General features: G+C 46.9%; 34 protein-coding genes and 4 long non-coding RNA genes across 63 annotated transcripts; 18 read left to right on the top strand and 20 right to left on the bottom strand.

Moving 5' to 3' along the window:
* Window positions 1-9,970: 9,970 nt before the first annotated feature.
* Window positions 9,971-14,468, top strand: LOC100834134 (protein DROOPING LEAF). 3 transcript variants are annotated; one of them, XM_010230667.2, is made up of 7 exons: window positions 9,971-10,209; window positions 10,950-11,096; window positions 11,800-11,893; window positions 12,093-12,141; window positions 13,763-13,838; window positions 13,956-14,045; window positions 14,136-14,468. In XM_010230667.2, exons 1-7 carry the CDS (start codon window positions 10,126-10,128, stop codon window positions 14,205-14,207), a joined length of 612 nt encoding a protein of 203 aa, XP_010228969.1. In that variant the 5' UTR covers window positions 9,971-10,125; the 3' UTR covers window positions 14,208-14,468. The 3 variants fall into 3 exon arrangements, with proteins under 3 accessions (XP_010228969.1, XP_010228970.1, XP_003558497.1); XM_010230668.3 differs by having other exon boundaries at window positions 9,977-10,209; window positions 10,944-11,096; window positions 14,142-14,468; XM_003558449.4 differs by having other exon boundaries at window positions 9,981-10,209; window positions 10,944-11,096.
* A 3,710-nt stretch (window positions 14,469-18,178) lies between these two features.
* Window positions 18,179-30,571, bottom strand: LOC100833825 (MADS-box transcription factor 1-like). Of its 2 annotated transcripts, none has more exons than XM_003558448.4 (8): window positions 30,151-30,571; window positions 20,921-20,996; window positions 19,854-19,915; window positions 19,664-19,763; window positions 19,227-19,268; window positions 19,097-19,138; window positions 18,722-18,867; window positions 18,179-18,626 (listed from the first exon to the last, which is right to left on the bottom strand). In XM_003558448.4, the coding sequence occupies exons 1-8, from the start codon at window positions 30,333-30,335 to the stop codon at window positions 18,536-18,538; spliced, it is 744 nt and encodes a 247-aa protein (XP_003558496.1). In that variant the 5' UTR covers window positions 30,336-30,571; the 3' UTR covers window positions 18,179-18,535. The 2 variants fall into 2 exon arrangements, with proteins under 2 accessions (XP_003558496.1, NP_001289797.1); NM_001302868.1 differs by having other exon boundaries at window positions 18,466-18,574; window positions 30,151-30,335.
* An 18,316-nt stretch (window positions 30,572-48,887) lies between these two features.
* Window positions 48,888-54,209, bottom strand: LOC100833517 (probable methionine--tRNA ligase). The gene is made up of 17 exons (XM_003558447.4): window positions 54,025-54,209; window positions 53,773-53,917; window positions 53,380-53,533; window positions 53,138-53,293; window positions 52,791-53,021; window positions 52,573-52,716; window positions 51,887-51,977; window positions 51,449-51,555; window positions 51,238-51,352; window positions 50,944-51,062; window positions 50,785-50,850; window positions 50,577-50,705; window positions 50,348-50,491; window positions 50,143-50,269; window positions 49,604-49,830; window positions 49,408-49,509; window positions 48,888-49,307 (listed from the first exon to the last, which is right to left on the bottom strand). Exons 1-17 carry the CDS (start codon window positions 54,140-54,142, stop codon window positions 49,077-49,079), a joined length of 2,406 nt encoding a protein of 801 aa, XP_003558495.1. The 5' UTR covers window positions 54,143-54,209; the 3' UTR covers window positions 48,888-49,076.
* A 3,008-nt stretch (window positions 54,210-57,217) lies between these two features.
* LOC112270016 lies at window positions 57,218-58,489 on the top strand. The gene is made up of 2 exons (XR_002962293.1): window positions 57,218-57,292; window positions 57,387-58,489. It is a non-coding gene; the product is annotated as an uncharacterized LOC112270016 (long non-coding RNA).
* Window positions 58,490-71,938: 13,449 nt separating this feature from the next.
* On the top strand, window positions 71,939-76,973 carry LOC100833207 (microtubule-associated protein 70-4). Its single transcript, XM_003558446.4, has 10 exons — window positions 71,939-72,303; window positions 74,135-74,220; window positions 74,377-74,442; window positions 74,541-74,711; window positions 74,811-74,981; window positions 75,122-75,277; window positions 75,364-75,510; window positions 75,597-75,668; window positions 75,760-76,428; window positions 76,641-76,973. Exons 1-9 carry the CDS (start codon window positions 72,201-72,203, stop codon window positions 76,363-76,365), a joined length of 1,578 nt encoding a protein of 525 aa, XP_003558494.1. The 5' UTR covers window positions 71,939-72,200; the 3' UTR covers window positions 76,366-76,428; window positions 76,641-76,973.
* A 400-nt stretch (window positions 76,974-77,373) lies between these two features.
* LOC100844146 lies at window positions 77,374-78,349 on the bottom strand. Its single transcript, XM_014896485.2, has 2 exons — window positions 77,953-78,349; window positions 77,374-77,850 (listed from the first exon to the last, which is right to left on the bottom strand). Exons 1-2 carry the CDS (start codon window positions 78,092-78,094, stop codon window positions 77,597-77,599), a joined length of 396 nt encoding a protein of 131 aa, XP_014751971.1. The 5' UTR covers window positions 78,095-78,349; the 3' UTR covers window positions 77,374-77,596.
* Window positions 78,350-78,372: 23 nt separating this feature from the next.
* On the top strand, window positions 78,373-82,942 carry LOC100843842 (CCR4-NOT transcription complex subunit 9). 3 transcript variants are annotated; one of them, XM_024457331.1, is made up of 10 exons: window positions 78,373-78,505; window positions 79,965-80,157; window positions 80,436-80,510; window positions 81,305-81,394; window positions 81,512-81,554; window positions 81,671-81,777; window positions 81,982-82,077; window positions 82,284-82,480; window positions 82,576-82,645; window positions 82,750-82,942. In XM_024457331.1, exons 2-10 carry the CDS (start codon window positions 79,975-79,977, stop codon window positions 82,858-82,860), a joined length of 972 nt encoding a protein of 323 aa, XP_024313099.1. In that variant the 5' UTR covers window positions 78,373-78,505; window positions 79,965-79,974; the 3' UTR covers window positions 82,861-82,942. The 3 variants fall into 3 exon arrangements, with proteins under 3 accessions (XP_024313099.1, XP_003561885.1, XP_014751937.1); XM_003561837.4 differs by lacking the exon at window positions 78,373-78,505 and adding an exon at window positions 79,693-79,847; XM_014896451.2 differs by lacking the exons at window positions 78,373-78,505; window positions 81,982-82,077 and adding an exon at window positions 79,693-79,847.
* Window positions 82,943-84,722: 1,780 nt separating this feature from the next.
* Window positions 84,723-88,128, top strand: LOC100832897 (cysteine synthase 2). Of its 2 annotated transcripts, none has more exons than XM_003558445.4 (6): window positions 84,723-85,038; window positions 85,115-85,189; window positions 85,833-85,976; window positions 86,360-86,788; window positions 86,871-87,106; window positions 87,566-88,128. In XM_003558445.4, the coding sequence occupies exons 1-6, from the start codon at window positions 84,823-84,825 to the stop codon at window positions 87,783-87,785; spliced, it is 1,320 nt and encodes a 439-aa protein (XP_003558493.1). In that variant the 5' UTR covers window positions 84,723-84,822; the 3' UTR covers window positions 87,786-88,128. The 2 variants fall into 2 exon arrangements, with proteins under 2 accessions (XP_003558493.1, XP_010228966.1); XM_010230664.3 differs by having other exon boundaries at window positions 84,762-85,038; window positions 85,870-85,976.
* A 159-nt stretch (window positions 88,129-88,287) lies between these two features.
* On the bottom strand, window positions 88,288-90,617 carry LOC100832587 (pentatricopeptide repeat-containing protein ATP4 homolog, chloroplastic). Its single transcript, XM_003558444.4, has one exon. The coding sequence runs from the start codon at window positions 90,518-90,520 to the stop codon at window positions 88,454-88,456; it is 2,067 nt and encodes a 688-aa protein (XP_003558492.1). The 5' UTR covers window positions 90,521-90,617; the 3' UTR covers window positions 88,288-88,453.
* Window positions 90,618-91,366: 749 nt separating this feature from the next.
* On the top strand, window positions 91,367-99,488 carry LOC106866295. 5 transcript variants are annotated; one of them, XR_002964767.1, is made up of 7 exons: window positions 91,367-91,779; window positions 91,876-92,005; window positions 93,894-94,028; window positions 96,112-96,400; window positions 97,589-97,818; window positions 98,117-98,218; window positions 99,398-99,488. It is a non-coding gene; the product is annotated as an uncharacterized LOC106866295 (long non-coding RNA). The 5 variants fall into 5 exon arrangements; XR_002964758.1 differs by lacking the exon at window positions 99,398-99,488 and adding an exon at window positions 93,580-93,723 and having other exon boundaries at window positions 98,117-98,892; XR_002964766.1 differs by lacking the exon at window positions 99,398-99,488 and having other exon boundaries at window positions 97,606-97,818; window positions 98,117-98,892.
* On the bottom strand, window positions 95,494-96,312 carry LOC112271580. Its single transcript, XR_002964797.1, has 2 exons — window positions 96,177-96,312; window positions 95,494-96,105 (listed from the first exon to the last, which is right to left on the bottom strand). It is a non-coding gene; the product is annotated as an uncharacterized LOC112271580 (long non-coding RNA).
* Window positions 99,489-99,629: 141 nt separating the features above from the next.
* On the bottom strand, window positions 99,630-101,734 carry LOC100843532 (zinc finger protein 8). The gene has a single exon (XM_014900002.2). The coding sequence runs from the start codon at window positions 101,047-101,049 to the stop codon at window positions 100,195-100,197; it is 855 nt and encodes a 284-aa protein (XP_014755488.1). The 5' UTR covers window positions 101,050-101,734; the 3' UTR covers window positions 99,630-100,194.
* Window positions 101,735-112,720: 10,986 nt separating this feature from the next.
* LOC100843231 (putative pentatricopeptide repeat-containing protein At1g12700, mitochondrial) lies at window positions 112,721-117,995 on the top strand. Of its 3 annotated transcripts, none has more exons than XM_024457411.1 (6): window positions 112,721-114,526; window positions 114,611-114,731; window positions 115,013-115,680; window positions 117,212-117,343; window positions 117,425-117,492; window positions 117,838-117,995. In XM_024457411.1, the coding sequence occupies exon 1, from the start codon at window positions 112,762-112,764 to the stop codon at window positions 114,337-114,339; it is 1,578 nt and encodes a 525-aa protein (XP_024313179.1). In that variant the 5' UTR covers window positions 112,721-112,761; the 3' UTR covers window positions 114,340-114,526; window positions 114,611-114,731; window positions 115,013-115,680; window positions 117,212-117,343; window positions 117,425-117,492; window positions 117,838-117,995. The 3 variants fall into 3 exon arrangements, with proteins under 3 accessions (XP_024313179.1, XP_010228965.1, XP_003561883.1); XM_010230663.3 differs by lacking the exon at window positions 117,838-117,995 and adding an exon at window positions 115,994-116,270 and having other exon boundaries at window positions 117,425-117,798; XM_003561835.4 differs by lacking the exon at window positions 117,838-117,995 and having other exon boundaries at window positions 117,425-117,798.
* On the bottom strand, window positions 117,918-119,323 carry LOC100832277 (putative pentatricopeptide repeat-containing protein At3g05240). The gene has a single exon (XM_003558443.4). The coding sequence runs from the start codon at window positions 119,290-119,292 to the stop codon at window positions 118,111-118,113; it is 1,182 nt and encodes a 393-aa protein (XP_003558491.1). The 5' UTR covers window positions 119,293-119,323; the 3' UTR covers window positions 117,918-118,110.
* A 131-nt stretch (window positions 119,324-119,454) lies between these two features.
* LOC100842927 lies at window positions 119,455-120,862 on the bottom strand. The gene has a single exon (XM_003561834.3). It carries the CDS (start codon window positions 120,689-120,691, stop codon window positions 119,603-119,605), a length of 1,089 nt encoding a protein of 362 aa, XP_003561882.1. The 5' UTR covers window positions 120,692-120,862; the 3' UTR covers window positions 119,455-119,602.
* Window positions 120,863-121,797: 935 nt separating this feature from the next.
* Window positions 121,798-126,121, top strand: LOC100830771 (probable glucan 1,3-alpha-glucosidase). The gene is made up of 6 exons (XM_003558438.4): window positions 121,798-123,402; window positions 123,522-123,795; window positions 123,874-124,009; window positions 124,235-124,445; window positions 124,544-124,750; window positions 125,409-126,121. Exons 1-6 carry the CDS (start codon window positions 121,855-121,857, stop codon window positions 125,775-125,777), a joined length of 2,745 nt encoding a protein of 914 aa, XP_003558486.1. The 5' UTR covers window positions 121,798-121,854; the 3' UTR covers window positions 125,778-126,121.
* A 571-nt stretch (window positions 126,122-126,692) lies between these two features.
* LOC100831075 (protein DETOXIFICATION 42) lies at window positions 126,693-137,311 on the bottom strand. The gene is made up of 13 exons (XM_003558439.4): window positions 137,101-137,311; window positions 130,517-130,896; window positions 130,267-130,388; window positions 129,069-129,272; window positions 128,780-128,964; window positions 128,545-128,680; window positions 128,318-128,414; window positions 128,129-128,229; window positions 127,865-128,028; window positions 127,572-127,760; window positions 127,379-127,474; window positions 127,166-127,287; window positions 126,693-127,046 (listed from the first exon to the last, which is right to left on the bottom strand). The coding sequence occupies exons 2-13, from the start codon at window positions 130,729-130,731 to the stop codon at window positions 126,998-127,000; spliced, it is 1,680 nt and encodes a 559-aa protein (XP_003558487.1). The 5' UTR covers window positions 130,732-130,896; window positions 137,101-137,311; the 3' UTR covers window positions 126,693-126,997.
* A 1,596-nt stretch (window positions 137,312-138,907) lies between these two features.
* LOC100831378 (polygalacturonase) lies at window positions 138,908-141,424 on the top strand. Its single transcript, XM_003558440.2, has 10 exons — window positions 138,908-138,948; window positions 139,049-139,261; window positions 139,352-139,489; window positions 139,594-139,773; window positions 139,876-139,896; window positions 139,990-140,197; window positions 140,349-140,430; window positions 140,642-140,750; window positions 140,839-140,955; window positions 141,059-141,424. The coding sequence occupies exons 1-10, from the start codon at window positions 138,934-138,936 to the stop codon at window positions 141,281-141,283; spliced, it is 1,308 nt and encodes a 435-aa protein (XP_003558488.2). The 5' UTR covers window positions 138,908-138,933; the 3' UTR covers window positions 141,284-141,424.
* A 3,598-nt stretch (window positions 141,425-145,022) lies between these two features.
* On the top strand, window positions 145,023-149,512 carry LOC100842619. The gene is made up of 5 exons (XM_003561833.4): window positions 145,023-145,693; window positions 145,796-146,134; window positions 146,236-146,514; window positions 148,222-148,449; window positions 148,920-149,512. Exons 1-5 carry the CDS (start codon window positions 145,271-145,273, stop codon window positions 149,235-149,237), a joined length of 1,587 nt encoding a protein of 528 aa, XP_003561881.1. The 5' UTR covers window positions 145,023-145,270; the 3' UTR covers window positions 149,238-149,512.
* Window positions 149,513-149,625: 113 nt separating this feature from the next.
* On the bottom strand, window positions 149,626-150,297 carry LOC100831987. Its single transcript, XM_003558442.4, has one exon. It carries the CDS (start codon window positions 150,166-150,168, stop codon window positions 149,788-149,790), a length of 381 nt encoding a protein of 126 aa, XP_003558490.1. The 5' UTR covers window positions 150,169-150,297; the 3' UTR covers window positions 149,626-149,787.
* Window positions 150,298-153,599: 3,302 nt separating this feature from the next.
* On the bottom strand, window positions 153,600-155,887 carry LOC100842309 (probable cystathionine gamma-synthase 2). The gene is made up of 6 exons (XM_003561832.3): window positions 155,167-155,887; window positions 155,012-155,071; window positions 154,692-154,895; window positions 154,480-154,566; window positions 154,062-154,384; window positions 153,600-153,945 (listed from the first exon to the last, which is right to left on the bottom strand). The coding sequence occupies exons 1-6, from the start codon at window positions 155,770-155,772 to the stop codon at window positions 153,822-153,824; spliced, it is 1,404 nt and encodes a 467-aa protein (XP_003561880.1). The 5' UTR covers window positions 155,773-155,887; the 3' UTR covers window positions 153,600-153,821.
* A 3,218-nt stretch (window positions 155,888-159,105) lies between these two features.
* LOC100829534 (protein OBERON 4) lies at window positions 159,106-165,316 on the top strand. 3 transcript variants are annotated; one of them, XM_010230661.3, is made up of 4 exons: window positions 159,106-162,778; window positions 163,075-163,709; window positions 163,848-163,928; window positions 164,825-165,316. In XM_010230661.3, the coding sequence occupies exons 1-2, from the start codon at window positions 159,364-159,366 to the stop codon at window positions 163,635-163,637; spliced, it is 3,978 nt and encodes a 1,325-aa protein (XP_010228963.2). In that variant the 5' UTR covers window positions 159,106-159,363; the 3' UTR covers window positions 163,638-163,709; window positions 163,848-163,928; window positions 164,825-165,316. The 3 variants fall into 3 exon arrangements, with proteins under 3 accessions (XP_010228963.2, XP_024313774.1, XP_003558483.2); XM_024458006.1 differs by having other exon boundaries at window positions 163,848-164,023; XM_003558435.4 differs by lacking the exon at window positions 163,848-163,928.
* Window positions 165,317-165,438: 122 nt separating this feature from the next.
* Window positions 165,439-170,738, bottom strand: LOC100828730 (sugar transport protein MST4). Its single transcript, XM_003558432.4, has 4 exons — window positions 170,464-170,738; window positions 169,283-169,602; window positions 166,771-166,895; window positions 165,439-166,669 (listed from the first exon to the last, which is right to left on the bottom strand). Exons 1-4 carry the CDS (start codon window positions 170,597-170,599, stop codon window positions 165,697-165,699), a joined length of 1,554 nt encoding a protein of 517 aa, XP_003558480.1. The 5' UTR covers window positions 170,600-170,738; the 3' UTR covers window positions 165,439-165,696.
* Window positions 170,739-173,258: 2,520 nt separating this feature from the next.
* Window positions 173,259-176,811, bottom strand: LOC100829842 (heat shock 70 kDa protein 8). Its single transcript, XM_003558436.4, has 2 exons — window positions 176,545-176,811; window positions 173,259-175,260 (listed from the first exon to the last, which is right to left on the bottom strand). Exon 2 carries the CDS (start codon window positions 175,257-175,259, stop codon window positions 173,523-173,525), a length of 1,737 nt encoding a protein of 578 aa, XP_003558484.1. The 5' UTR covers window position 175,260; window positions 176,545-176,811; the 3' UTR covers window positions 173,259-173,522.
* Window positions 176,812-185,029: 8,218 nt separating this feature from the next.
* Window positions 185,030-188,268, top strand: LOC100828426 (SEC14 cytosolic factor). The gene is made up of 7 exons (XM_003558431.4): window positions 185,030-185,260; window positions 185,360-185,477; window positions 185,860-185,948; window positions 186,052-186,101; window positions 186,219-186,307; window positions 186,956-187,089; window positions 187,190-188,268. Exons 1-7 carry the CDS (start codon window positions 185,168-185,170, stop codon window positions 187,976-187,978), a joined length of 1,362 nt encoding a protein of 453 aa, XP_003558479.1. The 5' UTR covers window positions 185,030-185,167; the 3' UTR covers window positions 187,979-188,268.
* A 4,635-nt stretch (window positions 188,269-192,903) lies between these two features.
* On the bottom strand, window positions 192,904-197,088 carry LOC100828127 (superoxide dismutase [Cu-Zn] 2). The gene is made up of 7 exons (XM_003558430.3): window positions 196,867-197,088; window positions 196,660-196,761; window positions 194,838-194,933; window positions 194,697-194,728; window positions 194,531-194,606; window positions 193,364-193,417; window positions 192,904-193,164 (listed from the first exon to the last, which is right to left on the bottom strand). The coding sequence occupies exons 1-7, from the start codon at window positions 196,970-196,972 to the stop codon at window positions 193,136-193,138; spliced, it is 495 nt and encodes a 164-aa protein (XP_003558478.1). The 5' UTR covers window positions 196,973-197,088; the 3' UTR covers window positions 192,904-193,135.
* A 474-nt stretch (window positions 197,089-197,562) lies between these two features.
* LOC100827816 (tubulin alpha-2 chain) lies at window positions 197,563-200,459 on the bottom strand. Its single transcript, XM_003558429.4, has 5 exons — window positions 200,162-200,459; window positions 199,470-199,684; window positions 198,873-199,072; window positions 198,266-198,774; window positions 197,563-198,193 (listed from the first exon to the last, which is right to left on the bottom strand). The coding sequence occupies exons 1-5, from the start codon at window positions 200,272-200,274 to the stop codon at window positions 197,881-197,883; spliced, it is 1,350 nt and encodes a 449-aa protein (XP_003558477.1). The 5' UTR covers window positions 200,275-200,459; the 3' UTR covers window positions 197,563-197,880.
* Window positions 200,460-201,037: 578 nt separating this feature from the next.
* LOC100827516 (beta-hexosaminidase 2) lies at window positions 201,038-203,660 on the bottom strand. The gene is made up of 2 exons (XM_003558428.4): window positions 202,464-203,660; window positions 201,038-202,380 (listed from the first exon to the last, which is right to left on the bottom strand). The coding sequence occupies exons 1-2, from the start codon at window positions 203,293-203,295 to the stop codon at window positions 201,416-201,418; spliced, it is 1,797 nt and encodes a 598-aa protein (XP_003558476.1). The 5' UTR covers window positions 203,296-203,660; the 3' UTR covers window positions 201,038-201,415.
* Window positions 203,661-204,130: 470 nt separating this feature from the next.
* LOC100842008 lies at window positions 204,131-207,311 on the top strand. Its single transcript, XM_024459051.1, is given in 7 exon segments — window positions 204,131-204,449; window positions 204,885-205,049; window positions 205,148-205,214; window positions 205,286-205,342; window positions 205,408-205,520; window positions 206,377-206,456; window positions 206,578-207,311. Coding segments are annotated over 7 exon segments (1,338 nt in total). The 5' UTR covers window positions 204,131-204,327.
* Window positions 207,312-208,209: 898 nt separating this feature from the next.
* On the top strand, window positions 208,210-214,079 carry LOC100827203 (50S ribosomal protein L15, chloroplastic). Of its 9 annotated transcripts, none has more exons than XR_730033.3 (5): window positions 208,210-208,704; window positions 208,910-209,061; window positions 211,273-211,508; window positions 212,968-213,045; window positions 213,771-214,034. XR_730033.3 is itself a non-coding variant. In XM_010230660.3 (4 exons), exons 1-3 carry the CDS (start codon window positions 208,287-208,289, stop codon window positions 211,492-211,494), a joined length of 792 nt encoding a protein of 263 aa, XP_010228962.1. In that variant the 5' UTR covers window positions 208,210-208,286; the 3' UTR covers window positions 211,495-211,508; window positions 213,771-214,079. The 9 variants fall into 9 exon arrangements, 6 of the variants coding, with proteins under 6 accessions (XP_010228962.1, XP_010228961.1, XP_024312066.1 ...); XR_730032.3 differs by having other exon boundaries at window positions 213,762-214,034; XR_002961333.1 differs by lacking the exon at window positions 213,771-214,034 and adding an exon at window positions 213,404-213,725.
* Window positions 212,205-224,548, bottom strand: LOC100826902 (3-ketoacyl-CoA synthase 6). Of its 2 annotated transcripts, XM_024456289.1 has the most exons (3): window positions 223,608-224,548; window positions 222,727-223,529; window positions 212,205-212,215 (listed from the first exon to the last, which is right to left on the bottom strand). In XM_024456289.1, exons 1-2 carry the CDS (start codon window positions 224,325-224,327, stop codon window positions 222,756-222,758), a joined length of 1,494 nt encoding a protein of 497 aa, XP_024312057.1. In that variant the 5' UTR covers window positions 224,328-224,548; the 3' UTR covers window positions 212,205-212,215; window positions 222,727-222,755. The 2 variants fall into 2 exon arrangements, with proteins under 2 accessions (XP_024312057.1, XP_003558474.1); XM_003558426.4 differs by lacking the exon at window positions 212,205-212,215 and having other exon boundaries at window positions 222,259-223,529.
* A 9,225-nt stretch (window positions 224,549-233,773) lies between these two features.
* LOC100841399 (homocysteine S-methyltransferase 1) lies at window positions 233,774-236,640 on the top strand. Its single transcript, XM_010230655.3, has 7 exons — window positions 233,774-234,362; window positions 235,107-235,163; window positions 235,275-235,480; window positions 235,561-235,690; window positions 235,796-235,999; window positions 236,081-236,152; window positions 236,250-236,640. Exons 1-7 carry the CDS (start codon window positions 234,207-234,209, stop codon window positions 236,427-236,429), a joined length of 1,005 nt encoding a protein of 334 aa, XP_010228957.1. The 5' UTR covers window positions 233,774-234,206; the 3' UTR covers window positions 236,430-236,640.
* Window positions 236,641-236,689: 49 nt separating this feature from the next.
* LOC100826588 lies at window positions 236,690-244,139 on the bottom strand. Of its 3 annotated transcripts, none has more exons than XM_003558425.4 (15): window positions 243,913-244,139; window positions 243,789-243,837; window positions 242,459-242,636; window positions 242,029-242,360; window positions 241,037-241,136; window positions 240,655-240,958; window positions 240,527-240,575; window positions 239,407-239,936; window positions 239,237-239,332; window positions 239,114-239,162; window positions 238,903-239,025; window positions 238,052-238,153; window positions 237,879-237,970; window positions 237,644-237,797; window positions 236,690-237,417 (listed from the first exon to the last, which is right to left on the bottom strand). In XM_003558425.4, the coding sequence occupies exons 1-15, from the start codon at window positions 244,053-244,055 to the stop codon at window positions 237,148-237,150; spliced, it is 2,571 nt and encodes an 856-aa protein (XP_003558473.1). In that variant the 5' UTR covers window positions 244,056-244,139; the 3' UTR covers window positions 236,690-237,147. The 3 variants fall into 3 exon arrangements, with proteins under 3 accessions (XP_003558473.1, XP_010228958.1, XP_010228959.1); XM_010230656.3 differs by having other exon boundaries at window positions 241,052-241,136; XM_010230657.3 differs by having other exon boundaries at window positions 236,712-237,417; window positions 240,685-240,958; window positions 243,913-244,138.
* A 1,853-nt stretch (window positions 244,140-245,992) lies between these two features.
* LOC100826275 (glucan endo-1,3-beta-glucosidase 3) lies at window positions 245,993-249,836 on the top strand. The gene is made up of 3 exons (XM_003558424.4): window positions 245,993-246,350; window positions 248,079-249,335; window positions 249,433-249,836. The coding sequence occupies exons 1-3, from the start codon at window positions 246,287-246,289 to the stop codon at window positions 249,606-249,608; spliced, it is 1,497 nt and encodes a 498-aa protein (XP_003558472.1). The 5' UTR covers window positions 245,993-246,286; the 3' UTR covers window positions 249,609-249,836.
* LOC112270189 lies at window positions 246,391-247,887 on the top strand. Its single transcript, XR_002962573.1, has 2 exons — window positions 246,391-247,152; window positions 247,269-247,887. It is a non-coding gene; the product is annotated as an uncharacterized LOC112270189 (long non-coding RNA).
* A 3,297-nt stretch (window positions 249,837-253,133) lies between the features above and the next one.
* LOC100825649 (G-type lectin S-receptor-like serine/threonine-protein kinase At2g19130) lies at window positions 253,134-255,957 on the top strand. The gene has a single exon (XM_003558422.4). The coding sequence runs from the start codon at window positions 253,159-253,161 to the stop codon at window positions 255,820-255,822; it is 2,664 nt and encodes an 887-aa protein (XP_003558470.2). The 5' UTR covers window positions 253,134-253,158; the 3' UTR covers window positions 255,823-255,957.
* Window positions 255,958-256,121: 164 nt separating this feature from the next.
* Window positions 256,122-265,625, bottom strand: LOC100825962. The gene is made up of 11 exons (XM_010230653.3): window positions 265,064-265,625; window positions 263,589-263,846; window positions 263,249-263,491; window positions 262,968-263,123; window positions 260,726-262,173; window positions 259,946-260,019; window positions 259,685-259,766; window positions 259,477-259,602; window positions 259,246-259,352; window positions 257,001-257,155; window positions 256,122-256,617 (listed from the first exon to the last, which is right to left on the bottom strand). Exons 1-11 carry the CDS (start codon window positions 265,520-265,522, stop codon window positions 256,378-256,380), a joined length of 3,348 nt encoding a protein of 1,115 aa, XP_010228955.1. The 5' UTR covers window positions 265,523-265,625; the 3' UTR covers window positions 256,122-256,377.
* A 1,839-nt stretch (window positions 265,626-267,464) lies between these two features.
* LOC100841099 lies at window positions 267,465-270,183 on the bottom strand. Its single transcript, XM_003561829.4, has 2 exons — window positions 269,772-270,183; window positions 267,465-269,673 (listed from the first exon to the last, which is right to left on the bottom strand). Exons 1-2 carry the CDS (start codon window positions 269,841-269,843, stop codon window positions 267,802-267,804), a joined length of 1,944 nt encoding a protein of 647 aa, XP_003561877.1. The 5' UTR covers window positions 269,844-270,183; the 3' UTR covers window positions 267,465-267,801.
* Window positions 270,184-270,484: the final 301 nt, after the last annotated feature.

The following is a 270,484-nucleotide window of genomic DNA, read 5'->3' as shown; positions in this document are numbered from 1 at the left end:
TCTGGTATCAGCAATTACGAGGTGACACGTGGCATGCATGTGTCATACCAGTGGCCCATGGGGTCCCACTGATATGGGACGCGTGGGTCGCCAGTGACGAAGCCCCATCAGGAAGGATTCCCGGGAAGCGACGAGCCCGGGAAGCCTGCCTCGAGGAGACGACTCCTAGTGAAGCTAAAGCTAAGGGCCGAGTACAAGATGCTCCCGGGAACCCCGGTCCCGGGAAGCTGAAGGAACGCCTCCCGGCAACTAGCCGGTGCGCTAGCCAGGAAGGTGCACCCCAGCAACCCGCGCTCGGGCAAGCAGGCGGGACCCGCAGAACAGTGAAGACAGGACAAGACGGCGGGCGCAGTGCATTTAATGCACCGACAGGAGTCTTATCAGCAGGCCTAGTCTTGCTGAGCAAGGCTAGAGCGGCTACCCTGAGAACCATTTTTTTCTACCGTATACAGTGGACCGGGCGCTGCATAGCGTCCAGCGTGGATGAGCAAAAGTGTATTCTGTGTGGCGTGACACGCGTCTGGGCAACGTGTCACGCTGCATGCATTAGCACCTGCGTTATCCCCTTGTCTATAAAAGGAGGCCCAATGCCACCGGTCAAAGGGTTCAGCTCAGTTCGAACCCGAGTGAGGAGAACATAGCACAGCGTTCACCTAAGTAGCCAACCCGGGAACTCCCCAGGTGATCTGTACAACTCAAACTTGTGAATACAACTCGAAGCAGGACGTAGGGTACTACACCTTCAGGTGGCCCGAACCTGGGTAAAATTCTTGTGTCTACACTTCGTATCTATCGCCACGTTGGCAATCATCGGAGCGATCACCTCGTCCTCCACCGAACCAAAAAAGAGGTGCTCGGCATCCCCGGTGCCGGAGACCATGCTCCGATAGCATGCCACTCACATATGTTGATGAGATAACAAAGAGATATATATATATATATATATATATATATATATATATATATATATATATATATATATATATATATATATATATATATATATATATATATATCAAATAATGATGTTGTTGTAATTTAATGCGATAAGATAATGATGTATGCATTGACACAATGATATCTAGCTGATTTAAAGTTGCATGTCACCTTAGTAAAATTATGTACTCCCTCCGTCCAACAAAAGATGTCTCAATTTTGATAAAATTTAAATACATTTATACAGCAAGTCATGTTTAGATACATCTAAATTTTGACAAACTTCGTACCTCTTTTGTTGAAGGGAGGGAGCGTATGAATTAGCAATCCGATCGATAGGTACCGGCCGGAGCCGGACAAAAATGCAGCGTCTCATTAATTTGGCAGCCACCGGGCAAACACATTCATATTTTATGTTTTGCCCCGAGACTTCCTCTCCTAGCTCCGCCGATGGCAGCACAAACATATATCGTCGTGTATCCCAATAGCCGATGGACAGCATTGACCAGACAGGTCCTGCTAGCTCGATCGGCCACGGCCAGCATTCACCACACGCACTCAAAGATTTTTCCTTTACCTGTTGTCTACGTGCCCACATTACTACGTACGCGCACTTTTACTAGCGCGCTAGTCCCCACGAGCCCGTTACACCGTTTGAACTTTGAAGTATATCCCCCACGTACCCCAAGGACGTACGCGTACATCTCGTCCCGATTCAAAACTAGTAGGAGTAGGAAACTGGGAGTATTTATCACCCCGGCGCCCGGGCGGCCAGAATTCAAGTCGATCCCCGCTGAAGTGAAATTAATATCGAGTTCGCATGCAGATTGAGCAAAAAACTCCATTGATCGATAGGCATGCACGGAGATACGGATCTGGCTGACTGAGCTTGAGCATCTCGATTAAATTTGAACCCTTTCATCAGTCAAACATGCCGCCCGTCGTCGGCTCGACTCCCCAGGGCGCGCGCCGTCCGCGGCTCATGCCTTGTGCGCCCTCGCGGTGGCACATGCATGCCACGGCTGCAAGCTCGGGATCCGCTAAAGGCGAACCACCGACGTACGATACACGAGAGCTGGCTGGGTATCTAGCTTTCTCGACAGCGTCCATGGCGATTATAACCAGCAGCTAGCCTGCCTGCTGCTATATAGACGGCGGACTTGATCGAGCTGAGCTAGCCTTTTTCCCAGAATAGCACGGAGTGAGTGCTGCCTCGTTTCTAATGATTGTGCCGAATCCGTTAAAGCCCGCCTGCGCGCCTACGACCGCTACGCATACGCCTTTCCATGTCTACCTCTACCACACCGCGCCCCACAGCCACAGGCCACAGCTCCCTTTGCTTTTTTAAGCACACGCCCTAGCTAGCTACGGTACGTACAGCACGTACCATTCGTATACCACTACAAACACGGCCCATGCATTAGATTAGATAGCTAGCTACCCGATCGGTCTAGCTATAGCCCAGCATCTAGACGTTGTTTTAACTTGCATCGCGCGCCTAATTCGATCGTGCTTACAAAAGCGTGCGTCGACCGATTGGTATAGCTGCTGACTTTCTACTTGTTAATTACTCGATCGATCGCTCTAGCTAGCTAGCTTGTTTGTCACCTGACCGGGAGTACCTTTGCTTAGCTAGCAAGTGGCATGGGGGTTAATTAATGATGATGAGACAGAGATATGATCTATAGTTCAGGGGTTTGGTAGTGTGTGAACGTACAGATGTTCCCACGGATCGACCTCGTTCAATTCGCCCTATAGTTAACTCCTCGTCGATGCCTGTAACAATTAGTAGTCCACCAGTAGACAGTTGTTTGAAAAAGTTACTCCCTCCGATTCTAAATTGTTATCGAAATATTACATGTATCTAGACGATTTTAAGAATAAATACATCGATATTTGGGAAAATTTGAGTCAAGAATTTAGAATCAGAAGGAGTAATTAATTATAAGATGAGAAGAAAAAATAGATATCATGCATGCAATTAAAGGTGCTATATTAGCTTCTTTTTTCCTTCAATTAAATGCAGTTTCACTTGATTTCGTGAAGGAAAATTACCACACCATGCATGGTTAAATGTTCATATACCATATCGATCAGGTGATTAGATGAGAGATAATCGATCGAATGGGGGAGGAAGTGTGTTTCACTTGCGTACAAGCTGGCGCAGAGCCCGGGCTCGGGCCCGCGGGTTCGTTCGTACCAACGTGGCTCATCGAGCCATAATTGTGTCGTATGCCGGCATGTGTGTGCGCGTGTCTTTTCCCCTTCCCCCTTCTTCTGCGATGAGGCCGGCCGGCATGTGTATGCGCGCGCGTCTTGGCTCTTTGACAACACGTAAAGTGTGTTTGCTAAAAAAATCAAGTGTCAAATCGAAGACTTACTAGCAGTAGACATCTTAATACTTCACAACCACACTTGGAAACGATTGATTGTAATTGATGTCGTCATTTTCAACGAAGTGGGGTGAATTTCATACTTACAGTCAATAATTAATTGAGTCGAAAGTCCAAACTAGCAGGCCCTGATTTTCGACACGCTAGCTGAAAATACTACGTACTACAGCATTCTGAGTCTACAGGTGTGTACAGTGCCAGCTACATGTTCACTTTGGCTCCACAAACATCTAGGAACAGTAATATGAAGGCAAATGAGATCCTATAGAGGCACATGACCCCATGAAGAAACAGAAAACAGCATCTTCAATTAGCTATAGTGTCTACCAGCATATATATAGGCGTCCAAGCCAATTTGTACAAGAAAAACTTAACAACAATGATTGAGTTGTTTTCTTCTTTGTGGAAAGTGGGTTCATTCTTTGAACAATTATAACACCCAAGAACACATGAACTCTACAGCATGTGACAAAAATAGCTGATCAATTTAGTCGATCTGTCGGTGAGAATGGAAGACGATCTTGAAGGAGTAAGAGCATATCCTATACAAGTACTTGCCCCCATATTTTATCAATAATGTGGTTAATTAATAAAAGTTCAAGGACTTATATTTAAGCATAATCACGCCACAGCTTGAGTCCTTTTTGTGAAGATTGGGTGCCTAATTTTGTTCATATATAAGGAAAATAACTTCATTAACACGCAGCTTCTATAGGTTTCATCCTTTTCTGTACATATAATCACATGTGATATGATGCGGAACAAAACATTATATTGTTAAGATAAAACCGCATGCAGTGCACCTGAGGCAACAACCATTGTGATTATTTAGGGAAGAAGACCATTAATTGGTGGTGTATAGAGTAGTATCTACATGTTCAATGCTCTGCAAAGCAAACAGCAGTGGAGATCAAGATTTTGTTCCAGTTGGACCATATACATACCTTCTGATCGATCGATATATTCCAGGAAAGGCATGCATGAATGACTGATCATCAATATACATTTGGGGCTGCTAGGCGCATATGCAGCTGACACAGTGAAGCGTTGAGACCATCGTTAAGACTTGAGAGAGTTAACACACCAACCAAGCCGTTGGTGACATGACATGATACACATATGCTAGCATATATGCAGGCTAGCTAGCGATCGAGAGAGAGCGGCGACCGAGGGAGGGCGTGTGATCGATGAGGTCGTTTTGTCGTGCTCCATTGGCAGCTTGCATCCATCCATCCACGCATCCAAATCAATGGGCTACATACACACATGGACGCATACGGCTGGCTGACAAGTAATATGCTCCAAACAGTACTGGAAACCACACTATTGCGCGCGCGATGCTTATGCTGCTGCGATGGACATCATGGAGCTGATCAGAAAGCAATTGCTGAGAGCTGAGCAGATCAGGGACATGTATGTACGCTACACGCATGCAGATGGCTAGGGCGCTACACACCGCGCAGAAAAAAACATGCCCTGGCCGGCGGGCATGCACGCACACACAATGGCAACAAGAGAAGCAGGCATGCAGGAGCTAGCTAGCAGAGAGCTGGTATATAGGCAAAGTAAAGTGAAGGCAGAGAGCAACCAAAGGAGGTGCGTGTGAAGTGACAAGATATCCTAGAATCTTCCTCCTCCTCCTCCGCCTCCCATCCTACACCCTAAACCCCGGCCGGCCGTCCTCCAACGACATGCATGCAATAACTTTTTTGAAAGCTCGGCCGGCGATGGAACAGTGAGCAGTGCACTCACTGGTACGGCCGGTAGGGCATGCGAGGGCTCGGCAATGGCAGTCAGAACTCAGGAAGCAGCTGCATATATGCTTGGATTGGACTGGATTAGATGAGAGGGCCGGGAGAGGGCCACAGCTAGGTAGCTAGCTATATACGGAATGGAGTAAGTAAGTATAGTAAAAAAGCAAGCAGCGGCTAGCTAGATCGGAGCTGGTGTCTTATACCAGGGGGGTAAGCGAAGAGGGGTGGGCGCTTTTTCCTGGAAAGGAAACTGAGGATTCGTCACATCACCACGCGGGGTCTCAGTCATCGATCGCCAACCTCCACCAGACAGCGACCTTTATGAGCTATACTAGTAGCTCTTATCATCCACCAGCCCAGCCGTCTCTCTCTCACACACACGCAGAAGCACAGACAGAGAAAATAAAACGCAAAAAATCTATACAGGCCGGCCTCCTTGTGATCTGAGAGTTCTCACTCCCACGAACCCACCTTTACTCCCTTTCGATTCCAAGCATGTGTGTCGGTTCTACACTACTCCTACCTACCTACGCTCCCTACTGATCATCGATCTCTACCCGGCCCTCTGTGTGCCAAACATGTGGGTCCGAGCCGAGAGCTAGCTAGGGCCGGGGAGATGTAATTGGTGCGCAGGGCACGATGGCGCATTCACGGCCTGCGCGCAGAGCAGGGGTCGTAGTACTGATCATCTGGAGGAGGCCGGAGAGGGGAGCATGCAATGCAGTCAGTCAGTCAGTCAGTCAATCCCGCGCGGTGGCCGTCGTCGCGCACTGGGTGTCGCCATCCCCAGCTGATCAACAAGCCTTGTGCGCGGCCGGGCATAAATGATCCATCCCTTCCAAGATCAGATTCTTCCCATGCATGGCCATGGGTGAATGACAATAATAATCCCGGCCCCGTCTCAGCCGGCCGATCGAGATCGATCATATCATACCCCGTGTGCGCGCGGCATTCCGGCGTGGTCTCCTCGCTTCATGAGCCGCTTATGCTGATCATCTGATCTGAGTCGTCGTCGTCGATCGTCCCCTGCATATGCCCGATGAGAGACTAGTTCCATCAATGGACCGGCCGGCGGACACCACGCTCTCGCTGCAGAGCAAACGCATATATCCAAGCGGTCTCTGATTTAATCACCATGCATGCATGGCCCATTTGTGCGCGCATTGTGCTACGATCGATCGAGCTGCGTGATACATCATGATCTGAGTACTAGAAGTGTCGTTGGTTCATGCAAACATATCCATGTGTAAGCATCATCCCTCATGCATGCATGCTATGCTAGCTGCTTCCATGGATCAGAGGAAGACAATTACACACACAGTGCTAGCTTGATCTTTTGATGACCGGCTGAACAAACGAACGACAACCTAGTTTTCCATATCATATGCAGTGTGCATGTATGATTATCAGCTCCGCTTCCATATCATATGTCATGTGTCGGCAGATGTAGCTGATACCAAATGCCCCAAGCTTATGCAATTTTGTCTTGTCACAAATAACAGTTACACTGCTGGTCCTCTGCTGCCTCATGAACCCCAATATTCTCTGGTTTATATGCTAAGTCAACGCTATAAAAGATTTTCCCGATCAGTATTTTCTTGATACTATAAATGTTGGTACAAAAGTATATGAGATTTACACTAATATAAATACCAAAATTTTACCAAAAAAATAATACGTTTCCACACATGCTCACAGAGAGTAAATTCTACAGATTTCACTTTTGATTAGCAATAATTAGTTCGGAAATCTGGCACTATTCTGTCTCCATTGCCAAATAGGAAAATGAGGTGCGACCGTACTCACGATATGCTGGCACACTGCACGGGCAAATAGCGATATACCACGCGCAGAAAATATTTTTGGGGACATCCGCATGCATGCGTGCTTCGTCTTTTTGCCGCCTGCCCAGAGAGAAAATCTTCCGTCCTCGTCTTGTTTTGTCATGAACAGTTAAACCTAATAATATCATCGTGCCTACACAGTCTTTAATCATGATAAGGAGACGTCACTAGCTCTTCTCTCTCGCCTACATTTTCTTTCACTGGAAAATGTCAGGTTTCTGAAAAGGCAAAGGAAAGCAGCTTTCGTTACAAGTGTACTTGCGCAGCGAAACGGGTGAAAAATCACACCACTTCATTGATACGTATATAACCGAATGTAAAGTATACCTATAATCAATAGAGCACTTAAGCTAGCAACAATCATACATGAGGAATATCAAGTTGTAGTAATCAGTACGTGGCAACATAAAAACAAGGCAGGCAGCTGCTTGTTTCTCAGTAGGAATCTGGATTCATGCTGTGCTTCTCAACAAATATAGAAGAACAAGAGTGGACAATATATGCTGTACGTACGTACGTACTAGTATCATCATGGTATCATCAAACAATGCAACATCATCATTTTTTGGTTTGGAATGTTCCGCTGCCATGTCATCAATTTTGTGCAACTCCAAAACCTGATATATCTTAGACCTTAAACTTTTGAAAGCAAACAAATAGGTGTGCCTCACCTCAGCCAATGATACAACGTCGACGTAGTGTTGGTTATGCATACATGGCAGCACAGTCAATTAGTTGGAAAAAATTAGGGATGATGGAACGAACGAATATGAAAAAGTAACAATTCAGGGAAAGTCAAGAAAACAAAAGAATAACAAAAAAAAGGATATACTTGAAGAACAAAAATACTATATAGAAAATTTACTAATAGTGTGTCAATTGTTTACATCATCCAAATAATAAGTTCCATTAAAAAAATAAGGAGTTCAAGTTAAAAGAATATTCATGATTTCTCATTTTTGTCAAAATATCCATGCATGGTTTTAACAATTTTGTCAAATTAAATATTTTTCTCTAATTAATTTTGTAAATAATTTTTTTGGTTTTCAAAGAAAACAATTTCAGCCTATTGTTTTCAAGGTTCCATTTTTTATATATTAATTTTCCTTCAATATTGTTTTCTTCCCAATTTTTTTCTAACTCGGCCACGTGTGCAAAACCACTGCCATGTGATTTGTCATACTACTTTAGTTGACTTACGTGCCAGGGACCAATTTTGTATGCTTTCAAAGTTTATGATCTAAAATATGCGTGGTATTGGAATTCAGATGCCAAAATATAAAATTTGACCAATGACATTTTTTTTCCAATGAGACAACTAGAAGAAGCTCTGCCTATTCGTTAAGAAAAAAACATTTTCCGTCTAATAATAGAAAACTGGGTGAAGTCCATAAATAAGATCAAAACATGTAGCTTGACTAGGCTTGGAGCTCCATTGATCAACAAAGCCACAGAGACGCCACCAAAATAAAACGGTTACAGGCCGCAACGCTACTGACGGATTTTTTTTGTGTCCGTCAATGGTGATCGTGCAACAAAAGGGATGTTCCAAATAGCTAGTGACTCGCATGGAAATTAGTGTGACACGATAGTTTGGGTCCGTGACATGAGCAAGACTCGTGATATATTTGATCTCTCGAACTTTTCATAGAGATTGGTTTCAATGTAACTACAACAGTCGTACATGTACATGGGGCTTCAAAAGGTGTTTCCTCGGGAAGAGGAGGGAGGGCTCTGCATCGATGGTGCACAAACATTTTTATTTGAACGTTCAAAAGTCTCTGAGATTACAGTTGATGGATCACTCAGAGTGGAAACAAAAATCGGCCAGCAGAAAATGAGTAATAAGAAGCAAATAAACCATGTCGAGTCTTTTAGTGGACCGTCATCAACCTTGGTTGAAGAAAACCTATGCAACCGTCCCCAATCGGTTTATATAAAAAAAAAACAAGACCACAAAAGGAAAAAAAAAAAACGTGCCCCTTTCTTTCAAGAAGGAAAACCAAACTAAGAAGTTAGGGCTTTTCTCTCTTGCATAAATCTAAGCAAACCATCAATCCAACCTCAGAAAGTGAGGTTTCTTTCACAACCCAAAAGCACTGACGGTGAAAACAACAGCTTAACACACATGCTAGCTAGGGCATGCATCAACAGATATAAACTGATCGAGAGGTCGCTGTCAGGGTTTCGTGCAAATGTCTTGCCCCTTTGGAAACTTGGACATGGACACGTTCAATCAGGCGATCACGCTCACACACGTATGACAGACATGGGGATCGTGTATTGCACTATTCTTCTCTTTTCTAAAGATCGTATGAACGAATTGACACGGGGATGATACATATCATGGGCGTATAGTTAGTGACAAGTTACTATGTAGCGGTCAATCGATCGATCTCGTAATGTAAAGATTGGGATGTCGTGATCGATGTGATCCAGGATGAATTAATACATCTCGAACGCATCTCAAACTACGCGCGTATATACGCAATCAAATCGATCTGCCATGTTCGATTATACGACGGATAGATCACAGAGCCACAGGGGATCGAGGGGAAGGAGCTAGCAGCAGTACTACATGGTCGAATTAGCAAGTCGTGCGGGTACCGGCCGGCCCAACACATGCAACTCACAGATAGCAAATGCGCAATTGGATGGATATATGGATGTGCCACTGCTCTCACCACCACCATACATCGCGTCGATCGATCGATCGATCGGGATCATGGTCGATGCATGCTAGCTTGGTGCGGCTAGTTCAGAGCCGTGACAACCTTTATGTAACGAAAGGAGTACTAGCTATCTTTAGATATCTTTTGTAGCACTAGTAGCTTGCAGCTAGCGGCCGGGTGAGTGACTGTTCGAGTGACTGTTCCTTTCCCTTGAGACACACAACACGTACACTATGCCGCAACAACGCATCGTGTATGTCTCTCCAACAACTTTATGGTGTGCAGCTCGCTCCGATCCGTCCATGGATGCGCGCGCGTGGGTCCCGCCCGCATTATTGCGTGAGTAGAAACCCTACCACATCTCTTCTCCCGGCTGGACAAGGACAACCCCCTCCCTCTCTCTCCCCTTCTACATCTTCTTCTTCTTCTTCTTCTACCTCCTTCCCCACTGCACTCTCTCGCCACCCGCTGCAGCCTCCTCCCTACGGCATCCACCGGTCACCGGGTTATTAGCTAGCTACTTACCATGCAGCAGAGCAGCATGGATTTGGTGTCGCCGTCCGAGCACCTGTGCTACGTGCGCTGCACCTACTGCAACACCGTGCTCGCGGTAAACTCCTCGAGAAACCGGATCGATCGGCCTTGCGATGACCGCGCGCGCGCACATATTCTTTTCCCTTGTTTCTTCTCATTAATTTCTAGGGATCGATCGATCGACCCAATGTTGCATGATTTCCCAGAAACTTCCGCTTGCTGCTCCTTGCCCTTGCTTTTTCACTGTATGTGTAGGGAGAGCAGGAACTGGAAAGATAACCCAAATTAGTCCAGATTCTTGCTCTCCCGCTGATTGGAGGATCGGCGGGCACACGCTGACGTGCAGCCGTACGTGTGCACCAGTTAGAATTTTTGTTCAGGCGACATGATTGATGTGCCGCCACATACACATGCTTTAGGCGCTGATTTAATTCTTTTCCTACGCGGTGTTTCATTTGGCTATTGATGCTTTTGTCCGGATGATGGGATAGCTGGCTGGTGTCATGCTCCATCTTTTCAACTCCAGTAGTAAGTCTATCTCGTGGTTTCCATCTGCTTCTGTTTCTCCTCTTGTTTCTTGTTACATGCATGATGTGAGTTCAGATTGGACAGGAATCCTAGCTAATTCAGCATGTTCTTGTTCTATCCTCTCTCTTGGCATGCACCTCCTTTCTTCTTTCTTTCAGATTTCTTGCACAATACTTGAGGGCAGTGCATGCCACGCAACACAAAGGAATCAGTTCAGAGAGTGTGCTTCGGTTTTTTAATCAATAGCAATATTGTGTGATTGATTTTGTGTTTTTTGGGTAGCTGCAGGTTGGAGTTCCATGCAAGAGGCTGATGGACACCGTGACTGTGAAATGCGGCCACTGCAACAACCTCTCCTTCCTCAGCCCGCGGCCGCCGCCCATGGTGCAGCCGCTGTCCCCAAATGATCACCACCACCCCATGGGGCCGTTCCAGGTCTCACTCTCTTGATCTCTTCTCCCAAAAATTATTTTCTTCCTGTTGATTTTAGGGTGATATATGCTTTATTATCTCCTAGCTTTTTCTCTTTCTGAGGAGATATGGTACTTGGCTACTTGTTATGAAGAGAGAAGAAGGGGTGGAGGAACGCTGCAGGAAAAAGAAAAAAGTTGCACTAATGAAAGAAATGGAACGCAACCAGAAATAAATCGCTGCACAGAGCGTGTGCGATTTTCTCATGAAATATGGTCATCGCCTTGCCTTTTTTCCAGTTTGCGTCAGTGTTCCTTTTCTTTGCTATGTTTGTTTGCTCTCTCTCTCTCTCCTCTTTATTGAACTACTCAAAAGTACTGTTTGCAAGGCAAGATTAAACAACACTGGACTAGAAAAGATTTCTTTTGCTCATCTGTGTCCTGGGAAAGCTCTCATCGCTGCAAAAGCCAGTTGATGTTTTTTAAGCTATGGCAGCATGCAGAAGCTAGCAGCAGCTCTCTGCTGTGGCATTCATGCATGGTTCCCCAACTCATATTTGGGAATTAGCTAGGAGATGCGCATTCATTACTAGTTTTGAATTTTATTGACGAAGAAGATCTGAGAATGGCTTCTAGGAAATTAATATATTGATTTTATCATGGTGGCGTTGTGAGATTTAATTTTGGCCTTGATTCTTATGTGTCCACTTGATTTATTCTTGGTATAGGGATGCACTGACTGCAGGAGGAACCAGCCGCTGCCACCGCTGGCCTCGCCGACATCAAGTGATGCCAGTCCCAGGGCTCCCTTTGTTGTGAAGCGTAAGTACCAAGAAACTACACATCGCCTCTTCTTTCGTTCCTTACTCCCTTCCTTCTTTTCTCCTTTAACCTTCCATGCATGTTTGCTCTTCCATGTTGGTGGAACAAGATTTACTTGTTTCAGTTTTCTTGGGGTATTCATGAACAAAGTCTTCAGTTTCTTCCAATCAAAATTTATTTTTCTTTCATTTGGTTGTAGCCCCGGAGAAGAAACACCGCCTTCCATCTGCTTACAATCGCTTCATGAGGTGAGATGGCTTTTCTTTTCTCTTTCCCTTTATTTTGTTCAGATACATCGTATATATGTCCTTGATAGTACATGTGATAACATATAGTTTATGTGATCTGATTTATTTTTTGGTTCAGGGGTTCACTCTTTTTATTAACTTTAACAAGTTTTTTTTCCCGAGATCTGCAGCTCTCTTTTATGTTTAAATTCATGTTTGATTATCTGCTTTCTAGAAAATGAAGATTTCAAGTACTAGCAATTAGCAAGGGATATATTCCAATAATATTTTTCCCTCGTCACAACTTAGCCATTTTTCTTTTAAACATGGATAGATCAGTACAATATATTCAAACCATGTAAGTACAGTTACTTGTTTGCAGAATTTACCTAAGCAAGCTTGCTAGAACATTGTCGATACATATGGATCTTGTTTGTTGTCTCCAGTATATAAGGTTTTGTGATGTAAAATGATGCGGACATCATATTAAACTAAGGTGTTAAACTGCCTACTGTAGATCTATTCTTCTTCATCTACTATTTAATTTTGTCCTCCCTCAAAATTGCTGGCTACATACCAAGATATTAAATGTTACAAAGTTTTTTCAAATACCTTGCAAATTTTGAAACCAGCTAGCTAGTGCATCCTGATCTCAAGTAGGCACAGAAAGAAGCACATACAAAAGGCAGAGACTATTGCGATGACTTTTCTACAAAATATTTGGAACAAATTCTAAACCTTAGTATATTAAACCAAATGATGAAATGCATGCATTCTTCTTCCTCTTTGAATCAAATAACACACTACACAACACAACTATCAAGGGTACATCCAGTCTACATTGGAAGGATGTAATTGAAATGTTGGAAAGAGTCCAGCATAATATGTATGAAATGTATATATTAGAGGTGTGTGATTTGTTGTTTTGTTTGATGGCCAAAGAATCATTGTTTGTTCTTTTAGAAAATGATATATTTTAATTTTCAATTGGTTTGCATTATGTGCTCATATATACTTCTCAAATTTTTCGTACCTCAGACTTAAGATAACACCGAAGTTAATTTGTACTCCGTACAAAACAATAGCGGTACATCTTTATTTCAACTTTTTGGTAGCTACGTACGGCAGTCTAGGTATACATATATAATTAGCCTAAGTACTTATGTTACTGCATAGAATTATATACTTCTTAAATAGTGAGATTAATCTACAAATTATATAAAAGACAACTATGTGTATATTTACACCTATTCTAGTTTACTAATATTTCTTTTTTCTCCTCCATATTAAAAAATCCTTGCCAATTTTATTTTTCCCAGTAATGTAGTGGCAGTTGATTTGGTTCAGGCCAAAAATCACAAGCAGCAGTTCGCTAGTACCAACTGCGTGATATACTACAGATATATGTCCACATAAAGAACAAAAAATTAATTATGATACTCAAATGACTATACCTTCCATATACTTATGAATTTTGTTTAATTTCAAAACATTCATTCTACCCTGGATAAAATTATTGGACGACTTCTTGTACTTCAATAATTTTTCCTTACCGCACTTTAAGACATATTGGTGTAGCTTCACTTACTTGTCTACTTTCTGTTGTATACCTATCATGACCACATGCATGCATCTTTGGCAGGGAGGAAATACAGCGTATCAAAGCTGCGAAGCCAGATATCCCTCACAGAGAGGCATTCAGCATGGCTGCTAAGAACGTAAGATAGTATATACATGCTATTCATGAGCTCTTGATTCAGCTATTTAGTTAATTACTCTCTCAAACAATTTCATTAATTCCATGACGCTGAGATATATATTTTTCATACATGCAGTGGGCCAAGTGCGACCCTCGCTGCTCATCGGCTGTTTCTGCTTCCAACAGCACCTCGGAGCCCAGATCAGTAGTAGTGCCCAGTCCGCAGGTAATTCACTACTCACCTAATTAAGCAAATATTGTATCTGGAGGCATTAGTTATCCAGGCTGTTATTGATTCGAATATACCAATTGCTAGCTGCAGGAGAGGTCCAACGAGCAAGTCGTTGAGAGCTTTGACATCTTCAAGCAGATGGAGCGCAGCGGCTAGGCGGCATTCATGATGCCGGGATCAGTATTACATCAATCGATCACTTATCAGCTAGCTCATCATCATCCTCCGTCGCTATGCATATATAATGCATGTGCGCGCGTTTTGTGTTTAGTTACTCTCCGTCGTTGCTCTGCTGCTGCTACCGTTAATTAAGTTGCTGGTGTTGTATGTTATATTTGTTTGTTGGAGTGTATGTGCGTACCCTTTTAATTATGAACAGCTTCTACCTTAATATATCTTCCATCTCCTAATTCCCTATATGCATGCATGGTCCTTGATAGGGGGATTACTTTTCTGAGATATGTTCGTATATACATTTGTGATTGAGTAAATACACCACTAATTCATGAACTCGGCAAAAATGAACACTTTAGTCCACGAATTGAAAAAACGCACACATAAATCCTTAAAATGAGATTAATGTAACACTTTAGTGAAAAAACGGTTCGACGGGACTAAAACACGTCACGTGGCCGCCATGTCGGTTTCGGCTAGTAAATCCCCAGCAGTCAACTTGTCACACGGTGGTACAACAATTGGACCGTACGATGAACAGTAGAACGTGTACATGATTCTCGAACTATCTAGGTGCATGTGCACACAAAACCATTATTTGATCAGTACGCGAGGACCATTGATTTACTGAAAACAATGTTAATTCGGACAGTTTTGACCTAATGGAATCCAAGAAAGTCTATACGTTTTGGACGTATAATTATTCAACAAAATTTTCTAGTTATTTTGAGCACAACTGTTGTTGAGAGTGACGCCTCAGGTGCTAAGTCTTATCAGTGTTCTTTGGTTTCCATCTCGTCGAATATAATTTAGGTATTCCTCCGTACAAAAAATGATGTCTCAACTTTGACTAATTGAATGCATCTATATACACTAAATCATGTGGGTAGATACATCTAAATTTTCACAAACTTAAAACATCTTTTGTTGAACCGAGGGAGTAAAATATTTTTGCAATGAAAACTATCTAGATCCCCTACGATTGTGAGTATAGGAGACTGCCCATTGCCCATTAGTGGGAGGTACACCTCGATTGACACACTGTTACTGACGGGTGGTGCCGAACCTAGCAGTGTTGTGAGATCGGCAATCTGTTGTAGGGGTGTTCTATGGTAGTGGATCGATTCTCCTTTTGGCCCGATCGAGCACTCATGCGCATGTCGTCTACTCCCTCCGTCCAACAAAATGTCTTAAGTTTGTCAAAATTTGAATGTATCTAGACATAATTTAGTATATATGTAGATGCATTCAAATTTGATCAAAGTTGAGAAATCCTTTGTTGGACGGAGGGCGGATCTAGCAATTTGGACTTCAGGGAATCTTAACATAATGTTTATTTTTGTTTAGAACAATTCTTGCCGGTTTTTGTTATATTCGATCTTTTGTACTCCTGTTGTTGAATCAATTAATAAAGCCAAACATTAAAAGAAAAATGTACGAATCTATTGTCGCTTGGCATCTATAGTATAGAGTTGCTGATTATTGTGGATGCGATGGCCTCAGGCACTTGTTAGGGAACTCGAATTCTTAACCATATATAGCTGACGGATCGATCTGAATGGCATGGCGTAAGTGGTGCATGCAGGTCTAATTTGAGTGCGTTGCTTTACATCCCTCCCTCCCCTCCCTAAATATGACACATATGACACATCCCTCCCTCCCCTCCCTAAATAAATCGCTCTCGACGATGATCGTGAATATTTATTTAGTTTTGTATGAAGATCGTAAAGTTTAGTTCGCTTGCATTCACTGAACTGGACGCCAATGTGACTCGGCCCTTCTTTTTTTTTTCTCCCTATTTTTTCCTTCTTTTAGACATCGTGCAACGTGCGTCCCATATGGCGTACACGGGAAAATAAGCAAACCCTCACGGCCCTCAGGCGATTCTGAGCTTCTGGCATCCAGGGCCCGTCTGCAGGGCCTCTTTGAGCAAGCTCTCGCGGTAAAGGACAGCCGGCCCAGCTACTTCGCGGGATTTCACCTCATGTCTCCTCATGGGCCTCAAATAAGCCCGTTTTGTTTTCCTTTAGTACGCCGTGCTAGCTCTACTTCTTCTTTCTTCGCTGGGCCAATTTCTTGCTGGGCACTGGCCACAGCACGAGCAACGGAGAGCCCAGACCAACAGCAGTTCTTTCCGTGTAAAAACACTCGGTTATTTTCTTTCTTCCATTCATTCCTTTTCCCTTTTAATTACTTTACATCTTATATTTTGGAAACACATTTTTTCTCATTTTTACTGTAAGCAGTGGAACAATGCGAGTGAACAAACTATGGTGACACGTGCGTAAACATTGTTTTATTTATTAAGGAAACAAATGCGCACAATTATTTTGCAGACTATGCTCAGGTGGTTTGGTTCTTTATGTTGGAATCACTTCACACGGATTCAAGTTCCATACTTGGTATGGGCACTCGTTTTTACCTAGATTTATTTACAAGATTTAATTAGCATTGTTGTTTCAAACGGAAGTGACGTACACGTCAACTATGATGCATTTATGGTAACTTCGTCAATCTCAATGTCCTCTATGTCGGTTCAATCTCTTGAAGGTGCTCATAAGGATAAGATATGCGTGCAAGCGTTCATACGTGTGATTTATGTGTGTCTTTGTGAGCTTCTGCTTTTGTATTATAGTTCTTAAAAAAAATGCGCACACTTTTTGCGCTGCAGGGTATATTATTTCAAAAGGATGAACAATTTTTAGTTCTTACTGTGCATAGTACTTTTGGATAGTGGGACAAATTCCGCATTACACTTAGTGATGACTGATGAAGAAATTATAACAATGTGATGAATGTTTCTTAGGTCTATATTTTTTTAGCGGGTTTTTTTTAGGTCTATATGAACAAAAGTGTGAAGGCAGATTTTTTTTTAGAGGAAAGTGTGAAGGCAGATGAACAACTTTTTATGAGTACCCATGAGCGATCTAACCTTCTGGTGTGTGACAATCGGCCTAGGCAGCAGTATGCTGCATGCCTGCGTGGGCCGGGGGCGGCGACAACCAGCAAACCGTTGCTTCTTCCGTGAGGTGACGATGGCTCCCCTTCTTGGACCAATGGTGGGGTTTTTCGGGGTTTGGGGAAAAAAATGTTGGAACACGAGACTTGTAGCGCGAGTTGTTGGGCTGCCAGCGAAGTGGTCAGTGTAAGGCCCAGCCCATGAGCAGGGTTGGCACGACTGCGCGAGCAGCGTCCTGTGTAAGTCTACCAGGAAAATTTGAGGTCGACCTTCCCGACGGGGATCAACGGGGAACCACGAAATTTCAGCTTACTTTCCCCTAAATCCACTCCAATACTTGCGGGGATTGCTGTAAACGAACGGGCCTTTAGAGAATTTTATTTTTCACAGGACGACCGAGTAAACAGTTTTGCATATAGCACACGCTCACTTGGTTGAGCCGAGATGCCAGGCAACTAAACAACCACTCCAATACTTGCGGGGATTGCTGTAAACGAACGGGCCTTTAGAGAATTTTATTTTTCACAGGACGACCGAGTAAACAGTTTTGCATATAGCACACGCTCACTTGGTTGAGCCGAGATGCCAGGCAACTAAACAACCAGTGTATTTCTTGCCAGGTTTCTCCTCAGCCGTCCTAGCTGAAGTACTCATGCAAACAAGTAACACGCCTAAGGCCTTGTTTGTTACTATAGTTTTTGGGGTGTTTTTTAAATTATTATCCACTTCATGTTAAAAACACTAGTAACATCAAATGATTGTTTGGTAGGAAAAGTTTGGAGGAGATCTCTAGTTTCCCTCCACAAAACACTCCATTTTGTATCAAATTAAAACACTTCTCATTTTGGGTTTTTGAGAGTTTTGGGTGAGCACCCAGAACTCTCAAATACCAAAACACCAGTGACTAGAAAATACACTAACACCAACCAAGGCCTAAAGAGTTTTTTTTTTTTGAGATGCGCCTAAAGAGGTTTCGACCTCCCAACATATAATCAGCGTACACGCAGCTTAATCAGCATACGTAGGTATTTCGATCGATTAACGTATAGTGCTTACCACACATCCAGCACACACGAATATAATATATCCAGATAACATTAGATACAGTACGCAACGCCAGGCCACGCAATGTCCGTGGACCGACAATGACATACAACACACTCACTTGCTCGACTTGAATCATTCACGACTGTTTTTATTGTTTGGGGAAGTGCATGCCAAGAGCTAGCAGTCTCAATATATAGACCAGTGACCACATAAATGGATCTATCGCGCTGTTATTCATAAGACTCCAGACTGACGGACGAAACGATACACGCATCCTGTTCTGACCCAATCGTCTCTGAACCACTCATATCCAGCCTGAAGTTCCGTGGTGTCCGTTTGGGTCCTGAGAAGCCATGTCTTCGTTGTTCAGCTGATCCATGTAGGCCGGGTGATGCCTTTACAGAGGAAAAGAGGAAGTAATTTGCATGGAGAATTAGTGTATTGGAGAGATGTGGCAGCTTATCCTGGATCGACATGCATCAAGACATACCCAATTTGCATGGAAGAATCATTGTCCGGGCGTTGCAGCAGTCCGGCCGGGTAAGGCTCGATATTGCCATGCCCGCTAGAGCTACTCTGCCCTCCATCTTGCCAGGACATGTGGAGGGCATTATCTCCACAGCTGGTGTCTTGCAACTGGCAGTTACAAGAAAAAAGGTGTTAAAATAGTACTCCATATTTATTTAGCCACATTAGGATTAATTGTCTTATTTTTATTAGTACAACAAATGCATTTTTTTATGCACAGTTGTTTATGACTTCATCATGCATTTTTTTGGCAACATAGTAAGTTTTTTTTTGCGGGTAAACATAGTAAGTTACATATACGGATAAAAATTGTAACTTGTAAGATCAGTGATATTACCTTCTTCCTTAGGTCCTTGTTTTGATCCTGCAATTCTTGCTCCTGCAGAAAATCATTTTTATCAGCCACTTAACAGAAAGAACATGCACAATTTGGGGTGGAAATTTTCTGAACTTCATCATTAATTTACCTTGTTTTTCAGGTCAAATAGCTGGTCAAGCAATACTTGATTCTGCAAAGACATGCCGTTTTATCAAAGCGATGCAACCCACGGATATAATTGGCATACACATTTAGGTGAAAACTATGTAACAGCGTCCTAACAACTATGGAAGTAGCACCATTTAAATGTTCGGAAGTAGATAAGTTCTCACTAAGACTGTACAAAACCAAAACAAGAGGACTGCTTTGGATGACAAATTTCGAATTGACCATCGTGTCCTCCTTACCAAAGGGATATGGTGCAATCTCAGCTGTTCTTATGTTTGAGTTTGGAGGATTAGGGTGTACCGAAGCAGAAACCATACGTAAAACTGCTTAAACTTGAAGCAGCATCCGTATGTAAAATGCAAACATCTGAAGCTGGTGAACCTTAGCTTACTGACATGAGGTGTTCAAGTTTTCTACCTTTCTTGACCTGATATGCTTGAGGGATATGTCTATTTGGTTCTCAATCTGCTCAAGCTCCTTCATGCTAAGTGGACCCAGATCCTCACCAAGAATATTTCTACAGTATGAGAACGAGGGCTTATAAGTTACAGCAGCATTGCAATATATATTCAGAAAAAGTAACTGTCCAGTCCATCTCTAAGATTACCTTTGTGAACTTTGAAGGAATTCAACTCTGGTCTTCAGTTTCAAATATTCCTGGTAATTAATCTAATTTCAACAAGAAAGAATGAAAAGTACATGTTATTCAAGTGAGATAATTCTCAGAGGAAAAGAGGCACTAAAACGTACGAGTAAATTTCACAAAATCACATCTTTTGCGGCTATGGTTTCACAAAACCACGGTTGTTGTTAATAGTCTCAGAAAACCACAACTATTGAGACAATCGTTCTCACAAAACCTAAACCGGAGGGATTAAGGTGTTTGATGGTATTTTTGGACCCACTCGTCAGACGCCACGTGGCCAACCTGACCCGTTTTCGTCACCGCGTCACTCTCTGACCGACCCGTTAAGGGGTCACCCCCTCCTGATTCAGCCATCCACGCAACGAAAACGAGCCAGGTTTTTTTCCGCATGGCTGCTGTTTTTTGCTCAAGCAAAACATATCTCAAACATATACTGCTGTTTTTGGCACTAGCTGTCTTCGCTGTCTTCTAATAATATTCTAAAACGTTTATATAGTATTGTTCTGAATAATATTTCCACCTTGGTAAAAATAACGTGTCATGTAAATCTAAGGGGGAAAAATGCATTCTAGACAAAAGATCAGGAAATACTGTTGGTTTTGGCACAATACAACAATGTGCACTACAAAACGTTAATCTAGCTAGAAGAGAAATGTATCTGTGTTTACAATCAGAAAGTTAGCTAACCATATGGAAATTATTGTCATTAAGGAAATCGGGAGCTATGCTCCATTTTTTTTTCTCGAACACGCTGAGCGGTGTGTCATTTCCATTAAGGAGAAAGCGCAAGAAGCGCAAAGTACAAACAAGGCAACAACAGAACCCAAGCGAGTCATAGAAAGAAAAACAAGAAAGAAGAAGAAAGGAAAAGAAACCGAAAACAACTATACAAGGGTAGAAGCAAGACTAGAGTCAGGGGGACGCGCATGCTATGCTCCTTTAGTCGAAAAACTTTTGGTGTTGATCTATTCTCTTGTATGAAAGGCATTATATAAAGGAAGTCGTTATTAAGAACTTGGGAGGCTTACTTCACTTTCCACCGGAGGTGTTGCTTCCTGTGAGTTGTAGTTGCAGGTGCGGTATCTCTCAAGTGTTTTGTACATGCTGTTGGCATAAGAAAGCAAATAATTCAGTTCATATTCTCAAGTGAGCACTGTTGACATAAGAAAGAGAAGAATTCAGTTCATATTGTATGAGCAAGCAAAATGAACAAATTTGACAATGAACACGTACATATGTATAGGAAAAGCTACAAAATTAAAACTCTTTAGTTGTCCTTTCATATCTGAATGCTCCTTCATAAAGAGCTTTTTATTTTTGCCAACTTTGAATATAGTCATTCACAGAACCCTTTCTAGATTATTATTTTTTTGAGAGTGAGAATACTTGTATTTTATGAAAGGGTACAAGCAATGTGTATGTTCATTAGTGAAATTCTCGACCTTCTACTGAAAGCTGAGCACAAAATAATCTTTAAGGGAAGCTCCGAGTAATATAAAGCTTAACGCATGCCAATTCATGCAAATGAGAGAATCACATTGGAGCTCCTGAATTTGTATCTTCTTCTTACTTGACTCGCTAAACTTTCAATTACTTTGTGGTCTCTCACAAGTTCTTTATGTTTGCAGCATTCATCAAATTTTGTATTTGGCTATCTGGCATCTGAATTGGACTTCATCTTATGAAATTATCCTAGCTCACTTTGCTGGTGGTGGGGTGGGTGGGTGGGTGTGTCTGTGGGGGGGATGTATAATCCCACCACCGGAGCTCAAGTCCTCATGGACTTGAATATATGTTCTTTATACTGTCAGGTTCTCCTCTGCAGTATTCTTTCAAAAAAAATGTTGGACTCCCTTGATGTGTTGGAAGTATTGGGACAAATTAAGATCCAATCCAACGAGATCCATTAATAATTACAATTTGTGCACTACAAGATTAGTGAGTGTTCAACTGTAACTTTTTTTTGAGGATGGAATAGTATTTGTTTTATAAAACATACAATCGCAAGCACATATATATATCCTTCGCAAAAAATGAACGGTGAGAATGTTTCGCATGCACTTTAGCTAAGTAGAAATATAAAATGCACTGATCAATATATCGGCTAGCGTGATCGATAACTAGTTTGCGTGCATGCCTAATATAATCAATTTAAAATTAGAAAATGTAAATTATCATGTATACACTTTGCCTTAGCTAAACTAATTAATAAAATACATATACAAACAAATAGCATAATTAATAATGTGATAACCTTGTATCCAACTATCTTAACAAAGTAATGATCAAAACTACAAAACAGAAGTCCAACTCTAGTATATGTCATGTCTACAAAGATAATTTTATATTGGTACGAATAATATTTACTTCATCACAGGATGTGCAAGAGGCATATTAGTTTATCTTGGTATATGAATAATTGAATAAGTTCCGAGAATTTGACTTCTAAGTATATTATCATAAAATACCATGAAAGTCAAAATTGCATCTTAGTTGTACCATTAATGAAGGTTTAATTGTCTTTTACACATAAGTTGATGAGAGAACTGAGATAGTATTATGCCCAAACGCAAGTTTGAGAAAATACATCATAGACATTATCTCTCAACTTTGCAGTTCTCTCACACACAAAAAAGGATTACGATGACGTGGAAGGCATCGGTAGACGACCCACTGTTATGGGTGTTGAAGGTTTGAGAGAAACCACAAATTGTATAGATGTGCCATAATTCTTACCATAATTATGTGTTAATCGATGAAGTGTCTGTAGATGGACAAACTAGCTACGATTTGCTCAAGCCTGGTTGAGCCTATCAGTTGCGCTAAGGGGGCACATATTGTCCTAGTCCAACACACCACAACTACATATCATTTGCACTCACTCTTCCATTTGTACTAAATTTAGTGTTTTTGATAGGGTAAAATATCAGCTGTAATCACCCATAGTACAAACTCCATATGAGAGCTCTTCTATGGTACCTCAAAATTAATTTATACCGTCCATTTACTTTGATCTAAGGGCTCAGATGAGTTGGTACTCCCTGATACTCCAATTTTGTTGTGTGCCTGTGTGGCGTATCCCGTGGTATCCTCGGACAGGGGTAAAAGGGTATCCCACGGAGGATGAAGCGAACAAGTAAAATGCCGACAGTTTCAGGTCTTCTTCCCCGTTCTACCCTCTCTCCGTCCGCCGGCGCCGCAGACCTCCTGGACCCCCTCCGCCGCAGCCTCCGCCACCGCCGCCCCTGCAGACCGCCTTCAAGAACTACCTCCTTCCGGCGATGATCTGACACTGCGGCCGCTGGCCTCAGAGCTTGCCTCGGCCATGGCGACAGATTGACGGCCGCGGGCTGGGAAGGCTGCGGCGGCACGCGCAGCGAGCACAAGGGACAGTGGGGGTTGCGGGCTCGATGGTGGTGCGGGCTGCGATGAGCTGCGAGGACGGTGGCGGTGCACTGGAAGAGCAGCGGCGGCGCGGGCTGCGAGGACAGAAGTGACGGCGGGCTGTGATGGCGACGGCGGCGGCCGCGGGCTAGGAAGGCGTCAGCGTGCGTGGCGAGGACGGCGGCGGGCTGGAACAACGGGACTGCGGGAGAGAGATGATCGAACTATTATTATTTTTTATTTTTATCCATGTGAAAATGTGAAAAGACAGAAATGCCCTTTTCTAATACTCCGTTTATTCTTGATGGAGTAACAGGTTCGGGAGAATTTGCCCCATAGAAACATGTTTAGAAATTCAAAAATTCCTGCAAAAATGCAATATGTTTGAGATATGATGTTCTACAATCATGCAATATTTCAAGTTGAAACTCAATAGCATTTGGAAGGAATAAAAAAAAATATGCACAAATGAATAGTGCCAATAGTGAAGAACCACTATTCATGCCGAAGGGTTTTTTCCTGTTGCTAAACGCGATTGAGTTTGGACTTAAACTTATTTTACACGTATATAAAGTGTTTTTACGGTACGTTGACGCTCCATTCTAAGCTAGAGATGTGAGTCCAAAATGCTCTGGCCCCACGTCCGTGGGTAATTTAGACATTTTTTATTATCCGTAACCAGGACAATACCCGTGCATTCCTACGGCCTAAAAATACATATTTAAATAGAATGATGTATTATATCTATTATCTTAGATCATATAGTAATGCATATTCCTTTTTATGTCAATGATTGTGCCAAATCAACAAGTGATGCAGACAAAATGAAATACTCACGGTTCAAAGGTGACGCGTGGACCGCCGCCACCAATTGAGTCTTCTATATGAGTAAAGTTAAAGATGTAGGGTAACCTAGACTTTTATCCTTAATCTTCGTGTCAGATCGAGCGCACGGAGCAGTCGTCTTTCCGATCGAGAGGATGCACTGCAACCGCCTACTTCAAGTCTTCAATACCACGTTTTATCTTCCCTGGCAAAGGCCACACTAGTCCATCATGCAGTTAGATGTGAATTGGCTTGTTATTTGGTCAGATTCCCGAGCAAGACTAGTTTAATGACAATTGGGACATGGGAGTAAGCCTTGGCATCTGTAAATGCAGCGTGAATGCGGTACTTGTGATTATCATCATACCAGATATACAGCCTAAGGCATAGGAAAAGGTTAGGAGGAAACATGAAGCGTATTGGAGATTCACAACGGATCGGCGGCTTCCCGCCGAGGCACGGAATTGGTATTTTTTGCCAAGCTCAGCATGAGTCGCATCTAGATGATCAAATTATCAGACTCAGCCACGACTGATCTTTTCCTGCCTCCATCTCCGCTGCTTGCCGAATTGACTAATAAAATTAGGTTTTCTTAGGGAAGGGGATTGATTGGAAAAAAATGATGGGACGTGTTTGTGTACTAATTTGATTAAAATTACAAAAATACTCTCTACACTTAGTGCGTTAGTTATATTGAGATTGCAATTTTATCCTTCACTACATGGTACTCCTTAACTTTCGAGGATGGTACTCCTTAACATTTATGTTCGAGTACGAACTATCCCTTAGAAAGAACAGTCTATATTTATTTTGGGTACACCAAAAGAATTGTATATAAAATATCACTTCCTTAACATATCCAAGAACATTTTACAATGGTTTTCACGGAACTTTCACTATGAAAGTGGTTTTCACCTGATACACTGTCATTTGATAAATCTGGACGCCTAGCTAGAGCACAAAAAATGATTTAACTGTTTTTTTTTGTTATTGGAGCTTTCAATTTAATTTGTTGAGGTGTTAAATTTGTTATAGACACACAAAAAAATGTTTCCATGAGATTGGACCGAGTACAAATTATTCTTGGAAGTAACATGCATGCAGTTAATCAACATGCATCCATACGAGAAATCCATAGGGCATATTGTTGCAACAATTTCTACGGGGATTGAGAGGAATTTAAGGAAAATTGAACTAAAATTCCACCCTTTCATGTCAATCCCCACCGGGTAGGACACAACCGAACTAGGTCTTACGGGGTACAGTCCCTACAGTGAAACATGCCATTTAAAAATCCCAAATTAGGATATATTTGTAGTTAAAAAATCCATCTACATCTCTTTAAGCCAGAGAGGCCCTTAATAAGAGCTAGCCACAAATGGCTGAACTAGATCTTACTACTCTCATCCGGACTGCACGCATGACGAGGAAAAGAAAGAAACACTGTACGTATAAAGTTGTAAGATTACTGTAGAATATAAGCCCAATAGGAACGGTCTAGAAGTACAAGCAGAACAACGGGATCCAGTGCGCGAATCGATTGGTCCACAAATATTACTGCACTGACTTTTTTTTGGAAAGGAGAAATACAGTCAAATAGTACTCGGAGTCCTACTACTCGCGTTGCATGTTTGCATGCGATGCTGAGCTGCTTGGCTGAACGTACTGACGACTTTGCACTTGCAGGGTGACGCATCGTTCTCAGTTGTACGCAACTAGATCTACGTACACGGGGCTCGATGAAGATAAGTAAAAATTGGGAGATCGAGATGAGTATCTGTATCTGAACTGGAACAGTAACTATAACTATTCCATCTGCGATATATCTCGACACGCCAGGACCTCTTTGAAATGCATAAATATATAGGAGTTTGTAAAAAGAGGTCCGGTGACATATATTTCCCTTTAAAAAGCAGCGGTGATATATATTCCTTTCGTTTCAAAATAAATGGCTTGAATTTGCCACGTCACTTATTTTGGGATGAATACATGGCTTGGTGCCTTGGTGACATGCCCATATCCCAACAATACCAATCTCTATATAACACTGAAATTTGGAAGACACTTTCGTCACAGATGTTCTCTACATCCGTGGTTCCGCTCAACATCGGTTTTAGATGGTCCGTAACTGGCACTAAGTGGACGGCTTGGTTCCGTTTAGTCCAGAGATTAATGATGGTGAACCTTTTCAATGAGTGAGATTCTCTTAGGTGGAAGTTGACCACCTTGGGTGCTTTTTGTTAGATCTAGAGTAAATTTCAGAGAACCACACTTTTTGTGGCAGTTGTCTCACACAACCACGGTTGTTTGTAATAGTCTCACAAACCACAACTTTTGGGGCAGTTGGTCTCAGAAAACTCTAATCTTGGTAACTAAGCTGGTTGACGGTGTTTCCGACAACGTGGGGCTACCAATCCGATGCCACATCATCTTCCCCGATCCGGTTTCGATGCCCATTTTCGACGCCACGATACCACTGAATGGGCACAGTAGATTTCTCCATAAATACCGGTGGAAGCCCAAGATACCACTGAAGATAAAGATCTTCATGTGGTCTCTAAATAGAAAGTTTTTTCTTACTAAAGATAACCTTGTTAGGAGAAATTGGATTGGTTAACGAATAAACAATTGATCATCATTTGTTCCTGTCTTGTCCGTTTTCTAGCCTGGACTGGCGTATCGTTCATATCGCTTATAATTTACCTCCACAAGTCATTATCATGAATATGTTTTGGGAATTGGTTGAATAAGGTTAATAAATCAACAAAAGCTCAAATTTGTGTGGGGGTTTTAACTTTATGTCAGACCATTTGAAATTGTAGGAAATCTTGTTTTAACAAGACTGGAGTTGTTCATTTTTTACAGGGCCCATGGTTCTACTTGCTCCTTGTGTATCAGTGGGAGTCCTGTGGATTCTAGGTGCAATTGATTGGAGAAGGTTGCACGGGATTTCTTCAACCAAGGTGGATGGTGGTCCACCAGAAGGTATGGCAATGTTAGCCTTTTCTTGTTACATGTTTTCCATTAGCTCATTTTGTATCCACTTTGTGACCCTTGAACTCTAAACTTGGTGTTTTTTGAACACGGCAATAAAATGGTTATGTGCATTGATCGATGCAGAGGCCGGAGCATTCCCCCTTTTCAAAAAAATATATGTAGTGAAACATAGTTAGTTGGAGATGAGATTGAGCTGCAAAAATGGGCAACGGGAAGGAGTGAGGGTTCTTGCGATCCATAGCCCCCGTGAGGTTAGTGAAGGGCGCTTCAAGTTGGCGTTTGAAGCCTGGGAAGATAATTTGAGTGAGGGTTCTCCAAGTTGAAGTAGATTCAAACATCAGCACATTCTCTACTATATTGATTTTATAGCCGGTTGTGGAGACCTATGAGTTTGTCTTGGTGGTTCAGATGACGGCCATGAAGACAAAGATTCAAAGTGTTTCGGACCCTGACATCTGTGTTGGTGACGACCGAATGATTGCAATTGGGATATGATTTGGGACACGCTTTGCGTCTCATTTCATCTTCTAGTGATGAACTAGGACTTCAAGTTCATCGAGACTCCGTGCTCACTTGTTTTTTTCTTTTTGCAAAAAGGGGAAGACCCCAGCCTCTGCATCGGTTGATGCGTACAACCAAATATTATTCATGAAAGAAAGTATGTGCCAAAGCCGATAGCAAAGTCAAACAAGTCAACAAAAAAAAACAAGCTCTTCTACCTCGTGATGTTAGCTCCATCAATCTACCACAAACCCTATGACAAATGTTGGAAACAAAAGAAAAGCACATAACTTCAACGCAAAGCCTTCAAGAAGTGTTCATAGCACTTGCACCGATGGTGATGATTCGAACCGAAGGTCAAACTGAGAACTTTCATCGATCCCCAAAGCCAAGCATTGAGCCACCATCTTTAGCAAGGGTATGACGCAAGCGCGTCGACACTGACCGATCTTCGTCTTGTGTTTCAACTGGAGTGCACGCATTTGTCATCCAAGCCATCACTACCATCAATCTCTCTACCAGCTAATGACACCTCGTTGACCAGATCCCATTTGAGGAGACGATGGAAGCAGAAGACAAGCGCCCCGTTTCTAGTTACCGCTGCACCACCTTCGATCCACCTCTTGTCGTGGCGAAGGACAGTCTTCCTGTTGACACCAACAACAGATATGGCAAGACGACTCCAACTCCGCAGAGAGGCCTCATGCAACATCTGCAAACCATGATGCGCATCGCCGCGGCCAAACCCACATTCAACATGCGTGAGGCAGATCAGGCAGCTAAGGTGTCGATAGGAGATCCCACGCCGCCATCGGAGGATCTAGTGCGAAACCCACCACCACGGGGGTCCAGCAAGAAAAAGGAAAGAAGACCCTGCCGCGGTCCTTTGGCATTGCTTCTTCCCGCTGGTTGTGGAATGTGTAATGTCTCCATAAAGCTAGGTGCTAGCCGGTGGTGCATTTTCTTTAAGACGGCGGACTACTAGTCTTGTTTATCTTATTGGTTTTCTGATTTTAAGCTTTCGCATTATACTTCCTCCGTTCCATAATTCTTGTCTCAAATTTGCCCAAAAAAGGATGTATCTATTCCTAAAAAGTGTCTAGATACATGTAATATTTCGATAAGAATTATGAAACTGAGTGAGTATGTTTGTTGTGTGCAGCCTTGATACTTTGTCATCGCATTTGACGCCAGTTTTTGTTTATTTGTATTGGCTTGATACATTAATAAAATTGCTCATTATCAATAAATAAATAAATTTACAGGCAAAGTCCTGATCTGAATCAGTTTCTGCTTGTCAGGGAAATTTTAAACCCAATTCAAACTGTATTTTTCTTTTAGAAGCACATAATATGTATACGCGCTGGACTTTACTCCTAAGAATAAAGTTCACTTAGGAGAACAGAAAGGGAAAAAAAACACGTTATCTTGCATGCACGTATAATTCAATGTACGGTACATCTATCAATTCATTCAGTTTTCGCACATGGGTAAGAAATAAAAAGACTACTCCACTCAGTTTATATTATTGCATGAAGCGGGGCTGCCTCTTTGACATGACGCGCGATGGAAATGCTCACACGACATCTGACGCCTGGCTCGGCAGAACACAACACCGGGCAGTTCACGGGGCTCGATGAAGATAGGTGAAGTCTTCCCTCTTGCATGGCCGGAGACAGATGGAGACCTTCAATGGAACAGTAACTAATGGAACAGTAAGATGCATCATAGATCTCAACTTCGATCTCAACACATCTGTACTATACTGCATACGTACGTGTTAATTACACGTACAGCTAGAATACTGCTCATATCCTGGCACCTGCTTTCTTTGCAGGAGTCAGACAAAAGAGACGGCGGATTTGTTGAGCATAAATGGGAAGAGAAAGAGATCTTGGGAGTACAGATGGGCAGCCAAACAGAAGGTCTAAAGATGGAAGGAAGGAGCAGCAGGTAGATGGATCGCTTCTCTGCTCTTGCCCGTTATAGAAGGAGATCTAGATAATAATGGTGAGGTGTGCATGTAGAGGACAGGTATCTGGTCCAGCTCGAGGAATCTACCTCGGGGGTCATATATATGGTAAACAGATCGATCGATCGCCTAATAACATCGTCGTCGGGTTTAATTAGTTGATTTTAACGAACATGAAGCTAGGGCCTCGTGTCGTGCCCACTTTAGTTAGTAGTTAGAATAAAGGAGGGCCGGAGAGAGGTTCATCTGGCCAGATCTTGCTGATCCCGGTGATCAAATTAATGGAATCGACCAAAACGACGGAGAAGACGACGGGCAGATATATAGGGCAGAGATCAAGCAAAGACTAGAAAATTAAGCTAAGAAACACAGTACTGAGAGAGAAAGAGGGAGATAAACAAGTCGCGGATCTAAAACCCAAGCCAAACTGCCAGAATCGATTGGATCATGAAACCTGCGCCAATCTATTCGATCGAAAGCAAAGAGGGGGAAATTAAGCTATAGCAAGAAGTGTAGAAGGACTGAAATAAAGGGGGGGTCGATTAATCAGTGCTAGCTGTCGAAGAGGCAGGTGCGTACCAGGATGAGCTTGAGAACTCGAAGAGGCGGCCGCGGCCGGAGAAGATGATGAGCGCGACCTCGGCGTCGCAGAGCAGCGAGAGCTCGTACGCCTTCTTGAGCAGCCCGTTCCGGCGCTTGGCGAACGTCACCTGCCGGCTGATCTTGTTCTCGATCCGCTTCATCTCCACCTTCCCCCGACCCATCTTCTTCTTCTTCCTCTTTCTCTCTCCCTCTCTCTCTCCTGTTACTTTTACGCAGCCTGGCCAGCAGAGGGATGTCTGATCATATGCTTGCCGCTTGGCCGGACGGTGTGCCTCCTTAATTCTCTCTCGCTCTCTCCCCACCTCTTTATGTAGAAAAGTCTCGGCCCAATCCTTTAGCTATATCATCTGTCAATCACCGCGCTCATCGCTCCGTTGCGTCGTTCTCACTCACTCTGTTGGTACTGTAGCTTTCTTTTGGACGCGGAGGAGGGGAGGGGAGGGTGGTGGTGGGGGAGGGTCGTAGCCGTGGGGTGCGTGAGGTGATTGATGACTTGATGTGAGGTTAGTTCGTACCCGTTCATCGATCGTCACGCGCGCCGTAGATGCTGACGACGCATTGCAACAGTAGCAGTTTGCGTCCACGGCGAGGAGGAAGGAAGAAGAGCTAGCTAGTAGTAGATCGGAGCTGTGGGAGGAAAGCGTGGTACTAGCCGCGGGGTGGTAAGAAAAGGTGCGGTGGCTGCACGTCAGGCAGGGCAGAGGACGGGCGGCACGTGTCGACGAGCGTGTGGAGGAAGAACCCAGTTCATTATTACGGGCGGCTTCGTACTGGAGGAAGACCCCAGTTCACAGGAGGGCTTTCGCTCTCCTGGTGGCCCGAGCGAGCCTCGTAGGGCTTCCGCTGTGTCCAGCTGCCAGCGCTAGTTCTGAACTCTCTTTATTTTCCACCCTCTCTCTCTCTTTCTGCCTGTCGTGGCTGTAGTGATCGATCCCTCCTTTGGCTTGTTTTTACACTGGGAAATAAATGGGGAGATCGATGTTGGCTGGCTCAGAGCTGCATGCTGCCGGCACTGGGTTCCTCCTGACAGATCGTTTCCGGGGTTTATGGGTCCGTCCTTGGGTATGGTAAAGGAGAACCAAAGAATCTTGGCTTGAAAGAATACAGATTAACTTGAGTTAGATTCTTCCCTTCGTAAAAAAATGCTACTCCTCAAGCACATTTGATGCAAAAGGTCTTGGGTCTTTGCCTTCCGTTCCAAAACGGATCATGGATTGTACGGTTTGGTCTCAGATGAGCAACTATGGTCGTCGATGTATTCTTATGAATGAATACACATGAAACAATTCTAGAAAGAATAAATTGCACCAATACACATACCTAAGGATATGGGTGTAACACGAGGCTACAAACCTAAAAAATATATTAACTGACACCCACGAGTCAAAGAATAATGAGTAGCGAAAACCACAAGAATTGTAAACCTAGACAAACTAATGATTCAGACCCGCCCGTCATACTCACGAGTCACGAGCCATATTTTTCTGACCAAGTTTTGGTTCGTCGGCTTAGAGCTGTTCATTCGGTCATCCAAATTTGAAGCCGGAATCTTGAGGTTTCCAGAAAAAATTGAAATCTTCACAAACAATCACGAAAGGCCTTCTAAAAGTACTTTTACAAAATATTAGCACACTTGATTGAAGATTTGAGATTTAAAATTCAAATAAGATGACTCAGCTAAACTTTAATTTAAAAGTTCCGGAAATTTAAAAATGTTTACAGAAAATCATAAAAGGTTTTTTGAGTGTACGCTTAAAATATGTCGTACCAGTGGTCCACGGGGTCCCACTGATATGGGACCCGTGGGTCGCCAGTGACGAAGCCCCACCAGGAAGGACTCCCGGGAATCCTGTCTCGAGGAGACGACTCCTAGCGAAGCTAAAGCTAAGGGCCGAGTGCAAGACGCTCCCGGAAACCCCGGTCCCGGGAAGCCAAAGGAAAGCCTCCCGGCAAATAGCTGGTGCGCTAGCTGGAAGGTGCACCCCAGCAACCCGCGCTCGGGCATGCAGACGGGGCCCGCGGAATAGTGAAGACAGGACAAGACGGCGGGCGCAGTGCATTTAATGCCCCGACAAGAGTCTTACCAGCAGGCCTAGAGCAAGGCTAGAGCGACTAACCTACGAACTATTTTTTCTACCATGTACAGTAGACCGGGCGCTACATGGCGTCCAGCGTGGATAAGTAAACTTGTATTCCATGCAACTGTGACACGCGTCTGCGCAACGTGTCACGCTGCATGCATAGGCACCTACAGTATCCCCTTGTCTATAAAAGGAGGACTGATGCCACAGATCAAAGGGTTCGGTTCAGCTCGGTTGGACCTCGAGAGGAATCGGCTCTATTCAGTTCATCATTCACCCAAATAGCCTAGCCCTTAGAGGGACAAGTAGCAAAGCCCGGGATCTCCCCTCCACGGCAGCAGCAGTAGCAGTCGCAGCTGCCACCTCCACCTCCTCGGCCGTCGGCAGACAACCGGCCGAGGGGGCCTGCGGCTCCCAGCGCCGGAGCCAGTCGCGCGAGCGGCCACAATGCCGAACGCGCCGGCCAGCGAGTCCACTCGCGGGCCGAAGACGCGCAGCGGCAGCTGCGCCACGAGCACAGCGCGTCCCGTGCGACGCCAACGGAGTCTCGCCCCACTCACCCGAGGGCACCAGGTGACAGGGCGGAGGGCAGCCGGCCGGAGAATCGGCAGCCTCCCGCCCAGACCCCGGCAGAAGCCATTATAGCCGCGCGTGTCATGGTGCGCTACGAGCCACTGCAAGGCACGCCGGTGCATGAAGCATGAAGTGCGGAGCTAGACGCGCTCCTCGCACTCGCTGCCCAGCAGCCGCAAGGCGAGGGCGCCCCGGCTCGCTCAGGCCGGGGGCAGAACCCGGGACGCGGAGACGCGCCCCGCGTCGCGAGGCACGGAGAACACCCTACCCCGCTGGGAGGGCAAAGAGGCGAGGATCCCATGGGGTCCTCGGATTCGTCACCGACCATTACACGGGGTGACGCGCGAGGCGTCCTGAACGCCCGCCAACAGGAAGACCTCCGCCAACGCTTGCAGTGCCGGCGCCGACGTGAGGCAGAACGCCAGTGCCCAAAGGAGCAGGAGGATGCTCCCATGAGCGCCGAGGACGGCTGCGCCGCGTTTACTCGCGAGTTGCGTCGGGTGACGTGGCCCCGCAAGTTTCGAGCGCCGACGCTCGGAACGTACGACGAGACCGTGAACCCCAAGGATTTTCTCCTGACCTACACGTTGGGCATGCACGCCATTGGCGCCGACGACAAGGTCAGGGCTAACTGGTTCCCGATGGTCCTCAAAGGATCAGCGAGGACTTGGTTGCTCAACCTGCCCGCCGGGTCCATAGCCTCCTGGGTTAACCTGCGCGAGCAGTTCGTGAACGCGTTTCAGGGCGGTTACAAGCGCCCGGGAACCATGGCGGAACTGCACACGGTCGTGCAGAAACCGGGGGAGACGTTGCGGGACTTCACCAACAGGTTCTCCAACCTCTCCTATTCCATCCCTGAGGTGGAAGCGGCCGCCATCATCAACATGTACGCCATAACCGTCCGCGACCCGAAGATGTGTGAGAAGCTCAACACGCACCGGATCCGGACCACAAGGGATCTCTATGCTCTCGCGCACAAGTGCGAGATGGCCGAGGAAGGGCGCTTGGCGCCCGAGCTTCCTGCCAAAGCAGCGGCAAACCCACCAGAGGGCTCCGGGAAGAAGGGCTCCCAGAAACGCGGCGGGAAGCAAGTGCTTGCCGCGGAGCCGGGAGCTCCCCAGAGGCCCACCAAGAAGGCAGCATCGGCAGGAGCATCGGGTAGCAAGCCGGCAGCGGCCGCGCGCTGCCCCATCCACACCAACGCCACCAATGACGCACAGGACTGCCGCACTCTCCAGACCATCAAGGAGAAGCGCGAGCAGCGTCGCGTGGAGCGCCGCGCTGCCGGGGCTTGCTTCAACTGTGGGAACATCGGGCATCTCTCGCGGGACTGCCCGAACAACCCCCGTGGCGGAGCAGGCCGAGGCGCAGCCGGCGGCGACAAAGGAGAACCCGCGGGGGGTCGCGGTCAGGCCCCCGGCGGCAAGGACCGGCCTCCCCGGGGACGCGACAATCCCCGCGCTGAGCAGCACGGGGATATCTACATCGACGATGACGCCGACGAGCCCGGCTTCCAGGAGCCTCGTGACGTCACCTGTATCCACGGGGGAGCGTATGCTCTCACGTCTCATGCCACCGTGAAGCGTCTTACGCGTGAGGTCTGCGCCCTCTTCCCCAGCGTGGAGGCGCAACAGCCGTTGAGGTGGTCGCATGTGCTCCCCCTCGTAGTGTCGCCGATCATAAACAACGTGACGGTGACCAAGGTATCGGTGGACCGCGGGGCAAGCCTCAACCTGCTGTCCGCCAAGCTGTTGGAAAAGTTTCAGCTCCCCCTGGAGCAGATGAAGCCCACCGACCCGTTTCGGGGGATCAATCCGAGAGTGGTGCAGCCCATGGGGCGAATCATGCTCCTGGTGACCTTCGGTTCCCGGGAAGCGTTCCGGACTGAGCACATCATCTTCGATGTGGCTCACACCTCGTTGCCGTACAACGGGATCATTGGTCGACCAGCGCTGATTAAATTCATGGCGGCAACGCATGGCGCCTACGGCGTGATGAAGATGCCGTCAACATACGGCGTTCTCTTCATCAAGTGCGACCTGAAGGACACTTCTTGGTGCCTGGGCGAGGTCATGAAGACCTCCGCAGTGGCGGATCCCGGCGACTACGACGTTACCGGGAGCGAGGATCCACTTGCAGGTGAACAACCCGCACAGAAGAAGGCGCGAGCCGCTCTTGGGCAGGATGCCGGGAGCCGCTCCAGCTCCAGCCCGCGCGTAAGCAAGGGCACGAAGCTGAAGGAGGAGGGCACCAAGGTCAAGAAGGTGCCCCTGCATGCCGGCAATGAGGCACTCACCGTTTCCATCGGTGCGAGCCTCGGCGACAAATAAGAAAGCGCCCTCGTCGCCTTCCTCCGGGAGAACTCTGACGTGTTCGCTTGGGAGCCGTCAGATCTTCCCGGAGTCCCTAGGGAGGTGATCGAGCATCGGCTGGCGGTGCGGCCAGACGCACGGCCCGTCAAGTAGAAGGTTCGCCGGCAAGCACAAGAGCGCAAAGACTTCATCCAGCAGGAAGTGGAGAAGCTCGAGAGCGTCAGGGCGATCAGGGAACTGTTGTACCCTACTTGGTTAGCAAACCCTGTAAGTCCCAAAAGCTGGAAATAAATTGCGCATGTGCGTAGATTTTACTGATCTTAATCGTGCCTGTCCTAAGGACCCCTTCCTTGTACCCCGTATCGATCAAATAGTAGATTCTACAGCGGGTTGCGAGTCTTTGTGCTTCCTAGACACCTTCTCCGGCTACCATCAGATCAAGATGACAGTCGAAGATCAGGAGAAAACAATGTTTATCACCCCGGTTGGTTGCTACTGTTACACGTGCATGCCTTTCGGGTTGAAAAATGCGAGTTTGACATTTCAGCGCACCCTGTGCGAGTGTTTGTGACCCCAGCTAGGCCGGAACATCGAGGCCTACATGGACAATATCGTCGTCAAGTCGCGGCGTAGGGACTCGCTCGTCGGCGACCTGCAGGAGACATTTGACAACCTCCGCAGGATCAATGTCAAGCTTAACCCCGAGAAGTGCACGTTCGGCGTGGACTCGGGGCACTTGCTAGGCTTCTTGGTCTCTCACAGGGGAATTGAAGCCAATCCACAGAAGATCGAAGCGATCGAGAAGATGGAGGCACCCTGCAAGGTTAGGGACGTCCAACGCCTTAACGGATGCATTGCGGCGCTCGGGCGTTTCATTTCAAGGCTGGGCGAGCGAGCCCTGCCTTTCTTCAAGGTGATGAAGAAGAAGGATCCAGTCAATTGGACTCCCGAGGCGGAAGCGGCATTCCAGGACCTGAAGAGGTACATGAAGTCGCCGCCGGTCCTCGTCGCCCCCAAGCCGGGCGAGCCGTTGTTGCTGTACCTGGCAGCAACGGACCAGGTGGTGAGCTTCGTGCTCGTCGCCGAGAGGGAAGAGCACGTCCCGGGGGCTCCCGGCGAGCCGAAAGAACCCCCGGCTACCTCCTCTGCCCCTGGATCCGAGGGACAACCCATACAGGCGGCCCCCCGCAAGCAGCTACTGCAGCATCCCGTGTACTTCGTTAGCACGATGCTCGGGTACGGTACCCGCAGGTCCAGAAGCTTTTGCTTGTGATCCTGCTCGCTTCAAGGAAGCTGCGCCATTACTTTCAGACGCACAGCATCATGGTGGTGTCGAGGTTCTGTTTGGAGTGAGCCCTCACCAACCATGAAGCCACCGGAAGGGTAGCCGAGTGGAGAATGGAGCTGGCGGAGTTCGGGCTGCATTTCGCAAATACCAAGAGCATCAAGAGCACCGCTCTCGCTGACTTCGTCGCGGAGTGGACGTCAACAGGCATAGATGAAGAAGAGCCAGAAGCGAGCCTTCCCGGCACATTGAACGAAGGGTACTGGGTCATGTACTTCGACGGCGCCTTTTGCTTGCAGGGCACCGGTGCCAGACTGGTGATCGAGTCGCCCACCGGAGACTAGCTCAAGTTCGTGATACAGCTCGACTTCGCCAACTCCACCAACAACTCAGCAGAGTACGAGGGACTGCTTGCCGGCCTGCGCGCGGCGATCGCCCTCGACATCAAGCGCCTGGTTGCTCGCGGGGACTCCCAACTTGTGATCAACCAGGTAAACAAGGACTACGACTGCCCCTAGATGGCAGCGTACGTGGAGGAAGTGCGAAAATCGGAGTCCAAGTTCAAAGGACTTTGATTTGAGCACGTCAGGCGCAAGGACAACTTTGTTGCGGATGAACTGTCCAAGTGGGTAGCGGAACGCAGCAAAGTGCCTCCTGGGGTGTTCATGCAGAGGCAGTCGAAGCCCTCTGTCGACCCCAAGGCAGTTGCCGGGGAAGCCCCTCTGGCGACTCAAGGTGACCCTGCAGCTACAGGGGACCATGCCGCCAAATTGGTGGCATATACTAGCCGGGAGCCACCACCCTGGGGGACGGGTATTATTCGCTACCTCAGGGACGGGACCCTCCCGGAGGAAGACGTTGCCGCGAAGCGAGTAGCCTAGCAAGCTAAAATGTACGACCTGGTGGACGGAGAACTCTACCGGAGGCATCCTAACGGAGTCATACTCCTCTGCGTGCCCTAGGAGGAAGGGCGCGTGTTGCTAGAAGATATACATCGAAGCACATGCTCGCACCATGTGGCCTCCAGGGCACTAGCTGGAAAAGCGTTCCGGTACGGCTTCTACTAGCCGACAGCACTAGCCGATGCCGAGCAATTAGTCAAGACCTGTGAAACATGCCAGTTTCACGCCAAGAAGAGCAACCAACCAGCGCAAGCCCTGCAAGTCATCCCGTCCTCGTGGCCGTTCGCATTCTGGGGGCTGGACATCGTCGACAAACTACCGAGAGCGGTTGGTGGCTATGAGTACCTGCTTTTGGCAATCGACAAGTTCTTGAAATGGATCGAGGTGGAGCCTGTCCGAGCTGTCACGGCGCAGGCGGCCATCAAGTTTTTCAGAGGCATTGTGTGCCGGTATGGTGTGTCTAACAGCATCATCACCGACAACGGCATGCAATTCACTAATGCGGTGTTCCAAGCTTACTGCGAGGACATGGGCACTAAGATTCACTTTGCCTCCGTCGCTCATCCGAGGAGCAACGGGCAAGTGGAGCGAGCCAACGCAGAAGTGTTGCGGGGGCTCAAGACGAGAACCTTTGACAAGCTCAAAGGCCATGGGAAACACTGGGTTGAAGAACTCCAGCCCGTGCTGTGGTCACTGCGGACCACGCCGAGTCGGGCGACGGGTCAAACTCCGTTTACCCTCGTCTACGGGGCAGAAGCTGTGCTGCCCCCCGAGCTCAAGTATGGGTCACCTCGGGTACACGCGTATGGCGACAAGAGCCAACACACACAGAGGATTGATGACCTTACCTTCATTGAGGAGATTCGATGCCGGGCTGTTGTACGAGCTGCAAGCTACCATCAGGGACTCCATCGTTATCACGACAGAAGAGTCCGTCCCCGTGGGCTCAAGGTTGGAGACCTCGTCCTGCGCCGGATACAAGGAATGAAGGCCTGGAACAAGTTGACTCCAATCTGGGAAGGCCCTTTACGGGTAGTGCAGGTGACCAGACCGGGGGCTGTCCGGCTGGAAACCGAAGAAGACTTGCCGGTTCCCAATAGTTGGAACATTGAGCACCGACGCAAGTTCTACCCGTGAAACGATGGCGCCTTACCCACGGGTGACGCTGCGGCAGCGTGCCTCTTTAAGCTAGTGTAGCCGGGCAAGGCCCGATTGTAATCTGCTAGCACAAATTTGAATAAAGATAAGTGTTACATTGGTAAATATTGTGCTTTGCTGTTTGTGAATGCTCCTATCTCCTGCTCTAGGTGCACAGAATTGTCCCCTCATCCTTGGCTGTGGGCAGGGGGCTACCGGAACCCCAAAAACCAAGCTCGTTGCCGGGACGCCCCGGAACGAGGCCTAGCGGTTGTCGGACCTGTCCCCAACGTGTTACGTGCCAGCGAGGCACCGTGGAAATGTAAAGATGCTCACACCCAGGTCTGAGGTCGACTCTTCTGTGCCCGGGGGCTGGGAGGCAGGAGGTTATCCAGTTTGTACCTTTTTTTTCATACATTTCGAAATTTTTTGCTATGTACCTTGGGCACTGCAGGAATCTGGCATGCAGGATAGAGATAAGGCGAAGGCACACTGTGATCCTCGTGTGGTGGTCATGGGTGTCGTCGTCTTGCGAGTAAATTGTACATATATGGCAATCACTTCGAGGCTTGATGCAGGAAACTGAGACAGGGCCAGTGCCTCCACGCGGCGACTGGTGGTCCCGGGCGTGTGGAGGCAAGAACAGCGCTTTGGCAATTTAAGGAGACCAGGGCAAGTGCAACACCAACAATGGACAAGAAAACAAGGGATGTCGCAGAGAGCCGTTGGTGGTGCATCCCTCTGCGCTTGCCGCTGAGGGTGTTCCCACCATCGCGGCCCTTCCACATCTCTTATGGAGCGACACCAGAAGTGGCGATGAGACAAGCGAGAGGCGTCGTAAAGACACGGTGGGGATGCATGCCTCCGCATCCCCAAGGGTGCTGGTGGAGGGTGCACTGCCACCACGTCCTTGCCACGACTCTCAACAAGGTGCAACAAATCCAAAAGGAACGGGAAGCTAAGTATCTCATTTTGGGTCCTTGTCTTTTTCCCTTAGTAACACTGGTTTGCTGGGGTAAGCTCGGTCCCCGTGTAGCCGGAGCGTAGGAAGGACGCTTGCGGGGTGAGGACGCCCCCCACACGTGGCTCGCGGGTCCATTCCGGAGGCGTGCGTGCTGGGGTAGTTAACCCGTGGGAGGAGTGACTAGCCGCTGCTGTTTGGTCCTAGGTCGGCACCGCGGGTCCGTCCCGGGTCTCTAGTCTGGCCAAGCACGTGGTTGGCGAGTCCCCAGGTACGCAAGGCTAAAACACGAGAAGGACAGAGCCCCTCCCCGGCAAGCTAGTTTTAGGCAAAGGAGCAACTGAAAATGGCATCGGATATATATTAAAGCTTGGGCAAAACAAGTTGACGAGTAACACTGATAATGACAAAGGAAAGCTAACATAAAAAGTTCTAAGGCACCACGCGTCACTTGCAGGGAAATAAAAAAACAGAAGGAACGGAACTATGCGGGAGGTGCTCCTGGGGCGGCTGCTTCGGTGTCAGGGGCATCCTCGGCAACGGGGGCTTCTCCGACAACCTCCTCAGCATTGGCTTTGTCATCGTCGACCTTGCCCAGCATTCGCGCCACCATCTCGTCCCTGACGCCCTGCACCGCCTCCCGGTGGGTCTTGGCCTCTTCCTCGTCCGACCAGGCGTCGAAGACCGACTCGAATGGGAAGTCGGGGTGGGCGGAGTGGACCCGGGTGAGAATCTGCCTGGCGACCTGCTCGGCCGCAAGGCCGACTTGCTGGTCCCTGAAGGCCGTGATGCAGCTCTATAGGCCGCTCAGCCGGCCGACGAAGTCTGCGAAGAACGAAGTGAAGCTCCCCATGTCTGCCCCATCGAAGGAAGCCACAGGGATGTTGAACCCCTGAAGTGCCTCCACCGCCGAGTCGGCCAGCTTCTTCAGCTTGGCCACCTCCCCTGTCCTGCGGGCCCGCAGCTTCGTGCACGCACCACGAGCCTCCTGGTCCTGCAACTTGTGCTCGCGACACTCGGACTTCAGCCAACGGATCTCCGACGCCTTCTTGGTGTTGTCGTCGTCGATCAGCCAGAGTTCCTACCGCGCCATGTCGAGCTCGCCCAGAAGGGACGAGCTGGCATCTTGGGCAGGCTTGAGCTACCCCGCAAGCTCGCGCTCCCGGGAGTAGGCCTGGTCTTGCAGCTCCTTCTCCTAGCGCGCCGAGGCTGCGGCTGCTGTTGCGGCCGCCGCTCCCAGCTCTCCGACCTCGCGGCGGAGGCGCTGGATCTCTAGGGAGTAGACGGACAGTAGGTTCGTCTTCTCCTGGAGACGCCCTTAGAACGTGTCCAGAGCCGCCTGATGCTCCTCCTCGCTCTTGGCGTGTGTGGCCTTCACCAGTTCGAGCTCCCGCTGGTGCTCTTGCTGGAGATCCCACAGCTGCTGGAGGACCTGCGCCTCCGGCACCGCTTGCACAGCAGGCGTTGCCCCGGCCTGCTGCGCCTGCTGGAGCTCCTCCCGAAGCCGCTGCAACTCGGTGCGCTGCTCCTCCGCCTCCCGTCGCGCTGCGCCCAGTTCCGCCCCTACGCGGGCATGGTGATGTTGCGTGTCGTTGAAGAAATCGACGAACATCCGCTTCTGTTGCTGGATGTTGTCGATCACTTGGTGTCCTTGCTGGAACACGCTGGGGTCGAAGGTGATCCGACCCCAAGTCTGCCCGGCGAGCTCCCCTGCTCCCAGGCTGAAGGCGGCTCCGGCGGAGGAGGAGGACCCCGCAACAACCGTCTGCGACCCCGAGGGCGCATCGGGATTTGATGGCGCGCCCCCGGCATGGCTGAGCCCCGCTACTCCCTGCTCGTTCGAAGGGGCGAGCTGGGGGCTTGGGGCTTCTCCAGGGCACCACCGTCCGCCCCGGTTGGCGGAGGCTGCTCTGTGCCGCCCGCCTCAGATGGCGCCGCCTCCGTGGCGTCATCGGTGGCAGCAGTCGCGGCCTCGGCAGGCGCCATGACCGATTGCTAAAGGGCTCCGATGGAGGCAACGTCCGCCGGAGCATCGTCGTCGACCTCACCGGTAAGGTCGATGACCCGCATCTCTGTAGGTGCGGACGCAGCCGGAACCCCTCCGGCAACTGCACGAACGGCTCCTGCGTCAAGTGGGGGGATTGACGCGAATAATAAGGGAAGTATTCGAACTTGCACATACCTGCCGCCGGGCCGGTGCCCTGTGAGCTCGAGTCGGGGATCCTTGGGTCCCCCGCGGCCGCTGTCGCCGTCGCAACCGCTGCGCCGATAGCGTCTTGGTCGCCGCTGCCCGATGCCCGGCAAGGCTTCTTGGTTGGGGCTGCCGGCGACACGCTGGTCTGCCCCCTCTTCCTCGACGAACTGGAAAACTCGAAAATGAGTTAGTCAGGCACAAAATAATTTCACAAAATCAAAGTTGCTCTGAACGACATTGGACTTACCCTGCTGGCTTGAGCTTGAGCACCCTGTCCGCCAGGATGCTCCTCGCCGGAGGGCCGCTTCGCGCGGGGGGAGCTGTCGGAGTTGCCGGGGTGGTCGGGGCGGCTGCTGCAACCGAGCCGCTGCCGTCGGAGACTCCAGCCCCCGTGTCGCCATGAGGCCCCTGGAGCTGCGGGCTGGCCTCCCGCCTGCCCGCCCGCTCCACTGCAAACCGCCTCACCAGGGGGACGTCATCGTCGCCGTCGACTTCGCTGAGGTCTGCTCTGACGCACAACGAGGAGTCATCAGAGTCCGAGCCCTCTGCCTTGGCAGAGGCCTGGCCTTGGCCCCCTTTCCCCGAGTCGGCAGCGGAGGTGAGGGTTGCGTCGAGGGGTCCTCCATGATCCCCCACTCGTCACAGAGTGGGAGATCCCGAGCTCCCGGTTTCGGGATCCCGGCGTGGAGCGAATGCGCTCTAGGCGGGAGCAGACGGTAGAGCTCATCCTCGCCGGTGATACCCTTCACCTAGAACTGCACTTCCTCCGGGAGGAGGTCCGTGCGCTGCAACCGGGTCCGGTCGCCGGCCCCGGTGTACATCCACGCCGGATGAGAGCGCCGCTGCAGGGGGGCCACGCGCCACCCGATGAAGTGGCGCGCCACATTCATGTCCATGAGCCCGGCCTCACGGAGCGCCCTGATCTTCGCACAGATCGGGGCCAGCTCCTCGTCCTTCGGGTCGCGGAGCGTCCAGTCGTCAGAGCCCTTCGGAGGCCCGAGGGGCTCCTCGTGGAACTCCTGGAGCTCGTCGGTGCGCACCCAGCACCAGTCGCGGCGCCATTCGTGCTCGATCTTCTTCTTCCCCGGCTCGATGAATTCCGATTTGATCCTGTTGCAGAATCGGGACACTACCCCCGAGGACAGGGGGGCCTTCTTCTCCACCCTCGGGTAGTAGTAGTGGCGGAATAGCGCCGCCGACAGCATCACCCCCACGAACGCTTCACAGAGGTGTTAGAAAAAGGCCAATGTGAAGAACGACGTGAGGTGAAGCTGCGCCATGAGGAGCCCATAGGACTCCATGATGGCTGAGAGGAAGTAGGAGTGCGGCGGCACGAACCCGGCAAGGATGAACCTCCCGAAGATCCGGAAGTAGTGCCAGTCACGCTCCGCTCCGGCGGGAAGGATCCGTGTCGGCCCGTGCTCATTATACTTGGTGGCCAGCGCCAAGACCAGCTTGTCGACCCCCTCGCCGTTGTAACCGGGGGGGGGGGGGGGGAGAAGGCGAATTTAGCCCGCATTTCCTCCTCCTTCTGGGCCCTGTCCGACAGTTCCTTCTTGCCGGCCTTATCCCCTTTGCTGGTGCTCCCCTTGGGACGGTTCTGGCCCTTGGAAGACATCGGCGGAGGAGGAGAGATGGTTGAGTTCGAATTGGGGAGCGGAGAGCTTGCGAGGAGATGGTGGCAAGAGCGAGAGACAATGGGGAGTGCCCTGCCGCCGGCCTTGGGTATTTATCAGGGCTGGCGGACTGCAACGGACACCCCCACAATTGGCAATAAAGAGCTCTAATGAATCGGAGATTAAGAGGGGGGTGAGCGACGTGGCCTTAACTCTCTGGTGATTAAGGGGGATAAGGCACGAAATCGTGCGCCCGACCGTTTCGCTCGGAGAAGTGGAACTATAAATGCGGCCCACGAGGCTGGGTGCCAGGGGGTTTCCCCCTTGGGACCCACGCGTCGGGTAGGGCGTACCCGACAACCGACCGAGGATAGCACTCGCTGGAAGCTTCAAGGCTACCGGCCCACGCCTGGGGGTTGTTGTCCTACCAGTGGCTCACGGGGTCCCACTGATACGGGACGCATAGGTCGCCAGTGACGAAGCCCCACCAGGAAGGAGTCCCGGGAAGCGACGAGCCCGGGAAGCCTACCTCGAGGAGACGACCCCTAGCGAAGCTAAAGCTAAGGGCCGAGTGCAAGACGCTCCCGGCAACCCCGGTCCCAGGAAGTCGAAGGAAAGCCTCCCGGCAACTAGCTGGTGCGCTAGCCGGGAGGTGCACCCCAGCAACCCGCGCTCGGGCATGCAGGCGGGGCCCGCAGAACAGTGAAGACAGGACAAGATGGCGAGCGCAGTGCATTTAATGAACCGACAGGAGTCTTATTAGCAGGCCTAGGCTTGCTTAGCAAGGCTAGAGCGACTACCCTACGAACTATTTTTTCTACCGTGTACAGTTGACCGGGCACTACATGGCGTCCAGCGTGGATAAGTAAACTTGTATTCCATGCAGCTGTGACACGCGTCTGGGCAACATGTCACGCTGCATGCATAGGCACCTGTGGTATCCCCTTGTCTATAAAAGGAGGACCGATGCCACCGGTCAAAGGGTTCGGTTCAGCTTGGTTGGACCTCAAGAGGAATCGGTTCTATTCAGTTCAGCATTCACCCAAATAGCTTAGCCCTTAGAGGGACAAGTAGGCAAGCCCGGGATCTACCCGGCAACTTGTAACAATCATACTAAGAAATACAACTCAAAGCAGGACGTAGGGTATTACAACTCCGGGTGGCCTGAACCTGGGTAAAAACTCTTGTGTACACTTCGTGTCTGCCTCCACGCCGGCGATCGCCGGAGCGATCACCTCACCCTCCACCGAACCAAGAAGGGCGTGCTCGGCATCCCCGGTGCCGGAGACCGTGCTCCGACAAAATCCAAGCTCATTTTACCTAGCCGTTTTAAAATTCAAATAAGATGATTTGACCAAATTTGAAGCCGACATATAAAAGTTTCCCAAGAAAATGGAAGTTCCACAGAAAACACAAAAAAAAAATCCTGAGTGAACTATTAAAATGTACTCCCTCCGTTTCTAAATTGTTGTCGAAATATTACATGTATCTAGACGCTTTTTAAGAGTAGATACATCCATATTTTAGCAAATTTGAGTCAAAAATTTAGGATCAGAGGGAGTACTAAACTTTACTATGAATATATTTTTCACGAAACTTTTCAATTTATATCCGACAAATTCAAGTAGTTTTTCTTAATTAGTGGTCGTACAGATTACAGAAGTTTGACCACATTGTCTTCTAGGATGCCATGTGGCCATGTATTTTGAATGAGATGCCCTACGTGTATTAGTAATTGTTTGGATTTTGCTAGGACATTTTTGTATTCGTGGAGATGCGACCACATTTTATAACAAGCTAAATAATAGTAGAATAGTATATGCTAATCCTCTCCATTTCAATCTTTAGGGCTGGTTTGGGAAGTCATGCATGAAACATAGAAAATAAGGAGAACACCAGGATTGTATTGGAACGATTTACTTGAACCCCCCCAACAAATTAATAAATTGTTCATGAAGGTGTTTGAATTCTGCACGGGAATCTGCAAAAAAATTCAAAAGAGAAGAAAATCAAGGAAGAGATTCCTATATATACGCATATATAGAAATCCTAGGTCCTTGTCCACGGACAGGAGCATCCCTCGTTTACTAGTATTGTCCTAGCTAGCTCTAGGACACAGATCAATAAGCCTTGTAACGAAGTTATTTTGTTTGTTCATGAAGGGTGTTTGAATTCTCCACGGAAATTAATTGCTGCAGAAATTTTCAAAAGAGAAGGAAATCAAGGAAGAGATTCCTATATATACGCATAGAAATCTTGGGTCCTTGCCCACGGGCAGGAGCATCCCCCGTTTACTAGTACTGTCCTAGGGCATCTTCAATGGGAGGTACTACTCCTAAGTGGAGGAGAGATGTATAAAAAAAAATACTAGTTATTTGCAGAAGTAACAGCTTGCATTTCAAGATTTTGCATTGACCATCAATTAGATCAACAAAATGTGAATTATGCATTATAAAAATTATATCGTCGGAAACTTCTTTCAGATATGAATCTAGTGGTATAATTTTTATAACACATAATTCACATTTTGTTAATATAATTGACGGTTAAAGTTGGACCTCGAAATGCGTGGACGCCTTCCGAGAGAGTAGTTTAGAGAGAAAAAACACCTCTTGTGCTTCCATATGTACACACTCCGTACAGTACTTGGGGCTCCATTCTATACCAAACAAAAAATATATATCTTCAAAATATGCTACCCCAAAGGCGCACGGCCTTGTTTTTGGACACTAGATTTCACTTAAATACAAACCGACACGTAGGTGAGCGTGTTAATTTCCTTTATGCGGATATACTACAATAGCTAGCCAAACCCTAGACCTAGAATATACTCTACAACGACCAATAGCTTGTAGGTGTACGTACCTCTCATTTATATGGATGTGATGGCTACGGGTAGTACTCCAGATCAGTGTCGGCGTCCCATGTGCTACCCACAATTATATCCTTGGCTGGCTCCTTGCACAAAATGCTTCGGTTGATCCACTGAGGTTTGCATAGAGCCAGAGGGTGGCGCGCAAAGATGCGGGATAAGGCACCGCTTGGATGGTCGTTTTTTTGCCCATACCCGCGTATTAGTCGGATCGAGACGTAATTTTTTTTCCGGCCAGCGGACGAAACACCGATTGGATCATCGTTTTAGTTTTCTTATTCCCCCGGTTTGGACATGTTACGGCCGCAAAGTTATACAGAACGGGAAGAGGTGCTATTTTGTTTCCGGTGGTTTTTCTCGTGACCGGTAGTTTACAGCCATAAAAATTAACGCATGGAAAATAATATATCACTGCCAAGCGGGGCCTAAAACTGTTTTTAAGAAGTATGTCAATTGTTACAAAACCATCCTCGATGCTCGCCAACGAGCAAACAAGAACCTCTCGTAGTACTTGGTTATCAAATCGCAATATATAATATCTCCATCATACAACGAGTTGATTAAATCACTCAACCCTTTTGGGTATGGTATTCACGACAATGATAGATCGATCACCAATTAACCAATTATGGCATAAAAAAACATTTGGGCTAAGTGAGGCAATGTGAGAAAGGCACGTCTCTTGCAGATGGTTCCCCAAGGTGGCCAAGGGCCAAGCCTCGCGACATCCGGTGAAGGGGACAGCAGGGGTTTGTTGCTACATCCGGTGAAGGGGACAGCAGGGGTTTGTTGCTTGCTGGCCAGAAAGGACGGTAGGACGTCGCCGTTTCTTTCTTGGTTATCGCCTTGGTTGTTCATCCTTCCTTCCCCGGTGCTCCTTGCAGCGTGGTGGCGCGGCAAATCTTCGTTCGGGCGTCTAGTCCCTAGATTTGGCCTTCGTGGCCTAGATCCGGTGTGGTCGGTCAAGGTTGGTTCCAGGTGAGGTGAGCAGATTGGTAGCAATGGGGTTGCACCTACTGTCGCTAGGTTGTGGCGTCAAGGTGAACCTATAGTCTTGGATCGAACTGATTCGTCGTGCCTAAGGCATGATGGTTCGGGCCAGATTTGGTCTGGTGCGTTGGATCTATTGCTGGAAGGTGGTGACGACAAGTTCTCAGGCGGGTTCGCGCATTCGTTTCTCTGTGGCTCATCGGGCGGCGACGGTTGTTTTGGGGTCTCTGCCCTTGGTGACAGCAACACATTTTGTTGCGTTCATTGGGGCAGTGACTCTATCGAGGGGATACCCACCTCTAGGATTGTGTTCGGTCCGACTTATTAGGTGCTACGTGCGGCGTCTCCCATGTAGATGTCAAGTCATGCATGTTTCTGTTGGACCGAGGTGTTGCAACAATGGCTAGAAGCGAGGCAGTGGACATCCCGTCTTCTAGCATCTTCACAAGCGGTATCCGGCAGACCATGTGTGTCGTTTCGTCGATGGAGTGTTGATGGTAGAGCCCGCTTCAATGACAGATTTGCACACTCCGATGGAAACACATGATCTCTGATCAGGCAATGTCGACGCGCATTTGCATCATGCCCTTGTTGAAGGTGGCTGCTTGAAGCTTGGCTCCGGGTATGAAAACCCCTTGTTTGCCCCCACATACAGTTGAACTTGCCATCACCGACGCAAGTGTGACGATCCTCGTTGAAGGCTTTGAATAGGAGTTGATCTCTTCATCTGTCAACTTTTTACCATAGGGTTAGTGGTGTCTTGTTGGAGTCAATGTTGTGAGGCATACGACTTTGTTCGGTTCCGTTGCTCAGCTTTGCCATGTTCTTGATAATATATGGTTGTGTTCATCAAGCTTGGGGTTATCCTCCTTTAAAAAAAGTGAAGTTTGAAAAAAAAAACTAAAAAATTGCTTTCACAAGTGCTAATAAGCGTCGGTGATCTCCTCTTGCCCCTTTTAGTAATGTCAATTATCTGTATGGTGGTGTGATTTCGTCCATGTTTTTGTTTCAAGGTCTTTGACATAGTATTTATTTGTGTTATTGCTGTGAGATAACATCAGAATTAGAGGATATATGAAGACATCAACTAAGAAGTGATTTTTATAGGGAACTAAGATGTAAACTGTCAGTTGGCTTCTCCCCAAAAAAATTGTTTTTAAAACATTGTCAGTTGGCTGACTCAACTCGCAAAAAAAAAAACTCGTAAGGCCATCGATCGTCGTACGAGATTGACACCTCAACGCTAGCCTTTTTTTTTGAGAATCATGAAAACGCTAGCCTTGCCCGACACAATGAACTAGCTCGGCCCGTCCCACGAAAGGATCGTACGGCCCAACTACAAAGAGACAAGGCAGGGACGCCGCGCCGCTGTGCACCCACTGAGCACGGCGAGTCGGCGACCGCCTCACCTACCTGACCTCTAGCTGGCTATGTCGATGCCATCCCGGAGGGCCTCCTTGCCATCCGCGTCCACCCGAGGGCCGGGGGCACAGGACGGTGACCTCGCGCCACGCTCGGCGGGAGAGAGCTCTCTACGGAAAAACGCCCCCGTTCAAGAGGCCGCAAAGCCAACTCTCAGCAAGTCGCGTGCAGCGTCGTGGCATGGGGCATCGCCCCGTCACACACTCCGCCCATCAAAGAGCAGCGACGTCGGCGGCGTCTGGCTTTCATCCACCAAACGTCGGGCCTTCCATGGCGTGGCTAGGATAGATATTGTTTCAAGTCCAAAGATTGCAGTTTTAAAGAAAAGTATTGCTAGTCATATATGGGCCGCCAGAGTCCAGGGTGAGTTAGAAATGGGCCGCTGAGCACATGAACAAGGCGCGTTCTTGATTGTCCCTTGTCAATCACAATGGTGTGAATAAAAGATAAAGTTCTCAAAAGGTGTCATAAAATTTTCCAAAAAGAAAAAAGTACATCAGTGATATCAACTCAATTAAATCAGACCGCAATATAGTCAGACAGTGCTTGGGCTGTAACTAGCGGATCTCTCCATTCGCTATCGTACTGACCTTGCATACCCCAGACGTAGTTGTGAATGGAACATCTTTGTAGCACGCCACAAGCTCCCCGTTGCTGTGCAGCTCAGCTGATAACTTTTCCCAAGTCTTGCTCTTGCCGCTAATAGAAGCCTCGGGCTCTCCAGAGTACCCAGCAAAGGTTACCTTCTCCCCGACCACAGCAGATTCGGGAGGCTCAACCAACTCAACCTAAAATCCAAATGACAGTTTTCACAAACCAAAGTATGATGCTTAAGCAAATTGAAAGCAAGTGAGCCTAACGTAATGCAGAAGATATCAGATTCCACACCTTTGTATGGTCCTCATTTGATGCAGCCAAAACCATAGCATGTGATTTTATACCGCGCATTGCCACCGGTTTAAGATTGCAGAGTACACACACTTTCCGATTCTGCTCATTTGTACCATAAATTATCAAGTTAGGGGCACAAGACCACTACAAGAACATATCAATGACATTACACATGATGTTAAGAAAGACAAACCTGCATTTCTTCGAGAGGGATGTATTTCACAAGGCCGCTAACCACTGTTCTTGGTGCCTCTTCTCCAATATCGATCTCTTCAACATAAAGTGAATCCGCATCTGGATGCTTCTCTGTTTTTCTAATAAGTCCTACCCGAATATCTAACTTCGCAACCGTTACTTCCTCTACTGCCTTTGATTTTGAACCACCAGGTTGTTTCTTTTGTTCCTTCTTTGAACCTCCCTCTGGATACAAAAGTGAGCGAGAAAACGTGGCCAATTAATTTCTGGAATTATGAAGTTGTTTCAGCAGAACCAAGATAGAGCTTCAAACATAAGAAAATGTTAGCACCCTGCACAAGTGATTTTGCAGGGATATACAAAGTTCATAATGAAGCCACAAAGAGAAGCCTATTTCTATATTCCATTCATCAGTACACCAACATGATTTTCAATATGCCTCTGAAGTCTGAACATGCCACGGAAAAAAAGAAAAAAGCTGTTTTCCCCATATTAAAGCAAACACTAAAACCCAGAGTAAGAATGGCGCATAAGTACCAGATAATTTGGTACCCTTGAGCTTTTCAGCAACTTTCTTAGTTTCAGCATCAGCTTGCGCCTTTGAGCTCCTTTCAGCTTGGCTTCCAGCAAATCTACTCCTGAACAACTCTACTTCTTCATCTTTCTGCATTCATTGCAAGTCACAACATGTAAAAAAAAATTGGCCAACTGAAGAAAAATATTATAAAATGCAGATACGCACCAATTCCTTAAATAGAGGGTCTGGCTTTCCTATTCTGTGTCCTGCTGGTACAAAGTCCCAAGGTCTTTTTGCCTTTGCAGTTTCTCCTTTATCATCAGAGAATGACAGATCTTCGTCAGGGGACAAATTTAATTGCCGCAACACCTTATAAAAGAACATCAAGCGAGTTCAGGCAAAGGGGATCTATTCAAAGAAACTCAGAAATGATAAAATGACAAGAGGATCATACTTCTCTAGAAAAGGGAGGCATAAAAGGCTCCAGCAGACAGGCAAGGAGATAGACAAGACCAACTGAAGTTTTCATTACAATGGCACAGGTAGCTGGATCTTCCTTAAAAAGCTTCCAAAACTGGCTCTCCTGCATCAGTTAGCAAAGCAAAGTTATAACAGTGCTATTAAAAAGGAAAAAGGGAAACCAAGACACAAAATATATTTACTTGCAGATACGCATTTCCATCACTAGAAATGGCCATTGCATTCTTCAGTCCTTGTTTCAATTTAACCTGTAGTATGATGAGTGAATATTATGTTGCAAAACCTAGTAGCTGGCAAGACAGAAATGGCTGGAATGTGTGTCGTTTCACAATAATTATTACCTTTTCCATTGCATCAAGATATTGTTCAACCCATTTATTAGTTTTTTCTGCAAGCGCTTTTGTCAATGGATGTGATTCAGCATTAGGAGCATCAGGTACTATGGAGTCATATCCAGCTCCTACCAAAAAAGAACAGCAAAATCAACTTAGACCAAAGTGGGAGAAAGGAGGTGAAGAAAGTACGATGACGAATAAAATTTAATCGATGTATATTTTGTAAGATAAAATACAGAACTCAATTTATAATCCTTCTAGAAGGTTAGATGTCAGCTGTAAGATTATCCAGTGACTAACCAACTGGCTTTGCAACAAAGCTTAGCACACGGTTGATGAAGTTCCCCAGGTTGTTCAGCAGCTCACTGTTCAGTTTAGCTTGTAAATCAACCCATGTAAACAGTGTATCTGATACCTGATCCAAAAACACAAGTTAGATAAAAATATCTCGATCAATATTACCTCACTATCATATACTTTGAAATCTATTAAACAAAATGTAAGTACAAACCTCAGGGCGGTTCATGAGAAGGTAGTATCGCCATACTTCAGGAGGAACATTTGTTATCTTCGCGTCATTGCCGAAGACACCAATACCGTGACTCTTGGAAAATTTTCCTATAGATGGAAGGAAAATTTAGTTATGACCCAGCAAATTAACAGTGTGTCAACATCATAATTGACTGCAATTCAGCATGTTTTCTATCAAGCACATGCAAATTCTTTCTGGACCACATCTCTTCTAGGCGTATGTATTCCAGGTTTTATCAAACAATACAGATGTAGTTCAAGAGAAAAACACCACAGGCACATATACAGATCTCCCAAAATAAAATTTTGTTCAGCAGTCTCATGCATATTATCAGGGGGCAGCAGGAGAACGACAAGGGAGCAAACAGTGTGCCTGTGTGGTAATCAAGCGTTAGGTTAAAGCAATGTAAAACTGTACCTGCTTCATAATTTAAATATTCAGTAACACTTATGGTCTTCATCATTGTCCAGTTTTCACCGGTTCCTAGTAGTGTTGAAGGGAACATGACCTGCAAATTATGTTTCATCAAACAAGTATTTCAAGGAGAAGTACAAGCGTTAGAACAAAAGTCACTACATATGTATGCTTCCATTGCATTATGCCAGCTTCTTAAAATCACATGTTTCCATTTTTTAAAACATTAACAGCTTCAAAGCATCATTTTTGGGGCTGCAACAGAAAAATCTTACTGGAATTAATAAATATTACTGTGAATGAATCTACAGTGCATGTAGCTAAAGCATATCAAACACAACTGACCCTTAAATACATGGGTTATGTGTTTGCACCTCTTGCATGATTTCACATTTGTACTATTGGGAACTAATAAAATGAAACCAAACATCCTTGACTATAAAAAGAATCCAATACAATCACAGAACTCAACATAATAGAGCAGGATCAAATATTCAGCTAGTTAGAATTTGAATCTGTAAGGGCTGTAAGCCTTGCTTTTTTGGTGAAAACCAATCCACTTTTAGCTGGAATACTGCTGTCCTGATTTAATACTTAAATGAGCTTATAATTTACAAAAAAAAATCTTAACATAAAGCCAAATAATACCTAAGTTCATGCCAAAACAATCCATATCATACGCATCATACCGTGTGAAATGGCACATTATCTTTACCCATGAACTGAAACAATTCTACATTATCAGGATCTTTCCACCACTTCTCCCAGTCAGGTGTATAGGATGCCGTTATAGATATATACCCAATTGGTGCATCAAACCAAACATAGAACACCTGAAAATAACCAATAATGAGTAATAGGATAAATGCATAATGTCAGAGTGTCTTCGTGTCTGATATGCCCAAACCTTGTCTTTGTACTTCTCATGTGGAACAGGGACTCCCCATTTAAGATCTCTGGTGATACAGCGTGACTTCAACCCTTCCTTCAACCATGCATTTGTTGCTTGAATAGCATTTTGACTCCACATACCAGCTACCGAAGTATTGTTGATATAGTCGACCAACTTATCACTCAATAGAGGAAGCTCCAAAAATAAGTGATCTGTGTCACGAATACGTGGAGTATTCTTACAGACCTAAAAACACAGAAAGACGAGGAAAGTTTACAGTTTTGTGAGACAGGCATGTGCGAAACCATAACAATACAGCAAAAATAATCACATATGTTACAGCAAATACTTTGTATGCTTACCTTGCACTTGGGATCGATTAACTCAGTCGGATTCAACAATTTGCTGCAGTTTTCACACTGGTCACCCCTTGCCGCTTCATAGTTACAGCCTTCTGTCGGACATTTCCCCTCCACTAGCCTATCAGCTAAGAATCGTTGGCACGTGTCACAGAAAAGCTGCAAAGCACATAAATTTAGTATAACATTACAGAAACAACATAGGAAGATGAATACAAAATGACAAGACAAGAAATTAGATGTACCTGCTGCATGGTATTTTCTGTGAGCCATTTGTTTTCCATCAGTTTATGGAAAATTGCCTGGCAGACTTCTGTCTGTTGGGGAGCTGACGTCCGCCCAAATTTGTCAAACTTGATGTCAAACCACTTGTAAACCTCATCATGGATCGCATGATACCTGCATTTTCAGCAGAGGAAGCTTCCTATGAACAAAATGTTTTCACTTCTTGCATAAACTAAGTAAATTTGATAACCTACATATACGCCACAGGTAATTAACTGAAACTTTCGTGTGAGTATCACAATTCACAACCCGAAGTAGTGTTGGATAGATTTCATAGGGGTCAATTCAATTATCGGATCCTTGACAAACAAACCAAAGTTTAACTAGAAGCATCGAGAGGTGAAGGATCTCACTTGTCGCAGATCTCCTTGGGCGAGCACTTCTCCTCCAGGGCCTTGGTCTCGGTGGCCGTCCCGTACTCGTCGGTGCCGCATATGTAGATCGCGTTGTAACCCCGGAGCCGGCAGTACCGCGCGAACACGTCAGCGCTGAGAACGCCTGGAGCACGCGGCCAAAATCAAATCAATCAGATAAAACGACGGCGAGCATCGGGAGGTCGAGGGGAACAAATTCGGGGCAGATGGCGCAGTAGAAGGGATGCTCACAGCCAATGATATTCCCGAGGTGCGGGACGTTGTTGACATAGGGCAACGCGCTGGTGATGAGTATGTTTCGGCGGCCGGGGATCGGCAGCTTCGGCGGCGGCGGCGGCGGTGACGCCATGGGGATGAACGAGAGGTTTAGGCGTTTAGGGTTAGGAGGCTTAGCGCTGGTTTGTGTCGCGTGTCACTATCCCGTCGGGCCCCTTAAAACGATGTGGCACTCTGTCTCCGGGACCCATCTGTCAGAGACATGCTCTCTCCAGACAATCAGTGGTTCGAGCCGTACAGTACCGACCGTCTTCCTGGCTCGTCGCCTGCTGTCTTTGGGAATAGTTTTTTTTTTCTTCAGTAATTTAGGAAGGGAAACATGAATGTATTTACTCCGTATTAGAGAGGAGGAAAAGGAAAGCAGTAAAAGGTGAACGTTACAGAAATGACGGGAAAGTTCACATGCCACACCTTCATTATCCATCGTATCGATTTTTCCTTAGGAAGACCCTCACATGCTGTCAAATATACCCTCAATTTTAACAAAATTTATATCCATCAAGTCCAAATCTTGTCAACATTTTCTCCACGTCTTAAAAATATGCCTGGGTCATACATTAATTTTTGGATTCAAAAATATTTGTGATTTTTTAATCCAGAATCATCTATGATCCATGTATGATTGTTTTATCAAAAAAAAGCACGTGTACTATCGATCCGGATAAAAAAAAGTGAATATCTAAAATTGGGGAATATCCATGAAACACCATCCATATTTCTGCATTGATCCATCATAAGAAAAGCTGCTTCCAGCCATGAGATTGAATGCATGTATAGAAATAACAAACCATCCTGAACATAAGCATGTGTATAAATTTTGATCAAAACAACACAACTTATTTGTTGGTCGGATCAGGAAAAAAACCTCAGCTTAGCAAGAGACCAAATAAGGAAAGACTAAAACAAACAAAAAAAAACATGCAAATCCATGTGTGCCACGCCACGGATCAAGAACAGAGCACACACCAAAAGAATGATGGATCTTGAAAATTGTAAGAACAACACAAACACACACAAAAAACAAACGGATCCTTAGGGCCTTGTTGCTGGCCATGTGGGTATCAATGGGGGCTGGATCCAAGTCGCCTCCCCGCCAGCCATGAACGTGTCGAGAATGAGGGTAGAGGCAGAGTTGTCAAGATTGGGGCTGTTCAAGGTGGTCTGAGAGGACAAGATACAATGGCATCTGTCGGAGAGGAGACAGCCAGCAATGGGTATCGAAGAGGAGGTCGGAGGAGGGAGACACGGCGGGTGATTGGAGAAGAGTATGGTTGTTGTGGCAAATAGGCAATGGGGAGGGACATTGGACAGTGCGTGATAGAAAGAGAGAGGGAAGGGAGAGGATTCAAAAGCAAGATATACAAGAGGGGTGGATATAAACGGAAATGTACTAGCACAAATCACAAAGCAATGTTGCCCATTGGATAATATGGGAAGGCCACACATGTCGAGCAAAAACGCGTTGAAAAAAATGACACACTAAACCCTACTGCGTCACGCCAAATGGTACGCGAGCCCTTGGCGCTAGCCATACACCATTGCTTGCAGTCATCTTTCAACTTGTTGATCAATGTGTTGAAGCAAAGTGGCCTAATTATTGAAAATATGGATCTCTATCTTTCTAGATCAACCATGCTCCAAGAAATAAAATCCTATCAAAACCTTTTCGAACCAGTTTTGCATAGGGAGGCGGCTCAAAAAGCCACCAACAATACTTGAAGTTGAGTTTTATAGGTCGAGCGTCAAGTCTGACCCAATTGATGGTCTTATTCCAACTGATTAATTTTTTAGAGCAAAGTATATTTTCATCCTCAATTGACACAAAAGCATAGAATTGTTTCATAAACCTTTTTTCGTAGACATTTAGTCTCTCAATTGTCAAAACCAGGTAATTTTGGTCCTTCGTCCCGGTCGAAGTGATATTGCCATCAAAATGGGGCGGTTTTGCGCCTGAATTTTCCATGTAGGCCGTCAAAATGTCACCACTCAAGCTTGTTCGACACTTGGGGTTAGATTTAGGATGGCAAGATGCCAACTTGGTGTCATATGTGACAGTCAGGGCAAAACCGCCCCATATTGTCACAATACTATTTTGAGTGGGAAGAGGAATCAAAATTATCTGGTTTGCCAATTGAGGGACTAAATGTCTAAAAAAGGTTTAGCGACCAATTATATACTTTTGGCTAATTGAAGAATGGAAAGTATGTTTTTTCTCTATTTTTTAACATCTTTCGGTTCACGAGACTCTTTCCTGGAAAGAGGAGCCTGCATGTTACACTCACTCAACTGGAGGGATAAGGTTTCCATTATTAGTTGTTACTGCAAAAGAAATTCCATAGAAAATATTGCAAAACATGCAAGGTTCTAACAGGAAGATGCACAATACTGGACTACTGGTTTCTTGTTAGCTTTCCAGAAGAACAATATCTTTCTAACCAAGGGATTACAGAACAGAATTATCCATTGGACCAGAGTCTAATATTTTCTGAATAGTTGATGACCGCACTGCTGTAGCTTGACCAACAAATTAACGCCACTGTCATGCGCATCGCATTACCTCATAATCACGAGCCACTCAGAGATAAAAAAGAAGAAGTCCATGCCACAAAGGAGCGAAAAGGAGAGGCACTAAAATCATCAACACACCGATACATCATGTGGTTAGGTGACTAGGTGTCCATGTGTGAAGAGTCACATTGCCAAAAGCCAGGAGTCCATGTGTCCGTGGTCTGCAAAGTTTTCGCCAGGGCCAGCATGAGCGTTAGCTGAAGTTTGATGCACCAATTAACCCCAACCTGTGCATTATTATCGCCTTGATTTTGATTTTAAAAAAAGAATCACTAGTAAGTAAATTATTGTCCACTGGTCATAGGCTCTAGGGAACACACACCACATTATGTGGTTAGGTCCGCGTCGCGTTTCAGAGAAATCATGACTGACCGTGATCACAGATTATTCGCGCTATACAAGCATGATTAGTGGGTTAATCTGATCTGACTATCGACAAACTAGCATTCACGTCATTGATGTTGTTTTGACCCCCATTATTAAGTTACCAACAACCTATCCATATGCCTCAGCCTGAGCTCTAAAAAACCCTATAAAACTCGAATACATCTCTGCAATAATAGTTGAATAAGATTGTAGTCTTGCTTGTGGAAAATGTGTTCTAGGCTACCAAAGAAGATTACTTTTGTGCTCGTTGCCAGGAACATCTCCTCAAGTAAGTAATGAATTGTGTTGTCCCGATCTATCCAGCTATCTGGGCTCTTCAAATCAATTTTAGTGCTAAGCTCACGACTAATCAATTGTTCCAGCTGTATCATCCATGATTCTCCATCGACCAGGCTAGCTAGTGGCTTCTATGGGGCGGAATTTGACGTGGGCTTGGTTGGTCTGGGCTCAAATGGATGCAAAACGAAAACGGTCTGGACTGGATTTGTAGCAGCGAAATTTGGTCTGGATCCGGTGCGGCCTGGTTTGGATCAAATGGGTTCAATCCCCATCGCCTCGCATCTCCTCATCTCCTGCCCGTCGCCATCCCCATCGCCGCCTCCCTTCAGCGCCGGGCACCGGCTCTCCTCCCTCCATCGCCGTCTTTCCCGTGTTTCCTTCAGTTCCCCGTCGCCGTCTCCCTCCTCCGCTGCTTCGCAGCCACCGCGGCACCGCCGACCAACTGCTTATCCTCTCCTATCTGACATCTTCTAACCAACCTACAGACGCAGGGTGCAGGAGAAGGCAAACATCAAGTTAAGTAAGCATGTCCAAGTTTTGACCAGGGCCCAGAAAAAAAAGCCTGATTAACCAAAGCATCATCAGAACTTTTTTACAAATAAAATAAAATTTGACTGATTCTGAAATAAGTTTGATTAGGTTGCAAGGGAACCTATGATTAACTTCAGCTACAAACTAGTATTAGTGCGTGATTAATTAGCTCAAGTCTAGTACACTGTACAGTACATATCTCTGATTATATAGAGCGGGGTAGGTTATATATATAGACTGATTCTGAAATTTTAGTGCCTTGGAAGCGTCAGATCTTTTTTTCACACAGAGAAGCAAAGCCTAGCTACTACGAGCTGTCCTGAGATTTAAAGAGTACTCTACGGGCGATGCTACCTCGCAGTGCTGCCTCCGTTTGCCATTTGGAAACGTTGGAGAGTTCGTCCAAATTGGAGTAATTCCGCGGCGACGCAGGCGACAAAGGGAAGGCTCCTAACCTCGTCGGCATCAGCATGGGCCGGGCGTTACATACCATGTCAATTACGCCCTTCAGTGAGCATCAACGTATCGCTTTTTATTAATTCGTTCCCAGTGACGGTTACGGAACGCCAGTTGCTTCTTGCTTGTGATCTGTGGCACAGCGCAGTGTACATGGGAAGAGATATGAGATATATATTTCTTCTCTTGGCCCTATCAAGGCTGCATTAATAACTTAACACGGTTCTTACTTTTTTCTCTTCGACGAAAACGTGTTGCCCGGCCGGGAAAAGATTTGTCGACGTTCAGCTAATCGCATCCAGTTGTGCTGCCCAATCTTTGTGAATGAAATAAATATATTGGATTAACTAGATATGGCGAGTTGGCGACTCACCACTGTCTTCTGTACTTTCTTGGCGCACACCGTAGAAAGATGGACGCTGAGAAGGACATAAATAAAAGTACTACAAAACTCGTGTATAGTACTGAAGATATTTTCCTCACACCGACCTATAATTCTTTCTTGTTGAGAGAAGGGGTTGGGGATGATGACCTACACATTAAAAAAGAGTATAAATTACCTGACGATCAAAGATATTTTCTCCAACTTTTTTGTTCTCTGCTTCTCGAGAGAGAGAGAGGGGGTTGAAGACAATAGCTACGTTGCCGGTATCGGGATCTCAAGTAGGATTATTTTATCTGTTTTACTGTTAGTATGATCGTGATATTAGGACTGTAAGATATTACGGCAAATATTGCAATAGCACCTGTCGTAGTAAAATAAAATCTCTATATGGCCGGACCGTAAATCTTATGTGGCGATGACTGGGTCAACATTTCCCAAGCACCAGTCAATATGCCCACGTGGCACGGTCAATTCTGCGTGTCAAAAGAAGACAAGTCAACAAGTTAAGCCTCTCATGCCATGGTCAAAGGGTCAAATGAGCTAGAGTAGGGAGCAAGAAAGGTGTGAGGAGGAGGCCCTTAGTTCATGATGGACCATGAACCAAGCCCCACTTTTTCCACATGGTGCACACAAAAGCTATGGACCAAGAAGCTATTTTTACCATTTTGCTCTCACTTTTCTCTCTCCCCCAAGGGTAGCCGTGGTGTTTTGTCATGGACCCCTAGGTTATAAATACCCCTCATGGCGGGCATGTACCATTCACTATCACTTGAATAAACTCAAGGGGAGAGGACTAGAGAGTCTCTTTGAGAGGAGCTCTAGTTTCGGGATCTCGGAAAGCCTCGTTCGGCCCGAGCCCGAAGTAGAGGAAATCGGGTTAGAGTCTTAAGAGTATCTCGACTCGCTACTTGGGAAGCCTCGTTCGGCCCAAGTACGAGACGGCCCCTTTCGACCTCTCGCTAAGTGATTCGGGGAGTCTTGATCGACCCGAACACTTTGGCTAACGACCTCCTCGAAGTCTCTCCTAACATAGGACTAAGTCGCACCCGCAGAGTCGATCGAACCTATTCAAAAAATAATGGCGTGTCAACTTGTCCAAGTGTACGGCGACCTTCGCTATAAGGCCGGCGTACATGCCCTACTTTTATACTCGTACTTGTGCCACCGAGGTTTGGCACCCTTTACTCTAATTGTTGTCGAGAACAACAACAGTGGCGCCGACCGTGGGGAACCCTCGCTGCAATTGAAGATTTAATGGCCCCGACGAAGCCTACTTCATCGGGTCCCCAACTTGCCGCGAAGTCTACACGGTTGCAACCGAAGAAAGCAAGTGCCTCGGAGGCTCCCGAGGAAGAAGGAGCCCTCACCAATCCGGACGTCGCTGCAAGCATGGTCGCCGCGACAGAAGTCATGGTCGCCCCTCCGCTACCAGCCGTCCCGGAAGAAACCGAGGTGCTCAAAACCGTCGTAGACGGTCTCTCGACACTCACCAACGTAGTGGCAAGGATTGGCGAGCTGCCTACGGTTGCCGCCCCCGCCGGGGATACGGAACTCGGCATGCCTCGCTCGATGGGCTTCGCGCCACCTTCCCTACAACCGGTGGTGACCCTGCCCTCGGAATCTACAAGAGGAAACAATGTGGTGTCGGGAGGATCCGTGCCAGAAAACCAAGGAGTTCCGGCCTACGACCCCTCCAACCCGGGATTACCTCCACTGGCGCTCGCCGCGACCGCCCAAGGAGCTCCTTGGTATCATCCTTATTGGGGGCTTCCCCCGCAAGGCACTCTCCAAGTTGCACACACTCAACATCAACCTCGCTTTGCGAGTGCCCCGCAAGCGCCCCTTCCTCCCCCCGTCGGGGTCGAACAAAGCGGCCACCAGGTACCACCTCAAGCTGCGCCTCGCGGGGAACGAGACCCCAGCGTGCATGGAAACGAGCAAGTGGCGGAATCCGGAGCCCGTGCCGGCGGCGAAAGGAATTCCCGTCGACGCTCTGACCCTCCAAGAAAACGCTGAGATCATTCTCCAAGCGACCCCTCTAGCGACGAAAGTGACGAGGGAGGACCTCGCCCCCGAAGGAACCAAAAGAATCGGCCGACCTGCAACCCGCTCACGCGGGAGATCCAAGACGCGCCTTTTCCGCCAAGGTTCAAGCCACCCACAATACGGCCGTACGACGGGGAGTCGAATCCTCTTCAATTTTTGGATGTCTACTCCACCGCCATACGGGCCGCCGGGGGAGGTCCCGTTGAGATGTGCAACCTCTTTCCGCTCGCGCTCACTGGAATGGCGCAAACTTGGTTTTATAACCTACGGAAGAACTCCGTGCACTCGTGGGAACGCCTCCAAGAGGTCTTCATCATCAACTTTCAAGGAAACTTCAAAGAACCCGTACAGGCTCACGAGCTATACGCCGTGAAACAAAAGCCGGGAGAATCCCTCCGAAGCTTCTTCCATCGCTTCCCGAAGGTACGAAGCCAAATCGCCAACCCACCGTCGACCACCGTGATCGACACATGCATGCAAGGCCTTCTCCAAGGAGAAGTAAATCGGGCCCTAAGTCACAATCCTCCAAGAACGACCGAGGAGCTTTATCGGATCTTGCAGGAATACGCCCGAGGCGAAGACGGGGACATTGCTAAGAAGGACGCGCCACGCGCCGCTCCCAAAGGAACTCCCTCGTCCGACAAACCCCCTGCGCCTGCTTCATCTTCCAAGAAGAAGAGGAGGTGGGGGGAAAAGGGCGCCGACAGCCAAGCCCGGAAAATCTTCGCCGTCGAAGGACAAGCATCATCCCCAAAGACCTGGCAACCCAAGAAGCCACCTCGTCCGACCGAGGGAGGAACTGGGAGATGCCTTATCCACAACTCGGCAAGCCATGGCACCGAGGAGTGCAACACTGTCATCGCGGCTCGCGAAGAATTCCAGGCACGAATGCAGGATGAAAAAACTGCCGAGGCTCCGCGCCCCGCCAATGTCCTCATGGCTGACCCGGCACCTAAGGAAGACAACCTCCCGTTTCAAGAACCCGCGCATCACGTCAGAGTGATACTCGGGGGCTCCACCACAGGCCAGGGATCGAAGCGACAGTGCAAGGAGTATGCTCGCGAAGTCAATGTCGTGGGAACCTTCACCCCGACACCACCACCGAAATGGGCAAGCATGCCAATCACCTTCATCGAGGAAGACGCCAAGGGGATACGCTTCCCGCACGACGATGCCCTGTTCGTGACGGTGATCGTCGCCAATTGTGAGCTCAAAAAGATTCTGGTGGATGGCGGAAGCTCTGCCGACATCCTGTATCTGAGCACTTTGAAGAAGCTGATGAAACCACAAGGGGGATACAAGAACGGCTCGTTGTAGCCATCCCTTTATCCTCTCACCGGCTTCGTACCGGGGAAGTCCATTCAGCCGCTCGGACAAATTGAGCTCCTCACGACCTTCGGGGACGCCACAACTCATCGAACCGAGCTCGTGCGCTTCGACGTAGTGCACATGGAGGCCTCCTTTAACGCCATCCTCGGGAGGACTATGCTAAACCGTCTCTGCGCCACCGTCCACCACAACTTCTTGTGTATGAAGATCCCGGGCCCAAAAGGCGTGATAACGGTCCACGGCGAGCAATCATCCGACAGGAAGACCCTCTACCGCCATGAGATCAAGTGCGCCGAAAAGGAAGAATCATCCAAGAGTATCAACATGCTTTCGAATGCAAGAGCATCCGGAACCGATCACCCGGAGCACTACATACCTAAGCCCCTCCCCGAAGGAGAACTCAAGGAAGTACGCGTCTCCCAAGAAAACGCCACGCGCACGGTGAAGATCGGGGCTGACCTCCCAAGTAAACTCGAGGAAGAACTCGTCGACCTATTTCGCAAGAATTCCGATCTCTTCGCTTGGTCGCTTTCCGACATGGGAGGAGTCCCGCGCGACATCATGGAGCATCGCCTCGCCGTAAGGCCCGACAAAGCTCCTGTAAAACAAAAACTTCGGAAACTCTCCACCGAGCGATGCGCGGTCATCAAGCGAGAAATCGCCAAACTTTCTGACGCCGGGCTAATCCGAGAAGTTTGGCACTCCGAATGGTTAACCAATCCTGTCTTGGTGAAGAAGGCCAACGGCAAGTGGCGAGTGTGTATCGACTTTACCGACCTGAACCAGGCGTGCCCCAAGGACGACTACCCGCTCCCTCGGATCGACTAACTGGTCGACTCCATGGTGGGATGCGAGAGATTGAGTTTCTTGGATGCATATTCAGGATATCACCAAGTCCACATGGCCAAGGAAGACGAGGAGAAACCAGCTTCATCACTCCCATCGGCACCTTCTGCTATCGCAGGATGCCTTTTGGTTTGAGGAACGCCGGCGCAACTTTCCAACGCCTCGTCAGCCTCATCCTCAAGGAACAATTGGGGAGGAACGCCGAAGTATACGTTGATGACGCCGTCATCAAAAGTCAAATTGCAGGAACTCATCCCAAGGACCTGTGTGAAACCTTCGACAATATCCGCAAGTACGGCGTGAAGCTCAATCCGGAAAAGTGCGCATTTGGAGTTCGAGAAGGGAAACTCTTAGGCTTCCTTGTCTCCCAACGGGGGATCGAGGCCAACCCAGAAAAAATTCGGGCCATCCTAGAGATGGAACCTCCTCGCTCCGTCAAAGATGTGCAACGCCTAGCGGGAATAATGGCGGCCCTAGGACGATTCGTCGCCCGGTCAGCCGAAAAGGGTCTCCCTTTCTTCAAAGCCCTGAGGAGCCTCAACAACTTTGAGTGGATCGACGAAGCCCAAAGGGCCTTCGAAGAGCTCAAGACCTATTTGTCAACCCCTCCACTTCTCTCAGCCCAAAACAAGGGGAGCCTTTGCTCCTATACCTCGCCGTGACCCCGGTCGCCGTAAGCGCAGCACTCATGAAGGAAGAAGATGGGTCACAACGCCCGGTGTACTACGTGAGCGAAGCTGTGGGAGGAGCAAAGGGTCGATACACCCAGATCGAGAAAATCGCATACGCCCTCCTCATGGCCTCTCAAAAGCTCCGTCATTACTTCATGGGCCACACCATCATGGTGCCAACTACCTTTCCACTCAAGGAAGTCTTCGGCAACAAGGAGGCCACCGGAAGAATCGTCAAATGGGCAACGGAATTGGCGCCTTTCTCGTTGAAACTCACGGCGAAAACGGCCATAAAATCCCAAGTCTTGGCTGACTTCGTGGCCGAGTGGAATGCTCCACCAGCCTTGCCCGAAGAAATCACATCCAAGACCGAGCCCCCCGAACCACATTGGATAATGAGGTTCGACGGCTCTAAACGCCTCGACGGTGCGGGGGCTGGAGTTATACTCATCAGCCCCGAAGGAAAGATTTTGGAGTACGCCGTCCATCTTGACTTCAATGCCACCAACAATATGGCAGAATACAAGGAGCTAATTCTCGGACTTCGACTGGCCAAGGCCATGGGAGTCCGACGCCTTCTCATCCAGGGAGACTCCCAGCTAGTGATAAACCAAATGGACAAGTCATATCAATACCTTGATGAAAGAATGAAGAAATACATCAAAGAAGTTCGCAAGATGGAACGGTATTTCCTGGGCATGGGGGCGCGACGCATTCCACGAGGAGAAAATCACCTGGCTGACAGGTTAGCCCGAACGGCCGGTTCCAAAGAACTTCTGCCACCCGGTGCATTCTTCGAAGTAATTCGCGCCACATCCATAAAGGAAGAAACCGACGCCCTTGACGAAGCTTCAAAGACTAGCATGGTCATCGACGCTCCACCCTCTTGGATGACACCGATTATCCGCGCCTTGAAAGGCGGTGGACGAAGAAGCGGAAGGCCCAAGCGCCAAAACTCTGCTCACAAAAGCCAAGATGTACGTCCTCCTTGACGGCATCCTATACAAGAAAGGAGCGGCCGCGTTGCTAAAGTGCATAACTCCTGACCAAGGAGCCGAGCTCCTCCTGGAAATCCATTCAGGGATATGTGGCCACCATCTTGCGCCAAGGGCCACCGCAGCAAAAGCCTTACGTCAGGGATTCTATTGGCCCACCATGGTGCAAGACACAATCACCATATTGTAGAAATGCGAAACTTGCCAGAAAATGGCTAACTCAATCCATGCGCCCGTGACTTCCCTGAAGAATATCCTGATAACAAGGCCATTTGCACGCTGGGGAATGGACCTCCTCCAGCCTTTCCCCGCATGCAACGGGGGCTGCAAGTACCTCGTGGTGATGATTGATTACTTCTCCAAATGGATAGAAGCAGCGCCGCTTGGCAAGATCACGTCACAGGCCGTTCAAATTTTTTTCTGGGAAAACATCATATGCCGATATGGTGTCCTGCGAGAGCTAACCGTGGACAACGGCAAACAGTTCGACTGTGCAGAATTCATCAAATTCTACGAATGCCTTGAGATCAAGCTGCACTTCGCATCCGTAGCTTACCCCAAGAGCAACGGTGCATGCGAAAGGGCAAATGGACTAATCCTCCAAGGACTCCGCCGAAGGGTAAAGCACACGGTTAGCAAAGCAAGGGGAGCATGGGGAGATGAACTTGCTAGCATGGTTTGGGAAATACGCACCTCTGTAAGCCGTTCCACGGGCCGAACACCATTCTCTTTGGTGTATGGAGCCGAAGCAATTCTTCCCACCGAGGTTGAGTTTCGCTCACCTCGGGTCGAAAGGCTCCAAGAAGCCACCCCAATTGCCTTCATCAAAAATGAAGAGCATCACAAGACGGCCGTCGATCTTGTGGAAGAAGCTCGTGACAAAGCCCTCATGAGGCACGCCGTCTACGAGCAAAGCGCCGCACGCTTCTACAACACAAGGGTGCGGGAACGAGCCTTCTCCTAAATGGGAAGGACCATACCGCATCACCGCAGTATTGGGAAATGGTGCGTACCACCTCGAGAATATGAAAGGGCAAAATCTTGTCCATGCCTGAAACGGCGACAAGCTCCGGCGTTTCTACGCCTAAGGAGGACCTTCAAGGGCAATTCTTGCCGCTCCCGAAAGGAGATCATCAGCGCCCAACCGGCCTCTTCCCTACGAAACTTCGAGTGATCATAAGCGCCAACGAGGCCACGTCTACATAAAGCTTGTAAGTGCCCATCGGGCCATACCTTAAGACAAGGAAGCAAGTATAAATAAAGCAAGTCCTTGAGGAAAAATTAAGAGTGACATGAGACACTCACACGACTCATCGTCGTAAAAGAGCCGCTGCCCCTGTGCCGCTCACCGAGGAACGCGGAAAGGCCTCCGTTGGCCCGAGCATCCTCTGAAAATGTCCACGGATATAGGTCGCTACTAGCAATTTGTTCCTTGGTGGATCCTAGCGTGCCTCGAGGCCATCCACCAAGTAGAACCAAGTCCTCCGAGGGCCGGAAACTCCTTAAAACGCATTTAAGGGGAATTGTAAATAAGCGAGTTATGCATGAGCTTACTTACCTCGGAGAACCATGCTACCCGTATGCGAGACGTTGCACGCGGGCCTGCATGATAGTAACCGGGTTAAAGCTCCATAATAATCGCGGGAAAGCATAGCTTTCTGAAGTCCGAAGAGGGAAAATTCCGCATGAAATTTCCCGAACGACAGGTCGAAATGTCCGGATCACTACCGGCATATCGATAGTGACCCTCAAAAGGGTACTAGGGCCCATGGCGAGTAACCATGGCCTAAGGCACCGAAGCCAAGTCGTATCCCAACGGCGACAGCAATTGATGACACAAAAGTGTAATCATAGCGAAAGATCGCGAGCTGTATAAACTGAGAAAATATAGTACTTCACAAGAAGGAAATGTAGTACTCCGAGAAACACATGTTGAGCCAAGTTAACATTTCCGATAATGTCGACTACATGGTGAAACATGAGAAATACATGCTGAGCTAAGTTAACATTTCCGAAAATGTTGACTACATAGTGAAGCATGAAACACAACAAAAAAGCTGCCACACAACCTCTACGACTAAAAGCCTAAACATGCTAGCCATGAGGCTAAGTCAAGTGGAGATATGCAACATCGCATAAGTAAGCAGCTGAGGTACATCACCACCTCCGAGGGCGACGAGGCTCACACCTCACCATCACCCTCCTGAAGAGCGGGCTCAAGGCAACGCACGAAGCGTCGAGCCCGAGCACGAAGAGGAGCACCCTGGTCCGCCAGAAACTTCTTCGCCCCGTGAGACATCTCACCCTCAAGCCCGCTCATCCTGGCACCGCCGTCCAGGACTGCCGCAACCACCGACGAAACAAGTCGAACACCCGTACTCAGGAGGCACTTCTTCTCGGTAGGCTCGATGAGCTCCACCTGGGAAGTAAGCACCCTGCTCGCCTCATCCACCGTGCAACACGGAGGAAGGTCCGGCTGGGAAACGCTCCTCAAGCAAATCATCGTCTCCCGAATCTCGGTGGCCTGAGCAAGCAAAACCGAAACCACCTCGGGACGACGATCTGAAGGAGGGCGAGCACGAGAAGCGAGCATCGGGCCGTCACTCGCAGCAGCCAACTCCACCTTGAGGGAATCAGCCTCCGCTCGAGCGTGCTCCCTATCAAGGTTGGCCACCACCAAGTCCTCCTCGACTCGATGAGTCTTCGCAAGCTCATCCGCCTGGCGCTCCTCAGCAAGCTGACCCTCGCACCTGAAAGCAAACCAAGGAAACCATGTCAGAATCTTCAAAGAAGATCTACAATGCCAAAGAGAAAGGCATTCACCCGAGGTAGGAGCATCCTCCTCAGGACGCTCGTGACCGATGGAGAACACTGGGATGCTCGCACCGCTGGCTCCGGTCGACAACTCCACCACCGAGTCGCTCCGCAGCCGAAGCCCTGTCTCGCGAGTGAAAGCCTCAACCTCGTGGCTCGAAGGAGGAAGGACGTGCTCAAGTCCGATCTTCCCCTTCATGTGCATGTCCGAGGTCACCCTCAAAGGGGACCTCGACTCACCCACGACGGGATCCGCCGAATCCGCCGAGGCATAGTCGTAAGAAGGAGAGGAGTCGGGGGAGCCTTCCTCTTGCATCCACTAGACGTACGAGGTATTTTCGGGACCGGCGCAATAGGCACTGCCAGGCCCAGCACCGCCGTCCCCGTCTTCACCTTCTCGCAGGTGTCCCGCAACTTGGACCCTACCGCCAGCATCGACGGTGTCGCCAAGCGGGAGTAGCGATCGCCCACTCGAAGGAGGCGTCCGAACTTCGGATCCTGTCGCATCGGCACCATCTTCCCGAAGCACTTCGCGATGATGTTATGACATCCCCCGCCGCTGATCTTGGTCTCGTAGCCACGGTGCTCCGGCCCGCCGTACGGACCTATCAGCTGCGCGGCCCACAGCACCGCCCTCTCCTCGGAAAACGTCGCTGAAAAAAGACAAGCCAAAGTCGTTAAGTACCACCGCAAGGAAAAAACGACCAAACCCCGAAAGGAAAAAGGAAGCGGCACTCACGTGTGGTGAAGGCATGTGGAGGACTGAAAGCCCGAGGAATCCCAAGCTCGGACCATGGATGGCTCCTCATCATGAAGCACCCCGCCATCACCATCTCCTCCATGAGGTCACGGAAGCTCCTCTCGGCGGACAGCTCCTTGATCTTGGTCACCTTCCAAAGGTCGATCGACCGAAGCTCGCCTGGGTGAGGCACCTCCTTGAGGCCCCCAGCCCCCGAGTGTTGAGGAAGATCGCTTGAGTGTCGAAGACGCGTCTTCGAAGCCCGAAGGAAAAACCACTCGGACTCCCACTTGTCAAACAACTTCACCGTGCTCCTCCACGGCATGAGCATGAAGTCGTCTCCAAAGCCGGAACGAAGCCTCAGGTTCACCGAACCGAAGGCGCTCAGGGTAAAGCCGTCAGGAGTGAGCGACTCCCTCACCTCCACGGTGAAGTAGAACAGCAGCAGTTTCATCAAAGGCTCCTCGTGAAGCGCCGTCTCGCACAGCCAGCGAAACACATTCAACTTCACAATCGCCGAAGGGTGCAGCTAGGCCAACTCGATGCCGTACGTCTCCAAGAACTCCATCAGGAAGGGGTGGACGGGCACACACAAGCCAGCATGGAACCAGGCCGAAAACACCACGATGCACCCTGGACGCTGCTTGTGGTCGAGCTTGAACTCCTCCCCGTCGGGCAAAATACCGTCCCCCTTGGGAAGTATCCCGCCTCCTCCGGCTGGACAAGGTCCTCGGGGATCGTCGAAGACGGGAGAAGGTAGTCGTGAGCCCAACCACCCTCCATCGGAGCCATCGGGACCATCGGAGGATCCCCCCGCGGTCGAAAGGCGACTTTCTTCTTCCTCGACGGTCGGTTCGCCGCACGCTCCACCGCGGAGCCCTTGGACGGCCCCCTCTCGGTCGCAGGCTCGGTGTCAGGACCCGCCATCTCACCTACGCAAACAAGGAATCAACAACGGTTAGTAGTAAGTACGGGGAAATCACAAAGAGACTAGCTAGCAAAAAAAAAGGAAGAGAGGCCAACCCTCCCAGGCCGAAGGCCTCGGCCTGCCGGCGCGCAAGGAAAAAAAGGAAAGGGGTGCCCGAGCTCCACGGGCCTCCAGCCCACCAGTTCCTCGGCCCGTAAGCGCGCAAAGAGAAAAAAAAAAGGGGAGAAAACTATCGCCACGCCCTCCAAGTGTTCGGCGCAATGCCGCACGCCGCTCGCGCACCCGCGCGTCGCGCCGAGCTCGTCCACGTCCTGCCGCACGAGACTCGCACGCCCGCGCCCGCGCCTCTCCCCGCAAGCCCGCGCGCGCTCCCGTGCGCCGTGCCCGCGCCGCGTCCGGCCTGCCCCGCGCGCGCGCCCTGGTGAACGTGAAGCTCGCGCCTGCTCCGTGCCGGCCAACTCCAAGCTCGCCCCCGTGCACGCCGCCCGCGCCGAGTGCACGCCCCGCGCGCGCCCCGGCAAGCGTGAAGCTTGCGCCCCGTCCATGCGGGCCAACTCCCAGCTCGGCCCCGTGGACGCCGCCCTGGCGAACGGGAAGCTCGCGCCCGCGCGCCCGCTCCGTGCCGGCCAACTCCTAGCTCGCCCCCGTGCACGCGCCCCGCGCGCGCCCCGGCGAACGGGACGCTCGCGCCCGCGCCCCCGCTCCGTGCCGGCCAACTCCCAGCTCGCCCCCGTGCACGCGCCCCGGCGAACGGGAAGCTCGCGCCCGCGCCCCCGCTCCGTGCCGGCCAACTCCCAGCTCGCGCCCGCGCCCCCGCTCCGTGCCGGCCAACTCCCAGCTTGCCCCCGTGCACGCCGCCCGCGCCGGGTGCGCGCCCCGGCGAACGCGACGCCCGCGCCCACGCGCCCGCTCCGTGCTGACCAACTCCAAGCTCGCCCCCGTGCACGTCGCCCGCATCGTAACCATGCCCGCCGCGCCAGGCGCCCTGAAGCTCCGTCGCTCGAAGGCAGCCGCGGCTCGCACCAAAGGTGCTCGACGAAATAACCGGTGAGGCCAGCCACACCCGAGAGCTCAATGCTCGACCCATGGAGAGCTGGCCATACCTTCCCAAAAGCCCAAGATTTTGGGAAAATTGTCAATGAGACCGCGGAAATTTCGGGGAGACCCTCGGGGTCCCTGATTTTTGCAAAATAGTCCTCCGGGACACTAGTTTTCTTGCAGAGAGACCCCTAGGGTCCCGGTTTTTTGCTAAAATACCCCCGAAGTCCGATTTCTCGCAAAGAAGACCGCCGAAGGCATGGAATTACCCCAAAAACGCCACCATGGCTCCTTTTTTGCAGGAAAGCCACCAAAATATCTCTTCCTCTCGCGAAAGGAAAATCTCAGAAGTCTCGCATCGAAGATTGTCCCGAAGTCATTCTCAATGCCTCCAGCTCAAGGGGGCTACTGTTGTAGTAAAATAAAACCTCTATATGGGCCGGGCCGTAAATTCTATGTGGTGACGACTGGGTCAACATTTTCCAAGCACGAGTCAAGACGCTCACGTGGCACGGTCAATCCTACGTGGCAAAGGAAGACAAGTCAACAAGTCAAGCCTCTCATGCCATGGTCAAATAGTCAAATGAGCTAGAGTAGGGGGCAAGAAAGGTGTGAGGAGCGGGCCCTTAGTCCATGATGGAGCATGGACCAAAACCCACTTTTCCCACATGGTGCACACAAAAGTTATGGATCAAAAAGCTACTTTTATCATTTTGTCTCCACTTTTCTCTCTCTCCTAAGAGTAGTCATGGTCTTTTGTCATGGACACCTACGCTATAAATACCTCCCATGGGGGCATATACCATTCCCTCTCACTTGAATAAACTCAAGGGGAGAGGGCTAGAGAGCCTCTTTGAGAGGAGCTAGTTTCGGGATCTCGGGAAGCCTCGTTCGGCCCGATCCCGAAGGAGAGGGAATCGGGTTAGAGTCTTAAGAGTATCTCGACCTTGCTTTTGGGAAGCCTCGTTCGGCCCAAGTACGAGGCGGCCCCTTTTAACCTCTCGCTAAGTGATTCGGGGAGTCTCGATCGACCCGAAAACTTTGGCTAACGACCCCCTCGGAGCCTCTCCTAACATAGGACTAAGTCGCACCCGAAGGTCGACCGAATATATTCAAAAAATATCGACGTGTCAACTTGTCCAAGTGTACGGCAACCTTCGCTATAAGGCCGGCATACACGCCCTACTTTTATACTCGTACTTGTGCCACCGAACTTTGGCACCCTTACTCTAATTGTTATCGAGAACAACAACAGCACCAATGTTAGTTTTGAACGGTATATCTCAAGACCGTAGCCTCCCCACCCACAAGTCGTGGGTACAAATGAGAGAGGCAAAATGGCATGAGAGGACATGCATGAATGCTCCCGAAATGAACAGTAAAGAAAACATAAACGTAAAATTCCCAAAAGAATTCAACATAACTCCATGTTCGGATTTTCCATGCGCTTTGAGTTTCCGTGTTTAGGTCCTAAAAATTGATCCACACAAGCATTCAAAGCAAACTATTATATGCAATGCAATGCAGCAGTTGGGTGATCGCACCAACTCACTCGATCACCTCTCATGTTTCTTAAAGAAAATAAAAAAAAAGATCACTTCTCGTGTGTAGGAAAAGAAAAACATATTTGCACACTGCTGGTATCGCGACCCGGGCCGAGGAAAAGGTCCACCGAAATCAAGTGTCATTCTCGCGCCAGCTCCGCGCGCGCACGGTGCGCCTAGCTAGGCCGGCTTCTGAAGAACGCGGCTCCATCTGTCACCTCGGCCGGGGGGCGTGCTGCCATCTCTTCAACCGCACTCCTCCCCTCCGGCCTCCGCGCGCCCCTCTTTCCACTGTCCACAGAAACGGCAGTCAACTTCGCCAAAGCGCGGCGACAACGGGGTGCTCCTCAAGACACCCGGCATTTCGGTCGCCATATAATCCCAACCGAACTCACCCAACTCTGGGTGTGCAACGGGCCGGTCTGCACCTTTGCTTAATTCCGTGTCCTCGATCAAGATAATTCTTCTTCCCAGTAGGTGAGAAGAAGAAGAGCAACTGCTAGCTACCATACCAAAGCTAGCTAGGTGTGTGTGCTGGTTGCAAGAAAGGGTCCTGACTCCTAGGTATATACAATATGGGTAGCTTGGGAGAGGTCGACCATGGCGGCAGGGAGATGTTCCATGGCCACTCTGACCCCGTCGTCGACGAGCTCAATAGGCTGGAGAATCTCCTCAGAGGTTTGTTAATTCGTTTGGCTAGTAATTAAGCTAGCCATATATACACATGCTTGTATTGTATGCGCATAAATCTTGCATGCATGCACATGATTTTTGACGGGGGGAAATTGCGGCTTTGGCCATGCATGGGTAACATGTTGCCAGGAAGAGGACTAACTAGTAGGCCATTGATGAAACAGGCATCCTTGCGTTAATTAAATTTAAACCTCCTACGTTTCCAAACTGAATTAAGCTTAATTCGTTCCTACGAGCAGACATATATTGTATATTGTGCACGAAAAGAACATACATATCCTGGCGCAACTTTGCTTGTGTGTATTAATTTACAGTACTGTACTATGGTTGTGTGTGAGAGCTAATTAAGGACTTCCCTATTTTAGTTGCAGCTATTTAGGCCCAGAGGAAAATTAACTTGGTTTTCATCTGTATCCAAACTCCAAAGCCCCATAAGAGCAGCAGTACGTATATTTGGCAAAACAGGGAGCAGATAATTTTCGCCTAAGTAACAGGGTAACACATGGATTAATTCATTCGGTCAATATGCATATTGTCGTGTGACTATAAGAATGTGTTCAAAAACGAGTTCGCAAAACACTGTCCGACCTGGCAGCCCCAAACTGTACAGTAGCAGCACGAGTCTAAAAAATTGAGTACTCGAAACAGTAGCTGGTTTAGTGCAGTTCAAGGAAGCCGTTTTTGAATACCCTGTTGCCACATGCTATGCTGCAAGTTGAAAATATTTTTTGTGGTGTGGTACCCAAAAGCCAGTTTATTAGCTACTGTTTTTTTGTTTCTTGTGGGACATTAGCTACTTTCTTGATGTAATAGCACAGGTAAAGTAACTTCACAAAGACAACGCTGGTACGGTGGCAAGATATCAGGTGTTTCTGATGAACACCAAAGCACGCTAAAATTCCATTTTTGAAAACAAGAGAAAACACCCATTTTGCCTTTCTACAACATGCTCTTGCCTCAGCGCATAAATAATTTTTTAACTGGGGCAAAAACGGAACACCAAAAGGTATGCTACAGGAGAGATCGTTCAGGTTCAATGGTGTGACAAAACCTTGGAGAAGTTAACATAACTGGTAGGTAGGATGTCAGCAAAGGTGAGAATTACTAGTAATTTAGTATACACAGCTGGTAGTGTGTTAGCTTTGCTGATTTGCACTTGTGTACTGAACTGCAATTTGCAGCTTAATTATCATCAAGCATTCAAGCCAAGTCAGTTGTGCCGGCAGTACTGTGTTGGTGTGTTGTGTGACCTGTGTGAGGTGCACGATCATATACGGCTAATTAGTCCAGCTGCCTTAAAAAAACAACTTGTTGCTTTTGCACTTCCATCCGATTTAAATTTGATGAAACCATTTCAAAATCTGTTGGCAACCATGCACAATCCCCACAAATTTCTAAAATAACATAAATGCATCCATCAATTTCCATGTTTTGAACCTTTTCATTGGTAGTGGGATTCACCTAACCTTATTCTTAAGGAATTGCAATGCAAACTTGCAATGAATAACACTCCAGCAGGTTACTTTTTCAAGACTGATTGATCAAAGATGTTACTGTCATCCGTCTCATTCAATCACTAGATGCTGATGCAAATTACTTCTGTTTCACTCCGAACAAAGAGAAACACGCTTTCTTTTGTCAAAAAGTAAAAGGAGCAATAATGATCTTACTTTTTATTCTCAGCTTTTGAAGAAAACTATACACTCCATAATGTTTCACCAGAATATTTTCTTCTAAAAAAGGTTATTCTACAAAGGATCAAAATTAGAGGAGAGTGGCATGCCTGCTTTGGTTTAAACTTTGGCATTTCCTGCAGAAAAGGAGAGAGAGTTAGGACACGCATACAGTGAAATAAAAGGCCTAAAGGTGACAGAAGCTCTGAAGGACAAGGCGATTGCTGAGGTAATTTGCTTCACGAGTTAACTTTCCCTTTTGCTTGCTTGAGTATTTGGCCTAAGTTAATTTGTACTTCCCACTGCTTGCTAACTGAATACAATTTTCCAATATTCACTGTGCTGAAGTAGACAGTAAAAGTAATTTTACTTGGCATCGCTGCAGCTGAGCAAGGAGCTGAAGAAGCAGGACGAGAAGCGGAGGATCCTGGAGAAGCAGCTTGAGCAGAAGGTTGCTTACTTATCTAGCTCATCCAATTTGAACATCAAATCAAATACCTCTATTTTGTTTCTTTCCCAGTTATCTGACGGGTAAATTTGATATGGCAGAATCTGGATGTAAAAAGATTAAGCAATGAGCGGAAGGAAGCGTTATCAGCACAGTTCGCCGCGGAGGCAACACTCAGGAGGATCCACTCGTCCCAGAAAGACGAGGAAGTGGTTCCCTTCGATGCCATCATAGCACCCCTGGAGTCTGACATCAAGAAGTACAGACACGAGGTACATTAATGTGAAGCCTGATTCAGCACTAATTTAGCAGAGTGGTTAGCAAACCCTCATAGCATGCTTACATGTGGCTACTCGTCCGGTACTTCTCAGATTGCGGTGCTCCAGGATGACAAGAAGGCACTAGAACGGCACCTGAAGCTCAACGAGGCAGCGCTTGTCGAGGCCGGGGATATTCTGCGCAGCGCGCTCGAGAGGGCGCTGATTGTAGAGGATGTCCAGAACCAGAACATTGAGCTGAAGAAACAGATGGAGATCTACCATGTCTGTGAACACATAAATCCATTATTGACACGGCAGTCGACTCGCTTTTTCCGTGCAAAGAGAAACTTTGCGTCGTAATTGAATCTTCTTTTGTGTGTAACAAAACCTTCTTTTTCTTGTTTGTCGTGCCAAACCTGCAGGAAGAGAACAGACTGCTGGAGAAGAGTAACCGGCAGAAAGTCCTAGAGATCGAGAAGCTCACCCACACCATCGGCGAGCTTGAGGAGTCCATTCTTGCCACCAGCGATGTCACCAACGCCGTGCACTTCTACCGGAACCAGACTGCCAGGTTGAATGTAAGTGAGATCATGTCAGGGTTCAGAAGTTGGATCGATCCCATTCTCGTTTGTTTCAAATCGATCTTGAGCTTGTAGCCTTGTAGGAGGAGAAGAAGACACTCGAGAGGGAGCTAGCTCGAGCCAAAGTCTATGTCAACCGTGTGGCAACGACAACGGCAAACGAATGGAAGGATGATGCTGACAAACTGATGCCAGTCAAGAGATGGCTGGAAGAACGAAGGCTCCTGCAGGTACAGAAAAGATGGAGCGATCGATGCACCTGTAATGCTGTTGCAGTTCCATACCTGAATTTAACCATGACATACCGATCATCCAGGGAGAGATAAAGCGGCTGCATGACAAGATAACCATAGCCGAGAGGTCTGCGAAGGCGGAAGGCCAACTCAATGTAAGAAATTCAGCAAGACTATCTCAAGCAGTTTGCAGCACTAGATTCTTACCTCATAGTTTCAACATCGGTTGCTTCCGTGCTTTCGCAGGACAAACTCAAAAGGAGAGTGAAATCATTGGAGGAGGAAGTGAAAAATGAAAAATCTAACGCGCCTGCCAAGGAGGCCAACACAAAAGCCACCTCAAACAGATCAACATCTCAACCAAGACAAGCAAGCACAACCAGAATGTCACAGCAACCGTCCTCGTTTGAAGGTATTGTTGACAGGAGAAGGCCAACGTCTCAACCAAGGGCGTCCACAGCAGGGAAGATGCTGAAACAACCTAATTCAGGAGCCGAGTCTGTGGAGAAAGTGAAAATTGTTAAACGAACTGACAGTCCAAGAGCAAGAATTGCTGCTGCAGGTAGAGGAGAACGTCCTGCGAGGAATCACCTGTGGGCGACGAGAAGTAAAGTGACCAGCGATGCTGGGAAAGAAAACAAAGAACAGAATCCAAATTATAAGCTACACTTGATTACTCAACATGTGCAAGGACACAGTGGCGTGAAGACACAAGCTGTATTTGATGCTAATGGAGATTGTGGAGTTCAGTGCAGTAAAGATCATGAAGACATGGATTTGGAGAGCCTGGATGAGGGAAAATCTGATACTTCTAATGCTGCAAGGAGTACCAAGGGTAACAGGGAAAACTGACGATTTTCTTTTGCAAAGAGGATACCTAATACCAGAAGGGCGAGTAGCAATTATCATGTACAGGTAAACAATTTCCTTTCTTTGCTAGTATTTGTACGTGCTCCTACAAAAGTATTTGGAGACATAATTTGTTCCTACTGAACAATTTATTACTATTTCTTGTCAATTATCTCGGAAAATTTTAAAACTATGTTTTGAAGGATATGCATAGGACTCGAAATTGCACCTGAACTTCTTTGGAGCTGACATTGTCCATTTCTTTGCTTCATATACAGATGCAGCGTTGTGATTTTGAAGAGTGTGTATGCCTCTCAGCAAATTATTCAACTTGGGAGATTGTTTGAACAACAAAACCACAAGCTCATGTTGTCTTGTTTCTTTATTCTCTCTTGTACATGTAAAAGCTGTGCCTGGTCCATAAGGTTTAGCAATGCAATTTGTGCTTATAAAAAATAAAAATGCAGTTAAGGGTGTTTTGGGGAAAGGTCCATTTACACAAAATAAGAAAGTTGGTGCTAATGTAATGGAAGCAATGCAAAGAGAAGTAACGAATGTGTCTATGCTGTTTATTTGAATTTCTGTTCTATAAGTATTCTGTCCCCAGTTTCTGATCCTTTATTATTTAAAGTACATGCTATTAGTATCCTTTATAAGGATGCCTTTGAATGCATATGGTAGTCATAGATTCTTGTGGAATTTCACTGTTTCAAACTACAGCATTTTATTCACAATATCTTCTAATTTAAAATTTTACTTTTTAATTGCCCCACATGAGTGGCAAGATGACAAAAATAAAGGGTGCTCATAGGCTAATGCTAACACAAGGCAAGCAATATGCAAACAAATCAACTGTCGTGTTTTTCAGGAAAAGCAGTTGCCTGCTTTAAAATAAAAATTCATGTCAATATGTTAGTGGATAAAGAGAAAATGAAATGGCTCCTTATAGCAACATGAGTATGAGTACATGGAAAATTAAAAGCATGAACAATATGAATCATTCCCTTCATATAATAATAAACCTAATATATTCAACAGTAATCAGTCATTGAACAGAAAAGATTCAGTATAATTATGTTGCAAAAGAAAATTAAATCTCAAATAGTTTCAGGCAGATACATAAATTCACCCATTTAGGCATGCAAACAAGCTGTAGTAAGGACACACTGCTTCACCATGAGTTAAGGCAAGCATAGATTTATATAGTACAAAAGATTCATAGCTCCCCTACTTCTCAAAAGAGCACTCTTCTCAAATTCTTCCTACTCCATCTTTCCTTCCCTTGGGAATCATCACCTACTTGAGAAGATATTGGCCGGTTAATACTTGCTTTAGCATTCGCCAGGAAGGCTGCATCAGGTTGTGGCTCTTTGGCGGGAGTCTCCTTCAACGCCATGTATATGTAGAAGCCGATCACCAGATTAACCGATATGACAGCAAGGAAACCACTGACCAGAGTTTGCGCCGAGGATGAAAGCTGAATTACACCTGACAAAGGAGTAGAATGTTGCTTCCTTATAAATATAAATGTATGCACTTCACTTCCACAGAAAATATGAAGTACATCTAAAAGTGGTACAGCAGTCAAACCTGGGAAAAGTTGGTGGTGAAACCCATACAAAATTGCAGCTGGGGCCATCCACATCACCATGGATGCAACAGCGAACTTAGGCATTACTCCCGACATTGCTTCTCCCAATAGGGATGCTGATACAAAGGTAAAGATGAGCATACAACATGAGTTAGCAAACTGCTAGGAGCTCAGGACAGATGTGCTCTTCTAAGCACAGGCGGAGGACCAAGCAGGGCAAGGTAGGGCGGCCGCCCTACCTTGAGTTTTGCCTCATTTACGAATTGGAGAAAAATAAGGAGGAGCTGGCCTCAAAAAAGAAAATTAAGGAGGAGCTAAAGTGCGGAATCGGTTCGTGGGGTGATGGGAGGAGAAACGGTCGGGACAAGAGAGTCGACGGGGAGACCAACCGGCGGTGGCGACGCTCGCGCGACGAGGAAGACGAGCGAGGGGGCTGGGGCGGCGCTCGGCAGCGGTATGGGCCAGAAGGAGAGAGGGGTGGCGGCGCTGGCGCGAGGAGGGCGCTCGGCAGCGGGATGGCCCAGAAGCCCAGAAGTCCAGAACATAAGCCAGGTGATATGGAGGCTAGCTCGTTCTTGCATATCCGTCTTTAGATTTTGTCTGCTGCCTCTCGTTCTAAATTGTTGATTCAAATTTGTTTAAATATGAACGTATCTATTTTTAAAAGACGTATAGATATATGTAATATTTCGACAACAATTTAGGATCGGAGGGAGTACTTTTCAACACCGTTGGTCCGATACAGTTAAAAGAGTTCTATTCAACCTTCTCTTGTGTACTGGTTCTTGCAAGGTCATGCGAGCGTGTACAATATGATCGACGTTAGTTTTTTTTAACGATGCCACATAAGATAAAACATCTGACATGGAAGAGAGAAATGAAAAAAGTCACAAGCCTTCTCTCAATTAAGAGATTATCTCTTTACAAGAATGATAAGTCAAAGATAAGACAAATCTCCCATTGTACCCTCCATCCAATAAAAGATGTCTTATTTTTTTTCAAAATTTGGATGTATCTCGACATGACTTAGTGTATAGATGCATTCAAAATTTAGTCAAAGTTGAAACATCCTTTGTTGGACGGAGGGAATACTAGATTTCACCTTTTCTTAACATTTATTTAGTTAATTTTATTCATCTAAGCATTAATTCTAAGATATAACACTAAGAGATAACCCATTATACGTATGTTTTGTTGTCTTCTCTAATTGACGTGGAACACCTAAGATAAGGCAGTTTTATCAACCATTGTACATGCCCTACGTACTAATCAAACATTTGATGCTCCATATGTTCCTTAATATAAGATGTTCTAGTCAAGCATTTTAAAATTCCAATTTATAAAAATATCTACTGTAGCAACATTTATAAATTCAAAGTAGTTTTGTTAAATATGTCATACACATATCTTCATAGTATATTTACTTGACACCGTAAATATTGCTACTCCCTCTGATACATATTAGTTGTCGAAATACTACATGTGTCTAGACGCTTTTTAGACATATATTATATATCCATATTTAGGCAAATTTGAGACAATTAATAGGGATTACTATATTTTGTTTTTGTAAATTTACTTGATAAACTGTAAAAAAAAGTTGTACTCTTCCGTCTCATATTAAGTGACTCAAAATTTTCAAATATGAATGTATCTATGTTTAAAAAGTGTTTAGATACCTGAATAGAAAGTAATTTGATATGCAACGGAGGGAGTAGAATAGTTCAAAAATCAGATCGTTCGTTTCGTTTCTACGTGCGCGTGTGCTCGTTCCTTTGGTATTAAGCCAACGAAGGCGGCCACCGCGCCGCGCTCTGCGGTTTACTTCCCTCTCCACATACCGGGGGTTGACTGGAGTAGAGATCCGTCGGCAATTCGTTTGATTCCTCTGTTGGTAAACCCTAAATTAAACTTCCTTGATTCCACCTTTCTCTGTTCCGTTCCTTGCCTTCGATCGGCCCTCTAAATCCATCCAAATCCTAATGTTGTGTTGGCCGCTGCTATCGTGTAGTTCGTGCGGCATGACGAATCTGCAGCCTTCCCTCTCCTTCGCCGGGGCCTTGGCGGCGTGTACCTCTCCGATCTGTGGCGGCACAGCCGGCTTGCAGGAAGGCAATGACAGGAAGATGGCGTCCGCGGAGCAGCTGGTGCTCGACATCTGCAACCCCAAACTGCGCGAGAACGCCCTCCTCCAGCTCGCTAAGGTTCGTCCACGAGCTCTTCCAAGCGCCTGCTGACGAGAACGGATTTTATAAACGATTTGTCAGTGGGGTTTTTTAATATAATAATTCTGTAATTATAAAGCCTGAACTAAGATACTGTGGATTACTCCCAACCGTTCCACAAAGATTGACGCCGCTTTGAACTAGTTCTAGTTTAAAACCGTGCCAATTTTTATGAAACGGAGAGGGTACACGCTAAGGCAACTAGGCAAGAGAAAATATCAATAAGCTAGTAAATGTGCCCGCTTTTCTTTTCCCAGATGAGGGAGATATGCCAAGATCTGCTGGCTCCGCTCTTGTGGCACTCGTTTGGTACAATTGCTGCTCTGCTTCAGGTATGCATAATTAGTTCCTCTGTCCTCCTATGTGTATTGTGTGCTTAGGAATTAAGATAAAAAAGAACCCGGAGCTTTGAGACTACTTTATGGTAATTCGAAGGTGCACGTAGGAGCACTTGTTCTTGGGCGAAAAATAACAATTCTCTTATGAATGCCAAAAACTCAGAAGAAACTTACGCATGTAAATGTTAATGGAAAAATAACACCTGTAAGAAACACAAGTTTCTGAAGAAATTCTCTAAAAAGATGTTTTGGAAAAATTGGAGCAGTGGTTCTTTTTTTTTGTTTCTAAGGGTATTTTTTTTTACAGGAAACTTTACAGCCACATAATAAATGGCCCAAATTTGGATTTTTTTTGTTCATCCCACGAGCATATGTGCTGCCAAGATCAATTTGGCTGCACTCCTGCTTTATTCCTTATGTTGTGTTTATGTTATAGACGAATCTGTTCTTTAATCTGTGTGTTTACTTTAGAGACAAGTATATTTTTTGTTCCTCAACTGTCAACAAATTCACTTGTGGTCCCTTGTATTTTTTCTGTAGAGATTCCGTCCCTCAAATGCTTAAGTGGGGCAAAATTGTTGGGCTGAGGAACCAATCTTGTTCAGTTTATAGACGGGGCACTAAATGTGTACAAGAAAAGATAACGGACCAAAAGTGAACTTTCATGATTTTCGAGGGATGAAAAATACAGATTTTTGAATAGCTTATTCCTTATGTTGTGTTCTTCAAACCTATTGAGATTTCAGCTAATCCTTCTCACTTTTTATATTTGTCAATTCGGGAAATAGGATATTGTGAGGATCTATCCTGCACTTTCACCGCCAACTTTAACTCCAGGCGCATCAAACCGGGTTTGCAACGCCCTTGCACTTCTTCAGGTACACATAGATGTAAAAAGGGATAGCACAAAATAAGATCGCTTTAAGTTGGCCATGTTGATGCTATATATCTTTGCTGTCTAAGTTGTTTTTTCTGTCATATAAATATTATTGCAGTGTATTGCATCGCACCCTGAGACGAGGATCCCTTTCTTAAATGGTAAACGAGCTCGTCCTTCTGCATATAAAGTTCATATACACTGAGGATTTGTAATTCTATTTTTCCATATTGCTGTTGTCGGCTTTTCACTATCCCTCTTCATTTATTCTTTTCAGCTAGCATTCCACTCTTCTTATACCCTTTCTTGAGTACCACCAGCAAAACAAGACCTTTTGAGTACCTGCGGCTTACCAGCTTGGGTGTTATCGGTGCTCTTGTTAAGGTAATTAACATACATGTGGAAGCTTACACGAGCTCATCCATTCTACTAATTCTGTAATGTCGCATCGATGGAGATTCATGTTGTTATTATTTCAGTACCTTTCTATATACTTTATTTCAAGAGAAAGCTGATAGATAAATGCATGTGTTTATGATACTAACTCTGCAAATGGAAATCAAGTTGATTACCTTGTAATACATGCAGGTCGATGATACTAAGGTTACCAGTTTTCTTCTGCAAACTGAAATAATTCCTCTGTGCCTGCGTACCATGGAGATGGGCACTGAGCTATCAAAAACCGTACGCAGCTAGCATCTAAGTCCACATCTAAAACATCATCATTTTCTCTCTGTTTAGTACCAGCAAAGCTGAAGTTGTTTTTATCATTTGGCTGTCTGAACTCTGAAGCCTGTGTAGAAAATAGCCCCATCATTACGAACGGTAGCAGTAAAGAACAAGTAGCCCCACCATTTCAATTTCACTAATTTAGTCAAATTTATGCGCAGGTGGCTACCTACATTGTACAAAAGATTATGCTTGATGATGTTGGACTGTCCTACGTCTGTGCCACCCCTGAGCGTATGGTGTCCGTGGCCACTATTTTATCAAACATGGTAGTTTCACTTGCTGATCAGCCTTCCAAAGCCACGAGATTGCTCAAGCACATCATCCGATGTTACCTCAGGTTATCAGATGATCTCAGGTTCGTGCTGCCACTTTTATGTTACATGAATGATTTTACATCTATATATTTCTTCACATGCGTTTCTTTTTTTCCTTTTCCCAATCTTTGCCTAGGGCCCGTGCTGCACTGGGACATTGCCTTCCTGCCGCGCTGAAAGATGGGACATTCAGTGACTGTCTTTTAGTGAGTCAAGTTAATTAGCCCCATCGGGCATTACCATTTCATTAAAAGAATAAACCTGAAGTTTTAATCGAATGCACATTTAACTGTTTTTATGACAAATGCAGGATGACCCGGCAACTAGGCGCTGCCTCCAGCAACTGCTGCATAATGTGACGGACGGACGAGGCATAGGAGAAGCTCCTCAGCTAGGCCTAGATCACATAATAGGGAGATAAATAGTTCAGTAGTTCATGCAATTCACAATAGTAGCTAGTATGGCGTATTGATACAAGTGCATATAATAATTGAATTAAAACACGCTCTCGGGGGTGGCTCGGGCTAAACCCCAACCGCTGCCCCTGACCTCCCAAGCCCTCCTCACTCCCCTCGCCGTCGCCGGCGACCTAAGCCCATCCGCTGGAGAAGGTGGAGCAGTCTCGGCGAAAAGCCGCGCTCCTGCCTCAGTCGGGGCAAATGATGGCGATGTTTGTGGGCGTCGTTCTCCTTCTTGAAGGCATTGTTCCGTTGGTCTTGATACTCTCTCCTCGCTAACCAAGCTTTGGGGAAACCTCAGATCCACTAATGGATCGGGCAATGGCAACACTCTCTGTGTCGCTTCCCTCCCTCATGGCATCGTTTTTGGAGTTTACACACACCTGTTATGAGACCAATGGTTGTGGGTGGCTGGTCTGCATGGTGTCCACTAGCGACTTGTGTGACAACGACAATGATGTTGGGCATATGTTGGGCTGCGGCAATGGTTTTGGTAGTCAATCATTTTGACGTGTCCGCTGGCTTTCTAACGTTGGTTTTGCTTCACAGTTGGGGAGTCAGAGTCGCCTGCTTAGAAGAGTGATGCATGATAACGATAACTTAGTGAGAGGTGGTCCAATCTCTGAAGTTCTTGTGCGGTGCACGCCTTGCGTATTGCTCTTCCAAACCTCGCCATCATAATAGACGTCTTTTGTTCGTTAGCGAGGGTGGCCGACTGTTTGGCACATGCAAACACGATCTTGCATACCTGCAGAGGACGTGTCCCCGTTCTTGAACATGGTGGAGGAAGTCGGAGTTGTCAGGTCAAGATTAGTGTCTGCGTGATGATGATGACTTTTGCGTGCAACCACAACGGTAATCTTTCATCGAAAGTGTACGTTGAGTGAGTGTGGGTGACCAGATCAGTCAGTGTGATCCTTGGTGCGGTCATGTTTCATAATGACCCTATGGACTTTTATGATGGTTTTTGCCCAGTTTTCTGACAATTATTGGACAATTTTATTTTTCTTAATTAATGTATTGAGTCCTTCGAACTCTGATTCGAAAAAGAAAATACAAGTGCATACTGATAATGTCAAGCTCAGGAAATTTAGGACGCACCGAGGAGGAACAGAGAGCTGGTCTAACTTTTACTCCGCTGCTGTTTTATTCTGAACAAATTGGCACGGCATAAACAAATATAATAATAAATATTTAAAGCGAACTCACCCTTACATGTCCCCTCTTGGTGCTTAGTTTTCCGCATAATTTTGCACGCTAGATGCCACGATGGTGTCTAGTTTCCTCTCTGAATTCTGAATTATATATATTTAATCCTTCAACTCTGCATCGTGATATTTGACGTGAAAAAATCTGCGGTAAAAATGTGTCACACGGAGTTCTAACCAATCAAAATTGTTTGAATCCGGAAGAAGGACAAAAAATTTCGGTTTTATCAATTGAGTGACCAAATGCATACGATTTCAAGTTGATAACTCTAAGTTGGAAAAAATGTTGTCGAAACATACCGATCGTCAAAACAAAAATAACCACGAAGACATATCATTTTTTTTACAATCATATAGATCATAAATAGAACACATAATTTATTTAAGAGTTAAAATGTTTTAAAGTTGCAACTTAAAAAAAGCATACACTTCTTCCGTTTTTAAATTTCAGGAATCCTAACTTTGTCATAAGTCAAGTTTTTAAACTTCAACCAAATTTATAAAAAATCTGCAAACATCTGTGACTCTAAATAACACCTGTTCGCTCTAGCTGAACGTGGCTGGCTGGACTTACTTGGGCGACCAGTCACGCGCTAGATAAACTCTGGTCGAACCAAGTCGGGTTCGTCCCTCGCAACTCCCTCTGAAAAACTGAGCCCTTCGTTAAAAAAAAGAAAAGAAACTGAGCCCAGGTTCGCTGCCCAGTCCCCTCCTCCGATGGCGGCTGCGACGGCGGCAGGAGCAACCGCCGCGGCCGCCGCCATATCCCTATTCGCATACTACCTCCTCCTCCACAAGAGCGGCTCCAAGTTCCCATGGTCCCGCACGACCGGCGCGAGCGGCCGGAGGACGAGGCGGAAGGGCCTTGTGGAGGCCATCGGCAACACGCCTCTCATCCGCATCAACAGCCTCTCCGACGCCACAGGTTGCGAGGTGGGTATATGCGTGGGGTATCTCCGCTTTAGTTTTTGAAGTGGTGTTTTTTTTATATATATCGAATGGGTTGCAGATTCTGGGAAAGGCCGAGTTTCTGAACCCGGGAGGCAGCGTGAAGGACCGCGTGGCAGTAAAGATCATCGAGGAGGTAATTTTTGCAATTCAGTGTAAATTTAGTTTTAGTTTTTAGAAGGGGAGAACTGTAAATTAGAGTTCATGGTGAGGTTCTGACCAAAATTTATGTAATGTTGGTCACTGCCACATCCTTGCTGGTCATTTGGTGAAGTAAAGTTCAGGTAGTGATTTCGCAGTTTCTTCCTTAACGAATACATAGTTACTTGTAAGTTTGGGTTTAGCATACATACCGTTTCTTCTCTAAAAGATCATGTGATGAAAAGTGGAAGTCAACAACAGGGTGACATCAATATTTTTGTTTCATATGTTTATGAAACATGCAAGATTACTTTGCTAAATGAACAATCATAGTAGTAGTTCTGGAGCAAAGCATTCATAGGAAAAACCATTCAGTTCTGACTATTGATTAGTAAAGAAAAGGGTTTTTGAGTTATGCTTTTATTTGTGTGAAATGCAAACAAGTAGGTAATAATACTGACTTACTTCCTGGCATACTTGGGTCTACATTGGTTTGTTCAGTGGATTAGTCATGAGATATTTTGCTAATATATTCAGTTTTCCAGTTTTTTTGTTACGGTATTCTCGGTATTTTTTATCTGTATAAGTATCTCTGCTCTTTTAGCGTAACATGACACTGGAACTTTTATTGACATTAGGCTCTGAAATCTGGGGATCTTGTCTGTGGTGGTGTAGTAACAGAGGGGAGCGCTGGAAGTACAGCTATTAGCCTGGCCACTGTTGCTCCTGCTTATGGCTGCAGATGCCATGTTGTTATCCCTGATGATGCTGCTGTTGAGAAGGTAGGAATTTATATTCTGTTCTCGTATTCTCGTTGCACTAATTAGAACATTCTGCTGTTTAGCATCCGGAATAGCTACTTGAGTTGTCTTGTTAAATGACGAGCTCAACCACTTTAGACCAGGCCTGATAAATGATAATAGGCTTGCCTTGGGCCCAGTATGGACCATCAGCCTGGTAGTAAGCCCGATAAGACCCATCGCAAACAATAACTCAAGAAAATAACAGTGTTTTTTTTCCAAGTATTAATATTTTGGGATTCAGGTTCAGGCTTTTCAGGCCTGGTTGGGACCATTAAGACCTCTACTCTGGATTCTTCACATGGGTAGTTCTCTTCAAATGTTATGTTCCTGTTATTTTGTTTTACCTAAAAATTTCTTTGCAGTCTCAAATCATTGAGGCACTTGGAGCTATCGTGGAGCGAGTGCGCCCTGTTTCAATCACTCACAGAGACCATTTTGTCAACATTGCAAGAAGAAGGGCTTTAGAAGCAAATATAGCATCGACACAAATAGAATCGAATGACAGACAAACTAACGGCTCAGCATATGTCAAAACTAAAATGCTGCACACCAAACAAACTAACGGTTCAGCACATGCCAATACTGAATTATCATCCACTGGGAAATATTGTCCTATTTCTGATTCAAAGGGCGGTTTCTTTGCTGACCAATTTGAGAATTTGGCTAACTATCGAGCCCATTATGAATGGACCGGTCCTGAGATATGGGAGCAAACTAAAGGGACCATTCATGCGTTTGTTGCTGCAGCTGGTACTGGTGGTACAATTGCTGGAGTCTCGCGATATCTTAAGGTTTTTATGCTTATTATTTTATTTCTTCTATATGTTTTCTTTGAGTAACAACTTGTTCATTACTATGACATTCTTTATTTAGGAGAAGAACAGAAATGTACAATGCTTTTTAATGGACCCACCTGGATCTGGTCTGTTTAATAAGGTTACTAGAGGGGTTATGTATACAAAAGAGGAGGCTGAGGGCAAAAGGCTGAAGAATCCTTTTGACACTATTACTGAAGGAATTGGAATCAACAGGGTGACAAGAAATTTTATGATGGCAGAACTGGATGGAGCTTACCGAGGAACAGATAGAGAAGCTGTCGAGATGTCTAGGTACATGCTTACCGAGTTTATGTTTATCTTTACTTCTAGCAGTTATTACCTGAATGAGCAATGAGAATTTTCTTAACACTAGATGGCATTGTAGGTTTTTTGTTTATGGCGTTTCACATACGCGTGAATGTTTACTGAAGTCTGCCTTTAACTGATCACAATAATGGGCACTGGGATCTCAATAATGGACCTGATCTTATAATGTTTCCCTAAAACTGGTAGCCCATCTCTCTTAACATTTTTTTTTGGGTTATGTAGTTCCTCAACCCCATCCAAAAAAGAAAGAGAAATGATTAACTTTCAGTGGAAGCCTTAATCGGTGCCTTAAACATGTTTTATATGTAGCACATAGTCAGTGAAACGTTTGCAGTTATCTATTGTTTCTCACTGAACATGATGGCAACACCGAGAAAATAATTCCAACTATCTGACCTCAGTATACCTGAATCATTAACTTAGGTTCCTGTTGAGAAAGGATGGACTATTTCTCGGGAGTTCTTCTGCCATGAATTGTGTTGGGGCTGCAAGAGTTGCCCAGGATTTAGGTCCAGGACATACAATTGTGACAATTCTCTGTGACAGTGGGATGAGGCATCTAAGCAAGTTTTTCAATGATGAATATTTGGCTAATCATGGCTTGACGCCAACAGCTACTGGTCTGGAATTTCTGGATCAGTGAGAAGGCTTCACAGGGATTGTGTATTTTCACAAATTTTGTCATATTGTGAAGTCTAGCTCGAGGAGGGTGAACATTGTGCTGAAACATTCCATCTAGCAGGTGAACTGCTGGCTCCACATTATCGAACTGGAGCACCTCAAGTTTTATGTCACCCTTATTGAATATTCCTCGGAAAGATATAGTGATGGGATAGCCAACCCTGTTTCTTATTTTTTTCTTCGGGCTATTTACACAGCTTAAGTCGCCAATCCTTTGTAGTATTGCTAACTACTGGCTCTTGGTTTTGTCTTTTGTGAGTTGACAGCAGATAAGCATGCTAGATCAAGTTTTGCTTCCATGTGTATGCAAATATCTACGATGAAAACATTGTTCTCCCGCCGATCCATATTACTTGTTGTAGTTTTGTCTAAATAGACATGTGCCTACACAATGAAACACGTCTAAACAATGCAAATAATATGGATCGTAGGGATGTCTTTTTAACTGATTATTGCGTCCATCATGGTAATGTTAAAAGTAGTTTCTACTCTCGACCGAGTGGGGAGCCAGTAGAAAGGCAACAGAATGTGGAAGCATCTATCACCAAAATTAATGGTGGATACACAAGAAAATTACACAAACAAAAAATTAAACAAATCCTATGCACTGTACCTCCTAGATCGTGAAGCTTACACAGCCACCAGCTCCGAAGACTCCTTCGCCTTCAGCCAGTGCTTGGCAGCAACGCTCGTCGTCAAGAACCAGCCGGCCTTGTCGGGAGCGGCATGGAAGGGTGCGTCGATCTCCTTGAGATGCGACTCAAAGGCGGATGCCAGCCCTTTGTCTGAGTACATGTTCCTCCCCTCTCCTGTGTGTATCCCAAGCAACGGAGGCAGCTCTTCCCCGCTCTGCAGCGTCGAGCGCAGATCGTTCATCCAGACATGGAGCGTGGTCAGGGCGGCGCCGACGGAGAGCCCCCTGAGGTGCAGCGACCACTGCGTCTGTGTCTTCGTCTGGACGTTGCGGTAGACGTCCAGCTGCAGCGCGACATCGAGGAGCGCGCAGGCTTTCTCCGTCTGGCCCAGGTTCACACACAGGTCCATCAAGCAGTTGCAGTAGGGCACCTTCACCACGCCACGGACGCCGCTCAGGATGCCCCTGGCCGCTTCCCTGAAGGATTCAGTGGAAGCGTTCCGGTCGACCAGGAGTTTTACGACGGTGCCGAGCTGGGCATTGCTTCTGTCGATGCAGTCAACTACCTTGCCCAGTTCTTCAACCGGCGTGTCCGCTGCCACCGTAAGAAGGCAGCCGCAGAATCTGTCGTCGGGCCTGATGTTGAGGTCTTCGAGCATGCCAAATGACCTGACCACGTCGTCGGTGTGTCCCGCTTTGCCGTAGCACCTGATGAGCGAGGTAAGGATGAAGATGTTGGGCTTGAAACCTGCCTCTGCCATCTCCTTAAGTATGCCCTCTGCACCCAGGACATTGCCTGTGCAAGAATACAGCGTGACCATTGATGAGTAGGTCCAGCTATCAGGCTTGAACCGGGTATCCGTGTGCGCCTTCATGTCCCTGAAGATCTCCTCAGCCTCATCGATGTAGCCGATGTCGGCGCACATCGACAGGAGCATGTTGTACAGCACCACGTCGATGTCCATCACCTCGTCCTTCATCATCCGATACACGACCATTGCATCCTCGCCATACCGTGCTCTCGTGTATGCCTGCAGGAGGCAGCAGTAGGTTGCCCTGTTGGGCTGCACCTGCTGGCTGACCATCTCCCTGTGGATGGTCTTCACCACCCAAGGCCGCATGGCGCGGCCCATGGCGTCCAGGACGGTGTTGTACACGACCAGGTTTGGCTTGACGCCGACCGCCTTCATTTCCTCAAACACGTTGAGCGCGCCGGCGAAGTTGCCGCTGGTGGAGTGCACCTTGATCACCGTGGCGCATATGACTGGGTCGAGCTGGCATTTCTCGGCACGAGCACGGTCGTACAAGCGGAGGGCCATGTCGGCGTCCCCGGCGCGGCCGTAGGCGTCGATCACGGCCGAGTAGGTGAGCATGTCCGGCGAGCAACCCAGCCCCGGCATCTTCTCGAACCACTCCACGGCCTTGCGGGGCAGACCGCAGGCGCGCGCGCAGCTGATGACGGTCGAGAAGGTGGTGTTATCCGGCTGCACGCCGTCCCGCAGCATCTCGTCCCAGAGCGCCTCCGTGTCGCTCCAGCGCCGCCTCTTGCGCAGCGCCTTGAGCACGACGTTGTAGAGGATGCCCTTGTTGCGGACCTCCGCGTTCCCGAGGAACCAGCGCAGCGCGAGCAGGGCGGTGGCCGGGTTGCCAACGACCGTGTTCAGCACAATGACGGCGTCCTGCTCGGAGGGGGGCTCGGGGAAGGCGGCCGCGAGCGCGGCGGCGACGGGCGCCTCGGCGGGTTCGCACGCGCCCAGCGCGGCAGCGGCGGCACCGAGGCGGGCGCGGCGGGCGGATCCGGCACGCGCGCGGGCGAGCTCGGCGGCGCGCGGGCTGTTGGGGTTGACCCAGAGGAACCTCGTATTATTGCTGGAAGTCTTGGGATTTTGGCCGGGGCCAGCGGGACGCGGCGGGTCCTGTGGCGGCGATTCCTGGACCGAGACATGGGCGGCGGTGGGCGAGGAGGTGGACGGGTTCTTGGGTTGGAAGGAGAGGGCAGCTGAGCGGTGCGGCCATGAGAGGAAGGAGGAAGGGGACGAGGGGCAGATAGGCAGGGAAGCCATCCGAGTTGCTCCGCTCTCCTCCTCTGTGGATTGGGGTGCCCGACTGCCCGGAGCCGCGCTGCGATTGGGACTTGGTCACTGGGCGTCTGGGAGCCACAGCCGGGTGGACTATGGGGCAGCTCGACTCGTTAAGGCTCGTGATCGAGCGCTCGTTAGATGACAACTTGTCAGCAGCAGGGAATCACATTTTCATAATTTATACAAGTATGCAGCATCAAAGCATAATAGGATAGGAACAAATCAGCCTTTAGCAGAATTGCACAAATGCATAAACACAACACTGTTTAGCAAAATAACAAGCCAACTAGACACACACTGACGCACAAACAGTTTGTCACTTAATTCAGACAACTTAAGTACTTAATAAACAATATAAAACATCGCAATTAAAAGTATAGGAGTAGCCAAACTATATCGAATTAGAAAATTAACAATATATTTGGAATAGGAGAGGACGAGGGGGGGTTGGGGGGATTGAGGAGGGAATTGAGGAGGTTGCCCGTTTCTACCCAAGAGATTAGATGGGCTGGACTTGGACGTTGGATGGCCTGCTCTGTTATCGAGCTTATAGAGTAGCTCATGAAACTCGGTACTCGGTTTGTTAGGCTCATTCGTGCTATCGAATTGAAAACAAAACTCAGTTCGATTCGTTTGCAAACGAGCACGAGTTTAAACGAGCCGAACTAACGAGCGTTGGTTAGGTTTGTCAAGTTTGGAGCTTTATGTCCGCCCACCGGGACCGAGCCAGCAAGTGGGTGCCTTTCGGTCAGTTCGTGGGGCCTAGGTGCCAGTCATAGCGAGAGGAAAATAAGAGACGAGACGCGCCAGAGCGAGGCACAGTTCCCGCCGCTCCGAGCGAGACCTTCCAAGTTCTAACTGCAAAGCTGCACGCGGCGCCGCCGGCCGTGGCGTAAAACTCGCACTCCACCACACCACGGCGGCGCCAACACCCCCGCCTCCCGGCCTGCACCTTCTCACCGACCACTCATCGTGCACCTCTGCGCGCTTTACCCCGATCGACGCACTCCCCGAATCCTCTAGGGTCGCCCCTACCGCCGCCGCCGCGGCCGGATCGGCCTCCCGATTCACGATTGCCTTCGACGCCATCGAGATTCCGGGCCCTACATGTGACGATGCGCATCCCGGCCGTGCATTAGATCGCAGCAAAGGGTGGGCGGGCTGCCTGGGCCTGCACGCGTGATGCGCCCATCCAGAGTCGTCTGCTCTCACGACGGCGCGCTACGTGTTCGACGAAATAGGTACGGCGAGCGTTTCCCCCCGGACTCGATTGTGTATTTGTGTTTCAGGAGCCTGGTAGTGCTTAAAGCTTACCTGCACCATTTTGTTAGCCACAGGTGATCAGCCTGCGGTGTAATTCAGGGCATGTCGACCAAGTTGAAAGTTGCCCATCTCTTCTTCTTTTTTTCGAGCAACCGGTGGGAGCGCTGCCTTTTCAATTAGAAGAAATGGAGCAAGCATTTACATGTAAGTTGCCCATCTCTTTTACAATCTACACAGATAATGTATAGACTTGGGAGCTAGTTTTGATTTGTTCGTCCCGACACTGTGTAGTCTTTAGGAAAACATGAAGTCTGTTTCGACCATTACAATGTGAGCTCTAGTTAGTGAAATAAACTATTCTGATAGTATGGTTCCTTTGTAATAATGCAGATGTTACGGATCCTTTTTCCTTTGTGACCTCCCTTCGTTAACAAATTTTGGGAACATATTGGTAGGGAAGTTACACGGACCATATATAGTTTTTTACATGCATAATGGCCTGCATCATGCAATCCAAGGATGATTTGACACTAAAAACAAATGGTTGGAGATTCACTTGCCTTGATGTAGTTTCCCAAATCAATGAGTTTTATGTTCATAGAAACATGTGCCACCAACTGCGGGTGACAGGCCAGGAAGCGGTGTGCCCTGGATCTGGAAGGGCTGTGGTGCACTGGTGGGCACGGGGCTGCTGTGGCATGTGGTGCCACGGTTGTAGCTGCCTGTGTTGGAGAGTGGTGGGCGGCGGCAGAGGCAGGTGGCACATGTGCACGCCTTCTTGTCCGGCAATGGTGGCGGGTACGGTGGAGCTCCCATTGAAATGCCCCGGCCTCATTTAGCACCAGCAATGACAGTGCCCTTGGGTGTTGTTCTCCCCCTTGGAGACATTGTCGTTGAGCTGTGCATCTCTCCCCTCGACGGGGTCTTGGGCCCTCCGTATGAAAACCCGAGTTCCGGCTTTGCAGAAGTAAGCAAGCAATGATGCATCCTTGTCCCTTCGTGCTTGGAAGTGTTGCCTTTGGAAGCCAGTCCCCTTGTCAGCGGGTGGGGGCTTGTGTCACCTGTTGTTTTATCTTGCCTGCGGCTGGCTTGGATGCCGAGCGGCAACCCTGCATGCTAGTGTGGCGGGCGTGGTCTATGGTTGGTCGTCTAACACAGCTAGGGCAAAGGGACGCCGAAGTCTTGCGGTGTTGTGGTTTGAGAGCGAGCATTGAAGTTGGGGAGGTGGACCTGGAAGGTGGCAACGACGGGTACTTGCATGGAACACGGCTGGAAACCGAGGGGGTGGCCCCGGGTGTGGTTGCTTCGTCAGGTGTTGATCTTGCATCATGGGTGATGGGCTCTTGCCGCCGTGTCAGCTCCGGGTCTAGTTTACCTAGGTGGGCTGAGCTAGGCAGCTGCTTTTTCAGATGATTTTCCTTATAAACCGACCATTGTGAGGTCTTTTATCCGGTTTCCCCGATAAACTGGGTTAACTCTTGTTCTGATCAATGAATAGACAGAGCTCCCAGTGGTTGCTTAAAAAAAAACTGAACGTATGTATGGTTGAGTTGATACCTTGATTCTGTCACTGAAAATTTTAGTCTCGGAGCTTATATTCCTTTTCAGCCTATTTTCTAGCTTAGACATGAACTATACATACCGTCAGTTATGATCTTTTCATATAATTGAGTATTTTTTTTACCAGACGGTTACTTGCTGATATTTGTTTCAAGCACATGAATATTTGCATTGGTGAATAATAGCAGTAGCCACTCATATAGTTTCTCCATTAGCAGTTGTGAAGCATACACATCATTGGATATTCATCGCTGCCAAAAACAAGAATATAGATATAGGAAATAGGAGGCACTGTAGTAGGATGCGAGATAATGAGCACAGTTCTGCGTAGGCCTTCCTAACTCAGGGAATGAGTCTTCCAGGTATGTTAGCTGAAAGTACTCAACTCAAAGTTAAATAACCCGATAGAGCAATATGAAACTAGCATAACGTGCTAGATGGGACCCTGCTGAACACTCAGGAATCGTTAATGCCAGATCAATATCCAATTGCCCACAGTTCATGCCTTTCTTCAACAACACTTGTTGTGCAGGCCTTCAGTGATCATTGACAATCCAAAGAAGGCAATAACTGGTATACTTCTGTTCAACTGTAACTTCCAATTCCAAGGGACGAGACTGTTTCTCATGGTACTGGAGAATCTGGCTGAGTGATATAATGGATATCGGTAAGATCTCTCCCCAGGATCATGGCAGAATATTTTCTGTAATATGCTTTTGGTAATTACAGTTGGCAAAGGGGGGGCAGTCCTTATTGCTTGAAACCTACACTAACATATCAATGCTAATCCTAAGCTAAAAATAGTCGATGTTTTATTTGGACAATCACATATGTATCTCTTCAATCTTTGCATATCCAGTTCATCTCCAAACCAATGCTTTGTGTAGGCTATCCAATGTTCCAAGATCAAGGATTTTGCATCTAATTATTTAATTCATGCAACAGACAAGCATGAACTCATGTTTATGAAGAATACTGATGGCTGCAAATAGTGCAGAACACAATCACAAGATTTGTACATCTTAACTGCTCTGTTGTGAAGAACTCAGCCAGCCAGTGAAGTTTCTTTTTTGCTCTGGCATACGCGTGGATAGAATATTTCTATAGCAGTATAATACAACGAATGCATGCAATGGTGTTTGCCGCTCCCAAATGGATGTTTTTTTTTAGAAAATGGAATCTTTATTACCTCCGTCCTCTGCATCTAGGACGCATACAGCCTAAAGTCTTAAATTATTTATAAAACACGCGACACCATCAAAAAATGTGACAGGCCACACATGGAACCGGCCTACATACTAAGTAACCTAGTGCTAGCACGCCACCCAAATCGGGACATAAACTCCCTGGTGATTCACTCTAGTCGCTTGGCGCCAAATTCCATCGGTTCCTTGTGTTGCACCTTCTGTAACAACGCCCATAATCCCAAATGGATGTGTGTGGTTTGTTTCTGCACTTTGGGTGGTTATCATGATGGTGCTCATTGAAAAAAGGCAATCTTAAATGGTGAATCATTAGTTGCAAACATTAGTTACCATGTTTACTTGAGAAACTAAGTTATCAAGTTCGTGAAATTCCCTTTCTACTCCATTACATGATTATCTAATACATTTTTGCGCAAACCATTTGTGCTTTTATGGGTGTGTACCCTATCCCACCCATACAATGTGCTTCGGGAATTGTGCCTGTTCTGTCACCCCACGTGTTTACTACATTTTCTTTCAGTTCTGTTTTTCATCTTTGGATCTCATATATTACTACGTTATTACTTTTTCTTTCAGTTCTGCTTTTCATCTTTCGATGTTTGCCTCCGCCAAGTTTACAGAGCCAATTTGAGATGTTTGCTTGTCAATCATGAGAACCATTGTGATTATCTCTTATGTTTAATGTTTGTGTCTGTGAAGTAAGAACTGAACAATGAGAATCATTGGTATTGTACACACGTGACCAAAGTCTAGTACTAGAGATGTGACCTATATTTTTTTTTAAAGAGAGAGGAAGGATTGAGCATCTCTTCTGAGAATCCTAAGTGCTTGAGGACCTAGCGACAATCTTCCATTTAAGCAGCTGAACAAATCTAGGGGGTCTGAAAATGAAAGGAGATTACAAAATACTGTAGATGAGTAACTTACACATTAGTTTCCCATCGGTTGAGAGAGCATGGGTCCAAGGGGTTTTGGTGTCTTGCTGAGGATACATGATACTTTTGCTCCATTGGTGTATCTCCAAGAATGGGACATGTATATGCTTGGTCTACTTGATTGCATCAGGATGAACATTGATGGCTACTTGTGCATCCATGTGAAGTCACATCTGTCGATTACAGATAATTTGGACCGTTCGTGCCACTTTATATTGCGTTGATCTGAATAATCCGAAACGAATCATTCAGTGCCTTTAACATCCTATCTGGAAAGCATTGCATTGAACAATCTATGTGCTATAATACTCAGACAGGTCCATCTAGGCACAGGGTGAAATCTCCTGATTTCCATATGCTATGATTCTGACCTGAAAGCTTAGGCATTAGAATTTTAATGGAAGAGATATAATTAACACTAGCTGTGCATGCCATATGAAGTTCAATCTACACTTTCTTTCAGGGAAGTTATGGGTTGCATTAACATTGTTACTGTGCTGATTTTTACCTGACACCTTTTTCTTCTGCCGTTTCCTATTTTCATAAGTGATGCTGGATTGCTGCGTGGTTTTTATCTATCCGTTTATCTGGTTTCCTTGTATGCCTGCAGAACATAACCCAAGTTACTGGAGACGGGCACACTCAGCATCACATCAGTCACTCTACCCAATTTACCTGACATGTCTCTTCTTCTGTTTTCTAACTGAGGCTGGAGCGTCTTTAATCAACCGGCTATTTGGTTTTCTTGTACGCATGCGGAACACAACACCGGTTGCTGTAGACGGGCCGCGCTCGCATCACATCGGTCGTTCAGGGTGCATCACATGGGCGCCTGTCCTGACGGGAGCTCCTGACGGAGCATGCATGACCATTATAAGCTCATGTTGAAACTAATTAAGGTTAGCACTTGCAAACTCTGACCTGAAAACCGTACGGGCGATCTATATGTTTGCGAGGTGGAGCTTGAACAGCACACTGATAGTCACGGCATAGAGTTTTGGAGTCAGACACTGCATGGGTTCCTTCCTGAATGCTGATGCATGTTTAGGTGCCCAGCTTTTTGTGTGTCCTGTCCTGGACAGAAGAACCAGGATTTAACTGGCGCACTCTGCGCCGAAGCCTGCCATCTCATCAGCAATATAAACCAGCATTGTTCATACCTGTACTATCATCTTCCACCGTCTTAAATCTGTGAAAGGCCGGCTGTAGTCTGGGGCTCACAAAATGGCTCCTGCAACTGCAAGAACTCAAGATTTCAGAGTTCGGACCTCCGGGCCAGTCCTTGTATGCATCTTCACTGAGTAAAGAAAATGTACCCTATAATTCAGATGGCCCGTTAGATTTCGGTTCCCCATACCTGCGAGTTAGCTAGAATGGTCACGGTGTCTCTTCAGGCTGCAGTAGAGGGCGACCACCTATTCAGCCTACTTAATACACATAGCTAGATTTAGTACTGACCGATTCATCGGCTGTATATGTAGTGCAGTATAGAAATTAATATGTGTGGTTGTGCATTCTTGGAGGAATAAAGGCTTGCTGCCCGTGGAAGGACTTTATGTACGGGAGGGTGCTATGTACATCAGGACGTACGTGATGCACATCAAAAGACTAGGTAGTACGGTTTAGCATAACATGGGGGTAGTGCAGTGAGGGGGCTATGTAGATCAGGAAGTGCTGATACAGTTGCAAAAGGCAGATGCAATCGATAGACTGGGACAGCTATAGGGCGCTGCCACGCATTTCGATCTAGTCCTCGAAAATTGGTGGTGATTGATGGGAGATCTTGAAATGTTGCCTCTAGGTATTTCTTTCTTTTAACTCTGTCCTTTGACAACTAGATGTACCTGCTTTGGATTTTGATCTCTTATAGTGTCGCTTGAATTGCCAACAAAGATGGCAAGTCCTTGGCAGCTATGAGAAACTGAGAATATTCAAGTTGTCAACTGGCCATTGCATTGCATTGGTTATTTAAACTCACAGAATACTGTGTGGTATTTCTAAAGAGTACAAGGATATATATTTTCTCCGTGCAAGATAAGTAAAAAGTGCTGCTGCATGCCCCCAACGTTTTTGAATTTTCTGGACAGTTTCTGTTTGCATGCAGAAGAGAGAAAACGACACTTCCTGAAGACGCATTGGATCTATCACCAACAATAGCGACAGGCGCGGCAGTGCTGCAGCAGCAACGTCAAAAACGATACCATTGGACATTAAAAGCTTCAACGCAGGACACTCTCATATGATAACCTGCACTGAGACCACTTGCTTAAAAGAAGCGGCGCTATGCGCCAGGATGCCAGCAACCTGCTGCAATATGGTTTGTAAACACATCCTTTTTTCTGGAAGCCATTTTTCATCGTACATGCATGCATGTACTGATACACCATTAAATAATGTTGAATCTCCGTGAAGCCATCTTCCATGCATCATACGTACAACGTGTACTAATTAATATCGCGTTGATGATGTTTATGACGCGGGTACAGTTGAATTAGTCAATAGTTATAACACTGCTTTAATTATGCTTTTCTGACGAAATGAAGAATACAGTACGTGTTGAACCAACTAGTCTAACTGAGAAGTAACTATAACGAGCTGTTGTGGCAATTCTCCAGAGTCGACTCCAGCAGATGTGAGCAACATCTTCTCACTTTCATGGAGTGGTGCATATGCTAATTCAATACCGGCCATGAGACTTCAAAATAATTTACACCTCGGTGAGTACTCCAGCCTGACTACTACTCTCTTGTGAAAGAATTAACTTGAGTCTCGTATCTGCTACTTCCTCTGATCCCCCGTAAGTTTCTCAAATTTAATACAACTTTGTACTAAATGTGAGACACTTCTTATGAATCAGAGGGAACAGTAATCTTTTAGATGAAAGGTATGCATCGCTGCACGTCTTTAAATTAATAATTAATAAAGCCTGAAATGGCTAAACAGAGTTTTCTCATACTTCCTCTGTCCAACAAAGGATGTCTCAATTTTGACTAAATTTGAATGCATCTATACACTATGTCATGTCTAGTTATATCTAAATTATGACAAACTTGAGACATCTTTTGTTGGACGGAGAGATTATATATTCTCTGCGTAGCCTAATGGATAGTCTCCATTAATTTTGAGAACAATCACATGTAGCATCGCTGCCTTGTCTGATCATTAGACATTTACAGAAGATGTGATATGATGATCCTCCACCAGCCTGACATCTCGCATACCTTATTTAGTGCTAAACTCTAGGATAGACAACATGCCGAGGGGCTGGCTAGCTAGCCACTCCACTTAGGCACATAGCCGTACGTGATCCAAGCTAGCAGGATTTGCTTTCGTATGCTAGCAGTACGAACACCATCTTGGATGGGATCGAGTGTTGGGAAATAATTATAGGTGGCTACCTTTCTGATTAATTAGGTCATGTTTTTTTTTCGTCAGTTCGAGCTGCCATTCCTCATGTGCCTGGTCTGTCTGAACTCTGAACTCCTTATCCCTCCTGCTCTCCCTTGTCATACTTGTACTTTCCCTTTGCCTTTCTTTCTTGCATATCTGTGTTGATGCTGCACTTTACTCTTTGATAATGTATATTATAATATTGTTCACACAAAAGTAGGCTCATTGTAAAAGACCATACACATGAGACATTTCAACCTTTTTTAGACATAGTAAAAAATCATATATGGTTCGACCTTTTGGATAGGCATAGTCAACATTGCACGTACATGCTCGTCAACTTTAAGAAGTCAACTGGTATGGAATCAATAGTATTATATTATATTTTACTGTTCTTAATTTCGTTGGCCAGTATGTGCAACTATCGATCTTTAGTATATGTATCTGCACATGCTTGAATCTACAACACCAGAAAGCTGTATATATGATGCCTGTATCTTCACTAGAAAGCTACAGCCTTATATACTGGTCATCCAAGCTGGAGCAGCAGTTACTCGAATATGCGTACGTTCGTACAGGTAAAAACCTTGGTGGGGCTCAACATATTTTACTATTCCACGTGTATATGCTTTAGGATCTTATTTGTACACGTGTATATTTTTGTTTAGGCTGCGAGTTTCATACAGATCACTTGCGCATCAGGTGATGAATGATCATGAAAAATATACAATTACATCAGAAAGCAAGCAATCATTTTCCATGAAATGAAATGATCCCCACATATGTGAATGCTATACTACAATCTGTTCTATTCGTTGTAGTCTCTTGAAACTTATTGTCGTCCGTCAGAAACACAGAAGGTGTTGAATGACTCAAGAATTTATGGGGAAGGAATTTGTACAGTTTGCTCTTCAAATAGCAAGAAAATGTCCACTTCTTAATTCCTAAAATTAATCACATGATATATTCCAACAGTTTCAGCGTACTCAGGTCTCAGCTTCATTTAAGTGAAAGAGTTCCAACGAATTTTCAATTAATATTGTAGTATAAAGTTGGCTTGTTGAAAGGTAGAAATCTGTCCTGATAAACCCTAATCATATAACCCAATTTGTTCTTTTGTGTGCATGTAAGCAAAAGGATCGAAGCCTTGATGAACAGAATTCTTCTCACGTGTCGCAGAGAGCAGAAAAAAGGTAATATCAGGCACGACCAAGTTCAGCAAAGGGTAATTTCACGGAAGCAAAGAGGTAGGGAAATCAGTTCTCGGAGTAGCAATCCACTAAAAACCGAGAGAAGCAGGCGCTTATAGATGCAAATCTAAGCTCACACCCTCGGCTGCGGTGGTCGCTGGCTGCTCGCAAGCAAACTGACCTTGTGGGGGTAGCAGCAAAGAGGAAGAAGAAGAGGGAGACGCCCCAAGAGAAGCTGAAGCCGAAGCTCTCGGCGGCTCATCTGCTCCGAACATGGACGACGACCGCGGAACTGGCCGCCGCTCTCCTGCCAACGGCATGCCTGTGTTCCCATGCGCAGCCTGCAGCGGCCCCCGCCACAGCGCCCCAGCAGGCAGAGGGTTCCCGTTGATCGGCTGGCCGACGGACCCGATCCCTCTGTAGAACTGCGGGCCATAGGAGACGCCGCCTGCCCCGCCGTTCACCGTGGGCCACGACGGGTACAATGTCGCCACCGCGGGGCCTGCAACACCGAAGCGGTGCTGCGGGTACCCGAGGAGGTGGTGGTGGTGCGCACCGCCAGCTGCCGCGGCAGCAGCAGCCATAGCGGACTGCATCTGCACCCGCTTTGCATGCTGCCGCTCGCGCTTGTGCGCGTTCTGGTGGCCGCCGAGCGCCTGCGACGTCGGGAAGTGCCTGCAGCAGTAGTGACACTCGAACTTGCGGTTGCTGTCGGGGGCGGCGATGGTAGTACTGCTGCTCTGCGTGGCGGCAGCAGGGGTGATGCCGGCGCCGGGGGATTCTGTAGTCCTGCCCTCAGGTGACGATGCATGCGGGACGTCAATGCCGAAGAGGCGGATGCCAGAGTTGGGGCTTTCGCGTGGAGCGGCACCGGAGCGCAGGAACGGCAACTCGGAGAAGGATGCGACGTTGGCGAAGTCATGAGCCGTGCCGCCACCGCCACCGCCTTCACCGCCACCACCGCCCATGCAAACCAGGTTAGTTGGAGAAAGGCACACGATTTCCCGAGCTCTTGCGATGCAAAGTAGAAACAATGTCTCAGCAGCTGGTCTAGCAGCAACGAGATGCAACTGGGAAGAAGAGGAACCCCCTCAATATCATGGAGGGGAGGAAAGGCAGAACTAGCTAGGGAGAGAGAAGAGGTAGGGAATAGAAAGGGCAAGAAGGTCTGTGCTCATGTCGCTGAAGGGAGGAGTGCCAAATGTATACGAGCGATAGGTTTCGCATGCTGATAGATGGGGCAAGGTAATTGTCACCTTACTATCGTGCGCGGTTTGTTAGGAGGGGGTGTGGGGGCCTGTGTGCTAGATGCATGGGAGGGAGGAGGAGAAAAGGAGGTGCGGATACATCGTCCATGGTGATGTTGTAGTAAATTCTTGGGGAAGGGTTGGGGGAGCCCATAGTACACTATAAGCTCTGGCAAGTACTACTGCACTAGGAGGCTTTTGGGCTCTCTCACATAACAAACAAGTACCTGTCACTGGGAGGAAAGCCATCTCCCTCACTCCCTCGCACTCACAACCCCTCTCTCTCTGTCTCCTCATTCTTGTGTCCATCTCTCTATCTCTCCGCTTTCTTCATTTCTCTGGCTTTCATGCATGTGTAGGCATCAGTGAGTACGTGACAAGCTCTGAGCGTGGGCCTGCAGCGCTATATAGCTATGTGTGGGGGTGGTACTGGCTGTTTTATGGGGCTCTTTATAGCTGTTGGCTTCTTTACATCTGGAGCTGCAGGCTTGTGTTTGGAAGTGGTCCTGTCGCGCAGATCTAGTTGTAGCCTTGTGGCTACGCTAGCAGCAGCGTGACTGGTCGATTTCTCTCGACCTCCTCCAAAAAAAGACTGCTGCTGCTGTCTTAGTTCCTTTCTTGTTTGTTTTCTCTATTCTTAAAGCTATACCTTATATGGGAACATCCTAAAATATCTGACCCCTGTTACTACTATTCATCTGAAAGCTAACTAACTATATAGTAGTGTATCAATCTAGCTAGGTTGTTAAGCGAGAATTCCTAATTGCGCATCATATTACCCTGTTTGTTCACCTAGCCATGGATCGGAGATCACCTATGTACGTATGTATATACCTCGGGCCGATGCGACTACATATATAGCTAGCTAGATACAAGTAGGTTCATCATGCTAGGATCTGCTTTGTTCTTTTGCTATAATGAAGCTACTCAGCACTACTCACTTTGTTTTTTGTCCATACGATTAAAGCGAGCTCACCTGAAATAGCGGACACATGCATGCTTTGCGGGTGCCGTCACTGGAGGAAGAAAAGAATGTTTACAATAGCTTGTTTCTTAGGTCACTCCCAATAATATGACATCAGCTGAAGGACTAAAGCTGAGGTGAAGGTGAAATTAAGGAGACAGGAGAAAGTTGCATCTCACTCAAGATATTACATCATTATGGACTAACTCAACAATTTACGACTCGGTGAAGGGAGGGGGGGGGGGGGGGGGGGTTGTACTCCCTCCGGCCGAAATTATTTGTCGCCGATTTAGTACAATCGGAGACGAGTAATTCCGGCTGAAGGGAGTAGTAAAACTAAATTCCTCACATGGGTCGGCCTCAGATACAACGTCTAAGTTATCAAAATTCAACCCTGGTCAAGATGCCAAGAAGGCACAGTCTAGCCTACGAGGCATCGGTTAAAGAAAGTAAAAAAAAAATAAGAATTTTAGTCATGGTCAAATTGGTGGAAGGACTAAAAAGATAGAAGAGGGGAAAATGAACACATTAGCTTGGCGTGCCTAGATGCTCAAAAGGCCCACCACCAAAAGGATATATATATATACCTTGGCGCGCAAGAGACCTGCCGCTAGCGAGGGTAATCCAAGGAGCCTCACATGCAACATTTCCCCAAGATGCCCTTGGGGCATGGACGCCCCCAATGGAAAGTCCGCCCCAAGGCAGGGTGAGCACCCCAAGGGCCGCCTGCTGAATAATACTCCATCCGTTCCTAAATACTTGTCGTGGTTTTAGTGCAACCACGACACTGTATTTAGAAATGGAGGGAGTAGCATCCAAGGGCCGCCTGTTGAATAATAGCATATGCCCCTATGGGGCTTACGCCTCCTTGCGCACTAAGGAAGGTGCCAAAATACGTGGGTTATGCAAGCACATATTTAACTAGGCAACGCATACTACCACGAGCACACATGATTGTATGAGAACTCCTAGCTTAGGCTCCTTGATAACTGAGGGTTACCTCGCTTCCTAAAGTACTCCATGATAACGTTAACTTGGTTGGTGTTTCATAAATGTTAACAACGTGGCGAAACATGAGAAGAATCACAACAAAAAGGCCGCATTACAAGCCTATGTCAAGCTACATGAAGTCATGAAGCGGTTTCATAAAGACGACATGGAAGAGCATGTGTGTAAGCAGAAAGGGTAGCATGTCGAATCTCGTATGACGGGACGACAAAGCTCCAACTTCCTCAACACCATCCTGAAGGGTAGGCTTGCACCACGCCCCAAAAGTGTTGAACCAAAGGACATAGGGACTCAAGGAACAGTTTCGCCATATAGGCAATTAATCTGTCCAACAAGTCCTCCATCTCAACCCTGCTAGCAAACCGCAACCACAGCAGACGACACCTGTCGAGTCACTATGCATTGAAGGTTCCTCCACACTATTGACATTGTACTTGCCTCCAGCATCCATCAAAAGGTGGGAAATATGACTTAGAGAGACACTACATCCTCACTACGACCTCTTGGATCTTTGAAACCTGATCTAGAAGAAGAGCAATTGCCTTAGAGCGGAAGTCTAACAGGATAGGTGGCGGAAAAGTTCTGACCGTTGCACAGCCAGACTAGTCACCAAGTCCTCCCTCGAAACGGTTAGCTCAGACCTCCTCTGCATTGGTCACCTGGACGCAAGAAGCCAGGAACTCCTCCTTGGCAGTATGGGCCTTCGTAGCATCATCCTTCCGTCGTGACTTGGTGGGAAGAGCTCGCACCTCCATGGCTTGAGCTCTATTGACACTTGGGAAATCTCGGCCTCGACCACCTCATGCCTTGTTCTCTCAGAAGTCAGCTCACGCTGAGCAAGAGATCAACTCGTATTGGGGCACCCAGGAGGAAGCAAGATCCCCACTTTGGCTTCGAGCGCTGGATAAACGCCCATAACTTTGACCAACCTTCGCACCTGGACAAAGTTTGTTGATGCCTTCCCCTAGAGCTGGAAAGAAATGAGGAGAATTCATTGTTGTTCTCGGCCTCTTCGATCCATGGCTTGGTGAGGCAACACAGCATGAGTGACAACCACTGGCCATCAACCCAGTGCGCCCAGTCACACATGTTGGAGGCACAACCAAAGAACTTGCGCCCAACTTTCGTTCCCATGAAGAAGACGCGACAAGCGGGGTGGGAGCTACACTCGCACAAGAGCAGCCTGTGAGCAATCGTGTTTTCATGCTCCTGGTCAACAATATGCGCAGGTCCCTAACAAATGGAAGAAACATAGCTATGCATCTCGTTCAGAGCATGATAGACTATGGATATGACGAGAACAAATAATGTGGGGACAAAAACACCAACTAATAGACAACATGTTAGTTTTACTCACCGGGAGGCCTCAGTAAATACTCATAGCGTTGCTCTCTGAGAAACGCTGCCTCCAGGGTCTCAATTTAATGTGTGTGCCGTCGTGCCACCAGGGTACGGGTAGCATAAGGGAGAAAGAAAAACGATTTGCGGTTGGGGTGCTGAGAAGGGAGACGATGTGGTTAATTATAGCAGAGAGGTTGCATAGGTTTCACGTGCTACAAAAGTTTACTCTCTGAGAAACACCAACGCCGCACACTCTGTTATGATTCTGAGGAACTTTTGTGCAAGCATTGAAGCAAGTAGTCGAACAGTTTTGAAAGATTTCAAACAACTGGAGATGCGGGCCAATCCAGGCAGTTTAGTCAGGTGGACAACCATAATTGCTTTCACATTGCTGGCTGGCGTTAGCCTGCATGGTGTAGTTCGAGCAGACTGGAGCGCGCCATGCATGGTCTTGATGGTGAGGACGAGTTATAACCACTTGAGAGCTTAGAGGAAGGCATGGTTGGGGCCCAGCAAGAGGAAGAAGAGGGCTCAAGAGCAGAGGTAGGTGGATGAGATGGTTAATGGGGAGGGCAAGGGCGGAGAAGGAGTTCGCAGAATTAAAGAAGTGAAGCGCCGTGTGCGAAGGGATCGAACGGACAAGACCCCACACATGTGTGTGGGATGGATATATACAACACGACACTATGTTTTAGGTCGATTCATTATATATAGGATGGAGCTAGCTGCATATGCCTAACATTTATATAGTAAAAAAATAATCAATCCATGTCGTCACACAATATCCTACTCCCTCTGTTTCTAATTACTTGGCGCCGGAAATTTCTCAAGAAAACCCTTGCTATTTCCTGAAATGGACCTACACTAGTCCACGTTCTATCGTAATTTTTGCAAAAAAAACATGTAGTTTTTCTAAATCAATGCGCAGTCCACGTTCAATTGAAGATGTGCACTGCAGCTGCATGTTGATTTCGTACATTAATAGGATTTTTTTGTGTAAAATGACAGGCGCCAATTAATTGGGAACAGAGGGATTATTTAAGATGCACTTTGCTGAATTAAAACATTCTGTGTCACACAAAGTAGCATTTACAAAAGTTTACACTCGGGTAAACGCCAGTCAATCTAGGTCTAGCTCCGCTTTGTATTATACTCCGTATAATGGTGCCCTCGGTCCGGCGCCCTTGCTTCTCGATCACACTTCGCTTCTAGCATCACCCGGAGAATATATACCCCCAACTATAGCAACACGGATGTTACCATTAAACAACGCGTATATGCACGTACCTGTTCTACAGGTGGAAAAAAAAAGGAAGGTGTCTGTTTCTTCGGCCGGTCGGCCGGCCAGCCAGCAGTCACGTTCCAGGGCGATGGGGGATTCTGCACGAACGTGCGTGCCGCTACATCGAAAGGCGTGCTCCCGGATAACAACCTTTGTTTTTGCGAAGCATAAACATGCATCTATCCTCCGTTAAAAGATCAACAAGGTATACTTTTTCTCCTGCATCGATCCTGGCCATACGCATGATTCATGCCTCTGGAGATCGTTAGTATCTTTTCTCGAGAAACATCGTTTGGTATCTTTCCAAGGCTAAGGAATAGTAACCGGCGGCAGGTGAGGATGATGCCACAGAATGGCAGAATGATTGGTTAGTTATAAGCACAGTGACCAGCACTGTAGCAGAAATCACAATTCGTATACTCACTCCGTGCAACGAAGGATGCCTCAATTTTGATCAAATTTGAATGTCATGTATAAATACACCCAATTTTTAACAAACTTGAGACTCTTTTATTGGACGGACGAAGTAGTTTAACTTGCTGTGGCATTTTTTTTTTACTGCTGTGGCATATTTATGGAGATCAGATTGAAACCTGCAGCAGCAGTACAACAACTGGATCTCATATGGCTTTGCCTGGAGATCACTTATCACATGAGGCACTTCAATATTTTGGGCTTTTGGCTGTTCATCAGGACATGCAAGTAGCTAGCAAATTGTGTGAATTTTTTGAAAGGTAGCTGTTCAGTGTTCACGGTATAGTAGTGAATATCTGAGCCAGTTGTTGCGTGTATAAATTCAAGATCCAGCAGGGGTACGTACTATCCAGAATTTCTCCAACCGAATTATGTTTTGCATCGTACCACTGACTAGCTAGTCGTACTAAATGATTCAGACAGACAGAATGGTCGCTAATTGATTGATTAAGACTCTCTTGACCGGAACCAAATACATACAAATCCTAGTGGTTGGTTACAGGTCTAGATCCCACCAGCAACCAGTAGCTAGCATTTCCAGCACTTGATCAACAGCTACTTGTGCTAATCAGAAGGGGGACCTTCCTGCCGTTTTCACACAAAACGCCACCACCCTTGTCCTCCTGGGAAACTTGCTGCTTTGAAAGTGGTGGGGCCATATGGCATAGGAGAAAAATGAATCTTGTCAGTTTTGTTAGTAGTGATCTGCCTGTGCAATTTGCTCGTTCCTCTCACTGACTTTATTTTTTTGGAAAATGTTGCTCATTATTCCTCTTTAACAACTGATTCTGCGTGCATGTGCGCAGTACGTACATGTGGGTGTACTGACTTTTAACTGCGGCGTTACAGATGTTCCTACCAAAACAGCAACTTGATCATAATGACACATGGGACCTCCTCTATAATGAGAAATTTTAGCACATGGGGATATCCAGCTAGTATATTGAGTCTGTGCTTGTTCCCTGAACTTTTGGTGCTGTAACGCTGGCATTCCTTGTACTGTCGAACCTCTCTAGTTTGTAGGTAGTAGAAGGTTTTTGCCCCGTAGATAGCCTTTCGATTGCGGGCGTCAACAGTGTGTTTCCTTTTTTTTTAATGCGAATAAGAGTGGGTTTCCTACTTAGCAAATCGAACTAGCTTCCTCCATTTCCCACGTTTCATATTTCTCTGGTTTGGATGTTCATAATGGAAATGGGAGAGGCCCAGTTTGGGATGAGCTTCTGGCGAGAAGAAGAAATAAGTATAATCTGCATAAAAAGCTACACGTCCATGAGGTAAGAGGGTATAGTACTATTCATTTAGTTCGCGAAGCATTTTTCCTTTATACCAAATATGGAGCACCTTTTGATCAGCTAAATCTGTAGAGATTGATCGTGCTAGATGCTTCCATGATGAACCTATGTTACTGACCAGTAGTCAGTGCCCATCGATCCTTTGTGTACGAAGTTGTGCTGATCATGTAAACTGGGCATGGTGGTTGCTTTACTGATGCAATGGCTGCAGGCAGTGCCTGACTCTTAGGCAATTATTCTTCCCCTGTTCATGTCATAACTGTACGCAGCTTCCCTCTTTATTCTGCTCTCTGCAGTTCCCACCCATCATCTTGGCTTGTGAGGCGGACACCATCCTACTTTGTTCAGGCCACAGTCTCTCTTGTTAGATGGCCGAGCAAGGTACTTTGCCTGCATCAGCCCCACCTCGTGAGCCCACCGGCCTGTCTTGCCGCTCACTACGTGTATTTTTTTTTTCTTCTTGCTCCCTGAAAGAATTCAAGCAACTAAGCATTTCCACGCGGCCTATCATGAGCCAAAAAGTGCTCATGTTACGGCTACATGCGGCACTTATTTTGTATCGTAAAGGGTATATATAGTTTTTAGTGCACAAATTTATCAGAAACTAGTAGTATAAGAATAGCGGTAACCCGGTGATTGTAGTAGAAACCAACCTAGCTACAATATAAACACTATACAAAAAGTGCATCGGGAACTCCTTAAAAAAAGTGCATTAGGAACTAGCTAAGAGTTGTACAGTAATATACTAGAACAGTGTAGAAATGCGATAGAAAAATATATATTCCTAAATGTTCATATGCATGATTATTTTCAGAAAGTATGGAATGCACAGAACATATATACGTATTCCCGACAGTCCTGTTGGACCGTCCCATTAACTCCCGTGGGCAGCAGCAACATCTCCGAATAACTGGTGCATGCATGCCTGACTGCATGCCCCCGATGCACGGAGGCCGGGAGCACGCGATGCGAGTGAGCGTGACTCGACACCTACCTAGTTTACCTGTCACTTACGTACGAGTACTGACTATACTCACTTGCAGCGATGTGATGGCGTACGTCGCGCACGGAGGGGGCGTGCGTGCGTGCATGAGCGCGCCTCCCCGGCCACGGCGCGCTGCTGGCGCCGACGCACATGACGGCGCATCCTGTCACCTCCGAACTAGCCGATGCATCTGTGCGCGCAAATCTTCCAAATATGCATGGATCGATTTAACACTGGTTTAACTAACAAAGTGCGCGGGCGCCAGCTGCCGGTGCCCGTCGACGGCCGGCGTGGTCGATCGTCGGCTTGGCACAGTTGGATCGAGGAGCGAGCTCTCTGTCTTCCGTAGAACACGCAAGAAGTGCTGTCCGGATGCGAGGACACGTTTCAACCGTACATGCATGTGTAGGGCAGCCGGCTCTAACTAGCTATAGATACTGGATCGATATGCAGATCGATCGACGCATCTGCGTGTGGCCGGCCGGGGACCGGTACTTACGTGGCTCCGGCCGGCCGGCTCCCATCGATCATGTCATATCCATCAATTTGTAACGTCCGTCCGTACGTCCGGTCGGAATTGATCTCCCCACCTTGCACAGGCCGGCTTATTAGCGGTCGAATGGGCACGGCCTTTACAGGCCCTGTCGGGGTTCGAGATCTCGAAATCGAAACTCGCGATCTTCGATCGATCTGCAGCAGCCTCAGGACCACGCGCCATATGCTAGCTGCATATATGCGGCCTTTTGCGGGCGAACACGAAACACACGCGCTGCTGCCGGCGCCCGTAGCATGCAGCTCGCTGCTAGCCAGCCGCGGCAGTACGGCTGCCGTCCCGATCGCGTCTGCCGGCCTAAGCTAAGCTAGGTCCGGCCGGCCGGTTCCTGACAACTTGCAGGCATGCCCGAATAATTACCGCGGGAATCGGTGTGGTACACTGGTACGTGGTTCCCGGCCCACGTAGGCCACACGCCACAGCATGCATGTCCATCTGTGTGGACGTGTGTGGGGGCGTACGTACGTACAAGAGACGTGCCACGGGCCTGGGCACTGCCGGCGTACGTACGTACGGAGTACGTGGTAACGTAGGTACTGGACCGATCGATCGACCGATTGCAGGCCTCTTTGGCGTGCGTGCGGTGTGGTGTGCATGCAGTAGCTAGCGTACGTAGCGTGTACGTGCTTGTAGTAACGGTGGGGTTTAATTAATACAGGTTTTTGCGTAAGCAAAGTCTGCGACCACTCGCCAGGCACCCCCTGCCTATATATGCATGGTTCACACTACGGATGGACGTACATACGTGGCATGACTACTGTATGCATGCTGCCGAGCATGCACATAGCTATACCTCGATGGACGTACGATCGAGTAGCTAGGACATGCACTAGGACACAAAACAGCAGACACAAAACAGCAGGTACATAGCCAGGGTGTCCGCGTGGTGTTTGTTAGGACTACTCCCTCGGTCCAACTGGGAGCATATTAGGATTCCGTTAACCCTTTGATCACAAATTACTTCATGAATATGTGACTAATGTGATTAAAATCATAACCATAAGCAAGTATCATTGAGTAGGAATATAATGGATATGATATGAATCTATGTCATATAATTATATATTAATAGAGTAATTTGTGCTCGAAGCATTGGTCAAAGGAAACCTAATACGTCGTCCAATAATAAGGGGCATATTAGGGTTCGGTTGAATAAGCCTTTGACCACAAATTACTTCATGATTAATGTGATCAAAATCATAACTATAGGCAAATATCCTTGAGCAGAAATGTAGTGAATATGAATATATATGTCATATAATTATATATTAATAGAGTAATTTGTGGTCAAATCATTGGTCAAAGGAAAGCTAATACGTCTCTTATTGTTGGACGGAGGTAGTAGTAACAGATTGCGGTTTTAGAGAAGTTGGTCTGAGTAGTAGCTAGGTTGTTTTGTTGAGACCGTTGCCAGTGATGAGTTTGGAAAGCCTGTGATGATCAGGTGATTGTATCACAGGTTTCCGTTTTATGTTATGCTTGCAAGCCTGTGATAATCAGGTGATTCTATCACAGGTTTTCGTTTTATGTTATGCTTGCAAAACTGCTGTATTAAGATAATTGGTTTCGTTTAATGAAACCGGAGGGAATCCCCCCTGTATGTCAAAAAAAGCTAGCATTTGCTGCTAATTATACGACGAACACCACCGATTGAGGCGGTGGCTCCGACCATGCTTTTTGTTAGAAACTGGTCGGCTTGTTTGGTAACTGGATATTAATCCAATGGCAACACGTGAGAAAAAAGAAGGAGATGACATCTAAATCTTAATCTAACGGTTCTGATATATCAACTTAGAATTAAATCTTTTGAATAAATATCAGTCGACTGAGTTATATCCACACCCAACAAATTAATCATCGCCCACACAAAAGATAACTCTAGAAATTAAGAACGGTTTTGCTACTTGTTTGGACGACGGAGAAAAGTTTTTATAGGTCAACCCCGGAAATTAAGATTGGTACAAGTACAAACAGATGATAACTAAAATCTTCGTTGGATAACTATGAGTGTCGATCGGGACGAAATTCCAAGTCAGCTGAGAAATAGCTACTCCCAGTTAAGAAACATACTATTGCAACCGCACAATCTCTGACTTTTTCTTAAGTTCAAGTTAACCATCATATTCTCTCTGTCCAAAAAAAGATGTTTTAAGTTTTTTAAAATTTGGATGTATCTAGACATGACTTAGTGTATAGATGCATTCAAATTTAGTCAAAGTTGAGACATCTTTTACTGGACGGAGGAAGTATCATCTGTTTTTATATCGGGAAACCTTGCTTTGAGATTAGAGCTAAGAGATCGGATGTACGTACTATGAGATCTAATTAAATTGAAGGCGGGGAAAGTCGACTGAAACATATAAGAATTTTTCAGTACTGTCCTTGTAAGAGAAGCTCCCAAATAAAGATTCATGCCTTCTGTCAGATGTAGCACAGGATCGAGGTTCATTAATTCGACCGTGCATCCATGCATGGTTGCATATATCTATCGATCGGCAAAAGAGAGTTTTACGGTTTACCTTTCCCTCTTTTGACTGATCGACCGACTGGTTTGTTCACAGCTAGCGCACGTACGTAGTACTGTACGTACGCGTACGCGCGTGTCTACGGTGGGAGATCTATAGCTGAGATGGCAGAACGGGGCTATAGCATGGCAATAATGCAACCCTGCAGGTCCGTAGCACAGCTAGCGGCCGCGGCACATGCGTGATGCGTGTACGTGGGAAATGTAGATGTTCCTCGCCTGGTGGCCGTTCCTGCAGCCTGCAGGGCCCCTCCCTATAGCAGCCTAGCTCGGTTTAGCTCCATCGTCTGATGTACCTGAGACGGAACTAATCGATCGGTCGACATGATATGATATGACGCGGACACCGCCCTGCATGTGCTGGAAATGCCGGCCTGCTGATTAAGCTGTGTATCTCCCCGCGCCGGTTGCCGTACGCGGGCTCGCGGCTAGTTCCGCCCCGGCCGGGCGGTTCGTTCTGTTGGGTGCAGATCCCGGGGATCATGCATCCGAACGCACCGCGATGTCGTCCGAGAGAGGGGCCGACCGGGCCGGCCAAAGAGCAAGGCATATCGCAGCACACACATGCACGCATGCATGGTGGCGCGCGCGTTGCTGATCCATTGGCTTGGTTTCCGGTCGGCACACAGTTACGTTGGATTCTTTCTTTTCTTGGCGATGAATTGCCTCGATTTCAAGAGTTCTGTTTCTACTTCTAAATTTCGCCGAGAACAATGCCAAGGTTGTGGCATGGGATTTTTTTTTGACATGAACAGTAACTCAGGACAAACAACGTCCACAGAGGAGAGTGGAGCATACGGATACAGTAGTACACTGGAAAGCAGCTGCCAGTTCGATTAAGGCCGAAACCCGGCAGCTCAGTAGGCCAGGCCGGCCCAACTCATGGAATCACCAATGGCCCAGTTAGATTTCTTCCCCTCCAAAACTATATCCAAAAGGCCAAAAACACCACTAAACCCTGCTGCCGCCCCCGACCACCCCCCCCCTCCTCGCCGCCGCCGGCACCTCCTATGCCCTTCCGCCCCACCTTCCCCCGCCGCTGCTCCCACGACCCCAAGCTCTCCTCCTTCCTCTCCGCCCTAGCCTCCTTCGCCGCCTCCCCCTCCTCCTCTCCGGCCGCAGGCTCGGTGCCTGCCGTCCCCACCCCCGCCGCCTACAATGCTCTCATGTCCGCATACTCCCGCGCCGGCCGCCCGGACGAGGTGCTCCGTCTCTTCCGCTTCCTCCCCTTCCACCCCACCGCACGCATCTTCACCACCCTCATCTCCTCCCTCGCCGCCTCCGGCCGCCCCATGGCGGCACGCGCCGCCTTCTCCTCCCTCATCGTCTCCGGCCTCACGCCCACCGCCTCCGCCTTCACCGCGCTGCTCAAATCCTACGACAGCTCGCTCGATGCCATGTACCAGGTTTTCCTTGCTATGGCCGCCGCCAGATGCTCACCTGATGCCGCCGTGTACAACTGCTACATTTCGGTGCTCTGCGACTCTCAGCGATTGGAGGAGGCCCGAGGTTTCCTTGACCACATGGTCGATGAAGGAGTCCGCCCCACCGTCCGCTCATACACCACAATTCTGCGTGGGTACTGTCAGCAGGGCAAGATTCTCGAAGCAGAGAAGTTAGTCGATGACATGGTGGATGCCGGGTGCCAGCCTGATGTTGTATCCTACAGCGTTCTCATCGAGGGGCTCTGCAGTGTTCGGGAATTTGACAAGGTGGAGAGGATCCTAAGGGAAAGTGAAGATAAGGGGTGGACGCCCAATGCTATCACCTATAACATTTACATGTCTGGCCTGTGCAGGACAGGGTTATTGGATGACACATTTCGTCAAGTAGACATCATGCGTAGCAGAGGGCTGTTGCCAACGGTTGAGACAGTGAATATTCTTTTTGATTGTTTGTGCAGAGACTCGAGATTTTCGGAAGCAGTGCTCTTGCTGGAACACAGTGAAGAATTAGGCTGGCATGCTGATGTGTTCTGCTATAACACTCTGATGGGTAGGCTTTGCGACATCGGAGATTTTGCCAGGGTCTTCAAGCTGTTGGTTGATCTGTTGAAGAAGGGCATTGGGCCAGATATGTTTAGTTTTACTATTGCTATCCGGGGCCTCTGTGGAGCTGGGAAACACCGGGTGGCAGAGTGTCTAATAGATAATGAGTCGATTGGATACGATGTTGTGGCATTCAATACTCTGATTCATGGATTCTGCATTGCTGGGGATTTACGTGGAGTTAAGCTAACTTATATGAATATGTACAGTAGGCAAATTTCGCCAAATAACTATACCCATGCTTTGTTGATTGATAGCTTATTTAACGACCGAAAATTTGTCGAGGCAATAGATACTCTTGCATCTTTGAGAGATGGTTTGGTGCCTGATCATCTTATTCACCTGAATAATTTCTTGGCCAAAGGAATAAAATTCACAAAGGTGCTCAACCTACTTGATGAAATACGCTACAGAGGATTTGTGCTAGATACTTGCATCTTCATCCCATTGGTAAGGGTATTATGCTGCGAGGGGTACTACCAGCGTGCGAGTATCAATGAAGTTTCACTTATACTCACCAGTCTGCTAGGAATAAGATGACAATCTGCCTGACATGAGAATTTGGTTTGGAGCATTTTCTCTAGCAAACACCATAAATGAACTTGTGATTGAGTTAGTATAATCATGCAAGGCTCCTTTTGGTCATTTGGTGTTGGTTCTCTCTTAAGATATTCAAGGCAATTGCTGTGTAAAAAAACACATCAGTAATCTTTCAACTTTTCGCTAGGTCAGTTGGCACGAAAACTTGTACTATGGTCTATGGTTTAATGTCACCTTTTTTACATGATGTTTATCACAACTAATTTTTCAGTGGAGAAGTAGCTGAGTTTAGTTCTAACCAGCACCTACCACTTCATTTGAGACATGGATTTTGGGTGCCAGGCATGGCTATCAAGCTCAGATGTGTTCTAGAGAAAATAATGGGCAGAAAGGTATGGATTTTACTTCTTGTTATGGTGTCATTGTGTCGTGTGTAATTGTTACCCCCTTGTGCCTTGGTGAAAGAGAATGTTTATTATGCTAGATCTAGATGCTGCCGAAGATTATTGTTCTTTTATTTTGCTTTCCTCCAGAAGAATATTTTTTATGTCATGATGTTGATCAGTTGTGCCAAAATTACCCAATTTTGACTGCTAAATATATGTATTTAATGTTTTAAGTTTGCTCCGTTGCCTCTCTGAACTGGAAGTTGGCATTATTCTCTCTCAAACAGTGCTGATGTCCACCAAAAGAAGTTCAAAAAGCCTCTGTGTTGCATATTGCCGGCGGTGATAAAGCGCAGGAATGGATAATATGCTCAGATGACGCACTTGTTGATATCTCAATGATGTAACCTTTGTACCCAGACTACCCGTAGTCAAGTATATTGAATGCATATTCTTACATATCTCATTAAATCAAAGAGGTAAGAAAATCTTGTCTATGATAATAGTCGTAGCTCTCATGGAACTGTAGAATAATTTCTGAAGGATACTGCCATCAAATGAAATTTCCAACTGAAGACAGAGGTACATAGTTATTTTGAATCATGTTATGCTGATGTTTTATCTTGTGGATGTCAAATGGGTTTTATCAGGCCCAGGGTAGAGAAGAACAGTACATTGAAAGTTGAAAAAGTTGATTGAGAAATTGTGTCGTATCGAGTTATCTGATAAAACCGTCCCTTTATTTTCTTACATTTTGTTTAATGAAATTCAGTTCTGTTTGGAGTTGGATCAGGAAGCAGAAGCCAAAACGTCGTTGCAACGAACAGTGCATTCAACGATGAAGCTGTTAATAATGCAAGAATTGACAAATACTTGATGTGGATATTGGACTAATCAAAATACTAAGCCTCAGCAAGATGAAAGAAGATAATTTGCCATGGGGTAATGCTGTGAGGTAAACACAATGGGCAAATTTGTCTAAGTTGTAATGTTCCTAGAGTCTCGCGTCAAAAAACGTGACAGTGATCATTTTGGTCCTCACAATGATAAAGCGCTTACTCATACATAATGAAACACAACCTTCAAATCAAGGAATAAAGAATTATTTCCAAGTTTAACCATGTTATAAACAGAGTAATAACTATATATCATCTTTTGAACTGCATTAGTTTAAAATGACTGTAGTGCTTCACTCAATGTTGGTACTGAACATATTTGAATGTTGTGATGTAATTTTGAAGTGGATGCCACCTCCTATTTCCCTGTAGCATGTGCCACTGCTCCACCTTGCCAAGTGTGCAAGGACGCTTCCTCCCCATTGTGACCGTCGCCGTCTCGTCCACCTGCCCCATCCCCATGGCAACCACTGCCTTGTCTTTCCTGCCGTGCGTTGCTGCTGCCTCCCCATCAATCACCATCCCAAGATCTTCCCGCGAGAGTTTGGCCTATGCATTTGAGCCCTCCAATCCCTTCTTGTGTGATGCATTCTTTTGGGTGCACATTCATTATTCTTGGATTCATATATGCTTGCTTAGGTTTGCTGAGGTCTGTCCTTTTCCTTTGTTGAATCGCTATTATTTGGTGAAAAGCTGAATGTGGGGCATAATTTGTTTGTTCTTCTTCCTCATAAGTTTACTGTCCATTAATGCCTTATAATTAGTTTATTTTCCATGAAGCATTCATATGCTTTGATCCATCTGGACCATTTCTGATGTCTCAACTTTATTGTGCTTTTAAGAATTGCAAATTTTATCTCAAGTTATAAGATTAATAGTGACTAGTGCCTTTCTTAATAGTTGTTTCAAGATTTTACTTTCTCTAAGTTGTTCCCCTGTTTGTACCTGAAACTTTTATACTATCAAGATAATTTTAGAACTTGTACAGTCCCTTTAAGTGGCACTGTAAACTAGAAATAGTATATGAAAAATACAAGACTTCGATATAGTCAACCTCTATAGTAGGTCACTACAGCCTGATACTACAGTACACGAATGGTTCTAAACTTCTAATGATTAACCGAACTGATTACTGACTAGTACGTATGGTCAGTGCATTGAGGTTTTGGAGCAAACTGGCTAATATATTTTTGGTGACGGGCTGGTTGAGTAATCGTGGTATATATGTTGTTCTTAAATGGGCCAATCTGTAGAATATGAAGTGATAACTCGCTGTTTGTTTAGTTCGGCACAAAAAGTAGCGGCAGCCTGGCCAATTTTGATTCAAAATTTAAGTGCTGGTAAAAAATATTACTCCCTCCGGCCGGAATTACTTGTCGCAGATTTAGTAGAAAGTTGTACTAAATCAACGACAAGTAATTCCGGCCGGAGGGAGTAGATGATTATAAGAGTTACAAAGAGGGTAACATGCACTGCATTTGTAATTCTGTTATGCAACGAGCTACAACTTGAATATGATGCATGTTACTGGTCTTCAATTGTCATAACAGATTGATATTTTTCTTTCATTTATTGGGATACCCCATGCAGGGATTTCAAATCATGGACAAGTCATATCCTTGTTGCGAGAGATATCCCTTTCCTTGGAAGGCAATTATTCTATTGTTTCTGATTTTGTTGGCCTTACTATTCAACAGTGGAGAAAGTCCTGAACAATTTACTGTAAGACAGATAGCCGCATATTCTTTAATACCTTCAAGTGAATCTATTTTGTTCTAATCAATTTTGTACTTATTTTGACAGAGATATTTTGAGGCAAGCGCAAGTGCTAAATACTGCAATACCACACTTCAGAAATAATTTGTTGAACGGTGATTCTTAGACCAAATTTATCCCGTTGATCTGAGGATGATATACAGATTTTTCGCTTGGAACTGATTGAACTTTAGAACTGTTGCACACTTCTAGAAAGTTAGATTTTTAATGTAGTAAATCCTGCAGTGCGGTATTGAAGAAGCATAGCTGTTCTTTTTTGCAAGTCAGTTTCAGAACAAAAAATATATGTAATGCTTGTATGCTTTACATTTGTGTGAGAATTTAATACTGCACTGTTTACCAATTTCATTACGAGCATGTCATTTATCCAGATTGATATGTGAAGTATGGTTATCTTGTAATTCGCATCAGCTGAACTGTAGTTTTTTTTTTTGTTCCAGTTTTCATGTTTACCCACATTGATGCACTGGATCATGAAGTGATGACTTCTTTGTGCAGTGAAGTAGCAAATGCCGACTGGTTGCATGGTAAAGTTCTTTTAATCTTGTAACAACATACTCTGTATTTCGCTCAGTTCAACTCGATAGGAAATTCTTCATGGTGCCGTCGCACTGTTCATTTCCTTATCTAAATGCAACTTGTACATAAAGATCTGGTTTCATGAATGGAAATTCTTTACCGTGTTCGATGGTGATGTCGGACAGACCACGAAGCTACACTTCAATCCAAGTGCAAGCAACAGGCTTGCTGATCCTTCTTGCCGCCATCCTTCCCCTGACAGCACAGGCATTGTCCCATCGCTCCGCATCAGCCAGCGAGTTGGATACGAGCGCGTAGGTGCCCCCTCCGGCGTCCACTCTTCCGTCGATAAACCACTCCCGGAGCTGCTCACCGGCGACGCTGTCCCCGCTACTTGCACTTGCATGGGACCAGTAAGCTCCGAGCGCCTTCCGGTCGTGTTCCACCGGCATCCGCCTGAAGATCTCTCCAACATCGTCGAACCGCCCGGCTCGGCCGCAGGCGTCGAGCACGCACGTGTAGTGCTCCCTCCCTGGCGCGATACCGTAAACCCTCTTCATGGCGCCCAGGAAGTGCATCGCCTGGGCCACCATCCCGGCATGGCAGCAGGCATAGAGCAGGCCCAGGAACACGGCGCCGTCCGGCCGAACTCCACGGCGCAGCATCAGGGAGAAGAGCTGCATTGCCTCCTTGCACCGGCCGTGCACGGCCATGGCCCTCATGACGGTGCCCCAGGATATCATGTCCTTGTCTGGGAGCAGGTCGAACGCCTCGAACGCCAGCCTTGCCTCCCCGCACTTGCCGTAGACGTCAATCAGCGCGTTGTCGACGATGACCCGCTCGCTGCCGCTGAGTCCTCGCTTTATCGCGTATGAGTGCAGCAGCTTGCCGCATGCCAGAGATCCCGTGGACGCCACGGCGTGCAGGACGCTGACCACAGTGGCCTCGTTCGGCTCGCCGTCGTCCGAGAGCACCATCGCCCGGAACATGGCGACGGCGTCCTGCGGACAGCCGCTCCTGGCCAGCGCCCACGCCATCGTGGTCCAGGAGAAGACGTCCCGCTCTGGCATTCCGTCGAACAGGCTGCGCGCGCTGGCCAGCGCTCCGCACTTGGCGTACACGTCCAGCACGGCGTTGTCCAGGATCGGGTTGGCGCCGGGGACGCCCCCGCGGCGGAGCCAGAACCCGTGGATGGCTCGCCCGAGGCCGAGACTCCGCAGCCTTGCGCACGCCGGGAGGACGCTCGCGAGCGTGAGCGCGTTGGGCGCCGCGTCCATCCGGGCGAACGCCGCGACCGCCTCGGCCGCGCGCCCGCTCCTCGCCAGCGCCGAGATGCGCTTCGTCCACCGCACCACGTCTCCCGACGGACCGGCCATTCATGACAAGTGCGTGTACTCTGGCGCGTTGGGTATTTCGGCTACAAGTACTTAGATATGGACATTTGTTTCCATGATACTCCAGACCATGTGCTTGTAGTAGCATCTTGGAATTAAGGGGAGTATTTCACAAATTCCTGACCATATGCTTGTAGTCGACAATTTGCACAAGCCAAAGCCAACCACAAAATCCATTTCCCGCACGTGACTGAAACATTTCCCGAGAATGGGCAAATCCTCAACCAAGATGTATATATACTGCTCGCAGTCTCGCACACACCAGACTGCGTGCAGTTCAGCGCAGTGCTAATTATGAAGTCGCGTCGGAGCAGGTGGCGGCGCCAGCGGCGGCGAGGGCGTCGTCCCTCCTGGGCGTCCTCCTCCTAAGGTACACGACGCACCGGGAGTCGTGGCGGTACGTGAGCCTGACAAGGCTCCCCACCACGCGGTACCTCGACCGGGCCCTCACCGTGATGGCCACCGGCACGGCGCCCTCTTTTGACTCGAGCATGTCCTGCATCCCACGGCCCGCCGCGTACATGGGCTTCTCCCTGGCCGCCACGAAGAGCCTCACCGTCGACTTGGCTCCCGGCCCAACAACAAAATCTTCGCCCGGCCCCTGCTGATCCACCCCTCGTGAGGCCGCGAAGGCGAAGCTCCCGAAGGACATCTGGAGCAGCGTGTCGTCAGGGAGGAGCCGCAGGGCGAAGACCCTGGAGTGGTTCTCGACGGCCATCTCCACGGAGCAGTTGCAGTCGAGGAAGCTGGTGATCACGCCGGAGCCGTCGAGGCCTTCCCCGAGGCTGAACCGCTCGACCTTCCCGACCTTGAAGGAGACGCCGGGGCGGGAAGGGCTGGTGGCCGCGACGAAGACGAGCAGCGCGACCGCCAGGCTGATGCCCACCCGCCACGCCACCTGGAACGCGATGCAGCAGCAGGAAGCCTCCGGGTCCAGCTTCACGTACCTCCACGCCCCGCTCCTGTTCCGCTCCTCGTCGTCTTCGTCGTCGCTTGCGGATTCTCGCCCGGCGGAGAGCACCCGGAGAACCTGCCGGCGGTTGTTGTTGTTGTTGTTTCGGGGGATGGCGGCGGGGGGCTTGGTGGTACTCTTGTCGGTGAGGAGGAAGGAGTTGTTGGAGCCGCGGGAGGAGGAGTAGCGGGAGAGCAGCGCGAGGCGGGAGGCCTCCTGCTCCTGGTCATGGCGGGCGGCGGCGTCGGGGAACGGGGAGAGGATGAGCGCCGTGCAGGTGGACTCGGACGCCGGGTGGCAGCTGCTGAGGGTGTGCGACGCCGCCGAGGGGCTCTGCACGTAGTAGGCGCACGGGGAGGACGGGTGCTGGAACAGCGGCAGCTCCTGCTCCTCCGCGCCGATGCCATTGCCATTGCCAGAGGCCGCCATGACTTACGTCGATACGTTGTCTTCAGCTGCGCGCTCAGTTCATTCAGCGCGCAGAGTTGGCTTGCCCGTGGGGTGTGTGGAACTGTGAATCTGCTTGTGGATCGCTTATATGTAGGAGCAAAAGGGTCTTCAATCGATCGATGACACGGGAAATGATAATCTGTGGCGGGGTTGCGTCCAACTTTGGCAAAAGAAGGGCGGAGAACTAAGGACTGGTATAGTGGTATGAGATTACATTACAACCGATAATTTTGACTTGACAGGCAGGATTTCATCGAGTGGCCCGGCTGGCATAATGACAATCGTCCATCATGGTTAGCACTTAAGCCTTTTGCCATAGCACTGATCGAAACGGAGCGAGGTTATGAGTGCACGTGCCGTAATTTCTGCATGCATACATCGACCCCAACTCACTCAGACAAGCGCGCTAGTCTCCTACTCCTAGTAGTATTTCATATTTCAAAGTAGAAAGTGTCGCTCTGAGCCTCTGAATGCTTCGGCCTGATTAACGATGTTTTAGGGTCCGAATGAGACATTAGAATTAACGGCTGCTACTCTGAACGAGCAAATGACATTGCAAAACTATCCAAATGACCTTTCCAAAACTACATTGGCCGTTTAGCAGCAGGGCATGCAGGAAGTGCCATGCTTCACTAGGATCATCGTACGACAACGGGATGAGATCATAAGATATGGTGGACTTTTGGTAATTAATCATGGCAATTATCAACTGCAACACCCGTGCGCCACGCCGCTATTATGTTTCATCATGGACCGCAGCTGTGCTACATGTGCACTGTTTTACGGGCGACGGATGTCTTGGATTACAAGGTTGATGCAACTGGGTACTCATGAGTCATGAGCAGCATGAAGTTAAAGATTTTATTTTACTCCCTGACCGTTAAAAATCGGAAAATCCACGCCTGCGATCCGGCGGCAGGCCTCCAAAGTGAAACTATTGGAAACCGTTTCGAAGGACATGTCGACAGTTCTCTCCAAATGTAGCACATAGCAAGGCCCGCTACAAGCCCAATATGACCGCACGACCGGCCCATCCATCGAACGGCGACAGACCCACTTCTCCAAAGACTCTGGCCGAGGGACGCTAGCACGCTGCTCCACCGTCCCACCAGACCAGATCCACCCGTGCCGACGCCGCGGCCATGGATCCCCGGCGGCTGCTCCTCCGCCTCCCCCTGCTCCTCCTCCTTCTCGCCTCCCCCGCCGTGCTCGCCTGGAAGAAGGACGAGTTCCGCAACTGCAACCAGACCCCCTTCTGCAAGCGCGCACGCACCCGCGCCCCGCACTCCCTCGACGCGCCGCTCTCCCTCGCCGCCGGCTCCCTCGCCATCTCCCCCGACGGCTCCCTCACCGCCGCGCTCTCCCACCCCTCCCGCCCCCGCCCGCTCCTCCTCCGCCTCTCCGCGCTGCCCCCGCACGCTCTACGGCTCCAGATCGACGAGGACTACTCCACCAGCACGCCGCCTAACCGCCGCTTCCGCGTCCCCGATGTCCTCCTCCCCGACGTTGACTCCCGCAAGCTCCACCTCTCCAAACCCAAGACCGTCGATGGCGTCTCCACCGTCGCGCTCTCCTCCGACCTCGACGTCGTCGTCAAGCACGATCCGTTCGAGCTGACCGTCCGCCGAGCTGGCTCAGGCAATCCCGTGCTCTCCTTCAACTCCCACGGCCTCTTCGACTTCGAGCCGTTGCAGGAGTCGAAGCCCGAGGGCGAGACCTGGGAGGAGCACTTCCGGAGCCACACCGACTCGCGCCCCCGCGGCCCGCAGTCCATCACCTTCGATGTCTCCTTCCACGGCGCCGACTTCGTGTATGGCCTCCCCGAGCATGGCTCCACATCGCTCGCCCTCCGCCCCACCCGTGGCCCGGGGGTTGAGGAGTCTGAGCCTTACCGCCTCTTCAACCTCGATGTGTTTGAGTACCTCCATGAGTCGCCCTTTGGGCTGTATGGGTCGATCCCCTTCATGATCGCACATGGTGCGGGGGCGTCTTCAGGATTCTTCTGGCTCAACGCTGCGGAGATGCAGATTGATGTGCTTGCACCAGGGTGGGATGGCACTGCATCTGCGGAGAATGGCCGGATTGACACTCTGTGGATGGCAGAGGCTGGTGTTGTTGATGCTTTCTTCTTTGTTGGATCCGAGCCAAAGGATGTGATCAAGCAGTACATCAGTGTTACTGGTGCACCCTCTATGCCACAGCAGTTTGCAGTGGCATATCACCAGTGCCGTTGGAACTACCGGGATGAGGAGGATGTTGCCGGAGTGGATTCAGGGTTTGATGAGCACGATATTCCATATGACGTGCTCTGGCTTGACATTGAACACACTGATGGCAAGCGATACTTCACATGGGACCGCTCAACATTCCCAAACCCAGAGGAGATGCAACGGAAGATAGCAGATAAGGGGAGGAAGATGGTAACTATTGTAGACCCACATATGAAGAGAGACAGTGGATACTACCTCCATGAGGAAGCTACTGCAAAGGGGTACTATGTGAAAGATGCGAGTGGGAAAGACTACGATGGATGGTGCTGGCCTGGGGCATCATCATATCCTGACATGTTGAACCCTGAGATACGTGACTGGTGGGCTGACAAGTTCTCCTATCAAAACTACAAGGGATCAACTCCAACACTGTATATTTGGAATGACATGAACGAGCCATCAGTCTTCAACGGCCCTGAGGTATGTCACTGATTTGTAATATGCCTATACATTATCTTGTGAAGATAAAGCATACGGGAACATAATCGAAACAATCTGCGCATGAATCAATCTTGATCGTATTTTTTTTTCCTTGAAAGGTTACCATGCCTAGGGATATAATACACTATGGTAATGTTGAACACCGAGAACTGCACAATGCATATGGATACTACTTCCATATGGCTACATCAGATGGGCTTCTCAAGCGAGGTGAGGGAAAAGACAGGCCCTTTGTTTTGTCAAGGGCCTTCTTTGCTGGAAGTCAACGTTATGGGGCAGTTTGGACCGGTGACAATACTGCAGATTGGGATCATCTTAAATCTTCTATTCCGATGGTTTTAACTCTTGGTCTTACTGGCATGACCTTCTCTGGTGGGTGGACCTACCTTACAATTTTCACCTCAGTAATTCTGATGTTAGAAGCCTTACTAACATGTGAAGCTTTGGCAGGTGCGGATATTGGTGGATTCTTTGGTAATCCAGAACCTGACCTGTTGGTGCGTTGGTACCAAGTAGGAGCTTTTTATCCTTTCTTTAGAGGTCATGCTCACCATGATACCAAGAGACGGGAGCCATGGTTATTTGGGTAATGCCACAAATGCTGAACTTTATGAAATCTGGTTTATTTGAAGTTCTCACCTGGTTGATAATCTCCTTTGGAAAAAATGCCTGATAATCGAGAAAAAAAGATCATCATGATGTGACTTCACACTTGTAATCTAGAAATTTTACTTTAAGAAACTTAGTTTGGGAAACAGAGATGGTAAAGATGTTCGTTTCAAGGCTAACATAATCTTTGTACTTACTACAGTGAGCGAAGAACTGCCCTCATGAGGGAGGCCATACATATGAGGTATTCATTGTTACCCTATTATTACACACTGTTCAAGGAGGCCAGTATAACTGGTGTTCCTGTTATGCGCCCTTTGTGGTTGGAATTTCCTGATGACAAGGAAACTTATAATAATGGTGAGGCATTTATGGTTGGGCCAAGCATTTTAGCACAAGGAATTTACGAAGAGGCAAGTTAGCTTGTGTATCTTTTCCCTAAATAACTTATACGGTAGTATTTTACTGGGAAAATGTAACTTGCCTGTTAATATGTTATATCTTCATGCAGGGCCAGAAATCAGTGTCGGTTTACCTTCCTGGAAAAGAGTCATGGTATGACTTGAGAAATGGATCTCCATACAAGGGAAGTGTGTCACACAAGCTAGAAGTTTCAGAAGATAGCATACCAAGCTTCCTAAGGGCAGGTACAATTGTACCAAGAAAAGATAGATTCAGGCGCAGTTCTACTCAGATGGTGAACGATCCGTACACCCTGGTATGTTTTACATGTTTTCATATGAAAAAGCCATTTAAATGATTCAGTACTCGTCTTCTTCTTGGGTAACTCATAATTCAGTTACTCTTTTATTTCTTTGATTGTAAATTATCATTAATACTTAATTGTGTTAATATCTACCTGGTATCTCATAATAATTTTAACTAAAGAAAAGTTGGATGCAAACTTTTACTTTTCTACTACAGAAATGTTGCATGTGAAACTACTTAATTAGCTACTTTCCCCATTCGTCACTCTTGTTCTGATAATCAGTTATACATCATTTTTTTCAATATTGAAATTTTTTCCTAAAGAAAAGTTGGATGTGAACCTTTACTTCTTACTAAAGAAATGTTGCATGTGAAGCTACTTAATTAGCTACAGCCTACATTCCGCATTCATCACTCGTGTTCTGATGATCAGTTATACATCATTTTTTCAATATTGAAATTGCTTGAGTCATTGGTCTGTTGGACAAGGGTAGATCTGATTTCATTGCTTGAACTGAGCATTTGTACATGCATAACTTCTGCAAAGTAAAACCAGCTTAATGTATGACCATGCAAATCTGTTTTGATGTACTGTAGCTATTAGCTACATAACTAGTACAGTTTTTTTTTCAAGTATACTATTTAACTGTGTAATTTTGAATGACCAGGTGATAGCGCTCAATAGCTCGGGTGCTGCAGAAGGTGAACTTTATGTGGATGACGGGAAAAGTTACGATTATCAACAAGGGGCGTTCATCCATCGACGTTTTGTATTTGCAGACAATAAGCTAACTTCGACCAATATTGCACCCAATCATCCAGGCAAGAAGGAATTTTCGACTGAGTGTGTGATTGAAAGAATTATAGTCCTTGGGTTGTCATCCAGAGCAAAAAAGGCTGTTATTGAACCTGGGAACCAAGAAGTGGAAATTGAACTGGGACCAATTAGTTTGCGGAGTGGTTCGAGCTCTGTTGCACCAACAGTCAGGAGACCCAATGTTCGTGTGGTGGATGATTGGTCAGTAAGGATAGCATGAGATGTAGCCCATTCACACCTGGAGCCTGATGTCTGTTCTCTGCCAGGCCATAAATTTAGGGCAACGCTAGAAGCATAGTTTCGGCCTCAGAAATGTTCTCTGTGGACACACAAACTTTATTGTTTTGGTGGCCTCAAAATTTCTGCATGTACCTAATTGGCTGGTACGCATGCTGTTTCTACTCCCAGTTTTGACGTAATTGATAAGTCGAGAAAATTGATGATGTATACCTGTAGTTGTTATACTGATTTGTGTGCCACGATGTATGTGATATCAAGCCCTTGAGAACATTGATTGTCCGTAGTTTTTTGTTTTAATCCTAGATTGTTCTCTGTCTAGTAATATATTGACATTCACTGCTCTGTTCGTCAATAACTGGTAAGTTTGATATCCCATATTTTATCTTTTCCTAGGCAAGCTAAACACAGTTCAAATTTCTTGCTGTCTCGACCGAATGCAAAAGTTTGAAGAGCTTGAGCCTGCATGAAATTGTGACAATTGTGAGCTATGACATGAGCATGTACAGTTATAAGAAATTGTGGTTAGCGGATGGGAAACAGTGATAAGCAGTCTAATCCTTGCATACGATTGGACTATTTATAGAAGCAATAAAACCAAACTAATCGCAAGGTCCAAAACATTGTTTCTGTACACAGCAACATAAATACATTATACTACGGAAACTTTGTTTTCTGAGATGTTTCCATCCATTATTTATTTTGATAATGGTAACATTTTCCTGTGAGATGGAAGTAATTTTGTGTGCAACGAAAACTCGTCCGATCGAAAGCTAAAATGGGATTACAATCCGCAGATTTATGTCAATTCTCATTGCAAATATACTCTTGGCCAGTATCAGCGTAATGGTAGTATAGAGCAATGGTCCAATTAGAGACCACGGTAACATTAGAGACAGAGAGAAACCAAACCAATGTATCAGCGTATGGCAGTACAGAGCAATGGTCCAATTAAATTGCCATCACCGGCACAGAATGAACAACAACATGAATCACAGGATCAGAGTAGCCTCTCCCCAACCAAAGCCAGGAGGCCGTAGAGCAATAGGTCCCACCTATGTACTCCAATATCCCAAGCTTAACCCAACAAGAAAACATATGTACTACACTATAATTGTTATTTAGTTACATGGGAATGAGCATGCATGGCTATCTACCAGCAATGTACTGTAAAAATAAATCGCTGTCGATCTTCCGAGCCGATCACCATCCCTTCCGGAGGAACACCCATGGCCCCCTGGCCGCCCCCATCCTGCAGATGCAAGACACAGACTTAGACGAGTCCCAATTGATAAGGAGCCGGGCGGTTACTGATGATAAGGAGGCACCGAGGAGGATAAGGTGGTACTATGGCTAGTGTATTTTTCATACCTCCAGGTGCTAGCTATGGTCCTCAGGCTCATGTAGATCGTCAGCGCGACCCATATACCGATGAATCCGTTGTGCGCGGATAGATACACCAGGCACGGTATGGATATAGCCGCCACGCCAACCTGAAGGTTTGTCATGGAAAATAGTTTCAGAGCTAAAAAAATTATGCGGTAGCTTGTGTTTTGTCAGCAGGTCTGTAAGGATTTACAGTACCATGGAGTAAGCGGAGTAAGTGTAATCTGACGCTCCGAAGTTGATGCCGTCGAAGACGAACGCCAGGGCGTTTATAGTCTGCGTGCCGGCAACAAACTGAACCACAAAACAGAGGCATTTTCAGTGTCTGAATCCTGGAAAAAATATTACCATCGACAGCTTATATGTTGCTCTCATGTTTTTTTTTTCTTACCGGGATGCCTCGGTGGATGACGTCGATCACGGCGGCGTCTTTCGTGAAAACGCCGGCGCCGAACTTCATGAAAAGGCCGAGCACCACGGTGAGACCCATCCCGAGAACAATGCTCAGCTGCAGGACCCGAGACGTCGCGGCAACCACCTTGTTGTTATCATTCTTGGCGAACGCGCTTGCAAGCACCGCCTGCAAGAACAACCCATCCACAAAGACACCCAAGTTCAGTAAACTCTCTGGATTCTGAAACTGCATCTCCATCCATCCATGGTCTAGTCTGTGAGAATGCGCACCTGCCCTGCGACGGCCAACCCGTCGGCGAGGAGCGACGTAGCGAGCCAGAGCTGGCAGCAGATCTGGAAGGCGGCCATGATAGTCGCCCCGTCGCGGGCAGCCAGCGACGAAGCCAGGGTGACGCAGAAGGTCACGGCCACGACCCTCGCTAGCAGCAGGAATCCTGAAGGAAGAAGAAAAGGGAGGAGCTTTTAGAACCATATTTCTAGGGGACCAGTCAGAGATGTTGTTATCCAGTTTCAGGTATCCCAATGGTATCTCACCACATCCAAGGAACCGCCCAAATTTCAGGGATTTGAGGCTCGGTGGGATAACATCAACTTGCTGGACGAGCCGGCATATCAAGATCATGGTTATAAGGTACCTGCGATGAAGATAGAATCCAGAGAAATCAGGACAGGCTGATCACTGAAACAAATGAGCTGCAGATGGTACTACTAGTGAAAACCTACTGGGAAACAACATGGGCAACGGCTGCACCAGTGACGCCCATGTGGCAAACGAACATCAAAATTGGGTCTAGGATGATATTTGCTGCATCTCCGACCACTGAGAAAAAAATTGGAAGGAAAATGTTAGTAACGTCAGTGATGCTTCTCTTCAAATCTTTGCATTGATTGTAATAGAAATATGTATGCCAGTTGAAAGAATGTAACTCATCAGCTGATGATGCTCTTACCGGTGGCATATAACGGTGTCTTTGTGTCTTTGAAACCCCGGAAAACGCCCTGCATTGCCAAAGACAGTAGAACAGCAGGAGCACCAAGCGATCTGATCTTCAGGTACCGAACTGCGGGTTCTAGCATCGGTGAATCCTGGAATAGAGTCATGTAAACAAATAAGCATCACGGATGATAATAACAAACGAGATACTTAAATTGAGGCTAGCAGGGGAAGAAGGCAATGACACATACATGTTTCACACCCATGATGCCCAGTACAACTTTGGCTGAAAAGATCAGGAACACAGCCTGAACCAGCCCAAGAAATGAACCAACTATTAACGCCGATGTCACAGAAGGTATGTACTTTCTCTTGCACCCTTGATTGGATAGATCAGTACACTCTGTTGGGATACAAGAATTGACACACTCTGCACCTGGAAACAGAGTTTGACATAAAGATTCATGCAGAATACTTCAGTCCTGAGGTAAAATCAAGTCGATATTCAGAAATCTGAAACCAGATATATGTTGCAAGTACCAGATACAGGAACATTGCTGGCTTCTGAATCCACAGGAGCTTTCTCCAGGTCTTGGCTGCTGTTTTCTTCCAGGTATTTGCTAATGATGGCGTCCTCTTCAGCGACGAATGATGTTGTTACGCTAACAAGGGGGTATATGCAGACTTTGGATACTTGGTTAAATATAGCAATTGAGACACCAACAGCAGCTATCTCCACCGAACCTGATCATCGATCAATTGTGCACAGATTCATAGAATTAAATTTCAGATCGCAGCAGCTTAACTCTTATATGGAACAAACTAATAAAACTATCTTCCGTAACTTGCTTAAACACACAAAGGAAAATGACAATCGGGCATACTAAAAGCGCAGAACTCAATAAGTATCTTTGAAAAGGACCGTACTTTTTTTGTATAAAAGGGAAACATAGCGAAGTGGTACTACTGTGACGTAATTCGACAAAACAGAAACAGATTAGTTAACAAAACGAAAAGGATGAACTCAGCATGTACAAATTGTAGAGACAAATTATGAGTGGCACAGAAAGGAAGATTCTAGACAAGACATCTTTGTGATACGTGAAACGACAAATCAAAACCGAATCGAGGACCTATACGCTGACAGTAAGAATAAATAGGTGCAAAAATACCTATGCAACTGAATCAAAGGAAAAGGGAACAACATGGAACGTTATTGCCAATAACAGCTAAATGGAGATATGCCTGTTTGTAAAAAAAAAATAGACATGCATGCAAGTCGATCGGTCTTATCAGCGAAACAACATTGACAGCAACAAAAAGGGTGGTCATTATCATCAGTAAACATGAAATTTTCTGGAGCGCATTTCTCGTAAGTTTTTGGCACCCCAATGAGCCGGTTATATGTCCAAATCATGGAATATTGCAGAGCCAAGTTTGTTACTTCACCAAACTGACAAAACGGAAATGAAGTAGGGACTATACCACCGACAGAAACAGCAAAGGCTAACACATTTGGGAATGCCCTTTGTACTCGTATCTAAACTTAGCACTGCGCCGATTAGTAGAAATCGAGAAGCTCTGTCCTGTCGAGGACAGCGATGCTGAAGGGACTAAACTAGCTAATAGTACAGCAATAGCTGCGCGGTAGACAATTCATAGTATTTTTTGTTCTGTTGCAGAAACAGCTAGCAGGACCACAGTGCATCATACAGATTGCTAGGAATGACATAGTTACCTAAACGGCCGATGAATGCAGTGTCAACAAGGGAAGCAAGCGGATCGGCGGCCAAAGCAAGCGATGCCGGCACCGCAATGCGCAGCACTTCCGATCCGAGCTCGTCGAGCTTGAAGACACTCCTGTGACAGTTCAGAATTTCAGTTAAGTTACCCAGATCAGACACATATGCTCCAGCAAAACAAGCTTCAGCTCGGAGTACACGGTGCAAGGTAAAAGAAACGAAGGACGGATGGGAAATGGGACGAACCTGACGTTCATGACGAAGAGGTAGAGCCCTGTCCTCCTGGGCCAGCCGGACAGCAATGCGGTCGGCGGCGCCGGAGGATCCTCCCCCGCCTTGTGCTCCTCGGCGGCGGCTCCGTTGGCCAGTAGTACTGGCGCAGCAGCAGGGTCTTCAGGGGCGACGACGACGACGGCCAGCCGCTTCTCCTGGGTCATGGTCGTGGGCGCGCCATCCTCCATGCTCCGAGAAGCCCGCGTACGCAAATGATGCTTGCTTGCTTTGCTTGCCTTGGGTCGGTCGGTCGTTCTCGTTGTTCCGTGCTCAGGCAGAGCAGCAGTTCGGCCCCCCTACTTATAACACCCCTCTGACAAGCAAAGCGTGTGCCGCGCTCGCTTATAGATCAGCTGTCACGTGGAAACGAAAGGCGAAAAGGAGCAGGTGTCAGTGTGGGGTCTGCGAGACGCCAGCAGCGTGATCGGTCGTACATGATCTGTGAATCCGTTACGAGTTACAACGACGAAAGAAAGAAAGAAAGAAATCCCGGCGCGCGCGCGCGATATAGGCAGGAGATCAGCTCGGGCGGCGCCCGTGCATGCTCGTGTGCGTCACCAACATGATGCGTGCGTGTACATGGCCGCCCGAAGCCCCAACGAGTCCAAAACAGATAAGCAACCGGCAGGCACAAGGACAAAACGGGTAATTAACGACGACGGCCGGGCGCTGCGCGGTGGCCAGAAGCCCAAAGGCGTTGCTCTAGCTCTGCCGGTGGGTGCGGCCGGCCACGGCCCACGAGCCGTACGTCGGAAACAGCAAGCTGCGACATGTGCTAGCTTAGCTAGCCTCGTGCCGCCGTGCGCCGCAAAAGCGGAAAGTTGTACGGGAGCAACAAGGGGGATTTTGGGCTCGGGCTGGCATGGAGCGGAACAACGGGGCCATTGATTGCTGCTGTTACGTTGCGTGATTAAACGCGCAAGTGCGTGACGATGGACGGAGCGTTGCGTGCGTCCCGGCAACTTCCATCCATCGTGTGCAGTGCATGCCGTTGGGATGGCTTTGCGTTATGCGGTGGGTGATACGTACGGTACGGCCGAGAGCGAGCGAGCTGCGGCGCGCCGCCCGGCCGGCCGGCGTAGGCAGCATGGCCTCGCTCGATCCATCAGCTTAATTTTCTGGCTGGACAAGTTGGTGCCCCCCTTTCTGTTCTCTTCAACTCAAACCCCCTCGTATCTGATTTCTCTTGTACGGGAAGGCCGGGCACACTTCTATCGACCTTTTGCTTTCCGGAACACAGGAACTCTTCTTCTCTAGTACGGGAAGGCCAGGCACGCTTGTATCAACTCTTGCTTTTCGGAACACAGGAATCCCGCGGGAAACGTGGCGGAAAAAAAATCTTTATTTGCCGGCTGAAAATTAAAAATCCCGACGGATCATCCGCCGCACGCCGCGTGATAGAATCCGGCGAGACGCCACAGGATGGGGATTCCAAATTTCCAATCGACGGGACAAGAGGGGGCATGGCATAGGAAAAGGGCCACTACGCTAGACCAGGTTTATAGGACAGCTATGATCCGGATAAAACTTCAGTGTGAAGATTCTTGTGCAGGGGACCTCGGATGGATAAATGGATGGCAACCTCGAATTGGATCAGCGTTTTTTTTTTCTTGTCCTCGTAGCCCGTAGGGTACATACATATGGAGTTCCTGCATTTCAAACGTACGGGAGTTACACCGATTTTCTCATGTGGATTATAGCACTGCCGCTGTAGATACGACCTATTCTAACATTATCGAGTTCATTAAATTTTTGTCCCGTTACAAGATAGTGCATGCTTATCGCCTAGTCACTACACTCCTACCACTGTAGTTTATAGAAACATCACATGGTTACTCGGCTTTGCAGGACTAGCTAGCTAGGGTAGTGGTTTTCCAGTGTGTTTCCTTAGCCATCCCGTTCCATATTTTGTCTCCCTTTTGCCCCCCTTTCCCCTCTTTATGGAATCTTCCTCTTCTTCAAGGTGGAGGATGAAAAGATGCAATCATCTTGGTTTCCCCACTACTTGTACCTCTCTCTCTTTCTCTGAACTCTTTCCGATATGGAGAGATGACAGCTCTCCCATCAAATTTGGATATCACCTTATCAAACTATCGCCATTATGGTTTTTGAGGTTATATCACCTACTACTAGGGAAAGGTGAGTGAATATGTAATCAATAGAGTCAGCTGTGTACTGCGTGCATGCTCTCTCTGTCCAGAAGTGTAAGGCGTGTTATTATTCGTGCAATCAACTTATGTTGTAAAAAAGAACATTTTAAAACTTTGACCACTAATTTATATGTACAAAAATATAAATTTCACACACGAGAAAAGTATCATCATATTAATCTTATTTTTGCTAAATTCTTTTATGTTTGTATATTTTTACAAGTTGGAGAGAAATTTAGGACCCAGACAAAAGTGAGCCCCATACTAGTGTATTGCAATGGGACTGACGTGCATGTGTTGTGTGCCATGAGCTCCTTTTTCCAAATCTCAAAGCATGACGAAGGGTGTGCGATAGTACAACCATGTGCTTATACAAGCTGATATTTGTTTTTTCATTTTTACAATTAATTCTAGGGATATTGGAAGTGAAAAATGCACTTGAGACTGTGACATAATAAAATTCGCCTTAAATATAATTATGACAGAGAGAGTAGTACTTGCAGAGCTAAAAAAATCTGATGTAATACAATCTGTGTCAACGTACCACATAAAACATAGCTTATCATCAACTTCCATGAGAAGCAAACTAACTTTAGTCCACCAAAATATCAGAAATAAATTATGCATCGGGCACCACTAGCTGTCCTACTAGTGCTGGGATAGATGATGATCATGATGTTATTGATGTATGCAACTAGTTGTTTGGAGCAACCACGTAAGTAAATAATTCTAACGGTACGAAAAGTTGGTGGGTTGCTCTTTTTTATGTGTGATTGGCTAGCGGAATACCTTGCTACTTTTAACCTTACTTTGCACATCAAACTGGATCCATCTTTTTCTTCCCTCTGTTGACATAAATTGAACGATTACGCGACGTGCTAAGACCATGTTTCAGACTTTCAGTCTGGGCATATACAATGATACTGCACGTCTGCACCAGTACTCCCGTCGTCATACTAAGTACAGAGGAATTTTGCTTGCCTGGAGAACAAAATGCGGGTCCTAGGAGGGGGAGTGTGACTTCCCTTATGAGAAGGCTCAAGCACGATTTCAGTTTTAGAAGGCTTAAGAGTGCCATGATAGTTGGCGGAGCTCTGCAGTCTACACCCATGTAGCGTCGCGGTCAATTTCGACCAGGTAGTTTTCCCCTAGAAATAACTAATTTCCCTGGCTAGCGAGTGACTGGTTTCTTCTGAGCAAAAGCTGTGTTTCCCGAGCGGACGAGTGAGTTGAGAGCCCGGCCTCTATATTACAGGCTTTTTTGGACTTCTCTCTCTCTCTCTCTCCCTCTCTCCTTTTTTGATTCTGAAAGAAGAAATACTAAAATTCCGTAATCAGAATTATAAAAGGAGCTTTCAGTTTTCTATTTTGAAGAAGTGTGAAGTTTCAAATATGTAGATGAGCTTTCAATAAACGTTGACAAACTTCAAATCTTTAGGGAGAAACTTTCATTTTTTTACAAAACTTTGTAAGATGGGCTTCCAATATTTTTTGGACAAACCTCCAAAATTTTCTAGGATGGAATTAAAAAAACAAATCAAACAAACTTTCAAAAAAATTAGATGGGCTTCTTTGCTTTAACTTTTAAATTTCTGGGACGGACTTCCTTTTTCCCCCTAAATTTTTCAAAATTCTGAGATGGGCTGTGTTATTTTGTATCGGGTTGGGTGCTACTTTTTGGGCCTTTGTTTGAGTGCACAATGCCATGCCCGTGCCCATGCCGCGCTCCTTGCGTTTGACCGTGTTGTGTGGTTAGTCATCAGTGAGGCTTTAAGCCTCAAACTAAGAGAGGCAAGAGAGAACAACATTACACACTAGATAAACCAAATATTCAACCTTTTTATTGTCGTCTCTTGATGATATGGATGAATACACGAAAAGCCGAACATCTGGTACATGCTTTTGTCTCTAATACCGAGTGAACATGACCAAATTATCTCTTAGTGAATAATAATATATTGCCAAATTAACAAGGCATCATACAGACCTACTCTGCATCTCCATTCATAGGATGCACAATTAGATTGTGCTATATATTTAAAGGCGAAGTATCCGGTGAAAACCACCTCTACGGTGCAAACTGCGAAAACTCCATCGAAAAAAGTTTAAAAAATTCTCAAAAAAATCACTTATGTTAGAAAAGTGATGTTTTATATATGTGTAAAATTTCAAGTCCAAACTAAATTCGTTTGGTAGCAGCAAAAAAGACAAATTCTGCATGAATAGTGGTTTTTCAGTGTTTGACACTATTCATTGTAAATTTCTCTTTTTAATTTCTCCCAAATGCTTTCGATTTTGAACTTGAAATTTTGCAGGTTTGTAGAACATCACAGTCCCAACATATGATATTTTTTTAGAATTTTTTTGAAACTTATAAACGTGGTTTTTATGGAGTTTGCACCGAATGAGGGTTTTCACCGGATACTTCGCCATATTTAAAGGACATAAATGAAAAATAAAGTAGCGGAGAATTTTACTTTACCATGGATAACGATGTCCTATCAAAGTTGTCATTTCCATCCCCACCGCTTTGGACATATCGATCCGAGAGTTGTGAATGATGACGTACTAGACTAAGGATGCTATGTTTGGTAAATATATATTCTCTAATTCTCCTAAAGGCATATATACTAAAGAAATTTAGATCAAAGTTTCCCCAAGAATATCTTGCCTAAGACCGGCGTTTCAATATAAAGCTACAAATAGCCAGATATGACTTTTCACTTGAAACTCCAGAACACGTTTGAGGAAAATGCAACGCATGGATGTGACACTAAGCTTGATACAGTGTTGTGTCGTACCAGGGACCGGCTAGTTCAAAAGAAAATCTTCCATGATATCATCCTTAAAACTTCTGGCTGAACAAATTTTCATCTCGGACAATAATAGTCGTTGTGTTTGTTGCATATTTCTGTCATGTACTTTGTCCTAAATTCATGTCCGTTATCACTATAGAAAGTAAGGGAAAGTATATGCTATCAAGAAAGTGTGACGTGCCACAGCTAGAACAAAGGACCAAACCATAGCTAGAAATAGTAGCCACTACACTAATAAAACAACATACAATTAAAACTACATGTCTCCTGCATTTGACCAGTCATGTATACTCATGCGGACTTCTATTCATGCGGGGCTGCATCTTTGGATGAGGACTATTCTTTTAGGGCTCGTTCGGTTGAATCATTCTTGGTGGGATTAAGAGTGAATGATGGGAGATTGCAGTCCAATTTCTTTTCAATACCTCCAGGAAATGGTTAACGGAACAAACCCTTACAGAGCTCAGGTATTTAGTTCAAAAATCTAAACTAAAATAACAAAAACAATCCCGGCGTCCAAATAAGCCTTGCATTTGATAAGTACCCGTGGATAAAAAAAATACTTGATCAGATTGTTTTATCTAGGATGTCCGTCACTCGATATAAAAGCAACAAAAGAGAAGCCACACATATAAAAGATATTATGTTCATATATAATCAAGAAAAGCAGGCTGAAATGCGAGCTGCGTCACGGCCATTAGTTAAGCAGCTTTAGGAGACTAATACCATCTTGATAGATCGTGCCTGCTAGCTTTCGATTGCTTGGTTGAAATGAACGAACAAAAAGGTGCATGCAGCTTCACGATATCGAAAAAATCGTCTGGCGTGTAGTCACCCGGCCAGCTGCTCGCTCTTCCTTTTTGTAACAGCAACAAGGCGAACTTTGGACCGGCGCCAGCCAACTTTAGAAAACCACCATTCGACACATGAACAGGGGTAAAGTTTCATAGCGCACGAAGAATATTGGCATCAATTCTTTCTGGTGTATATATACCTATGGAACGGAATAAATTCTTATTATTAGCGTGTTTTTTATTCCTGAACTGCATGTATACATATATGCATTGTTTGGACAACTACTTACGTACATATATATAGTGGCGTACTGCAGAGTGATGCAGAGTACACAGAAGTGTGCAGATCGTTCAGCTAACTTCTCCGGCTTCTTATGTACTGCAACGATCGACCAGACGTACTGCAGTCCGTCTCTCCATGGACAGAGACACGACCACCGGACTAGTGGTTGGGAAAACGCTCGCACTTGCTCGATCGGTTAGTGGTTACACGTATACTAAATTAGCAATCACATACTCTACTTGAAGTTGAAACGTCGGTACATTTAGGCACGTCGTCGAGAACTCGAGATCAGTAACTGTAGAACTCAGCCATGCCTCAAAGACATTAGTTAGGCGCTAGGGCCGACGATATATCGAGCTTTTATCCAATGCTCTGTCTCTTGCAAAAGCACAAGAGACAGATAGATTGCCGATTTGCAGCCGTACAACTTCCAACAGATAGATTATACGAACAGAAGCTGAATCCAAGCAGAAACAGAATGCACATATAGGAAATTAAGCGTACGCTTGCGTACCTCTGGCCAGAAACAGCAAAAGCGATCGGCGATGGAGTGTGTACGTAGCTAGATCGAGCTAGCTAGCTTGCGAGAGCTCTGGAGTTGCTTGCTAGCTAGCTAGTAGCTACTGCACTCTTTGCTGGCTTGCTGCTGATGAATCAGCTACCTGCTATCTGCTCCACTCTGCCCGGCTCGCGGGCTCTATAAATAAGCGAGGAGCTAGCGGACGGAGGGAAGCAGAGGAGGGGCGTACTTGCGGTCGCGCGACGGCTCGAGGGCCCGCGGCGAATTTTCGGTCCGTCCGGCGCTAAGCTAGGCTGAGCTAAAGCTGCCTTTTGCGCTCTGGAGTCCAGCGCGGACTCGCAGTAATGGCAGTATGGCTTTGTTTACTCGCGCGCCGCGTGGCCATCACACGCCCGCGCGTGTGGCCGCCGTACCGCCGGGAATCCCCCGTCCGCCGTGTCATTGCCCCATTGGCCGATCGCCGGCGAGGAGCGCCATGATGCGCGTATGGGGTGGAGCAGTGCTGGGCAGTATACAAATGGAGGATAAGGCCAGCAATGGAAAGCCTGGCCCACTTTCGTGTTAGTAAATGGCCCACTGATTCAGGCCCGCTCTGTCGTTGTCTTATCGGCCCTAGTTTACGTATTGGCAATGGTACTAGAAGAAGGCTTGTTAACTGGGCCATAGTGGAAAGGAGCACAGCTGCACCCGGAACCGGAAGAGCTTATTACGACGGAAATCCGTACGTGGGAAAGTTAGGTCAGTGAGTGAGTGTGGCGGACGCGCCTCTGATTTTTATTTACTGGAGTGTTACGAAGCACTCTCGAATGATTTCCAAATTGATAAGTTGATCTGGTGATTTGCTTTTGGTCTAATGCGCGCACGGCACACTTCAGGCCGGAAGCGCTGTCGGTGCTGGCTCTCGGTGCCTGTCCCGTGGCTTTGGTCACGCGCACTTCAGACCAGGTTGAATCTGCTTTCAACATTTTTTTTCTTTTTAGAATAACAAACAAACTGCCATCTAAGTCACAAACACTGCGAAAAAACACAAAACAAAACCTTACTGGTCTGAGCCCATATAATACCATAAGCCCACTACAAAGCACACCACTGCAGCCCATGTAATCAGACGACAACCAGAATCCCCTCAAAAAAAAAACGACAACCAGAAAAGGGCACACACACCAGACATTAGCGCACAGACCGACGGCTTAGGCGCGTTGACTGAGAAATTAATTATCAACAAATCTCAAAAAAATATCAACATTTGTAACATCAAACAAATAAATATTAAATTACATTTGATAATATTCCTAATGGTACTAGTTTTGTGTTGTATATGTCCCTGTTTTATTTACAAACTCGTTTTAAAATTGACAAAGTTTGATTTAGTACAAGCCTAATGTACATGCACTTTGAAACGAAAATGCTGATGCAGTAGTCAGACAGGTGCATCCCTGCTTAGGCAAGCCCACTGTTATTATCGGCCAAATCCTGCAAGACCACTCTTAGAACTGAACTCCTAATTAGTAACGGGAGTGATGCCCCTCTGTTTACAATATTTTACAAAAGAGTACAAATTCTTGGTAATTAATTGACTCCATCTCTATATATCTAACTAATTTAATACGGAGTATATATGATACCAAGGTGGTGGCATATAAGTACTTTCTAGTTTCTTATTCAACACGTTTGTAATGCAATCATTGTCAATTACCGTCGGAGTTCCGTTGTCAATTTATCATCACAGGATAAGGATGCATGGTCAGCAGGCCAAAGCAGCCACGGTGGTGAGCTGCACGTCCTGTAGGTGTACGTGCAATGCAATGTAGGTTTATATACCGCCGAATGGGTCCTCTCCAGGTCAAGAGCATGCATGTTTTGTTCGCTCGTCCCTTCCTCTCCTCCGTAATAATCACCGTGCTAACAAACTCTTGTCTTGATTTCCATTACTGCTCCGTAGCGTATGGGTCCCAGGAAGCTTCTCCTGGCGTCCATTACGACCGTATCGATCTTCCTTCACATGTTTCCCCACGCCCATTCAGAGACAGACGCCTTCCCTCCCGAAGCTGCAGACGGTCCATACGCGAGCGGGCCGGAGCTCAGCCCGGGGCCGGCACTGAGTGTCTTCGACGTCGACGACTACGGAGCATCAGCCGGCAACGACGCCACCGAGGTGAGTGGACCAAACCAGAGTCCAGAGATACTCTGCTTTTGGAGTTTTGCGTGTCGTAGTAACGCTTGGATCCTGACGCGAGCGTTACAGGCGTTTCTCAGGGCATGGAAAGAGGCCTGCAACTCCTCGTCTGACCCTTCCTTGTTCCTCGTACCCGGCGGGAAGACCTACCGCCTGATGCCCGTGAGCTTCACCGGGCCCTGCAGAGCTACCACGATCACAGCAATGGTGAGGAACCGATGGTGATCAAACTAAACCACGCGTCGTTAGCCGTTGTTGCTTTTTTTTTTTTGCTTTGGATCGTGATGTTTATTTACCAAAGTGCTCATCAGATCAAGGGGACACTGGAGGCTCCGTCGAACCGCTCGGTTTGGCTTGACCGGCCCAGCGATCTATCGGAGCGATGGATCGCGTTCGAGGACGTCGATCACCTCCATGTCATGGGCGGCGGGACGATCAACGGGAACGGACACGAGTGGTGGATCAACTCCTGCAAGGTCAACAAAACAATGGTAAATACTTACTCGCCTACCTGGGCTGCTGCACATTCCGTTGACAGGGAACCTGGCTCACTAACCTGCTTCTTTCTCCCCTCTCTTCGTTAATTCGACCAGCCATGCGTCAGAGGCCCGACGGTAAGCTTCTTCGCTCGGTTCTACATTTCGCCCTTCAGACGGTTGCATCGGCCGGCAGCAATTTTCTCATCAGTTGGCAAAACTTATTCGCAGGCGCTGTACTTCCAGAGCTGCGAGCATCTGGTTGTGGAGGACCTCCAGGTGAGAGACAGCATGCAGATGCACGTCGTGATCGCCTACTCCTGGAAAGTGCTCGTGTCGAGGCTGTTCGTCACCGCGCCAGGATGGAGCCCCAACACCGACGGGATCCACGTATCCAACAGCAGAGACGTCCTGATAAGCAGCTGCATCATCAGCACAGGTAATATGCTGAATATGACCCCCAACGCGATGCAATGAAGACGAAAACAACATTAGATCCATCCATTCATTTAGCTATTCTAGTGTTATTCCCTGATTCTGCAAGCTTTGGTTAGTTAAAAGTTTTGTCTGCGCCGTGTGATTTGGTGCAGGTGATGACTGCATATCCATCGTGTCTGGCTCTGCGTTCGTGCGGGCAACGGGCATATTTTGTGGACCGGGTCATGGAATAAGGTCTGTGTATATGATGACGTATGTATGATGCTTCTATTACTGTACTAGTACTATATATACTCGCACTTAATGGTCAGCGTTAATTGGGATTTCTGTTTCATCTTGACGCTTCTACTCTCGCTTGAAGACATTGAAATGAGACGCTGTGCATGCAAAAAGGGCGTACTGACTTCTGACGTTCTGTTGGCATTGGTTGCTGCTGCCGCTGCAGCATTGGTAGTCTAGGAGCGAACAAATCTTGGGCCCATGTCTCGGACGTGCTGGTGGAGAAGGCCACGCTGGTGGGCACAACCAACGGTGTGCGGATCAAAACTTGGCAGGTAATGCATGACCTCCTTGCTGCATGGAAACCTCTGCCGTTTTCCTAACTTTTGAAATTTGAGAAACAATACGCGTTCTCGTCGACAGGGAGGGCAAGGGTTTGCAGAAAGGATTACTTTCCAGGATATAAAGATGTACAATGTCACCAATCCTATAATCATCGACCAGAATTACTGTGACTCCAAGACACCATGTTCCGAACAGGTACTGTCCGACAGTAAACTCAAATTCTGTATTTTAACTTCACAAAACTTCTAGCAGCTGACAACATTTGTTGAAAATGATGATAATAATAACGCAATTGCAGGAATCAGCTGTTGCAATACGTAACATACGCTACAGTAGCATACACGGAACCAGTGCTTCAAAGGTTGCCGTCAATTTTATTTGCAGTAAGGCTGTGCATTGCGACGGCATTGTGATGCAAGACGTTTCTTTGGCTGGCACGGGGTCCTACCTTACATGTTCTTCCCTGAATGCCAGAGTCATGGAACTAGGATTAATATCCCCTTATTGCAGATCGGACATGTAGTGTATCTATCTGTATTACAACTCACAAGATGTACTAGAAAAATCATGTATTTATTCTATAATTAGGTTGTTTGGAGGACTCATATTTCTTTTAGGAGCTTGGGATGTAGAGTAGTATAAGCGAATTGCCCTTTTTTTCCCATCACTTTGAATTTTTGGGTGAAGTGGTATTTTTTCCCATCAATCTGAATTTTTGGACGAACTGGTATAGTATATGAAACTCAATATAGTATCAGAGAGCCAAGAGATCTTGAGATCAAGATCCGGCTGACTCGACACAAACCTCTCTTGATTCATAGGAAGTCTTGGCATTCCATATATATAGACAAGTCTTGATGACCGGTACTCCCTCCGTTTCATAATTTCTATCTCAAATTTGCCTAACAATGAATGCATCTATTTTTAAAAAGTATCTACATACATGTAAGATTTCGATAAGAATTATGGAACGGAGTAAGTAGATGATTGTACGTTGGTTTGGAATTTTGAATCTGAACAGGGAAGACGTGCAAATACAGGTACGCTTTGCTTGCATGATGGCGAGAGGATGAATATGGACGTATGTGCTTTGCTTGTATGATTCAAATTAAAGGATGAATATGGACTACGCCGTCCGGTGCAATCTGTTGCTGTAATTGCTCTAGCAAAAGGTTAGCTGTCATCTTGAAACTTCTCCTGAACAAGCCAATTGTTCCACGAGGTCCCTCGGCCCTCGTCAACATGCACCGTTTTTTTTTCGAGAATCAAATAGTTAAACATATTGGTACGTGTTAGCTGTACGTGATTATGCTAGGATCGCTGATACAATGGTCCATCTTCGAAAACACAAACGTGGTTAGCTAGCAATTAAAAATGCAATCAGAAACGATGATACAATGGTCTCAGGCGAGGTTTGTCGTGATCGCCGTGGACTTTCTCGCGGTACATCGGCACACTTCAAATTTCGGGCGGAGGCATGTTAACGAACCGACGCCTGAGCGCCCGGCCCTGTCGTTGCAGACGTACAATTAACGGACCCCTCTGGGCTCTGGCTGCCAGTTCAAAACGTGCCTGCTGCTGTTGGTCAGCCCAGCCCAGCTGCTCCACATGCGTCCAACTCCAAGCAGCCAACCCAGCGGTGTCCCCCACATGTCAAAGAGCTCACCCACCGGAGCGGCGGAGCCACGTAGTACTAGGCCGCGGGCGTCGCGTTGATTTTGAACTGTGAGACCCGAGCGCGCGCACCGAGACGACAATGACCTGCGTCGAAGCGTAGCGGCAGAGGCCAGGCCACTGCCTCTGGCTGGCCCCGGTTTGGTTTGGGTTAAACCAGGACGTACACGCCGGGGGCGCGGTGGATTCGAGCGGAGATTAATTAGCCGAGGCAACGTGAGTGACACACGGGCGGGCACGAGGACACGAGGCCTCTAGTCCCCGACCGGCGCGGTTAGCGAAACCGCGTCATTAACTACGGACTCCCCAGACCCGGTTCGAGCCAACGGCCAGATTTTAAAATCTGTTGGGGGCCGCACGCCCGAGCGAATTAACCGCAGCCCGGCTGAGGTGCTACGCTCTGCCTCCGGGTATGGCATACTCCTACGTACGTCGCCGCGTGACAAGAGGGAGCGCCCCCGCCTACGACGGCCGATCCAGGGGCGCCGCTGTGCCGTGCTAGTAGGATTACCGACCTACGGTTCCAGCTAGCTACCGTCCGGGGGAATCTAGGCTTTTTGGGGAATGCATGTTCCATTCAACCATTGTATATGTGGCACGGCCGGACGATTGCTCGATGACCCGAATGATTGAATGCTCGATTGTGTAAATGTTGGGTCACACGAGACCGTCGAATTAATTGCCCTGATCTGCATATCGTTGTGTTCCGTACGTGCTCCCGTTTCCTAGGACTGCTAGTAAATGGTTCTGCACGTTCAAACATGCATGCACACGTACGTACATGCATGGCTTCATTGTTGTGACTGCTACTACCAATGGGACTTTGTAGATTGCCATAACTAGGAGTATGGAATACGTACGCAATTTGCCGGAAGTTTGTGAAGCATGCGCCAGCACGCTAATTAAAAACAGTAAGCTCGCTCCGCAAATGCTGCCGATGTGTGCAGGGGCTGAGGCAGGAAAAGCATTAAAGGGGGACCAAAGCAGAAAAAAATGTTATTAGGAAGGACAGAGCAAGAAAATACACATCACGGAGGGAGTAGTATGTTGGCAAGGACCTAGGCGTGATTTCTAAATCATAGGACCCTACTGGTCCTCTGCCTCCGCCCCTGAATGTGTGGAATAAGTTACCGATAAAGAACTGATTTAATTAATCATGAAACCTCTGAGCGATGGAGTTGAAGTAAGGACATCTTCAAGGACACATCCTAAGGTCTTCCCATTTGTCCATTTCGTCTCCCCCAATTTTGTTTTTCAAAACTAAAGAGAGAATGTCTACCTGTCCTTTGGCCCACACATCAAAGGCCCATGAGATAAACAAATAAGGGCTCTCATTTAACACCATGATATTTTTCCACACACATTTATCCAAACACCCTCTAAATGGAGGGGTGGGGAAAACAAATAGGAACTCCCAGTTGGAGATGCCCTAAGGAGGAAGTTACTACTCCACCCATTTATCACACATGGATTAATTAATGTATGTTCAACCACTGACTAGTTGGTCATAAATTAAGTACTGTAACATTAATTTGAGGAAGTGCAATCCTCAAGGCACCGAAAACAAGTGTGTTGAAATTTGTTGTGCGGGATCGGCTCTATGGGTTTGAGTGTTTGGCTCATGTGCCAGGGGAAGAGATCCTATAATGTAACATCAGTGACGTTGCGGTCCCCACATGTGGCCTTGTGTTCACATGTCTGCGACTGCAAGTCGCAACACGATTGGTTTGCTCGGTATTTTTTCCAAGGGCGACATAAAAACATATCATACATTAGTAACACTAGCAAAAGAACCCGTGCGATGCTACGGAACAACGGAAAGTGTATCAAGCACGAGCCGGTGGAGACGAAGTCTGAACATTGATTTTTCAATTGGATTGATTTCCATACTGAGATTGATACCGAGATTTTTTGTTTGGGTTCGGATTGATTTCCATACTGAGATGGATACGAAGAATTTTGGATTTCATGCTAAGGAGATTGATTTATTTTAGAACTGTTCGTATTATGTTGTGACAAATTTGGACCGTACAATAACTTTCGGTAAATCTAAACCGTAAAATTTCTGCTACTGAAATCGTAAATAAGGCGGGAGTGAAAGAAAATAAAGACCAGTGGCATATTGATTGTAATTTTAACGAAGTTAGCCGACCAACACCGACCAACGGCGTCCATCCATCACCACCGATTTCAATTTAATATATTGTAATAGATAATAGATTATGGTTAGACGGACGCGTTTGAAAATGCAAAGTTGCTGCAGCTGCATGAACTGCACGAGTGGCTGCTGCTGCTGCAGTGCGCAAACTTGCCAAACGTCCACCGGGCGGCCCAGGGCCTCCCTCCCAGAGTCCCAGCAGGCAGTAGCCATCCAAAACTAGCAGCAGTAGTATCCAGGGTAGCCTGTCCGCTCGATCCCGTCGTCCGTCCCCGTCTCGCTCTCCCATCATCACCATGGACATGTTCAGTTCGGCAGTCACTGCTCAATCGTTGCGCCGCAGCTGTGGGGCAGTCCGGTCATTTCCACCGAAAGATCCTTTCAAATCGCGACTTTTCACGGAAAACGAGAAACACCGCCTCCATTCCCCTGCCGGCTACCGTGTGCGTTGCTCGGCTCGTGCGCCCCGCCCCCGGCCTTTTTTCTTTTCTTCTTCCGCACATCCACATCCATCCCCGTCCGTCCGACCAACGCCTTCCGCAGCCAAAAGCACCCGACCGTTGCCACCTAGGCCCGAGGAAAGCAAAAGAGGCTCCGTGCCCACTCGTCCACATCCGCACCGCACGCACCCCGCCGGCGCCTCTCCCGGCCGTTCGGTTCGAAACATCGTCCTCCTCGATGTCCGCCCGGCGGCAGCACGCGACGGCTACGGCGGGGGTGCCGCTGCCCGCGCCGCGGACCCTTAACCTGTCGAGGAGGTCGGCCGGCGGGAGGTCGGGCCGCGCGCAGCAGCAGCAGCCCAGGCCGCCGGCGGTGAACCTCGGCGCGCTGTTCGAGATGGAGCGCCGCGTGCGCGGGCTGGAGTCGTCCGCGCCGCCGTCGCCGCCCTGCCCCCGCTCCCGCTCCCGTGCCGCGCGGCCGCAGGAACAGGAGGACGACGAGGCCGGGGAGCAGGAGGAGAAGTGGCGGTTCCAGGCGGAGATCCTCCGCGCCGAGTGCAACTTCCTCCGGATGGAGCGCGAGGTCGCCCTCCGCAAGCTCGACTGCCACCGCGGCCAGATGGAGGCCGCGCTCAAGTCGGCCATGGAGACACTCGCCTCGGTATACACATCTCCGCCCCGTGTCGTCTCATCTCAAACATATTGTTCGTTCGATCGATTCGTTGCAACAGCTTAGCCTGATCGTTTCTTGATCGTGCAACAGGGGAGGAAGAAGATTGACGGGAGGGGTGAGGTGGGCGTGGCGGCGGCGTTGGACGAGGGGATCGAAGACCTGGAGGAGATGATGGAGGAGCTGCGGGTGGAGAAGGAGAGCGGGAGGAGGGCGATGAGCGGCTTGCGGGGGCTGCAGCGGAGCCACGGCCGGAACTTCGACCGCCAGGCGTCCTCGCTCCGCCGCCGCCTCGAGAAGATGCCGTCAGCCGATGCCGAGCCCACTCTCAAGGACATCCGCGAGATCGCGCACCCTGTCGCCCCGTCGCCGCCTCCGCCCGCCGCGCACAGCGACGATGGTGACCACGTCCCCAGCGCCAATCTGTCCGATGTACGTAATATTGATTGTTGTCATATTGATTGTTGTCATGCCATTTCTCTTTCCTGATTACGAAAGGTGCTACCTTGTGCGATGTACACTATGCATTGCAGGTGGAGATGCTGAGGGTGAAGATGGAGGGAATGTCCAAGGGGATGCGCGACAGGATGGCGGAGTACAGCCGGCGGCTGGAAGCCGTCACCGGCGGCGACAACGCTGCGTGCCAGTCCAGGAAATGCGGCAACAGCCGGCACAGTCGGAAGCCAAGCGCATGTAGCCAGAGGAGCTGGAGCGGCAGCAGCAACACGAGCAACAGCAATGTGGCGGCGTTCCGCTACAACGCCTCGCACGGCCCCAGCGTGGCCTCCGAGAAGCATCACCAGGAGCAGAAGGTAGGATTCAAATTTGTTCCTTACTGCCCATAATACTGTTTACGCACTATACTATGCGTAGTACCACTCCACTTTGCTTATCTTATTGTTTCGTTGCTTCTTTTCGAAAACAAGATTAGTAGTACACAGTAATCGCTAGCGTAGTACTGACCACGGAGAGTTTTGTGATTAGTCTTGGGCACCCGAATGTCGTTGACTTGGGTTAGTACTGGTCAGCGACTTGACGGCATTATCAATCCACGATTAGGTCGGGTTTTGTCTCATCCGGGAGAGCTACTAGGCAAGTTTTGAAATCGCCTGCAGTCAGTCCCGGCCGGATGCATGCAGCTGCAGTGCAATGCAATGCAAGCGCTGCGGAGCTGCTGTATCTGTGCTGTGGGGATGGGTTGTACAGGGTTTTGCACTGGCTTCGTAGGGAGATGAGTAATTGATCCGATCCCATGGGTCCACGGATCCATGGATATGGATTGGCCCGTCAAGCTCGACAGCTACCTAACTCAAGAGGTTAATGGCGGAGTGCCTTTCCGGATTGATACTATATACTGGTGTTAAGCACTGTTGAGATGATGTGGATGGGACCATTTTCGTCAAGAACTGTGGCCTTTCTTCTACTACTAGCTCGCTTCGGTTCATACTACTCCGTAGATGTTTTTTAAAATAGCTTTGCTATATGATCCTATGATTTGAACCCGTCAATGATTGTTGGTTGGCCCACGCTGTCAGTGCCGTTGAGCGCTGGCCCCACTGTCCACGTTGGCAGGTGGTCCTGGGCTCAGGTTTTCCCCCCTTGCTATTGTAGTTTGTCCTGGGTCTTGGAATTTGGAAATATGCTTTAGTTCTTTTTGTATTGCTCGTGCGAGACGTGGGCCTCTGAGAAGCTTTGACATTTTCAAATGCTCTGGTTCTGCTCTATAGAAAATGGTCTTGTTCTGCAATTTGCCTGTTTTAAAATTGGTACTGTATCCGTGAATATATTTGTCTGCATTTTGTTCAAGAAATGCTCTAGTCAGTTGGGCCTGAAGCATGACGATGGCATGGTCGATTGTTCTGAATGGTTCGTACCCAATGGGCATGTTAATCAATACGAGGAGGTGCAAATTTGAAACTGTAAAGGAGCCGCACTTTAGAAAGCATGTGCCGGCAGCACGATGTGATATGATGTTTCTGGGCCAAGTATAACCAATAAACAGGACGAGGTGCCCTTCCTGGCTTGTGCAAAAGGTATGGGCCAGGCCCAAGGACCAAGACCATGTGCTCATTGAATTACTTTCTCAACAACTACTGTAGAACGGGACCATCTGTCGAAGCACGCAAATGCATTGCCTTGCTAGTGCTTACAGCCGTAGGACTGAAGTTAGTTTGGGTAGCTGTGAATGGCAACAGTGCAGAGTATTGCTAGGAAACTCATGTTTGAAGGGGCATTGCACTCACAGGTCAAGCAGTTTGTAAATTATTAGAAGGTATCCCATTATAAGCTTCAGTTTGGATACGGCAACGCTGCTGGATTTGGTCGACACATATTGGGCAAAATTTTATTGAGTTCTACCATCTGCATATTCTGCGTTCTGTATGACCCACAGATATTAAATGCATAGAGTGTTCGCGCACCGAATCCTTTATTTGTGCTAAGCTAAATTGTTGTCCTGCCAAAATTTATTCAGTGCTGATCCCATAAAATCTCAGTGTAAACGTTCATTCTCTTAACAGATTGTGCCTGAAGATAGCAAATTGGTGGGCTCTGGAAGCTGTTGCGACTGCAAGGAAATTGTGGGGAAGATAATGAAGCAAGTAAAAGCAGAATCAGAGCAATGGACTGAGATGCAGGACATGTTGGAGCAGGTCAGACTAGAGATGCAAGAGCTTCAGTCTTCCAGGGATACATGGCAGCGTCGGGCCATTGCTTCTGACACCAGTCTTGGTTCTTTGAATTCTCAGGTAAGTGGCCTCTAATTATGGTTGCATCAGTACCTGGAAATGCTTCTTGGTTTTGAATGTCCTGTTATAAGCTGTTTGCTAGCATGTCGAGTGTGATTTTACGCGGTCCATGTTTTGGAATTTGAGTAAGAAGTAGTTGTTGAAACAAACAGTACTCCTTTGAAATACTAGTTCTTTTTTTGCGTCGAAATTTTACTGCCCTTGAATGATGAACTTGTCTTGATATTCTACAGTACATGTAAGACGCACTTATCTCTGTGCAGTTTTCTTTCTTGTTTTGGAACTGACCTGCTACTTCTGCACACATTTTTTCTTCCAATGCTCTGGCTGAACCTCTAGTTTCAGAATGAGTTGCGCACATCATTTCGTATCGTCATTTGTAGTCCAAATCTACACACTTCAGATGTTAAATTAAAATAGACATTGAGGTTGTTGTCTGACGGAAACATTTAACATTTAACATTCACCAGATGATGGAGTGGAAACATCGTGCACAAGCCTCGGAACAGCATGCGGAAGAGCTTCAGAAGAAGATCTCAGAACTCCAAGGCAAGCTACACACGTTCCAGTCCCATTTCCCTACGCCAAATCTGCCCAGCCGGGAGTGGTCGGAAGCATGCAAGATGGAGAACGGGCCACGAGCAGCCAAGGCTCAGCACCGCCACCGGCCACCACAGGAGAAAGAGAAGCACGTCCTGATCTGCCGGGTGAAGCACTCGACCAGCGTGATCCCGAAGCGCTTGCCTCTCCAGGACATCGGCAACATCAGCCTGCCGCGGCAGCGCTGAGGCCTGACTGTACCAAACGTCAGGAGTGCGAAGAGATCTGAAGAATTCTGTCACTTTAGTATAGTGTAGCCTTAATAAATAATTCATAATAACCCACGGATGTGTAATCGGCTGACTTCTCGTCGGTCCGATGATCCGACTGTAGGACGACGGAGTTAATTCGCGTAGTACAGTGTCGAGGAATAGGCACGATCGAGGTGTATGTAAGGCGAATGCCTCTTTTTTTTGCTGAGATTAATTTTGCAATTTTGTCATGCTTCTTTCGAAGATCTGAAGATCATGTGTCAGGTGTTAACTTGCAAACATAGAGATAAAGGACACAGGGGTGTTCATGCCTGACCCCTGACTCCATGGATCTGTATGCGAAAGGAATTGCGAAACTAAGACGTGCAACTTGAATCTGGATCATGTTTAGCCCGAGAAAAGGATCCACCCAATAGAACGACAAAGTATACAAGTAAAATAACAGAGAGACTTTATTGGCGTCCGGCACCGTAATTCGATCGAGAACATGCACCCAAAGTTAACTGACTATATATGTCTAATCTATCTAGTGATTGGTCATGGAAACCCAGGCGCAATATGTACACACGATCCTCTGGGAGATGTACACGTAGACGGCGAAGGAGAGGCTCATGAGGGCGACATCTTTCCAGTCCCCCTTCTGCTTGGGACTCAGGTTCTCCTGCACGGCCATCCCCGCCTTCACCACGTCGCCGTGCACCCTTTCAGCCATGTCGACCCACCACGCCCTCTTCTTTCCTCCTCCTCCTCCTCCGCCGCCGATCGGCGGCTCCGTCGGTAGGCGGCTTTGGCAGAGGAAGGACAAGGATCTGGGGCTAGACACGGCGGCGCTACGTCGCCGTCGTCTAAAGGTTTGGGAGACATGTAGAGCTGTGGTGGGAGTGGCAAAAGGGCTCAGGGATGCCATGCATGGATGATCTGATATTCTGATCTCGAGGAGTACTAGAGTCTAGAGGTGGGATCTATGGGGTTTTGTGGATTTCTGCAACATGAGAGGATAAGTAGCTCCTGACTATGGGAGGAGGAGAAGGGAAGACAGCGACAAGTAGGCGTGTCTCGTAGCAGCAAGCAGGCTGGCAGTTGTCCCCAAGCAAGCTCATACTCTTGCGATATTTTTACATCTTGGTAAAAAACACACACCAGATTTCACCCTTTAAAATTTATTTATTTTTCAGTAATAGAATGCGGATGAGACCATTATTTTTTGGAGTTTTCTGAAACTAAATCCAGATGAAATAAACGGCAAAATGATGGATTTTTTTTGAGGTGGCACAAAAATCAATAAGTTTCTGCCAAAGTTAACCCACTCTTGTCATATTTGGGCCCCAATAAGGCCTTGTTCTGGCCCAGCACCCTGGCAGTCACATGGTAGCAATCAAAGGGGAACTTCAAAGATTCTCAAAAAAAGGGGAACTTCAAAGTGATTTTTTTTTTGCTTCGCTCAAAAAAAAAGGACTTCAAAGTGACTCGTGATACCAAGTGTGGAAGGAAGAGACTACAGAGACTCGAAAAAACCTAGCTGCCTCTTAGGTGAATCTCTCTCTGTTTTGAGCTCTAGCATCTTGTTTGGGTTGGAAAACAAATTTATATATTTATATAAAAAATCCAACTATGCCAGAATAGCTTCAACGATGCAAAACCGTCATCTTGACCAAAATTATGCCGGTTGCTCTAGTTATGACTTTTGGACAATCATGGGTGGATCAAAGAGGTAGATAGAGCCCAGACATATGCCGGAGAAAAACTTTTGCTTTCCTTGTCTTTCGGTGATTTTCTACTTTTCTTAAGACCAGTTCTTTTCGGATTTTTGGACCGACTTTTGTGAGAAGCTGTCCTCCTCCAGCTGTTTGAAGAAGCCGCACTCTAAATTTAGCTAAGCTTACAAAATAGTTTAGGCCAGAATCACCATAGTCTGAAGTACAAGTCCAAACAAAAGGTTCTTGAAACCGGCCTTACACCCTGTTTTGTGTTATGTCAATACAATAGGCAAAACGGCAGGTTTCACATGTTTGTATACCACGGGCCGATACGGGTCATGCGTACGGAAACTGTCTCTTTTCTATATATATTTTTCTCTGACATGCCTACTTACGTAAGATAGTTCCTACCTGTTGAAATATGATAAAGTACACATGTGCATGAGGCACTCGGTTCTCGTGTACACCTATAGGCATGATCCAGTACCTAATTAGTAGTTAGTAATACACAAGTGGTAGATCTACAAGACCTGCACACCAATTAACGTTTATCAGCTAACTCGATATAGCTAAAGTTCATGTATTTGAGTTAACATCTAGCCTAATCAGCAAGCTAGACACAATTGGTAGATCAACTCGTCTGTATATGATCAGCAGCTCAATAACTTAAGTTCCATCAAATGGAACTTTGTGCTTAATATCAAAGTGTGCACGGCATGCATGTAGATATTTTTTCGGGAGATTATATTTGTACTCTTGACCATGAAAGAGAATCGGTCTCTAGATCTTTTTAGATTATTTCTGGACGCATGCATTGTTGACTAAGCGTCAGGGAAAAGACATCAGTACGTAGAGTATGTCTCCTACACCAAAGAAAATAAAGATCATAACAAATAGTGTGACCACTAAGGAAACGGATTGCTCTCTGCATAATCATTGCAAAATCAAGCATGAACCGAATTCCCCAACTATATATGAGAAGTAGGCCGGGTCGTTCTTCAACAAGACAAGCCTTTGGCAACTGACTTAGGATTACAAGGATCTGTGCATGTACAGCTTTTGACAACTGACTTCCTTTTTTCTTGGCAAATTCCTTGTATTTCATTCTATCCTGAAGTAGGAGAGCCAGACGAAGGCTTTTCACTCTCTTCGATCATTTGACAACATGAACCTTTCTAAAACCAATTGAACATGGTATAGAAAGTGCCCGATCATGATAATTATTGTAGACCTTCACGTATGATAATAGTCTAAGAGCTCGTTTGGGTTTCATCCTTTGGGTCTGAAATACTGAAATTCATTTTGGATTTCAGGAACCAATTTGTTGGCTGGCACGGAACTGGGTACCAGAAATCAATATGAAATTTCACCTATACCTAACCCCAGTTCCTCTCTGAAAGGCATCATTTCTCTAGATTTGCCTCTCATTCTACATATCCATGTGGCAGACAAACATGATTTTTAATTCAAAATTCAAATTCAACCAAATGAATTCCTATCAAAAAACTTGATTTCATTCCATTTTTATCAAATGAAATGAAATAAGGGCTGCCAAACTGAGTTGTGAGAGTAACTCCGACAATACTGTGGGCACATCAAGGTTAACCTTGAGATACATGCAAGGTTTAAAACAACAAGACCACCTTCAAATTTTGTTTATAAAAAATGTTTGGTACACCCGAGCAACTACATGGCTGACCAGGCGTGCAGCAGGGAGGACGGAGGTGTGAGAGAGAAGTCTTTGACACCGATACAAAATTATTTGGTACCCCGTTTTGCCAATTTTACGGGGTGCTCTCCTACTTATAGGCACACGGTAAGAGAGGCTATGGTGTGAGGTTACGTTTATGCCTCTAGGTAGTTTACGCTCTTACCTCTAGGCACAAAATGATGTTAGGGGGGTAAATTGGTCATCTTCCTCAATACCCATACATGCATGTCTTCGGCATCTACTGTGGCGCATGTTGATACGTGTCATTGCAGGTGTTTGCTCGTCACCCCCGCTATCAGCCTGGGGTTCTCACCTGCGCAACATGTATGAAACACTCACCTAGGGAAGACTGTGTCGTGATGCGCAGGTGCACATTTTTGCTAGGAACTTGCCTGGGAAACATGCCGAGGTCGCTTGCCCGAAATAGTCTTCATGGCAACGCATGGGTGCACCCTCAACAACTTTGAGGATCGCCATGCCTTAACACGTCTACCATGGATCAGACAACAACGTGTTGCTGAATTAGTTTCACAAGAAGAACAATTTTTTGTATCATCGATGGTTTCCGTGCAAAATTATTTTACTTTGTGTGAATTGCACTAATTCTGAAAGAAGCAGCTAGAAATAATTTCACTTGGGTTTGAAATAAATTAAACTAAGTGTGGAAGGTAGCAAATAGAATGTATCGGAGGGAGAACTGTATATTTTTTATTCGAATATTTTTGAATTATATTTGGTATTGAGAGTATCCAGAGCTCAGGCCACTGAAAATTATGGAAATTCCAGTCACTGTTTATGCCCCATCATTAAAGTGCAACTGAACAAAAAAGATGCAGTGGCACCAAAATACAAAAAGATACTAACAAAGTACAAATATTTTTTTTAAAGTGACCGAAACTTCACAAATGTGGATGAAACACCATTGAACAAAAAAAAGTGACTGAAACTCAAGCTCGTTTTGTTTTCGCAACTCTATATATCTTTTGTGTTTAAACAAGCATATATACTTCAGCTGCTGGCGTCTACGTACAAGAAAGAAAGAATCATACATCTAGACTTCCTTTGAAGTTAAGACAAACAATCTTCTACATCTACTGATGTACACAGAAGGTATCGGGCTATTTCTGTGCAAAATTGTTGAACAGAGAAGTCCTAAACCTTCTCTAGGGCTTGGAGTATATCATCCCTGAGATCCTCAAACTTCTCAATCCCGAAACTGAACCGCACCAAGTTGTCCGTGATCCCATTCTTGGACTTCTCCTCATCGCTCTGGCCCCTGATCAGAGAGATAACAGAAACACCTATTAATTCAAGCGCAGAAACATTTCCATGGCCAAAACCGTTAATTCAAGCTCCAAAGGCCGCGGCCAACACATTTCCATGGTTACGTACCAGAAGGACATGACTGCCGGCTGCTGCACGAGGCTCTCGCACCCACCCAGCGACGTCGCGATGAAGGGTATCTCCAGCGCGTCGACGAACCTCATGACGCCGCGGAGGTCCGACGCCACCTCGAAGCTGATCACGCCGCCGAAGCCCGTCATCTGGCTCTTGGCGACGTGGTGCCACGGGCTGCTCTTGAGCCCAGGGTAGTACACCCGCTCGATCTTCGGGTGGTTCTCCAGCAGCCGCGCCATGCGCAGCGCCGTGCGGTTTTGCGTCTCCACGCGCAGCGCCATCGTCTTGAGGCCGCGTATGATCATGTATGCTGCGTCCTGTACGTGTATTACATGATAAATTGGTCAGTTTTAACTTTAAAAGCATGATTTTTGTGTTAACGTGCAGCGATCTATTTGATGATGATACGTACCGGACTGATGGCGCCGCCAAGGTCGTGATGCCACGCGCGTATTCTCGAGAGGAGTGCGTCGGAGCCACTGATGCATCCTGCGATGACCTGGTAGCAATCAAGGATATAGACGTCTTAGTTTATAGAAACTGGAGAGATCGTTGGAAACATATATAAATTGTCTGTGCAAAGATATATGTGATCATCAGTACTAGTATTAGCTAGCTACTCACGTCGTGATGACCCGCGATGTACTTTGTGGCGGAGTGCACGACGATGTCGGCGCCGAGGGTGAGCGGCTTCTGGTTGATGGGCGAGGAGAGCGTGCTGTCGATGCACACCAGAGCCCCCTTCCTGTGGCACAACTCGGCGACCAGTTTAATGTCGATGCACTTGAGGTGCGGGTTTGTCGGAGAGTCGGCATAGAAGAGAGTCACCTGCATGTGTAGTTGATTAAGGATGTCAGAAACCACACAACAACATATGTAACATGGATCCATCAATTAATTTTGTGCATGTTACCATGCAAGATAAATTATGTTAGTGAACGTACGTCTCCCTGGTCAAGAACGGCTTTCAGCGTCTCGATGTCGTCCAGATCAACGAACGTGGACTGCAGTGCAAAGAAATTGAAGCCGTTAGTCATGATATATGGAACGAGTAATAGTAGTGACTGATGTGTGACGCATATATAAGTTCCTTGCATACCCTGATGCCCATTTTGGAGAGCCTGTCGCGGATGAATGCGCGGGCCTCGGAGTAGCAGTCGTTGGTGGTGACGACGTGGCCGCCGGGTGGCACGAGGGCCAGCAGCGTGGCGACGATGGCGTTCATCCCGGAGGACGTGACCAGCGTGGCCTCGGCTCGCTCCAGCGCGCTGATCTTCTCCTCCAGGACCTTCACGGTGGGGTTCCCGTAGCGGCCGTACTCGAAGCTGTGGCGCCGGCCTTCCTTGAACGCGATCAGGTCCTCGGAGCTCCTGAACCAGTGCGTCGTGCCGCTCACGACCGGCGTCGCGATCGAGTCCGTCTCCGCCATGCCGTCCTTCCCCAGCTTCTCCCCCGCGTGCACCGCCAGGGTCTCGTCCGAGACACTACGACGGCGCCTCGCCGCCGTCGGCACCACCATGTCCTGATCGGCGCAGCCGGGGTGGTTTGCCTCGGGCTCGAAGACTGGGAGAGTGGCGTCAACGAGCGCGTCCGGGTTCAAGGCGGCGGCGTGGCGCTGGAAATTGGGCTTTGGAGAACGGCGAGGGCGGAGCGACCGGCGCTGCTTCGGGAGCGAGCTCTTGACGGCAGACGATGACCGCGCCATGAATTAGTGGGAGTAGTACTTACGATCGAGGTGAAAAGAATTGGAAATTACTTTGGAATGGAAGGCGAGAACCAAGCTCAGAGTTAACAATTGATCGAACACTTGAAGATTCAAGAGCTTCTGGTTAGTTTGTGTGCTTCCCCATCTGAGAAGGATGGTGTGAATTTATACCTCGGAGAGACGCACCGCTCTTTGCGCGTCTGCCTCCATTATAATATCTCGCACGTTCCAACTCCAACATGTGGCATGCATGGTCAGTCTTGCAAGCCGTGTAGTAAGTCGTAACTGAGGCGTGTAGTAAATAGTCAAGATATACGCTGATGGAGGATTAATTAAGAGGCTGGTTAGCTAGCTGCAACGTGCAAGTGCGCATAATAAAAATGACCAGAGGACCGCGGGGCGAATCTAGGCAGCGAAGAGGAAAGGAAGTCGTCCTGCCTGCGTCCTTATAGTACGTGGATAAAAGCCTCTGATACGTGGAGTTGGTCGCACACTTGCTATTTTACGTGATGTTTCGTTGTCAATAGGCGGCGCTTAATTAGCTTGTGTTCAGTGTGTGTTGTGTGTACGTAGTGCTGCTGTGCTGGATGCTACGAGGAAGACGTGATTAATTAAGCGTTGGGTTTAGTACTTCTTTGTTTATTTGGCCGGAGCGAGCTTAATGAGCCAGAAGAAACAAACCTCTGGTCCCGTAGCATCTATCCCGTACGACAGTGCCGCATCAAACGGCGAACCGACGGATCTGCTGAATTTTGTAGTACTACCAAGTACTCCTGAAGTCCCGAGTCTGATAAAATTCTGCGCGGAACTACTCCGTACTGCCCAGGAACGGCGCATCAAATGGCAAATAACATTTCTGCCCCTAAACCTGCCCTCGTGGTCACTTTTTCCCCTTGAGGAAAACGAGCCATATTTGACCGCGCCAAAGCTACGTTATTACACATGAGACCGAACTGACAGGTGGGACCGATCTTACGGGTGCGGAGGACTGAATTCCTAAACATGAACCCTTTTAACCACACTTGACCAAAGTTGAAAAAAAGGCCTGAGTGGTACCCAAATGCCACGTCTTAACATTGACTTCAAATAAAAGTTTTCAGAAAGATGAGGAAAATTAAGAGAACTGCCAAAAATTCCGATCATTTCGATGTGTCGTTTAAGAATAATCGACATATTTAGCTTGTTCTTCCAAACTTTGAGTTCAAATTTATAACTTATAGGAAAATCATAAATGACCCAAAAAGGGGTCAGTTCAAATTTTAGTTCATTTGGATAAGTCGTCTCAGAATAATTGACATAATTAGCTTTCTCATTTAAATTTTGACTTCAAATTTGGAGGTTTTCATAAAAAATGAAAAATTCCATAGAAGCATAGATGATCCTAGAAATGGATGGTGAAAATTTTCAATTTGGACTGTTTGAGAATAATCGAGTAAATTAGCTTGTTCATTCAAATTTTGATTTCAAACTTTTAAGTTTCTAGAAAAATCATTAAAAAAATCCATAAAATCATAACTAATCCAAAACGTTGGTTGTGAAGCAGGCCAAAAGGAAACTCAACATAGATTGTGTGTCAGATCTTGCTGCACATCCTTGTGACCCAAGACTCGCTAGTTGAGATGGCAACAGCACATGGGCATGAAGGGCGAAGTCACATACGGAGATTTCGTGATAGCGAGGACGGGTGACACGCCGGAAAGGATATTATCGGTGAGAGATAGACAGGAGATGCAGAGGCGGCGGTGTGTCTGTCCGATGGGTGATACTAGTAGGATAAGCGCGCTTTGCTGCGCCGTTGGCTGGTCAATTTAAAATAATGCCAGTTGCATAATCGCTTCATACCATAACAACAGAATAAAAGAGTAAAACCTTCTCGTAGTTATCTCCATGTTCATAAACGTTTCATATATAGATTTCTACAGAACATGATACACTGGACATGAACGAATGAATATGCAGAACATCGATGATGATTGATGCCATTTATGAGTTATGAGACACTTTATTTTAGCATCCAAATTTTCCAAACAACATGAAGGTTTAAAAGATTGTCTAGTGCATTAGTTTGCTCAATATATTTGCATCTTTTGCATCTTGGAAGCGAAGCTATCTGATACGTAGTATGCTCAAAATAGTATGGTCAATAAATAGCATGTGGCCGCCAGCTTCTTCCAGGGGTGTTGTCAAATAAATCAGACATTGGTAACTAAATTAGAGCATAGTGTTGAAGTAAATTGTCTAGCCTTTTTCCATCAGCTCGGGTTTTTGGTTCAAATGGCTAACGCATGCAGTTCAATGCATAGTAGGCTCATCCCTGAATAATTTCTTTGAGGTTTTGACGAAAAGACCCTCTGCCACCTTCAAACCAATGAACAGGTCCAACATATTTTGACAACTTTTTTGCTTCAGAATAACAGTGATCAGTCGGTCTAAGCCGTTTAATTCAATTGGCATTTAGCTACAAATAAAATAACCGACGCTATGTTATATGTCCCTTCTGTTCATCAGCATCTGATCAAAGAGAATTACCATAAGGCAAGCACAATATGATTTCACAGGAATCACAGGGCTTAGAAGTTCTGTTGAGATACTAGTAGGCGAGAGCTGAGGAGGCGTCGGGAGTCAAGTCAAATGATTTGATCGGCAGGTTGAAGATCGGATTCGTCGTAGCCTAGAAACCAATCCATTGCCTGCTAGCGTGGCTCCCCGAAATGGGAAGGAAAAATAGTTAATGTGGTTGAATTGTATAGATATAGTATAAGATTTTTTTTGTAAAGATATACTGATTTTAGTTTTGAGAAACTGTAAACTGATTTTTCTTATAATAAGACAATCTACTCAGCCCGACAGGAAAAGGGCTAGTGGCCCAGTAGGGACGGTGGTGTCATACGAAAGCAAAGAACCAAAAGGCAAAAGCTAACCAACCCCCACGGCCCACCAGTCACCAGATGACCAGAGCTTTTCGAGTTCCAATTTCTCTCTATGCACGAGACAAGCCATCGCCCCAGCGGCCCAACTCGCTCCCGAAGTCCCAGGGCACGCACGCACCACCAACCTCCGTCCGCCCCACACTCCGCCACGCGCCGAGTTGGCGTGGCACCTGGCCCCGCGTCCTCTGTTCCGCCCCCCCGTGCCGGATCCGCGCCGATGACTCCTCTCCACCCAGGCCTTGACCCTCTTTCCTCCGTACCATGGCCACAGCCCACGCCTGACGGCGGGTCCTACCGAGCCAGTCCCGCGAGTCAGTGGCACGTGAACACACATGGCCCCGCACTCCGTCGGTGGTAAAAAAACCCGAGCAAAGGAGAAAATCTCTCTCTGAGACCGGGGTCCAAATCAGGAGACGGCCGTTGACCGGGGGGAGGAGTGGCCGGGAGCGATCCAGACCAGAGGTGGAGGAGAAGGAAGAGAGGAGGAGTGAGCCGGAAGCAAGCGGAGGCAGGGGCGAGAGAGGCCAGCGGATGGAAGCGGGAGCGGTAGCCATCTCGCGCACGCTCCTCCGCTCTTTCCTTATCTCCCCTGTGACGGCCAGAAGCAACCCTCGCCGTTCTCCGCGAGCTCGAGCGTGATTCGCGCCCTCGCCGCGGCGGCATGAAGCGGCAGAGGTCGTCGTCGCACGTCGACGACCTCGACGACGACAGACGGCGCTTCTACGACCGCGGGCCGGCCCCGCCGCCGCCGCGGTCCCTCGCCAAGTACGAGAGCGACGGGTTCGACCGTCGTAGCAAGGGGTTCGGCGGCGGGTTCTACGACAACCACCGGTACCGGGACTCTCCCTCGCCGTCGGCGTATGGAGGGGACCGGTCGATGCGCCGGTCCGAGAGCTTCTCTGCGCCCCGCCGGGAGTTCCACAAGGACAACAAGGGGTTCCGCTCCCAGCGCGACCGTTCGCGGCGGGATGGCGGCGGCAGTAGCTCGTCGTGGCGGCGGCCGGGTGACAGCTGGAGGGATTCCGACGGTTTTGGTGCCCACCGGTCTGTGGCCAGGCAGCAGGCACTGTCGCCGCCTAGGCGGTCTCCCACTGAATCGAGTAGGCGGTTCGATGGTGCGAAAGTGGACAAGTTGAGGAAGCAGAACTGCGGCGTCGGTGAGATCGAGGAAGGGGAGGTCGCGCCAGATCCTGAGGCCAAAACGCGGCGTTCTGCGGCCGAGCATCGGAAGCAGGTCGAGTCAGGCCATCCCAAGGGGAAGAGAACTGAGCGAGGCGAGTCGAAGAAAGTGGATTCTTCTGGGCTTAGGCTGAGAGTTGTTTTGAGAACCCAAGGTAAGGGAGCGACTGGCGCATCTGCTGCGGACAACTTGGGGAAGGAGGAAGGGGAGAGCATGGATGGCGTGTTGGCAGAAGCAGGGGAAGTAACGAATATACGGCTTGAGAAATCAGCATCGGATGTGGAAGAAAAAGTTGGTGGAGGAGATGAGAGTGCCAGTGCCGTTGATCAGGTTCGACAGAGCACTAAATCCAGCATGTCGCGGGAAGGGCTGCACGACGAAGTGGATACACGAGCTAATACTGCCAATGCTGCTGATGTGGTTGGGCAGAGCACTCCGTTTAGCATCGTGAAGGAGTCTACTCAGGAAGAAGTGACAACACAAGATGAAACTGCCATAGCTCTTGATGAAGTTGGGCAGGGCACTTCCTGCAGCATACAGAAAGAAGGGCTACAGGAGGCAGCGATGGCGTTAGACGAGACTGCTAATGCTGTTGATGTGGTTTTGAAGGGCAGTTCGTCGAGTATGCTGCACGAGGTTCATCTTGAAGAAGCAGGAGATGGAAATGCCAATGTTGGTGATGGTGTTGGAACCTGTACTAGTATCCTGCAGGGGGTGATGCAGGAAGAAGTGATAATACTGGATGTAGCTGCCAATATTGTTGATTCACAGGAGGAGGTCAGTTATTCTGGCATGCTGAAGGAAGGGATACACGAAGAAGACATGGTGATAGATGGAAATGGAACTGCCGATGCCATTAATGTGGTAGGACAGAGCAATTCATCTAGCATGCTAGAGGAAGCAACTCATGGGACAGTTACCACACAAGAAAGAACTGACGATGCTCTCGATACAGATGGAAAGAGCCGTTCATCTACTATGCTGCAGATAGAGGTGCAGGGAGAGGTCATGACTTCTTTGTGCCAAGAGGTTCTGGAAATTAAAGAAGCTGAGACAGAAAGCATGACGGACAGGAAGATTGGTGAAACAACTGAATCTGTTGCACCCCAGCCAGTGGAGGAGGCACTTGAGAAGTATGGCTGTGAAAATAGTATTGAATTGGATAAAGCCAAAGTTGTAGAAGAAGAGGCAGCTGCTGAGCATGAAGTTGTTGCGAATCAAGTAAAACATGTTGATCTGGAGCCATCTCTGGAGGCCAAACTAGTAGGTTCCAGTGTTTTCCTTCAACCACCCGAGGACCATACAGGCGACTGTAACCAAGAGGGCGCGGCTTTGAATCTGATAATGGAGAAGCCAATGGCTGAAGATAAAAGAAAGGGAATAGCATTTGATGTCCTTAGTAAAGCAGGTGGTGATAATTTAGTGGGAAGAAGTCTTGACTTAGGATTGCAGCCTGACATAGATCAAAAAGAACTGTCCAAATCTACCAGGACTATTTCTGTAAAGGAGGAAGCTGACACACACGAGATAAGGAGACTTGATCTTTCACTGAGCCTGTCAGGTGGACTACAGAACCCTGAATTCAAATGTTCTGTTTCCAGACCTGATTCTCTAGCCCATGGACCATGCTCTCAGTCGCTGCCATCATCATCATCTTTCCGTACAAATTCAGATGGGATAGCAACTTTAGTATCATTGGACAATTCTCGAACATTTGTTCACAATCCTAGTTACTCGCTCACCCAACAGCCATTAGACGACTGTGACCATTCAATAAGTAGTAAACCTTTCTATCAAGGTGTTTATAAGGTGAGTGACAGCAAAGGATGGCGACTTCAGTCGTCATCAAACAGATCTACTCAGAAAGGGGATGGTACGCCACTGCTTCAGAGAGTGTCCCAAAATGGATATTTGTCGTATAATACTTTGGTTGGTGTGAATGCGCAGAACAATGGGACCTCAGGCGTGTTATCGCCAGCACATAATCGTGGTTCTCATAATGCTGGATTGGAGGATGGTAGACATGGAAGTCAGTTCACAAGAGAGAAGCTTGTCCTGAATGGTTCTGGTGTTGTTGAGAGGGTTATTTCCAAGATAGTTTCAGAACCTCTGAATCAAACAGGAAGGATGCTTCAAGAGATGACAGACAATTCTAGAACATATTTGAGGGAGGCCATTTCTGAGATCATAGTGGATGCAGATGAAAGAGGACAGATAGTAGCACTGCAAGAGGCGCTTAAAAAAAGATCTGACTTGAATAGTGAAATATTGCGAAGGTGTCCACGGGTTTTGCTGGAGATACTTGTTGCTATAAGGACTGGTCTTCCGGATTTTATAAAGAAAAGCAGTACCATCACTACATTTGATTTAGTTGACATTTTTCTGAATTTGAAATGTCACAATTTCTCATGCCAGCGCGTTCTACCGGCGTTTGATTGTGATTGTAAAATTTGTCAACAGAAGACTGGTTTCTGTAGCTCTTGCATGTGCGTTATCTGCATGAAGTTTGACACGGCATCTAATACATGTAGCTGGGTTGGTTGTGATGTATGTCTTCATTGGTGCCATACAGATTGTGGCTTGCGCCACTCTCTTATTCGGGAGGGGGAAAGTGGTTCTAGGGCATATGGTACTAGCGAGATGCAGTTTCATTGCACTGCTTGTGGACATCCATCAGAAATGTATGGTTTTGTGAAGGAAGTCTTTCGAACATGTGCAAAGCAATGGGGGATGGAGACTCTGATCAGAGAGCTTCAATATGTGAAAAGAATATTCTCTGCAAGTGATGATGCAAGGGGTAAGAGAGTCAGGGGATTTGTCAAGCAGATGCTGATTAAGTTGGAGAAGAAGGCTTATTATTCTGAAATAGTCAAATATGTCATTGCATTCTTTTCTGGTAAGCTATTCGTCATTTAAATAATACTTTGGCATCATATCTATATTTCTAGAAATACAAATGAGATCAGTAACTGGGCTAACATCGTCCTTTCTTGGTCCATAAATCAAGAACAACAGCCCAGCTTTCCCAATCAGGATTTAGTGTGCATGTAGGTCATTGAAAGTGGGAGCACCAAGCTAAAGATTTTTTGATCCATGTTTTCATTACTGTGATATGTAAATTTGAATGAACAAGCTGTCATCTGTTGGCAAATAAAGTATAAACTATGCTAACACTCTGTTATCCAATTCCAGAAGACAATCCCAGCCTGGGCAGCGGTCCAGCAGTACCACTGAAGGGCATTCCATGCAGCATTGCTGAAGGAGTAGACGGGATTCCTAGTTCAAGCCGAAAGGCAACATGGTTACCCTCAGTTACTTTAGAAGGAGTTCCATTCCAAGAAAAAGCAGGCATTCTTTCTGCCACTGGAAGATCATCAATGCCTATAAAATTTGGTGAGACTGAATTTCAGGCGGTTAATAATAAACCCGTCATCGATGAACTGGATGGCCTAGTCAAGTTAAAGCAGGCTGAAGCAAATATGTACCAGGAACATGCCAATGATGCACGCAAAGAGGCTGAGAGTCTGAAACATATCACAATGGTAAAATATGCACAGATCGAGGAACATTATGCTACTCAAATGGGTACACTACACATAAATGAGTTACAAAAGAGTCGCAAGCAAATGGTCGAAGAACTTCAGGTCATTGAAAGATCACACCATCAATTTCTCAGCATGAAAACAAGGATGCAAGCCAACATTAGGGAACTGTTGTTGAAAATGGAGGCAACAAAACAAAATCTAAGCACATGATGAGGTTACTGAAGGCTTCCTTTTGTAGATATCAAAACTTGCTCAGCTTATTGAAGGCAGCCTCCATATTTTGTAAGTTATAAATCTTTCCAGGATTATTTCTTCTATGGTTCTAAGAGATAAGATTATTCATTTTCTTCCTTTTCTTTTTTGTGGATCGTTTTATATATTTTATGAGACATATTATCGACCATATCTTTACTCCTGTAGACAAACAAGTTGGTGCTGGTGGTCCGTTCGCGTGTGATCATACAGACCGTCTGATTCGCAACCAATGGTTGAGATTGAGATGTGATTACTCACTAGCCACTTATTCTGTTTTGCAAAAATACCCTGATCTACCATAAACTCGCAGATATGCCGAGCAGCAGAGCTTAATCAATAAAGTAATTAGTTTTATAAACATGGGCATAATTTTTACACACAGGTTTCTTGCTAGTATGTACAAAAAAAATTATCTGTTACTGGTTCCGGTTTTGTTTGCTGGTATGTGTTTTGCTAGTGATGTTTTCCTGATCTGCTGTTAAGTTTCTCTGAGAGGAAATACATGAAGCCACTAATTCTTTTCAAGGCTTGGTTACTAAATTAATAGACCTGTCAATGGGGATCTGTACGTATTTGAGACATTCCGAGTTTTGATTTAGAGGAGATATACCTGGATGCAGCTGGTTTGAACCTTCTTTGCCTGTTTGAAGTTTGAACAGTTTAGCATATTTCCTCTAGCTGGTTGAGCAAACATGGGCACAACGTTGTCTGTGATTGACTATTATAATATAAAGAAGGTTATTTTTTAGGGAATGGATGGTGTGCTCTTTGCTAGACTAGTGTGTAGTACAATCTTTTTTTGCATAACGGGAGTTCATTGGTTTTAGTGGTTTGAGCCTCCAGGGTAAAGACACTGGACTTAGTATTACTTGGCTCTACTTGAGCATTCGGAAAGATGAACTTCTATTGCTTGTTAATTGGTAATGTTGTACCAAACCCTATATTGTATTTGCATTAATTTCAATAGAAATATCCATGCAAGTGGTAAAAACAGGATGTATTCGACGTTTGTAGTATCAGAGCTTCCTGGAACAGTAAGAAAAATAGCATTATTATGATATATTTTCATTATTTTGTGCGTTCATTATGATCCTGTATGAAGATTAATGGAAATATTGATCCTTCGGTGTTGTCTTTTCTAGGAGGATAATCCTTTTATGGCTTACATGTCTGGTTGGCAAACTTCTTATCATCTTCCTGGAAGGAAGAATTGCTCTTGAGGAATCGATAAAGCTGAATTTCAAGAAGTTGCAGGCATCACAACAGAATGAGCCAAGCATTTTCGCTTGTGAAGCAAAACAGGCGCAGAGTTTTATTAGACATAGTTACTTTCACTGATCCAGCTTAGAATTAAGCACAACTTAGTGCCTCCGAAACCGTGGTTTTAAGCAAATGACTCTTGAAGGTCAATTGCTGGGGGCGTCAAGATGGCAGCTAGATTATGTAAGAGGCAGATTGGTTGTAGCGACTGTAAGTTATGATAGATCTTTGGTTCTAGTCTTTGATGGGAAGACACATCAACCCTTGTCGAATTCTTGCTTAATTTGTAGTCCCTGTGCAACAAACGAACTGAATTAGCTTGTGTAAATTCTGCTCAGTTTATCCAATCTACTTCGCCAGATTTTCCAGAACAACCTGGTCGTGTCTCGGAAGTTTTTGCTGAAGTTGCTCATCGTTACTCAGTAACAGGTATGAGTCCAGACATTTTTTTTTGACAGCACGTGAGTGCAGACATCTTAATTAAACTGGGAGAGTCTGAAGAGTGTTATCTCAGAGTTCTTAGTGGAGCTGGGAAACATTATCCGGGGAACACATTAAAGCGCTGAAATACTCGTCACTGCTGCCTGTAGAACACCAAGAATACAGGGCAGTGCTAGGTGATTGCACGCGACTGAGGTGCCTACATATCTTACTTACACACGAGACCGATCGCTAAACCTCAGCATCTATATATATCATGTTTCCAACTCGAAATGACAAACAAAGAAGGCGATACAGAGAACTAATAATTAAATCAAACGGCGGCGTTGTTGATGGTGTTGTTCTTGCCGTTGACGACGTGGTGGTTGTCGTGGTCCATGTAGCGCTTCCAGAACCAGTGCTGCTTCCACACCTTCTCGGTCATCTCCTCGATGGGCACGTTCTTGGTCTCCGGGAGGAAGAAGAGCACGAACACCGACATGACGAGCACCCAGGCGGAGAAGAAGATGAAGATGGCGTACTTGAGGTGGCAGAGCATGGAGAGGAACGCCTGCGCGATGAGGAAGGTGAAGAGCAGGTTGACGCAGACGGTGACGCTCTGCCCCGCGGAGCGGGTCTCCAGCGGGAACGTCTCGCTGGGGATGAGCCAGCCCAACGGGCCCCATGACCAGGCGAACGAGGCCACGTAGGTGCACACCATGACCACCACCAATACGGCCCACCCATGGCCCAGGTTATCGGACCGGTCCGTGACCTTGATCCCCAGCACCACGGCGATCACCACCTGCGACAGGAACATCTGCACGCCGGCCTCCAGCAGCAGCACCCTCCGGCCCACGCGATCCACGCAGTAGACCGAAACCAGCGTGGAAACCACGTTGACGGCGCCCGTGATCACGGCCGAGTAGAGCGACGCGTCGCTCTTGAAGCCCAGCGTGTTGAAGAGCACGGGCGCGTAGAACATGATGGCGTTGATGCCCGTGAACTGCTGGAAGATCTGGAGGAGCACGGCGATGACCAGCTGGGGCCGGTTCCGGCGCTGCAGGAGGTTCCGGAACGGGTGCTTCACCTCCTGCGCGATCCGGCTCGCCTCCACGATCTCGTTGAACTCGGGCTCCACGTTGTCCGTGCCACGGATCCGCTTCAGCACCGCCTTGCCTTCGTCGAGGCGGCCGCGCTCGATCAGGCTGTTGGGCGTGTCCGTCACGAAGAGCGCGCCCAGGGTGAGCATGCCCGCCGGGATGCCCGCCAGGGACAAGGATAGGCGCCAGCCCCATGGGTGGATCCTGCACGCAGTTTCAGTATTTATCCGTAAGCCATTTTTTTACCCGTAAGCCAACTGTATGTGTATACATGTGTGCACGCGTGGTGGACGGGCAGGACGTACTTGCTGGTGCCGGAGTTGACGAGGTTGGCGAAGAGGATGCCGATGGTGACGTTGAGCTGGAACAGGATGTTGAGCCCGCCGCGGATCCTCGTCGGCGCGATCTCGGACAGGAACAGGGGAACGGCCTGCAAGTAGTGTTCCTCAGTTAGCGATGCAGATCATGTGAAAATCACGAAATGATAAATGTTCTCTTAATGAGGCCCATTGGGCTCATACGTCTTCTTTCCCTCTCTTTTTTCCAATGCAAAACTCTGGATCGATAACAACTCGTACGAGTTGCATTTCTTGCCAAAAAAAAGCATATATTTTCTTTCCAAAGTTCAAAAAGAATTAACTCCTTTCCATTTTGCCATGACGATAGCTCTAACTAACTGGGAATGAAATTGCACACTACACTTGTGAGTTGTAAGTTGTAACTAATCAATCGTTTCAGACGGGCCCATGCCTTTAGATTCTGCCATTTCCAAATATTCTCTTGAAGTCCAAAAAAAAAAAAATCCCTAGACATCGCTCCCCTGAACGTGCTTTCATGCTAGCTTAGCGGTTGAACCTAACCAATAACCATATCAGCCATCAAACAAGACAAGTGAGTCGCTATCGTAATCTCTATAATGTAGCATGATCAAAAAAATTGCCCAATTGTAGTACTAGTATATAAATTAGTGGTATGAACTCCTAGTCTTGTCTACGCTTTGTATAAGTGAATATTGAGTCTATCGTCCCATATGTCAGTGTGTTCCCAATACAAAAACTAGTAAATGTCCAAACAATTGATTCTTTCTATGTGGAAGAAAAACTCCCAACAATAGAATGCGCCGTTCTGTCAGTGAAAGCTGCCTGATTTCAGTTTCCACGTTCGACAGGAACGGAACCAGAAGAATCCGATTGAAGTATTTCCAAGTCAAGCACGTTCTGTAGCTAGCAGCCAAGTGGTCGTAGTAATTTCGGCCTACACCTCCAAGTCAATAGTGCTGTACTACTCCATCAACTAGATATTACGACATCCGGGTTCGACGAAAAAGGAACGATCCAAAGCCACTACAGTATATTCTAGTCCATGTTGATAGCAACCATGTGACAGCTGAAGAGCAGGCAGCTACCCCAGCAAACTAGCCGGAGACTAGTAAAACCAACGGGATATTACGTGCACCAATCAACTGTTGGTTGGCTCAAACTTCTCCAAGCATTTGGTCCAGTAAATTCTAAGCTTGGACCTTGGACCCACGGGACGGGAGCATCGGAACCATGAAACTTTAAAAGGTTATCGCGCGCTATATGATGCCGCCAACGGAAGTGCACACGAACACAAGTCATGCACGAAAGCACGAGCGTCGATCGGCACCGTGGATGTAGCTAGCAGCCAAGTGGTCAAGCACGTTCTGTAGCTAGCAGCCAAGTGGTCGTAGTAATTTCGGCCTACGCCTCCAAGTCAATTTTGCTGCGACACTGCTACACGTACGACATCATGCGTACGATTTTCATACGACAATCAGTACTATCCATCGCATCAGCTGGGCTGGCTAGAAGCATCCATCGTTCTGTCGTACCAAGTTCAGTACCAAGTTCAAGTTCGGACACGGAAGTGTTGATTTCGATAGTGCTGTACTACTCCATCAACTAGATATTACGACAGCCGGTTTCGACAAAAACGGAACGATCCAAAGCCGCTGTGGTATATACTAGTCCATGTTGATAGCAGCCGCGTGACAACTGAAGAACAGGCAGCCACACCAGCAGCAAACTAGCCGGAGACTGAGTAAAACCAACGGGATATTATTACGTACGTGCACCTATCACCTGTTGGTTGGTTCAAACTTCTCCAAGCATTTGGTCCAGTAAATTCTAAGCTTGGAGCCACGGGACGGGAGCATCGGAACCATGGCACTTTAAAAGGTTATCGCGCGCTATATGATGCCGCCAATGGAAGTGCACACGAACACAAGTCATGCACGAAAGCACGAGCGTCGATCGGCACCGTCATCTGCCCCATGTGTCGATACATGGAATTACTATACTACCATGCATACTCCAATGGAGTAGTTTAATTCTACGCGTTTGACCCTTAAATTCCGGCAAACACAAGGTGTCTCCGTATGATGTATACGACGCACCTGCCGTACGTAGTAAAGATGCCATCATATATACTAGGTATAAAATACATTTTTTAGAGTGTCAATCTGGACGAACAAAATCGTAAGATAATAGGTTTTGGGCCAAGATTCTTTAGTACTCTTACCATGCATGGACGGTGACTGATTGCCACCAAACATGGAAGAAACTGCGCAAGCGGTGCGTCTTTTTCAGAGACGCGGAAAATTATGTCTCGTGCGTGCGTTCAACATATTCTCAAAAACCAGCCACCGCTAGCTTGACATGCTTGACTTCAATTTCTACGAAGACCTTTTGACTTAACTGGCACTTATCAATCAGACGCTGTTGCCGAAAACGTAGTTTTGCCTTAACACATGATGCAAAAGTGTATTGTTTCGAAGGGAAAATTCTGCTAACATACCTGGTTGGCAAAACCGACGCCACAGCCGAGCAGGATCCTGCCGACGATGAGCATGGCCAGGTTCTGTGCAGCGCCATTGAAGATGACGCCGACGATGAAGAAGACGCCGGCGATGAGCATGGTGAGGCGGCGGCCGAGGCGGCGGGTGGTGTAGGAGGCGAAGAAGGTGGCCGTGAGGCCGGCGAGATACAGCGACGAAGTGAAGAGCTGCAGACCTTGGTCGTCGTACTTGCAGTAGTTGCTCTCCTTGTCCTGCTGCTTCCTGCGAAGCACCGCCGGGAAGAACTCACGCAGGAAATCGTCCATGGATGTCACGCCACCTGAGAAAAAGATTACATTTTTTTAGAAAGATTTTTCATAGGTAGTAATATTGATTCGATACAGTTTGCCTCAATTACATACGCCGCCTGTAATTGAGCTGGACGCTCTGAACAACCCAAGAAAATTTGGACGATTTGAATGAAACGGATAAGATTTTCTTAATTTAGTGAGAATCAATTCATTAATTAATTGGCTTAAATCAAAAGGCAACGTGTCGTGATCCGGCAGTTGTACAAATGGGTTGACTTAACAGCCTGTCGAGGTACTGTAGGTGGCAAGCTCAAGACTAAAATAATTTCCAGATATTATTTAACAGTAAAATAATGCTGGGGATGCTAGCTCACAGGATCAGAGTCCAGCTGCATATATGAATAACCGAGAGGCAGGCTCGGTTTGCAATCTCCACAAAGAAATCGAGCATGAACACCAAGAAAAAACTTGATAGTATTCACACTTTTTTTCCAAACGAGGATAGTATTCACAGTGGATTAACAAAAAATGGTAATGATAAGCTGGCTGGTGAGTGGTAGTTAATGACGGGGATTAATTGCATTAATTTCGGGGTTATCTGCTCCGTCATCGGAAGACGAACTTGCAGTCAAAACCTAAATGAATGCTTCTTTCAGCATCACATATCCACTCGGTTAACATCCTCCCACCAAGCTGGCTCCAAAAGGACTACGACGCATGAACATGAACGTACACATACGAGAAATAATACGACGTATGGATCGTCGTCACAGGACATGTGAGAGGAGATTTCACTTGATTATTCCGCCCATGTGTGCACATGGAGACGACGATCTTAATCAGAAAACAAGCAACTATATATGCATGTATGCAGTTATATATATATATACCTGAGATGCCGACGTCGTAGCCGAACATGAGCCCGCCGGTGGCCGCCATGATGCAGGAGATGATGACGATCGGCGTGATCTTGGCCTCGAACTCCGTGCCGGCCGACGACGACACCGAGAACCCTCCGCCCGCCATCTTCGCCCCTCGATGCTCTCCCTCAGGAGGATCGATGCTCTCGTCTCTCTGAACAAGCAGGGCAGCAATGGAGGCCCGGCCGAGTGCTTCTGTTTCTCCACACAAGCAAAGGAAATGGGGGGATGAGACACAAGGCTCCAAGTCGGTCTGTTTATATAGAGAGGGAAGCCCCCTCCTTGGAGAAATTTCAAACGCGTCCGAGCGGCCAGATGCGTCCACGTCGCCTTGAGGACTCGTCCGGTGGGCCCCGCGGGACGGCCCTCTAGCTCGCTTGCTCGTTGGCTGGCCAGTCAACGGACGGCTCCACGGCCCACGGGCCAGAGACTTTTCTTTTCCTTCGCTGCCACAAATTATAGCTTATCCAAAACATTCCGAGCCTTTTGGGTTCCTTTTTGGAAACTATAGAGAGCAAGTAGTTTCTAGGAAAGCTCCGAGTATTATCCAACGCCGACCTTCCTGACAACGAGAGTCCTCGATGTTATGCACGGATCCACATGTCAGTCTCGAGTGTAAGCTCTGAATATCCGAGTAGTGTCAACAATGAGCGCAGCTGTGTTTGCTTGGTTCATGTGAATAGATCATTAGAAAACCGTGACTTTGAACATTAATTCAAGGAAAATTATACGTCACGTGCGGCAAATTTTCTTGAGAGAATATGTGACAACGTGGACACTACAACTACAAGCGTACGTAAGAAAAAATTGACACCTTGTCGGCTGTTCCTTCTAGTACAGTACTAGCACACAGACGGCGGCGTTTAGATTGGTGCGTGCGTTTACTTTTCATGGTCACAAAGGGGAAAGTGATCTTGGCAAGTGGTGCTAGTTTATCTTCAACTGGGGATTTCATCTAGATGCGATCGTACAGGTACAGCACACTACATATTGCTATGATGATGTCCATTATGAATTTGCGAAATAAATTATATGGCGTCCACGGAGATGTGACGAGATACAGCATTTGATTCTTGAACTTTTTATTAGTTTTTGCAATCTCCGGGGAAAACATGCTGAAATCAGTTCTCGATGGCGTACTTTAATTCGTTATCCATCCACGTTACGCTGACGAGAAAAAGGAACATGGCCGCGACTCCAAATTAAGAGAATAACCTGGCTCTATCAATAGCCCTCTACACGGAATCGAAATTCGCTTCGAACGTTTATATAATCCAACAACTAAAATGTGGGTTGTTGCACGTTGCCCTTGACGCTCAGTTCATACCGTGATGATAAAAGTCAACTAGTCTTATCACTTCAGGTACGTCGCGAGAAATCAAAACGGTCAGGCACGCTTTACACGCCAAAGTCTCCTCGATGCGTTCAGGAAAAAAATAATTAACGATATGTGCCGTGCGACGCCGCAATTTTGCCTTGTTGGATCAGCTGGATCGGTGGCGGATTGCGATGTTTGACACGAACTGGAGTACGTATTCCGTATTCCACCAGGGCAGGCGGGATATATATTTGTCTTAAAATTTCCAGTCGCTGACGAACGAGGCAGACACTTGGGCGCAGCACGAGCTGGCCACGCCCTCAAGAACAGGTAGGACCTGGAGGCATGCGTTGGTCTTGTAAAGATTCTTTTTCACTTGCGAAATCCTTTGACCGTGCAGTAAAATACACCGGCGAGCACGTAATCAACGCCACGCATCGGTGTATCACGTATGCGTAGCACCGTTTTCCAGTGGGGAAGTCCCTGATGATCTCTTTGATTTGACTTGTGTTCCGGACTTCCGGTGCGTATGAACAAACGGACCAGTCGCGCTCAGGCAAAGTCGGAAACTACTGCTGCCCGAGCAGCGCCAAGGCATATCCGGTCCAGGCTGGGCCTTGACTCTGCGGTAACTGATAAGTAAACGCGCTATAATTTTCTCGACAAAGTCCGTTTCACCGGCGACCTTGTTAAGAAGACATAATTCGTGCAGTCAAAAAAGAAGACATAATTCTTGACAGACAGCACTGCTGAACACGTATGGAAATATCGATCTGCTGAGTTCAGAGTCACCGTCGTCGATCGAGTGTTACAGCACTGCAATTGTTCTCTGAATCGCACGAAGCTGGAGTCAAAATGGTAGTACGTAGAATAATTTTTGCGTGGTAGGCCGTAACCTCTACTAGTCTACTGATTGGGTTGGTGCACGTCTAGTTACCAAAAAGCCTCTACGGAAAATGATCTTCCCTCTACCGATCTGCTATTATTATTTTGCAAAAAGATACTACAACTAGAAGCAGGCGATTCACGCACCTCGTGTTACTGACCAGGGGAAATTGGGAAGTCGTCGTCCCGCTGGATTGTCCAGTCAGCAATGCCCAGTGCGTGCACCGTTTGCACCCAGCACTGATGTGTGAGCCCATGATCTTTACACGCACGTTTTAGCCCGTTCTGGGCTGCCCATTGGCCATCTGATTGTTGCAGCCGTTACACGTCACGTTGTACCTGGACGCCAGACGCATGATACCGCCTATTTGTTCCCTCTGGATGTTGTGACAATGAGACCCAACAATCCTGCCACTAGCCGTTAATGTGGAAGAATTTATTCTTCCTGGAATGTAGACAAGCATGAACTGAAGGAGATAGGGAAAGGCCGTATATTGGAGAACAACAGTTCTTGACTGATTTCCCCAACGCTGGTCAGATTCACAGTACGAAAAATGAAGAATTCTACAAACCCCGGGTATTTTAATGCAGCACAACAGAGACTAAACAGTAAACACCTCTTGCTTACTGTCATACAAGTACAGGAGTTCACGTTCACAGCACAGGTAACATCGTTTCACACTACAGAGAACACAATATCGTACAAATACGACACTGGAATTTATTCTTTCTGTACATAAAGAGTAGAGTCCACATCACTAAGCCACGGTGCACGAACTAACATACGGGAAACACCGCTATACTGGGCGAAGATAAGCAAGTCTCCTCACGGCTGCAGCTTCTTAGGGAGAACAGCTAGGTCGAGATTACCGCCATACATCTTAGCGAGGGCCTGCCCGCACCAGCCATGGCCATCGTCTAGTGTGGGCATCCTCACCTCAATAAACGGCGGAGTGGCCGGGCCTTGAGGCTTGACAACGCCTGCAAACACCCTGAGGACATTGGCAGCATCGATGTCCATGCATACATTGATTTCAACGGCGCCCTTCGGTGCTGCTGGAATGCCGGTGATCTTGAAATACCCGAGCAGATGGTTCTCTTCCGCCTGCTTGCCTTCACCTTCGTAGACGGCAACAAGCGCCTCTGTCTGATTATCATGTGTTGTTGTGAATAGCATGTCCCTTCTTGCAGGAACTGCAGTGTTCCTTGGAATTATTGCAGCAAAGGTATCACCGTCAGCACGGATTCCAAGGTTCATCGGTGTTGCCTGGATAGTTAGCAGATCCAAGCTCCCCGAAGGATCAGTGACTCCTGAAGCAATGGCTCCTTCCAGTGCAGCACCTGACACGGCAGCTTCTAGAACATCTATACTCGCATAAGAATCTGCTTTCTTGCATAATCCCAGGACGAGGCTTCTGATTTTAGGAATCCTGGAACATCCTCCAACCAAGATCACATCATTGATGTCTTCTGGGGCTAACTTTGCATCGTGCAAGCATTGCTTGATGACCCTCTCACATTCCTCAAAGATCATCTTGTTCACTTGTTCAAATTCTGCACGACCCAAAACCTTTGACACTTTCTGGCCGCCTCCCAAATCTACGTTGATCTCGATACTTTCCTGGGTGGTCAGTTTGTGAACCGCATCCTGAGTGGCGATCCGCAGCAAACCCATTGACTTGATTCTATCCATTGTGTGACCAGCAAATAAACTATCAAAATTGGGATGGAGGTGCCGCATAACATTCTGAAGTATGTCCTCTCCACCGACAGTGCAACCTGAGAGTGCTCTTATTTGAGAAACACCTCCAGCAGTGGCAGACACCGCGACATCACAATAACCAGCACCCATGTTAAATATCAGAGCAATTTTCTCAATGCCACTTCCCATATTGTCATGCAGAAGCTGCTGTTGCTGCTGAGCATACAGAAGTGCAACGGCAGTAGGCTCTGGCATGAGCCTCAACACATGCAGTCCAGCCATTGCACATGCTCTCTCAATCCTTGTCTGTTGGAACCGACTGAATGCAACTGGGATGGTTAGAATAGTATTCCTTACTGGATGCTTATAATGCATCTCAACCAAGGCCTTTAATTCAAGTAGAAATATGGCAAGAACCTCCTCAGGAGTTGTGGACCGCCACATATTGTTCACCAGTGCTGCAATGAATGGTCTCACACCGATACCCAATGTCTGCACAAGAAAAGGGAGGGTCTTGCTAGCTTGAACAACTTCATCCGTGTCCATTCTGCCAATCAAACGTTTCATGTTAAATATTGCACTTCCTGACAAAACATCTCTTTCCTCATGTGCGTGCTCCTTGGTTGCTCCTCCAGTAACACCAGCTGAAAGGGTGTCATCTTTGAACATGACATATGACCTCATCCCTTTCTGGCTACGAGTGTTTTTCAGCAGCTCCACTTGATGACCATTCCAAACAGCAACGCTGCATTTTGAAGTACCAATATCAATGCCAATAGCAACATCAGGGAATGTTTGCTGTGCTTTCTCTTCGCCAGTGGTTTCACTATCAGATGCCACAGTGTAGAACTGTTCAGCCATCCTGCAACATACAATTGAACTTGCTAGTTGTTACACATGGTTACAGAATCCAAAAATAGGTTAATGGAGTAGGAATCAAATATTAGTTGATACTCAGTCACAGATCGTTTAAGACAGGACGGAGTCTGACTTTCAAACTGATATTTTGAGACATTTAACGGCCTATATTATAGCACGAGATGTACCTCAAACATTTAAGTGCCAGTCGATAAGGAAATTTGCATGAGTAATAAGTACAAGCCAGCAACAACAGCCAACAAACGAAATTTAACAGCACAAAGTGAGATTTTCTTGGTTTTCAAAAAGCAAATGAATACAGCGTCACCTAGCAACCCAGATCAACAAACAGAATACATAGCCAAGTATCACTCCCCTCATCCTAAATGTGTTACAAGGTACACACAGTATGTCACTGAATTTCAATATGAACAATCGGAAGCAAATTCCAAATCATCAGATCAGACTTTGACACGAGAATCCGGAATCCCATACGGGGCAGCATGAGTTATAAACAACCAATGCATTACTTAAACTATCTACTTTGTTTTCATTCTGTGCTCTTCCCCTGTCATATACTTAGAACAATCAGTTCAGCACAAAACAAAGGGAAGAGCTGGGGACTCAATCTTACATCAGAATTCAGAAAACCACAGACTAATAGAGAACTCAATGCTCCTCCCTGCATAACCATAAAAAATCAGCACCAAGATTCGTTCAGATCACAGCCTAAGAGTGTCCATTTATGCCAAACATTTTCCCTATCTCATTTAACTTGTGAGTTGTGAGTTGTGACCGACAAAAATTGGTACCCAACTTAGCTTGCTAACATATCCTTACACAATTCCATGTATCTGATATGGGTCATGCGTGCAACCTAGCTAAAATAGGTTTGGCAGGTTTAAGCTATCGTTTACAGTATAGGAATATTTGCGTTCGAAATTAACAAATAGGCACTGGCACAGCCACGCACATGAACAAGTGGTCTCCTGCTGCTTTGTGCCATGCTTAGTTTCTCCATCCTACGCAAGAAGCAAATACTCGGACCTGATCTTGGCTGCTTTGTGAATTGTGCCTTGCTTAGTTTCTCCATCCTACGCAAAAGGTACTGTAAATGCTAAGACCTGACCGCCACGACCCATCCTGCATTGTGCGACAAAAAAAAAACAGCGAGCACTCGGGGGCTATCTGACACTCTGAATCTCTGATCGACGAGCTACGGTGCGTCCCTCGAATTAATCAGGCATGGCATAAAATTAAGCATGTGTGGCGTTTGAAGATTCCATACCTGAACGGGCGACGGATGCGCGCTGGGGACTCCCTTCGTTGGAGGTTCTCGCTGATGCTCGCTCGCAGGCAGTGTGTGCGGAAGACAGGGGTAGGAGCAACTGAGCAAGCAGTGCGGAGAAGGAGGGGGTGGAGGAGGTAGAAGAAGGGGCAAAGGCATTTTCTGGAGAGGTCGAGAGAGCACGCCACGCGCGAGCCTCAGGCGGAGCCCGCCGCTGAGGTCTCAGGAAGCGTCGGGAACCGTAGAGACGCCGACGGAGGGTCTGGGAATTGGGACGGGTGCGTAGCTGCCGGCTGGGCCCTCGGTAGTCGGTAACGCACTGGGCTAAGAAACCTGGGCCGGATTGATGATGAGATCCGGTTGGCTATTTAGAGCTGTTTTGATTTTCTCCCTGAATTTCGCGGCGGCGTGTACATCGGGGCCCAGTTATACACTGTGGTTGGGTACGATTGTACGTACGAAGCAGTGGTGGAGGATTCTGGCATAGAGAAAAGCCCATGAATGATTTGGATCCAGGCATCCTGTATTTTTTTTAAAAATTGAGAAACAGGCATCCTGGTTTTCAGTTCATTTCTCTTGGCAAATACCAACGGGTGAATGTTCTTAAAAAAGTAACGGGTGAACGTTCATTAATAAAAACTCTAGATAAACACTTTATAGGTCTGATATACTTAGTGCAAAAAAAACCTACCGATTCATTTACATCTATATTTACTTTCCATAGTTGTTCAGTTTTGCGTTACAAAATCAAAATCTCGTAGACAACCAAAACAAAAAATCGTCGACCCAATTGAAAATGTTTTTTTTTTCGAAATCGAAAAACAGGGTTTACACATCTTTGAAAAGAGTTATAGGAACTAGGAAGTGAATAGTACTCTGATTAATTGATCTTATTCTTTGGTAACTGCAGTCATAAAACAAATTCTGCCCCCTATGTACACACTACCCTGATTAATTGATCCGTTCCATTTGTCTCTTGTTAATATTCCTCCTTGACGTTCCTTTGCTAGCGGTAACAATATTTGAGAGAGAGGCAAGGTAAAGAGCAGAGGATACCAGCGTACGTACAGAAACACTCGAGAGTACCGGGGGCCGCTCGATCAGCCGAATGCAAGGACAGGAACAAGCTAGCCAACAAACAATCGTCTGGACGGCATCGCAACAAAGCGGACAACATCGGCAGCTTGCTCACTCCGTTCCATAATTCTCGTCGAAATATTACATGTATCTTAGATAATTTTAGAAATAGATACATCCATTTTTAGCAAAGTTGAGACATGTCTAGATACATGTAATATTTCGACAAGAATTATGAAACGAAGGGAGTAAAGATTAGAGAAGTAAGATTCCGTCCCAAAAACTATGTATGGAGTGCGAGCATTCGCAAACGAAGGCTTTATTGAAGAAGAAAAACAATGTTTCACCCGGTCTCAAACGCCACGGCTGCTGCATGCTGCATCTAGCTAGGGCATCTGTATGCATGTGCGTTCCTAAAAAGGGGGCCTGGAGTCCTGGACGTCGTCCCATCTGAATCAGATACGTACACGCACCCAGATCAAATTGATCATCCACCTTTCAACCTCGATGTGCGCCAATAATCACCACCGCCGCCACGAAACCTTCGCCCGTCTGGCTCCGGTACGTACTTGTACGATCCACACTCATCTAGGCACAGCTCCTCGTCATCGCACGAACTCAACAACCGGACACGGTCCACATTTTGCGCGCAGGTGCCGTGTGCCGTGCCGGCCGGCCGGCTGCCGCGGCAGGCATATGCACGGGCGCGGCCGCACTAGTCAGCCCCCACGGACACGATGACCGGCGGTCAGCCAGTACAGCGATATAGCTCTAGCGCGCCTTTATCGATCAGGCTTTCCCCCGCCGGGCGCCTGAAACCCGCACAAGCACAGAAGCACTGGGAGATCGAGGCGCTGCTTCCGTGTAAGCAATATAAGCATAGCTGTGCTTGTTGCTGCGCGGCAGCGACGTGAAACGAGGAGGCCGGAAGCGGTAGTGGTCGTCTTGTCGAGCGCTAAGACCGATCAGCGGCATGCATGATCGATGGCAACGTACGGCTTAGCTTGCTGCCATTTGCATGCAGCATCAAGAAGACATCAATCATGCTGGTCGGATGTGGGATAATCTGACGTGGGATCTATCGTCGCTGTCCCCTGAAAATAAACTGGTGTGGGATCGAGTGCATGCATGCGCCACACAGACCCCACGAAAAGTGTATATGTACAGAAATGGAATAAACTCGGTGCGTGCCTTGAATTCGAAAGAGGGAGAATAATACAGTACTCCGTACATATATGATACATGCGAGGCCGGCCGGGTGGGAAAAAGGGCGACCGATCGAGTTAAGATATATTCTCGCCGACGATGCCCGTCGCTGGCTCGCTTGGACCGGTGGACTTCTACGAGCAGTGTGTGTGCACGTACTTACTGGAGTAGTATTTGCCAATCCGTGGACTGCGTTTCAAATTTTGAAACGCGAAGAAAACGACCCCCGGCCAGGTTCGTGATGGCTCATGAGTCACGGCTGCTGATCATGATCGACCAATGGATGGCCCAGGGTAAAAGGGGAACGGGACAACCAATGCCGGATTCCTCCACGCACGCACTTCATTATGTTTTTCGCCCCTGCCTGCCTTCGCGCTGACATGCCGCGGCTTACAAGTGTGAAGTGTCATATATGGCCGTGATTTCGCAATTGAAAATACATGCACATGGCGCACGATGGTCAATAATTCTTGGACCCATGCACGTCGTGCACGTCGTACTTGAAATCTTGGGAGCCATAGACGACACGACAGACATTCAAACACAGTTGACTTATGCCATCAGACATTCAAGTAGTGTATACTTAATACTTGTACTATATGCCATGGCCCATGTGTCCATGGCATGCCCAGATTATTGACAATGCTTAGATGTCCAATTAGCTAGCCATGGGATCAACGGTGTGAAGGGAGTTACTAGCTTTGCAGGTGGCGAGAGGAGTTGGTGCGCGCCCAGGTCCGACATTCCGCGTGATCTCCGGTGGTCCACCCGAAGATTGTTGTAGTCTAGTGCTCTGTTTTTCTGAATCGAACAAAAGCACTGCTGTGCCTGAGCCTCAGACAACCGATTTTCTCAACCATAATAATATAGTTGTACCGACTCGCGGGGACTAGCAGCTACCTCTAGCTAGTATCTAGAATGCACCATCGTTTATCCATCTATGGTATGGCTGCTCTCAGTCTCCCACAGGCTGGTCCATCACTTCGACGTACAGTTATATAGTCTTCACATAATCATATCGATCCAGATGGAATATTATTCCCAGCGAAATTGCTAGCTACGAGCGTCCTGCTGCATCATGAGCTAGCGGCCTTTCGGCTTTTGCGCAAATTGTGTAGATTACTATCAATGAGTTCTTAGAAAAGCCAAACAATTGTGTGGTTTATTGACATTGACACAGCACTGTTAATGTTAAGGCTGCTGGTCATTCCAAAACACATAAAATCATAAGTTATTTATCTACTTCGGGACCTAGTTGAAAAATATAACTTGTACGCAATGGTCAAACTATGACTTGGTGGACAATACTGTTTGCTAGTAATTTATTTTCACAGCTTTCTTGCCACATTTATTTCAGCAGCTTTGGCACTGCAGTTTCAGGCCTACTCCAACCTCACCTAAGTAAAGTTACGTGACATGCATGCATGCATGCTGATCAGCTAGCTTACCTACTCTCCTCGGCAGTTCACTGCAGAGAGTGTTATATATGTAGAGTGACTGACTGGCAGGCCGACTGCTGAAAATGGGTAGTTGCTGGAGAACAGAGCAGGACTCCAGTTTCAGTGGCTCAGTTTCATGTTTCCTAGGAACGGCACGTAAGCTAGCTGGAACTTATGTTTGACTCCCATGTGATAAGCAGTAGTACGAAAAATGTAACTTGGCGATGGCATAAAGTATGAAAAGTGTTCGTAAAAAATAAAAAGGGGAAAAAAATCTGTTCCGAACTCCAAGCGCAGGCTCCTGAGGCGGATTGTTTCCATGTTGCCATCAGTTTCTTATTCACGCGACGATCCGGTGGAAGTTCCGTGGAATCATGTCGTGACAACAAACGTTTCTTCCCTAATCATGTTGACAACCCGTGTTAATTTGCGCCGCTTGTAGCCCGCCGATGGGCTCAAATCAATCAGTCCATCCATCCATCCATCCACTGATGTGCATGCAAGGTTGGACACACTGCAGCGAACCAGGTGCGCGCACGCAGAGACTGCAAACTAAAGCATCGGTCGACTCCTTCCCGAAACAATCGAAGCCCCGCGAGGCAGAACCATCCCCAACGGGTCAGGCGCCGCACCCCGGCCGGGGGGATTCCGCCAGGCGCAACACGACGCCGCGCTCGCCTCCAACCGCGCGCGCCTCCCCGGCTCATCTCCATTAGTCAACCGGTTGCCCGTGCATTCCTGCACATATATCATACATGCATGGTGCACGCACCATCGGGAACCGTAAAAAGGAGTGGAGTGCGTGATCCATCCACTCGTCGGTCGGTTGCTCACACCCCTGGCCTGGCGCTGGCCGGCCGGGGCCGCACCGCAGCGGGAGATCACGACACGGGAGAGGCAGAGGCTCCCGGGCGTGCATGCATGCGTGGGTGGGTGGGTGGGTTTGGAGGGACGATGAAAAGAGAAGAATGGATGACATCCAAATCATAATCCGACAGTTCAACTGGGATTTAAGTTTTTTTCCTTAAAAATCGGTCAACTTAGCCACACGCATAGATTCAACCCACAAGTATTGAAAAGACCTTCCAACGGCAGTACTCCAAGACTTTGTAGTTTAGTGTAAAACGAGAACCTAGCTTGTTATTTTCTCTACGGATTAGCTACGGAGTAGTAGTACTACCAGGTAGCGCTGGCATAATTGGACGACCTAACCTACCGCTACGTACGGGCGACGGGACGAGCCCCACCCAAAGCGGCAAAGGGGAAAGGCGGTGCGTGTCACAGCCAGCAAGCAAAGCCGCCAAAACGGAAATAGAATAGTCCGAGATAATGCCCGAGCTAGATGACATGAACGATTGCAACACAACAACGCCATGTATCCATCGATCGATCTCCCGTCGATGTCAAATCTTTGCCCGGCCGGGGGGCCCCGGGCCGGCCGCTAGACACCAGCTGGCCGAGACGAGTGAAGGCCGGCGTATGCGGATTTTGCATGCATGCAAATATGCAATGCGTGCAACGTACAGATCTCCAGCCTCGCGCGCCGCAGGTAGCTAATCCAGGACAAATCGCTAATGGACACCTCTGATCACAGGTTTGCCTATACTGTGCTGGCTCTTGGTGGTTAGCTGTAGTCCTGGCTACGGACCCCCACGTGCGAACAGCGGCCGAATATATACGCATGCACGTTCGTACCCCGGTTCAAGCCTGAACCCCGGTGGCTCGGTCGATCGTCTCCACTGCAACAGGCCACAGCTGCCTTGTGAGCTCGAGTCAAGTGCCAGGTGAGGAGGCACAGTTGCCGCTCTCCGGCAGGTGAATGCGACAGCCGAACCAACGTAGTACAGAGCTAGTAGGCTAGGCCGATTGAATGGTTCATTCATCCATCCACTGCTCATCGACGCTGCCAAGCATGCATGCATGCATGCTGGTACAGTATGGGCCGGATCATAAGTGGGTTTTTGGATCTCAGCATTTCGTCAGACTCAGACTGTAGAAAAGACTTGATCATCGCATACGAGTGATGCTGGCCGGCCCTCCCTGCTTGACCCTAATTGAAGCCACACGGTAGAAACCCTTGATCGTGTACGAGAGTGATGTTGCCCCCTGACGGCCCTAATTAAAGTGTACATCAGTCCAATGCATGCACGACTTTTATCTTTTGATGATGAAGACGAAAAACACGTGAATAGGATATAAGCAGAAGAAAAGCACGTACTCCCTCCGATCCTAAATTGTTGTCGAAATATTACATGTATCTAGATGTTTTTTAAGAATAGATATATTCATATTTGGGCAAGTTTGAGTCAAGAATTTAGTATCAGAGGGAGTACTTTCTAAGTAAAAATATCAATCAAACTAACTAAAAGCAAAAGAAAAAACCAGGTACATATATAGTTTCCCACATGTTATCCCATCGATCGCATACGCACACGATTCAAATTGCCCATCAAAAGCAAGGCTATGTGATGGTTAATTTATCAAGGACAAATTATAACCTCACTTGATTCTAACTCAGCATGCACCAAAAAGAAAATTGTGAATTGATTAAATGTGATCATATAACCATAAATAAATCAGTTCTATCTCCGGATCACCCTAGGCCGGGTAGGCCTACCACGGTGATTCGGCCCACCGAGCTAAGAAGCCCACCTGGCTGAGTCACCATCGCGCCATCATCAGAATATCCCTACCCCAATTAACACACTGCGACAAGTTCGGTGAGATATCCGTCATTTATGCCATGAGAGATTTCTTCTATACCATGTGTCTAGGTGCATATGGTCCTCCAAAGCCAATAAATGAGCTAACAAAATTGTACGTCGGTATGATTCAAATTTCGGTAGTGCGCCGATACACGATAAGAATGACATATGAGGTCATGTAAATAAACCATTTTGGCGCATATAGGTAACGTCTATAAGATTTAAAACTCAAATGGCAGACTAGAGTGGTCCCACTTCAAGCAATCCGGAACCGTTGGAACGTACATACCTAGAATAAATAAACAAATATAACGACCAACAACCATACTATTTCAAAATACCATTTGGGACATTTGGGGTCATTTGAATAAACCATTTTGGCGTATATAAGCAACTTCTATAAAATTCAAAAATCAAATCACACGAGTGTTAAGCAGATCGAGTGGTCTACTTCATGCATATCTGGAACCGTTGGAGCATATCTACAATAAATGAGCAAATATAATGACCACCAACAATACGATTTCAAAAGACGCTCCAAGCTTGTGTCAATTCTCTCACGGAGTAAGATCTACGGGGTTAGATAGCATTACACCGTTATATTGAACACTTCTCTCAAAATCAAAATACAGTGTAAGGTTGTGTGATTTACTACCACATATGTAGTTTTATTTTACGATCTATGTAGAAAGATATTGATATATTTGAAAATCAATCATGTCGGAACCCACATGATCCGCTCATGTTTTCTCTGTGCACTTAATCTTCCCGATTTAGGCATTAGCATCATCATGGCCGAATCACAAATCATAGGTTAATTAGCACTACAATACTACCCGTAATAGGAAATGATGAGACAATTTAGGCACCCATATCATCATGAACATAGGTGAAGTCTTGCTTTTTCTTTTGCTATTAGGAGGTAATGCGAGATATCGATGCGGTAAAGCACAAATCCATGAGTTAAATAGAGCAACAGTACTCATGGCATGGACAATGATGAGGCGATACAATTCTGAAAACACGAGAAACTCGTAGACAAAATTAATGGGCAAAACGGTGTCCTCTTTAACTATTAGACGCACTATTTCATAATACGCTCCAAGCATTGGGACATATGAGTTCATTTTAATAAACCATTTTGGCGTATATAACTAACGTCTGTAAAATTCAAAACTCAAATAGGGCACTAATTAAGCAGAGAGTGGTCCCACTTCAAGCATATCCGGAACGGATTGGAGGATATCTACAATAAATAATCAAGTGTAATGACCACCAGCGATACAATTTCAAAATACGCTCCTAGCATGAGTCGAAAATGCTCTCACGGAGTAAGCTCTATGGGATTAGACGGCGTTACGTACGCCGTTATATTGGACACTTCTCTGAAAATTGAATTGAATTACAGTGATATAAAGGTTGTGTAATTTGTCACTACTACATGGGTATGTTTTTGCAGGTTCTACGTACAAACATATCGATATATCTGAAAATTAATCATGTCAGAAGTCGGAACCCACAAGATCCGCTCATGTTTTCTGTACACTTAATCTTCACCGTTTAGACATGAGCGTAATGATGGCCGAAGCACAAATGATAGGTTAATTAGCACTACGATACTAACGATGAGACAATTTAGGCACCTAATAAGTCATGATGAACATAGATGGAGTCTTGCCTTTTCTTTTGCCAGAGATCGACGTGTTAAAGCACAAATCCATGAGTTAAATAGAGCGACAGTACTCATGATCAGATGGACAATGATGAGGTGATGCAATTCTGAAACTGAAAACATGAGAAACTCGGAGACAAAAATAAAGGGCAAAAGGCGTCCTCTTTAATAATCAGCAGACGCACTAAAACGGACAGTTATTCGTAAGCAATCCCCGAAGCAGCCGCGGAAATAATACGAGTGAAAGTCGACGACCAAACCATTGGGGCCAGCGCGAGCAAACAAACGTCCGTCACCAGCACCGTCAGCCAGCGTCCTGCCTCGGCCGCTAGCGCCTTTGGCTTAAACGGCACCCCCCCTCTCCCCGCTCCTCTTATAATACTCCTCTCCCCTTCTTGCTCCGTTCTCTCTTTCTCTCAGGCCATCAGCTCCACCGCGGCTCCGCTGCCCACTCTCCTAGTCTCCTCTACATTCCACAGTTTCACACTCACCCTGCTCTTACCAAACTGGCGAAGGTCGCTACCATGGCCATGGAGAAGGTGGACGCCAAGGACAGGGAGAAGATCGAGGCCGTCCGCAAGATAATGCGCAAGCAGGCGCCGCTCTCCGGCAAGCAGGTCCGTGCCTTTCTTCCTCTCCCCGCAGAAACTGCTATCTATCTATGTATCTTTGATCGTCTCGTTGAAGCTAGCTGCTCGGTTTGCTTGCTCCCTCAGGCGAAGTACTGCGACGACGCGTGCGTGGAGCGGTTCCTCCGGGCGCGCGGGGAGAGCGTGAAGAAGGCGGCGAAGCACCTGCGGGCCGCCCTGTCCTGGAGGGAGACCATCGGAGCAGGTGCGGTTCAGAGGGTTCAGCATTCCATTTCCACTCTGCTTCTCTTTGTTTCGTTTCCTGCCTACGAATCTGGATTAAGAATGTCTGTTTTTGCTGCCCCTGGTTTTTTTGAAATCCGTGGGACGTGAACAAAAGGGGCTATTCATTAATGTGCTCTGTTTTGTTCTGTTCTGCTCCTGTTCTTATCATTGCGAGGGATACCTACCTACGGCACAGTGTATTTCAGTCAAGTCGTTGCACACCGAATTTATTGTGCTGAAGTGATTTTGCTTGCTTCCTTCCCATATGTGCAAGTACAGTTTGCAACAGTGCCTCCTTGTTGTTATTATGTTTGGAGATGCAAGGTAGTAGCTAATGTTTACTTTGTGTTGTGCTCGTGCAGATCACATCATCGCCGACGAGTTCTCTGCCGAGCTGGCCGAGGGCATGGCCTACGTCGCCGGCCACGACGACGAGAGCCGGCCCGTCGTGGTAACATACATGGACCTACCTACAGTAGTAAATAACCATGCATCCAGTAACAGTTGAGTGCACGGGAGCTTAGCTCTAAAACGGGATGCTTTTTTGTTTGCAGGTGTTTAAAATCAAGCAGGACGACTACCCAAAGTACCATCCTCAGAAATCGTAAGCACGGATCAATCACCGCCCCCTTCCTGATTTTCACCTTTCTTGCTGTACTACATTTTGGAGATTTGGACCTAACAACACTGATTATTCCCATTCTTTTTTTGCTCAAACAAGGTTCGTGCGCTTCCTGGTGTTCACGCTGGAGGTGGCCGTGGCGTCCATGAACCGCTTCGTCGACCAGTTCGTCCTCCTCTTCGACGCAAGTAAGCTAGCAAGCAGACAGCTCTGTCATCACCCCCTCTGTTTGTTTACGTTCTGATACAAAAAAAAGACGAAGCAGGAATGGTCTCATTTGACATTGCCTCGCAAGTGTCAGGCAGTGCTCTGCTGCCCCGACCCGGCCAGCAGTTGTACCATTGGGTACCTTCTCCGTCGGTCAGAAGCGCACATGCGGCCGTTTGGACGGAGCGGTTGCTCCATCCAAACACCTCCGCATGCACGAACTGCGCTTCTCTGTTCTGGGCTGGTGGCTGTCTCCCCCCGATTGTTTACCTCGGTCAAGCGCGGTCCCCGGCCCTTGACCGCGTACCGTTTCCTTGCTTTACGCACGATGCATGGCATTGCCCCGGCACCGGACCACGATGCGTGCACGGTTACCGCTACAGTGGGTCTGGGCTTTGGGCATGGCCGCCGCTTTTGGGGGTGAAGTGGAGGGCCTCTTCGGCTGGCTAGCTTTTCCCGCCGGTGCGGTTTGAAATCGCAGCGAAAATGATTGGGCTGCTTTGCCGAGCTTGCGGCGGAAGAAAAAGCAAAGAGCCGTAGAGTAGAATCTGCAGGAAAGTGTGGGAAAGGAAGAAACTCGAGTCGTTGACGGGATGAATGACGAACCGAATCTTTTAATAATCTCGCAGGCTTTTTCCGGTCCGCGTCGGCTTTCCTGAACCTGCTGATGGGCACGCTCAAGATCGTCGCCGACTACTACCCCGGCCGCCTCCACCGCGCCTTCGTCATCGACCCTCCCTCCCTCTTCTCCGTCATGTGGAAGGTACATTGCCTGATTATTACATCCATCTTTCATCAATCATCGCGTCGCATCAGGCTTTTTCTGAAACGTGTTTCGTGTGTTTGATTTTTGTGCTGTGCAGGGGGTGAGGCCGTTCGTGGAGCTGGCTGCGGCGACGGCGGCGGTGTGCTCGCTGGACTTCGAGGACTCGCTGGAGGACGCGTCCTTCACGGCGTACCCGCGCACGGCCTCGCTGCGGTTCGAGCCGTCCTCGGGCGCCGCCGTGCTGACCACCACCACTGGGGCAGGCAACAAGGTCGGCTCCGCCTCGTCGCGCTTCGCCTTCAGCGTCTCCGACAACGCGCTCAAGCCGTGGTACCTCTCCACCACCGCGCCCACGCCAGCGCCGCGCTCCGCCGTGGTGCCCTCCTCGAGCCCGTCCCTCGTCGGCGCGTCCCCGCTCTCCGCGCGCTCCTTCTCCTTCGCCTCCCCCGCCGCGCGCACTCCTCCGTCCGCCCCTGCGCCGCACATCAGCGCCCAGCGCGCGCCGTCCGAAGCAGCCAAGGGGTCATCAGGACATAGCAGGACTCCTCTTCGTCCCCTTCTTCCTCAGCAGCAGTTCCCGAGGACGCCGAGGCCGTCGTTCCTGCAGTCGCCGTCGACGCTGTTCACGTTCCGGAAGGACGGGCAGGCCAGCCGCGGGGAACGCGAGCGCGAGTCGTTCCTGCCGTTCCTCCGGTTCTACCGCAGGCCCTACGACGAGATATGCTACCGGGCCAAGATGCGGCCCCCGCTGGGCGGCCTCATCGCCATCGTCGCCGACGAGAAGTTCAGGCCGAGGCCGCCGGTCCAGCCGCCGATGCGCCGGCACGCCGGATTACACCACCACCAGTACCAGCAGCACCACAACCACCATCACCAGAGGATCTGAATTGAACTCGTGCTGCCGTGCCGCCTGAATGAACCCCAAGCGTTCGATCGAGCGTCTTTGGTCGATCTCCATTCTCCATACAACTTAGTAGTACAGCATAATCCAATGCTACATCATGCTAAGTTGATGTTTTTGGCAACATTTTCCCGATCCCTTCCCAGTATTTACTGCCCCTATGATATTCTTCTTCAGCCCGTGTAAAATAACAGCCCTGAAATTGTGAGTAATATCGATCCTTTCCTGTTCCGCCCGCTTGGTTCCCTCTGCAATAAAATTGCTAATTAATCTCTTGTTTAAGCAAGCATTTTTTTGGTCAAAAAACCTTTTTACAAAAAAATATTGGAGTACATTATTATGGTGATGGTGATGAGGATGATGCATGACTTACGACTTCTCGGCCTGTGATGCCACCATTGACCGTTCAAAATTTTCAAACGCTGATGGAGGAAAGCAACGTGGAGAGTCACGACGGGTTTTTCCTTTTCGATCTTTTTCAGTAACCATGTCGGCCACCACATCCATATGCTACTGATGATCAAGCACATGTACTAAGTACACGGAGCCTACATGTATGTATACGCTTCCAAGTTCCAATACCTTTTGATTTGTTTTTCCCTGTGTAAGTTGGTTTTACTTTGAGGGGGTGATCAGGGTAGGTCGACGCTTTTTAAGCTTTTCCGGCAAGAGCTTACAAAAAGCAAGCAAAGCAAAGCAGGCCATGGAATTGAACAACGGAGCACATCATTTCGTACTGAATTCAAGTTTAAACTTTAAACCAGAGTAAGCATTGCTACGTAGCCGGCGTGAACAGCCTCTTTTCCTCGAGCTCTGGTAAAGCCAAGAACAGTGGGCATGCATTGCATGCATGCAATCTTCTTTTTTGTGGCGAGGTCGAGACACGACTAAAAACAATTGATCGCCGGAGCAGTGACTTAGTCTGCTTTCATTGATCCAGATGCAGGATCTGGTTCGTGTGGACCTAGATCGCTAGCTAGCTGCTTTCGTTTTGTCCCAGAAGGATCACCGAGCTCCGGCCATTTGCTGTCCGAGTCGAAATTATTTAGCGCAACGATCCCTTCTTTTCACGTGATTACATTACATGAATCAAATATCGCCTTTTTTCGTGGACCGCGTGAGGAAATTTTACTTGTAGTCCGGCCTGCCCTGAAATGTTGCGGGACACCTGGAATCGAGGTTCAGACTTAGGTGGAGTAGATGTGTATATCTGCATGGACCAATGTGTATCACTCATCTTTCGATACAAGGAGCTCGCGCATCCAGTGCACTCCTGCCGTTGAATATGTCTACGTGGTTATTTTGACGGGATACCTTGATCACTTCCAAAGGGTCTCAAAAGAGCAAAAAGGAAAATCTATCTACACTATGATTGGATTCGTCCTGAATTGAATCTTGTAAACTGCACTAACGGCTGATAAATGTAAGGAAGTGCAAGAAGAACAAGAGGAGAAGAACCGCCTCCCCAAACGTTTTACCAGACATGCATACATTTGAAGAAAGTGCATCCAGGAGGACCAGCATGCTACCATCAACCACCGATATTCTTTTGAGAATTAATCAACTGCGGGCAGACTTGTACATGGCTTCTTTTTTTGTGACGATATAAACTGTTGTTGTCAACCATCTCCCATCTCACAGGCTTTCTAAAAAAACATCTCCCAGTTTTTTGTTGGTGAAAAGCTCTGCTAGCGCCAACGATCTTTTGAGGCGTGGCACGGAACGGATATTGGTGTGTTACATCTCTGGGTTTATATGCTGTATTTTTTTTTGTCCTATCTTATCTCTTCAATGATTTCAAGAGCATGGAACCAAACCACCTCCCACTCTCTGAGAAGATCTCCCTAACCAAAACGGTGTAACACTTCTACCGGTTGTTGACGTTCTAATGTTTACCAAACCAAAGCCAGAGTGTACACAGATAATTAACTTGTTATGATTATGAAATTTTTCCTTGGCGCTGTAATGTTCACAAAATGTAGCCGAAGAGTACAAGTTCCACCGTGTTGTAATGATCAGAAAATAACATAATTTATACGTGGCCTAAGAGAACAAGTGAACAACACAAAGGAGTTTTTGGACCAAAACGGTACAACACTTCTACCGGATGTCTACGTTGTAATGTTCAGCAAATTTGAAATAAGTCCCTTCTTATGATTAGAAATTTCTCCCCGTGAAAAATAAGTAACTTGTTACGATTATATAAAAAGGAAATTTCCCCTTGTGAAAAATAGCATCATTCATATACAGCTGAAGAGAATAATAACACAGCCAGGCTCCTATATGTCCAATGGACTCACTGATCACATTGAAATCCCAGACACATTCACAATGTTGCGGAACTCATGCTGTCAGCTCAAACACAAGATGTTCTTCTGGCTTCTCCTAATCAAAATGCTTAACACTCGAGCCATGCTCCATAAGAAGAACTTTAATCTCCCCTCAGTGAACGGCAAACATGTGTGACACATTCCAGATGGAAACTCGCGATCATCTGTTTTTCTCATGTCCATTTGCAATTGCCTATTGGAGACACCTCTGTCCAGACTATGCCCCTCTTCCTACGGTTCATCTTATTGTCACTACAATCAAGGAGCAACTCCAGGTTCAGTTTCATTAGGAAATCACTACATTGGTTACTTGGAGCATTTGGCGCACCAGAAACAATTATATCTTCAATGGGATCAACCCCAACCTCTTCCATCACCGGTGAATTTTCAAGGAGAAACTCAATTTCATGTTTCACCGTGCGAAGAGGAAGAAATACTCTGCTTTTCCTAGCCGGAAAGATTCATTTAGATAGTCTTTTTTCATTTGTATATAAGCATTCATTTCATTTTAATAAAATTTGCAGTAGATCTCTGATCTACTAGTTTCCCTAAAAAAAACGCATTGATAGTCATCTCATTTTAATAAAATTCGCAATAGGTCTTTGACCTACTGTCGTTCTGAGTCTTCTCACTAAAACGGTATAGCTCTTTTACCATGATCCAAACAGCCAATCCTTTATGCAATTATGAAGATGAAGGATATGTTGATAGATTATTATAATTACTGACCCAAGAATAACTATTCCGAAGTCGACAAATAGCTACTCCTAAATTCACTCTTTGACGCAGACGTTAAGCTGCTTTGTATGGCCTGACATGCGAGTCGAGCAAAGGGTCCTTTCCGCGAAAAAGTTCGATGCATGTGCGCAACTGTATTTTCAGAACTGCATACTGAAAGCATACGGATACGCGCAGTGCCCTCCTCCCTTGCTCCATGTGCGTACCGATGTGGTACACCTGAAACAGGTTCAGCCTTTGCGCGCATGGTGGTGTTGATCTGCTGCAAGACAGGAGTAATTTGGTTGAGTGAAATACAGCGCCGGGATGAGTTTCATGACTGACAAAAAAAACGCTCCCGTGGACAACGGCTAAATGCAGGCCAGGCCGACACGGCGAAGTCACGGACCGACAGACGCGACGTTACCATGGATCCCACAGGAGTAGGACGGGCAAGAGCCAGCGGAAACGGTCGGCCCTGCTCGATCGGCGCATCGGAGGACTCACGCTGCAAACAGCGGTGTCGCCACGGCAAAGCACGCACAACACAGGCGAAGCCGAGCCGAGGCGGGCCGGGGGACGACTAACAGGCCAGAACAACTGTACTACTCCGTCCCATAATACGAGTCTCTAAATCGTCAATTTAGCTAAATAAATATAAATTAAATAATAAAAAATTATATGATTAGAAAGTTATTTCAATAACGAATCAAATGATATATTTTTTGTTAAAAAAAATACATATTTAATTAATTAAATTGAGAATCTAGATGCGTGCGTGTCTCATATTATGGGACGGACCCCACGGAGATCCTGCCCACGAATCCTGCCGTGCGCAATCGCCGTCCCTCCCACGCAGACGACCGCGCCAGACGCGCACGGCCGTTCCGGCAACTTCCCAGCCATGCATAATTTCCAGGCAGCTCGATCGCACGTGAGCCGGCCACGTACGGGCTCGGGGCGCGTTTTCTTTACTCCTCTCGAGCCACAGCAGTAACCAGCAGCGTGCGTTGAAGTTTGGACTCGGGCAGTTGGTCGCGTCAGTTTCTTTTCTTCTCTCATGCATCTCTCAACTCGATCTTTACTCAAAACTCAAGTCCACGGAGACGAGACGAGACGAGCTTCTTCTTCTCCGTGGCGCCTTCGGCCTCGGGCGCGGCCGGTGTCCCGTAGCAACCCGTCGCGGGGCCACGCCGGTATCGCGCGCCCGGCGCCAAGAGGAAGCTCCGTCTCGGGACAGAGCCTACGAAAAGTTCGATCTGATGCCGATAGTTTCGCGCCGCGATCGCCGGTGGTGCGTGCATCGTTGTTTGGGCATATCGAACGGGGCGGGGTTCTTCCTTGGCGCCTTCCGGCGTGTCCGGTTCCCGTCGAGGCATTTCTTGCTTGGGTCTGACCTTGGTATAAGCATTAGCGAAGTCGTTTCTTTCCGAGGAGACGTGAAGCCTAATTACTAAATTACGGACTTGTGATGAGTCCTATTGATGCTGCCTGTTCTCTTGCTCTTGTTTGATTTGTCTGCTGCGAGCTGCTAGTGTTTGGCCTGCCTTGGGACCGTCATCTTTCATGGTCACGGCTTCGCAAGAATCACGGCTGGCATGGTGTTAAGGACGACGTCATATGCATGCTGTCAGATTACTTGCGCGTGTATTTGATTCATTCTTGTGCAGCAAGGAGCTTAGTTCAAAACTTAAAATAAGGGTGCTTTAACAGTTTTTAATTCATTCGGCAGCGGGATCTAAGTACCTAACAAAAGTTTGAACTTGGGCAAATTGAACTGCACTAACACTATATGGAGTAGTACAACATCCATGTCTGTTTTCAGACATTCCACCTAACAGATGTCCATTTACGCACATTTCATATGAAAAAGAACCGTGCCAAGGATTGGGAGAAGTTTGATACAAGTTCGTACAAATCATTTTTTTCTTCCTTTTACTCAGATTGTAACAGTATTGCATACATATACATAACTGAACATAGTACTATTACATCAAAATGTAATCTTCAAATGGTCCAAACTCCAGAACCACGACACTATTACTTCATTGCCTGTGCACGACACCAACACGAAGAACTCCAGTAGCCATTTTCGTTAAACAGCAGGCTGAATTCCAATAATACCTACAAGTTATCAGAGAGCATTTACGCTGTGCACGACACCAACACAAAGAATTCCAATATTTATACAAGTCTATCACTATACTTTATCAGAGAGCATTTACGCTGTAAGGCAACGATTTGGATATGTGTTCACTTAGTACTACTATTTCTGTGAGCTCTTTCCGACAGTTTAGAAAACAAAATAAGGGTAGGCATTTACCGCATCCAATTCTGGCTCCTGCGTTTCCTGTTGATTTACTGAGTTCATGGCCACCTGCAAAATATTAAAGGAACATGCTCAGCAGCGGTAAAAAATGTGGATGCCATCGAATGTTAAATTAATCCGAGACCATACATCAAATAGTACTACAAGTGTTCAGAAATCTGAAGTTCCCCAATCGTTACAGAAAACAAGGAAAAAAATACATCGCCCATTGAAGTGGAGCAGAGCATGGGCAACTAAGGAAGGTTAGAAAAGAGTACTGAGAAAAACAATGCATGTATCATACTCATTTGGCCATTTTATAAATCGAGTGCAAAACTGAGGTCTAAAGTTCTTTTCTAGCATGCAAACGACTTGCCGAGTTCTGCAGCAAAATTTGAACTATATAGCACACATGTAGCATATAACACCCAGCAGGCCACTGCTTGACAATTAAGGCAATGTTATATCACAGATTCAGTCATTACTCATCATTACAAATGCTCTTCTTCATCCAAATTCCGAAGTCATAACATTCTACTGCTAGGCTCTTGTAACTGATGGAGTATGACATATCATGAAGCCTATGCTATGCGCAAAACAGAAACATATTGGCCCATTAAGATTTAGTGAAGGATTTGGCCCCCCTTTCTAGCCCATTTGCACTCCCCCTCCCCCAAGTAATTGGCCCAAGCTCCACCACTGCGTGGCACTATCTTTGCCTAGTGAAATATGCCTGGTGCTTGTTGTACAAAAGTATATTCATATACTTACGAAGCAGTACTCCCAAATAAGTTCAGTATGATTTTACCTCGACGTAACTGCTGGTTAGCATTGTCAACATGCAGTCATCCAGCATTTTAGTTACACTCAAAGTTACAGAAACAAACTTCAGCAATTAGTCAGAATCCAGTGTTACACATGATCAACCAATTTAATAGTTCAATTGAATAGGACATGCTCAAGGAAAAGAACTATAAACCTACGGTATCAATATTAATATCCACAGTAACATGTTCATCGAGCAGGTCAGAATGTCTGAGTTGCTCGCTCCAGACCACATGGAATCATGGGTTTTCTGACTGACAATGTTCCATCCATACTATTGGATATGTACAAAAAAGAAGAGTGATCCTTTCTTTTTAAGAAACATTGATCTTGTAGTAGTGATGTTAAAATACTCACCCCTTCCTAGGTCATCAGAATCAGCATGAACAACAACTGCCCTTCCGAGTATGGACTGAGGCCCGCTTAGTGAAATCTTCATAAAACAACACAAACCAATTACCATCAGATACAAAATTAGACAGAGATGATAAAAAACTATTTTAATCCTTCAAGCCAACGGAACCTGTAAGTCCTTTATGAAGACTTCTGCAATGCCTGCAATAAATAGTGGTCTATCATTAAAGAACAGTGAATACTTCAAGCCAATAACTTATTACCCATAGTTGCCTAACCCTAAAGGAATACGAGTAGGTGTATAACTAACCATCATTGTTAGCCTGTATGTTTCCCAGGTCACCCACATGTCGTTCATCATCTATCGGTGCTCCATGGGACTTATTATGAGGATTAAAATGTGGTCCTGTTAGACAAATATAATATATGATCAGCACAACGAAGTTTACACATAGCATATTTTTCTTTTGGAAGAATTTAATCCTTATATTAATGAGATGTATGAGATTACTTAATCGGGTTCTACATGTAGGTAGATTAAATAAATTATTTATTACTTTGTAACGTTGTTCTCTCATGTCCAAGGATAAGAGCTTATTATACAAAGAAGAGACCAAAATTCAGTCTAAAAATAACTTACTAGAATATCCTACGAACAAACTCACTGTCCCATCTATTAGTATGACACAGATTAAAAAAAATTGAAGGAAAAATAAAATAATTTGAAAAGAGCAAAAGACAGTAGCCCAATATGATAACTAGAAGGAACATATACTCTTAAGACTAGAAATTATATTTCGCAGCTAACATCGACCTTGCAATATTCTCTACAAGTTACTGCTAGAAATGCGCAAAGTGATCTAGGTTTTTGTCCGGCAGATATTTCAAAATGATATTCTCGCTATGGAAAATATGAAGAAAAAATATTGGCAAGGTGATGTTTCCTATAGTTTATGTCATGCTGATAAAACTCGCTCATCTCGTGTTTCAGTGTGTGATAACCAAAAGCTATTTGGTGGACGTGGGATAGTGCACTGGGCTATCTTGTCAACCTTCTAATCTTTAGCAATTCTTCTGCTGGATGCATATATTCCTTCCATCTTGGCAAAATCTATATGCAGTTGCCCTTGCTGCCATATGTAGGGGTATTTGGAATTGTCGTGGCAGTATTAGCTTTGAGGGAAAATCATTCATTCCACTGTTGAGGTGGTGTTTTATTTGTGCTTTCCTACGCTCCTGGGTAGATCTTCACAAGGATGGCTTCAAATAGGTGATGATGGCAGGGGCTGACTCGATGATTGAGATCGACAAGTGTCAACAACTTGGGTCGGCAGCTATGTCTGCTTTGGAGTTGGCTGTTGTTTGCTGAATGATCTGTAATAGTTCTGGGAAGTGATGCGAGAGCTTTTGCCCAGAGTTGGGCATATTTGTTTTGTCTAAACTGTTGAATTGGAAGCATGTAGGTTGGTATGTTGGTGGCATTAGGGTTTAGCTTAATAATAGCATGTGGGTGGCCAAGACAAAACCAACATGGGAACAAACTAACTTGAGGATGAAGGAAATATCTAACCAAACTAACATGAGAACCAAGGTACCAATCTAGGAGAACCAAGGAATTACCTTACCGAATTACAAGCACTAAAGCAAACAAATTGTGCTGAACTATTGCAATCATGAAAGTAACCGAAACTGGAAGCGATTAGAAAAAATAAATCAAGTAGAGGTATATAAATTTGTTAAGGACACCGATATCAATAGAATCGGTATATATGCACAGGACACTTGTTTAGCAACTAAACCTGCAAATTTGGCCATTATTCACCGCACAGCACAATTTATAAAAGCAATTATAATCCCCACGCATCCTCACTCCGTATGTGAGTTTGGATCATAAGATAGCTCAATTCAGATATGGAGCTTCGCTTAGGCAAAATTAGATACATGCCGCATCAAAACTTTGCTATTGGGAGAATTCTATGGTACGAGCAATTTGTTTCTACCAATAAATGTAGAATCAATCGCAGGAAAAGTATTCCAGTTGCAATTCTATCGTATCAAACAGTATTCCCAACTCCGGGAAGTCACAAAGCAAGCGAACTGTAATCAGATATCAGACAGAGAAGGACACCGACCGGTGGAGTTGCAGCCGTTGGTGGTGTCGCCGAAGGCGTGGATGTGGAAGCCGTGGAGGCCCGGGGCGAGGCCCGCGATCTTCCCCCTCACCTCAGTATGCCCTAGCACGGACGTACAGGGAGATCAAATAGTACCACCCTTATTAGCGAGAGGGACGCAGTTTAGGGGCTGTAGAGAGCAAAGAGTTTTGGGGGATAAATATATACCGGTGGAGGGGTCTTGGACGAAGTGGATGGCGCCGGCGACCGAGCTGTTGACGCCGCCGCCGCTGATGAGGGCGACGCCCTTGAGACTGCCGGGTTTCCCTGCCATTCTTTCGTGCCCCTCCGCCGCCTCGGCGCTAGCGGTGTGTGTGTGGCTCGGCTTCTCGTTTTTGGCTTGTTCTCTTGCGCTGTTCCGTCGCGTTGCCCGGAGGCCGGAGCTGACGATGTAGATTTCGGTTTGCCTTTGCCTCTCATTTTTTTCTCCATATATAACGAATTTAGCTTGATTTTTTCGATATAAAATGATATTTAGCCGACAATGTACTCTGCAATTTTTTTTCTGAGAGCATGACAATATACTCTGCATTTTTTTCCTCTCTCTCTGAACATGGCAATATAGTCTGCATTTTTTTTTGACCGAAAACTGATACACTCTGCATTTGACCCAAGCAATGCTGAAACGAAGGGTGAGAACGAAAAATAATAATCTGTAACTAGTTCGTTCAGGCAGATGTCCTCCTGTCCTCAGTGTTCACAAATCTGTTGTCATGAAAAAATCGTCATTTCAGTATAAAGTACTTGGCTTCCTAAAAGGGTACTACTTCTCTGAAGTTCTGGATGTCGTATAAACTTCACTGAGACACTGACAGTCAGTTAAATGCTTTGGTTTCAAAACGAAACAAATGAAGCCACACCCTCTGTTTCTAAATAAAATCTTCCATTGTTTTTATTTGATATACGGATACAATCTTTGGACAAAGTTGGCATATACAAACTCCCCGTCATCTGTGGCACCGAACCATCAGAACTTATGTGCCAATCAGACTTTTTTTTACACTGAACAGCACAAATGAGACATCAAACGGGGACAGAGATCGAGAGCAACAACGGCAGGTAGTGTACAACAAATCAACAATTGCCACCCAATTAAGCACGCCTGATACATGGATCGACTGGCTGCGTGACTCCCCACACGAACGAAAGTGTCATCTGTCTCCGGCGGGAGAACTCAGTTGATCAATACTCGTCGCCTTGGTCCTCGTCGTCTTCGCCCTCGGCTCCGACCTCCTCGTAGTCCTTCTCGAGCGCGGCCAGATCCTCCCTGGCCTCGGAGAACTCCCCTTCCTCCATCCCTTCGCCGACGTACCAGTGCACGAAGGCTCGCTTGGCGTACATGAGGTCGAACTTGCGGTCGATGCGCGAGAAGACCTCGGCCACGGCCGTGTTGTTGCTGATCATGCACACCGCGCGCTGCACCTTGGCCAGGTCCCCTCCCGGTACCACCGTCGGCGGCTGGTAGTTTATCCCGCACTTGAAGCCAGTAGGACACCTTAAATGGAGGATGGAGCAGTCAGCAAAGGCAAGAACAGAGAAAATCAATGACGAGCTAAAATCAATGTACCAGTCGACGAACTGCACGGCCCTCTTGGTCTTGATGGAGTGGACGGCGGAGTTGACGTCCTTGGGGACGACGTCGCCGCGGTACATGAGGCAGCAGGCCATGTACTTGCCGTGCCTCGGGTCGCACTTGGCCATGACGCTGGACGGCTCGAAGACGGCGTTGGTGATCTCCGGGACGGAGTGCTGCTCGTGGAAGGCCTTCTCCACGGAGATGATGGGGGCGTAGGAGGAGAGCATGAAGTGGATCCTCGGGTACGGCACCAGGTTGGTCTGGAACTCGGTGATGTCCACGTTGATGGCGCCGTCGAACCGCAGCGAGGTGGTCAGGGACGATATCACCTGGGAGATCAGCCTGTTGAGGTTGGTGTACGTCGGCCGCTCGATGTCCAGGGACCGCTTGCAGATGTCGTAGATGGCCTCGTTGTCCAGGAGCACCACCACGTCCGTGTGCTCGATCAGCGAGTGGGTCGACAGCACGCTGTTGTAAGGCTCCACCACGGCAGTTGAAATCTGAAACAGGCAAATTGAAATGGCTTCAGAGTTCAGAAACAAGATGTACCTGAAAAAACAGACGAAGGAAATGGAATGCAGTTGTACAGCAGTAATACTTGTGGTGAAGGATAGATGGTGAAACCGAGCTTCGATTTCCTGCCATAATCTACTGATAGCCGCTCCAGTAGCAATGAACCAAGCCCCGAGCCAGTTCCACCACCAACAGCATTGAAAACCAAGAAACCTTGGAGACCAGTGCAGTTGTCTGCCAATTTTCTTATCCGATCAAGGCAAAGATCCACTACTTCTCTTCCAACTGCATCACAAAACAGATTGCAGAAAACTTTAGTATATTTTAGTGGTAGAAGCATCTATAGGACAGTTTTCGATGCATGAAAAATACACTTAAAGTAGGTTGCCCCAACGATAAAAGGAATTTGTTCCTTGTATGGGCAGTAACTTCAGCATAGAATGGCTAAATTACGAGAGATCGTGAATGATGACTCCCACCTTAATTTTTTTTTTCGGGGAAGATGACTCCCGCCTGTAACATGCCAGCTAATACTACTCTAATAGATAAACATGCAGATCAGACATTTTGAGTTACACATTATTTAATGTTGAAATCGAAAAGGAGCATAACGCGCTCTTCCGAGCTCTGAAGTCCATATGAACTGTTTTTTTCGGAAATGGCTGAGGTTGAAGCAGGGTACCTGTGTAATGTCCACGGGCAAAGTTGTTAGCGGCGTCTTCATTGTGGGAGATGAGCTGCTCTGGGTGGAAGAGCTGGCGGTATAACCCCGTCTTCACTTCGTCAATGACAGTGGGCTCCAGGTCGACGAACAAGGCCCTTGGAACGTGCTTCCCTGAACCCGTTTCACTGAAGAACGTGTTGAATGCGTCCTTGGCGACCCCAACAGAGGTATCACTGCAAGCCGACGGCAAAAACTTTAGGACTGGCTATTGGAGGTAGCCAAATATCGTTAGTGTGAGTCGCATGTTATTTTTGTTCCTGATGATTGTTTCACCGAAAAATAGCTTCTTTTATAGAAAAGTCTTGCATCTTTTCAGATTTGATCGTGCCAAGCCAGCAGTGTCATTAATTCACACAGTACTGGGATGCAGTCTAAAATTGAACAGGGTTATCGAACCATCCAACAAAAATCTTCAAGTATTAATAAGTCTGGCCATCGTCAATTCAAGATCATGATCACAATTCTAATCTGAATAAGTTCTTTTTTTAGGAGAAGAAGCAGAGCTGACCATATGAAACAAAATCCTTTTTGGACAAAACAAAGACCATATGAAAGAGAAACAAAGGAAATCATCACCACGGATCAGTGTATTTCACACAACTCCGAAGTAAAAAAGACCGAGAAGAGCAAGAATCGGAACAGGGAGCGACCTGGGCATGAGGCCGTCGGGCTGGATGCCATGCTCGAGGCAGTAGAGCTCCCAGCAGGAATTCCCCACCTGGATGCCCGCCTGCCCTATGTGGATGCTTATTATCTCCCTCATCTCTCCCTTCTTCTCTCTCTGCTCTGTTCTTCTCTTCTGCAATTCTGCTGCCTCCAAAGTTCAGAATCAGCACCTGCACGAGCACGAGGAAGAAGCCAGAAGGGAACAGAAAAGGGGCTGCAAGCTGCAGCAAGGTGAAGGGAAATGAACGAAGGGGCGAGCTGCACAGAGTCGTGAGCCAACGGAAAGCGATGGATGGGTATACACCGCACGCACGTCGGACGGGAAGCGACTCGTATGGACAAGATTACCAAAGGGTGGACCTGGACCATGCTTCGGTCTCACCATCCATTCCAAATACTCGCTCCGTTCCATAAAGATTGACACGGGTTTGAACTAGTTCTAATTTAAAACTTTGACATCTTTATGGAACCGAGGGAGTAGAATGGAACATGATAAGAACGGACGCTATCGCTATATGATGCAAGGGGGGCATCCACATGAACAGGACACGATGACTAATGAGTTCAACGGTGGCCGGGCGAGCGTTGGCAATCTTGATGGTTGTACTATGTGTGTAGGACTGTAGGTACGCGATCATGATGAATTTGAGTATGCCGCTGGCACCACTACTCACTCTAGGTCTCATACTCATACTATCATGAATATCATGATGAATTTGAGTATGCCGCTGGCACCACTGCTCACTCTAGGTCTGCAGCAGAAATGATGTGTCTTTTACTCTCTAGTTATGGAAACCGGAGCCACTTTTGCCTTAGAAAATAAAAATAGCCTTGTGGTTTCAAATTCTCACATCACAAAGTAGTCGAATAGTCTATGATTATATCTGCTCGTGTTAAATGAAGACAGATTGTTGTTCTGAACAAGAAAAAAAGTCGATGCAAAATCTGTTCAGTGTGAAATACAGCAACCACGCACAGAAGGGACTCTGATATTCCTACCCAAAGACCCCGGAGACTGTTGAACAACGAGAGGTTCCTTCTAAAAATGGAAGCAAAACAAAAAGGTTGATTGGTGTACGAGGCCTTGTTTATTCTGCTCAACGAGTAATCACTATGCAAATCCTTCCACCTTCCAAAATTTCTGTCTCTGTGCCAGTTCGGCTTGTGAAGAACATTCCTTCCCAGGCATACTGCAGCAGGCTGCAGGCAGCAAAGCAGCTCGAGGCTTCCAGGGCGTGCTACTGCGAAAGGTTGCACATGCCAGGGTGCAGCGGGCACCACAGCGGCTGGAGCGGCTCGGCGCGGATGCCGCGCGCCACCATCCGGTGTCTCCAGTCGTTGAGACGGTCCGTGGCGTTGGCATAGCGCTTCCTCCCGCTGGCGCCCTTGTTCCCGGACCAGAGCGTCTCCGCGGCGGCGGCGGCCCTCGGCCACAGCCTGCCGTCCAGCACGGCGGCGTCCGACTGCTCCGACCACAGCGCCACCTCCCCGCCCAGCACCAGCGTGGCCTCCTCCTCCGTCAGCCCGTGCAGGATGTCGTAGTCGTACAGCCGCTGCCACGTCTTGAACGGCGCGCACCACGACCCGCCGTTGCCGCCGGGGTCGTTGAAGAGCGGCATGCCTTCGCTCTCCTTCTCCTGCTTGTCGTACCGGCTGTCGTTGCCGACCCACCCGCCGTGCCCGCAGTCCAGGTAGTAGTACGCCGCCGAGGACACGATGGCGCGGTACCCGGCGGCCACGATCCGCTTGGTGTTCTCCGCGCCGTTGTTCCACGTCTGCAGCACGGTGGTCTCCCTGGGCAGCACCGTCGGCCCGACCATTACCTTGGGCCCCAGGAGGACGTCCTCCCAGTACACCACCGTGCGGTTCAGCTCATGCACCATGAACGGTCGTGTCGCGTTCACGAACAGCTCCAGGAGGTGGTCGTGTGTGCCGCCTTCCTGGAGGAACCGGCGCACCACGGGGTCGTCTTCCCAACATGCCGTGTTCACCTCGTCGGCGCCCCCGTGGAGGAACGGGTCCGGGAACAAGGCCGACAGGTCGCGCAGAACGTCCTGCGCGACGCGGTACGCCTTGGGGTTCAGCGGGTTCAGCTGCCCCGTGCAGGGCTCCGCCGCCAGCGCGGGCATTGCCGTGGGCGCCCAGAATTTGTTCGCGCAGGTGACGATGTCCGGGTACGCTCCTGCCCATGAACCCGCGTGCCCTGGTTTGTGCAAGGTCATTGCATTGAAATGCAGAGAAGGCGGTGGGAAATGCAGAGGAAACGAGTTCGGGATTCTTACTCACCAGGCATGTCGATCTCGGGGATGACGCGGACGCCGAAGGCGGCGGCATAGTTAACGATGCGGTGGACGTCCTTGTCGGTGTAGCGCATGGCGGGGGAGTAGGAGCCGTGGTGGGCGAGGTTAGGGACAGTGGGGAGCACGATGGGGAAGGACTGGGAGTCCGTGATGTGCCAGTGGAAGACGTTGAGCTTGTTGAAGGCCATGGCGCGAATGGTGTGGAGGATGTCCCGGACCGGGTAGTAGTTGCGGGCGGTGTCGAGAAGGATGCCGCGGTGGGTGAAGTGGGGTCGATCGGAGATCTCGATGCCGCTAGGGACAATCGGCTGGCCGGCCGCGGCGGGTCCGCCGCCGGCCCATGCGAGCTGGGAGAAGGTCTCGAGGCCGCGGATGGCGCCCCAGGTGGTGGCCGCGGAGATGTCGGCGGAGGCGGAGTCGAGGGGCACGGAGAGCGTGTAGGACTCGTCGACGGCGGGGCCGAGCGGTACCTCCGTGTCGGAGACGGAGAGCGCGAGGAGGCGGACGGGGACGCGGGCGAGCGTGTAGTTGGCAGGGGGAACCAGGGGCATGTGGCGCTCGGAGCGGATGAGGCGGCTGTAGTAGCCGATGGCGTGGCGGAGCGACGGGTGGGACGGCACCGCGCGGATGCTGAAGGACGGGGCCAGCGGCGCGTACACGACGGACGGCCATGAGATGGACGTCGGCTTGGGCCACACGAACACCTTCTGATTCGGCTGCGGCGGAGGGGGCTTCGAAGGCGGCGGCGCGCGAGCAGCAGGGGCAGCCGCTGGATGGAGAAGTAGGAGGAGGACGACGAGAGACGGCAATGCTGCCATGGCCGCCGGGGTTTAGGAGTGGATGAGGAATTTCGGCGTCTTCGGTGGAGTTAGCAGCGGCCATTGGGGATCTGGTCAGTTGCTTTGACTTTGTTTTCGTTTGTTTGTTAGCCACCACTCGGTTCGAGTGGGTTGGCCTTTCGCCCTATCCGCGATACGTGGAGGCTGAAAACCGGAAAGGCCAAAATCCTTCGCATTGAAGATGTCTCAAATCCCTGGCCCATGAGTTTTGCCGCCGTCAGGTAGTCTAGCCCAACGGATCATAGAGGACGGGCAAAAGTTTCGTTTCGGCCCACAACAAACAAATCTGCTGTTACTCGATCTAGCGGTTTAAATTTTTTTACGTACCAACCTTTGGATTTGAGGATGGGAAAAATGAAATGTAACGTTTGTGAGATTTTCAGGCTGTGTTTGGATGTTGGGACTTGAATGGTCTTCAGAAATCAGGATCTCAGTTTGTTCTCAAGGAAATTGAAATGGGCAACAATTGTTTTTGTTTGGTTATTAAAGGGAATCACTCCATGGAAACAAAACCTAAGCCCGGTTCCAAATCATGTTTGGTTGCCGAATATACATATACACATGCTATACGGAAATTGGAATCTTCCTCTGAGTTTAATCTCAGTCCACACATCCTTTGACGCAGTGAGTGTATTAACCGAGAACCGATCTACCTAACCGAAACAACCAATAACAGTGTAATTGACTTGCCAAGTCTTTGGACAAATAATCCATATGAGTAATTTGAGAATTGCTTGGCATGGATCTACAAGGAGGCAAGTGTATATATAGAAAATCAAATTTTAGCAACAAACCAGGCATATATTAAATACCATATAAAAGATGCCATTTTTTGTGGGGATTGATTTGGACCCAATCAAAAATATCCTACCTCAAGATATACACCCACATTGCCAAAATTGTATTCGTGGCATTCCCCAAGAGTTTCACAACCCGGCGAGATTACGCCCCTAAACCCTCATCCGTCGTGTTCCTATCCCGAAAACCTCTTGGTGACCTTCTCCTCTAGCCATGGTGCGCTTAGATCAAGAACCTAACATTGTCAAGCTATTCTGCCACTACAATACCCTGTACTTCCAAGACACCCTCGGTGGATGCGTTGTCTCCTGGGCCGAAGAACCACTCCCCAATAGGTAACTGTCATGCTCCCAACCCACAAGATTTCGGTCCTTGATTACCGTCTAGCTTTTCTTGTTGAACTGTTCCAGGGATTGCATTAAATTTCCTTTGCACGTCTTGTTCCCCTTATAAAATCACTGAACATTCAGGGGCAATCTAGATTCATTGCATATAATTATTTTAGGGGCGCGCCAAGGAGAAATTAAAAACAAGTCAACAACACCAAGGCTTCAGCATGCGTGAAATATAGAACATTATTTACCAGTATGAGTGAAGTGTATAAAGCATTCACATCATTTAATCATTCATGAAAAGAGACAAGAAAATGTTTAACTCATTATAAAGCCACACCTAGTTATGTGTGGTTTATAATTACTTGTTGGTTCCCTATTACAACATTACTAGAATAACCCTCTTGAAACTTCTCAAGTTTGATCATTTTGATGCAGTGACATAAGTGGTTGTGATTATTATCCGGGTGGTGGTGGTTGTATTATACTTCTTTCCAAGTCCTTATATAAATGTCACATGGACTCAGATCTGAAGAATGTTTTGCTCCATGAGATGATTCACGCGTATATGTTCATCAAAGACGATAACACTAACCATAGCAGGTACTTTTGTAGTTTTTGTTGAGTATACCTTACAGTTTTCTACTATACCTTAGAGTTTCTATATTTCTTTTCTCTTAAATTTTAAATTGTGAGCATAGTGACCACGGTGCAAACTTCAAGAAGCTTATGGATGACATCAATTCTAGCTCTGTACCAGATCCTCATGTAATTCAAATATCGATTGCCAACCAATTCATTCTTACATATTCCTTATTAACATCGTCGATTATATTCAGCGACCTGTGGCTACAACATGGTTATTGGGGGGGGGGGGGGGACAATATCAATACAAAGTAAGTATAGAGACTATGAAATTAGTAAATATCTTAATTTTCTTAAATTGACGAGCATTTTGTAGTGTGAAAGCTGCGAAGATTTTATCGAGTCAACCAAGGTCAACGGGACTACACAGGATGACTGCATCGAGCGAATGGGTGATGTGTGTCTGAATTCAACATGTCAATGGCATAGGCTTTTTGGTTTGTATTTGCCTTGTTGGTTTATGCTCCCTCCTTTTCGCAAATGGCGTATTTCGTTTCGTTAAGGCAAGACTTTGAACAAAAATTAGTAAATTAATATTTTTTTCATACATGAAGTTTATATCAATATATTCGTCTTTAAAAGTTCTTGCTAATAATTATGATTTTGTATCATATATATTACAAATTAATAGAGTTATCATTGGTCAAAATCTTGCCTTATCGAAACCAAATATGACAGCCTTTATGAAAAGGAGGAAGTATGTAAGAGTGTTGAATTCTGACAAAAATTTAAGGTAGATATGTGCTTTCCAGGCAACTGTGAGACTCTTCAAAGGTAAATCTAGTGCTCTGTAGATATGTGATTCCATGCTAGGTAGTATAGGTGTGTTTCCCATTGGAAATTTTATCGCAGCATTATGACAGAGAAGTAGACAAACAAATACACCAACTACATTGTTAAATTTCATAAGAAAAAGTGATATTGAATCTCTATTAATTTAGTGATAATTCTTTGCTTGGGTAGCAACCAAACATTAGCAACAATTATAGTGATAATTTTCAACCTAAAGCCGATGATTTCAAAGTGGAAAGTAATGATAGTAAGATGAGTCATCCTCAACACCTTGGACATGCCATCTGAATTAGACCTGTCAGAGAATTGGATAATCGCCGATTGCAAGTTATATTGTCGTTTGATGCAAAATCTATCAAAGAAGCTTTTTCCTAAAACAGCCTGCTATTCTGGATTAACGCATATCCAACTCGCACCTTATTTTAGCTTCTTCCTTCCACCCACATACTTTTGAATATTTGGCATTTCAACGTCGATCTATCTTGATATGTAGGCACAAGATGCATTGCTCTGGTAGCTATTATAAAATTCAAGAATCACCACCTTATTGTGTAGAAGTAAAGGGTTCGAGAGGTAACTTTTATCTTAATACCTAGTAGTTCATCTAGAAATGCATGGATGACTCTACATACTTAATTCTCACCAGTATTCCTTGCACACAGTAACAAATAATATTGTTAATTGTTTCTGATAGCTTACTCACCTAAAGAAAGACTTGATGAGTGCAAGGCTAGCAAATCAGCCAGTGGAAGGTGGCATGCCAAACATACATCAAATAAGATTGAGGCAAGCAATAAGCATGAACTTGAAGATGCATCTGCTGAGTTCCTTCAATCTACTAATGATGCAATTGACAATTGTAGGAAGAAGGCTCAACTTCATGTGTTAGGTCTAATAAGAAGAAGAAAAAAATCGAAGGACATTGGCTTTGATCACCTGGGTAGCACAATTGTCCAAGAAGCATTGAAGCGACCGAGAACAGATGCACTAAGTAAGAACCAAGGCTGCAACGGAGAAAAGAAAAGAAAAATAAGTAAGTGGGATGGTTCCTATTCGGTAATAGTTGAGCATGTGAACTACTATTGTGTTGACTATTCGGATGAAGATGAGGTACCTTTGATAAACAAAAGAACTGAAAGAAGAAAACAACAAAATTTATTGGAAAATCCTGAGGCTACATATATGTAATGAAACAATGGTGTTTGGGGTATCATTTCCAGTCCTCAGGTAATAACTGGTAGAAGTAGTGATAGCTTCTTTGATTCTTTTCCTCGCGGACCATGGAACAATGACAGATTTGAAAGTCTACCTCTTTCTCAAGTTGAAAACTGTTGTCGCCAAATCATCGATCAAACATGCCATGAAACTTCACCCTCTTCGTCTGATTCACCAATCGTTGGTGAAATGATTGACATTTCAGATGACTGATTGTCATAGTTTTCTTAGTATCTCTCTCAGAACAGAAACTTTCGGTTGAGCAGTTATTTACTCCTTGGGCACCTTGCTACCCATACAATTATTCAATATTAAGGTTGTAGACTTGACCTTATGTTGATGTGTGCATCTTGCTACGGACAGGATGTTGTGCCATCTTGTGAAGTATATGTCCCGTACATGGTCCATGTCTGTTGTATTTCACTTTTTAATGCATTTCACTTTTATTTTCGAGTAATCAACTGGGGCAGAGGTTATAACAGAAGAGTTACATGAGGTACGACAGTCATGGCAAATGTTGGTTGCTAATTTGAATCCATATCTACCCCCTAATGTGAGTTGTCAATAATATCACACTTTGTCATTTCTAGCATCCCGATTTTTTTCATAAGGCAATTAGCCCCATTGATGGCAAACAGAAGATGGTAGTCCAATCGAAGTGGTAACGCTCTAAAATCTGCCGAAACTGAGTGATGCACCGCTGAACTCCAAGTGATGCCAAATAGCAGTAGGAGACGGTCATAAGAAAAAGAGTTGTTCAAGGTCTTCTGAGGCTACCGAGCATATCAGGAATGATTCATCTGCAATGATCATTTTTCGGTGCAAAATTTTTTATGTGCTGTTGCTGTAGTTTGGTTTTACAAGCCATTCAAATATCTGCACCTTTTTTCGGACCCTTGTCTTATAAATGATATCATTGGTTGGGAGACAGTGCCGGTGGCCGAGATGTTGAGCAGTGATATTGAGTCTGGTCCGACATATTAATCAACATATTTAATTTTCTTTATAAATTTATAAATCGTTGGGCGACAATTTTTTGTGCATCTACTGCATTTCTCGATGACTTTTAGGTCGATAAACCCCTTTTGAATTAAACCACTTCAATAAGAAAAGGGCCGCACAGAATAGCCCTATCTCCATCTTATCTCCCAATTCCCAGGCTCGGTGCGCCAGGCGCGCTCCTCCGGCATGGCGTCCATCACCCTCCTCTCCCTCGCTCCCACCGCTACCTTCCTCCACCTCCCCGCTTGCACCGCCTCCTCCTCCCCCTTCGCCGCCATTTCCCGTCCCCTCCTCACCGTTCGCCGGGCACCCCCCCTCCGCGCGCGCGCTCCTCGCCGCGTCACCGTTGTGTGCAGCGCTGCGGCGGCGGCCTCGGAGGCAGAGCCCGTGGAGAAGTTCCGGCTCGACAACCTTAGTCCTCAGAAGGGGTCGCGGCAGCGGCCGAAGCGGAAGGGGCGTGGTATCTCGGCGGGGCAGGGCGCGAGCTGCGGGTTCGGCATGCGCGGGCAGAAGTCGCGCTCAGGACCCGGCGTCCGGCGAGGATTCGAGGGCGGGCAAATGCCTCTCTACCGCCGTCTACCTAAGCTCCGCGGAATTGCTGGCGGTGAGTTCCTTCAAGAAGCCTCCCGTACCCTCATCATTTGAAGCCCTTATACACTACCAATTTCTATCTCACTTCTACATTGTTCATACAATGTGCTCAATTAGCTTAGAAGTATACGACGCAGTGAGAATGCATTAGTAACCGTGCTTTGGGAATGACTGTGATTGGCATATAACGTGATGCTAGTTCTACCCTGCCTTTTCAGGAATGCATATCGGGTTGCCAAAATACGTGCCGTTCAATTTACGAGACATAGCACAGGGTGGGTTCAAGGATGGTGAGGAGATTTCATTGGAGTCCCTGAAATCAAAGGGTTTGATCAATCCATCTGGCCGAGAAAGAAAGCTTCCACTCAAGGTACAACCTATGATGATCATCTCTTTGTTGCAGCATTGTCTTCTTTACATGTTATCTGTGGAACTTGTGGTGCGAGATGACTGTGCTGCTGAAATCTGAGTGTCCTTGCATTTGCATCTTTAGCTTAACTTCTGGCCAGTGAGTTCAGTATATCTGATCGAAATGTGGTACAGAGCTTTAGTTGCATGTATTACTGGATGGCTAGTCTACTTCATTGGTGCCTGAGCTAATCTGTCCATAGAAGCATTCCATAATGTTTAGTTGCTTATGTTATTGGATTTAGTGGCCAGTCTGCTGATTCTCATACTTCTCAAATGTTGTTGCATCATGAGTGCCTGAACTCGTCTAAGTGTCTATTGAAGCAGTGGCCTAGAGCAAAAACCATGTAAATTTGTCTTTTGAAATCCAAAAATTCATTCAAATTTAGTGCATAGGAGTATTTAGCCCCAGGCGCAGGACTCTGCTGGCTGCCTGGCTCTGCCCTGTATAGAAGCAACTACCAAGGACAGGAGCTTGAGTCTCAAATTATCTACTGAGAGCTTGGTATCATTTTTTTGTCAGCTCGTGTTGGATGAGCACCATATGGTGCATTGAGTGTTTCTGTTAACAATATTTCCATTGGCTACTCTTAAGATCTATGAAGTATGAAAAGTTGAAAACCATATTGGGCGATTAGATATCACAAAGAAGTGGGTAGTTGCTATCAACGTAAACACATATTAATGTGCAGAACCCTTAGTCCCTAACACAATCCTGCATGCAGCAGGCATCAGTCCACTGCAGACTGCGCCATCAATATGTTAAATAGCTAATACTATTACCCGAAGTCTTATGCATCTTCAGCATGAGTTTGTTCACAGATGTTATATAATTTTTGTAACGTGATGATGAGATTAACAGTCCAATATAAGTGTTCATTTTCTGCAAGCCTGTAACTGGAAACATGCAAGTAAAAACTTCTTGTAAGTCAGACAGCTTACCTTTTCTCATAGAATAATGCTAATATCTATTCATGTTCCTGTCATGGGCGTACATCCCTACAGGGCCACAGCCCTAGGTATCCATATAAGGGACAATATCCCATTAGCATCTAAATTAGTTAGGCACGAGATAAGATAGGAATATTGAGATATGGTTTGTTAGGAAAGTAGAGATATGGTTTCTTGGATGTCAAGTCAAGTCTTCCCTATATAAAGGGCCCCCTGTAACCGTTATGAGGCAAGCAAGAATAAACCAATCTAGTTATACCTCCTTCCTGCCCTTGAGGTGCGGCTGCCTTTCATGGCGCCGTCGCGCCTCTTGGGTCCAGGGTCACCTCGTACAGGCCCTAAAGCCATTATCCCCCATGTCGTGAACCTGGTTCATGACAGTTCCACAAGTAGATTTTCTCGAGTACTCACTCAGACTATAAGTAGATTCCATCCATGGTAGGCAAGAGTAGCAACCGAATTCTTGTTGCAGTAAAAGAATTTGATTACACCCTTGCATTAGTGGCAAATATATGGTACGCAAGAGTAGTTGAATATGCAGGTAGTTTGTGCCCTGTTGTTAATGCATAAAAGCAAGACTGCAATATAATTAGCTTGACAGCTCAAAAATATTGTCCAACCATGCCGTGTTGTTAATAAAGGGGATCTTCAATAGCAGGGTGTTGAACTTTGCTTTGTACTTCCATATGTAACTTGATTGGTCTTCCTGTATCCTTGCTGTGAGAGATACATCTTGTCAACATCAAGCAAACCATGATAAAACATGGGGCCTTTTCCTTCCACCTTCAGAAGAATGCCCATGTTGTATGAACTGCGGGTAGTTCAGTACAAATTAACCGATTCATGAACAGTGTTACAGTAGCATATCCTTTAGAATGAACAATGTCATTCCTGAGGTGCCAAGCACTCCAAAGCATAAAGCATAAGAACCAATCTCAGTTTCCTTTTGCTAATTAAATCCAACTACAAAGTAAACCGGTCCGGTTCTGTATACCTGCACATATGTTCTGCTGGAATACTGCAGTGTCGATGCTAAATTGCTAATCATGTCGCAGAGCTCTAGCCTTCAAACACATGACAATCACATAGTAGTTATCCTCGTGAGCCAACCCACAAATGTCACAAGTACCAGAAGTTTCCATAGTTCGCCACTTGTGAATGCCATTTTGTTTGGTCTATCCGTCTATGACTGCATGTTAATGTTTTGTTTACCCATTTGTAGATTTTAGGAGATGGTGATGTATCAGTGAAGTTGAACATCAAGGCTGGGGCATTCTCTTCCTCGGCCAAGGAGAAACTCGAGGCAGCTGGCTGTACTTTAACTCTGCTGCCCAAGCGGAAGAAATGGCTACCAGCATCTTATGTGAAGAACCAAGCTCGTGCTGAAGAGTACTTTAGCAAGAAAAATGGCGGCACCGGAGAACCTGATGAAGCCTCCACGTAGAGTTCATATACACTGTACTGCTCTGCCCTTCTCTTTAGCATTTATTTTATTGCTCCCATCTCGTTTCAAAATTTCCATGTACCATGAATTTTGTCTTTATGTGATATACAAGTATTTTCTGCCCTTACTTTTGGTAAAATGTGACCATGCATTAATGCATAGCCCCTTTTATTGGGCGTTCTCAAGAGAAAGAGTATATTCTACAAATCACCATGCAAATAGAGCATTTCTAAAACAGAAGTACAAAACAATAGGTTGAAGAATTTTTCCTCATAGCGTAAAGCTCAGTAGTGATATACTGCACCAGGTTATAGGAATCAACTTTTCATGTTTTAAAAACACTAGCATGGTGTCCCACGCACATGTGCGGGAAATGGCCGTAATCATCTTTAGTTGTTGGGCTAACTAACTTATGTATGTGTTATTAGGTATTTTTTTAAACACCTGGTCAACAGTTAGACGTGTCCTTTGGTGTGTGATATTATTTAGTGCTATACCTCCAATTCACAAATGTAAGTAATTTTAGTGTGTTTTGACTCCGCCGAACCAAAATGCAAATCCTTCTAGACCTGAAGTGTTTTTGCCCCTAGTGCTCCCATTTGGCCCTTTACTTAGCAGGATTGCAGGAAGTTAGTCTATAAAACTAGAATTTATTGTGTTTCGAAAAAAATAAAAATATTGTAGAAACAATAGAAGGAAGGCGATGGCCTTTTACCTACACCTTAATTATCGAATGGGGTATTTTGCAAGAAGTTCAGATCAACAACGAAATGTATTGTGGGCCAGCAATCGGGTTGTTGTAACTGAGACAGCCGATCAATTGTGTTACATTCACAAAATTAAAGTTTGAACATGTGCACCAGTCAACTTAAATATGCTATGCTACCAACATTAATTATATAAAAAAAATTGATCGAATAAAGTATACTATATTACAGTACAGTTTGAATTAATCAATTCTATGAAAAAAATATATACAGCTGCGCAATTAACTTAAAATTTGTTTCATTGTAGGAATTAATTAACTTACTTGACATGGGCGCTCATTTACGTGATCGGTATAAAGAAAAAATACAATTCAGCTGATGCTATCAACTCGTGTTTTGTACGCGTGCTTATGATCATCTTTGATTTGTGTTTTCTCTGCATATGCATGTGTATGCTATGGTTGATCAATTGATCCATCGGGGTTGTTAAGAAGAATTAGATATATTAGAGAAAACATATCGTACATATTCTGCCCATGCACTTCCGCAGTACATAAAGAGAGCCAGGCAGGAGCAGATGGCTCCGTCACCCCCTTTTGTGCTGCTGAAAAAGCAGTCCAGGTCACTCATAGGTTACAGGCTGTATGAAGTTTAATTGGACTTTGTGCTCCTTTGGTTAGAAGTGCAATGCATGTAGATCATGCAGCACTGAGTAGGGCGCTGTATCGCACATCATGTTCTGTATCTAATATCGGTTGCTTCTTAGGCAACACACTGTGATGAACCAAAGGGATCTAGAAGAAAATAGGGGAATCACAGAATCCATTTACGTGATGTCTGCACCGTGAGTCCGTGATCCATCTCCTGTGATTTATTCTAACGGTTGTGATTTGTTTGAGCACAACTACAATGATCTATCAGCTGAGATCTATTTACATATCGTTATGAATATCTATTGGTTGCCTTTTATATGAATCTCTCGATCTTCTTCTTGCCATTTTATTCTTTTCTTCGCTGTGGTAACATCATGCAAGGAGAAACATCTGTGATGACACCGTATAATACAAGAGGGTCTATCTACAGAGTTATATCTTATGATAATTTGGGTTATTTGATACAAAAAATATATTGAATCAGCATCCCAGTTTCTAAATTTATGATCCCCTCTTGTAAACCTTTGGGCCTGTTAATTGTGCATGTAGGTCTTTCGTGATTTCTGGACAGTGGACAGCATGCATATATGGTGCACTGTTCTCCACTGAAAAGAATCTGCAATTATTATACAGGGGTGCAACTCATTCTATACAGGCATAACATTGATTTTTGAACACAACATTTCAACAAAGCTCATCCTAAGGTTGCGTGTTTGAAGAAGTTAGATTAGGACAGACATGGTATATATAGGTTGATTGACTGCTTGTTAAACAGGGATGTGTAGTTAAATACAGGCATGTTCTATATGATAAATCTTTGTATGACCTATGGAATAATGGAGTAAACGCTGACTTAGTGGCTTTGCCACAAGGAATTTCTCTTTGACCTTTTGACTTAATCTGCCAGTATGGACAGCACATTTCCCCTGGAAACTGAAGATTGAACCTTCCTGTTCTCTCGCGGAGTGGGTGAACCATGAATTCCAGTTGGTGTTCCTACACAAACATTACTGTACTGTTTTTCTATGATTGCTCAAACATAAATGCCTATCAAGTACTAGCGCTTCCCTGTCCCGAGGGCTTGTCCTGTCACTATTTGGGCGACGCATGTCCATAATTGTTGGGCTGATCTGTACCATCATGTTTTTCTTTTGGTGAATATGTTCCCCTTTTCTTGATACCTCCAGACATTATCACTTCTTTATTTAATTGGCTTACTGCGTCTCGTTTCAGTTGCTTACATCCGTCATCGAATTATCTCCCATTTCTATCTTTCTCTTGTTATGTCTTCCACCGTTTCTTTGGAAACTTCATTCCATCCAAGTACTGTTAGTGTTTTTTTTTTCTGAAAGGAGGATAAACTTTGGTCTCTGCATCGATTGATGCACACACCAAGTACTATTTGTTTATGGTTGTTGAGATGAGCATACATATCCTCGGCACTATTTTAAACCAAATCATCTAATTAATCTATTATGTTGATTTCCTATGGACGTTGTGTGATATTTTGACTGGTTATATATGGATATCCAATCTTCAGTAGTTTAATACACCATCGACTGTTAAGCAAGGCACTAACCTGTTCATTAAGCATCTGAAGTCTATGATCACTATAAATATTTGAACAATACGCAAGTCCATACCCTTTAGCAACAGTTTAAAACTTTGCTGGAAATATCCTCGCAAACTCTGGATTGACTGATGGACGCCACGAATTGCAATTTCCTGCAGTTTCAAGCGAAGTTGCTAGATAAAAAAAAACAAGCAAGATACAGAGTCGTTGTTGTATATAGTTAATCACACTAAGGGAGGTAATGACGGAATTACACGTGTGCACATGTATGCTTAGCAAGTAAGATTTCTTCTGAACGAGTGTAACAGGTTGTTTCTTCCATTGTCAACGCTTCATGCTGCTTTGGTTTCAAATGGAAAACTGATGAGAAGACTCCCCCGCCAAAGGCAAAGGGATCGGATATCTCGCTCATGTATTTTGCATGTGAGAAGACAGAAGATTTATCCTCACTACTGCTTTGTCGAGCTAAATTTGTGGCGAAAAGTTAGCTACAAGCCCACAAGTCGGAATACATTCCAGGACTCAGACTTCTTGCGTATGTTCGGAGATTATAGGATGGTAAACATTAGGTTGTTGTGAGCATTGCTGTGTGCATCTGACTATCTGAGGATGCAGAGAGCCAGAGACCGAGAGTTTAGTTTTTTTTATTTTAGCGACAGCAGAAGAAAATGACTTCAGAATTGGTAAGGACAGCACCATCACCTAGTTCTGCTTCTCATTCTCATATTTATCGATCACCATGGACTCCAGAAAGATGGAATCGCTGTTGATCACTGTTCGTAAAATCACTCCATTTTTCTTTCGCACAAGTGCGGTACAACGAAACTGGCTGCCAGGTCACTGAGAAACTGCAGATCGCCATTAAGATACTACTACTATACGCATGCTGTTGAGACGAAAATGCCTGTACGGCACTGGAGACAGTACGCGGCTTTTCTTGATACTTCAGAAAACTGGCTAAACTTTGGTTGAGGCGAGGGGAGAGTAATGATAATGTTTAAGTACAGTACTGCTAATAGACAAACGTAATTATTCGCCACAGGGTTCTTCCCGTTCGAAAACCTGTACTGTCAATCTAGTATCAAACATAGTGAATGCTTGACAGCGTCTTCGGTCTTCCGTCTCTTAGTTGTCCACTTTACGGAGTGATTCCGAGCAGCACACGGTTGATGGTTCTCGAAACTCCTGGCCGATAGGAGATGGGAGGAGCAACGGCAAGCCTTTTCACCTTTTTCCAGTAGCCCCGGCCGGACCAAGCCGACCTCAGGATGACAACTAGCCCAAGTCGTGCATGCCTGCGTGTCTGTCTGAACTCTGAAGCCTGAACTTTTTTTTTTTGTAAAGGGGGAATTTATTGATCAACAGCACAGTACAGAGGTTAGACTAAAAGAGCTTAGGCTAGGATGTTTACATAGTTGAATTAGAGGGCAAGGAGAACCTCTATGAGAGCTGTTGATACAAGAGTACATTGGAGAACATCCTGAGAATTTCCTAGCTTTGCAGGCTAGCTGATGAGTTGTCCCTGGGAGTAAAGATTACCTTAGTCTTCGGCATATCATGAATATTTAGAATTTGATCAACTTGGGTTCTGATGTTCCAATGTCCTGGTGCATTGTAGATGTTGTAGTAAAATAAAATTCTTATATGGGCTGAGCCGTAAATCCTACGTGGCGACGACCAAGTCAACATTTCGCCAGCACGGATCAAGACGCCTACGTGGCGCGGTCAATCCTACGTGACAAAGAAAGACTAGTCAACGAGTCAAGCATCTCATGCCATGGTCAAAGAGTCAAATAAGTTAGAGTGGGGGGGCAAGAAAAGTGAGAGGAGGGGGCCCTTAGTTCATGGTGGACTATAGACCAAATCTTACTTTTCTCACATGGTGCACACAAAAGCTATGGACCAAAGGAGCTACTTTTATCATTTTGTCCCCACTTTTCTCTCTCCCTCAAGGGTAGCCATGGTCATTTGTCATGGACCCCTAGGCTATAAATACCCCCCATGAGGGCATGTATCACTCACTCTCAACTTGAATAAACTCAAGGGGAGAGAGTTAGAGACTCTTGCAAAGAGCTCTAGTTTCGAGATCCGGGAAGACGCGTTCGGTCCGGACTCGAAGGAGAAGTGGTTGGGTTAGAGTTCCGAGGGTAGCTTCACCTCGATACTTGGAAAGACGCGTTCGGTCCAACTATAAGGTGGCCCCGACGAACCTCTCGCCGAAAGGTGTCTTGGGAAGATCCGCTCGGCCCAAACCCTAGGCTAACAACCCCCTCGAGGCCTTTCCTAACATAGGATTAAGTCGCACCCGCAGGGTCAACCAAACCTATTCAAAAAATATCGACGCGTCAACTTGTCCAAGTGTACGACGACCTTCGCTATCAGGCCGGCGTACACGCCCTACCTTTATCCCCGTGCTTGTGCCATCGAGCATCGGCATCCCTTACTCTAATTGTTGTCGAGAACAACAACAGTAGACATCTTTGCTGCTGCAGGCCGAAGCAAGAACTTGGTTGTCCGTGAGCTGATTAGCTTCTTTGACCTGTAGACCTGCAAGAAGAAGAGCCACCAAGAGTGCTCCCATTGCTTCTGCTTGGAGGGCAGAAGAAACGGGTGCAGACGAGGCCTGTATCTACGCTGTCCATCTGGTACAGGGAGCCAGTGAGTCTATGAAGATGCCTAAACCTGCAGAAACTAGAGCATCAGGTTGAGACGACGAAAGCCTCCAAGCTGCGTCTGAGTAGATGTTGAAGCCAGCAAGGTGGGCCGAGTTGTTCTTGTTAGCTGGGGTACTGCTCGTAGCAGGTAGAGCACGACATTCAAGGTCAGCACCTGCAATAAGACTTTTTGCATTCGGAGCCACCTAAAGAGGAGTCGAAATTTTCCTGCTGAACAAATAATTATTCCTAGATTTCCAAAGGCACCAGACAAAAGTGAAGACTTTGTTTATGTTGGCTTGAGGATGATTAGAGCTGAGAATAGCCTGAAGTATTTGAAAAAGAGAAGTTGATTGAAGAGCAAAAACTTCAGAGCGAAGGTACCAAGGAGTTGTAAACCAGGCTGCTTTGGCGAAGGGGCAAAGGAAAAATATATGAATTTCGTCCTCCAACGCGCCACACCTGCTACAATTTTTCTTAATGTGAATCGAATATTTACTAGCTCTTTTACCTGTAGGGAGAGCTTTCCTCAAGAGGCGCCAAGAGAAAGTCTTGATTCTCGGAAGTATGCTTTTGTCTTTCCAAATGGCCATCAACATCGCCTTTTCTTGTGAAGTAATAGTGGACAAAGAAGAGTTGTTTTGTAAAGCTTGAGCACAGTACATGTAAGCATTTTTAGTAGAGCAAAGACCGGAGGAGCCGTGCTTCCAACAAAGAATATCTAGGCCTTGTCCCTGAATTATCGGCGTTTGAAGAATAACATTAGCAACGGGTGCTTCAAAGAGCTGAATAATGAGGTTGTGATTCCAGTATTTAGAATTAGGGAGCCAGAGATCTTTGACTTGCGTGGGATAAATAAAAGGGGTAGGTTGGATCTTCGGATGATCATGAATATCTTCCCAAATAGGACATCAAGGATCACTCCAGATTGAAGAGTTGCCATCTCTGAGTTGATAAAAACAGGAGGAATGAATGATGGGGTGTACTTTCAAGATAGAGGCCCAAAAGGCAGATTTAGGATTGTTGGAACAAGGTTTCCAGAAGGAAGAATCGGGGAAGTACTTGGATTTGAGAATAAGAGTGAGATGGCTTTGAGGGTCATTAGCAATTCTCCAGGCAGAGGCAACTAGGAGGCTTTTGTTCATGGCCTGTAAATCTCTAACACCAAGACCGCCAAGACTTTTCGGTTTGCAAATATCAGACCAAGCTCTAAGGCATAATGGTTTGGTTTGCACACCTTACCTAACTCCAGTCCACCAAAAGTTTCTGATGATGGTCGTGAGTTTAGCAAGAAACTTTTTGGGAAAAAGGAAGTTGGACATATAGTAGATAGGGATGGAGGAAAAAACCGAATTGACGAGGGTGAGTCTGCCTGCATGAGAGAGCTTGTTAGCCTTGAATCCATTGAGCTTGTTGTTGAATTTGTCAATAATGAAGTTGTAGGCTGATGCTCTGTCTTTAGCTGGAAGGATGAGGGGGTGGCCTAGGTGCAAGTGCTATTGTCAAGATTTTGAACAGGAAAGACAGACTTAATTTGGGCCATGGAGTTTTTGTCAACCAATTTACTAAAGAGGATGGCAGATTTACTCCAGTTGAGGGTTTGACCAGAGTGACAACAGAACTCCGTAATGATATTGAAAATGGAATTGGCCTCCTCATAGGAGGCATGGCCACAAATGAGGAGGTCATCAGCATACATGAGAGAATGAATAGGCGGACAGTTGGGCCCAAGCGTAATACCTCGAAGTTGTCTGCTATTCATAGCCTCTTGCAGACTGACCGAAAGTTCATTGATAGCAAGGACAAAAAGATATGGCGACAGAGGACAACCTTGACGAATACCCCTGCTGCTTTGGAATGTACCGAAAGGTTGGCCATTTATGATAACAGAAAAGGTAGGAGAAGTGATACAAGTAATGATTAAATAAATGAAATGATCATGCATCCCTTTACGTACCAGCGCACGACGAATGAAGTGCCATTCAAGTCTATCGAAAGCTTTAGCCAGGTCAATTTTGACCATGAAAGCGGGTTGTTTCCAATATTTAAGGCTGAAAGAGTGAGCAATTTCTTGGGCAATAATAAGATTGTTAGTAATGCGTCAACCTTTGATGAAAGCTTGCTCCATGGGATCAATATAATCAGGAAGATGAAGCTTTAGACGATTAGCAAGAGATTTAGAAATGATCTTATAAGCAACATTGCAGAGGCTGATGGGCCTGAAATCTTGAGGAGAAATTGGAGATATTTTCTTGGGGATTAGAGCAATATGAGTGTCATTCAGGCGAGTAGGAAGAGTACCAGTAGCATAAAAGGAACGAACAAGATTTGTAATGTCATCTCCAATCCAGTCCCAAGCAGCAATATAAAAGGCTACATTAAAACCATCCGGGCCTGGAGAGGCATTCTTTTTCATGGATTTGAGGATCTGGAAGATTTCTTCTTTGTCTGGTACCGAGTAGGTGAAGTCTTCAGAAGAGGTAGGGTACCTATTAATTGACTCCTCCTGAACGTGAGTAGTGGAAGAAGAATAAAAGAGAGTAGCAAAATAATTTAGAAAGGAATTAGCTATGTGTTCAGAATCATAGTGAGTATCACCTGAGCTATCCTTGATGCAAACAATTCTATTTCTTCTTCATCTTTTGAGTACAGACTGATGGAAGAAGGTGGTGTTCCTGTCATTGTGAGTGGCCCAATACTTTTTGGCTCTTTGCTTCAGTTGCTCATTGATCTTGGTTATAATCTCTTCATATTGGGTGGTGAGCAAAGCTTCTTTGTTGTGGTCTTGAAACTGCGGAGGAAGCATCTGAATCTGGTTGATTTGCTCCTGGATGTCATCGAGTTGAGTTTGAAGCGGCTTCTTTTTCTTACACCACTTCCTCAAGGTACCTGCCAGGTTAGTAGTTCTAACAGGAAAGCTTTGATTATGAGAGGAGACCCACTGAGTTTTAGGAACAGATTGAAAATCCTCTTCCATTAGCCACCAATTTTCGAATTTAAAATGAAATCGAGGCCGACGGAAGGAGGAGCCAGTTATGGTAAGACCAGGGGTATGATCAATTAAAATGATAGGAAGATTATAAACGTTTGTATTAGGAAAACTAGCACACCAATCAGCATTAGCAAGACAACTGTCCAGTCTTTCATACACAGGAGTAGAAGTAAAGCGTTTATTGCACCAAGTATAAGCAGGACCATTAAAGGCTAAATCAACTAAGCCACAACGCTTAACAAAATGATTAAAGCATTGTATACGAGAAGCGTTGATATTAGAACTGGACTTTTCATCAGGGTTCATAACATTGTTAAGATCGCCCATACAGAAAACAGGAAGCGCGAGGTTATCATACACAAAAGCTTCTATTTGATCCCAGGTAGCTTGATCAGCACGATGGTACGGGTCGCCATAAATACATATAAGCGCAAAAGTGACCCTTACTACTAACAACTATAGCAAGGATTAGATTACTAGAGGAAAGCTTGACATCAACAGCAGCGTCATCAGTCCACAGAAGCCACAGTTCACCGGCACGACCAATAGAGGGAACGACAATGCTATCACGAATATTGAAATGATTTTTAAGCTCGGAGGAGGTGATCACAGAATTTTTTGTTTCAGCGATAAAAGTTACCAGAGCTTTTGTGGAGTGGAGAAGCTGGGCGAGGTAAACCATTTTGTTGCTGCCAAGTCCCAGGCCAGAACCGCGGCAGTTCCAGGTTACGAGCCTCGTCATTCCAGTGGCGCTAGCACTGACGACGGATGGAGGAGCAATGAATACCCCGAAGCGTTGTGGCCACTGTTCCACGGCCCTAGCTACTAGCTACTGCCTGGCAAAAGCGATGCGGATGATGATGATCGCGTCGCCATTAACTCGCCCCCGCCCCCGTCCACTTCCGCGCCAACCGCAGCGCGGGGCGGGCGAAAGCGTGGCAGGCGAAAGGCCCAGACGAAGCCCCCAATTTGCAATGCTCGGCGCAACCAACACCAACCCGGCGCCAGCCAACAACGCATTTAACGCCTCCCAACCGCGACGACAGCCGTGACGGACTAGCGAGCGCTGCCCTCCATCCCACGCAAACGCAACGCAACGCAACGCCTGTAGTACCCAGCCAGCAGAAATACCCCAACAAAAACGGGCCTTCTCCGGTTCTCCCCAATCGCAATGGCCATCAATCTGCGAGTCCAACGCTGAACCGCGGGGATCGATGCTGGCGCCCAAACTCTCGCGGTCTCGCCCACACTTACGTCCGGTCTCTCTCGCTCGCATTTTAGCACCCGACCCGAACCGATCGATCCACCGAGCTGCCAGTGGCTGCCCACGCCACGCGTCGCGTGATCTCTATGCTAGGAGTATTCTTCAGGTAGGCGTAGTACGTAGTGGGGGCAGGAAGCTCGCGGTCGGTTGGGTCCGAGCCGAATCACATGGCCATGCTGCATGGTAGTTCTAGCTAGCTTGATCAGCGGCTTTGCTTTGTGCTGCCATAAATACATACAAAGCGAGCTTCGTCCTTGGTGTTTTTCCCCTTCCTTTCTTCTGCGTGCTGTAGCTAGTAGCTCCAGTCCAGTGCGTTGTGAGACGGAACAGGAACAGGGGCGTGTGGGGGCGGCTTGATTTCCCTCCAATCCAAAGCTCTCTTCCAGTCGAAGGAAAGAGTCTGTTCAGGGCAAAATCTGCCCGCACGGCAAGTGAAACGCGATTCATTACGTGCCACACTGCTCCTTTAAATTCACGGGGTACTTGCTTCCACAGACGAACCGTCCTTTGGCGCAAAGAAAAGGAAAACGAAACAAGAAACATCAAACAAATTTCCCAAGGGGTCCAGAGGAGGCATCTGTGGTCTCTCCAAGTCAGCGTCCGCATTTATTTGAGAAAAGGTTTTAGTTGGTTGTCAATTAGTACGGTTTTGTTTTCAAGTTGTTTTGGTTTGGGTTTTCTTCAGCTAAAATCCTGACCGGTTGCATGAACCGACAACCGATTTAATCGCGCGTGCGTATGGTCCTAGTGATGAATTCGTTGTGTATTGTGTGACTGCGACTTCAAGTTTGTACATAGATGGATCATGGGTTCGATTCAAATATTTTTTGCTGAAGGATAGACCGTGAATAGTTCGTGCCTGCACTAAAAATACTCCACTTCTGGCGCCAAACAAACTCTGCCACCCGTGCATCCAACTCAGAAACAAATAAATTATACATGTATGCGCGAGGAGAAGAAGAAGTCTTGAAGATCTTTACAGTTGAAAGGAATTAAATTGACAAGCAGGGAAGGCTTGCCCAGCCCAGTGCCTATCAAGGAGCATGCATGCATAGTAGTAGTATACTACAGCAGTGTATCCCTTTCACTCCGGTTACAATATGGATTACAAATCCCCGTGGAAATCGGTGACACGAACAGTTTTGACAACCACGCCCACGTCAACGTCGTGGGATACAGAGATCGATATAGGCAGCAGCTAATTTAAACTCTCCTATGATGAATGATCGATCCCTCCCTTCCGTGACGTCGCGTCCTTCCCACGAGTATCGATCGATTTAATCCCCGTTTTGTTTTTTTTAATAGCGAAGAAAAAAAAAGAGAGCAGAGAAAGATGAGAAAGGAAGTGAAAAAGATCCACCCCGCCACAAAGCTCCAGAGTGAAGCAACGACGCTCTGCGGGACGATCGATCAGAAGATCAGAGCTTGACGACCTCCGGGACTTCGACGGGGTAGCGGTGGATGCAGTCGTCCCATGGCCCGTCGGTGGGCGTCTTGACGGTGCGGAGGCACTTCCAGACGGCGCTGTTGCACTTGAACCCGCTGCCGAATCCGATCTGCCACACGCGGTCGCCCCGGCGCATCCGGCCCTTGGCCTCGATGTAAGCCAGCTCGTACCAGAGCGAGCTGCTGGAGGTGTTGCCGAACCGGTGGAGCGTCATCCGGGACGCCTCCACGTGCCGCGACGACAGCTCCAGGTTCTTCTGCAGCTCGTCGATGACGGCCCGTCCCCCGGCGTGGATGCAGAAGTGCTCGAAGGCGAGCTTGAAGTCCGGGATGTAGGGCTTCCAGCGCTTGTTGATGACCTTGCGGCCCACGAGGCGGAAGAAGAAGAGCAGCTGCTCCGACATGGGCAGCACGAGCGGGCCCATGGTGGTGATGTTGGACTTGAGCGCCTCCCCGGCGATGGCCATGAGCTCCTTGGAGAGCGAGATCCCCGAGTGCCCCTCGTCGTCCTCTTCCTCGTACACGCACCGGTACGCGCGGTCGTCCGCGCCCTTGTGCGTCCGCACCACGTGCAGCAGCCTGTACTTTGCCCGCTTCGCCTCACGCCGCCGGTTCGACAGCAGGATCGCCGCGGCGCCCATCCGGAACAGGCAGTTGGGCAGCAGCATGTCCCGCCGGCTCCCCTTGTAGAAGTTGGGCGTGATGATCTCCGTCGAGATCACCAGCGCGTTCGAGTTCGGGTGCACCTGCTCCAACGAATCGTTCCTTAACTAGTTCATGCAGTACACTGAAGCGAAGCAGTAAAATTTAAGAAATTTAACTACCTGGAGCATGTCGCGTGCGAGGTCGAGGGAGATGAGGCCGGCGCTGCAGCCCATGCCGGAGAGGTTGAAGCTGCGGATGTTGCTGCGGAGCTTGTAGCGGTTGATGATCATGGCGGAGAGGGAAGGGGTCGGCGAGAAGAGGCTGCAGTTGACGACGAGGATGTCGATGTCCTTGGGCTTGAGCCCGGTACGGCGGACGAGGTCGTCGATGGCGTTGAAGATGACGAGCTGGGCCTCGGCCCGGGAAGCCTCCATGCTGGGGTTAGGCGGGATGTAGTGGTTGGCCGGCGGGAGGCAGGTCTCTTCCCCGAGGCCCGACCGCTCGAGGATCCGGGTCTGGAACCGGAGGCTCTTCTCGTTGTTGGCGATGAGCTTGATGTGCTCCATGAAGGTGGTGAAGGGCACCCGGAAGCTCGGGGACGGCTTGTAGCAGCAGTAGTCGACGAGGTAGACGGGCCTGGGCCTGGACATGACGTAGACGGTGCCGACGAAGACGACGAGGAAGGCGGAGCAGAGGATGTGGACGAGGTCCAGGTCGAGGGAGCGCCAGAGCGTGAGGATCTCGCCGGGGCCGAGGCGGGCCAGCTCCAGCGCCGTGGCCGCCATCACCGGCACCAGCAGCAGCGTCAGGAAGTGGTTCACCAGGTACTGGTAACCCAGCTTCACGTACTTGAGCTTCACGGACCCGGAGAAGGAGCCGCTCCCCGGCGCGCTCGGCATGATGGTCGATGGACGCGCCGGCTCTCTGTTTTCTGGCTCCCGTGTAAGTCCCTCCCCTGCTCCGCGCGCTCTCTGTCTGAAGCGTGCCGCTACGTAGGCAGGCACGTATGCGTTTGGTTCTTCGGGTGGGTGTGTTGTGTGGGATGGATGGATGGATGCTAGCTGTGCCGGTGATCGGCCCCGGTTTGGTTGCTGCAGAGAGTGGTGGTGCCCTGGTGGGGTTTAATATAGTGGCGGGCGGCCGGGACAGATGGGCAGTTTAAATGAAGAGACTGGCTACCGCCACCAACCGGAGTGAGTTAGCTTGGCTGGCCACTGGGGGCGCCTCTGCCTCTTCTTCCTTTCCCTTGCTGAACTCGCACCCGCAACCATACCACGGGATCTTCTGCATGCGCGACCACGGTCGACGGTCCGCTGTTTCCCGACGATTTTACTTGTGATCCACAGTTCTACACGCACGTACTTCTCGTGACAAGTGGTACGTAAGTAAGAACGAGCGAGATGCAGATGAAATAATACGGGCTTGCTTGCTCGATTTTGTGTGTGGCTGCAGTTTACAATGTTTACCAGAATTTTATACTGGAGATGTAAATATAGGAGAGATCTCAAATATGGGACGGGAAGGAGACAAAGACAAGAAACAATATGAGCGCTGCTGACACGAGGTCATGATTACCTACATCCGAATTATTAATCTAAGTTGGGATCCCGCGCGCCAGTTAATCAAGCTAAACTGGATATAATCTGCACAGGCTGTCACGTTGCTGCCATCTTATCCCGGATCCGATGATCAAACACAGACTCGTAATGAGTTAGTTCAACAGTTCGCTCTTTTTCTCTCGAAAGCTGATGTGATCGTGTGTGTCTGAGCTCAGGTCCATCCAACAGTCCCATCGATTTGCATCCTCTCTGAAGGAATCGTCAAGCTTTTCACCTTCTTTTTCTTACTTCCTTCAGAAACCGGAGATGCATATCGATCTACGGTCCCGGTAAGTAAATTTTCCTTGCGAGAGTATGGCAATGCATACAATAATTGGACCGATGAATCGGCTCCCTTGCATCTAAAACTTACCGAGCTGAGCTCTCTACGGAGACACCTGTTTCAGACTACATGTGCAAATTACTCCTCAGTTGGTACCTTCTGCTTGTACAATTAAAGCACTCCTGCAGCAAGATCGGCACCATCTCCAGTTTTCGCAAATGGCACTTGCAAGAACTGATCGATTCCTCCATTTTATTTTCTCCCTCATTTGGAGAACTGACAGGGGTTGGGAAATTGGTAGGAGATGCTGGTAACCTGCTCAGGACAACGACGCTCCATTTCTGAAGGCGAACGATTGCTTTTTACGCTGGCTTCTGGTATTGGTAGAACTAGAACCATTTTCCACGGAAACTGGATATATGTATACGAGTACAGAGTACACTAACTTGGTAAAGCACTATAGTAGCATCTCCAGGCAACTGTTGGGCTATTTACTCACAAAATTCAGTACGTACTTCAGTCACCATGTAATGTAGGCCATCACGATCACATGACACCTGCGACCTTAATGTTTGGACAAGCTCTGGCACACACTGGCAAGCAGCTCCAGCTGGATGGGAGGGCCAATCTCCGGATGGCTAGAACTACCGCAGTGCTGCCTTGATACAGTAATATTTTACGATACTATTTTCTTTACGATACTCTGCTCACTCAATGCGGTTCAGACTTCAGACTCGAGATTGCACTGCGACGATCATGACCGATGATGGAAGAGATAACTGCAAGCAGCATCTGACGTCACAGAGGGTTAAAGGCTCGACGGGATCTGTTTCAAGCACCACATATGCAATGACCTAAGCCGAAATAAATTCCCCGACCGTTGCAGGCGCGCGTGCAAGTGGCCAAACCCATCTCCAAATCTCTCGGAGGACAAACAAAAAAAAAAATTCGAAGGAAGATGCACATGCAGTCCCGTAGTCCACACGAATAAGTGTATGTTTAGGTTTAAAATTTGTTCACAAAAGATTGTACTTCTCTCTTTTCAAAACACTTTACACTAGAAAAAAATGTTTCTTTCTCGTTACAAGAAAATCAATCCCAATAACATTTTTTCATGCACTTAACTCATTGGAGATGGAAGAATTAAAGAAGAGAGAGATGGTGATTGACACAATCTCAATGCATTTTTCATCTAACTTGCTATTTCTTTTCAAAATTCCCGCACGTACATTTATTTGCGGACGGAGGAAGAAGTCCTAAAACTATAAGAGATCAGGTGACAAACTACATATTCAGATTTTCCGCCGTTGATTAGCCAGCCTAAGTGAACAGGCAAAGCATTTAGGCAGTTAATCAGGGGTGTGTGCATGTGTGTCAGTATCTGATGCCTCTGTGTGTCTATCTGTTGCCAAGAAAAGCATAAGCAAGACCATCAATGGGCAAATGATAGCGCAACACTATACAGACAAGAGACCATCGCTTGTTCTCTGTTGGCGTGTTAATAAAACTGCACTAGCTCCCTCGTTGTAGATGAAGAGTATACAATAGTTGCAGGACAATGCCCACTAGGATCCTTCTGGACGGATGGTCTTTCTCCGTTGATTGGAGTTGGGCGTTGGGAGGAGGAGCTAGTACAAGCCAAGACGAACACGTGTCCTCCTTCTCCTTCCTTCTACCCCCGTCGTCCGCGTGTACGCCATTGCTCGTCGTCGAACTAGAGCTCATTAAATCTGTACCAGTGCCGGCCTTAATTTGGCACGCCGCAGCTGGTGTACTCCTTATATGTATATCTTGCTTTTGGCTCACGCCTTCTGTACCAGTACCGCCTTGATTTGGCACGCTAAAATATACTCCAACGATATGCTCACTGCTATGCTCATTGCTCAATGATCTTGACCGGTTGGTGACTTGGCGTAACATATATATGTAGCCCCTTCGCTGTCTGCCTTCAGTGCCAGCGCCGGGCGGACACGATCGAGAAACATATCCGTGCTCTTGAAAGGTTAGCTAGCTGCAGTGTGTTCGACAGCATCTGTTAATTAGTTCGCTACAGATTGAACTTGTGTGGTCGACTACTTGTTAACAGTATCGATCGAGCAGCGTCAATCGTTGAAAGCAGTTTTAGCTTGCCATTGTTCCCCTGTGGTTTCGCGGATGCACTTGACTTTGCGAGGATGAGGCTGTGTAATAACTTGTAGTGAATAGCTTGACTTGCTCTAGAAAGGAGGAGAGAAATTTACACTGCCTGACCCAAAGAATCGACCCTTAGCAAATAGAGTCAAGACTTCCAGCAGCTTGGCGAACGATCTTCCGGCGTAATCGCCAGAGATTCCAGTAGCATCCTTTTGGTATTGAGTTCGATTTTTCTTGAGAGCGATTTTCGGTTAGAGGGTTAAAAAGAACACTCGTCTGTCCCACACCAAAGGTTTAAGGCCGTTTTTATCTCACGTGTCGTTGCGGTTCTGTTGTGTGGCGATATCCGGAGGTTAGTTTTTGTTTTCCAGTAGCTTGCTTGACTGGTCAGAGTTTCAACACTCCAAGCCTATCCATGAAGTTGCCACCAACTGTTTCAACAAAAATAAAAAACGAACAACCATACACTACATACTTGGACTAACTGTTCGCTGCATCATACACGCTCGATCTTATGCAGGCTTCGACTTTGCACGGCAGGTGGCATACCACACTCGGTATGAATTAATTACTGTTATATTAACCAAGTTAGATCTCGTCAGGCGCTGGTGAGATCTGTGGTTGGTTGTTGTCAGGTGATCTGACAATTCGATGATCCACGTCCAGGCCGGTTCCACAAACCGAGTGTGGATAAGATGGTGATTCTCGATTAATTAAGATGCATGTGGCAAATTACTATACGAAGCCTGTCATTCCCATTAAGTGGGGAGATTCGCCAAACCACCAGCTACAGGTCTTATTAAATACGGAGTACTAGTTACAGTATATACGCTAATACGCATGATGTAGGACTAGGTTTCCTACATCCTAATGACTCGTCCAGAAAAGGTGTAAGTGGATCAAGATATATGGTTGGTGTATCGGTAGTGTGGCAAAGCTATACAATTAATTTAAGTTTAATTACGAGGCTGGTGCGCGTGTTTGGTTCTCCCTCGGTCACATATCGAGTGACTCAAATTTATCCAAATATGTACGTATCTGTACCCAAAAACGTTTAGATATATGTAATATTTCATCGCTTAAAATGGAACGGAGCGAGTACATAGGTTTCGCGTGCCGCTGTATAATCATAAGCCTCGCTAGCTAGTTTCGCCGGTCGTAGACACAACAAAAATTTGGCTAAACAGACGCTAATTTAGATATCTGGTTACTGCATCTGTCATAGTGTCATACTGTATGAATAGGATTATGATTATATGTATGGCTGTCGTATTTAAAGTTGTTGGAGTCAAGGAAATCTGATCGGTGAGGTCCAGGGTGTGTGCCGGAGGGTGACGATCTTGAAGGCAGCGACGCTGGTGGCCAGGAAGCTTGGGCCTATGAGCCCGCACTCTAATTTCGGTCTGGTGTCGCCGTTGGGTGTTCATCAATGGAAAATGTAGTTACATAATATCCCCCCACTGTCTGCAACAAAAACGATTGATTCCGACTCTGATAGTAGCCATTGCTGCTGCTGACAACGAGATAAATTAACAGTCGATCTGAGATTGCAATCTGGAAGCACATACACTGAAATTAAATTGTATTGCGTCTGATACATAATAAGTGTCAAAAATTTAGTACATCATTGTAAATCAGGATCCGCGCCTCTCCCAGCCGCCCTCCGGCGCTATCACCGCGTCCCGACGCACCGCCGTGTCCCTGGCTTCTCCTCTGCCATAGATGAGGAGGATCTCCTCCATGGCTGTCTGGGCGGCGGCGGCATAGATGAGGAGATCTTCCTCGAGCGCCGCGCAGCACCCCACACCCTTCCACATCATCATCTCGCATCCTCCCCGTGCGCAGCACGTCCTCACGCGTGCCGTGGCTGCCCCGCCCCGCCACAAGCACCGCCACCACACGCACGCCGCCGCCATCCCGCCCCTCCACAGGGAAGCCAAGCTTCGTTTTGGGTTTTGAGATATCGTGCAAGTTCCAAACCGATTTTGAAGTTGGCGAAGTATCCAGTGAAAACCTCTATTAGGTGCAAACTTGCAAACTTTCATCTTTAGCCATCGGATCTGCTACCTGTGGTCCAGATCAAAGGTGGGAATCCCACCCATAACTTAAACGCGACTTTGCAGAAACCCCCCCCGCCACAAGTCCCACATTTAAAACAAACAATTCGCAAGTTTGCACCTAATTGGGGTTTTCCCTCGATGATTGAAAGTTAAACGCATAACACTGTTCGGGATGATAATGTGCACTTATCTCTTAAGGAAATCGTGGGTCCATGTACATGTAAGTACTCAATTTCTGTTGGATAATAACACTAGGAAAAATATCCAAAATGTACACAAGAGACTCTATTTTCTTCTCAAACAACTTTTAGGTCAAAGGACGTTGTCAAAATATCTACTCCCTCCGATCCTAAATTGTTGTCGAAATATTACATGTATCTAGACGCTTTTTAAGAATAGATACATTCATATTTGAACAAATTTGAGTCAAGAATTTAGCATCAGAGGAGTACTAATGTCGACTCTAAAGCCGAGTCTTATTTGAAAATCATTGATGTCAACGAGAGCAAAGAGAAATGACACCTTCTTTTTGCAACAAGAGAACTGACACTTTAAGAAATGTCGTATTAACTTTGTACATCCTCAAATTTAATTTCTACAAATTGTGTAGAGTCAAATTAAGATATTATTCTGTCCAACAAAGAACGTCTCAATTTTGACTAAATTTGAATGCATCTATACAGTAAATCATGTCCAGATACATCGAAAATTTGACAAACTTGAAATATTTTTTGTTAGACGGAGGGAGTAACACATTCCTCATGAGTTATTTTACCATCGACTCTAACCAATGCGTAAAGTCTACCTCCTTGATACTGATAGCTCGTGTTACTACAGTGCCAGCTAGCTAAGTTAGACCCAACGGTTGAACCAACCGTTTCCTAATTTCCGTCTTTAAGATTTGAATAACCACGTGCAGGTGAGCCGAACCAGAAAAGCAGACTCTATTAATTTGGTAAATCAAGCTAGTAGAACCAGTACAGTACGTCCTCTGCGTGTCGCTGCATACGTACGATCGAGCTTGCGCGTAGTACGTGTCTCATCTTTGTACCAGGGATTATTAAGCGGTGCCTCCCTCGCCGTTCTCTGCATCGGGGATTTGACAGTTTCCGTATGGCGCAACCTGGCCGCAGACCCATTAACTGCTGCACTTGCACAGCTCAAACAGATTGGCAAGGCAAAAATTGTTGATACGCCAGTTATTAAGTCGATACTCACTGGCAATGGCTGGGTGTCCTCGTCCGTACGGAGGGTTGGTGTTTGACAAGCAAGCCAACGAATATGAATTACTCCTTCCGCCCCGTATTAAAGTGGTTTACAAGGTACGGTTCAGAGAATCACCTCGCGGTGTCAACACCATCGCGGCCCGCCAGGTCAACGAAGAAGTCAGAAACGACTTCTCTACCTGAATGAAGTCAGAAACGACTTAGCCAGCCGGCCGGCCCATGTATGGATATATGGTCACTGTTCTGCACTACTTCTGCTACTACCGGAATATAGTTGGCAGTTGAGCCGGCCTCTTTTCCTTAACTTGAATAACTTCATTACGATACGGCGCACATACTGTATTAAACATTTGGCACGGACGCATAGCACGCAGTACACGTATGAATATGATCGATGTCTCTCGAGTTCTTGGTCATACGGGTAAGGAAGGAATTCTGCCGGAAAGTAGCTGTCGGGTTTTTATGGCCGCTGTTACGCGTCGCTCCCCCGTCGGTCCTTCTAATCGAATCGGCACCGATGAGATTTGATTTTTTTCACGCCGTGGTGTCTGCGGTTGCCCACGGCCGATGACAAGGACGTAAGGCGGGTCACAGTGTGCATGGTAACTTAGATCAGTAACATGTCTTTGTTACTAGTTTATGTTACTACTTTCATAGTGGGTAGTAACATATATGTGTGTCATGTATTATGTCATTTCTTAGCTTGTACACTCATTTTGTCTTGATTTGTGTGATGTTATGGTAACATATATAGTTATTACAAACATCTCTCTCCTTATTAATAACATGCCACATCACCAAATTTGCTTAGCTGTCACTTATGTTACCACCTGTGTTACTTCCATTGTGAGTACCCTAAGCGGCAAAAAGCTCTTAATTAAGAGCAGAACCAGCGAGTGCGTGCGCAAGGAGGGTTGAAGTTGTTGCGCTGTTGCAGGGTAGGGCAGGCGACAAGCTGGAGTTGAGCAAGAAATGGATCCCACGGCACGTTTTGCAGCGCGGATCGATGATAGATCATAGATGACGTTCGAACGTGCGATTGGTCTTGGATGAGGGGCACGCCCCGCGCTGTTGCACTTGACCGTGCGATTGGTCTTGGACAGACGGCGTGCAGACCGGGCCGGTGGTATGTGCAATCAGATGAGTCCGGACTCCGGAATCTGGAAGTGTGATCTGTATTCGGCCCAGGCCCATATATGAATGTCTACGGCCAATCACTTTTCAGTCGAAATATCAACATTGGGCCAACGCACAATACTCCGAAATACTACCTCCTTGCCCTTGGCGGTCCCTGGCTTGGGTTTTGGGGATTAGATAGAACTGCCCCAATGTACTGTGTAATCTTGATTTGTTAAAGGTTCGAACAAAATTTGAACTACTCTTTTGGATGTTTGCTGAAAAATTTGAAAGTTGGTGGCAATTTTTGAAGGTCGATAAAATTTGTTTAAGTTGGCGTCGGAATTTCCGAAACTTAAATATTTTTTGAAACTTCCAAGAATTTATGAAGGATCCAACAAAATTTTGCGGTGGGCAACTGGGCACAGGAGGGTCGTGTGAATGCAAGGAACAAAGAGAAAAGGGATCAAGCTCTACCTCTCGCTGGCTCTAACGAGTTGGCATTAGCGACGTTGCAACTAAACCAATATGTTCTACCGAACGTGCGCTGAAAGGTGGATCCATGGTAGTCCCTCCGTTTCTAAATACTTATCGCTGTTTTAGTGCGTTCCTAAATACTTGGCACTGTTTTAATGCAAAATTGAACTAAAACAGTGACAAGTATTTAAAAACGAAGAGAGTAAAATAATAAAATCGCGAGATTTCAGTTGTGTGAAAGAACTAAGCCCAAGAACTGTACGGCTGCGAAAGAATTAGCGCCGTGTATTGTTTTGTGAAGCCCTTGGCCCCAAAACATATTGTTTAATGAAATTTACTGAAATTTTCTCCGGTTTTATTTCACATGCGACTGAGAAATAACTATTTCTAAATCGGTGTTAACAACCGTCAGATCCAATCATGAGATTTGTACAAGATTGATGTAAGTACACATGGTGAGAAAATCTTCATTAGATGGTTATGATTGTCTTTGACTTAGAAATAGTTGAAAAATAACTATTTCTAAGTCGATTGAGAAATAGTTTCTCAACTAAACAGACTTCTCTTGTTTGGACGAGTCTTGTTGCTAATTGATTAGCATTGCTTGCAAAATCTAATGAGCCACGCACCACGCATGAAGTGCCTTGGTGAAGCAAAAGTGGTTCGGTAGCTTGTTTTTTACAGGGAAGCCGTTGACTGCCGGATGTTGCTTAAAACCGGTTTTTGGCATTCCCTGACGCGTAGCAGAATGCAAGCAACGACAGTTTGGACGGGCAGAACAGATCTATTGGGACGCATGATGGCTTGCTTCTGAACTAAACTTCAGAGACGCTTGGGGACAGGCTCAAGTTATGATGATATACACAGAGCAATCAACTTGACAAGGCCATGCAAAGATCTTGGCTTCCTCGATGACGACCAGGCCCGCCACATACCGCCGGGCCGGTCGTCAAGTCTTTCCCAGGGATCAGATGCCCCAAAAAATTCTCCATACCCCCAAGCATCCACTGTGGACTGATTAGCACTCTGTGTCAAAAACGAACGGACTCTTCATCAGTTTCCAACTTTCGCCTCCAATTCAACAGAGGACTGTGGATTGTGGACCAAGAACTGATTCTTTCCCGGTGGTAGAGCTAATCTGTTGGTGAGTTGGTGGACGGCCGTTCCATGAAAATTAGTCAAACACTTGCCTGCCCAATATTTCCGCGTGTCGGTGTGTCGGTTTGATCGCCTAGGATCAACCGTGTATGGTTCCTGACCAAATACTCCGTACTGTCCCTAAATCACCTTTCGCGCTAGCATCCGCCTGGCACAGATAAGACCGAACCTATTCTGTCTGGAGCATGCAGCACAAGGACAGGGAAAGCTAAATTAAAACTACAAGCCTGCTCACCCAAAGAATGCATGCTAGTTTCATGCAGGCTTTATTATCTCTGCACCACGCACAGCTAGCTACTTTCATGCCCACGGGCTGCAATAATAACCTTCTCTGCACCGTATAGCTGAAATCTGTGTATGCATGCGTAACATGTCCTGTTTGCGTGTGGTGCCGGTTCAAAACTTCAGAGCGAACCCATGGTCCTTGTCCATCCGTCGTCGTCCCTAGACGTCAACCGGATATCGAGACCGCACCTAACCCATGAAGCAGTCCTCGTACGTTCGGTGCTGGCTTGGTCTCTTTCCATTAGTAGTTTGCTTAACTCTCGGCCAAATTAAGTCCTGCCTTACCTACCCGGCTGCCCGGCCATTCTCTCCATATATACCGTCCCTTCTCCTTGCCCGTTTCTCCCGTACCCATTGATTCGTCTCAGAGGCAAGCTAGCTCTCGATTCCTAGCTTGCCTGACCGAGGTCGTTGGTGTGTTGAGCTCTGCAAAGCGTAATCGATGGCCGGGGTGGTGGAGGAGCTCGTGAAGAAGGCCGGCGGGTGCGCGGTGATCGACGGCGGCTTCGCGACGCAGCTGGAGGCGCTCGGCGCCGACATCAACGACTCGCTCTGGAGCGCCGCCTGCCTCATCACCAAGCCGCATCTCATCAAGGAGGTACGTTCCTAGTTAACCGATTTCCACAAACCCTTTGTCCGGCCGGCAGACGTACGTGGCTGCACGCATAATGCCCATGTGTATAGATCGAGCATCTATGTTCATGTTACATACCGGCGACAGCTAGCTGCACGGCAGGGCGCAACATGCCGGCCAGGTGTGCACGACGCGCGCGGTGCAGCGAATAAGTGATTAATAGTTTCATCTAAATAAAAGTGATTAGTATTTATTTCACATCAATTATACTTCCTCCGTCCAACAAAAGATGTCTCAAATTTGTCAAAATTTGGATATATCTAAACATGACTTTTTGTTTTGTACGGACGGAGTAATTAATTGGCAGTGCTGCATCAGAGGCGATTTCCATGTACGCTGAACTTCTGCGCGGTTGTTTATTACTTAGTCAACTCGATCGTTCCGTCAATACAGCACAGTACTGTAGCAATCTAGCTAGGTCAAATATATACAAACTGATCCCGGCATTAGAAAAAAAACTGAAGTCTCGTCGGTGACCAGGTGTATCCAACTTCTTTTCTCACCTACTTAGCATTTTCTTGCCACAAATGGGAGGATAAAACCTTCACCAACTTTTTATAAGAGAGAGGGGACAGAGGAAATGAGATCACCTACCTTAACCGATAATTGAGCTGTTGAACATTCTCGGGGTGTCCTGATTTAGGCCTTTTTTTTCGTTCAAGTATTGTCATTGTTTGACTAGACTCCTTTTCCTACATGCATGTTCAGGTTCATATGCAGTATCTTGAAGCAGGTGCCGACGTCATCATTTCCTCGTCCTATCAGGTATTCCTGCTGTTACTATGCCTAGGCTTGCAGGATTCTTAGTCCATCTCATCTTCCAGTGGTGGAAGGGAATCACAATGTCTTCTTTCTTATGTGTTTTCTTTTGTGCAGGCAACTATCCCAGGGTTCTTAGCCAGGGGATTACGCCAGGAGGAGGCAGAAGGATTACTGCGAACAAGCGTCCATTTGGCGCTGGAGGCACGAGACGAATTCTGGAAGTCGACGCTGACGAAGCCTAAGCCCATCTACAACCGCGCCCTCGTCGCCGCGTCCATCGGGAGCTACGGGGCCTTCCTCGCCGACGGTTCAGAGTACAGGTAATGATCTCTGGAAATCCTGATGCTTCATACAATCTTGAGTTGATACGCACTTTTAAGCTCATATGTATTCGTTACAGTGGATCGTATGGAGACAACATCATGGCAGAGAAGCTCAAGGACTTCCACAGGCGCCGGCTGCAGGTCCTTGCAAGCGCCGGCCCCGACCTGATCGCGTTCGAGGCCATTCCCAACAAAATGGAGGCACAGGTGGGGCTCATCAATCCTGAATCCTCTTGAAAAGCCTCAGTTGAATCAACAAAACTGAAACGGCTGGTTAGTTAGGCCTCATTTCGCTCAAACGGACGCGTGCAGGCTCTGGTGGAGCTCCTGGAAGAAGAGGACATCCAGGTTCCTTCTTGGATCTGCTTCAGCTCAGTGGACGGCAAGCATCTCTGTTCGGGGGAGAGCTTCGGGGACTGCCTCCAGATCCTCAACGCCAGCGAGAAGGTGGCTATCGTGGGAGTGAACTGCACGCCGCCTCAGTTCATTGAGGGGATCATTCGCGAGTTCAAGAAGGTTTGCGCCTTTTGCCCCCTTACTCATCTACTATAAATGGATCCTGCTCAAAGCTCATGTTAGCTCGGCATTTTCCAACAGCAAACTGGGAAGGCGATCGCGGTGTACCCGAACAGCGGGGAGGTTTGGGACGGGAGAGCCAAGAGGTGGCTGGTGAGTAGACGTTTTTTCTGCTCTCCTCTCGTTCGTTACTGACACGTTGGATCTCGTTTAACGAATGGCTGGCTAACTTGCGATGTGAAAATGGCAGCCGGCGGAGTGCTTCGGTCGCAAGAGTTTCGACGTCATGGCGAGAAGATGGCAGGAGGCCGGCGCCAGCCTCATCGGAGGATGCTGCCGGACCACGCCGTCGACCATCCGGGCTGTTTCCAAGGCCCTCAAGGGCAGAGACCGGGCATTGATATCTCTCGAGAGTTCAGAATCGGTATAAAGGCGTGTATTGTTCCTCAGGTGTAGAAAATCGAATGGTTTGTGCTGCTACTAATCGAATTTGGGCACTGGTTATCTAGTCTTACATTCGGGCTGCTGCTGCTACTGCTACTGTTTGCGCCTCTATTCTGTCTGGCATGATCATGATGCAAGAATTAAAGGACAACGAACAAGTTACGCTGAACAAGTGACTTCTGGAGCGAATTCAAACACATGGTTGCGCCTTTCAGTTTCCATACAATTAATTCAACATGTCATGCGTTCGTGTATAACTCTGGAAAAGTACAATAAAAAAGTTAACAATATCATGATACAAATAAACAATAGCATGGTCAGGATACATTAAAGAATATCACTATGAATCATCTTCTGTACCTAAAACAAGAAACGCAGGGAATGTTTATCTATGCCGCTAGACGAACAAATACAAACGGCACTTGTTACACTTGCTAGATTACTAGCAGGCCATGTACACTTATTCCAGAACCAGGATACATTACAACATTCCAGCTCAACGATAGTAGCTAGTCTTCCTCATTCACCCTATGGCCTAACCGCCCCTAAGGTGTGTATATATTCACGACGCAGCCTACCTTACCTGATCATACCAGCACCTGTTATACGAATATGTTGAACATATATACAGGCACAAAGAGATACCCTCTACATGTTTCTTACGAGCCACTCCTGCTGAGAGGACAGGTGGCTCTGCAGGTATCTCAAAAAGGATCCTCCAACTTGATATCTTCTGAATCTTCTGGCAATGTCTCCAGTTTCAGCGGATTATGAGTTATGATCAATTGCCCCTCAGAATATCCATTCATTAGAAGCTTTCCTATCTTCATCTTCCAATCTGTGCTATATTTCTCATTCCACCTATCATGAACTACCCGATCACGGTAGTTTAGCATTGTGCCAAGCCCAGTGTTTGGTATCCAACCGTATTCTTCCAAAACATGTGCCTCGCCTTCTGTTAAATCTTCGCCGACCTGAAGTTTTTTATATTTAAATTAGAACAATGAAAGCAAACAAACATCATGACTTGTGGGAACTGGAGCCGGAGTTAATGGTTGCTAACGGCAATGTAAGCATAGCACTTTGGTGAATGATATCTCCAAAATGTATAGAACATATACATGAGTATTTGTACACACACTGGCAGTAAACAATCGTTGCACAAGATAGTGAAAAGAAACACATATCAATGAATCTTACCAATAGTGGCCTGTTTTCAATAAGAGCTGTCCTGCCACAGCTACTAAGCTTCATAGCAACAACCAGCCTTCGGATCTGCCATTCTATTGGCACCGATTGCACAATTTCAAAGAAGTAAGTTGCATAACCATATTCAGGGCGCTCGAGAACTAGCCTGTATATGATGTTTCACAGATGTCAGTAGTGTCAGTTACAATGTTGACAAGCATACAGGTTACAAAATTACAAAACTTACCTATTGTGGCTTCTAAATACAAAAACAAAGGATTGCAGATCTCTGCACCATCCCCACTCCACAGGACAATCACGGAACTGAAGATAACGCGACTACAAGAGACAAAGATGTATCAAGCGAAACAAGCTCGTATTGACTGAAAAGGCAAATATTACCACTTATGGATTAAATACCTGCTCAATGAGAGAAATTAAACAAGCTAAGCAGTAAATAGCCTTTTCTCCCTTCAGATGTCTGGCTGTGGACTTCAACAAGGATACTCTCGGTGGAAACAACTGCACATTTTAGAATATTATTGCCAATACATAACCAAATACCAATGCACCCTAAATGTTTTTCATACATTGGACCATATTTACTCTTACAAATATCTCAATTGATGGTGACAGTCCTTCAAGCCATTGAGATGATAGCGGGTATGAATTATTTGATTTGAGACCATAAGAAATGGAAGTAAAATATTCTCCTTAAAAATGTAGTGCATTATTTTTAGTCCGTAGCATTATTTCCTGGATCTGGTTCACAGGACCTTTATAAGAAAACATTGGATCTACTTTATGGTAAGGTGGGTTGATATTGTAGTAGCCATTCCTGCAACTTGGCTTTGCTACCACAACTCAACACAGCAACCTTGCAGTTCAAAGTGATGTGCTTCTTTTGTTAAACTATGTATAGTAAGTTCAAATATATGCCTATAAGGCAAACTATTATTTAAAAACTGACAATCCTGGCTTGTGGCACATCAAGTGGCAGGGTTAAAAAATTCCCTCGTCTGTCCCACGCCTTAAGCACAGACCTAAGGCACGCCCTGTCTCACACGGGCTTCGGTGACGCTGTGTACGGTGTGGGGCAGGGGTTTGGGGGTTTCTCGACCAGCGTGAGAAGGTCTTCTTAATGCAAATGCCTGGGGGGTGGCTTACCCCTTTGCAGGTCGAGTTTTTTTTTTCAACAATATAAAGCATGTTTTTCTTCTCATGGACAGAGTTATCCATCTGTGTTATAGGTAGCATGTAGGAAATCTCACTTTTGTAATCACATTTTCAAGGTCTTGAAAATCACTTTCTGTGCAGTCCGGAAGCATTTCATCATCTTCTTCAACATCATAAAGTTTAATCTCTTTGACCATTATTCCTCTGTCCATAAGAATCTACAGGCAGAAAAGAAAAGGACTCATAAGGAACCACAAGCCTACATTATTGTATATAAATAGAATTATGTGCAGAGAAAATCGGTACCTGCAGAAGTCCTGGAGCATCTTCTTCAAGAGCTTTTTCAATTGAATCCCTGCACACATTATTTCTGTAAGCATAAGCTCAAAGATAGTGAAAGCATTCAAACAAGTAGAACAAGTAGCATACGTTGCGGTTTTCTTCTTCCTCCTTCGCCTGGAAGGGTAAGCAATATTCTCGTCATTTCTGTAAGCATCTTCTTCAAGTACCTTTTTGCTTGAATCCCTGCAAATGCCATTTCTATTAGGATGGTATGAAATATTGTTTGAACATTAAAAATAAGTATTGATGCTGCATACGTTGCAATTTTCCTCTTTTTCCTTTGATGAGAACAGTATGCAAGGCCGCCGTTGTGGTTTAGAGTCCTGGCATGAGTTTTGTTCACAATCGGCTCGAATGCATTGATAGAGTTATTCTCACATAAGCCAGGGAATTCACACCCGGTTACTTCACTTTTCACTCCTAAAGATGGTGAGCCTGCAGCATGAGTACCATTTGCCCGAGGATATTCAGAAGCATTAATCTCATAGCCCTCCAATGCAGTTTCCCTTTTAACATCAACCAAATAGGACCCAGCATTTCTCACTGCCAAGTGAGCATTTTCATCGCCACCAGTTGGTGTTTGACTTGGTAGCAGCTCAACACTAGAATTAAGATTCTTGCCATTTACTGGACATTCAGTATCCTCAGCTGGATCATGAGGAATTTCATTGTTACCGGCTAAACATTCCATCGAAGATATTTCGTTGTCTTGAGGAATTTCACCCATCAACCACATATTGTTGTCAGTGTCCATACTATCTGTGATAGGCGGCGCAGAAGAAATTTCCTGTGCAGAATAAAAAATAACTTTAGAGACTAACATATGTACGATCAGGCTTACTCTTTGAATCGCCACCGGCCTAACACAGATCATCAAATACCAATAAATATCACAGAATTCCTAAACGAATATTTATTAAAATGACTACTGTTTGTAAACTGTTTGCCTAATTCTAAATGCATACATGAACTAAATGTAGGTAGCCATTTAAATTTACCGCAGACCTAATTTCTCAACACAACTGATATTAATATGTTATGAGCTGCAGCTACTTGTCTTAATCTGCTGGACCGAATAGAGCAGACTCAGGATCACCCCTGCAAGTAAATCGCAGAAACAATATGTGAACCCTAAATCACTAAAGCAAATCAACTGTGCAGGTTTACATCTGCACGATAACATATGATAAATAATCTTCTATTAAGCGCTGGGTAAATCAAAGCTAACTTGCATAGCATTTGAACAAAACAAAAATCATGAGATGTATTACGAAATCTCTAGGAAAGAAAATTATGTTACATATTACATGAAAAGTTAATGCGGAGGAGCTAAACCAGCAAACATGATCAAAATAACTGGCAAAAGCATATTGGCACCTGCAAGATGCTACATATATCTTCCCTGTAGGCAGTTCCTTCATGATATCTGCAAGGAAGGTTACAAAAGAAAATTTATAACAACATAACACACACAAATTCATAGCTAGCTGAAAAAAGAAGCATACATTTTCTCACTCTCACTTTTAGAAACTAACCTACTTGTTTCGGCACCCATTTGCCTGGATGTATTCTCCGAATCATTCATAACACACTTTTCAGCAGATACCATAGCAGATAGAGAATTTTTCTCTGCTAGAAGGATCCTGTAGCGCTCTTGCAGAGATATGTGATCTAGATCAGTTTCAGTATGATCATTAATCTGGTTTTCATGGTTAATATATGTGGTATCCAAAACATCTTTGGAGAAACTTAGTTTGTCCTGATCAGGATACATCTCGATCAGCAGCTGTTCCTGATTGTTTCCATCACCTGAAAGAAATTCACTGTCACAATCTGTTGAACAAAAGTACATTTAAAAAATAAAAAATTGTAAATAAAGATCCAAACCTTCAACAAAATTACCGTCAGTGGCCATATTAACAGAACAATTTTCCAATTGTGCCTCAACGTTGTCTTCTTTGGAATCATTTTCAGTCACCGAATCATCCTGCACAGATTCCCCCGAAAAAACATCTATTTATGCATGACATGATACAACACCAACAATTGTGAGCTTTACGAAATTGGAAAACCTGACAATTTCTACAAATCAGTAAGAATAAAAATAAATAAGATAGCTGTTACCACAAAGAGAAATTAATGCAACAACAACCAAATCAAAGTTAAAACCAAAATATATGAAAAAGAGGTAATGATGTAAAAACTAAAGTTCAAACATCATCCAGTTACTTCTCTAAATAGTGTGCTAGAGCAACAATACTTACAAAAGTTGATTTCCAAATTTCCAACAGGATAGCTAGGTTCAAATAAACTAAACATGAGACAAGAAGAATATGATTCAGAAGTACCAGACAATGGCCAATGGGTCAAACATAAGTTATCGTAAGAATTGTTAGGATAACACATAATGTGTGGTTACAACTATGATAAATAACAGTGCATAGGATGTGAATGGTCAAATGTTGAAATGAGAACCAGAAAACGGCCAATGGGTCAAACATAAGTCATCGGTAAGAATTGTCAGGATAACACATAATGTGTGATTCATAAAGCTATGATAAATAACAGTGCATAGGATGTGAAAGGTCAAATGTTGAAATGCACCATTATCTTCTTGTCAAGCACGAAAATAGAATAGCAAATATTTTTCTTCTTTTGAACAACTATGTTAAAATCAACAGTGGCTTTCAGCAAACTTGAAAATGAAACTTTCAGGTTTCTGGTGTATGATGTTATCGACCTAAATATTATGTGAAACAGAAATCAGTTAGAAATAATTGCGAATGATAAAAAGGGTAAAAGATAATATTGGTACGAAATAATCACCCTCCCAGAAAATCTAACTGTACCATAGCAATGTGTGTGACAAATAATAATACCTGTGCACATTGAACAGGAGCTTTTGCAGCCCATTCACAACAATGTTTTTCTGACTTGTAGAATATCTTTGAAACCACTAGTTCGCCTTCATCCTCCATTGTGTTTTTTATATGATATTGATGCAGTTTCCAGTCAGTTCTTTGAGGGCTGTTATCACTCTTCTTGAAGGCGTACAAGACAAACACTTCCATGCAACCTTGCAGACTCCCATCCAAGATTATTGATCTAGAGGCTCCACTTTTTTGCCAGCAGATATATTTCCCATTCTCATTGTTGTATAACTTCAACTTTTTATGAAAAAAGTATGATGCGTGTCCATCCTGCCTCATACCTGTAGGATTGCAGCCAAATGTACGAGTGCTAAATAGTACGTGACAACATGAACAAATATGAGACACATCATCCATACATCCCGTAAGACTAAATTACCCGGTATATCTTTAGGATGGGTGCAGCAAAATCCTCCATCTTCATCAGTAGATCTAATAAAGTCACTGATGAATGGATGGCGATGAGCCAGGCCATTCCCAATTTCTGCAGCCAGATGCCATACAAGATCACTATCGCTAGGATTAAATTCTACACCTCTTGGTAACCCTGGCCAAGTCTGCAACACGGCACACACAAAGCTAAAGTAAATAAGCAATTTAATATACTGCTAAGTACTTCAGTTTGTTTCCGTACAGAGTGATGAAAGAAAGGCCTGCATGCAGGCATAATCGAAGCAGTTGCATGTAAATGGGTAGCAAGATAAGCAGGGCTCCACTCTGGGCAAAATATCCAGATAAATAACTTATTATTCTCCCTCCTTACTCCAAAGAAATACTCCCTCCATGGGACAATAGTCATTGTAGGATTTGTGACAGTCCAATATTTTTAGATTTGACTGCTAAAGTAGAAAGAATTACGAGCATTGACAGCATATAATTTACATTACTAGAACCATCATAAATATACTTTCAAAAGGCACAATTGTTTCCATTTGAAGCAACATATTTTCAAAGAAAATGATGATCAAAGAGACCGTGTCAACGACCTAACTGAGTAACAGACTTGGTACATTACAACACGAAAGATTTCTAAATTCAGGTAAGAGCTATTGGCACCGGTTTGCGGCCTGTTAGGCAAAAATGGAAAGCTTGATGACAAGACCCGCCTATCCTTGTTCAAGAGCCCTATGTCACCATGGTCCATTATGGTGAAAAGAAAGCCATGTGAAAGATGTAGAATTTTTGTTTGTCGGTGTCGTCAGCATCTTTTATAATGTGGCAGTTGCCATTGTCAGGATGGTTTCATAGGTGCCCAGACGGTGAAAGCACTTATGCGATGTTGATGTCCATGTGCTGAGCGGGCACAAGAGTGGCGTGTTGGGGAAGAAGGCTCGCCCTATAATGGTGGATGGGGTTCTGAATGAAATGTGGTCATGTGGAGGATCAAAGCAGCTTATGCCGCTATTTCTTTTTTCGGAGTAGACTGGTTTTCTTTCCTGTTATCCATAACAAATGAGACTTAATTCGGTGAAATTAAGTCTTACGAATGATGCATGATGACAAGAATTGGGGTAATCCCGTGCGGACCTCAATTGTTCGCTTGTCCAACTTTAAAAACACACACTTTTTTTAGAGTCAAACGAAGCAATTCATCGAGATAACATGTATCCATAAAAGCAACAAACGATCAAAGCAAGAAATGTGGTTTCCAACCAACCCCAAAAACAATTGCAATCTAATAATCATGCAGAAACCCACAAGAACCGCACCTGCGAGGCCGCTCCACCTGTACCCTCCGGGGCCGGGCTAGCCTCGAACCTGCAAACCAGGCAGGGATGATAACGCCGAAAATCTCGACACAAAAGCAACTGAGCAAGAACAGCGTGTGCGCACCTGTCGGGTGTAGGAGGCGAAGGTTCCATCCGCCGCGGCGGTGGCGGCCGAAGAAAGCCGGTACGTCGCTCGGCGAGGGGGAGGGGATCGGAAACGGGGTCGGAGCCAAGGCGGGAAGGGGGCGAGTCGACGTCCGAGGCCATTGGCGGACTAGGGTTGAACGGGAGGAGGTGGCTTAGGCTAGGCAGGATTTAGGCGAGGAGGTCAGATTAGATCGAGTTTTTTTTTCTTTTTTTTTTGAGCAGAGATCGAGTTTTGCATTGCTTGTGGAGTTGTGGGTAGTGGGTACTGCCGTACACTGGCTTGAGAGGTTTACGAATGGAAGGCCGGGGTCCAAAATACCAAGCCCAAGTATCCCAGAGTTGGGCTCGCGAAACCTATGATAAAAGCCCGTTAGTCCGGTAGACCCCGGGCTCTCAGTTCCGGCCTCCAGGCAGGTTGCTACAGCGAAGTGGCGCCTCTAAAAAAAGTAGCGTCTATTCTTTATTTTTATTCCTTTTGAGTTCAAAAAAAATGTAGCGTCTATTTATGACGACAAACTCTCATCTGATCCATAAAGACATGTATAATGTGGTGAAATCATCCTTTCTTCAACAATGTCCGTTTTTTTTATTATCGTAATTCACCGCAATGCAAACGCACCCCTGACGCAGTGCAAGTGATGCGGCAGCGACGGAGGAACCGGCGAGTGGATCTAAGTGATTCTATCCATGCCCATGCAGCGACGGTTCCAACACAAAAGCCCAACGTGGTCCATAAGTGACATTGTCCATATAAATTTATTTATTTATATTTTTTTTATCCTTTTTGTCGTGGAATACCTGAGGTATAAAAAATCAGGATGGTTCCTGTACCACCCTGTCCACCCTATGGATCCGCCATTGTGCCCATGTCCATATGTTGTAGTCTTCGGTCTCTCCCCGAAGCTAAGGTCTTGTTTGTTTGGGTTTCTGTTTCAGCTTTTTCTACTTCTAATCTAACCTTCTAAAAAGCACTTTTCCCGTTTAAATGTGAAGCAGCAAAAGCTGAAGCTGAAGCAGAAGTCCAAATAAACAGGCCTAAGTGTGCTCGTGTATCTTCTACTTCCTCCGTTTTATAATTTTTGTCTCAAATTTGTCAAAAATGAATGTATCTATTCTAAAAAACGTCTAAATACATGTAAGATTTCGACAAGAATTATGAAACAGAAATTACGTGATATCTACCGGGTCTATTCCACCGGGTGACTTCAAGTATCGTATCAGCGAAGAAAGTGAAAGAAAAAGGCGATGTATTCCAGTAGCCGATGTACGAGTATGATGGTACAACTACGCTCATGTCGCCGCCGAGGCCTATGGCCGCGAAAGACGACCGTTGGCTCCAAAAGCCCAAGAAGCCAGCGTGCGTGCGGAGGAGTCGACCACGAGCTCCCCGCCGCACCGCGCTGTGCACCCAATCGCCTCCGTCGTCTCCAGACCAAAACCCGAACCACATGACGGAGCCACGAAATTTGACCGTTGCCGCGAAACATGCTCCTCCTCGTGCAGTGTGCCCACCCGTCTGTGGCACCTGTCCCATCGTCCTGGCTTACTCTTTTCACTGACATATGGGCCAAAAGCTGCGGCCCACATGTCGGTCACTGGGATGCCGTTTTATTGGGGTTTGTTCGATTCTTTCCCGTTGTCCGAAGCCCACGCCTCGCTGCGTTGGGGGAACCAGTGCAGGAATTACAGTCACTGTCACGTGGGCCGCCGCATTTCTGAGGCCCACACCCCAGTCCAAAATACAAACGTAGGCAATGAGGCCGAGCTGACAAGTAGTATCTCGGGTGCGCGAGAGGAGCCACCGCCTCGGCAGTGTGGCCTCCCCCAAGATCGAATGGCCGCCGTTGGATACCTGACATGCGCCATGTGATCCGTGCTAAGCCATACGCCTCTCCGGAAAAAGATGTTTGTAGCTGACAAATGGACCCACTGACACTTTTGGCTCACATGTCAGTCAAAGGCAAGGTTCCCGAAGACGTATGACGAAGTAACGGATCCATTGGTGGGCTCCGTCCTCCCATTGGGCCGTGGCCCTACTTTGTACAAAAGCCCCTCCTTTTCCGTGTCCTCATATTTGTAGCCCCACTTCTCACTGCCTCTCCAGCCTCCGCTTCCCTTCTTCCTTTTGATCTCTTCTCTCCCCTCTTCTTCTTCCTTTCACTTGGCATCCTTCGAGTTAGGCAGTTTGGATCTTGGGGGTAAAGGAGTGTAGCTTCCTTTTGTTTCTTCCCAGCTGGGGGGAAAGAAATCTGAGTGGAGAAGAGAGAGAGGAACAGGAAGGGAGGGCTGCTGACCAGGCAAAGTGGTTTGGAGCTGCTGTCTGAGTGTCTGGGCCTTTTTCTTGCGACGACATGAAGAAGCTCTCCTTCTTCCTCTCGCTGCTGGCCGCCGTCGCTGTTGTTCATGGCGAGGATGGTGAGGTTTTTTAGCCCCCTTCTCTTTCTCTACACTCCTCTTCATGTCTGGGCATTTATTGTATATATCTGCTCGTATCAACCTCTGATTTTCTTTCGTTGTGCTTGCTCCTTAATCTCGGGCAGACTATCTCCATTCTTCTGTAGTGTTCTGTTAAATCTTTAGGCTCGAGTTTTTTTCTTGCCCCAATCCAGGCTCCTGTGATTGAGACTGGTCGAGCTAGTGATGTCCTTTTCCGTCGGATTTTTTTGTTTGTCGTCTGGCGTATTTTGACTCGCCCTGCATCAGATTATGCCCACTTTTTTTTTTTGACCAAATCAGATTATGCCGACTTATTGGTAGACTACTATGGGGTACTACTGCTATTAAATCAGACAGTAACTTTTTGGGTTTGGATTTGACTAGTCGCCCCAATTCTCTGCTTCCCCACTCGGCCTCCCTGGGATTCCCCTTCTCTCGGCTTTCACGTGCACCACTAGTTTTTATACGAGTTTTGCACGTTCCAGAACATCTGGTCCCGTTCTGATATTCTGTTAACTGGCTTGGAATAAGATTTACTTGTAGCAAGGACAAGGAATATTACCAGTTGCTAATATAAGTATAGCTTCAAAGTTCAAACGGTCACCCCCGCCAATCTTTCTTTGTAGTATAAGTATGCAATAAGTAGCTAGTCTAAGTATGGAACCCAACCCAGCAGCACCCTTTGAATAGGAGATTGGGTGCCTAGCTAGCTTATGAATCTGTGGTGGGTCTGTGCATAAGTTCAAAGTTTAATCAGAAAGAGGCGTGTCTCCTGAGCTGTGTGAGTTCAGACAATAATCCCATCTTTAGCATCAGCCCGTTGTGTTGTGTGCCCTCCCTGTCTGCCTCTTTTCTGCCCCCACTAACTATGGTTCCCTATTTCCCTGCTCAAAACAGCGAATCGTTTTGTTAAGCTGGGCGCCCACGTTGTCAATGCTCAGGGGGGTCGGTCGCTGTTCATCATTAGTGTTTAACCCAGTGCTAATGACCAGGCGATTATCGTCACGGGTCACCTGCTGCTGGCTGCTGGCGTGCTGCTCGTGGTCAGTACTTAGCGTGCACAGCACCGTCTCGCAGTCTACCGTTTGACTGCTTGATGAAAGGACGCTAGCTCCGGGACCACCTGGCAGTTAATGAAGTCACGGCCTTACTGTACCCGCGGTTGCTCAGCGCAGCAGCTGAGCTACTCGCATCCTTGTCTGCGCGAGCGCAGCAGCGGCGCAGGCGGCATCGCTCGTCGCTGTGGAGAAAGCCAGGGATGACGCACGTAAAGCACTGCTCGTGGGGCTGTTCCCAACGTCTTTCCCCATGCCGAGTTGCCTTGCCGTTGTTGTGCTTTACAGCTAGCCTGTGTGTCCTCTCCTCTCTCGAATCTCCATGCTCAATTTTCAATAGGAAAACTCTGTACCCAGCGTTTTGTTTTGTTTTTGTACTTATAGGTTAACTATTCGTTTGTTTATGGTGACAAATCTGTAAAGGGGTGCATCACCTAATATACCCCGGTGTTACTTTTGCATCGGCGTCATGCTTGTTTTTTAACATTAGATGTATTTTGACGAGATTACTGCCGTAATGCACTTCTACTCTAACCTAAAAAAACACCGACTTCTTTCTTTGACTTGGCTCTTTTTTTTCCTATGAACCTGTCATGTGATCTGTGCTCCAACATGGCTCTGTGTTTCTGAACTTGTCACGGACATGCTGCAGGTGCATACATCGGCGTCAACATCGGCACGGCCATGTCATCGGTGCCGGCCCCGACGCAGATCACGACGCTGCTCCGGTCGCAGAACATCCGCCACATCCGCCTCTACGACGCGGACCCGGCGATGCTGTCGGCGCTGGCCAACACGGGAATCCGCGTGATCGTGTCCGTGCCCAACGAGCAGCTCCTGGGCATCGGCAACTCCAACGCCACGGCGGCCAAATGGGTGGCCCGCAACGTTGCCGCCCACTACCCGTCCGTGAACATCACGGCCATCGCCGTGGGCTCCGAGGTGCTCTCCACGCTCCCCAACGCCGCCCCGCTCATCATGCCCGCCGTGCGCTTCCTCCAGAACGCGCTCGTGGCGGCGTCGCTGGACCGGTTCATCAAGGTCTCCACGCCGCACTCCTCCTCCATCATCCTCGACTCCTTCCCGCCGTCGCAGGCCTTCTTCAACCGCTCCCTGGACCCCGTGCTGGTGCCGCTGCTCAAGTTCCTGCAGTCCACGGGCGCGCCGCTCATGCTCAACGTCTACCCGTACTACGACTACATGCGCTCCAACGGCGTCATCCCGCTCGACTACGCGCTCTTCCGGACGCTGCCGCCCAACAAGGAGGCCGTCGACGCCAACACCCTGCTGCACTACACCAACGTCTTCGACGCCGTCGTCGACGCCGCCTACTTCGCCATGGCCTACCTCAACGTCACCAACGTGCCGGTCATGGTGACCGAGACCGGGTGGCCGCACAAGGGCGACGCGTCCAGCGAACCGGACGCCAACGCCGACAACGCCGACACGTACAACAGCAACCTCATCCGGCACGTCATGAACGTCACCGGCACGCCCAAGCACCCAGGGGTGGCCGTGCCCACGTACATCTACGAGCTCTACGACGAGGACACCCGCCCCGGGACGACGTCGGAGAAGTACTGGGGCCTGTTCGACATGAACGGCAGCCCGGCGTATGCTCTGCATCTCACGGGGTCCGGCCAGCTGCTGGCCAACGACACGACCAACAACACCTTCTGCGTGGCGCGGGACGGCGCGGACGAGAAGATGCTGCAGGCGGCGCTCGACTGGGCTTGCGGCCCGGGGAAGGTGGACTGCTCCGTGCTGACGCAGGGCCACGCGTGCTATGAACCGGACACCGTGCAGGATCACGCCACGTACGCGTTCAATGCGTACTACCATGGGATCGGGATGGGCTCGGGGTCCTGCTACTTCTCTGGGGTCGCCGTCGTCACAACCACCGATCCAAGTAAGTTCAAAGCGAGAATCGTTAGCTCTCCCCCTTGTCTTGTGATGTTTAGTCTCATTTTGTGCCGAACCTTTGTGTGTGTGTGTGTCTCTTGCAGGTCACGGATCTTGTGTTTATGGTGGCAAGAACGGCAGCGCGTTGCTGAACGGCACATCGATGGCGCCGTCGTCGAATTCAACAGCGGACGCCGGCTCCCATCGAGCAGTCGGCGATGTCTCGTCATTCCTCCGGAGCGTCGCCGCCGCGCTGCTCTTGAGCGTCGTTCTGTTGTAGGTAGGATGCGAGTAGCAGGCAGGCCTGGCTGGCGAGAGATTCTTTTGTTGTGAAGTGCGATTACCTTCGGTGCTGGGTGATCATTGTCATTCCAAATGGAACGGGACGTGGTTCTGTTGCTCTTAAGACGTGCTCGGCTGCTCTGGACTCTGGTATTGGTTGGGATTTTGTTTGGATGTTGAATGAAGGAGCAACCTGTTCGCGCTTGACCCCAAGTGCACAATCAAATCCTGTACCAATAGTTTGCGTTTTACCGTCGACTCGCACGCCGCCCTCCTACCAGGCTCGTTCACTGGCTCGCAAACCCTCCCCAGTGGGCTAGAAAACATAATGGGCCGGACAAATCCGAACACTATGGTTAAGCCCACAAGTTGGCCATGGGTATAACTGTACTTTTACCTTATGATCGTACGCCCTAATCAAGGTCTATATAAATTAGCAGCGCCGGACCCTTCTCTTTCTACTCCGTCGGCGGCTCAGCGCCGCCTGACTCTAGCTTCTCCCTGCGGTGGTCTCCCAAACCGATCCTAAATCCAGGAAATTCTCACGTGTTACCTGATTACCTCCTCGGCGTTTCGTTTATGAGTAAATTGATCTCGTTTTCTCGTTTCTTTTTAGATTAGATCTGCGAGCTTCCACAGCACTCTTCTCGTTTAAAAGATCTTTTGCTCGGGTCGCCATTGAGCGGATCCGGAGCTTGCGTTTTGAAGAGGTGCCATATCATACAGAGGACCTATGGACATGTGGCTTCTTCCAGTAGATTCACGCATTTTCTCGTAGATCCAACATTTATTTTCTTTCTTTCGAGGTTCCAATTTCATCGTCTCCTCTTCGATTTTGAATTCGTTTTCTTTCTACCGACCGATTCGTGGCTCAATGATGATTAATTTGCTTTAACCACACCGAATCCGAGGCCGGAGGAAGCGTGCTTTGCGCTGCTTACCCTGCGTCGTGCTCCCCTCTCTCGGTGGGTCCTCGCGAAGTCTCTTCCCCTTGTTGAAGAGTTGAATCTATATTCCTTGACAAGAGATCGAGACGGAAGGATTTGTCGAGATTGGTGAGCATAGTAGGGTGAGCGGGCGACGCTGGTTCCGATGGTTCTTCACCTGTGGAAAACCTGTGCCTTTCACTGAGAGCCTAAATCGGTTTCTTCGATGGTCAGAATCGCCGGATTGAAAGATTTTCTTTCTGCTTGTGGATGGACCCTTTTAACAGGAATTTCGAGGTTAACTTTTAACAATTTTCGAGTTAAGATGGCAAAAGAACGTTATGCCTTTCGTGCGGCAGGTAGGGCAAATGATACTATGGCATAATTTTGCAACAAATGCCAACTGGATCGCTCCTTAGCGTGCTGTAATGCTGTTGTTCAATCCTGCACGGCGATTTTGCAACCCTTGTCCTATTTTTAGATCAGTTCGCAGCACTAGTCAGTGTGATCACCAAACTAACCCTAGCCCAAATAGGATTGCACTCAACCCATCTTTGGGCCTGGTTGGTTCAACGAATGTTTTTTGTCGCTGTTTTCGGCCCACGGTCATCATAGATGAAGAAAATACTGCACGGGCTGGATGACAAGTATTATCCGTGAAAAAACAGTTGTGGCAAAATTTACAGCTGACAAGTACAGTACCCCCAAGTTTCACCTGATTTGATATATGCTGTTCCATGCAAGGACTGCACATGAAATCATGAATAATACACAAACTGAATCTCAATTACCAGAAAAAATAAATCAGATGAACGAACTTTGTCTGATCTCAGACGCATGTCTCACATCCAACGGGTGATCCTTGAGTTTGCATTTCGCACAGCATTTTGGCAAATCCTTTGTATGCAAACATAAATCATGAAAAATTTACACAAATCCTTTGTATTAAATTAGTAAATATATTTATTTGACATCACAAATTTCAGATCCTGGCACCTCAACTGCTTTGCATGTTTCAACTCCAGTAGATATACTTTCTCCGATAGACAACGGGTACGATTCTACGATCCAGACTTGCTTGTGAAGGGAACAGGCCATGTCCCACGATGCAGGGTGACGCACAGCAGTTTGCTTCTCCGATAGACAACGGGCAGAAGAGGTGACCCCTGTGATATGCGACTGCCAACTGACAGCAATAACTATGGCAGCGGCAATCTCCTTCGCCACCACGCTGGAGTGTAGTACAGTACGTATCAGGCGCAACTCTTGAGAACAGTCAGGACAAGGGCAACAAACTTGTCTGAATTCTACGTTATCATGTCACGTCACCTGTTGGCCTTATCACGTTGCATTTACTACATTTAGACGGGTTCGTTTCGATTTGACCTGCCATGGCTTGGCTGCGATCCATTGTGGTTAATAGGGCTGGCATGCACGCACGCCCTTCTTGGCTCGTCTGACCCGTCTGAAACTCTGAATGAAGGCCACTTGAACCGGCGAACAGGTGTAGAACTGCAGACGTACGAGTCGTGCGACGCCTGCCGCTCCACGGTCACAACGTACGTGCGCTTGGTATGAAAAAGATGTTGGCACTGTGTACTTGGCTTCATATTTAACGTTCCAAACACATTTTGTGATGGTATGCTAGGCCAATCTGATTGGTCTTTTTGTTGAATAGTTTGGGACATAATTTAATGCGGGTGGATGAAACGCCTGTCTCCAAATGATAACGCTCCTTGATGCGTGTGGAAGAAAGGAAGAAAAATTCACTAACCTAGCTAGCTAGTTGCATGATTGCATCGTCTCCCGCTGCTTCATCGCTCATCGGTGCTTAAACAGATCATCAATTCTTCATAGCGACATCGAACCAACTAGTACTGTAACTAGTACAGTACTATTGTAACAAGCGACGGTAAAATAGCTCATAGCTTCCTTTGACAATCCGAGGCACAATTTTTTTGGAAAAAACCCCGCTAAAATGGAAGGAGAAAGAAAGGACCGGAAATGACTGCAACGGGTCTTCCATCTTTGCTGTTGTTTTCGGTGCTAATAAGTTGGAATGTGACATGACTTGTTGACCAACTCAACTCTCCTCTGAGAGAGATCTGCTTCCGAGAAGGCGTTATTTTCTGTTCAAAAAGGTTGTGCTTTTCGGAGGTACTATATTTCACTACTGGTGGCCTGTTTGATTTGCTAACAAACCAAACTTAAACACCGCCAAAATTGAGCCAAACAAAATTAGTGTACGTAAGTTACTCCCTCCGGCCGAAATTAGGGAGCAAAACAAGGAAAATACTTTATATAATGATTTTGCTATTCATTAGTCACCCCAAAAAATGAACCAAAGTCGAGTAGCAAACTTTTTACCAAACTATCATGGACGTCGAGAACCATCTTTTGACGAGGTGACGACTGACGAAGTTGCAGGGCCACGACCCTCTTGAGGTTCAAATCTTAATAATCACATTTACAGAAAACAGGGGTGCGTTTAAGTAGACATTTTGCAAGACTTGTGTTATCCCCATTCGAAGTCAGTTGTATGCGCGTGTGATGTACGTGTGGTGCGTGTGTACGAACATTTCATATAGAGTTAAGCTTTGGTACCCCTCAGGCTCAAAATGAATGAGGGCCAAAATTTCCTTGTGTTGCCACAAATATCTCCGGCTCAGCTACTTATTTATACGGAACCAACAGAGAAACCGATCATTACAAGTACATCGTACAGAATCGTTTCATTTGCATGCTGCGACCATGGTCCTCCTCCTCGTGTTCCTGCTCTTCTCCAGCAGCCTGCAAGTCTCCACGACGGCCATCCACACCCTCGCTCTAGGCCAATCCCTCCCATGGAACGAGACGATGGTGTCCAAGGGCGGTAGCTTCGAGCTGGGGCTCTTCTCCCCGGGCAACTCCAGCAAGCACTACATCGGCATCTGGTACAAGAAGATCTCCAAGCGAACGGTCGTGTGGGTGGCCAACCGGGAGAACCCGGTCGTGAACCCGTCAACCTCCCGCTTCATGCTGAGCGTCCACGGCGAGCTGGCGCTCCTCACGACGCCGTCCGACGCCTCGCTGTGGTCGTCGTCCCGGCCGTCGTCGTCGCCCCCGCCGCGCGCCACCTTCGCCACGCTCCAGGACGACGGCAACCTCGTGGTGTGGAGCAGCAGCAGGAACGCCACGTCGACGACGACGTCGTCGCAGGTGACGTGGCAGAGCTTCGACCACCCGACCGACACGTGGCTCCCCGGCGCCAGGCTCGGCTACGACAGGGGCGCCGGCGGCGGCGTCCACAGCTTCCTGACGTCGTGGACGGACTCCGAGAACCCGGCGCCCGGGGCCTTCACCATGGAGATCGACGCGCGCGGCCAGCCCAAGTTCGACCTGTTCGCCGCTGCCGCCCGCGGCTCTGGCGCGAAACAACAGTACTGGACGACCGGCCTCTGGGACGGCGAGATCTTCGCCAACGTGCCGGAGATGCGGTCGGGCTACTTCGCCGGCATCCCCTACGCGCCCAACGCCAGCGTCAACTTCTTCACCTACCGCGACCGGATCCCCGCGGGCAGCAGCGCCTTCCGGGGCGTCGGCATCGGCAACTTCATGCTGGACGTCAACGGGCAGATGCGGCGGCGCCAGTGGAGCGAGCAGGCGGGGGAATGGATCCTCTTCTGCTCGGAGCCGCACGACGCCTGCGACGTCTACGGCTCCTGCGGGCCCTTCGGGCTATGCAGCAACACCACCAGCCCCGCCTGCCGTTGCCCCTCCGGCTTCGCGCCGCGGTCGGAGCGGGAGTGGAGCCTCAGGAACACCGCCTCCGGGTGCGCGAGGCGGAGCCTGCTGGAGTGCCCCAAGGACGGGTTCCTCAAGCTGCCGTACGCCGTGCAGCTTCCCGGTGGTTCGGCGGAGGCGGCCGGGGTTAGGAACGAACGGGACTGTGAGCGGTCCTGCTTGAAAGACTGCTCCTGCACCGCCTACGTTTACGATGGGGCCAAGTGCGCGCTGTGGAAGAGCGAGCTGGTTAACATGAGGACGCTCTCGAACGACCAGAGCGCGGGTGACCGTGGCCTAGCCCTTCATCTCCGTGTCGCGCGCTCGGATGTGCCGGCGGCCTCGTCGTCGCCGGCGCATTCGTGGAAGAAATCGATGGTGATCCTGGGGAGCGTGGTTGCCGTCGTGGCGCTGCTCCTGGGATGCCTCGTGATCGTGGCGGTGGCGGCGGTGGTGTTGCGGATGCGGCGGGGGAAGGGGAAAGTGACGGCGATGCAGCAGGGCTCGCTGCTGGTGTTCGACTACCGAGCCTTGAGGACCGCGACGAGGAATTTCTCGGAGAAGCTCGGGGGCGGGAGCTTCGGCACGGTGTTCAAGGGCGCGCTCCCGGACGCGACGGTCATAGCCGTGAAGAAGCTGGACGGGTTCCGGCAGGGGGAGAAGCAGTTCCGGGCCGAGGTGGTCACCCTCGGCATGGTCCAGCACATCAACCTCGTCCGCCTCCGCGGGTTCTGCTCCGAGGGGAACAAGCGGGCGCTCGTGTACGACTACATGCCCAACGGCTCCCTGGACGCGTACCTGTTCAAGGCCGGCTCGGAGGACGACGCCAAGAAGGTCCTGAGCTGGGGCCAAAGGCACGGCGTCGCGCTGGGCGTGGCCATGGGCTTGGCGTATCTGCACGAGAAGTGCCGCGAGTGCATCATACACTGCGACATCAAGCCGGAGAACATCCTCCTGGACGAAGAGATGGGCGCCAAGCTCGCGGACTTCGGCATGGCCAAGCTCGTCGGCCGCGACTTCAGCCGCGTCCTGACAACCATGCGCGGCACGCTCGGGTACCTCGCGCCCGAGTGGCTCGCGGGCGGGACGGTCACCGCCAAGGCCGACGTCTACAGCTTCGGCCTCCTGCTGTTTGAGCTCGTCTCGGGCCGCCGCAACAACGCCCCCTCTTCGTCTTCGGAGGAGGGAGGAGGCCACGGGATGTACTTCCCGGTGCATGCCGCGGTCAGCCTGCATGGAGGCGACGTGGTCGGGCTGCTCGATGAGAGGCTGGCCAAGGATGCCGACGTGAAGGAGCTCGAGAGGGTCTGTAGGGTCGCCTGCTGGTGCATACAGGACGAGGAAGGCGACCGGCCGACCATGGGGCTCGTCGTGCAGCAGCTCGAGGGAGTCGCCGATGTTGAGTTGCCGCCGATCCCGTCGCGGCTTCACATGCTGGCAACGGTGAACCCATGCGCCGGCGGGGGTGCAGAGGATGGGTTCTGTTCAAAGGGAGGTAGCAAATTAGCAACAGCAGAAGTGTGAAAATGTTGAGTATTAGTATTAGCCACATCTACTACTCGTTTGAAGGTTACACAAATATGAAAACTTGTATATTTCAATGTAGTTAATACTCCTTGTGCGCGCATCAAGAATTCAAGACACGGAAATTTCATGCTCTGATCGTATAGGCAATTACGGCAGTATCCTCGAGTCTGACACTCTGCTCAACTGAAAGTTCCGAATAACACCGCCGGCCATGGTTGTAAATATTTGGTCCAAACCTCCTCACTGACAGAGAAACCCGGTAAACAACTTCACCACCCATAAATACACCGCTCCCATTGTTCAAAACAGCTTATTTGTCAAAATTGAATTCGCACTCATTCACTCAAGCAGTCAAGCCTAGCTCTGTTCTGTACAACTTCAACTGTACGATGTAGGAAGAAAATGATAACTACTAAGAATAAAGGAAATGCACAGCTAGAGAGCTAACGAAAAACCTGTACATATTAACACCTAAATACACCTGTAAAAAAACACCTAAATACAACCCCCAAAAGAATCAATGCAATCACTGCTAATTACAAGACCAACACGTCAGGATATCCACTTTACAGGTAACGATGAAGAACCTGCCGTAGAGTAAAGGGCCCTAAGTACAGAAATGAACTTCATAAGTGTTTCTTCGGCAAACCACTTTAGTTTCCATGACTGTATTTTGTAAATTGCATCTGCTTGCTTGTTCTGTGAATTTTTAGTGGTACTATGAGATCTCCCTTCATGTATATGTTTGTCCAAAACCAATGTCAAGCATTTGTTGTCACGCTGATCCATCACCTAAATACAGGAAATGCAGTAGAAAATTAAAAATGTTAATTAAACTATATCAGCTCTGTTTAATATGGTGAAACATATAATTAGGTAACATAGCCCAGTACTACAACACAGCTCAGCAAAAGAAGAGGGAATTGCCTGTTAGCAGCAAGTTAGAATAACATATACTACAAAAAAAAAGGTTTAAAGACCAGGGTTGAACCTGGGCATAAGAATACACAAAGCCACACTAATGCATTTTCCACAATAGACAATGAAAAAACCAGTATCCCCCTTTTTTATGCAACGGAACAATTTTTAGAGCAAATTAGTCTTTTAAAGAATATTGTTAACATGTAAAGTAATCTACATAGATTGGAATTTTCAAAAGTCAAAGAGCAACTTACCAGTTCTTTAATGTTTTTTATAGAACAATACTCGTCGAGAGAAAAATATGGAGGATATGAATCATCAGGAAAGCAGCCAAACCGATATAGGTCCTCAATGCACACAAAAATCGATCCTTCAGTAACAATGAGGGATCTAATAACCAGGCATTCCTCTGCAAGAGAAAAACGAACATTAGTTCAGCAATTTCCATGTAAAAGAGCTCAAATAGTAAGAAAGGTACATTGCAACAAGGACTTGAGTAATAAGTCTTGATACATTAAAAGGCCTTGAATAAAACTTTCCCAGGGCACAACCAAGAGCCCTTGTGTCTTCTATTTCTAGCCATCCGGGTTACTAATGCAATAATTGACTTGTTAAATCAGGGAGAGATTCAGCAATAGAACGGATGACATGGCACATGGCATACCACCAAGGGTCATATGTCAGGCCAGATTCCACACACATCACTCTACTAAATTGACTTTTAACAAAAATCGAGCCAGTTAAAGCCAAAATGAATGTTTATGGGTCCCATTGATGAAATTGAAAGAATGGAGCCATAGCCAAAGTTTCAAGTAAAAAATGGGCAACAAAAGTGAAAATTGACTCTTGAACTACTCCCCCCGTCCCAAAATAAGTGTCGCAATTTTATCTAGATACATATGTATCTAGACACGTTTCATTGTGTAGATTCACTCATTTTGAAGAAAAAAAATTGCGACATGGGACGGAGGGAGTATTGTACTAGATCATCGACACTTATTATGGATCAGAGGGAGTAATGATTATTTAGCCTTAGAACCTAGCAGACTGGCATAGCAAATTTCTTTAACGTCAACAAGTATCATCATGAATTCAGCTTAATAGCTCATGATTTGTTTCATGATGGGATTGAATCTTCGACAAATTGATCCTCAACTCCCACCATAGGACTGAACTCTCTGATGTCACACTAGATATTATGTTACACAGCTAAGTTTCAGACTCGGATTCAAAGGTGCACCCACGAGAACATGCTCCCAGGTGGGGAAAAAATCACTGTCAAAAAATTTCGCATTTCAATGGTCAAGTCTTCCATGTGTAAATTTTCATGCGAAAACAATAAGTTCTGGACCCTGTGCTAAAAAGAGAAATTTGGTAAGTACGAACACTAAAAGTTTGCTTCTAGAGAACTGAAATTTGTTATGTCTGGACACAAAATTTCTCTTATTGACATGAAAATTACAGGAATGTTAATGAGGTGCGTTTTTTTCAGAAGTTTCAAAAACGTTTTAATTTTATTTTACTGTTTGTTCCAGGTGCATGTGCACCCAGGTTCCAAATCACCGCTCCTACTTTGATTTTGACACTGAAAGTGATAAACCATGTGCACTCTGCACTTAGAGATCATGTCTGAATGTGGTCTTGAACAGTAAGCATTAACAATATTCATTTATAGAAACAAAATGACTTGAATGGGACTCAACTTATGATAACACAGATAGAGACAATATAACTTATTTGGTAAGGATAACATGCTATCAATCCTACTTTGTAGGCTTTAAGGAAAAAGTCAAGACTCCCCCAAACAGGTGAGATACTGAGAATTCAAATAATGAAGAGAGTTTCTAAACTTCTAATGTATCTGGTGCACCTGATGCCGAAAACCTTCGCTAAAAATGGTAAAGCAAATATGTGTACATAGACACGCCATACATCTACCATGTCAAAAATCTTATTTTCAAATTCAACCGACAGCTCGAGAAGCAAATAAAAAATATCAAATCATGTATTGAATTGTAGTTGTATTAAAATTGGGCTGCAAACTGGGTCATTAACACTACCACAGCTGAATGTGTTTTTATCGTCCTCGAACTGTGGTTCAAATTTAGAATTGGAATTTTGTGACATGGTACATCTATATTCTGTCCATGTTGTAAAAAAAAAATCCTGTAGTGGGTGTTTCTGAGCTCGAGTGCATGGTGAAAAGTCTGGAGAAAATATAGATTGTAGGTAATAGATACAACATTGTATCTACCAGTCCACAAAAATCTAAATCTAAATTCAACTCAGCTCGATTTTTTTTTAGATAAATGTAGTGCTGATAGTGATGATGGGCCAAATAAGCAACCGAATTTATAGGAGCTATACACAGCAAGATGTCTTTTTTGTTTCTCAGGTTGTAGGTTACCGTAGATTCATACTCTATAAGGCCAAAAAAAAGATCGTGTGCACATATACGCTCTCGGTGCACACAGGATACTATCTACTGGACAACAGTACCTTCAGCATCATTCTTCCAGAACATCAACATGGAGTAGAAAAATATTCCCATCTTCATACTTGCACATATACATTTCTCGAGCGATTTAATTTGGATCTTCTCCCAACTGCCATTTAAATTACAGAACTAAGTATAATCAGAAAATGAAACAAATGTTAACCATTTTTAACATACAAAATCTGTTTTTTTAGTTATGTAAAAGATAAAAAGAAAATTCTAACTAGACACACCTTTGCAAAGATACCCCATTGGTTAACTGCGGAAAGCTGAACAGATTTAAGAGCCAAAGTACATCTTGTGCTTCCTTGGGAGTACGTGCCAGGAATAGATGAGCTGTATGATCTGTCATGTGCATCCTATGATATTATAAAACAAAAGTAAGCCTTGTAACAGCCAAATAACCATCAGTTGAGATAATATGCTAGATTTCTAATGTACCTTAGAACTTGTAGACCCAACCCAATCAAAACTTTCTCTAGATGTTCAAGCCTATAGCAGCCCAAAACTCTTGGCATAATTTCTGCATATTAATCAAAATATGTAAGAAAGGCTATTGCAATATTAAAATGAAAACATGGGAAGAGGATCTTCTGTAAAGCAATAAGAATGTTAATTCCAGTTTCAATTTTCTAAGTGCAACATAGACACAAGAGAAATAGAGAAAACATTTTAATAAAAAAAGAATTGTAGAAAACTAACCTCGTTCATCTTGAGCCATATCAACCAGCAGAACATACAACTTGTTTTGAGAACTTCGCAACAAGGCTACTTCTCTACACAAAGTAACAAAATATTAGTCACGTACAGTAAAAAAAAGTTCCAAATCAAGTCAAAAACATAGACGGGTTTTGAGAACTGCCGCTTGATCTATCCATTACTGCACATCCATGCAAATTCCAGTTTGTCGAGTTAAGTTTAACAAAACTCTTGAGGCGGCATTTATTTAATATGTTAAATGCTACAAGTAATACTTAGAATTAAATATACCCAACAGTATTTCCTATTAAAAAAGATGCTATTGCTAACTGCTTATGCATTGAAGTACATAGAAATTTGAATCATCAGACATATTACTGGAAACATATGCATTTCAGTTTCTATGTCAATATGCAATCAACATAGGTAACCCATGCACATGGTAAGACCGTTATGGAGCCAAGATTCAATCCCCCTATATTGGATATATTTCCTTAGAAGTTATGTACTCCCTCCGATCCATAAAAAGTGTTGCCCACTTTGTACTAAGTGGGCGACACGTTTTATGGATCGGAGGGAGTACCACTAAAGCACTTCTTCATCAACAATACAAACATCCTGGTTTTTGCAAATAGCTATTTATTTTGTAGGAATTCTAGAGAATATGCTGTCACATCCCAGCGAGTCGCCATTAATTTAATGATCCAACAGCTGCTCATAATCAGTCTCTACACGTCTAAGTTCTCTAATATAGTTGAACTACATAGGTAAAACAACTCTAACCTTTGAACTAAATCGCTTCCATCTTGAAACATATATCCACAACGAGCTCCTTGTTCACATATTTCAGACTCTTCCTTGTTAGCAACTTCCACATTGAAGAAATCCTCTATAAGCTTGTATTTACCCCTACGAGTATTAGAAGAAACTGTATCGGCACCAATAGACAAGTTATCCTTGTGTAGGATACTTGAAATATGTTTTTCTGAGTGTTGATCCTTGCAAGTAGTACTTTTTAGGTCATATCTCAAATGACCATTTTCGCCCACTGAAACCTCCTCATCCATCTCATCTCCATTAGTCTTCAGAAATTCTAGTTTACTGCCATTCTGATTCTTGAAAATTGGAACTATCCGCCTCTTAAACTTCTGCTTACCATTTTGTCTACCCAAATGGCCTGAATGCTGACCTACATGCCCATTCATCTGCTTCCTATCATGTAGCTCCTTTGTGCCAAACTCTATGGCATCTGTGTAAGTTGGGTCATCTTCTGCTGAACTGTCAGACAAACTTCCCACCTGTGATAAATATTCCTCACCATCCTTTTCCTCATGATCACTATCCGCATAAGGAAATGAAGCCATCTGATCATTGAGGGCTAGCTCCATTTTTGTTTGAATTGCTACACAATCATCTTCCGAATTGCATGAACATAAATCACCTGAAGAGTCATCACTGCAGCTGCTACCACTACCAAGAGAACCAACACACTGGAAATCTCCTGAACTCTGCAAAAATTCTTCCTCCAGAAAAAGCCTGCGACGCAGAATGTCCTCCTTGTATTGTGGGGGTGATTGTGGACTAGGATATGCAAATGATGGACTTGGCCCTATCAACTTGCTCATTGCATGAGAGGGTGTTCCATTTGCATGCAAAATATTAGAACCATCTTCCAACTCGGAAAAAGAATCTGAATGTGAAGTGCCTACAAATTCTAGTGGAGGAAGCTGTTGGACAGAATTCAAGTGCACCCTTAAATGATCGGGTTCAGCATTCACTTCAATTGGGGATTCAGTAGTGACACCATTGCATGCACCATCTGTGAAAGACAAATCAGACTCCAAAAGGTTTGAGCTGCTACCACCTTCTGATGTCTGTGCCAGATCTGTGACGCTCTTTGACCTTTTCATGTGTGATTTTTGCCTTCCGTTTTGTCTCTTCTGCCTTCTGTTTTTGTTAGTGAAATCAGCATAAAGTCTGTCACCTTCTGTGTTATTATCCGTATTTTCATCCATCCACTCCTTAAATTCACGCAGCCAAACAGTCGATCTTTCTTTCTTCATCAATTCGGCTGTACTTATCAAAGAAGTAATTTGTATATCACCATCAGCAGCTGAAACTTCATCCTTCTTGGAACTATCACTATCACGAGGGGTAGACTGCAGGTCCACACCTTCATCACACAGGCTTCTCTCTTCCTCCACAATACAGGCAAGTCGAGAAATCTTTTTCTACAGTAAATAAAAGTGCAAACTTAATTATCAGTAAAGCAGCTATACACAGTCCCATCCAGTTGTGTATGGGATACAAATGCAGGATGTAAAACTTGTGTAAAGCTATTGTGATTCTTCTGTGAATATAGATGGTTTTGTGGTGCATTTCTAGAAACCAGGTTATCGAATACAGCATCATCTATGCTGAGGCAAGCAAAAAATGAAATCCTGATAACATAAGAAAATAGGTTTCTGCACTTCACGTAAATCTAGATGCAAGTATATAAATGGTCACTAAACAACATGTATTGACTTATTTATCCTCTCAGAGAGCACTAAGATCCAAAGTTATGACCAAGAATGTTCTGAATGTTGATTCACAACGGGATAAATACCATGAAGATAGTCAGGCTGTGAGGGATTAGATTGTCTTAAGTTAGATGAGAGAATTTGGGGAGAGAATAGATGGACTATTCTTGCTTGAATAAACTGAGATACAATGCATCCTTAATGGGTGTTTTCACTCTTCACCTTTCCTAAGACTCCTTAGACCTTTCCAAATATGAGTTCCTTTCCTAAAACGATTCAACCAACCAAATATGCTAGCCGACTCCCTCTCTGACTCGAACACCTAGCCGACTCCAATTGTCAGGCACTAGCTCCTTCCTCTTGCACCGGGTCAAAGTCATCATGCCACTGCCTATTCTGATACCACTTTCCCTAACATAAGTCCGCAACAGAGGAAGTTTTATATTTGGTATTTTAGTTCAGCCTGGTGGCAGTCCATAAAAGAGGTCTAATTAGATACATACCAATACCATCATAGATTTAGAAGTGTCTTCATCCTCACAGTCATCTTTTGCAGGAAAATAAAATCCGTAACCAGCTGGTTGTTTCTGTCTGCTTGAAAACATTACTTGTTTTTCCCAGTATTCTTGTGTGTTCATGCCTTTATCATCTAACTTCAACTGAGGCAGAAAAAAACAAGAAACAGAGCATTCATGTTACTCCTATACCGTGGAAGAGACTACTATGGTGAAGAAAACAAGACTATGGAGAAAAAGAGTTTGATACACTTGAACAAGGCACTTACATTTTCTGAATTATGGAAAAAACTAAAAACATGTGCTCGATACCACCGAGCGCAGCAGATTGGATTGCCTTCTAACCATAGGTTCTCTAGCAAAGATAGGCTGCCAAGAATTTCCAATTCTGAGAAGTTTGATATGATATTATAAGACAGATCAAGGCCCACAAGTGACTTGAGATTTTCGATCCCACGTATTGTAGTTAAAGCATTGTTTCTTAGTACAAGTTTACCAACTCGACTATGAACCTGCAAAAAGTTAACATGCTGAAACAACAAAAGTAATGGCACAAAGCATTGTTTCCCGTGTTATATTGTTCTAAGCTGAATTAGAAAGGAAACTCACCTCACTCAAGTATGATATAGAACGCAAATGATTAAATCCAAGATCCAGATTTCTCAACTTTGTACATTTCCGCAGATTATCTACCTTTGCAAACTGGTTCCGACTAAGGTCAAGGGTTTCAACTGCAGGTAATAATTGCAACGACTCGTCCATGAGTACCAGACCATTAGAAGCACACGAGACATATGAGAGCCGACTCCAAACAGGAGAGTCCTTGATATCCACGACTCTACTCACGAATAAATGCCTAAGAGCATCCTGCAGTAGGGCGAAAATTAATTGTTATCCATCTGGTAACGTTTTAAAATTATCTGTAAGTGACTGGAAAGGAAGCATATGTTACAATAATCACTACACGAATGCCAAGATATATGCAATGTCTCCATCTACATCACTTTTTGTTGCTAGCTGAGATTCTGGTTGCATACCACAACACAACAAAGAGAAGATGTGGCGTGTCCAATAAGCCTGCAGCCACCGAATCAGACAACCAAATACTGAAGTTCTCCAGCTAAAAGCCCAATTATAATTCCGTACTCCATCCAACAATGAACTACATTTAAAACTGAATAACAGATGGTGGATGGCATGTGATGATTGCCAAGGGAAAATAACACATGGGAATATGGCAAATCTAGCGAGCTTATCACTCATACCAGATGCATTACACCCATGTTAATTGGAGAGTTCACTGTCTATTTCCCATACCTCTAAGGTTCCAACTCATATGGAGCATAAATATGTGCCCTTTAAAATTTGCAAAATGAAGTGCATAGATACAAAAAGCAATGTTTTCAGGTGCATGCAAGTACAGGCAGTCAGGCATGATGATAAATCTAACAAGAAACCAGATGGTTGTGCATTGTTTTAGTCTCATTATATTGGGGGATAAATGCAGCATGTACGAAAGTGATAACAACTACAATTGCATCATTGTGATCTCGATCACATGCTGCAAAAACTGTGTTACAACAGCATTGCAAAAATGCCCCCATGCTCTACTTCAGAAACAAACACATGTCGTGGACTATGTAAATTGACATACACGTTGTTAAGGAATGCTCAATGACAACCTAAATACACCAGTGACATTCCAACAAAGCCCATTAGAAGGAATGGAAACATCAGTAAACATCGAAGTTACACACTACAAAGGCATATTAGCACAAGGTGAACGTGTAATCAATAATAAACTGTCAGGACCTGCTGAGTAAATAGAATACTTTAACACATACACCGGGTCAGGTCAGATCAGATCCTAGGACATAGTATTAACTATGGACCATGGTACTGCAGCAAGTGGGCTGAAATTAAACTCAGTTTTGCTGGCTGGAGATGAATCAAACAGGGAGCAATAAGAATAATTCACAGCTCAGCGTAGTTAAGTAGGGAATCATAATTAACCAGGAACACGCGAATTGTGACAAATAGCACCTGCATCGTCAGAATTTCTATGAAACCTGATAAAATCGCACCGTGGAATTGTAGCAGACGAGCTTCTCGAGGGTGTGACGGAGGTCGAGCAGGCCCCTGGCTGCGGAGGTGGAGAGGTCGCACCCCCTCAGCTCGAGCACACGAAGGTGCGCAAACGGTAGGAGAGAGAGCGGCGCCGGGTCGCGCCCTGGCCCGGGTGCGATGACCTTGAGCGACGTGAGGAGGCGAAGGATCCGGCGGAGCTGCTCGAGCGCGCGGTGATCCCCGAGGTCGGCGACGTAGGCGCGGAGGTAGTCGACGGGCGCTCCCGCGCCGACGGCCTCCAGCTCGCGCAGCGCCTCGAGGCGGGAGGCGACGTAGTGGAGCCCCACCGGGTGGAGGCGCAGGGTGACGGAGCCGTCGAGCAGCTCGCCCGCGTGGCGGGCCACGAAGCGCACAAGCAGGTCGAGGTAGCGGTCGCCGGTGACCGGCGGCCCGGCCCCCGTGCGGGGAGTCACCATTGGGATCGGGCTAGGGTTTGGGGGCCGGCCGCATCGGCGAAGGGGGAGGGAGAAGGAACGGCGGGGCGGGCGGGCGAGGGCGGGGAGGAAACGGACACGGCCGAGCTGCTATGATTGAGGACACGCGGGCAGCGGGCTGGTGGGGAAGGGAACGGAAGGCGACGGGGGATGCGAATGTGCAATGCAAGTATGCAGCGCAGTTGCGATTTGCAGCCACCGGGCGGGCATCCAGGCAAGTCCCTGTTTAATTAAGGTAATTAAGCTAAGAAACTGACGCGATCGCCTGGCTAATTCACTGGGTTTGGGTCTCCGAGGAGAGTTGTTGCGCTGTGTGGCTTTGCACGGGCTTGCAGTTTCCGGCGCGGCGCTGTTGTCATCTGTTGGCGTTTTTAGGAAGATGAGCTGTTTTGTTGCTACCCGCAGGCGCATTCATCAGCAGCTGGCTTTGGCACCTTTGTCCTGGCCCAGCCGCGTGACGCGGGCGATCAGGAGAGACTGACTGAGCATCATCAACTTTGTCTATGCCAGCGCCGTCAGCCTTCCTCCCAGTCCCAGCGCTCCAGTCTTCGGCCTTCCGTTCGACTGCTTCGCGAGATGGTAAAAAGTTTCGTAAATTTTGTGCAAAATGAGACTACATATATCTTAAGTTCTTAACCGAATCATCACAAGGTTAAACTTCTAGCCGAAGTTTTTCATACACAAGAAATCGAATTAACTCGACTATTTTATAATACTACGGCAATTTTCTTCTCCGTCTGTCTGTCACTGCATCGCACCTGGATTATACGTTAACGCACGTGTCTCCTTCAGAGAAAATTGTCAGCCCACATGCGAATGCATGCACCGTCGTGCGTCGATGAAGTCAGAATCATCTTTTCCCCTCTTTTTAAATGACCCAGTATATGATCCATGGTACTACGTTTTTAACCTTTACGAAAGTGCGTGATCTGATGGCACATCGTGTACATCTATCGGCGGAGATTGTAAGGGCATGTACAATGGGATGAGATGATGTCAGCCTTATCTTAAGCCTGTTACTTAGGATAATTGCTAATGCGAAAGGGAGCTGAATGAAGAAAGGCATAAGTTTTTTCTTAACTAAGAGATGATTTCTTCACAAGAAGAATAAGAGAAAGAAAAGGCAAATTCTCGATTACACTACTCCCTCCGTCCCATATTAAGTAACTCAAAATGGTCCAAATACAGATGTATCTATATCCAAAAAATGTCTATATACATGTAATATTTTGTCACTTAATATAGGACGGAGTGAGTAGACTTCAAGTTTTTTAACATTTTTTGATTAATTTTATTCATCTAGGCATTAATTGTAAGATATGACACTAAGAAATGACTTATTGTACAACATGTTTTGTTGTCTTATCTAAATGACGTGGAACACATAGAAAAGACAGTCTTATCAACGATTGTACATGACCTAAAAAATTGTAGCCAGGCGTGCGCCGGGCGGGCGTTTAGGACACACGTTTGCACAGGTTACAAGTAAAGGTTTTTTTTGTCATGCTACAAGGGCCGACAATGTCTGATAATATCGCATCTGTATTTTACATTCAACTACAGAGCTATAAGGAAAAATATCATACAGTTTGTTCAAAAAAAAGGAAAAATATCGTACATACTAGCTCCGTCCAACAAAAAATGTCTCGAGTTTATCAAAATTTAGATGTATTTAGACATGACTTAATGTATAGATGCATTCAAATTTAGTCAAAGTTGAGACATCTTTGTTGGACGGAGGAAGTACTATAGGTTGGAAGGAGGAAAACTTTGAGAACATTGATCTGGTTGGGTGGGGTGGGGGTGTGGGGGGCGGGGTTCGCATCTCCAAGTTGAATTACAAAACGTGCATGGTAATTCAGAAAGGATTTTTCTTTCAAAATTAACCGAAGTTATGAAAGAAAGTTGATAAGGAGTTACACGATTGACGAACAAAACACCACATGACAGTATATTATAAAAAAGAATGGCAAACACAAACTCTTCGATACACAAATCCTCCATGCTAAACGCCACGAAAAAAAATCGCTATCCTATGACAACATTCTTGGGCGAACATATGTACTCCTAATCGATCGTCTTTTCTCATACTCCCTCCGTGCCATAAAAATTGTCACGGATTTGAACTAGCTCTAGTTCAAAACCGCGCCAATCTTTATGAAACGGAGTGAGTATATCTGTATATGCATACATGTAATATATAACGGCATAAAGTTGCAAAAGAACTCCCTTGGAATGTCAGCGTTGCATGTAACCGGTGCTCACGAGCAGACACCAATGGCGGCGCCATCTGGGACCTGCAGCCCCGGCTTCGTGACGGAGAAGGACGCGTCGAGCCATCCTCCCTCCTTGGCGCGCTCGACGCAGCGGCCGAGCTGCTCCCCGGCGTCCGGCACGTCGAGCGCGAGGTCATCGATGCAGTCAGCCACCCTCTGGAACCCCTTGGTCATCTGGTTCGGCGTGATGAGCCCGCGGCCGTAGCACTCGCCGAGCAGGCCCCAGAGGCGCTCGTCCATGCCCCGCTTCTCGATGATCGCCACGAGCACCTTCTTCACCACCTCGTGGTGGAAGAACGGCATGCCGAGCTCCTTTATGCACCGGCACGCCTCCCGGACGCCCCCGCCGCAGTCGTACTCCTGCAGCAGCTTGCCGATCTTGTCCTTCACCTCGTCCAGCTCCCAGCCGGCCTTGCCGCCGCCGCCGCCGCCCCAGCACCGCAGGATCCGCTCCGCGGAGAGCTTTGCGCCGAGCAGAGCGTGCGCGTTCCGGAGCGCCAGCATGCCGGGGGAGCTCGCCGCCTTGCGCCGGCCGGCCTCCTCCTCCAATGCCTCCAGGTCCGACGGCGCTATCACCTCGTCGACCACTGACCTGGCAAAGAACATGGCCAGGTCCTCGACTATGGCAAGGTTGTCCAGCGCGGCGTCCTCCGCGGAGTCGATCAGGAGATGGAACCCTGCAACGACGTCGTCCGGCGGCATGGAGAGCGCGGACAGCAGCACGGATGCCATCTCCTTCTCGCGGTTCTTCCGGTCCATCGCGGCGCTGACCAGCTTCTTGACGAAGATGGCGTTGAAAGAGGAGGCACACGACTTGTTCTGGGCCTGCAGGCTGCTCACGGACTCGATGATGTCCCCTGTCAGGAAGTACTCCTGTATGATCGACAGCGCCTTCGCCTTGAAATTCCTAACCGCCGTGTCGTCCACGGCGGCCTTCTTCTTCGGCTCCGGACCCAATGGTTTCAGGGACGACGCGCACAGCCAGCCCTCCGACGAAGCCTTGAGGATTATGGATTTCAGGAGGCACCTCGCGTTTGGCACGTCAAGCGTCAGATCATCGACGGAGTCGGTCAAACGGTTGAACCCTTTGATCATCTGGCTCTCATTGATGACGCCTTCGTCGGACGCCGCCTTGAGGAGGTTCAGGATGCGGCCCTCGGCGGCGCCGCCACGCTCCACGGCAAGGACGAGCGCACGCTTGACGACGTCGTGGTGGAAGAAGGGGACCTTAAGGTCCCTGATGCAACGGAAGGCCTCGGCCGTGTCTCCAGCGGCTAGGTACTCCTCCAGGATGTCGGCGATCTTGGCCTTGGCCTCCTCCACGGTGATGCTCTTGATCCCGCCCCACCGCTGCAGGATGATCTCCCCGTGGTGCGGCACGGAGAGGTAGCTCTTGTCCGCCCTGTGGATGACCTCGGCGCCTTTGCTCCCGTCCGGCAGGCACGGCAGCTGCTTCGCCAGGAACGCCGGTGGCAGTATGTCGTCGACGACGGCACGGGCGACGAACACGGCGAGGATGTCGACGGCGTCGGGGATGTCGACGGACAGGTCGTCGCAAGACTCGGTGAGCTTGGAGAACCCCTTGTACACCTGCGGACGGTCGATGACGTCGCCGTAGAGCGAGGACAGCAGCACGGCTGCCATCTCCTTCTCCCTGTCGTGCCGGTCCATGGCCACGGACACCAGCTTCTTCACGAAGTAGTAGTGGTAGCACGGCACGCGCAGCTCCCTCAGCTCGTTCGCCGTCGCGCCCACGTCGTCCGTCGAGAAGTACTCCTCCACGATCGTCGCCGCTTTCTTCTTGAACTGGAGGAATTCCGCGGACGACACCGTCGGAGTCGGCTGCTGGTCCGGGTCCTGGTCGATCGACGAACCGTTTCCTTTGATCCGTCAGAAATGGCAGAGGAAATCTCAAGCCGCGCATGCGACGACACGGTGAACACTGGTTAATTTACCTCGGCGGCGCTTGGGCATTTGATCGGCGCCTGGTGCGCGCGTGGAACGAAGCCTTCGGGACTGGACTCCATCGGCCGGGGACGACGACGTACTCTCTGCTGCAACTCCTTTATTTATTCCGTCCAAGCGCCGCCGCAAGGAGCAGGTGCCCCCTGCATTCAGGTGAAGCTATAACCTTGATTCCTTCTTGTCGTGGCCTCACCAAATGCCGCCGGCGCCTTGGACACAGCCAGGCTCCGGTTACATGTACAGATACGATCAGACCGGAAGAATCAACATGGAACTGAGTACTGAGGAGGAGCTCCCGTGTATTATTTTGGGGACAGCTCTACCTCAGGGAGCGATTGAGAGAGCTGTGAAGAGCGAGCGCGGGCCGATGGAATGGCTTTTATGTGTTCCTGCATGCCTCCTCTCCCTGGCGAGCAGGACGAGGGAATCAAGGGAAGGGAGAAGGGGTGGCATCTGGCACCGCCGCACCGTGTCACCACCGGACCGGGTCACGGGAATATGGGAGTACCTGCATGTGCTTCCGGCCCATGGTGCGCGCGTTGAGATGAACTAGTGGACACGACCCCCTCAAACAAACAGAAATTAAACTAGTGCACACGTGTTGGGACCTGCACTGGGCAGTTGCATCCGATTCACAAGGGTGCATGCATGCATGCGTTGAGGTGAACTAGCGGTGGGCATGCGTTGAGATACAAGCGGGGTA

This window comes from Brachypodium distachyon, chromosome 1 (genome assembly GCF_000005505.3).
Source record: "Brachypodium distachyon strain Bd21 chromosome 1, Brachypodium_distachyon_v3.0, whole genome shotgun sequence".
NCBI classification, from domain to species: domain Eukaryota; kingdom Viridiplantae; phylum Streptophyta; class Magnoliopsida; order Poales; family Poaceae; genus Brachypodium; species Brachypodium distachyon.
The sequence above is the reverse complement of the archived record's forward strand: the minus strand, read 5'-3'. Positions and strand labels throughout refer to the sequence as shown.

Bases quoted from the DNA above. Each gene is read 5' to 3' on its own strand.
- LOC100827816 (XM_003558429.4), bottom strand. From the start codon at position 200,274: ATGAGGGAGATAATAAGCATCCACATAGGGCAGGCGGGCATCCAGGTG. The intron at 199,685-200,161 runs GTCGCTCCCTGT...GTCGGCTTGCAG, and splicing joins CCCGACGGCCTCATGCCCAG to TGATACCTCTGTTGGGGTCG. The intron at 198,194-198,265 runs GTACATTGATTT...CCTCCATTTAAG, and splicing joins GCCGTGCAGTTCGTCGACTG to GTGTCCTACTGGCTTCAAGT.
- LOC100843231 (XM_024457411.1), top strand. From the start codon at position 112,762: ATGCCCTTCCGCCCCACCTTCCCCCGCCGCTGCTCCCACGACCCCAAG.
- LOC100829534 (XM_003558435.4), top strand. From the start codon at position 159,364: ATGAAGCGGCAGAGGTCGTCGTCGCACGTCGACGACCTCGACGACGAC. The intron at 162,779-163,074 runs GTAAGCTATTCG...ATCCAATTCCAG, and splicing joins TGTCATTGCATTCTTTTCTG to AAGACAATCCCAGCCTGGGC.
- LOC100842927 (XM_003561834.3), bottom strand. From the start codon at position 120,691: ATGGCGGCCTCTGGCAATGGCAATGGCATCGGCGCGGAGGAGCAGGAG.
- LOC100841399 (XM_010230655.3), top strand. From the start codon at position 234,207: ATGGCCGGGGTGGTGGAGGAGCTCGTGAAGAAGGCCGGCGGGTGCGCG. The intron at 236,000-236,080 runs GTTTGCGCCTTT...ATTTTCCAACAG, and splicing joins TCATTCGCGAGTTCAAGAAG to CAAACTGGGAAGGCGATCGC. The intron at 236,153-236,249 runs GTGAGTAGACGT...TGAAAATGGCAG, and splicing joins GGAGAGCCAAGAGGTGGCTG to CCGGCGGAGTGCTTCGGTCG.
- LOC100826902 (XM_024456289.1), bottom strand. From the start codon at position 224,327: ATGCCGAGCGCGCCGGGGAGCGGCTCCTTCTCCGGGTCCGTGAAGCTC. The intron at 223,530-223,607 runs GTAGTTAAATTT...TCGTTGGAGCAG, and splicing joins TCGCACGCGACATGCTCCAG to GTGCACCCGAACTCGAACGC.
- LOC100827203 (XM_010230660.3), top strand. From the start codon at position 208,287: ATGGCGTCCATCACCCTCCTCTCCCTCGCTCCCACCGCTACCTTCCTC. The intron at 208,705-208,909 runs GTGAGTTCCTTC...CTGCCTTTTCAG, and splicing joins GCTCCGCGGAATTGCTGGCG to GAATGCATATCGGGTTGCCA. The intron at 209,062-211,272 runs GTACAACCTATG...ACCCATTTGTAG, and splicing joins AAAGAAAGCTTCCACTCAAG to ATTTTAGGAGATGGTGATGT.
- LOC100842309 (XM_003561832.3), bottom strand. From the start codon at position 155,772: ATGGCGCGGTCATCGTCTGCCGTCAAGAGCTCGCTCCCGAAGCAGCGC. The intron at 155,072-155,166 runs GTATGCAAGGAA...TTTGCACTGCAG, and splicing joins TCTCCAAAATGGGCATCAGG to TCCACGTTCGTTGATCTGGA. The intron at 154,567-154,691 runs GTGAGTAGCTAG...GATTGCTACCAG, and splicing joins ACATCGCGGGTCATCACGAC to GTCATCGCAGGATGCATCAG.
- LOC100832897 (XM_003558445.4), top strand. From the start codon at position 84,823: ATGGCGGCTGCGACGGCGGCAGGAGCAACCGCCGCGGCCGCCGCCATA. The intron at 85,190-85,832 runs GTAATTTTTGCA...TATTGACATTAG, and splicing joins CAGTAAAGATCATCGAGGAG to GCTCTGAAATCTGGGGATCT. The intron at 85,977-86,359 runs GTAGGAATTTAT...ATTTCTTTGCAG, and splicing joins ATGATGCTGCTGTTGAGAAG to TCTCAAATCATTGAGGCACT.
- LOC100825649 (XM_003558422.4), top strand. From the start codon at position 253,159: ATGAGGGCCAAAATTTCCTTGTGTTGCCACAAATATCTCCGGCTCAGC.
- LOC100828426 (XM_003558431.4), top strand. From the start codon at position 185,168: ATGGCCATGGAGAAGGTGGACGCCAAGGACAGGGAGAAGATCGAGGCC. The intron at 185,261-185,359 runs GTCCGTGCCTTT...TTGCTCCCTCAG, and splicing joins CGCCGCTCTCCGGCAAGCAG to GCGAAGTACTGCGACGACGC. The intron at 186,102-186,218 runs GTAAGCACGGAT...TGCTCAAACAAG, and splicing joins AAGTACCATCCTCAGAAATC to GTTCGTGCGCTTCCTGGTGT.
- LOC100842619 (XM_003561833.4), top strand. From the start codon at position 145,271: ATGTCCGCCCGGCGGCAGCACGCGACGGCTACGGCGGGGGTGCCGCTG. The intron at 146,135-146,235 runs GTACGTAATATT...TATGCATTGCAG, and splicing joins CCAGCGCCAATCTGTCCGAT to GTGGAGATGCTGAGGGTGAA. The intron at 148,450-148,919 runs GTAAGTGGCCTC...AACATTCACCAG, and splicing joins TTGGTTCTTTGAATTCTCAG to ATGATGGAGTGGAAACATCG.
- LOC100833207 (XM_003558446.4), top strand. From the start codon at position 72,201: ATGGGTAGCTTGGGAGAGGTCGACCATGGCGGCAGGGAGATGTTCCAT. The intron at 75,278-75,363 runs GTAAGTGAGATC...GTAGCCTTGTAG, and splicing joins ACCAGACTGCCAGGTTGAAT to GAGGAGAAGAAGACACTCGA. The intron at 75,669-75,759 runs GTAAGAAATTCA...GTGCTTTCGCAG, and splicing joins AGGCGGAAGGCCAACTCAAT to GACAAACTCAAAAGGAGAGT.
- LOC100831987 (XM_003558442.4), bottom strand. From the start codon at position 150,168: ATGGCATCCCTGAGCCCTTTTGCCACTCCCACCACAGCTCTACATGTC.
- LOC100829842 (XM_003558436.4), bottom strand. From the start codon at position 175,259: ATGGCTGAACAGTTCTACACTGTGGCATCTGATAGTGAAACCACTGGC.
- LOC100827516 (XM_003558428.4), bottom strand. From the start codon at position 203,295: ATGGCAGCATTGCCGTCTCTCGTCGTCCTCCTCCTACTTCTCCATCCA. The intron at 202,381-202,463 runs GTGAGTAAGAAT...TGCACAAACCAG, and splicing joins CCCCGAGATCGACATGCCTG to GGCACGCGGGTTCATGGGCA.
- LOC100831378 (XM_003558440.2), top strand. The intron at 139,262-139,351 runs GTGAGTGGACCA...CGAGCGTTACAG, and splicing joins CCGGCAACGACGCCACCGAG to GCGTTTCTCAGGGCATGGAA. The intron at 139,774-139,875 runs GTAAATACTTAC...TAATTCGACCAG, and splicing joins GCAAGGTCAACAAAACAATG to CCATGCGTCAGAGGCCCGAC.
- LOC100841099 (XM_003561829.4), bottom strand. From the start codon at position 269,843: ATGGAGTCCAGTCCCGAAGGCTTCGTTCCACGCGCGCACCAGGCGCCG. The intron at 269,674-269,771 runs GTAAATTAACCA...TCGATCGACCAG, and splicing joins AATGCCCAAGCGCCGCCGAG to GACCCGGACCAGCAGCCGAC.
- LOC100826588 (XM_003558425.4), bottom strand. From the start codon at position 244,055: ATGGCCTCGGACGTCGACTCGCCCCCTTCCCGCCTTGGCTCCGACCCC. The intron at 240,959-241,036 runs GTTTGGATCTTT...AATTTCTTTCAG, and splicing joins TGACGGTAATTTTGTTGAAG to GTGATGGAAACAATCAGGAA. The intron at 240,576-240,654 runs GTATGCTTCTTT...CCTTCCTTGCAG, and splicing joins AAAAGTGAGAGTGAGAAAAT to ATATCATGAAGGAACTGCCT.
- LOC100834134 (XM_003558449.4), top strand. From the start codon at position 10,126: ATGCAGCAGAGCAGCATGGATTTGGTGTCGCCGTCCGAGCACCTGTGC. The intron at 10,210-10,943 runs GTAAACTCCTCG...TTTTTTGGGTAG, and splicing joins ACTGCAACACCGTGCTCGCG to CTGCAGGTTGGAGTTCCATG. The intron at 11,894-12,092 runs GTAAGTACCAAG...ATTTGGTTGTAG, and splicing joins GGCTCCCTTTGTTGTGAAGC to CCCCGGAGAAGAAACACCGC.
- LOC100833517 (XM_003558447.4), bottom strand. From the start codon at position 54,142: ATGGCGTCACCGCCGCCGCCGCCGCCGAAGCTGCCGATCCCCGGCCGC. The intron at 49,510-49,603 runs GTTTGTCTTTCT...ACAAATGAGCAG, and splicing joins TCCCTCTCGAAGAAATGCAG to AATCGGAAAGTGTGTGTACT. The intron at 49,308-49,407 runs GTGTGGAATCTG...TTTGGATTTTAG, and splicing joins CAAATGAGGACCATACAAAG to GTTGAGTTGGTTGAGCCTCC.
- LOC100832587 (XM_003558444.4), bottom strand. From the start codon at position 90,520: ATGGCTTCCCTGCCTATCTGCCCCTCGTCCCCTTCCTCCTTCCTCTCA.
- LOC100831075 (XM_003558439.4), bottom strand. From the start codon at position 130,731: ATGGAGGATGGCGCGCCCACGACCATGACCCAGGAGAAGCGGCTGGCC. The intron at 128,965-129,068 runs GTACTTGCAACA...CTCTGTTTCCAG, and splicing joins CAGCAATGTTCCTGTATCTG to GTGCAGAGTGTGTCAATTCT. The intron at 127,047-127,165 runs GTATGAAAAATA...TTGCATCTGCAG, and splicing joins ACCATAGCTAGCACCTGGAG to GATGGGGGCGGCCAGGGGGC.
- LOC100833825 (NM_001302868.1), bottom strand. From the start codon at position 30,335: ATGGGTCGGGGGAAGGTGGAGATGAAGCGGATCGAGAACAAGATCAGC. The intron at 19,764-19,853 runs GTAATCTTAGAG...CTCATACTGTAG, and splicing joins TTCCTTCAAAGTTCACAAAG to AAATATTCTTGGTGAGGATC. The intron at 19,269-19,663 runs GTAGAAAACTTG...ATGTCTTTGCAG, and splicing joins AGCATATCAGGTCAAGAAAG to AATCAAGTATTGCTTGACCA.
- LOC100830771 (XM_003558438.4), top strand. From the start codon at position 121,855: ATGGATCCCCGGCGGCTGCTCCTCCGCCTCCCCCTGCTCCTCCTCCTT. The intron at 124,446-124,543 runs GCAAGTTAGCTT...ATCTTCATGCAG, and splicing joins CACAAGGAATTTACGAAGAG to GGCCAGAAATCAGTGTCGGT. The intron at 124,751-125,408 runs GTATGTTTTACA...TTGAATGACCAG, and splicing joins TGAACGATCCGTACACCCTG to GTGATAGCGCTCAATAGCTC.
- LOC100826275 (XM_003558424.4), top strand. From the start codon at position 246,287: ATGAAGAAGCTCTCCTTCTTCCTCTCGCTGCTGGCCGCCGTCGCTGTT. The intron at 246,351-248,078 runs GTGAGGTTTTTT...GACATGCTGCAG, and splicing joins TGTTGTTCATGGCGAGGATG to GTGCATACATCGGCGTCAAC. The intron at 249,336-249,432 runs GTAAGTTCAAAG...TGTCTCTTGCAG, and splicing joins CGTCACAACCACCGATCCAA to GTCACGGATCTTGTGTTTAT.
- LOC100832277 (XM_003558443.4), bottom strand. From the start codon at position 119,292: ATGGCCGGTCCGTCGGGAGACGTGGTGCGGTGGACGAAGCGCATCTCG.
- LOC100828730 (XM_003558432.4), bottom strand. From the start codon at position 170,599: ATGGCGGGCGGAGGGTTCTCGGTGTCGTCGTCGGCCGGCACGGAGTTC. The intron at 169,603-170,463 runs GTATATATATAT...TCTTTTTCTCAG, and splicing joins CTACGACGTCGGCATCTCAG to GTGGCGTGACATCCATGGAC. The intron at 166,670-166,770 runs GTACGTCCTGCC...AACTGCGTGCAG, and splicing joins GTCAACTCCGGCACCAGCAA to GATCCACCCATGGGGCTGGC.
- LOC100844146 (XM_014896485.2), bottom strand. From the start codon at position 78,094: ATGCTCATCTTTACCTTTGTATCAGCATCCCTATTGGGAGAAGCAATG. The intron at 77,851-77,952 runs GTTTGACTGCTG...CTCCTTTGTCAG, and splicing joins TCACCACCAACTTTTCCCAG to GTGTAATTCAGCTTTCATCC.
- LOC100843842 (XM_024457331.1), top strand. From the start codon at position 79,975: ATGACGAATCTGCAGCCTTCCCTCTCCTTCGCCGGGGCCTTGGCGGCG. The intron at 81,555-81,670 runs GTAAACGAGCTC...TATTCTTTTCAG, and splicing joins GAGGATCCCTTTCTTAAATG to CTAGCATTCCACTCTTCTTA. The intron at 81,778-81,981 runs GTAATTAACATA...TAATACATGCAG, and splicing joins TTATCGGTGCTCTTGTTAAG to GTCGATGATACTAAGGTTAC.
- LOC100825962 (XM_010230653.3), bottom strand. From the start codon at position 265,522: ATGGTGACTCCCCGCACGGGGGCCGGGCCGCCGGTCACCGGCGACCGC. The intron at 260,020-260,725 runs GTTAGAGTTGTT...TACTTTGTGTAG, and splicing joins GGAAGCGATTTAGTTCAAAG to AGAAGTAGCCTTGTTGCGAA. The intron at 259,767-259,945 runs GTTAGTTTTCTA...ATTAATATGCAG, and splicing joins TATGGCTCAAGATGAACGAG to AAATTATGCCAAGAGTTTTG.
- LOC100843532 (XM_014900002.2), bottom strand. From the start codon at position 101,049: ATGGGCGGTGGTGGCGGTGAAGGCGGTGGCGGTGGCGGCACGGCTCAT.
- LOC100828127 (XM_003558430.3), bottom strand. From the start codon at position 196,972: ATGGCAGGGAAACCCGGCAGTCTCAAGGGCGTCGCCCTCATCAGCGGC. The intron at 194,934-196,659 runs GTCGGTGTCCTT...TTTGTCTAACAG, and splicing joins CAACGGCTGCAACTCCACCG to GACCACATTTTAATCCTCAT. The intron at 193,165-193,363 runs GTAAATGCCTAC...GATAACTTGTAG, and splicing joins AGGAGCCAGAATTGGATGCG to GTATTATTGGAATTCAGCCT.